Consider the following 224,130-nt stretch of genomic DNA (forward strand, 5'->3'; position numbering starts at 1 on the left):
AAACACACATACACACACACACACACACACGGTGATGGAGTGAGCGGAACAGACCTGACGCTCTCACTCACCGGTAAATGGCTGCTCTGATGGACTGAGGCTATTCACACACACACACACACACACACACTCTCAGCTGGTGATGGAGTGAGGCCATTCCCTCTCCTCACCTCATGCCCAGTAGCTGGCTGGCAGCCCAGTGTAGACTTGCCAATTGGCTCTTCCACCAAATCAACCACACAAACTTTTCTGATGAGCTCAGTACAGTGCACACGTACACACACACACTCTCTCTCACACACACACACACACACACACGCACACACACACACACACACACACACACAGATTAACAGAGTCAGTATTGATTCCCCTTGTAGAGTCCTGGTGGGCACCTTCCCTCCAATCCACAATTTTCAGGCATTTCAAAACCCTTACCAAAAACAGGTTTATTCAAGTGTGCTATTAGTATACTTAACATAAAATAATAAAGTATAATTTCAGTTTATTTTTTATGTACTTATCAGAGACATATAGATAGACAAAAGTATACTTAAGTATACTTGGCTCATACTGACAAGTATACAGAAAAGTCTAAGTATACTTGGCTCATATACTGACAAGTCTAAGTTGGCTTATACTTGTACTTAATTTTTTGATCAAGATATACTTAAGAAAATTCTAAGTTATTATACTTGTAGTATAAAAACTATTTAACTAGTAGTTTACTGAATATACTTTAAAGTGCACTTTCATAAACTAAAAAGTGGGCTACAAGTATATACATGTATACTTGCAGTATAAAAACTATCAAAATAGTATTTTAATGAGTGTACTTTAAAGTTCACTTTCATATACTAAAAAGATGGCTACACATATATACATGTATACTTGCAGTATAAAAACTATTTAACTAGTAGTTTATTTAGAGTGTACTATATAGTGTAACTATATAAAGTGGGCTACAAGTATATGACTAGTACACTATGAGTACAATACATACACATAAAGTATCATTTTATAAACTAAAAAGAGGGCCTATTTAGTCCCAATTAGTATTGAAGTAGTACACATACAAATATAAAACTAGTAAACTATCTGTATACTTATAGTATAGTTTAGTCCCAAGAAGTATTAAAGCAGTACGCTTATAAATATACAACTAGTACATTTGTATTAGTATACTTACTACATAAAGTATACTCGGGAAATATATACTTGAATTTTACTTAAGTATACTTCATAAAGTAAACTTGAAGTATTTCCGTAAGGGAAGTTTGCTCTTCTTTTAAAATGTGGAGTCCTTTGTCATTTGACCTGCCCTTGGGCTTACAGACACTTGACGTCTCTCTCTTCTCCACATCATTATCCTGAAGAAACACATTACACTGTAGATTAAAATTACATTTTTCTTTTGATTGCTTACATTTTTATGATCGTGTAATGAATATGTGCGGGCTTAGGTTATAATCATAACGATTAAATACAAGGGTTTTCTCATTGCCTACAGCCCCACTCCATGACATAGCTTTGATTTTACATCTCATTACAGTTAAATATTCCACCTGCATTTCATTTTGATGATTGTCTTGGACAGATTTTTTTTTTTTTGCCAAAGCGGTGTGGCTCTATGCAGCAGTTAGTCAGTCCACGACTTTGGTCCAGACAGAACTATAGGGGACTATAGTGATCCCCTTCACTTATTCAATGAAATATCTCAACATCTACCAGATGGACTGGCACAAACTTTAGTACAGATATTCACGGCCCTCCAAGGATTTATCCTAATGACTTAAGTGATCCCCTGACATTTCCTCTATACCACCATGACATTTGTGGTTGTAAGCGAGATGTCTAATGGGCGACCATGAAATTTGGTACAGCCACTCATGTCCCCTTCAGGATTAATTGCTATAACTTTGGTGACTTTTTATCTACAGTAGTGCCATTGTCATGTCAATGTTCAATTTTGCCAATACTTTGCGATATGACCACATACCTGCAAAGCTAATGACATTCCCATCAGCCTCAGTTGTATTACTTTGTTCTAATCAGCAAATTCTAGCTAACACACTAAGGATTGTGGATATGGCAAACATTATATATGCTAAACATCAGCATAGCGTTGTCACTGAGAGCATGTTAGAATGCCGACGTTGGCATTTAGTACAGCCTCAAGCCTGGTTTATACTGGGGCAAGACAACGTTGTTCGTTGCAGTATTCTCCAAAACTTCAGGGGACTTACAAAGAAAATATTCTGCGAAGAAGCAAGAAGTCAACGAGTGTTACCGCCAATACACCAAAGACCAAACATGCAACTCCTCAATTCCAGGTGGAATTGTAATTATCTGTAAACTCATATCTCATATCAATATATTCATGGACATACTTTATTGCCTTTGTACAATCGAAGGTTGAAAGGTTTAATATCCTGTAAACAATTTGATTTGGCTGGCAAAATATTTACTCAAATGTATATTTCTAAGATCTCCTACTTTTAAGGAATTTAAAAACAAATTTGTTTTACTGTACATCAAATGACAGTTTGTGAAAAAGGACTGTGAGTGTTCTGCGTCAAAAATGAGTATACAGTACATAACCAAAAGCCAATGAAGCAAGGAACAGAAACTGCAAGACTGCACGAAGACAAACAGACCACTAAATTGTCAGCCAGGCTGAGGCCGGCTGATATTTTGTATCCTGGTTTGTTCCCGATACCTCCTATCCAGGAAACACAAGATCAATAAGTACAGTCAAATAAATATTTAAGGCTTAGTTTAATGATTATAATGTTGGATATTTCTGAGTTCACATTCCCATCAGGACAGCCTCATCAGTATGTGTGGGATGAAAAATCTATCTCTCAAACGTAGAAAACCAGAGAATAAAAACCTCTAATGCGTGGTGTCAAATGTGTGAACCAGCCTGAAGCTACTCTATTGGCGATGAATGGGAGGACTGACTTTGAGAACTCCAGTGACGACTGCCAACTTTTACTGACTTTTGTATTACAGCAGCGCAATCACTTTCAAACCATAAGGCACACTCCTACTCCCACCCAAAAAAAATGTTGAATGCCATCTCTTTCTGTTCTCTAAGCATCAGAGTAAAAATCACAGAATTGGGAGCATCACAAATGCTATTTCATTCTTTGTGGTTGTGAAAGGCAGCCATGACTAGTCACTGTTACACACCACACTGTCCTGAGGCAGAGAAATAAAATGGGGAAAAAGCTGCAATTTAGTGCCGTTTTTCTCTGACTCAAGGTCTTCTGAATATGTGATAGACAAACGGCTTAGTTCTCTTAGTACATCTGTTACGACAGTGACAGTAAATGATGTCAAGAAAAAACTTTTTCTACTTAAAATGAAAGATAAAATGTTTCGGCTGTTCCTCCGAAATCCCACTCAAAATCATGGCGCACCGTCTTAAATACCTCTAGGATAATTCAAAAATACTGTGCAGCTTTTACAGACAGTGAAATAGAGCGGTGAAAATGAAGCTGAAGTTGTACAACACCGTGCACTTTAGACAGACTCAACTCTTGACCTGGATTAATGTTTTCTTCTGTCCACTCCTGCGTCCATCCCACAATCCTCTGCCTCGTCTTTTATCCCCACCTCTCCATCCTCAGCAGAGGTGTCGGGTCCTGGGTCAGGGAGCGTCTCACTGGGAGCTGGAGCTGACCTCTTCCCTCCCTGGTCTCTCTGGTTCCGCTCTGGTTCCTGCTGTGGGTGCGGAGGTCCAGGTCTCTCCAAGCACCACTGCTCCTCCTACGGATGACGGACAGCAGTGAAGACAAAACGGCGAGAACATTTGGGATCAGTGCGAGATGACCTTTTGACCACAAGATCCAAAGATTAGCTGGGGTTATGTGGATTTGGAGACTTAAATATGCAGTCCAGCCTCCCAGAGGAGGGCTCATCAAACGGTAGTAGGAAGACTTGTGAGTCACTCGCTACGTTTTCATGCACACTAATATTCCACTATTATTCTGAATATGACAATATTCTGAATTTGTTAAGGGTCATGTAAACAGCATATTCTGTTTGGATATATTCTTTTCAAGAAGGTGGTTGAAGGTTGCGTTAATCCAACAGTCTCACGGCAGTTTGTGAAATAGTCACGAAACTTAATCTATTTGATTCGTGTACATTGACATGAATTTCCCTTTTTTTTCGTGATGCTCAGCTCGAATTCAAACAACGTATTTTTCGTGCAACAATATGTGGCACACGTGTCAATATCCGCTCCAGTCTTTTCAAAATAAAAGTACTTCATTAGGTTTAGGAAAAGATCAACTTGGTTAGGTTTGGGGAAAGATTGCGGTTGGGGTTTAAATAACAGCGGTAGTGCCGTAACTTAATTACGGAATTTACGTGACAAATAAATCAACTTTGACTTCTGGTTTCGTACGGAACACAAACACTGGTCTCCTGGGTGAAAGTCCTGTGTTTTTGATCCACCTATTCATCCTGACCTCCTCTCTATACAATGGATTACATAGGAATTGTATTCGTGCTGGCCATCACAAAAACAAAATTGAAATTTGTGTCTATGTACACGGATTAATACATTCAATTTAGTGACTATTTAACAAAATTGTTGTGTGCCTGGGCTGGTTTACCGGAGTATGCACGGCTGCATGTATACGTGAATATTCATTTTCATTAGCCATAAAAACAACTTAGTAGAAATATTGTCTTTTTCGGAATACTGAATATTTTGTAGTCAGTGTCTTCAAATGTTCTCCTTGCTTGAAAACATATTCATAATTAACAGTGTATCCTTTTATAACTTTGATGTGCTGAATATGGATGTAGTCTTTTATTTTTCAGAATCCCCCTCTGATAAACATTAATTACAGAAACAATATATGAATCAATCTAATGAAATAGAAATGTGGCATCGTTAACACAAACTAGATTTAAACAGCTTTCTTTGTCTACCAGCCACACATGTGAGTTTTCACTGTCATATGAACACGTGAATATTCCCTTGTATTGTACACAGTATACAGTATGTATGAAGGTGTACAGGCATGTTTTTATTCATGCATGTTCCTCTTCAAGGTTTGGTGTATTTGTGTGGTTGTCTGTGTGTGAGTGTGTGAGTGTGTGAGCCTGAGGCAAACTGAAATGAAGCAACATTCAGCAGACACCGCCCCGGGCTAACTTAATATGGGCCTTCTTTAATACACACACACACACACACGCCTAACCGTGGCTTGATGCTGGGTTTCACATCCATTTCGTCAACTGGATGCTACCACCCACCAGCCCGCTGCCGAGTGGGAGGTAAAGTCTTTATCAGAGCCAGCCTGCACCGCTGTACGTTTGAACCGCGAGGATCTGAGGCCGCTACCTTGACAGTGCGGCACTGAACAATATCTCTGCCATCCAAAACAATTTATTTCACACAAGCAGGTTGTGTTATGTAATTCAAGCTGCTGCCGCAGTGCACTGAGATCACCTGTGTGTGTTTGTGTACCTGTCCGAACAGGCCGACGGTATCTCCAGGCAGGTAGCTGAGAGCCACACTGCAGTCCAATGATGCCGAGAGGACGAAGAGTCTGTCGCCATGGAGACACGTCTCCAGGTGAGTCACGCGGTCAAGGTGTGGGCGGAAACTGCACAGTAGTTTCGGAGGTTTTTTGGTTATTGTGTCATCTGGCTCGAGACAATAATTCTGAGGAACAGAGGAGAGAAGCAGTGGTTTACTCAATCTATGTGTGTACAAAAACATTAAATCTACATAACTGTAACACTGATAAGCTCTGCCCCCCTTAGATACTGTTGCTATTCACATTCTCTCACGGCACATAACAGTTTACAATGGCAGCGTTGGGAGATTCAAAATTCTTTATGATTTTTGAAATGATAGAAGTAGCCAAATGCAGCTGAAATAACAACTGTCCCTGGCAGAATTGTATTAGCTGTAGCTAGCTAGCTAATTGACTTAAAATAGTCTTCAGTATTCTAGTTACAGTTGCTAAGCTATGTTTAGGACAATTACTGCTTTTTTTGTCTTTTATTATCAAAAATATCAGTTTTCATTCACAATCATTTCTGCATAATATTTACAAATAAATCCTATATCAATAAGCAATAACAAATAGTACAACAAATAATGAAAACCCAAGTGTCTCACAACTTAGACAAATAGACAAAATAAAAAAAAGACATTAAAACCAAATAACCCAAAACCCTAACTTAGATTCAATTAAATAAATAAATAAATAAAAGAAAACCCTAAAATTCAGCCAACACTGAATAAGAAAAAACAAAAATAAAAGCACAAATAAACCGAAATGTGTAATACAAACCCAACAAGCAAATAAAACAAACAAAAGATCCCTGACTCAAAAAATAAAATGCTGTGAAACTTAAAATTATAACAAGTCAAATCTACCTATAAAGAGAAACTAAGCCACAGTTCTAAAACAAAGTTTAAGAATTAAAAATTAAAAGAACCTAAAACCACAATGTAAAATATCAGTATCGCTGTGAGTGAACGGTGAAAAACTGACCTTTGGCCATATCTGTTTTGCTGCAAGAAAAACATACAGTGCATTTATTGTAATTAACACAAATACTTACTTTACTTGGCGTGTTATATAATATGTAAAATAACTACTAGAGCTGCACCATTTAGAAAAAACATATAATTGCGATTATTTTGACTGATATTGCAAAGGCAATATGATTTGCGATATTAGAGGGAATTATAATTTTTACATCATTATTCTCATTTTCATTGAAAAACATTTGCGGGGGATCTGTACCAAACAAAAATGTTTTCTTAAGCCTATAGAATATGACGTGTAGGCCGGGACATCTCTGCAGCACCACAATATTTAATTTAAAATGGTGTTTTGACACACATTTCACCTTTAACAAATATTGCGATTTTATCAAATACTGCGATTTGAAAACTGCAGTAGGCCATATTGTGATTTAGATAAAATTTCGATAAATTGTGCAGCCCTAATAACTACAACATACTATCATGTTAGGACGAGACCTGGTACTGAACTGCGAAGCCTTGCGTCTGAGAGCACAACAATATAATGTGCAATCACATTAGTCATCCGGCTGATTCCAAAGCATTGCTCCAAACTTGCCAAAGGACAGGATTTCTACCAGAGCACTGAGCTTGTCCAACTTCTTCAACTCTGCTACATATATACATAAATCTCCATAAATTAAACTGGGAGCCAAATGAGACGCACCCATCTGAATTCATCCCCTCTTATAAACTGTGACAGAGAGTTGAGCTCTGAATATTGTGGCAATAATACCCGAGAGGGTGTTCTTTTACTGCGATTATGAGCATGACAGTGATGCAGCTACGCCTCATACCGATGGCGCGATCCAAGTCTTTGTAATCAAGAGTCAAAAAGTCAAAAGGTCTCACTGAGGTATCAGAAACTCTTCAGCCACCAAACATGTGTTCACGTGCTGAGGTAAATCTCTAAACAGCTGAAATCACTGATTTAAAGATTTAATCCTCTTCTAGTGGAGGTGATTTGCCAAAAACTGTCATAGTAAATCAGTTTTTTTACACACATTTCAGAGTCTGTTAAAAGGGGGATGCTAATTGCAAACAATGGTCCTCCCATTCATTCAAACGGCTTCTAAAATCTTAAATAAAATACCAAAGAGGATGGGGACCATCACCTCTTCCTGCTAATGTATCAGTGGAGATCTTCTAAATGATTGACTGGTCTGCTTGTACTCTAGCGAGCTACTGAGGCTTCAAAATGACAGCGCTGTCTGTCATTTTGAAGAGTGAACATGCCTGATCTAACGGAAATATGGAGGTTCACTTTATCCTCATTGTCTACTACAGTCTGTCTCTTGATCTCTGTCCCTCCCTCTGGCTCTGTGTTCACCAGTCTCCATCACTCTCTCGCTTCTTCTTCTACACAATCGTCATGGTGGCATTTACTTTCAGTGTGGTCCACTGCAGCTGATATATAATATATAATACATGTGTGTGTGCGACAAACTCCTACCTGTATGTCCCAAGTCTTGAGTGTTCCCTCCCGATCAGCTGTGACTAAATATTTCCCACATGGGCTGACAGTGGTAACAATATACCCCAGGTCCCGGTTGTGAGCTGTGAACTGTCCCACCAGACGGCTGTGGACGGTGTTCCAGAGTCGGACCACACCTGAACCTCCGCAGGACACCAAGTCTGCACCACCTGTTGGAAATGTGGGAATATAAAGGAGGTTTTGCCTGGAAAATTAGTTGTATCTTGGACATTAGAAGCTCATAGACCGTTGCCTCAGTCAGTTTGAGCAGCAGATATAAAGGCCAGGGTCCAGAGGTGTTGCTAAACAGCTACAGCAGAAGCAGCAGCTACTGCAGCAATAACACCGAGACTAAATCAAACTGGAATAAAACCCCAAGCAGCCATGGGTGTAGTTAAAATAGAGACAGAAAGAAAAGTAAAGTTCAGAGCTTGAGTCACTGCATATGAAAAGTACTTAAAAATGGGGAAACTTGAAGCACACTCGCCACATCAAACCATCATTGATGTGTAGCTAATGTGCAGTAACTCGGCACAAGATACACAAAGCCTCTGTGTAATGTGTAAACACAAGCGTTCATCTGTGTATTGCCACTGTGTATTTCAACAACAAAAACAGAGCTCTATGTGCAGCATATTTGGCATTTAAGAAAGAACTCTTTCAACTCTCTGAAGTAACTTCACTGTGTTTGCATCAACTATAACTCTTCAAATCGCAGGCTCTCACATAACAACTCAAGCTACAGTATATACACAGGCATTATATATGTTTAAATAGGCTTTGGCCTCAAAACAAAAAGGCAGAATCACTACCTGGTTTCAGAGGGTTTATGGCTATAATAAAACTGGCAACATTTATCGGGCAAGATGACATGTTAAAGGAACAGTGTGTAACATTTCAGGGGATCTATAAGTAGAAATGGAATATATTATTCATAACTATGTTTTCATTAGTGTATAATCACCTGAAACTAAGAATCGTTGTGTTTTTGTTAGCTTAGAATGAGCCCTTCATATCTATATAGGAACGCACAAACCAAACACTGGCTGTAGAGAAAGCCTTTTACATTTTTATGTTACCTGAAGGCCACTGTATTTCATTGACATCCTTGCGGTAACGTGAGCCACAGAGTGCAACACAGAGGTACCGCCAGCCGCCGTCTGACTTCCGTTGCTCCTAAAGTAGTGTTATTATGGTAAGGATGGCCTCTGAGCGAGGTAAATGGCGTTACTATTTTGCACTCTGCGGCTCACGTTAACACAGTCTTGGAAAGGGAGGAGTGAGAGGAGGGGTATTCAGTTCGTTGCAATCTGCAACCACACCACTAAATGCTGCCAAATCCTACACACTGTACCTTTAATTTGAGCCACAATGTGACTCAGGTCAAAATACAGAATTTCATAATTCTAAAGGAATTTTCTTTGTAATCACTGCTATTATTTTAGGATAGCTCCTGAGGCGATGCTGTCTAACATTGTTTACTCAATCATCATGCCGTGTCCCAAGTCTTACAGAGTCTACGTTAACATATAACCCACACTCTAAGGTTGATAAGGATAAGTTTTAAATACGTCACCTGTAGCTGCAGCCACAGACGTGCGTCCCGGTATGGAGAACAATCTAGTGATGGCAAAGGAGTTTTCAGAGTCTTCATTGCCAATCACACCAAGATGGGAATCTGGGAAATGACCTAGAAAATCAGAGTTGAGCAAAGCATTGAAAGATAAAGAAGGAATAAAGAAAGAGAGACAGATCAGCAAGAAACATTTATTTTACAATTGCAAAATAAAGTGTTTGTTGAATTTTGTGATGTGAAAGTGCGACTTCTTGCCTGCTCTGTGTTCAGCATGTGTCCGCAGCTTCCTCAAAGCTTTTTCTGTGCTGTTGTTCCACACTATAATCTCTCCATCGTAGCTTCCTGCACACATCAAGAGACGAGACGAAACAAAGTGGAAGAGCTTGCGATAAACTCGCATGTTGCTTTTTGGCATTTTTGTATCGACAAATATACTGCAAATCTGCCATGCTTTCATAAGTCATTTGAAACAGAAAGAAAAATACACATTTTCAAACGAAATATTAACAATTAGCACAAACTTTCTGTCAACGCACACCCTTTTTACTTTCCCTGTGCTGCTGAATCATGCAAGCCGGCCACTAAAATCACTTTAAAGATGATAAAGCTCAGCATCCCTCCCCGGCTTCCATCTGTTCCACCACTCAACATTCACCTCAGGAGAAAGTGCCTTTCAAATAATCTACATTATATATAAGAAAGTGTGTGTGTTTATTGTATGAGGCAGGAATCTCATCAGGTGGTTCAACAGTCGAACAGCAGGAGTTAATGAGATATGTGAGGAGTGTGTTAGCTTTGGGAGGTGTGTACGTGTGAGCAATAGGAGGTATAAAGTTTATGAGAGTGTGGGTCGCCTGCATTATTCATGCAGCCCAGGGCCAGCGTCTGTATTTCAAGGGACTTTTAGGATGCCGTGTGTGTAGGTGTGCGTATATGGCAGAGATGGAGAGAGATAAAGGGGGTGAGAGGGGGTAGAAATCAGCATCATCATCTCATGTTAAGCTATGAAATGGAGCTGAATTAACATCACCTTTATTAACTATTAAAAGTGCTCTAATTCAATAATACCTGGCCATTTCCAACTAACAAATGAGTGACATCACGGTGACTATGTCCACTTCTTATAGTTAATTACCACAGCACATAGGCCTTTAAGCACAAGGATACATGTTCATTCATGGAATAAGAAATACACATAATACATAGAATATGAAAGTACGTTCAAGAACACACTAACAAACTCTCATACCTCCTTTTCATTAAAAGAAAACTCAAAAAAGGATCAAATTTAATGCAGCAGAAAAGATGAATCATCATTTTTTTCAATGCATTCTTTGTCCTTGTCAAAACTTGGCGCCTACATTACGCACAATGCAACTTAATTGCCAACAGTTCAGTCTGAGATTGTTATGACAGTAGGCTAATGTAGCCCCAAGCAGAGATACGAAGCAAGCTACATAGGTCTGGTAAGCTCAAAACTACACACCCCCAGATATTTCTCATTTTCAAACTTGTAGTCTTCAGACCGAACAAACGCCGGCTCAGGTGACATCACTTGAGGACGTTTATCAGACTTCACACATCTGCTTCTGGAGCCTCAAAAGGCTTCGTACAACTTCCCCTTTAACTCACTAACTTGTCAAGAAAGACATTTGAAATACACAGCACATACTGTATAAATCAGAGCATCCTCGGTATGAAAAAGATGTCATTGCCGTCATTCAGTGTTCCGATTTCTACGCTCGCATTTCCATTTCAAAAAACATTTCTGGCCGCCCGTCAAAGTTCAGACGAGTTGGTCTTTGGTCGCTTGGAAGGTGTTCAGCCATGGAGGATTAAGGGATCCGAGGGAAGAAGGAAGAGTGAAAACAGAGGGGGGAGGTTGTGACTGAGGGAGGTACACAGGACCCCTGTGTACATGTACCCTACTGAGTGTGTGTGTGTGTGTGTGTGTGTGTGTGTCTGTGTGTGTGTAGCCAAGCAGAACCTAGCGAAGACTCTGAATATGGATGAGGAGGCTTCAGTCCCACATCAGCCAAATGCTCCTGCTGCAACTTGATTTAACTTGAGACACAAACAAACATGCATGTACACACCAACACAAACACACACACACATACACACATACTTAGTCCTTAGCATGTGTGTGTCCAACATAACTTTAAATTGACTTTTGTCACTGGTGGCCTTGATGCCACCACTGCTTTCACTTGGCACATCACTAACACATAATTTGGCAGCACGCATGCTTTGATGTGAAAACCACATTAGTCACTGCAACCCTGAAGAAATGTTCTGGCAACTGAAACTAATGCGTCATCGCTTTTAGACGCCGCCTTTGTGCCCAATGGATTTGGGGAAGAGAGAATTAACAAAAATAGTTAATGTAGAAAATAACACAGCGATACCTTTTTTGCTTTAGTGTGGAAACGTAAGAAAATCGGGACGTGAATGTGATTCGTTCTTTTATTCACATTTGCCCAAAGGCAAGAGAAAGAGAGAGCAATGCGCAGGATATTAAAGCGTAGGAGGAATTTATGAATGAATCACATCATTTTATGATTTATGATTCTGACAACAGAAAAACATCAGAAAAAATACAAGGTCACAGCTTTGACACCCACAAAGTCTTTATGAACAAAATACTGGTTTAATCTTTCGTCTCTCTTTAAGAAACCATCAACTCTATGCCAAAGTGCTGCTTATAATGAAAAAAATACTATTTATGAAGTGAATCATTTGTATTCATCAGAGTTACCGAAATAAATCACAGATCAAGGAGGGATTTCTCGCTGGCAAACTGCAAAACATTCAATTACAACTATTAACATACCCTTACCAAAAGGAAGTTTATTCAAGTGTGCAATTAGTGTACTTCTTTTAAACTTAAAATAAGAGAGTATACTTTCAGTTTACTTTTTATGTACTTATCAGAGATATACTTAACAAAAGTATACTTGTAACACATTTTATTTATTTTTCTTAATCTCATCACAGATCATCAAATCAAATAGCAAAAGGAGCAGAGGGATTCAGTGATTTGGTATGAGCCCAAAAATGCAACCACACCGTCACATTTCAGAGACTTGCGCAAATAAACACACCTTCAAACACACCAACATACATAATTGTTTTCTCTTTTCTTAGCATATACGAACCCCCACCCCTGCAGCCTTACAACACACACACACACACACACACACACACACACACACACACACACGCTTGAAAGACAGAAAGTATGTCTCATTTCTCCTCTCCCCACTGAGAGAGCTCTAATAAACATAATTTAAATTGGGCATTTGGATTAAATTGGAGGTGGAGGGTATAGCGCGGGGAAGAAATGCAGCCGGCTAACTAGGGATATGAGGTAAAAAAAATAAACAGATGTGAACGGGGAGTGTCAGTTAGAGACTTGGAAAAAGAGAGGAAGCAGGCAGAGAGAGCCGCCGAACACACTGACAAAGAAATTGGGGAGCGAACTTTGAAGAAGTTTCCAAGTTCACAAAGTAGCTCCTGAATCATGCTTTTGTTCCGGCTCCAGCTATTCATTTCCTTCCAAACCATTTCTCCCTCCAGCCTGGAGAACACCCACTCTTATCTACCTCTCCACCTCCATCCCTCACTTTATCGCTCTCTATCTCTGGGGCCGACGCGTCCCAGAAGGCCAGAGATAGTCTGCGGTTTGCGTCTGCTCGCACAAACTGAAACTGAAATTTCAGTGCGCGAGCCAAAGTGATACAACTTCACAAACTGAAGAGCATACTGGGGCAAATTGGGTGCAGAGTGTTTGTAGTTTGATGCTTATAGAAGTGGACCAGTGACTGGACGATAGCCAGTTCAATCCCTCAGGCAGAAACATCTAAGAATGTGTTGAGTGCTGAGGCGCCTTGCTGGTATTTTTAAGTATCCTGTCTTCTCGACCGGGTCATTCTGCTTATCTTTTGTAAGGATGTTGATTTTTTTGTCTTTTATGTGACTTGTAAGTTATTGTTTTCTTTGGTTAATGGAGGCTGTCACTCTGCAGTTGTCTTGGATGTGACAGCTTGGCAAACGGGATGAAATGCCACCGGGTTGAATTCCACGACAATCATTAAAAAAAAACCTGCACACAAACTTTGGAGACGAGTTCCAGAGTTTGGATGAACTCACAGAAGTGGAGTAAAAAAACAGAGTGATTGAAAGAAGAGAGAAAACTCTACGTCTGCTCTTCCATTAGCCAGAGGCGCCCAGCGGCTCTGCATTTTAATAGCGCTGGTGTGAATTTAGGACTACTACTGATTTCACATGTGAGTCATTTGCATTTTGTACCACTGAATCCATGCACTGATCAGTTGCTTCATCATTTTGATGGTAATTCTGGATGATTTTCTGCAATGTATGATTTTATCTTCTTCTTTTTTAACACTATTAAACAAGGAATACCCTCAGTGAGGTAATAAATACAGACATAAAAACACCCACCCCTGTTGATCCAAACTACTACTTGTGCAGAGAAACAAAAAAAACAATGACAAGACAAAAACAGAAGGAAAAAAAATGTGTTGGTCTGAATAATTGTCCCTCCAAGCTCTCTGTGGGTAGTTACGGTTATAATACCTCTCTCACACACAGAGAGAGACTAAAATTAGAAAATACAAGACTAGGAATAAATTAAATGAGAAGTGTTCGCAACTTTTTTTACTGGAAATATATCTTGTTAGTGCTGAGCAGAGTGCTGTATGTGCGTGTATCATATATACTGCTTGACCTTTCCAGTTCACCTGCCTTTAATGCAGCTCTAATTAAGAATTTAATTAGGACGGAACTTGCCAATTAATGGGCTCTGACATGTAAAGGTTTTGGCCTGTGGTGAAGGCAAATGTCAGCTCAGAATAGAGAAAAGGGAAACTGTTGTTCCTCTGAGGAATAACATACTGATTTATGAAATAAACCACCAAAACAGCCTCTAAAATACGGTATCTTTCAGCAGTGTGGCTAACAAAGGACTACAGAGATTTCAAAGGTTCCTGTAAAAACCAGACAGGGAGTTTCTAATTAGATCATTTTCAATTCCCTTATACCTGTTTTTTACTTATATTGTCTAATTTGACAATATCTATAATGTGAATATTAACATTTAACAAAAAATGCTAGAATTCACAGCTGTACAGACACACATACAAGCACAGTTTTGATTGTGAATTCTGACACATATTAAGTCTCTTTCTGCCCACAAATGCACAAGAGCACACTACCACAGAGATATTTCCAGCAGAGAGCGAGGTGTGGAGCTTGAGTCTTTTGATAACACTACTTACTTTAATCAGCAGATAACCACTCCCAGTTATTTTTCATTTCACTGGAGTTTTCTTTTTTTCATTTTCATTTCCTCGCCTTTGTTTTTCTTTCCCTTTCTCTCTTTCCTCTGCATGAGCCCTCACTCTTCATTTAAGTCATGAAAGTGTCATTTACAACATACAGAAATATAGGAGCACATATGTATACTCAATATGAAAAGTGCTCACCATGTGTACACACAAACACACACACACACACACACACAAACACACACATACACACCTGTGATCAGAGTCTGTGGAGGCAGGAACGCGGCACAGAGCACATCGCTGCGATGCTGAACGCCTCCCTTCCACTCCGACGGCTCAACGAACGACTGCGAGAAGGAGTGTAGACGGAAAACTGTTAACATCCTGCAGAAACACAGAGAGTGAAGAAGGTGTAAAAGTGTGTTACATACACAACTTCATAGACTTTCATTACTGTTGATGTATAACCTGGTTCATTCACACACACACTCACAGTACATTTTGGTAATCATGAACAGGTGATCTGTGTTAATCTTATATATTATTAAAGTATTATCCTTATTACTGTACTAGTAGTAGTAATAGTAGAAACACCAGTATCAGTAGCTGTAATAGTAGAAGTGATGGCAGCGGAAGAAGTAGCAGTAATAATAGTAATATTAGTAGAAGATAGCTGTAATAGAAGTATTTGTGGCAGTAGCAGTAGTAACAGTAATAGTAATAGTAGTAGTAATGGAAGAAGATGTACCAGTAGCAACGATGGCAGCGACAGTTGTAGTGATAGGAGGAGTAATTGTAGTAGTACCAGTAGTAGTAGGAGTAATGGTAATAGTAATAGTAGCGGTAGCAGTTGTAGTAGCAGTAATAGGTGTATCAGTGATAGTAGTAGCTGTAGCAGCAAAGTAATAGTAGTAATAGTAGTAGCTGTTATACCAGTAACAGTAGGAGTAATAGTAATAGCAGTGGCAGTAATAGTAGTAGCTGCAGCAGGAGCAACAGTAATAGTAGTAAGCGTAGTAGAAGTAGTAGTAGTAGCTGTAGTACAAGTAACAGCAGGAGTAATAGTAATAGCAGTGGCAGTAATAGTAGTAGCTGCAGCAGGAGCAGCAACAGTAATAGTAGTAAGAGTAGTAGAAGTAATAGTAGTAGCTGTAGTACCAGTAGCAGTGGTAGTAATAGTAGTAATAATAGCAGTTGCAGTAATAGTAGTCATAATAGTAGTAGCAGTAGCAGTTCAGGTAACAGCATTAGCAGTGATAGCAGCAATAGTAATAGTAGTGGTGGTACAGTAGCAGAGGCAGTGCTAATAATAGTAGTAACAGTAACAGTAGTAGTAGTAGTAGTAGTAGTAGTAGAAGAGGTTGTAGTAGTAGCAGTAGTAGTGCAATGGGCACATAATGAGATTAAACATTTAAATCTGGACTAAGAACTTTATCATTTTCAAGCATGTCTAACTCAAACAGATTAATACTAGTAGAGATTGTATTTGACTTTAATACATTTTATTTTGTCATGTTTCATTGGTATAACGTGTAAGGATAGTCCAATATGAATCATATTTTCCCTGCAACAGATTCAAACTTTGCGTTACACATGCAGTACATCAGGACAGTGTTTGTGATGAACATGGAAGCTGTCTCTTCACACCACATTGCCACAGCAGACGCCATGCATATTAAACAGGTGTTTTAGCACACCTAATTTTGTAGGTGTGCTAAAAGAATTTTACATCTTTAATATTTTGTTATATGTCGGCACTTATTGAATTTTTATTGTTGTGCAGGTAGTGTACATGAAATGACAAAAATGATGCACTATTGTTTCAAACTGAGGAATAGGTATATCAGTGGGTTGTGGATATTTCAACCTGCATGAGATGGAAGGCGATGGGACTTTGAACTGGATGCCATGCGACACAGCACTGTATGGATTAAAGTGTGGTCGAGGTGGATGTGAAGAAACAGGAAGTGATATGAGTGATGGAGGTGAATAACGGCAGTATTTTCTTTTACTGCTGCTGATCTGTCGTCTATGTTCTCTTTACCGCTGTGACACCCCAGAGAGCAACACTGAGTGTGTGTGTGTGTGTGTGTGTGTGTGTGTGCGTGTACGTGTGTGTGTGGAGAAGAGAGAGAAACGGAGAGAGAGGAAGAGGGAGTCGTATAACTTGATGATAGCACACTGCTGAGTTCAGCTCGCTGGGTGTGAAATGATGATGATGAAGATGAAGAGCAGATGTGATGTGGGTATAAAAAGAAACACTCACACACACACACACAAATATGAGGTAGCGATACTCGTTAGAGTCCAGATGTCTGGTTGGCTCTGAGTCGTTGGCAGGCAGAGGTAGCAGGAGAGGACAGAAACACACACACACACGCACAGAGTGTTTCTCACATACACACAGTTGCAAACATACACAGTCTATGAGAGTGCATCATAAGTCATGATACTCACCTAGAGGTCTTAGATTTGCACACATTTTTAGCTTTTCAGCATTGCACATTTTGTGTTGTGTTCAATATTTAAATGAGTGAAACAGAAGACGCACACTGTAATTAAGCAAAATATAATAATCACACTTAAATCCACAGTACCTGTCCCAGCCCATCACCAGTATACTCCTCTTCAGCAGCAGCACCTGTGAGATCGCCACAGCCCGACCCAGGCCTGCGTTCATTCTGTGGAGGCAGCGGCCGTTGAAGTCCCACACCTGCAGCACAAATAACACTCAAAGCACGATCACGACTACTACTAAATGTCTTTAAAGGGTAACTTCAGTATTTTTCAACCATTTTCCCATGATTTTGTGTCTAACTAACTAATAGGGACAACAATTCCTGAAATTGGTCCAGTATTGATGGAGAGCGCTGTAATCAGGAGCCGCTCACGGGTTGCAATGTAATCCTATCGGTGCCAGCTGGCACCATCATTTACCTCCACTAAAAGTGCTTATTTTTATCACTGACGGGCTCTGATTGTTATCATAAGTGTCTGACATTATGGAAAGAGTCTCGCTCAAGGAGAAGACGCGTTCTGAAATCTGGCGGGGTGACGTGTTGTCAGATGACAACAGTGGAATAGTGGAATACATCCATCATGGTGGAAACGAGTTTGTTGTGTTGGAGTAAAGAAAGCGTAGCTTAGTGTTATCTGAAAGATTTGCAATGTCATGGCTGAATATTTAGATGATTTCGACAATGTGGATGAGTCTTTGAATTCGATGGCTGCCCGTATTTATTTGAGCCAGAGTATACGGATATTCAGATATCAGAACAAGACTTCTCCTTGAGCGGGACTTAGACACAATAACAAACAGACCGGATCAAGTGAAAGGTAAGAAACATGTTTAATTTCTCTGTAGAGTCCTTTCCATAATGTTGTCAGACACAAATAATAACAATCTGAGCCTGTCAGTGGTGAAAACAATCACTTTTAGTGAACGTAACGTTACACTGACGCTGCTCACTTGCCCTCGCAGCTTGTTTTGCAGCTGCCACTTACAGAGCTCTCCCTCAATACATGACCAATTTCAGAAAATGTTGTCCCCATTAGTCACTTAGACACAAAAACATGAGAAAATAGGGTCTAGAAGTTACCCTTTAACTTCAAAGCACGCCTAAATGCAAACAGAGAACATCAATCAACATGTCACCCTCAGCACAACGTTATGATAATAGACAAATTGTACATGTCACTCCCTTTTGTAACCCCTAAAGGTTCCGATATTTTCTTGTCTGGAAAAGAAAGAGGTAGCAGAAATAGTAACAGTTGTATTCACTTTTGAAAGAAGTCCAACTGCTTATTTTTTCAGAAGATGTTTTGAAATTAGAATATTTTTTGGCCGCCCACGTGAGAATACAAACTATCAAGCCGCTATCCTACTGTTCTCCATCCATCAAACATGACAGCTCAGGTGATATTTCACACTGCCTGTCCAATTTTGCACAATGACGCAGTTCGTATCTGTGTTGTGACATTTAGCATAAAAAACGCTGATTGGCCCAATGGGAACGCTATAATTAAAAAGGTCAAAATTCCAATTCTGAATGGCCCTAACTGCTGCACCGCGGGTTCAGTGTTGATGAAAATTGGAGAGATGATGCATCTTGTTGCTAATTGGCCAGAGGGGTGCCTGCTCCTCCTGGAGGAGGATGACTTGTGTAGTTGTTTCACATGACACTGTGAGTGTTTACCCGACGCTGCTTGCACATGGCTACATCCTCACAAGGGCTCATGGGGTCAGAGAACTGATGTGGTTGATTATTATTGATTATAATATGCATAATTGTTTTACTCATCTGTCGAGAACAATTGCACTGAGCTTGAAGTCATGATGCATTGCTTGAATGTGGAGTGCAAAGACATTAACAGAACACTTTGAAATACCAAGCAAATTTGAAACTCAAAGAAAAACTAGAATAACCGCCTCGCGGTTGTATGCCTCCGCCAACCAGTCTGTCCAAAATGTCATCACTTCATCATGTTATCCTGTTAGGCATTTGTGTGAAATTGTCATAATTAGCATATGAATTAAAAACACCAAATTCCATCCTTGAGTCCAAGTGGATGTTTGTGCCAGATATGATGAAATTCCCTCCAGGCGTTTCCTGAGATATCATCAGAATGGGACGGACATAAGGTCACAACGACCTTTGACCACCAAAATCGAATCAGTTCATCTTTGAGTCCAAGTGGGCGTTTGTGCCAAATTTGAAGAAATTCGCTTGAGGCATTACTGAGTAATCACAAGAATGGGACAGATGTGAGGTCACAGTGACCTTGACCTTTGACCTCCAAAATCAAATCACTTCATCCTTGAGTCCAAGTGGGCGTTTGTGCAAAATTCGAAGAAATTGCGCCAGCGCGGAGGCATAATAAATAAGAGACGATTCTGCCCGGAGAAGACACACATGCTTGCATGTGCACACACATAATTAGCGAAGGTACAGACAGAGAAGCATATGATTTTTTTTTCTGAAATGCAGAAATGTGAACAAACACTCATTATGCATGGTGTCAACATGCATAACCAAAACACACGCCATCTCAGCATGCAAAAGCATACAAGAGTATGCATATCAATATGTGGCTGATGTTATGCCACTTCTGTTTGAGAGGCATGTGCTGACATCTTGGTAGTATGTCACTGTTGATTATATGTACGCATGCCAGCCCTCACAAACAGTATGTCACTCATTTTCCACTGACTCATACCATTTACTAATGTCACTCCAGTACAGCCCCCTGACACATATGCAAATGTAATGCAAATATTCAGATTTTACAAAACATACTGCTGTAAATGTTGTCTTGGTTTTTCTCAATGCTGTGATGGGAACAAGTTACCAAAGGTCTACAGTGCCCACTCCTGGCAGATATAGTAGCCCTTACTGAAGAGTCATGCCAATGTTGGAATTTATTGTAAACCAATATAGTAAATAATATACAATATGCAATACATCCCTTTGTAAAACAAATCACCACATTGACATTATATTGACGAATGCCACAAAAGTGCCATCTTGGATGCCCCTATGGTGGATAACATGGGATAAAGTGCCCTCTAGGGTGCCCTTCCAGTGGATAAAACATGACGCAGTGCCATATGCTGCCCGACATGCTAGAAAACTCACACTGGTACCCCTCCACATGCAGCTGGTGCCCTTTTTATTTTTTTCGCCCCTGCCCCTCAGACAGCCTGAGTCCGGGTGTATACATGTCAGACCTGCTGACACCCACACAGTGGTAAATTACAACAAGTCAATAAAATGTTCATTTTTTTAGTAGTTCCAAATGTGAAATAATAATAACAGTCAGCCACTTAACCTTCCTCTTCACGTCTTGTCGTAGAAATCTATTCCCTGCTGTTTTTACAATTCAGAGAGTTTGCATCTTTATGAGGAGGACTGACCTGCGGCTATACGGTTCACAGCTGAACGAGTGTGTGTGAATGTGTGTGTGTGTGTGTCCACCTACTTTGACCTCGCCGTCAGCGCCTGCAGTAAACAGCCGGGTCTGCGTACCATCCAGGGCCATGGCGGAGATCTCGGCGTTGCCATGGCAACGGTGGAACTGCTTGACCTTTTGGCCCGTGTGAGCCAGCCAGCAGATCACAGAGGAGGCAGAGTCACCGCTGACTACCTGCAGAGAGAGAGAGAGAGATAGACAGAGAGAGAGAGAGAGAGAGAGAGAGGGTATCAATCATCAAAAAGAGTCTGATCCTTTCTCTGCTGTGAGAGAGGCAGGTTCCACTGATGTATTCTTTAATGACTCTCGCAAAGCCAAACAATTCTCCACGCTTCGTTACACTTTATTTTAGGTTAAGCCTTCACTGAGGAAAATATGCGACTAATGCTGCTGTCAAGTGGGAATAAAAGCAGGAAAAAAGATCAAGAGTGAATGCACTTTTTAAAAATGAGAGACGTTCATATTGGATACATTAGCTATTTATTTTTTGTGTGTGGTAATCGTATACTGTGTGGGTAACAATGTCAATGTCAAGCTGGAGTGGGGTAAAGGGAACAAAACATACAATCAATCAGAATAATGACACATGTTTTGTAGCTTTGGATCATATTACATGATCTTCATCAACAAATAGATGAGAACAATGGATCAGACGTTTTTAAAGAGCTCAAAGAAAATGGAAATTTGAACATGTAGATTTCCATGACAACTGAACAAACTTTGCTGATGAAAAGCATGTGATAAGATTGAAAGCTCCTAAAAAACTACTAGATGGACTTTGAGTTGAGATTGCATTGTCAACTGCTGTTTCCACGGTCAATTATGAACTTTCAAACATCCACTTCACAACATCTGCTGCCTGCCTACTGCTTGCCATATGTCTCAGAATAAAGATCAACAGAAACAATGAAAGAGATCAATAAAGTCTCAGGGATCCATCTCAACTGCATACCTGTCTGAACAGACTATTATAGAGCACACAGGTAACAGGGTGCTCGTGGCTGCTGGTCCTCTTCTCCTCCTTCGTGGTCTCCAGCAGGAGAAGCAGGCTGTTGAAGGACAGCAAGAGGAGCTGACGCTCCTCATGGAGAAACAGGACGGTGTGCATGTCCTCCTGTGTCTTTGGGAAGACGCCGGCCAGACGGTGAACACACAGCTGGCGAGATACATCCCATAGACACAGGACCTGGAGAGTGTATGAGTAGATGTACTGTAGTAATATGAATCTGCACATGCACGGAAAACAAGGCTCCTACTATAAACACCAATTATCACAAAACATTATCATAATTACAGAACAAATACAATAATTGCCAAGAGGAATGGTAACTCTAGCAGCCTGTTCACAATGTGCTACTTAGTCAAATTCACAAGACCTCTGCCATATTGCTTTACGGCACAAAACCAGAGGACTGTCTGTCGCTGTTCCAGCAACTCTTCCAGAGGAATCCGAGGTAAAGCTTTGAGAGTTTCTTGCAATGGCAGATGGTGTTTGAGCAAGAAGGCAGATGGAACATAAATCACTTCTAAAATATTCATTATCTCCAGAAAAGCCAAAGAGAAGGCAAACATGCACAGTGCTACAAGGGGGGAGAGGAAAAGCAGCACAAGCAGCAACATCCTCTTTGCATCAGACAGAAGAAGGGTTTAAAGGAGATCTTCATTTTGAGAGACGCCAGCTCTTATAATGGCAACAGTGTGAAACGGGCTACCAATCATCTGCACCGCGGCCTCCATCCTCTGCAGTAATTACAGCAAGGTATCACAATTAATACGACAATGATAGGACTCTTTATCATTACATTATCTTCTCCAGCACAGCGCCACACGCAGAGACACACACTCCTACCTTATCTTTGGAGTAGCTGAGCAGTTGCTGCTTTGTCTGCATGAAGCAGACTGCGGTGACGGGGCTCGTGTGCCCGCTGAGCGTACCAACTGGCTCAGAGGTCACACACGGGTTCCACAGCAAGACCTGATGATCCACACCTGCTGTGGCTACAACCAATCAGAATGTCCCAAATTAGCAGAGGCGCTAACTGCAATTAATTACAGGAAACCATACTGTTCTTAGTCCCCCACAACCAATTCAATGTTCAGTGAGGCATTTGATAGTTTTAAAGGAACAGTGTGTAACATTTAGGGGGACTTATTGGCAGAAATGGAATATAATATTCATAACTATGTTTTCATTAGTGTATAAATCACCTGAAAATAAGAATCGTTGTGTTTTCGTTACTTTAGAATGAGCCGTTTATATCTACATAGGGAGCGGCTCACACACATTCACCGCTGCTCTCTCTCTCTTGCTTCACCTCTCACTTCCCACATACACACTTGCTCTGTTATACTCTAAAGGACCAACGCTACTTTTACAACAACTTTCTGAAGATCTAGAGAGGGCTATTCGTGTTTTCACGTCAGCCACCGTAGTTCTCCTACATACCTGGCACACGGGAGAAGTTTCAGGTAGTTGCAATCTGCAACGTCACCGCTAGATGCCGCCAAATCCTACACACTGCACCTTTAATACCTTTGTGTATGCATAGAAAAGATTTGTTTTAACCATGCCTACTAACCAAGTGACAAAAACACACACAATACATACACATACAATTTTCTAGTGAAAGTGTTTTTTGCACTTTACTCACCCTCTTACTATTCACTCTCACATCATGAGTATTATACTGTAAGTCTGAGTACACATTGGTCCCCACCTATCAGATTGAGTCCACGGTGGTGGTCCATGTCCCACACACCCTTCTTTGTAAAGAAAGAGGTGACTCGTAGACTCCTGCTTTCCTTTTCCCTCCAGCCGATCACCATGCTGCTCTGCGCTCTGGTGCTACACGACACAAAGGCCTCCAGCAAGCCCAGGTAACGTACTGCAGGGGAGAGTCAGAAAGTGAAAGTAAATTAGTTGCGATAGACACTTAGGCAATTAAATTAACCTTTTGTCTCTTTTTTTCTTTCGTTTTTCTGTGGTTGCTGTTTACTCTGGTAGTCATTATAATCAGAAATCTATTGATTATGATGCATCAGCACTTCTGAAAGTACAGATCGCCTGGTTAAATTGTATTTCTGATGCGTCTTAGATTAACATCCACGTACCCAAACTATGGGAGAATGTGTGACCGAGCAGAGAGAAAGTATCGGTATGACAGAGAAGAATGGGGCTAATTCATTAAATTGTTTATCCACACATATATCCATACATATCCCTTTTATGAGAAGAAATAAGGAAACAATCATTAAATGAGGGCCACTGGTCCCTCTGCGTGGAGCAATAATGCAGCAGAAGTTACTTATGGTGGGAATAAATTAGTTTTAACTCCAACAAATTCAATATAAAACAACATTGCAACATATTTTGATGATGACACATTGTTCATTTGTTACTTCATCCTTCTGACGCCAAAATGCTTTCACTACTAGGACTCTGAAGGACATCCACTCTCTGAAATGGCTGTGCTAGATGTGCATTGACCGCAACCCTGCTGTATACCAACCAATCCACAGGCACTCAGCACAGCATAGAATTAGGCCGGTTTGATTTGCTCACTGGTATTACAGAAAGTGTAATGGATCTTGCATCACCATCTGTCTCAATTAACACTTTGATTGAGAGCAGCTAAATTGGATGCCGCACGTCTCCATTAGAAGCTGCTTGGCTTTCAAACGCTGCACAAATAAGTGCGGCGTTGTGAGATGGCATGTGACAGTCGCGGGTCAAAGATCGGCCGCATTGCTGGGGCAAATAATTACGTCTGATTACGTTTCATACACCGCGTCTTTTCTCCCGCCTGTGAATTAAAAGATCAGTGGATTTTCAGACAGCGTCGCATGACTCATCGTTGATTAATGAGGCCTTCTCTCTTTCATCGACACACACAGATCATAAATCAAGCTATCTGGGATGCAGACACACATCTGCTTTAGCCACTGTTGTTATGTTATGTCACACTTGTGAGTGTGGAATTTAAAAGAGGAAGAGCAGAAGTCACTGGTTATCTGCATCAAAGCAAACAGCTTTTGTTCTGCAACAAATCGCTGCACATTTTGGGAGATTTTACCTACACGCTTATCCTTAATGTGCCTTTTCTTTCATATGAGGATATGTTAATGCTTTTCTGTCTCGCAGACACACACTTCCTACAGCTCTCCTTCCTTGTCCTTTTCGGAACCGTGTCCATCCCAATTTCCTCCTTATTTCCTCTCACATTTCCTCTCAGTTCCACCACCCTCCCCTCCTTCCTCCCCTCCTCCCTCCTCTCTCTGGTGGCCCGTGAGCCCGAAGGTTTGGAGGTCTGGATAACCAGCCATGTCTAATGGTACACAGCCCACTCATACTGCAGGGTGGGCAACTTCAAAAGAAGCACCAGCACCCCCAGAGGTATGCAAACACACATATAGAGTCACACAAGCTCCCTCCTTTCCTTTCTCACACTCTCAAAGGCACCACACACATATAGTATACACCCTCTGTTGTTGTTCTGCATGCACATGCACACACACACCCTGCAAAATTTCAATTAAGCAGCGCTTTTAATGTTTTGGCACTGTCTCCTCTGTTTCCCTCTTTTTTGTTTTCCCTTTGTTTTCCCATTTGTTGTGCTTATTTATACGTACTTTATTCTTGTTTTCCCCCTTTTATCAGGATCTCCCCTCTCAGCCAAGCTAGTCTCAGAGCGCTGCCTCGGCTGAATCATTATCAAACAGCTCGATGACTCTTCAGAGGGGCTCTATGCGAGTGATGCAATGGAGATACAACTAAGCGACCTCTTTGTTACCCGGGCTGAGATGAAGTGGGGAGTCTCAGGAGGCCAGACCCCAAGCCCCGTGACTTTATGCCAATAGTCAACAGTCTGGCTATGAAAGACTATAAAGTGGATGACTCAGGACTCGCTGCATGTGTGTTGGTGTGTTTGTGTGTGTGCATCAGTGACAGAGACACACCCAAGCGATTCCATGGTGTTGCTTAAGCCGTTATTGTAGTGATGCTGAAAAAGTGAGGAAGCGAGCACAGAAGGGTGTCAAGGTGAAAGTGTGCGTTTGTGAGCGTCAGGTGTCCCTGACACCCGCAATGTGTTCTTTGTCTCCTTCCTCTCTGTCATCTGAGCCACTGATTTTGTATCCTTGCTTTCATTCTGTCCGACTAATGAAACTCTTTTTGACCTGAGGCCCCAGATGATTTCAGTTAACTACAGGAATGAAAAGCAGCAGGATTCAGAATCCCATTAGCCAACAGGAAAGTCATTTAGAAATAACAGCTTTCTGATATTTTATCTATGATTGTATGCTCTTTTTGCTGGCCCCTTCATTTACATCATAGACTGTATATAAGACGTGGATGTAGTCACCTTGACGTCACCCATTAGTTTGTGGACTGCCATTTAGAAGCCTTGAGTTCGGCAATTTTGGGTGTCGCCATCTTGGTTATTTACAACCAGATGTGACACGAGAGGATGGAGATAAGTACAACCGAACAATGAATAAGACATTTTTTGGCGACCAAAAAGGTGAGAATTAATTTCATGAATAGAAAACACACCGTGAAAGGGTTAAAGTTGTAATACGAAAACTGCCAGACCTGACAACGCCATGGTAGCGACCTGTCAATCACAAGGTAGCCACGCCCTAAAGCATACCCTGCTTTATGGTCTATTTGACTCTAAATGGGACCATAATTTACTAAATGAACATCATGCTGTATTGAAGAAGACTTGAAACTAGCAACTGAGACCATAAACTCATGTTGATAATGTTTACTGAGGTAATAAATCAAGTGAGAAGTAGGGTTATTTTCTCATATACTTTTATACAATTAGACTTCTTTTTGCAACCAGAGGAGTCGCCCCCTGCTGGCTGTTAGAAAGAATGCAAGTTTAAGGCACTTCTGCATTGGCTTCACTTTACAGTATATCACTGATTTACATACTAATATGATATGAAATAGTAGATGTGTAAACACAGAAATTGGGGTTGAGACAGGACAATGAAGAGCCAGGGAAACGATGACAAAGCTACAATAAAGGCATGCTTGTATGCATTTGTGCAAGATGATTGGGCTATCATTACTGAAGGAGATGTTTGTATCCTTGTTTCTGTCTCATAACAGCACATATAAATAGAACTTTTTATGTGTGTGTGGGTTTGTATTTCCTACCTTTTCTAACCCAGGCAGGCGCGTGCGCTTGGTGTGTCACAGTGTAACAGGAGCGATGCTTTCCTTTGACCAGCTCGTCCCACAGGATGATGTCTGCTGAATCTGAATCCATCCTCACACTGAGTCTCTCAAACAGAGAGATCTGAGCGGAGGTAAAATATAAAGCACTGACCTGGGATAACACACACACACACACAAACAGAGTTATGGAACAATGGACCGCTGAACACATACAGATGATGTAGGGAAATGAAGACTCCTGACAATGTTCTGCCTTCCTCTTTCTATTATTCTGTGTATTACCTGTCCTCCAATGTCTCCGATGGTGAGGACGGCCTGGTCCGGGTGAGATGGATCCACCCAGTAGTCTAAACACCAGGGAGTAAACTTCAAACCCTAGAGAAGAAAAGAAGTGTGTACAATGATATATTTCATGTCCATCTACATTTTTCTCAGGTTATATTATATTCTTGATACTCAATATCCAGAGTGTGATACAATGGTAGAAAATGCTAAAACCAACAGAACCAAAACATGAGACATAGGGCTCAAACTAACGATTATTTTCATTGTTGATTAATCTGTTGGTTATTTCCGTGTCTCCAAGTTCCAGTTGACTGTCATATAGGAGTAAAGAAACAAGAAAATATCCACATTTAAGAAGCTGGAATCAGAGAATTTTAACTTTTTTTTCTTAAAAACATACTCGAACCGACTAATATTGTCAAAATAGTTGCCGATTAATTTAATAATTGACAACTAATCAATTAATAATTGCAGCTCTAATTAGAATATAGATGTTACCTGGAGTTTATACTTGCACCCGAAGTCCTGTTTTGACAGAGTGTCATAAAAACACACCTCCTTACTCGTGAAAGACACAGCTATCTGAGAATAAGGAACAAGGTGTGATAAAAGAGTTTATTAGACACAGAGAGACATACAGATAGACAACAATTCAATTCATCAATATTATATAACAACAATATCCCTGAATGATAAATAATTGATGTATAACTGGAAAGTCATTGTGTGAGTTACACAACAGAATTATATCTGTTACCCACAAATCTGTAGATTAAAGAATTGCTAATGAACAGAGCTGATCAATAATTGATGGTTTTATTACTGAAAAATTAATGTTTATTTTCTAAACAGTATGCAGCAGCTTCATGTCTGCAACGCCATTAACCAAAACCACTGATCAATAATTAATTGATTGAGTGAAATGCTTGTTTACCTCTGTGCAGTACAATATCTGCCCCAATAACTCAGACTACTTATCAATAATTTATTCATATAACACCTACGATAACATGTTTTTTTCAGTTGTGTAAACTCTGCTACAACATAACCAGGACACCAATCAATAACTTGACTGACTAAAAGTGAAAGTCACCTTGTGCACGTTGTGCAGTAGCACCATGTCGGTGACCCAGAGGTCTTTGGGTTGGACTGTGCTGTTTTGCAGTCGATGTGTGTGCAGGAGAGACATGTCCTCTCTGTCCCGCAGCCCCACGGTTCCTCCTTTACTCACGGTCAGATACTGACCTGAACTCTGCAGGTACAACACCTGGGGGGGACCAGAGGACATCATAAAACATCAACATTTAACCTGGACAAACAGCAACAAAAAGACTCTCTGCTTACTTCACACTTTTGTAAAGTTGACTTTCAGAAGTGCTTTACTGCTCTTAGTGATGCAGCTTATGATGTGACATTAATTAGTAAAATGGGGGCTACAGCCTTTAAGATTAAAATAGCTCAGTTGAAAGTATTTCCTTTCCTTTCTTGCTAATCTTTAGCCATAAAACTGCTCTAGAATAACTTCATCAAACATGAGCTCCACCCTAAATCTTCCTCTTATTGGAAGCAAGTAAGTACAAGTGAGTACAAGTGAGTAGGGCACGTTCTTCTGCGCTGAAACCAATATATTAATGAATGATGCCATGTTATTGGCTAAGCTACAAGAACTGAGAGCAGCAGAAAAAAGGCTTGAGCTGACTGGGTATCATGAGGAATACATTGAATATCTTTAATGAAAGAAGAAGTTTATTAATGCTTATAGAATAGAGGTCAGGGCTTAAATGTACTATCAACGTAATTAATGCTGACTGGGTCACTTTCCCACAGCCAACTGCAGGCTTTATAGGAACTCTCTGATTGGTGTGTCATGCATTTATCGCTAATTATTCTAATTACCTATTTATCAACAGTCACTGGCACGAGGACTTTCTAGCGACTTTTTCATTGTTAGACTTAAGTTATTTACTGCAAACTGGTCTGTGTGGCTGCCTTTATGATAAAGAACCAAAGTCCTGCCCACTTTACTCTAGGGCTGGGCGATAATTCAATATGATAATAATCGTATCATGATGAAATTGTGATACACAATTACGTAGACTAAACTGATAATAACAGACAAATACTAACTCAAATTTCTCAGAAAATCTGATCTTAATTACGTGAGAAAATACTCAGTACTTTTCATTTATCAAGTATTTAATTCACACAGGAGTATACAAAATAGGTTTTACCATGTGGTTATAGATTATTTATTTATAGAACTACCAGAAAACATGCTATATCATGATATATATTCTGATCAAGATATGAAATGACCTCTATAGTGATTTATTACATGGCTGTGTTGAATACTCGATTCTGATTGGTCAATCATGGCGTTCTGTTATTTCTGTATTACAGACCGTTTCTATGTATAACAGACCGTTGCTATGCGCGCAGCTCTGATGTCGGACTCTGGCGGACCGTTTTTGTGTCAAAATATTGATTTCCTCAGTAATCCGTAGCCGTGTCATAAGCGGGATAATGTACAGCTAGCGGGTCATTGTTGTGAAAGAATCCCCTTCAGGGCGATGAGAGACCTCGACGCGCAGCATCGCCCTGTCCGGGATTCTTTCACAACAATGACCAGCTCGCTGTACATTATTCCTTACAGAACATTTTGGCCCAACCCTAGTTCACTCTCCTTTTAGTTCTGTTTTGGTCCCTACAAACTCCTGATTGGATTATCTGGCTCTTTAGCTGCTAAACACCAGCTAGTTGCTAACTCTGTCTGCCATTTGGTGCAGGGAAGGTAGCGTACAGGGTTTTCTGGGGGGGTTTCAGCTGAGAGATGCTAAAACTTTCTGCGAAGCTGAGGCAAACTGTGTGATAACTTTCTGAGGGTTTGTCACTACAAGCAACCCCTTTCACATTACACAGTCATTGTATCTATTGTTATGTAAAAATATGGTCGAGTGCTGCTTTAAGTATATTTTTCACTGCCCTGTCGTGCCACACTTTACTGGCAGTGTTTCAAACTGAAATTAGTCTTCTAAGCCCCATTAGTCTGTCTGCCTCTTTAAGACTGATCTAAGCTAAAGGGGTCGAAACCTTCCAGCCATTTGGAAAACAACTTACACAACATACTGACATTTTGACATTCTCAGGATTGAAAGATTAAAGTGGTGAGCCATCACTTTATCCACAGCAGTAGGCACTTTATACCGGCCGCTTCATTTACATATTAATTGATAGATGTTAAACTTAAAGGAGTCCAGAGCCATTTATCTCAAAAGAGGTGGGCCATTTTGATGAGCAAGACCCTAATACGTTCAAACTTTTCCTCGCACAATGTTTAATAATGTGGAATTCCACCCAGTCAGCTATTTGGGGATTCTCCAGTCAGTCAATGTCAAACTGTTTTTCAGATCACATGCTGCAATAGATCATATATGTTTAAAATGGGCAACATATTCTAACCCTAATAACAAACTCTTCTTCTCTTAAGCCTCCAAGAGGTCAGTGACCTTTTACCTTTTGAACCGGGTCTCGATGCGGACAGGTCAGAGTGCGTGGTGGCTTCCAGCACGGCACACCGCTGGTTCTGGTGTTCTTCACTTTCTCAGAAAGCTCCAGAAGCAGAAAAGAGCACAGTCCTCCCCAGTCGACGCGCCCCTCTTCCTTCACGGCATCGACATCCAGAATGAGGCCGCGGTGCTCCTGAGTGACGACCACGCTGTCAAACAGGAGGCCATATTCCTCCTCGGAGCCACGACCAACTGATGACCATGCCAGATTGATGAATTCAGTTCTGGACAAGGAGCGAGGTGCACCCGAGGGGTCCTGTAGGAGACAGGAGATATTGACAAAAAGTCTCCTCAGCATTCAAACACAACGTGCTGGAATTCTCTGGTTTCTAAAGCATTTCTTATGAGACCTGGAGGGTGTTGTACTATGGGATACTACTGGCAAACAGAGATATAGTATAAATTATAACACTCTTCTTTAAAGGGACTCTATGTAAGAATCAGAAATTGCTTTTTTTTGTGCTTCCGTGGAGTTTGTGTTGGAGTCTAAGTTATGGTAGGGTCTTGTTGTTCGTTGGCGTTAGTGATTAGTTGAACACTGTTAGCCCTGCAGCAGAGCTGAAGAGAGTAAAGGCACTCAAGAGCGTGCATAACGTCACATCCGTTGCATTTTCCCGAAAAATAACGACCCGCATTCTTCACATTAAAAGCAGTCTACAGACTGATAGAGGAAACCCAGAAAGTCGCGGAAGGTCTCATCTTTTTAGGTTACGTTACAACCTATTCCCACATTGGCAATAAAAAACTATGAAAAAAAGTGTATATGTATAAAAATATACATACAATCAGACAAAAAACACCCACCAGGAACAGGTCCTGTAGCTTTCTATAGTCCTTAGTGTCCATCCTGCTCTCAAGCTGTGCCACCTCCATCCTCGTTCCCATGGTTACAGCTCAGACCTGTCAATCAATCAGCATGCCAGACAAGGTCAAGAAGGTAAAGCACGTGTGTGTGAGTCTGTACTGACGATTCATAAGTCAAATAACAGATTCCCCTCATTTCTAGTTGTTACACGAACGGAACAAGATGTTCCCGGCTCCAGTAATCCCCTAGTAACCTTCTATATCTGTTTCACAGCGGGTTGTCATGTCACCATAATCATACGGCAGAGTCACAGCGGCAGCGGACTTCTTTTGTTGGCTCTTTTCACTCCATCCAAACATGTCTGTGTTGAATGGCGTGCAAAGGTCTTTCATTTTCAACAGAAATTTCCCTCCAGCTCCGTGGTTTTCAAAGGTGGGTGAATAGGTCCCCGTATTGGGAATGGTTCGAGGAGGCAGCAGTTTGCCGAAACACATCTGTTATGTCAGGTAATGTGCAATAAAATACTGGAGTCAGGTAGGTGAGCAGCTTGAATAATAGCATGAATAGGATTTGTTTAATCAGCCTGTGTGGTGATTAAAAACATGTCTGAGATCTAAGAGAGTAATGTGAGATGATGACAAAGTTTGTTTTTAATATTCTAGGAAACACTACAAAGAGGGGGAGAAGACAGCAATCACCCTCTGTTTCATTTCCAGCCTGACATTAAAGTTTATGAGACAAATTCATTGGAAGTGGCATCAAACTGAGGCTGAGCTCAGATTTAGATGACATGGTGTGTAATGAAATCAAAAATCAATGCTTTGCTGCAGCTATTATCTTTTTTTATAATGCTGATTAACTGCAGCATGATCTCAATATGATAGTTTATCCACCTCTTTATTTACAAGTATTAGACTGCAGCAGATATAATAAAAGACATCCTGACTTGTTCTGTGGTAAACAGCTGGCATCCGTCTTTAAGAGACTACACAGATCTATAAAATGAACATCAAAAGAAGCCCATATTTTGAGCTGATGCACAGATAAAACATATCTGTCATTTATGGAACTGTTTTAAATTGTGTAAATTTTACAAGGTAACTCAACGGAAAAATAAAAATAATATAGCTCCGTCATATCTGTTGGCAAACAAAACCCACTTACTAGAGTTGCCTCTCTTCTTCCTGGATGGCCCCTTCAGCTCCAGTCAACTCTCTCCAAACTGTCCGTCACTGCTGGATTTCTATCTGGGGTTTATTAAAGTTGCACAGAGTACCATCCACAGCAGTCAAACTGTCCAAAAAGCCATCACAGCACCAAGCTGTAACTACATAATGACAGGCTCTTGGCCCTGGCAACATCACTGTCAAGTTAGCTGCACCTTTCCAGGACTGCCGGTGTGTACACTTCAGTCAAGCAGGTTTTTAATCATGAAGTCCATATAGTAGTAGCTGAACACACAGTTTGGCAGCTAATAACAAAATCAAACTTACCAAGACGACCAATTTCATCCCCTCAGTCCACAATGGGGGTCCACAGAAAACGGTCCCCATGCTCCTGAGGTGCTGAAACATCATTCTTAAATGTATGACATTTCGAATAAATCCTCTGGTTGGTCCGTCTCGGCCTCGGCTGTCTGTCGAAGACTCTTTGTGTCCAGAGGTTTGTCTAAGCCAGCGATGTCTGAGAAGCAATCAACGCTAACAGCCCCGGCTGCAGCACACACACACCCAGAGAGAGTTAACTAACTGCCCCCAGTAGCCCAGACAGTTGCAGAGGCCACACACACACACACTCTTTTCTTTTATTATCCCTCACTCTCAAAGACTTGGGCTAAGTTTCCTGGCAACCAAGTAGTCAAAAAGAGTTGTGTTTGTGAGTCCAGGCCCCATCGTCTGTATGTAACACAATGTGAGTGTGTGTTACTTCTATTCACAGATTAAGCACTGGAGAGGAGATAATCTGTGTGAGGTACAATTACCCCCCAACCCAGATACACACACACACACCATAGTTACAGCAACTGAATTCACAACAACATTAGTATTCTACTGCCAATCATAAAAGTGTTCATGCATTGAAACAAGTAAAAAAAAGTACTGATGTGAACCTGGACCTGAACAAAAACAAACCAGAGCTTTATGGTGCCATTCGCATGCCTTTGAGAGGACTTCCTGCGGGTCACTCGTAGCTGTAAACACACAAAACAAAAGAAAGATAGATCGCCGCAAGCATGAATGCAGACTAAAGCTATACGTCCAACGCAGATATTATCGTTTCCCTCACTCCCCGCTGCTTCAGTGACCACGACCAATCCCAGCGAGTGACTTAATGGCCTGGAATAACTTGAATTAGCTGATTACAGCGGTCGTCAACGGTGACAGGATGAGAAAATTAGGTCTCAGCAATTTCAATAATAAAGCTTTAAAAAATTAACACTATCACAATTGGATTACAGTGGTGCATGTAGGAGCCAGTAGAGAGCCCAAAAATAGCCCAGCACAAATCCACCATGGAAAATCCACTATTATACAGGGAGAAGAATGAAGTTGCTGGAATGGGGGGAAAAAAATTGGTACGGATCTTAGTACTGGGAGGAAAGAGGTGCCTGCGAAGACAGAGAATGCAAGGGCAAGTGAGCGGAAATGGAGCACTTTGATGCAACAATGCAAATCTGAAGAGAGACCCACTTCTGAAAATCTTTCTTTTTAATTTTCTAATAAAAAGAAAAAAGCTTTTTCAACACACTCTTTGTGACTCTTGTTTAAGAGTTCTTGAGGAATTTTATTTACATTTGGTACAAGGAATGTTGCCATGGCTGTGACAATTAACGTATCAGAAAGATAGAGGGATAGAAAGAGAAATGATACATTCATGGTCAAATAAAAGATTAAATCAAGGCTTATTCAAGATCTTCAAATTCTTTGAATTCTGGATAAAAACCTGAATAAGTCACAAACTATCAATTTAGGATTGTGTTGTTTTATATATCCATGTCTTAGAAGTTGCAAGAACTACCCAGTGTGTCATACTTTGTCAGTCTGAGAATTATTATTGAAGTTCTGTAACTTCTTTTCCCGAACCAAGTCTACTTCTGCGGTTTGTTGTAATGACCTTCAACTACTTTTGAATTTACTTTTATAATATACTTTTTGACTCTCCAAGTTTTTGAGCTCAAGTTTGTGCCCACGATTGCAGCTGTGTCCTTGCACTTCTCTTTGTGAGATTGTGGTACAAAACACATCAAATGATTTGTTCATTAATGTTAAGTATCTGACATTGAAACAGATTTTGGTGGATTTCTGAAAAGAATCTCTGCTTTGTTGTTAATATCTCACTGTCATCTATGGTTATGTATGCTGCATTTACAAGGGGGAAAGAATAAGAACATTTCACCAGCAAAAAATAAAATGAAAAGTAAGTTTCATGGTGGATTTTCATTTTGTATGAATACAGGATAAAAAGAAATTCAGACAAAATTGCTTTTTCCTTGTGAAAAAAATAATAACTTTACCTCTTCAGTTCTGTACAAACCTTTTAAATCAAACAATCAGAGAAGAATAAATCATTGTGATCTGCTCACACCTCATGTCACAATATATTATTTTAAAAAGGTTAGAAACCATTGACATGCAGCAAAAAACTGCCAGGGTACATACACATTCCTGGTACATACCGTATAATCCTCCAAAAAAAGCTTTGTATTGGGTCATTATCTTAACATTTTGCATCTCTGATTACCCATCATCAAAAAAGCCATGTGTTCTTTTATATAGTGGGCTATCAATTGTTAGTAGACTGTAAAGACTTCATCTATTTCTGTAACTAAAGCAACAAGAAAAACAGCACAGCTGCTCATCTGGATAGGTTGTTTTTATGATGCACTGTGTGAAGCAGTGCACACTAGAACAGTACAAGACTAAGAAAGCAGACGGTGAACACAGTCATTGTCATTGTTTTGTGTTGTTAATTGATTTCCAATAATAAATATATACATACATTTGCATAAAGCAAGCATATTTGCCCACTCCCATGTTGATAAGTGTATTAAATACTTGACAAATCTCCCTTTAAGTTACATTTTGAACAGATAAAAAATAAATGTGCAATTAATTTGCGATCAATCTCGATTAACTATGGACAGTCATGCGATTAAATATTTGAATCGATTGACAGTCCTACAATAAACTTTATACACTACAAAAATGACAATAACATGAGAGCAAAAGAGCAAAACAAATTGTGGAATGTGTTTGGAAACTGAATGCCCCTTTTTTTTTCATTGCACTTGTGCAATCACCAAACTTTTAAAGACATGGGAAATAATCGCATTTTCCTAAACTTCGTCAGAACTACACAGCACTGAACAGAGAACGAAATATATAAAGGAACAAAGAAATATCGACTTGAGAATCTGATAAAAGAACAACATAAAAGAGAGTTAAAAATCCCTGGCAATTACTGTCAACCTGATTTGCTTTGAACCTCAAACTACCTGATCTCCCCTCAAAGCCACAGAATTATAAATAATAAAATGTCTTTACAAATTACAAAGCTTCGTATCACCTATTCTCTAATAAAAAACTGTGTGTGTGTGTGTTTGTGTGTGTGTGTGTGATGCTACACCAGGGTCTTGAAGGCCTGCAGTATCATGTTGGTTTGGTGGGTGAGCCGGTTGGCGCTGACAAACACGTTTATCACTCTGGAAACAACCGTGACAGAGACACAAGGACACACGTGTCAATCACACAGCAAAGAAACCATGGCAACAATATTAGGATTGATCCAGGAAACACTTTGATCTGACTGAAATGGAGAATGTCAGGCTTCAGAGAATACAAGCCAGCATGAATCCACAGGAAATGGGTCAAGGGAATTATTCAGCAATGGTGGATTTGATAGAAACGGGCCTGTGATCAAACGACAACCATTTACATGGTGGTGACAGTGTGTGTGTGTGTGTGTGTGTGTGTGTGTGTGTAAGAGTGTTTATACGTGCTGGCATGTGCGTTTCACAGCTATTAAATGTGTTGGTTGGTTGCATGTGAAACAGAAAAGGCTGAACGAGTGAGTGAGAAGACAGAAAAGGAAGAAAAACAGAGAATAAACTAGAAACGGTTTCATACTTTCCATCTCTGAAGTAGGTCTTGAGAGTGACACTGAAGCTCTTGGAGTATTTCACAAACTCTTTCTTCTGCTGCTCCAGTGCCTAACCAATAAATACAGACAGCCTTTCAGCTCCACTTAATTCACAGAAACTACGTTTTGTGTGAATGCATTTATTCTTCTTCATGTATCTACTTACCCGTCTATTCTGATACTGGTATTTCCTGAAGACGGTATTAACTGTGTCTAGCAGCTCCTTGATGGCACTGGCTATGTCTCTGTGGATGACACACGCAAATAAGTTATAAAAACAATATCTCAAAATCGGTCTGTTTTTGTCAGGCAGTGATACCCTGATAACATTTCCTTGATCCTGCTCGTCGTCTCCCTTTCTTCCCCTTTTTATCACGAGCTTGCTTTACTTTCACCTTCAACTTTTCCTCCCCTCGTATGCACTTGAAATCTGCCGTTTCATAACTTTAATTTTTCAGCATTCCTTTTGAATTGACTTCATTTCTAAGCCCTCCGCTGGGTAAGTAACTTAAGCAGCAGTGACTCACTAAGAGTATTGAATTCGATCAAAAATAATGGCAAAGTGGGCCAAGAAAATGAAACGTCTTTCACTTTCTCTCTTTAGTGTGCGTGTGTGTGTGTGAGTGTGTGTGTGTATAGTGTGGAGGACAGGGATATAAAATGCAATGCAGGGACCATAGAAATAGAATAGGAGTAGAACTTGAACTGTTTTGACTCGTACAAAAGAGAACGGCGATTGTTGTTAGTTGTTATGGTGACAACACACGTCAGCGTGGCTGTAAAGTGTGTTGCTTCGCAGCGGTAGTCAAAGAGCCGAATCAACGTCTGTTGAGGCCAATTCATACTTTCTTTCTTACAGTACTTACTTGTAGAAGGGACAGCCAGCATGGCGGGACTACATGCACACACACACTAAGCTAAATGCCGACGCAACGCTGTTGTTTTAAACGTCACGCTGGCATGAGTGAGTCCGCGAGTGAGTCTACTCCTATTCAATTTCTATGGCAAGGAACTTACAGTTTTGTCATCACTATTCCATAAAATACAAACTCTAATACTAAGATCAATGATTTGATTTCTAAATCTGGGTCATGTGATGACCCTCAAGCCACTTCCACTGGCTGATGAAGATCGTTAGATGGGGTTGAAAGCTCGTGAGTCAACCTTTGAGTTGACATTATTCTGGTCGTATGGTTGGGCGATATGACAGTATACAGCTTTTTGAAATGAAAGATGAGCAAATCCTGCCGGAAAGGTCATTTTTTGGAATTTGTTATATTGTACTGACTGAAGTCAGGCTGGTATTTATTTGTACCTGTTAACCTTAAAATCTGTAAAACTGAAATTATTGATTTCAGGAACCTTTTATTTGAAACCATTTCTTAATTGAATTTACAGAACAATAATGTAAAATGTAGAGGCGTTAGCTCTAGCAACGTATGCACTGACCCCAAGTGTGTGGAGTGTGCATGTGTTTGTTTGGACCTCAAAACTCGCCTTTGTCCCATTACGCTGCGTAGAACGCTTTGACTTTGTATTCAATTGTGTCTCGTCCAAAATTCACTTCACAAAAAAGTTTTTTGTTTTATACAGTGAAGTCATCACAAAGACACACACTGTATTAAATCATTGGTCTGTGCACCAAATAATTAACTATGAAAGAAACTGTTTTTAATCCCACTGGAATGGACATTTTTTGCCAATGTATATAATTAAAACAAGAAGTTGGAGTGAAACTTTTATATAGAATTACACCTGGTGTATATTGCGCGCACACACACACACACACACAAACACACACACACACTCACTCACATTCACACACTGAGCTGTCTTACTTGATGCTCTGTAGGAAGCCTACTCGGTCATTGATCTCATCTGGTATGGTGCTGAGGATGTGTTTCAGAGCTCGGGCCCTCTCGTTCAGCTCCTGGAACTCTGGCTCTCGCCTGTCAATCATGAACTCTGAAAACACCGAGAGGAAGAGGAAAAAATACGGATCACAAGCTTCTCAGTGACGGCCACGTCAACACACGTGCAATCAGCTACAGGGGGGGGGCACTGAAATTAAGCAATTACTAAAGGTGGTCTACAGTGCAAATTAATACAGGATCGAGTGTGTGAATGTGCGTGCACACACTTCAAAGTGACAGTGTTTAGTTTGTCAAGTGAAGGCAGGATTAAGGCAGAACTTGGGCTGTGCCATGCAGGAGGTACATTTAAAATTCATCCAAAGTGTGTGTGTATGCATGTGTGAATTCATTACTACCATCAATCACTGTACACGGCACAAGGAATTCAATTACAGACAGAAACGAAGGAACATTTGAGAATGGGGAGAGGAGCAGTTTATTTGTGGAGAAACAGCTCCCCCCAGTGGATAACTGGGCTAAAGGAATATGAGCATAACAGAAACCCAAACGAAGCTATGTTGGTAATCATCCTGCTTGCTGAAGTGTTCCTGAACAATATAGTCAGTGTTGTGCATGTCCTGGCAGAAGAATTAATATGCTTTTCTTATTATTGACCTACTGTAAATCTCATGCTGGTACTCTTGCATGGTTGTCCTATGAGACACATTCTATTCTATCCTCCGTCTCTCTTTGCATGCACCGTTCACCGAGCATCCTACCTTCCACATCGTCTGCAGCCATGCGAAGTAGAGACTCATTATAGTCGACTTTTACGTTCTTCTTCTCCAGTATTTTCATAACCATGTCCTGGGTCAGACCTGGGTTCTCCTTCTCTGCCTTGAAACACACACACACATACAGTCAGCCTTGATCCTCTGTGGCATTAAATGTATCAAATCTACAAATCAACAGAAAGTTGATATAACAAGAAAGATGGCAGTTCATCACAAACAATCTAACAAAAGAAAACTTTTCCTTTTTACCTTTATGACGGCTGCTCTCAAGGTCTGCGCTGCTGATAAGTTGACTTTCTCCAACTGCAAGTTGTAAACAACACAGACACACAAACATAAGCCAGCAGCAAAAAAACACAGCTTCGCTCTTATCATGGCCTCTCTTCTGTCCTGAAATGTAATTCTGCAGAAAGCACATACAAGCCAGACATCCTGCAGTATCAAAGGAGGACACTGTGTTATTGTATTGTGAAAAGCTGTGTGGAGTCCATCCATCTGTAGAATTGAAGTCTATTCCTTCCCTCTGAGCCGATATTTTGGTATTACAGAGCTCGTCACTACTTCAAACTATAAGTTCTGTCTGTCAATTTGCACACAGTGTACTACTTTTTTAGACTTGTGCAATCACCAAACTTTTAAGGACGTTGGAAATAATCACATTTTCCCAACATTTTTTCAGAACTGTACAGCACTGAACAGAGAAGGAAGTATTGTATATAAAGAAACGAAGAAATATGGACTTAAGAATCTGATAAAAGAACAACATAAAGGAGAGTTGAAAAATCCCTGGCAATTACTATCAACCTGATTTGCTTTGAACCTCAAACTACCTGATCTCCCCTCAAAGCCACAGAATTATAAATTATACAGCCCAATGTTTTCACAAATTACAAAGCCTCATATCACCTATTCTCTAATAAAATCACTTGTGTGTGTGTCTCCTCGATGCTATACCACAGTCTACTACTTCAAACTATAAGTTAAGTCTGTCATTGTGTACTCACACATGTGGCGTGTGGGTTTAAAATAAAGTGTGTTTTAACCGATTTTCTATCAAGCTTCACTAAAAGAATATAAAAATACTGTAAAAACACACAAAAGAAAAACCACCAGTGCAGAAATCAGATGTGAGATGAACTGACACAAGCCCTACGGCAATAGCTTGTGGAAACTGCAGTTTAAACTTTTTTGGCATTTTATGTCTTTATTGGAGTGTGGACAGACAGGAAATGAGCAGAGAGAGGAAAGGGGAGCGGCGCTGTGATTTCATGGTCAGCACCACAAATTCATAGGCCACCAGGGCCCCAGCAAAACTTGTTTTCAAAGTTGAAAGCTTAGAACATACTATAAATTTGGCAAACACAATACTCCTGTCCTCTATGATACAATATGAAATAGTCCTGTCCTTTAAAGGTCCAGTGTGTGTTATTTAGGGGGATCTATTGGCAGAAATGGAATATAATATTAATAAGGATGCTTTCTTTAGCATATAATCACCTTAATATAAGAATTGTTGTGTTTTCGTTACCTTAGAATGAGCCGTTTATATCTACATCGGGAGCAGGTTCTCTTCACAGAGCTGGCTGCCATGTTCCCACAGTAGCCCAGAAAGGACAAACCAAACACTGGCTCTAGTGAGGGCCAGTTGTGTTACATGCTTGACAGAAGGGAGAAGTTTCAGTTGGTTGCAATCTGCAACCTCACCGCTAGATGTCGCCAAATCCTACACACTGGACCTTTAAGTATGTGTGTGTGTTGGCCTATATGCAAAGAGCATAGATGTAAGTTTTAAATTGTTTTCAGTACAAAGTGGTACATCATTTGTTTGATAAATGAGGCCAACTCTGTTTTGTTGTCAAGTATGTGCTGCCAAATATAGTATCCTCTATTGATTTTCTTTGTCTTGTCACTTTTGATGTAACATCTTGTGTTGTTTAAACCCCTGTGTATTTAATGAGTTCCAAATTTGGATTTTTACCATTTATATTTGTACATTTTTTTCAGAATGCTCTAGCCAGAGAATTGAAAACAATACTCACTTACCTACTTTCAATCCATCCAATAGTTGTTGAGATATTTCAATCAAAACTAATCTCATGGTGGCACGAGAGGAAAATTCAAAGGATCACCAAAGTCAGAAGAATATATCATCTAGGATCCATGAATGTCTATACAAAATTTGGTGCCAATCCGCGAGGTAGATGTTGAGATATTTCACTGAATAAGTGAAATATTTATTCATTAGGATTTATCTTCTAGGCACAATGAATGTGTGTACAACATTTCATGACAATAGTTGTTGACATATTTCTGTCTGAACCATAACTGCCAACCTCACGGTGGAGCCAATGGACAAGTTAAGAGATGATCAAACTCATTGGGATGTATTCTCTCGAGGGAACATGAATATGTGCACAAAATATCATGACAATCCATGCAATAGTTGCTGAGATATTTCAGTCTGGTCCAAAGTAGTGCACTGAGCAGAACAACATTTCCATCCCTAGAGCCATGCTGCTACATTTTCTTAAAAGTCAGCATTCTTTACCTGGTTAAAGACGGGATACATCACAGTGTAGAGAGTCATAGAGACTATTGAGGCGGCGTCGGCTTCATTCTTCATGTCTTCCATGGTCATCCTTGACCAATCAATGGCCCTTTGTGTGAGTGCTTGTCCACTGATGCCAGTTTCACCTCATTCAATCACTCACGGAGGCTGACAGAATGGGAGCAGACAAGGACCTGAAGAAGAAGAAGAAGGCAGGACAGGTGAACAAGTGCTTACAGACAGATGGTGGCGGATGAAAATGACAGAGGGAATTAAAAAAAGGTAAAAGTTGCACCATGGCTACAATCAGGAATCAATTCACCACTTTAATGTTGTGTATTTAAATGTTCTTGCCTTGAAAAGAGGGGACAGAAAAGTCAAAGATGGAATAAAATCCATTTGATAATAATTCCACCAATGCATCAGCTTTATTGCTCCCAATTACATGTCATAAAATCTGTGTACTACTTCCCAGAAAGCCTTTCAGTCACAGACATGATCATCACATAACAGCCACATTGCCGAGGGGTGTGTGCGTTACTGTTCCACTGGGTGCAATGGTGACAAAACTGGCATGAGTCATACCTGAATAAGGAACACCCTCTCCAATATTATTGCTGCAATAAAAAATAACTGTGATAAATATAGAACCTTGGCATACGTATGCACTGATTTTTCCACTTCAATCTCGTCATAAGGAAGGTGGTTAAAATAAGAGAAAAATATCTCTGATATTCATTGGCCTGCCTTCTGTCTCTATCTGACACCTCCAGGACCAGTTCTTCCTCAGCCGGTTTGCTGTGCGACACTTTTACAGCATCTAATTATGATGCCATCCTTCGTTCTTCTCATCATACAACAGTTAATTTATCGTAGGGCAGAGACGCTCACTTACATAACAGGTCAGTCCTCATGTGTGTTCCTCGGCTTTTCAAGAATCCAGTGAGTCACCACATGAAGACAGTGACTTTATAGTCCTTTCTAACTGCAACTAAAAGGGCTCTTAAGTTGATTAGATGTTTGCCCCTAGGGATGTCACGATACCAGTAGTACTCGATACCAACGCCAGTGAAATTCCACGATTCTCGATTACCCAATTCGATACCATGGAAAAAAACTAAAACAAGACAATAAACAGTATGAGCTAATGTTAGGAAGTTAAACAGGTCATAATTCCCTCTCTAATATCTATTTTATATTGCTGTAAAAACATCTCCTTCAAACAAATCAGGTTTCTCTCCAAAAACGAACTAAACTACATGATAACATTAGAATTGACCTTGCCTAAAACTCATTTTACAGAGCTTGAACGCATCATAATGAAACTCGATGCAACCTCCGTTAACGTTAGCTGTTAGCTCCGCTGGACTGTGCTGCTCACCGGCTGCTAATGGCTAACGTTAACTGGCTTTCCTCTTGCGGATTTCAACACAGATTTGTTGTTCACAATGTAGCATTATCAGGTAAAATATAGGGTGCATCACCTGGACGTGTTAATAGTGAGTTTACTGCGTCCTCTCGGATTTTAGATGCTGTTAGTACCCAATATTATTAAAACATTACGGTTATAAGCAGGTCCAGTGTGGCAGTGTTATGAGAGGAGGATCAGTCAGTGTCTTCATACAGGCATGGTTTGGTGTGGCCAAAAGTGTGTTTAAGTGCGCCTGTAACCCCACCCAACGGTGATGTCACAGGGTCTTGGAGTACACCTGTGCATCACTGCAGCAAAGTGAGAAGTTAAACGACTGGAGATCAGCAAATACAAGATTTTCATGGGGCGTTAAGTTACTCTTTAAATTGAACAAATACAGATGCAATATAAACTCCCTTTTGCATAAGGTTAGAGTATATATAAGGACAAACTAAAGACGTACTTTAATCCATCTGAATTGAAATAGGAAATTAATTTTAACACAGTCAATTGTGGCAGATGTTTTCCAGTGCTTCATTACTTCCATAATCCTAGAGCTGACAAAAAAGAAACAGATCCGAGGTGTATCCTAGCAACACAATTCAAACGATCTACAGATGAAGGTCCTCAAATTTATAATTAAATCTAGACAAGAGGGTTTTCCTTTGCCCAACATGGGGATAAGTGTACATCTAATGTGTGTGCATGTACGTGTAACTTCAACAAAATAAAAAAAAATAAAAAAATTCAGGTTATCATAACAAAACTGGAAAAATAAAGGAATAGCATTTGGCAAAGGTATTTCCACAATTGCCCCCCCTTGGACAGATTTGGAATAAGGGACAACGGGTGATAAGTGTGGAAAGTCAATTAGTGCAATATTTGGTAACTCCTAAAACAACAGAAATTAAATTAAGGTTGTGTCAAACCATAATTGTTCAATTAAGGTTTAGTCAATCCTCCAAAACGAATGTGTAAAGATCTGTTTTAGCCCAAGATTTGTTACATAGATGGAGTATACTGTGAAGACTGGAAAGGTGGTAGTATACTGTATATATAGGTCCCATATTTCCTAGTTATGCATCTGCATATAATAAACCTTTCCCCAGGAGGACATTTCAACTCATCAAACACAGGTGCGACAAATAATCATAATTATATTTAGGTGTGCCTGCAACAACAAGGTTCTGGTGTTATGTATTCTGGCTCACCTAAATTGAACAGAAATGTTAATTAATGTTAATAGTTACACCTGTGCTTTACCTGCTATGACAGATCAGCACAAAAAGTCTTTTAGACAACTTTTTTTAGTCATTTGTGCGAACCTTATAGAGCTCTCTAATATGACCCTTGCGTCACCACAAACTAAACTACACTGATAAGACAATGGACATAACGCATTGTGACATTTAGAATTGATTTTAAGATTTTATTATTAACTTTTAAAGCTCTGCATGGTTCTGCACCAAGTTACCTCGGGACCTCAGGTTAGCTAGCTCTACTACCAATTTTAAATCTCTTTTAAAAAAACATTTTTATAAAAAGGCTTTTTTAACTCCGTAAGGCAACAGCTTTTCCCCACACCTTATATTGTCCTCTTTTGGCTTATGTGTAGTAATTTATTGTTTGGATACCACTGGTACTACACGTGCAATAACACGTTGGTCAATTTTGTGTCACTTTCGCAATGTAAATACTGTAAATCTACTGTTACGAAATCGGGGAGTTTTTCCTGGCCACAGTGCGCTTGGTGGATACTGTTGGGTCTCTAAACTATGGTGTACGGTCATAGACCTGCTCTATATATAAAGCGTCTTGACATAACTTCTGTTGTGATTTGACGCTATACAAAAATAAATTGAAATGAATTGAATTGAATTACGAATATGCTGATCACTCTGTGCAATAATTATATGATGCTGTGCAATAATTATATAATTATCTGACGGACACTTTGTGCAATAATCTGGCAAAACTGTAATCTGGCAAAACGTTCATCTCATCAATATACATATTATATTTTTAGGCTGTGACATGCACTGATATATCCTGCAGCTTATATTGCGATGACACTATTTTCTCCAAGTAGATGTTGTATTTTATTTTGGTCAGAGAGGGAATCTAAATTTTGGAGTTTGCATTTAATTTTTGTAAAGATTTTTTTCCTAATTTCTTCATATGTGCTACGTTGTAGCAGGAAATGTTGCTCTGTCTCCACCTGTCTCTGTGGACTGAGCTGTCTCTCTCTACCTGTCTCCACCGGTCTCTGTGGACAGAGCTGTCTCTCTCTACCTGTCTCCACCGGTCTCTGTGGACAGAGCTGTAACTCTCTCTCTACCTGTCTCTCTGTCTCCACCTGTCTCTGTGGACAGAGCTGTCTCTCTCTCTCTACCTGTCTCTCTGTCTCCACCTGTCTCTGTGGACAGAGCTGTCTCTCTCTCTCTACCTGTCTCTCTGTCTCCACCTGTCTCTGTGGACTGAGCTGTCTCTCTGTCTCCACCTGTCTCTGTGGACAGAGCTGTCTCTCTCTCTCTACCTGTCTCTCTGTCTCCACCTGTCTCTGTGGACTGAGCTGTCTCTCTCTCTACCTGTCTCTGTGGACAGAGCTGTCTCTCTCTCTCTCTACCTGTCTCCACCTGTCTCTGTGGACAGAGCTGTCTCTCTCTCTCTACTTATCTCTCTGTCTCCACCTGTCTCTGTGGACAAAATAAAAACTGACTTGAAAAAGTATTTTATACATTAGAGCTATTTAAACAGTAAATGGAGCTGTCTCAGTGGACAGAGCTGTATCTCTCTCTCTACCTGTCTCTGTGGACAGAGTTGTCTCTCTCTCTCTCTACCTGTCTCCACCTGTCTCTGTGAACAGACCTGTCTCTCTCTCTCTACCTGTCTCTCTGTCTCCACCTGTCTCTGTGGACAGAGCTGTCTCTCTCTCTCTACCTGTCTCTACCTGTCTCTCTGTCTCTACCTGTCTCTCTGTCTCCACCTGTCTCTCTGTCTCTCTGTCTCTACCTGTCTCTCTGTCTCTCTGTCTCCACCTGTCTCTCTGTCTCTCTGTCTCTACCTGTCTCTCTGTCTCCACCTGTCTCTCTGTCTCCACCTGTCTCTGTGGACAGAGCTGACACAGCCTGTCTTCTCTAGACAGCCAGGTCTGTCTCTCTCTCTCTCTACCTGTCTCTCTGTCTCCACCTGTCTCTGTGGACAGAGCTGACACAGCCTGTCTTCTCTAGGCAGCCAGGTCTGTCTCTCTGTCTCCACCTGTCTCTGTGGACAGAGCTGACACAGCCTGTCTTCTCTAGGCAGCCAGGTCTGTCTCTCTCTCTACCTGTCTCTCTGTCTCCACCTGTCTCTGTGGACAGAGCTGACACAGCCTGTCTTCTCTAGACAGCCAGGTCTGTCTCTCTTCTCTCTCTCTACCTGTCTCTCTGTCTCCACCTGTCTCTGTGGACAGAGCTGACACAGCCTGTCTTCTCTAGGCAGCCAGGTCTGTCTCTCTTCTCTCTCTCTACCTGTCTCTCTGTCTCCACCTGTCTCTGTGGACAGAGCTGACACAGCCTGTCTTCTCTAGGCAGCCAGGTCTGTCTCTCTCTCTCTACCTGTCTCTCTGTCTCCACCTGTCTCTGTGGACAGAGCTGACACAGCCTGTCTTCTCTAGGCAGCCAGGTCTGTCTCTCTCTGTCTCTACCTGTCTCTCTGTCTCCACCTGTCTCTCTGTCTCCACCTGTCTCTGTGGACAGAGCTGACACAGCCTGTCTTCTCTAGGCAGCCAGGTCTGTCTCTCTGTCTCCACCTGTCTCTGTGGACAGAGCTGACACAGCCTGTCTTCTCTAGGCAGCCAGGTCTGTCTCTCTGTCTCCACCTGTCTCTGTGGACAGAGCTGACACAGCCTGTCTTCTCTAGACAGCCAGGTCTGTCTCTCTGTCTCCACCTGTCTCTGTGGACAGAGCTGACACAGCCTGTCTTCTCTAGGCAGCCAGGTCTGTCTCTCTGTCTCCACCTGTCTCTGTGGACAGAGCTGACACAGCCTGTCTTCTCTAGACAGCCAGGTCTGTCTCTCTGTCTCCACCTGTCCCTCTGACTCCACCTGTCTCTGTGAACAGAGCTGACACAGCCTGTCTTCTTTAGGCAGCCAGGTCTGTCTCTCTTCTCTCTCTCTACCTGTCTCTCTGTCTCCACCTGTCTCTGTGGACAGAGCTGACACAGCCTGTCTTCTCTAGGCAGCCAGGTCTGTCTCTCTCTCTCTACCTGTCTCTCTGTCTCCACCTGTCTCTGTGGACAGAGCTGACACAGCCTGTCTTCTCTAGGCAGCCAGGTCTGTCTCTCTCTCTCTCTACCTGTCTCTCTGTCTCCACCTGTCTCTCTGTCTCCACCTGTCTCTGTGGACAGAGCTGACACAGCCTGTCTTCTCTAGGCAGCCAGGTCTGTCTCTCTGTCTCCACCTGTCTCTGTGGACAGAGCTGACACAGCCTGTCTTCTCTAGACAGCCAGGTCTGTCTCTCTGTCTCCACCTGTCTCTGTGGACAGAGCTGACACAGCCTGTCTTCTCTAGGCAGCCAGGTCTGTCTCTCTGTCTCCACCTGTCTCTGTGGACAGAGCTGACACAGCCTGTCTTCTCTAGACAGCCAGGTCTGTCTCTCTGTCTCCACCTGTCCCTCTGACTCCACCTGTCTCTGTGGACAGAGCTGACACAGCCTGTCTTCTCTAGGCAGCCAGGTCTGTCTCTCTCTCTCTACCTGTCTCTCTGTCTCCACCTGTCTCTGTGGACAGAGCTGACACAGCCTGTCTTCTCTAGGCAGCCAGGTCTGTCTCTCTGTCTCCACCTGTCTCTGTGGACAGAGCTGACACAGCCTGTCTTCTCTAGGCAGCCAGGTCTGTCTCTCTGTCTCCACCTGTCTCTGTGGACAGAGCTGACACAGCCTGTCTTCTCTAGACAGCCAGGTCTGTCTCTCTGTCTCCACCTGTCCCTCTGACTCCACCTGTCTCTGTGGACAGAGCTGACACAGCCTGTCTTCTCTAGGCAGCCAGGTCTGTCTCTCTCTCTCTACCTGTCTCTCTGTCTCCACCTGTCTCTGTGGACAGAGCTGACACAGCCTGTCTTCTCTAGGCAGCCAGGTCTGCCTGTGTCGGTAGTTATGGCTATAACTACTGTATAACTACTGTACAACTACTGTACAACCAACAACTTAGTCAATTAAACTAACTCAAAAGCACATATTGCTGGTAGAAAGCGTTCAACAAGACACTTACCTGTGGTGGGACTGTTGCCAATGAGATGACAGGACGACAACAACAGTAGATTAGCAGTTTAGAGCAGGTGAACTCCGTCGTAATCTAACTATCGTGAGCACTATAACGCCAGCTAGCTAAGTGTCTAATATCAAAGATATAACAACAACAACAGACAGGTGCTTCGTGTTGTTTCCTCCAATAACTCCCTCTTCTTCTTGTAGGTTTGTGTCTCTATTCAGGAAGTTTTCTGCCTGACAAAGCTGTAGCCAAAGAGCCGTTGGTGGGCGGTGTCGCCAGCCGCCCGTTGGTATCACAGGAGAGGCTGTTTTTGTAGTTCTTTCGGTAAGCCTCCTTCATCCGTCGCCATTGTAACGGCCACCAAAAAAGACTACAAATCCCTAAAAAGGGTACAAGACAGGTGATGGTAGTTTCTGTGACGCTTTGACGTTGACAGAGCTACACATTTTTAGCATTTTTATCGCTTTTTCACTTCTTGAGAGCACAGAATACAAGTAAAAATACAATATGATATAAATAAAAATATATATTTAGAGTTAAAATAAGAGCAAAGTAATTTAGTTATCGACACGGGACGAAATTAACTGTTGCACTGTAGGACAAGATAGTTATCTGCCAATGTCATTGTCGATGGGTTCGGCTACAAAAACGGCCGTTTTTTATTTTTTATGATTTTCTTCCCTTTCCTCATAACAAAATAAAATAAAATGAAATATGGATAAAAAATGGAGAGAAACAATAAATTAAAGAAAGAAAGAAAGAAAAAAAATAATAATAAATAATAAAGAAAAATAAATAAATACATAAACAAATAAAGAAAGAAAGAAAGAAAGAAAGAAAGAAAGAAAACTTAAAAAAAAAAAAAAAAAAACATAACTGGGCAAGATCAATATCATGTGACTGTTTGTGCGCTTGAGAGGGGTGGGGGTGGCTGGCTGTCATGTCACGGTCATGCGCGCACACTACACACTGCAGAAGATTTAGTAGCTCTGAGAATATCTAGTGAATGTACAGTGGACGTTTGTGCAGAAAAAAATGCTGCAGCTCCTCCAGACCAACAGAGGTTTCCCGTGTCTTGTGAAGTGACGGGGCTCGGCAGCGAGAAACGTTATCGTCTCCGCCGGGTGCAGTCGGGAGGCGATAGCGTTTCTCTTCCTGCTTCAGCCAGCAGGAAAAGCCAACACTAGGATCAGCAGTGATTCATGGAGAGACCTCCGTCTGGTCAGCTAACATTACTGCCAAGCAGGTGAAATATAGAGTTATATTGTGCATGTCTATTTAGAGCGAGCAAGCGCGAGCCCGACGCTGACTTTCGTTGACTTAACGGCCACAGGTGTCGCTGTTACAACCAATTCTGAAAGTTACAAATAGTCCCTTTAAAGTTTAGTCAATCCTCCAAAACAAATGTGTAAAGATCTGTTTTAGCCCAAGATTTGTTACATAGATGGAGTATATTGTGAAGACTGGAAAGGTGGGCTCACAGTAGTATCTGTAGTTATGCATCTGCAAACCTTTCCCCAGGAGGACATTTCAACTCATCAAACACAGGTGCAACAAATAATCATAATTATATTTAGGTGTGCCTGCAACAACAAGTATGTATTCTGGCTCACCTAAATTGAACAGAAATGTTAATTAATGTTATTAGTTACACCTGTGCTTTACCTGCTATGATGACAGGTCAGGACAAAAAAGTCTTTTAGATAACTTTTTTAGCAGTTTAGGGCTAATTTCAGGCATGTTATAGGCTAAAACTAGATGTCACACAAAGACGGAAGCAGGAAGGAGATATATATCTTTCGCTTCAACATCGCTACTCTTTGGTCGCCGTTCATTGGACCAATCGGTATCGAGGTGGGCGTGGTCTGCGGCAAATGAAGAAGCAGCGAGCTGCGGCTGCTGGAGGAGAGAGAGCAGCAGAGAGAGAGAGAGAGACCGCACACATCCATCCATCATATACCTAACACCGTTTATCGGTAAGACCTCTTTTTATGCTTTATAACCTACAACTGGTTCAGCCATTAAAACCTGTATCTGAATGTTTATTATAGGGATAACAAACCTCAGCTTTTGCAAGATAAAAAAAAAGAAATTCTGAGTTTGTCCATAGAATTGTTGTTTATTAAGGTGTGTTGGTGTAATAAGGGGATTTTATGGTATAGTATAAAGGGATTATGATGCTGTAATCAACATGTGTAGGCTTTTTATAATAAGGGGGCGGGTGGAGACGCACATTGGATTATTTCTTCAAGCCTATATTGATTAAAACCGTGTCCACCACCACCCAGTGCTTTTTTAATATTTTCTCGGTGGTCTATTATTTGCATTGCTTGTTTTTGTTGTTGTTATTTTTTTTTTATCCCCCCACTGAAAACAAGAAGCTCAGGCATTGCAGTGTGGTTCTTGTCCTTGAAATATACAGGCAAAGGCGCAGTGAGTGAATGTGTGTGTGAATTAATGAGGCAGATTGTAGTAGCCTGGTCCTACCCTATATCCACACCCCACAAACACACACACACACACACACACACACACACACACACACACACACACACACCACTTGTTATTCCTTCATGCAGGTCTGTGTATGTTTGTGTGTGTGTTCATTGGTGAAAATATGTATATTCAGCTGGTTCAGTAATCTAAGAGAGAAACAAAATCTTGTAATATTCAAAACTAAAATATTATCCTTATTTATATATGTAAAAATGACATTGCACCTCTGGTTAAATAATAGGAATTTTATAGTGTGAGGGGGGAAAAAACATGGTCAATAATATCCTAAACAATTTAGCGTTCATTCTCTCAATCCACCTCTGATCTCTTTATCTCTGCAACTAAGATAATGACCTCCTAAATCCTCATTTAGGCCCATAGTTCCAGCAGCTCCATATTCAGAAAAGCAGCATCCCTTTCACTCATAATCTCAATGTATTAATCCCATATGCATCTAAATCACTGCTTAATCTCTGCTGATCTAAAAGCCTACTGTTTCCTCGCTATGCCCTCCTATGATGTTAGTGCTTTTGTGCCTGAGTTTGTGTGTGTGTGTGTGTGTGTGTCTGTCCTGCCTATTCCCACCGAGCGCTGCATTAATTGCATTTCAATAATTAAATGTCTTTCAAATCAGCATAGCGAAACAAAATGAGGGAAGAGAGAAGCAACTGACTGGGTCTGAACACTCTGCACACAGCGCGTGCACTGCCAAGCATAACCTTGTTTGTATGTGTGTGTGTGTGTGTGTGTGCAGGAGTGTTTTTTCTGTCAGTTACATATTCTGCTGTGAGAATAAGAGGACATTTGCAATAAGTACTGACTACAGATGCATCATCTCAGGCTGGAATCAAACCTGTTATTTGCTGCAGTGTGAAATAAGAAGAAAAAAAATACTCTTTCTTTGTCCTGAAAAACATTTATGCCCATGGTTACTGAATTTTGAATTTACTGGAAATGCAGTGAAATAAAAGGCTGGCAGTGATCAGCATGAAAAAAACTGCTTATTTGTCTTCCAGATACACACTGAAAAATAGCGTGACAGTTTAAATCATATATTACATTTGCCGTATATAATTAAAAACATAAGAAAAGTGGGTAAATTAAATTTCAGCCATTTTTCTAAACAAGCTCACACACTGAGGCACACCACCTGCTCACATACAGTACACACTCAGGCAACATCCTGCTGCAGCAAAGACACAAGGGATTAGTTTATACCTGGCCAGATAGGAGGATGAGAGCGGAGAGAGTACCGGAGAGAAAGAGGTCAGGAGTTATATCAGGGAGGGAGAGAGGAAATCAAACGAATGGAAGTGAATTGTTTATTTGAATGAAACTGTGAGCGGTTAATATCTCAAATTAAATACAGAAAAAAACAATGGATGTATACACAACATCAGAAAATATCCTCTAAGATATAGAGGATTTTATCTGATAAATTCAGCAAAGATACTGAGTCACCTTTTAACATCTGCAAATAATCAATTTGAAACCAGGGCTGCAAGAAACGATTATTTTCATTATCGATTATTCTGTCAATTGTTTTCTCGATTAGTTGTTTAAGATGTCAGAAAATGGTGAAAAATGTCGATCAGTGTTTCCCAAAGCCCAAGATGACATCCTCAAATGTCTTGTTTGTTAACAACTCAAAGATATTCAGTTTACTCTCACAGAGGAGTAAAGAAACCAGAAAATATTCACATTTAAGAAGCTGGAATCAGAGAATTTTAACTTTTTTTTTCTTAAAAAATTATTGAAACCGTTTAATCAATTATCAAAACAGTTGGCAATTAATTTAATAGCCTAACTAATCGATTAGTCGTTGCAGCTCTAACAATACAAGCACAAAACAATACCGTTTTTTCATTTAATTTCTCCAAAAACTTCTCTACAAGTTTGTACAAAATCAAAGGAAATGTACTGCCATTTCACAGCAGCCATTTCAGCCTTTTACAGTCTGTCCAGCTCACATAAACTCACACGCACACACACACATGTGTGTGTACCCTGGAATCGATCTGTCGATTGATTGGTGGCGCTGAGGAGTGGGCTGAGTGTAGAAGAGAGGGAAGACGAGAGACCGAGCTCTGTGAAGAGGAGGACAGTGAAATGGTTGAAGTGAGTTGGTAATACCTGTATTTTCCCCCTCGCTCAAACTCTGCGGCTCAAATACCAAATCAATTTGAATTATTCCCCTAATTGTCTCGCTTGTCACCATCTCTCTCAATCTCTTCTCAATGTTCACACCTGTTCACTAGCTAACCCCGAGGGGAGCAAAAATAATCAGTTTGTGAGCGATTCAAACACCCTTATTATCACCCTGATCTTTCATTCTCAGCCTCTTCACCTGGCTACCACTTCTTATTCAGCATCACCGTCCTCGTCTTTGTCTCATACCTCTTGTTACCCCTCCTCCTCCACCAAACACACCCACCCATGCACACACACATCTCCCCCACAGGACTAGTTGATAGTGACCTTTCCTCTGCTCCGGTGTCTCCCCGGTCTTTAGTCCATTTGAAAAAGCCTCCAGTCTTTTCACTTTTACCACTGACCCCAAATAGAGGCCGATCCAATTACAGCTCAAACCTCCTTACTGCACTCCCACAGCGCCGTGGCTGCTAGTGTCTGTGTGTGACTGTGTGTGTGTGTGTTTTTCGGATATAGGAAAGAGAAAAGAGACACTGTTGAGTGTGTCTTGGCCGAGTCAGTCAACCATCTTGCCATGCTATGCAGGGGGTCGTTAGATATCAATGGCTCCGAGTCAGAGCTGCTATATCTGCGTGGAAGCTGCCTCTATGTGCGCTTCCTGTCTCTGTCTGTCTGTCTTTATTTGTCATCTCTTTTGCTAAACAGGTCTTCCTTGTTTTTGTTGGTTTCTGTCTCTGCTCGTCTTTTTTCTTCTCTCTCTCAGTCTATTAAACTGTCTTTATACCTCTTTATCGCTCTCTCTCTCTCTCTCTCTGTGTGTGTGTGTGTCTCCCTCTGGGTGTCTCTGTTAGCAGGGATTAATAAAGGGTTGTTAACCTCTGTTTGCCCTCTGTGGAGTGTACACTGAGCATCCTGGGACTTCAGGCAGGTTCCATAGCACGTTATGTCATTTTTTAACAAGGGGCTCAATGAGCTGAGGATGAGCTGTAGGTAGGTAAGCTGCACGGGGAGAACTTGTTTGTTTTAATGGGTTGTTTCTGTAAGTTTAACAGGTGCTAATGAACTATTGCTAAGCACCAGTGTCGGTGCGATTGAAATCCAGACAGATAGGTGGGAATTGAAACAGTCCCTATAGACTATTGATACTAGGGCTGTCCTCAAACAAAGAAATTCTTAGTCGACTAACACTTATACAATTTTGTTGACTAATCGATTAGTTGATTTAATCAACAGATCTGTGAAACTTGGTTCGTCCACAAAGAATCACACAAAAACACCCCTTTAAATCCTGTGTTTAGATGTGCTCATTCGTTTTGTAGGAGCTATTAGTTGTTGTTTCACTAATCATAAGTAGTGTTGTTTGATTTATTATTCTAGATGTTTACTTTTATTTAGATTAGATTTTTTATAGTGTATTCTTTTGCTCGTTATTTGTTTAGGTTAACAATTTTCTTGTTTAGTATATTTAGTTTTTAGCGTAATTGGTATTTTTGTTTTCTTTTGTTTATGAACTGGATAAGACTGGGGATGTATAGGGATTATATAAATAGGTAGGCAGGTATAGGACCAGCATGCACTTGGGGCGGGCTTTTGTTTTTTTACCAGAACAAGAGAGGCAGCGACATCCATGTTTTCTTTGTGCTTTGTTTGCTTTCCTTTTTGGATAAATAAATGATCAGAAACACATATATTTTGCATGGACAATGGACTCTTTTGCCAGTGTAAACCACATGGTGCATCAGAGGCCCTTTGATTTAAGTTTGATTTTGTTGATAAATGGCCACCATACACATTTCTTGGAAATAAGTCATTCAGCATGAAAAAAGCATAAAAAATAACTAATCGTCTAAAGAAATCTTAGAAATCGACAGATTAGACGACTAAGAGGCGGCGGCCGTAAGTGATGCTGTAATAAAAATGTTGTAGAATTTGAGTTATTCAGCTCTTGAATCAATTAAGGTTTCTCCCTCCCCACAAGTGTTGCCTTCTTCAATTACAGGATAAATAGTAATCTATAACACATTTCACACTTGATTATAATTTCTTATGTGCATGAGGAAATTGAATTCATTGAATTGGTCTATTAAAAAATGACATGCTGTAAATGAGCAAACGCTGAAGTTGTTGGAGAGACAATTTCTATTTTATGAGATGATACTCAGTGTTTCTCTCAGATTTTATTTTTTCCAGTGTTATCTAATATGTCTGGAATTTGCTGGTGAAATTTAACTAATTGGAAATAATGTTAGATGTGATGTGAATTATTTACAAACAGTAGCTGGTTTACGGGTAGTACGGGTCTGAGAAGTGAAGCTAATGCTGAAGTGCCTTAAACTTGCATTCTTTCTAACCGCCAGCAGGGGGCGACTCCTCTGGTTGCAAAAAGAAGTCTGATTGTATAGAAGTCTATGAGAAAATGAGCCTACTTCTCACTTGATTTATTACCTCAGTAAACATTGTAAACATGAGTTTATGATCTTAATCGCTAGTTTCAAGTCTTCTTCAATACAGCATGATGTTCATTTTGTGGATAACCATTGTCAAGTGATTACTTTTATTTACATATTTATTCCTTTAGCAGCACCTCCACCAATGTCAACGGGTGGACGCTGTTGATGCAGCTATAGCCCTTTTTCACAGAAGACATTTTGACATGTCACAGTAGGAAAAGCCTAAGTGTAAATATGAAAATGAATCATGGCTGATTTAGAGCCTTGTTAATGTAACACGGAGAAATTAAGCTTCACCCTTCACGGTTACACTGAAAAATTGCAGTTTTAAAATGACAGTCACCTTGGGTCTACAGATAGATGGCCTAGTTTACTGTTGTTTTGATCTTCAGGCTTATTTGGTGATGAAACTGGTTTTACATTTGATTCTACGATTTAATTAAAAAAGTAATTCACTGAAGTTTATTCGCTGACACATTACATTTTATATTTAAAATAATAAAAAAATAAATGAAATACCTGAGTGAATACGCTGGCAGTAATCGTAGCTTTGTAGGAGTGGTTGCTTTTGAAGATGTTAAACCTTAGAGGATTTAGTTAAATGATGAACATGCACAGTGTAATATATTGTAACCTCTGCAAAATTATGTTGAAGCAGCAGTTAACTTGGCACAGTGATGGATTTTTTTTATCAGAACCATTAATAAAAAACATAAATTCTGATCATTCTTCTGGATTTTTAGATTATAACATCACAAAAATGTTCCCTGTAATAAATTGTCTCATCATCCTTCCTGAGTTCATTGCTTGCTCCAGACAGGTAAATCACATTAGTGGGTAGTTTAGCAATGAAGCTGATTGTGGTGTGAATAGTTGGGCTCAAGCACTAACAAAACTGTAATACAGTTAAACTACAAACAAAGCTGACTCTTTTTTTTTCTTTTAGCAAAGGTTGCCTCTAGATGAGTTACCAGCCACTCAGCCATTTAGCTGCTGTTGCCTGGTCGCTACAATAGGTGCAAATAGGGGCGAAAGCAGAACGGACAACTTGATTGATGAATTGTATCCACTTTATTGGGCACAGTAATGGAAGTCCCCAGCCGGCCACAGCAGTTTAGTGCTTCCTTTCTCCTAGACTGCGACGGAGTTAAAGGCTCTACCCACCAGTGGTGGGCTTTATTGCAGCCTCGCCGTGTAAATCTCCTGCTCCGCCTTGGGAGCCTCTACATCAGCAGGTGAGCAATAGGTGAGAGACGAGACTCAGAGACATGAGCGATTTGAATTTAATGATGTAGGTTTAATCATTTTCAGTGTGAGTGTTCACGAGTCTTCTTGCATTTCACTCAGTTCAAGACCAGAACAATATGTAGAAAGCGGCCGCTGTGGTGCCTCCAAGGAAAACTCATGAATGATAATCAGACTCCATTATCTCTGTACTGCAAAGCCCTTTTATAAGTTATACATCTTCATGGTGAAATCGTGCCAGATTACTTTGCCATTTTATAACAGAGTGTCCATCGCAGAAATTCAAGGTTTTTCGGGGCCAGAGATAATCACAGACATCATTCTCTGCAGTTTATTCCCAGAGGGGTAGGCCTTCATGAAAATGGGATGTTAGCATTTTCACAGAATTCGTCAAAGCGCCTTTGAGCTTTGGCAGTTTGGAAGTGTACTTAGAGCCTATAAAGTGAACCAGGGTGCTGTGATTTGAGCTGGAGCAGAGAAGTGGGTTAAAGAGGGAGATACTGTTGGGGGACTTTTTTGCTGCAGCTCCGTTGTGATCGCTTCCAGAGGAAAGAAGAAGAAGAAGAAGACGAGCAGGAGCTTGCCTTGTTTTTGCAAAATTACCGAGTGCAGGCGGTGTCTGGGGAGTGAGTGTGTGTTTGTACCAGACGATGTCAGAGGGTGCACTGAGTGACAGAACTGGAGCTGGTGTGAAGAGTTGTTGCAAAGCGAGGGGTTAGACAGAAAATGCTGAGTAGCGTGTGAAAAAAGGAAAGATAGTTTATCTGCCTGTATGGAAGGAGGAAGATATCTTTAAAGGGTAAAAACTCTCTCTGTCAGCTTGGCAAAACGAAAAATGTCCATCACTTGCAGTTGCCTTGGTAACCTTGTGGAAATGTGTACTTCAAAGTGTGTGTGTGTGTGTGTGTACCTGTGAATGTGATGAGGATGTCCATGTTTAATAAATTCCCCTGGCCTTCCGAAGCGTGACGTCTCAAGGTGTTGGGTTTAAATGGCAGTAAGGATTAACGTACGCGCTGTGGATTTGGGTGACGTCACGTTTTAATTGTGGAAAATGTCAGCTGCCGATCTATTCTGTTTGAGAATTAGGATTACACAGAGAGATTAGAGGCTGCTTTTAAAGGCCAGTGAGTTTAATTGCACGGAATTAATGAAGTTGTCAGGATTAAACTCTTGCAACTTAAACCATGAGAGATTTTCTGACATGTTCGGTTCTTTTAGTCACGAGAGAACATTTTATAGCCCGGTGTTGGGTTTCCCCCCGCTTACCTGGGAGGCATGCTGGGAACCCCACCTGAGCCAAAGTTTGACTCATAGTCATCAATGGGATCCTCTTGCAGACGACGTGCCACGACTCAAAAGGTCAGAATGGAGTCACCGTTACAAGTAATAGCCAGCCAACCACCCATAGTGTTAACACTCAGACACACACATGTGCACACACACTGACGCTCCACACTACTTCCCCCTGGCTTAGCTGCATGGCTGGGTCTTTCCTTTCCGAAAGCAGGGCCGTCTGTCTCAGAAAAGTTCAGCTCCCACAGCTCAGAAGGTCAGGAACATTACCTCCATTTACATCTCTGCCAGCCGCCCCCTCCTTTCCCTCAGCCTCTCGTACTCTCTCTGGATCTCTCGCGTCTTCAGTGACGCACGACATGTGAGAGCAGGTGAACACACGTGAATCACTAACGGTTTATTAACTGCAGGTTCGTGCCTTTCCGGTGTCATTTTTCTGATAAAATCTATTTAAAGTTGAGCATCATTAATGCAATGAGGCTGTTTCCGAGGCTTTAACCACAACTTCTGAGCCTGCCACATTGATGGACCGTCCTGCTATGGAATGAATCATATCTAACTTAATATATGATCAAATTAAATATCCTACAGACATCGTATTTCTATCAAAGGACTTAATTCAATTTGTCCTACTCTAATTCCGTTTTCTGAACACAATGAATAGACACATTGAACAATTATGCTGGTGTTACTCTTTGTATTGTTGTTACTGTCAACAAATCCCATGAAAAGAACCAAAACTAATGAATGCATCAGTCCATCTGTCAGTAGTTTCTGACTTCCCCATGCTGTCTCTAGCTCTCAGCCCAAAGCCCATTTCATTCAACTGAAGAGGTAAAATTATAAAAACAAGCTCACAAATGTAATGTTGATGTTGTTTAAAAAGATAATCATTTCTTAAACTAGCTGGGCACTGTAGTTTTTAGCAAACATTACTCAAACAGGCTTAAATAGTGGATTTTTTGGGGACTATTTTCAGAAGCGGATTAATACACATTTGGTGCTCTAGTGCAGTCATTCCCAAAGACTCGGGGCCCACGGGTGGATTGCAGGAGATTGCAGGTCGCCAAATATGCTGAATTTCTTTTATTTAACATTTATATCTGCAGCTTTGGGCCACATAAGGGAGCCTGAATGTCCATACTGTTCTGATAATTGTAGTCTACTTATAACATTGAATCTAATATGAAAGACTAGCGTACACTCAGTTTGTTTTACTGATGAGAGGAAAAAAACGAGAGCCTGTTAACTCCACCTAAATGCTTTTATTTGGTCTCATTTATAAAGTATTTTCTGTGTGTATGTTTTCAAGTAACACATGCACAAAATTAAATTGTGATTTATCCAACTTTGAAACGTTTTCAAGGTAATATAAGGTGATACAAAAGTAAAAAATGGTCAGGAATGTTCATTTACGCACAAATTCGCTCTCCTCACAGTTTATAGATGAGGCCTATTGTGAATTGGATCGACATGGTTTGTCATTTTTAAAAAGTAAGGCCTCAGAAAAATAAGTTTTAGGGAAACACTGCACTAGTGAGTATTTCTTATTAGATTTTTGACATTAAGATAAGAGGAAGATAACCAGCCTTATCCTTTTAAATATGACCAATGCCACCATATTGTATTTATACATTACGCTGCAAAACAAAAACAAAAAAAATGTTAACATTTTTGGCGACATGAACGACAAAATGCCGCCTGACACCATTCCATGTGAAGAAACTCTTCAAACTGAAATGGATTTCCTTTTGCTGAATCAAGCGGATGCAAATCCAGCTGGCAGTTTGGTCAGTGTGCCATGCTTGTCAAAAGCAGTTTGTCAGAATACTTATAGATGGAAAGCAAACAAGATGAGATGTTGACTGTCAGTTTGGAAGGACATAAAGTGGAAATGGCGTGCGGCGATGAGTGTTTTGGAAGAGAAGCTTCAAATCTTGTGACCTAGATGCAGTTCATTGTAAAAATGTCGGCTGGCCGGCCATTCAATCAGGAGATATTGCTTTGAGGACAAGGCTGTAGCAACAGTCTATATTTGTGATATTATTAATAAATCACATGAAAACACCAAAACCAATGATGATGACACTCAATCCCAAGACCCTAGTGATAGTCATGAAAGGGAGAGAAAGAAGGGACGACAAGCAGCTAAGGGCCGCGGGTCGGATTCGAAGCCTTGGTACATGGGGTGCCCGCTCTACCAGGTGAGCTACCGAGGCTCAAAAAAAAAATAGGATAATTAATTCAGTTAAAAGAAAAAAAAGCTGAGCACTACAGATTTAGCAAACATCACTCAAACAGGTAAAAATAGTGCATTTGTAGGGAACTATTTTCAGCCGCATGTAGGCTGCTGTAGTGAGTATTTACGACAGAACAGCGGTTTAGTGGGATCGAGTCAAAAGAAACTACAGTGCCCATGTTCATGGGAACATGTCAGCCAACAGTGTGGCTCTTTGATGTGTTTTTAATAGTTTTTGGACAACAATGAAGGTCTATGGCACATAGAAATAAGCTTTTAGTGTCACAATACTGGAATTTCTAACTTTGATATAATACCTCGAAAAATATTGATATCCGATACAACTTACTTTCGATACTGCGGGGGAACATTGACATAACATTGAGGGCATAGAATTTGAGACTTTTATTAAAAGATAAACAGCGGTGTGTTTGTCAACTCACTGTCGGAGAGAAGAGGGAGCAGAAAGTGCAGCTGTTACCCGTGTATCGATACTGTGGAAAATGAGTATTGAAACCGTTTCAAATATTCAGTATCGATATTTTGATATTTTTGACAATACTATAAGCTTTGGCTACATAGACACAGAATACCAGGATCAATTCATTGTTGGTTTTGGTCTTTTTCATGGAATTAGTCGACAATAAGAACAATATAGACTATCACCAGACTAATTTTGAATTCAATTTGACATTAATGTGTCCCCCAGTTGGACAGGCTTTATTTTGAAGGGAACACTGTTTGCCACATGCCGTAGCACAGCAGAGGAAAGGACAGTACACAACATGACGGGGCACTAAATCCCTCGCTGCTGCCCATTGTTGTTGTTGTTGACACTCAGGTACATTGTGACCACAGTCACCTGCCGGCCGACCCACACATACAGCAGCAGCCAGCAGATTCCAGCCAACTGAATCCTTTATACGAACTGTATAATGACAACAGAACAGCAGCAGAGAGACAAACAACAAAACAAATGTCCATGTGTTTATTTCATACTTTATTGCCATCTCTCGATATATCTCTCTTTTTATGCTATATGTCATCGACTCTGTCTTGTTTTGTTTGGGCAGCGGAAAAAACAATGTTGCCTGGCAACAACAGCACCAGAGAGATGGCGCAGTGTGTGTACATTTTAAAAGGTATAAAGGGAGGGTTAAAGAGGCTGTAAAGGTAGGAAAGTAGAGAGATGAGAGAGAGGAGGAGGTTGCTGGAGATGGATAACATACGGACGAGAGGGAGATGAAAAAGAAGGCGAGAAGTGAGGAAGGATGGAGGATGGGGGGGAGGTAAAGGCCGCTTCCTAATCAGTCATTCTGTACAGACAGTCAGAAACTCATCCATTCACATTCAAAGGCTCACACACACACACACACACACACAGAGAGAGAGAGCGAGGCAGATTTCTGAAGGAAAGAAGCTGATTTAACTCAAGATGATAAGAATGGCCATAAAATATGTATGAGCTCATTTAGCAGATGTGCTCTGAACAGCAATACTGACTGCAGTGAGCAGTACAGCTGTATGGTTACCGCCGCCGCACATTCTTGTTGTTTATATACTATCTTGTTCTCTCTCCATCTCCTTCTGGTTATTATTTCTGTAACTGTGAACAACTGTGTTTAACTCTTCATATGTCTGCTTTTACCCTTTTCTTCCTCCTGTCCTTGTATTCTTCCTTTGTCCTATCTCCTCCCTTGACCCCCTGCCCTTTTTATCTGAATTCATTTTAATCCCTAACTGTTTTCTTTTTTTCTGTTTAATCTCTCTGCCTCACTCTTTTAAGCAGTTTTCCAGTATTTAACAGTGTCTGGTCTGAGAGTCCTCTTTGTATTTATAAGTTCACCTCTGCTAACAAATGAAAATTGTGTACAGGCAATATTTTTATGAAGGCATTCCTCTTTTGTTTTCACAGTTTTTAAATTGGCAGACTGTTTGACTGACAGACGTTTTTCCTGTCTCTCTCCTCTGCTCTCTTTTCGACATCCCACGTCCCCGCTCTCTCTACTTTCATCTGTGTCCCCCTCCCTTCCAAAATCCTCTTGTCCTTCATCTCTTTTTCAACCCCTTACGCAATAATCTTCTCTACCTGTATCTCTCTCTCCGCCTCCCTCCTCTCTCTCTACTTTTGTCTCTGTCCCTCCCCAAATCATTTTCTCTCTTTCATCTTGTCCCCTCCATCCTCATCTGTTTTCCTTCCTTCCACACCTTTTTGGCTGCCCATCCCCCCATCCATCTCTCCAATCACTCAATCCCTATCCCTTAACCCCCCCTTTTCTCCCTCTTTGCCTCATTCACTCCCCATATTCTCTTTTTTTCCCCTTCTTCTCTATCTCCATCTCTCCCTCTCTCCATCATCACATCTTTTTCTTTCCATCCATCCCTCTTCCCTCAGCTGTCTGTGGTCCGTGCTGCGATGTTGATCCTGGACGTTTTCTCACCGCTCCTCCTCCTCCTCTCCATCCTGTTGCCGCGCTACGGTTGCTGGGCGGCGGACATTCCGGAGGACACAACATCAGAGTTCTCGGTCAGACTGTACCACCAGCTGCAGGCGGCGGGGGATCAGGATAACATCATCTTCTCCCCGCTGAGTGTGGCTGTGGCCCTTGGCATGGTGGAGCTGGGAGCCAGGGGGCCGTCACTGGAGGAGATACGACAGGCTGTAGGATTCAGCCATCTGCTGCCAGGTGAGAGACACGTTCATAAACACAGGTGACCCATAGCAGGGCCTAAAGGTCATAATATCTGCCCCCAACTTTAAGGGAATATAATATTAAATCACTAGAGTACCCTCTTAATATAATATAATTAAATGGATTAATCTTAGCCACAATCCTCATACAACATACATACAAACATGCACGTGTTGCATCCCAGCCAAGTTCAGAAATTTGCCAATTGGCTGATAGACTTCAGTGGCAAACAGCAATGTCACAATTTAGATGGTTTCCTTTACTGCGTTTAGTATGACAGCATGTTCATTCACTATATATGGGCATTTATTTCCTAATTCCACATTAAATTTGGTTAGTAATGTATACGTTCAAATAATCAAAAGCCAGTTATCATTTCCATCTTAAATGGTGTAATATTCTTTTTTGTTTCATGATGCCTGTTACCATTTTCCAAGGTAAATAGATTGGTTATATATTCAAAACTTTATACAGTGGTTTATATTATCATGAGATCCCTTCACCCTGAAAACAGAAAGCTGAATGATACAAGATTTTATAAAATGTGAATAAATACACAAGTAAAACTAAATAAAATGATTCAATTCCTACCGTGACAGAACTACTGCAAGTTTAAATGGTTTAAATGTTCATAATATGTGTAAGGCTGCAACTAACGATTATTTTAATTATTGATTTATCTGTTATTTTATTGATTATAATTATTTTCTCGATTAATTGATTAGTTGTTTGGTCTAGAAAATGACAGAAAATGGTGAAAAATGTTGATCAGTGGTTCCCAAAGCTCAAGATGACATCCTCAAATTATTTGTTTTGTCTACAACTCAAAGATATTCAGTTTACTGTCATAGAGGAGTAAAGAAACCAGAAAATATTCACTTTTTTTTTCACTTTTTTTCTTAAAATAATTACTCAAACCAATTAATTGATTATTAAAATAGTTGCCGATTAATCTAATAGTTGACAAGTAGTCGGTTAATCGTTGGAGCTTTAAATATGTGCCTATATTGGAACATTACATTTTAGCCTCAAGAAATATAAGATGTGCATCAAGTATTTATTTAAAATTATTTATTATTTGTATTTCATAAGCATATAATTAGAATGTTTTTCTATTGTTATACCATTGTTTAACAAAAATATAGTATGGATCTTTTCCTCTATATATACATCTACAGTATGAATGTGTGTGTCTCCCTCTGTTCTCCAGGCGTAGAGTTCTCTTTGCTCCAGAACCTGACGGCGGCGCTGTCGGACGATGATACTCACTACGTGATCCGATTCGCCAACAGCCTTTTCCTGCAGGAAGGCGTCACCTTTAACCCTGAGTTCCTTCACCTGATGAGGAAGTACTTCCGGGCTGACGTGGAAACGGTAGACTTCAGCGAATCGGCAGCCGTGGCCGACCAGATCAACAGCTGGGTGGAGAATCATACTGAGAGTGAGTTGGAGAGGAATAAATTTGAAGTGACATGGAGTTACATCATTGTTTGTTTGATCCCATCATTTAGTACAAAATCAAAATTTAGTGAATACATTTCCATCCCTCAGTTGCACAAATCTCCATCCTTACAGAATACTTGCGTGCGACTTCAAAAGCTGCATCACAGCAGGCGTTGTCCTTAGGCTAATGAAAAATAGTTCCTAACACTCTGCACAAATCACTTCCCCCCCAGGTAAGATCCGTGAGCTGCTATCAGCCGAGGACTTCAGCAGCGTGACCCGCCTGACCCTGGTGAACGCCGTCTACTTCAGAGGCTCCTGGAAAAACCAGTTCAGACCAGAGAACACCAGAACCTTCTCCTTCAGCAGAGATGACGGCTCTGAAGTCCAGACGCTCATGATGTACCAACAGGGAGACTTCTACTACGGTAGGGATGAGCCGTGTGTGTCTGTGCGTCTTTAGAATTGCACTTGTGGCTCTTTTTCTGGATGCCTTGAATTTCAGCTCACATTTCCTGAGGTTATTTAAGATGTTAATCTTAGATCTGAAATATTCATATTTGGAGTGTTATTCCCAGGAAAGGCTCCTCTTTTCTGCTCAGTGAGCTCTGCTCAGCTAAAATAGTCTTCACTAGCACAAACTCCTCTGGTGGGTCTGTTTGATTTAGTCATGTATTTTGAAGGCTATTTTGTTAATGTCATACAATATTAGCGGCACTGTGACAGTCTCTAGTACTACATTAGGTTTTGCTAAATCTACTGTGACAGTAGGTAGAACAAACAAAGCTGTCTTTCCACTCATTTTGTATTCATTTTTACACCTGTGTTCTGGGGGATGTTTTATTAATATCTGCTTTTAATTAGATAATAGGGCATCATATTTTGTCCGTTGTCATGCTGATTTTTAATCCTTTGGAGTAATTATAGAGTAGTAAAGTCACTGAATTTCCAAATCTTTCTGAAAAGACGTTTTGCTTCTCTCCAATTTAATATTTCACCGTTAAAGTTTTACAAGCAGCATGCACGCTGTGACACACATTTTTAGTTTCAAGAGGTCAAACAACTGAAACAATAAAATACTGTATTATTTTATATAATGCTGCAACTAACTAAATAATTGTTTAGTCTACAAAAAAAGCAAAAAGTCTTCATATTTGAAAAGCTGGAAAATTTGCAATTGTGGCCCAATAAATTATTTAATAGATTATTTGATCTGTAGAAGAATAGAATAGAAAATACTTTATTGTCTGCTTTTTGCGTACAAAAGGCAGAAATTTGTCTTTGGTTTGTGTGTATGTGCAAAAACTGTTATAAAAATGGTATATTAAAACACACCATATCTCATATGGTCTTAAAGTTCCTGTTGAAGTTTTCTACCTTGGTCTTGAGACCACTTTTTAAAAGGTCTCGGTCTCGGAATCGGACGCATTTTTACTCGGTCTTGTCTCGGTCCCAGACAATGAGGACTCAAGATTTTATTTCAAGAACGGTCAAGACCACAACTGCAGGGTTATCACTAAATTGCCAGTGCTCTGTCTTATTTATTTGTTAACATCAACACTGTGATTGCTCATAGAAAACAAAAGAAAATTCACCTCTGCAATGTCTGTTGATTATTTAATCAAGACATTCTTCATGGTACACTTACACAGTATATATTGTAATAAAAGAGGTGAATGAAGAGGAATCTTCTTTTTTTTCTGTCTGTGTTTTAATGGGAATGTGGATCTTTCGGATCAATTTGAGGAGTGCATGTTGCACATTTTATCGTGAGAGTGTCATGCAGTGTCTTCTACACTTTTAAGGCTATTTATTCAAAATCATAATCTGTCTGCTTTGAGTTGGGAGCTCTACTATACGTGTCAGATATTATTGGTGTATCTGGTGCCAGGCAGCACTGTGATGTGTAAGACTGTTTGTACTGGAGTCCTGCAGGTTGGCTTAATGCTGTTACATCTGAATGATTCCAGTCTGTCTTTTCTGCATCTAGTCATTTTTTTTGTTTGACGTACTGCCAAAGACAGTTACATCAGATTCTTACTGCACTGCTACTAAAGTTGGCACGTTTGAGTTATTTTGGTGCAGTCTGTATGTGTGTAGTGAGATTGCACACTTGCATACACCTACGTTTACAGGGGTGCACACATACTCATCCTCACACACTCAGGATCAAGGAGATATCTGCGTGTGTGTGTGTGTGTGTGTGTGTGTGATGAGCATAGTGTGTGGATGTGTGTGCTGCAGAACAGGGACAGGTCCTTGGGGAGAAGTCTGCGTTTGCATTCTCATTTTGAAGCACAATCATGTTGGTTGAGTAAAATGTTTTTTGGGCAGCCACACCCCGCTCTCTGCTGCAACGTTGCCTCACTCTGCATCAGCAGCCGCTACACAGAACGCTACATGTAAGTTAATGAAGGATGAGAAGCCTTTTTTTTTTAATTTTCCTTTTAAAGCAGCTTCAAAAGAACAAATAATGTGCCAAGATTAAGTCTGGCAGTGTTAATTGCTCTATAATCTCCATCTCACACTGCAAATACCTAAAGTAAGCGAGATAATCTTATATTTAGATTTAAAATCTAGTTGGACTTGTTTTGGGTATAAAAGGATTATCTCATCCTGACTAAGAAACACTGTCTCACTTAATTCAAGCAAATGTTTGTTTGACTTGTCTTGATTACATTTTTTTATCTATGGGTTTTGTTTAATTAGATACAAGGGACAAATCTGTTAAAGATCCTATTCAACACTATGAAGATACCCCTTTCTCAGCTTCTGTAGCGTATCTGTAAGATCTTATAGATGTTTGTGTGTGTAATCACGTGCATTTGTCTCTGTGACTCTGTGAATGTGTGTGGGCGGGTTTATTTGTATTTTTATTTGTGTGTATATACGTACATGCAAGGATGTGTTTTTTTTCCTAGATTGGTTTACTGGGTTTTCTTTCCCTCCTGTCAAGTGCAGCCTTGTGTAAAAAGGGCATTGCACTAAAAATACACACAGCTGCTGAACTACATACAATATGTGTGTAATACATTTTCACACCAAGTGTAACTAAAGCCTTTAAAGTGAAGTGTCAGTGGTTTTTAATTAGTGCATCGGGGGAAACGACCACACACACTGCGATCAATACAGTGGATCGATGTGCTTTAACATGCTTACATCTGTCTATGCTTCTCCTCAGCGAAGTTCACAATCCCATTACAGGAGGCACCAACACGTGTGTGTGTGTGTGTGTGTGTGGTGTGTTTCAATGCTTGCATGTGTTTCCTCCCCACCAGGTGAGTTCAGCGACGGCTCACAGGAAGCCGGCGGTGTGTACCAGGTGTTGGAGATGCCCTACGAGGGGGAGGACATGTCCATGATGATCGTTCTGCCTCGGCAGGAGGTGCCACTGGCTTCCCTGGAGCCCATCATCAAAGCCCAGCTGCTGGAGGAGTGGGCGAACAATGTCAAACGGCAGAAGGTGGAGGTCTACCTACCCAGGTGAGAGATGACACGCACGAACACACAAACACTGTACAATATTGGATATTTGTGACACCATTGTGCCGCAGAAGTTTTGTGTATCCAATTTACCTCAACATACCTTGGTTAGACGCAGTATCGAGATCCCGCCCACACACCTGCCCGAGCCAATCACAAACTAACGACAATATTTCTGTAACTACATTTATGATAAAAATGACGTGACTGTTATGGAAAGTTAAAGTTAAATCTCCTGTGTTCAGGTTCAAAGTGGAGCAGAAGATCGACCTGAGGAGCACTCTGCAGGAACTAGGAATAAAGAACATCTTCACCAACGATGCTGATCTCTCCGCCATGACAGGTAAGCAGTAAGCAGACACTCATTCTTGCTTTACTTGCTGTCATTTCCTTTTTTCCCCCCAATTCATTTTAGCTGAATGTCACAATTACCCTTGATTGGAGGTTATTCAGATCACCTGTTGAGCAGGGTGTGGGGACTGACTCCTAATTAACAATCAAGAGCAGCTTGGTGCATTTCCCCTCTCGGCCAATCAGGGTGTGACGACGCCCTTTCTCCTGGGCATTCAGATTGTTCCTGGATGTAATGCAGACCTCATTTTAGCAGATTCAGCCAGAAACTTTGGTCTTTAGGCCCTTTTGAGACTTTTTTGCCGTCTAAACTGAACTGATGATTTTGATGTGGTGATTTTGGGCATTATGAAACCGGTTAGAGTGAATATTAAAGAACTCCTTCCCACTAGGTGACCTGCATCAGGGCAGACCTTAGTGCTATTTGTGCAAGAGTTTGTGCTAACGATAACCTAAACACCTGCTTTATTTTGTTATTTTGTTTATTGGTTTATTTTCATTGAAACCCTCTTTATACTCATTTCCTTTTCGAAGTGGCATTTTATTATAATGAGGCATTTTTTCATTGTGAAGTTACTTGTAAAATTTCTCCAAGTAAATATTTCTGTATTCTGTAGTTGTGAACTAGTTCTCAGGCTTCTTCCCGATCAACTGAAATCCGGGGGATCCGTACCGCCACCACACACAGTGCAAAACACTGAAATAATAAGTGGCACATACACATAAGTTATTATATAAAACACATAGATATGGACACAAACGGTAAGAGAAATAAACTCCTGGAAGGGTTCAGCACGAGAAGTTGATTCAATATTTCTGCGTCTTGGCTGCAGCGAAGTTGCCTCCGGGTACTTTCTCAGGTAACCAAGGTAACTGGCACCGAGTGGGCAGGTCAGAGCTGTCACATCATCGGGTTAAAAATAGATCCAGAGAGAGAGAGACAGATATATACATAGGAGGGCAGAGTAAATATTTTATCTAAAACAAAAATATAAGTTAAAATAATGATTAAGATAAAAGTTCACTATACAAGTAGCTTCACGTGCTCTAGCCTTATAGAGAACATCTGGATCTAACCGAAATACATCTCAATAAACAGACTTCATGGTGAACAGCTTGTTCTTACTGGTCAGGTGGGGCCAGTATTATATTGTGAAACACAATCTGCGGTGTACTGGACTCCAGCACATCTTGTTCTACCTCAACATGTACCCAGAGGAGATGGTCTATTACTGTAGATCAGATAGGGTATTTTAAAATGCTTTTAATCAACTCATAAGGATTTTCTGTCTGAGCAGACAGCACTTTATTTCAAATGGGCATAGACAGTGTCATTCTCAAATTAGACTCGCCATCACACCATCTTCACATCTCACACTGACTGATCTAACGACAAAGTGATGATTTGTGTGCTTTTGTGTGCCTGTGTATCAGATGGTAAAGACCTGTATATCGGGAAGGCCGTGCAGAAAGCGTACCTGGATGTGACTGAGGAGGGGGCAGAGGGAGCCGTTGGGTCAGGTACACTTCATCTTTTATTCTTCATCATAATCTCCCTGATCAGTAACATAAATAAATTATTATATACTATATTAAATGAGTTAATGATTACCAAATTATTTGTAAAACATCTATAAACATTACATAGACAGATGGACCTGAAACCAATTATTAAGCTCTGACAAAGTACTAACTATTTATCTAAATAATGTTTATAATTATTAACCATTTAACAAGGTATTATAATCATCAGTTGCAATTTTATAATAGCATCCAAATAATGTTTATAGACGGCTTACAAAACAATTATTTTCCATTAACAACGTGTAAATATCTGGTCTATCTATCTATGTAATGTTTATACTTTAGATGCTTTACAAACGATTATCTTAAAGGTTTACAAATCATTTCGTAATCATTAACAAATACTTAATATATTATATGACATTTTATAATGTGTGCAATAATAAGCTGTTAAAATAACATAAATTATAGCATTAATAATAATTAGTTAACATTAATTATCATTTCATTGTTTGTTAACAGTAAAATAACTATTAACTGAAGTTTAATTAACAATCAATCTACCATTTAATAATTATGTGTTTTATTACCCGTTTTCTTTGTATGAATGGGTCTCTACAGCAACATCAGGTTCACTAAACACTGCCCCCATCTGTCAGAACATAACTAGTGTTTGTTTCTCTCTCTCTCTCAGGAATGATCGCCCTGACCAGGACTCTGGTGCTGTACCCGCAGGTCATGGCCGATCACCCGTTCTTCTTTGTCATTAGAAACCGGAAGACAGGTATGTGTGTCTCCGTGCATGTAAATGTGCCTATGATATATACAGTGTGTGTGTTTTAACCTGACTTTCTATCTGCTCCTTCCCTCCCCAGGGTCCATCCTCTTCATGGGCAGAGTCATGACCCCTGAAGTCATCGAGCCCAACGACCACGACTTTGACTCCATGTAACCGTGGCGTCTCAATCTCAAAACCCTGACGTCATAAGCGCTACCTATCGCCATCTTCAGCTGTGTTTTATACTCTTAAAAAAAAAAGAAAATACAAACTGAATATTATACGATATATTATATATTGAAATATGACATACGACATATAATGTGACTGTGTTTTGATACTGGAAGCTTTAAAACTCCTGGATACAGACATGCAGAAAGAGGAAGTTGTACATATTCTCTGGTACAGGATGGTTTGTATATGAGAAAGAAGAACACATGATATGTAATCCACGCACAACCCCTTTAAGTTCAGCAGCTTCGCGCTCACTTGCGCCCACACAAACGACGCACAAAAACAGTTTCTCTCTACTTCTTCTAAAAAATATTTACCCTTTCTTACTCCAGATACACTGTAAGTTTCACACTTTAATTCTATCCCTGTACATTTGACATTGTGTTCTATATATACATATATATACTCAGTATTTATTGCAGAATAAACATGTGCGAACATTTTGTCCCTATAAGATGAATCTTAGTAATATATCTGTTCCAGACAGTATTCTAGTCATTTTTTACAGTGTAGGCACATGGCTAAACTGCTGATGAACTAATATGCCTTATCACATCTGAGTGGTTGATCAAGCCCCAGCTGGGCATCTCACAGGTGAGCAGAGGGGACTGCGTAACTAAGGCGGGTTGCTATAGAGACGGACTGGAGCATGCAGGCGCACTGAAAAAGATCTGCTGCACCGTTTTGGATGTACATACAGGGAGAAACAGTAACACCAGCTGTATTCAGTCTTTTACTCAATAAAAACATGAATGTGTTCCCATTTAAAAAAAACTGTGTCCAGTTGTTTTTATGTGGTTAAAGGCATTTTTTTTAATGTAAGCTGTATTTTCAAGGACAGTGCAGCTTATAGGGGTCATCCACAGCATTTTAGATATTAATCTGACTGATAACAACGAATACATCTTTCAGGTTAAATGATTTGGTGAGATTGAAAAAACATGCAATGCATCAGGAGTTTATGAAACCTGTTGATATATTCGGTGCCTGAATATATAATTGACTTTATGTAATGCCCTAACGTTGGCTGTTCAACCGTAACTCAGCTTCCCAGGGCAGACAATGTCCTGCCAAGGCATCTTGGAGTCGTTTCAGGCCTGTGGCATCACCTAGCTACCACACACACACACACACACACACACACACACACACACACACACACAAGGAAACAGATCATATCGCTATGCCAGGCAAGGATATACTGTGACCAAGGACGAATGAGACCTGCATGTTGATTCTCATAAATGTCACTTCATAAGGAAAACTGTATGTAAGAAAATGAGAGCCAGTATGTTCATAAGAATAAGAACGTTTATTTTAAAGTAACAGTGTGTAACATTTAGGGGCATATATAGGCGTAAATGTAATATATTATTAATAAGTGTGTTTTCTTTAGTGTATAATCACCTGAAAATAAGAATTGTTGTGTTTTTGTTACCTTAGAATGAGCCGTTTATATCTACGTATAGCTGGGTCCTCTTCACGGAGCCAGCCACCATGTTACTACAGCAGCCCAGAACGGACAAACCAAACACTGGCTCTATAGGGCCATTCGCAATTTCACGTTTTTGCGTTGGCCACCATAGTTCTCCTACACGCTTGGCACAGGGGAGAAGTTCAATAAGGTCTCAGTTGGTTGCAATATGCAACCTCACCGTTAGATGCCGCCAGATCCTACACACTGCACCTTTAAGTCTTTGTATTGAGAAAATAGTCTGCCCTGATGCATCTAAATAAAAAACATCATGAAGAACATGATGCGGTAGCTTCAAATGGTGGGTTTATTATGCCCAATGGCAAGCAATAAACTATAGTAGTACTACACACAACAAAAATTAAATTTTTAACGTAAGGGTCCAAATACAAAATTTAATTAGGCTGTAAATAGTATATTTAGTTGTAAGATTTATTCAATGCACATTTTTATCGACTTTTTGATATTTACATCATACCAATCCTTTTTTGTAAACAATGTTTATTTGTTTTCATTAATAAATATAAATGACAAAGAAAGACAAACAATATCCCCCACCTTCATCCCACTTCCCCAGACCCCTCCCATAACACAATAACAAAACATTACACTAACAGTAACGTATTACTAACAAAAGACGAATGGGTAACATAAACTCACAGAAAAAAACACACATAGCAGCAGCAACACAGAAATACCAAAATAAATATATAAACATACAAACAAAAATAAAAAATACATACGTCTACATTCTAGGTAGTACTCTCAATGCCATTCCTGTCTGAAACGTAATACTATAAGGTTGTTGCGTTATGTTAGGGTGTCTCTAACACTTGCATTACTAAGGAATGTAATATTTATATAATACATCTATTAAAAACTGCCTGTGCTAACACTTAGAATCAAATTTCCATAACTGTAGTGGCAGCAGCAGTGACATTGTTCCTTATGAATGTATGTATGATGTATGTATATATCTTTAATGTTGAGCAAATACTCAACATTAATGAGTAATCTCATGCAGGAAACAACTGTCACAACCAGCTCACCTTTTGCTGTCTGCATGACACCAGGCCACCGGCACGGTGATAGTAATATATTAGAAAATAAACCTTGATAATTACATCCCCAACAGATGTTCCCCGCCATTATATGAGCGTTTGTGCTGTGTGATAAACACAAAGACCACAAAAAAAACACAAAAAGACGCTTTGATGTGACAGCCGCCATCCCCTATCTCCAGTCGATGTTTTAGGAACACCAATTATCTTTGACACGACTGTCACACAAGATGAAACAGATCATAAAAGAACAAAACAAATGAAATCCTGTAAACGCTAAATTGCAAAAGCAGATATACACCACAGTTTACAAATGATAACTCGGGCTTCAAATAACCAGCGGAGGCAACAGCTCTTGCTAAACACAAGTGAGAACAATGTCAGAGGGAATCATTCCCACAGTCCCCTGCAGTACCAAGGGTTTTCATTTACCTCTATGAAATATCTAATAGCTTTTTCATCTCTCCAGTGCGCACAGTGTGTGTTCAGCGCTGCAATATCTTAAACACAACGAGCTGCATTGTTGATGAACGACAGCCCATGGGTGTAGGGAGTTATGATCTAAATTACTTTCACCAGCTGCTGTGATAGCTGTGCCTTATGTCTTGACTGTGTGCCACTGAAAATCTAAATCAACCCTCCTCCTCCAGAAAGACAGAAACACACAAAAACAGAGAGGCTTTATCTCAACCTGTCCTTAGCTCAGAACGGTGATGTATTGTATAAACCTACCATACAATGTATAAAGTAGTAATACTGCTAATGCATCAAATAATTTACTCTGAAAGGGAACATTTCTCACTTTTGGTAAATGCATTTTTACACCTCAGTGCTTTTACTTAAACAAAATTAGAGTTCAGGACTTAGTATGGTATAGTTTTAACATTGTGTGGTACTACTTGAGTAAAGATTTTCATTTTTTCCCACCACTGATCCCATTATTCCCACATTTGTTCTTTAAAAGACAGTGTAGCTGGCCATGGCCACCAGGAGGCTGGAGTCCTCTGCTCAGTTTTTTGTCATTTGTAAATGTTTGTTGAAGTAATATCACATTTTTGCCTATTTGTTTTTGTTTGTACTCTCCATTAAAGGGAACTTTAACCCTCATCTTATCATCACTTTTAACGTACAAAGACTACCGACTGGGTTCCCATGGGGACTCCGAGAATAAACTATATGAAACAACTATCATAGCAAAATGTTAAGTTATTTTTTCTCAAAACATTATTAGTTATGTAATTAATGTCATCTGAATAAAAAACAGACAGATTATTATTATTTTATATATATATATATTTTGCAAGTGGGTGCTTTTGAGCTTTAATTAAAACAGAAAACAATGTTATGAAGTCATTAGGAACAAATTGACTGACAAAGTAATGAAAATTGGAAAGACAGAATAAAACACCTGTGAGATATGACAAATAGTTTACCTCTCTAGGGTCTGCAGGGACCCCAGTTGGTGCTGATGAGGGTTAATAACTTTTATTTCAGTATGTTTTCAGACCCAAGTTAGTGTTTTACAAAATGTATATGGATGAAATACCAACAAGATGAAGAAAAATAATGCCAAAACTAAAAAAGGAGAGGATGGAGAAGGATATTGTAACAAAGACACTGAAACATGACTGATAAACTGATGAAAATAACAGCATATATTGTGTTATATTATGTGTCAGATTTGCTCCAATGATGTGCCTCTATACATAATTAAAGACAAAAAAAACATATGACAAATGTAAGCACTCTTTATGTTGCTAACACAAAGCAAGAAGTTTTCCCTCTGGTCTCTTTTGTTTAAAGGTAATTGAGCTGTCACATTTCATTTAAAAGCTGAATTTGCATTTAGTCTACAGAGAGAGGCTGAGCTGTGCAGCAGCAGTGCCTCGCGAGTTTGTCTTGTGCGATACACCTGAACACTGTTGCCTGGCAACCAGCAGCTCAGTAGATCAGTCTCACCTGCAGCAGCAGCAGCAGCAGGCCCACACACACACACACACACACACACACACACACACACACACACCAGAGTGAACCAGAGCAGCACACAGGACAGGACGGTACACTTTCTCTCGGTGAATACCAACAAACCCAGCGGGCTCCATGGGTAACAGCTCCAGCTTCACAGGGCTAAACCGAGCCGTTCACAATGTGTTAAAGAAGGACAGGAGAATTCACCACAACACGGTTGGGACATGTCAGAAAGGTAAGACAACACTCATATATTCTGCCAATTTTATTACATTATCAGACTCAAGAGACGACACAGACCAGTTTTACCAGCATCATTATTTATTCAATCATTATATATATATTAGTATACATTACTGTACAAGCAGTATCAATTAGAAAGGCACAAGTGTGTGTCCAGCTATAACCCCCAGCATACAGCGGCTATTATGAGATAGCTAATAGCACCTGCTCAGGTGTCCACTGCTGCTGCCATGACAACGGGTCCTAATCTGCATTGTCAGGCCCAGTTCACAGTAACTCTAACCACTCGGCCGGTGGTCAGGGTTTCAGCACACACACCAGGGCTTACATTACGAAAAGACAGCAGCCCCAAAGATGTGATAATGTCCTGTTTGACCCCATCTTTCTTTTTCTTTCTCTCTCTATCAGTTCTTCAGGTGTGAACACTCTCAGTGGCAGTTTCCCCAAATCCCACTCGTCCCAGTACTCTGACCCCGGGGTTACAGGCACACCTCTCTCTGTGGACCAGAGTCCTGATTCTGGACTTGTATCTACACCTGTGAGTGGCACACACACACACACACACACACACACACACACACACACAATAAGCCAGTGATCGTTCATTGCTGCCGTCCTCTAAGTCATTTGTGCTCCTTACCCTCCCTTCACGTCTGTAGCTTTGCCTCTTCCATCTCCTTACCTCTACTGTGTACTCCCCCCCATTTCTCCTCATCCTTTCTTCTTCCACTCCTTCCAGTTCAGTCTTTCTCTCCGCTCTGAACTGAACCTTATATTCTCAGTCTGTCTCTCTATTTTATCCCTCAGGCCTCTGGCCTCTGGCCTAGATTGCCAAGCAGAGGGATTTTTCACCCTCCTGACTATTTGAAAAAGAAAGATGAAAAATGGCTTCTTACCTAATCCTCCCTATGTTCCTTACCTGTGGTAAACAAAATACTCTATGTACTTCTGACTGCAAGGCGTCACTTTATTTTTCGGCATCAAAACCTCTTTAGGATTTGGCAACAAAACCACTAGAGTTATGTTTAGGAAAGACATGCATGGTTGGTACATGGTTTGTACAGTGAAAATGACAGTGAATATTGTGTACACAGGACGAACAGCTGATTGTAACACAAACGGCGGTCTACTGGATGAAAGCCTTGTGTTTAATGGACCCATTCACCCGCCCAGTGTGTGTCTTTTTGCTCTTTAAACTACCTCACCACCCACCTGGCGCACTCTCTCAGAGCATTTACTGTTGCCGCGGATGGGTTTACAATGGCGTTTCATACCAGCGCTAAAGAGTGTTGTGTGCGGCGGTAACGAACGCAGATGGCCTCGAAAAATCCTCTGTATTTAACGTCCTGGGAATGAGGACGTAGAAATTGTATTGTATGAAACTTATACTAACTTTGGGTTATTTTTATTGCTTGTGTATGTAATCAATGCTTTTGTTTTGGAACTGAACCCAATCATCTTGTCATCAGGTGTTATGATAAATAACTGATAAAAGATTAAGGTGGTTCAAAGCTTCAGTAGGCATTAAGGTTTTGGCATCGTTGGGCAAAAATTCCATAATAACCTTTCAGCATGTTGTAATTCAAGTGCTCAGAGAAAACTAGACTTCTGCACCTCCTCATGGCTCTGTTTTCAGGCTTTAAAAAATCTAGCTTTGTTAAAGAACCAGTGTGTATCATTGAGGGGGATCTATTGGCAGAAATGGAATAAAATATTAGTAAGTATGTTTTCGTAGTGTGTAATCATCTGAAACTAAATGAGCCGTTTATAGGGAGTGGGTCCTTTTCAAAGAGTCCGCTATATTTGCACCGCCATGTTTCAATAGTAGCCCAGAACAGACAAACCAAACCCTGTTAACTTTTCCTGCTTGAGCCAGAGTCGATAACGTTACTCGCTGCCGTCGCCACCGCTCTCTCTTGCTTCACCACTCACTTCCCACGTGCACAGACTCTAAGCACTCTACTCTTTCAACAACTGGCTCTAGAGAGGGCCATTCACGTTTTCGCGTCAGCCACTGTAGCAATCCTACACGCTTCGCACACGGGAGAAGTTGTAATCTGCAGCCTCACCGCTAGATACCGCCAGATCCTATACACTTTCTTTAATATATTTAGACATTGTTTTATAATGTAAAACATAGTATCTTATTTTAATACATTTCCAATCATACAAATAATTATACAGTAGACTGAATCATCCACATTTTATATTCTAATTATTTGCAGTCCATCATGATTTGATCTGTATATTTGACTGTGATTTGACCAACCACCTTTCCAACATTTGGATTGGAGAGGGTGCATCAGTCTGTCAAGTTTGTATTTTATTCTTTACAGCATTTTATCCACTGTGCTTTCCAAAAATGAGCAGGTGACCCGGGGCTGTTTTTTTGAGTGTCCAGTCAATGAGGAGGGGTGGTCAAGTTGAGCGGGGTCATTCCTGTGTCTAGAGTAACAGAGGAAAGTGTAAGGTTACACAGACAAAGTGAGGGTGAACAGGATGAGTGTAAGGGGGGGTGACAAGGTCATGTCAGGGGGAAGAGTTTAGTCCAGTACTTCCTCCCACTGAAGTAACAGAGACAGTGAGCTTACACATTACATTAGCAATTTTATGAATAAGATATTAAGTCTCTGAAACGTTCATTTTGAGGTTAGAAAACTAAAATGTTTGAATGTTTAACCACCAAATAGATCCACTTGCCCATATTGAGTAGTAGTGTGAAATTGGCTGTGTGATATGATACCTGAAATACTGCATTTGGCGGATGTGTGTACAGATCTATAAAGGAAAGAGGATGAAGGGATGAAATAGAGGCAAGAAAGGAGGAGGAGGCTGCCATCATCAGATGATAAAACATTAGTGGTTCTTGTCGAGCATCAGCCAATCTAAAGGAGTTTGAGTAATACCTTTCACCTTGTTAACACGTGTAGCAGTATTGGTTAATGGTCTTAAAAATGACCCATTGATTCTGGCTACATACTAACTGCACGCTGAGGGAATACAGTTTATATCGCACTAATGGGAAGCTGCAGTAGATTAAGCTTTAGTGTGTGTCTTCAGCTTTATACTGAATGATCCAAATGTCTCTGTGTATGCATTTCACCCTGTCACATTTACTCAAGGAGGGCACCACAATTATAGATCAACAGTGGTTGTCACTGATTGTTTTTTCATCCTGCTCTCTTCTTCTTTTTTCTCTCAGCTTCCATCGAGTCGATTCCGGTTTGTGTCGTGGCATCGCCTGGAGCAGTGTGATGTCACAGGTGACCAGCTGACCTGCCCCAGGGTCAGAGAAGGTCAGGATCACTCTGAGAAAATCACCACTGTGACCTTTTGCACTTTGATAGTCAAAAATATACACAGTAGTCACAGTAGAAGTCTAGAAGTCCTTCTTTGTGCTCCGTTTGCTGCTTGGATTAAACGAAACAGAAGGAAGGGAAATGTCATATAAGAACTTCCTGTGTTATAAAAGAAGCGAGTAGAGTTTTCTAACTCATGCACTGTTGCGGTGTGGTTTGAGAGTATTTCTTTAGAAAATTCAATTCATAGTTTTTGTGGGAGTAAAAAGAAACAGGGAATCTTACAACCATTCATTGGAAAGTGGGATTTCTTCTACTTAAATGTTAACGATTTAAGCATTCAAAAAAGAAGTAATTCACACAAAAAAACCAAACCGATAAATGTTAAAACTGTAAACAGGATTAGGAATTGTTTTTCCAGGTAATGGTTGATAATGATGTGAACATTGTTATAGACTTTTTTGACAATGTCGTCATGAAAGGGCCATCAGAAGAGGAGCTGTTTCAAAGAGAGGGGGATGACATCTGTTTGGAGAGAGGCAGGAGAAGGAGGAGAGAGGATGAAGGACAACGATGGGAGGATAGACTGCAAGAGAACTGGGAAAACTGTCTGGTAAGTCAGAAAGCATTATGTTTGTGTATAATATTAAAGATATACAGTATAGTACAAGAGTAGACTAGGGACCTAAGGAACAAAATGATGAGAAAGAGGGAGAGTAATGGCTCAGAAACACAACTAGCGTGAACCCAAAAGCATGCCACAAAGAGTCAGAAAGAGACAATAAGTTCTTGTTTACTGAGGGTCCAAAAACAGGCGAAACCAGGTAAAGCTAGGACATATGCAAACTAGATGATATGACAGAGAAGGAGTGGAAATGGGCCGATATATTGATGCGTTCTATTTGAACTGGAAAGTCAAAATTTCGGAGTTTCCAGTCGGATGAGTGGCTGGATCTGGAACGACGAGGGAGAGTTAGTGTATGGCAGAGTAAACAGAGCAAGCAATAGAATGAATGTTGTGACAGAGACAAAGAGATGAAGACGGTCTCGATTTCACCACCTGTCTCTTCTCAGGAGTTAAACCTGTCCTATCAGGACTTGGGTGACCCCTTCCAGCAAGAAAATTTCCTCCGGATCCTCCGTCGGCTGATCCGTGTGGAGAAACTACAGCTGGTTGACAATTCCCTCACCAACCTGAGTTCTGTACGTCTGCCAAGGTATGAACCACACTACCCAGACTGCACCACAACTCCCTTCACCTGTAGAACAATCTACAGTTTAGAGCTTTTGAACAACTATCTTGTTAAACACCTGTAGTCGGATGTGAGAGCTGTTCCTTCATCCAATATAATGTTGTTTTTCGTATCAATAACCATTAAAAGAAAGCCTATTTGTGCTTCCTCTGGGCAGGTGCAGGATGCTAAACCTGCACCGTAACCACCTGGTGTGTCTGCGTCAGCTGCCAAAGCTCCCAGCAGTGGAGCACCTTTGTCTGTCTGAGAACGCCATCGGCTCCCTGGGGGGACTGGGAGCTCTGGGGAACGGCCTGCTCCGCTCCCTCAACCTGACCCACAACCCAGTGACCTTCACTCAGGACTACCGCGCACGGTGAGGAGATAAAGAGGGCTAAGGCAGAGAGTGCATCAAAGCAAAAATTATGTTTTCAAAAGGTTCTTGTCCCTTTTGTGTCATCTTCTCTCTTTCTGCTTTTGTCTTTGTGCAGTGTTTTCCTCTGTTTGCCAAAGCTAGAGATCCTGGATGGAATCCCCAAGCTGCCAGAAGACTCTCTGCCCATCAGACTACATTTCCCAGAAACCACCAGGATGTGCAACATTCTATGACACTCACCGTGGATGGATGTGTATGGGGTCAGTTTTCCCAGTCCTACAAGACTTCAGCAAAGTACTCTTCAGCACTAAAAGTTTCATAGAACTGTTTAATTTATTCACACAAATTATGTCACAACAATTGCCGAAAAACACCGACAATGCCGTCACATGAAATGTAATGGTAATGTGCTCCAAGGCCATGTAAAATGCTTTTTATTGTTATCATTATTGATATCTTTGTAAGTGAGATTTTTTTTAAATATATTCTATCCACATATTTTGATAATAAATAGAAAATACAGTGAAGCCTTCTAGCTGTCATCCATTAGTGTTGAGTTTTTAACTGAGCGTGGTGCAGAACAGAGATTGAATGGTTGTGACGAACTTTGGCTCTGATGGAGGGAAAGAGGGAGGAGGATAATCAGATTGCTACGTGACTCATCTCCACCCGCTCGACATCTCTCAGGACTCAACTGAGCCGACACATTCACACTCCTCTATGTCTGCTACAGACTGCACCGAACATACGTTGGAGAATTATTTTAGATCGTTTTAGCTGAGCAGAAACAAGTACAATGTAGATTATTTTATGGAGTTTTTTAATCGGTAGCTGTGTCTTTAGTGTTATATATGAGAAGAGAAACAGGACATCCGCTTTCGAGGCTTATCAAACATTTAGCGTCCAGACTCCCCAGAATAATGGCCTCGTGTCCTCTGACTGACTGGGTAATGACCCGTGAGCCTCATGCAGCAGCTCACACACACACACACAAAACATGTACACAAAGAGTAATCCTCCATAGCTTGTAAAGCACTCACATTGGCAGAACTTAATTCCCACTAAAAGTGTGAGTAGATGGTGTAAAGTGCTCTGGATAAAAGAAAACGGCCTCCATACTGTCATAGATAAAGCAGTGTAGCGGGGGTTACACACACATTGCCCCCTCCTGTCAGCTGGAGTTGATTTATTCAGACACTGCAGCGGTGTATTCTTTAATAACGGTTTCATTTTCAGCCTGCACCTGAAACATAAACACACTTTGTTATCTGATGTCGCAGAACACAGAAGTATGAATACTTCGACGCGTGCCCTCAAGCGAGCGCCGGCGCACGTACACACGACTCAAGTATGAACACACACAAGCGGCGCTCGCTTTCTCTTCCCTCACAGTAATGCGGAGAAACACAATTTAAGCAGCCGATATCTCTCTAACAAGCATACAGCCGGGCACAAACTGCCAGTTACATGCCTCATTGGGATTCGTTTAAGTGTGGAAGATTGTTTGTGCAATTGCGTGTTCTGTGTGTGTGTGTGTGGAGATGGAGATAGAAAGTCTGCAGCTGATGAATGAGAGATCATTACTGCTGCAGAGAGACAGTATAATGAGCTCACTGGATCCTTATGCACAGGATCCAGGTCAAAAAGGAGAAGCTGATGGTTCAACTGATGGTTTCGAGATGTCATCAATTATCTTTGCAGGCCGTTTTTTTTTTACGCTATGATCTCTTCCAGCATGGCGGCAAAATAGGAGAGGAGTTTGAGTTGATTTTCCCAAAAATCGTGGGTGGAAAAAAACACATCTTTTCATAGCTCGGAGCTTCAGCTTTCAAGTAAATCTTGCACTGGTGTTAAATAGAAGATTTGAGAATTGGTGGCAGTCGTGTGGGCTCGCGTCTCAAGATAGACTCCGGCTGGCATCATCGACACGTTAAAATTATTCTTGCCTGGTAATTCACCCATGAAGTGATGACTGAGAGAGAGCGCAAGAATGTGACGAATGTGGAGGAGTTATCTCTGCTTGTCACTGTAAAATGTGTGTGTGTGTGTGTGTGTGTGTGTGTGTGTGTGTGTGTGTGTGTGCGTCTCCCGGTGGCCTGCTATTAGCACAGTAATGAGACACCTGTTACTCTCGAACTCCTCCAGCATCCCACCAGTCCCTCTGGGGAGATCAACAATCTCACAACAGCAGAGGGATGATGACAGGGAAAAAGAGGCAAGGGAAGAGAGAGAAAAGAGACGGTGAGAGGCAGAGAGGGAGGAAATGGAGAGAAAGCACAGGGACGGTGACAGGAAGTGAGAGGCAGAGCAGCAATAGAGACTGAGAAGAGGAGGAGGAGGAGGAGGAGGAGGACAAGGAGGGATGATTTGATTGAGACTGTGTGCCGGGGACAAATGTTGTTCATTAGAGGTAATTGCCTCTCTCAGTCAACCCCCTCTCGTTTGATTTTCATTTCATCCTGATTTGTCGGTTCATTTCCCATGTGAGCGAGTTCACACGCAATCTTCCCACCTCAACCAGAGAGGGTAAAGAACAGCAGTTGAGAGGATTTATACTTTGCAGTGCAGACGTGAACAACTCATGACGTGTAAACTCAACAATGAATATTTATGATTTTTCCCTTCTGCTCGATACATATTCATGATCATCTCGTCTCTGTTTGAAGATAGGCTCGACGGAGGAATTGCACACAGCTCAAGTCAAAGTTATGAGCCCATCTATCAATTTTATTAGTAGTGTCAGGCAACAGGACAACAACAGCAGTGGAGCATCCCAACATCTTCCTCTGGATCCTTCATGGATCTCCAGCTGCTCTGTGACAAGCGGCAGATTCTCATCAACAGTTCAGTCAAGGAACAGCTCAACTCTGAGGTTCCTCCAGCCGACTGGGCTCCTCATTGGTGAGTAAATATTCATGGTAACTTGACTTATGGCCTTGATCTGAGTCTGGCACGCTTTGACCAGTAATACCTACCAGGGTATGGAGACAAATGGAGACAAACTTTAAATCAATTTGAACGACAAAATTGTAATTGTAAAGCTAAAATTTGAAACTGAAGGCTCGAGTATTGATCTTGAATCCTGAAACAAACAACAATGTAACCACACTATTAATAAGGGTATGATTTTTATTTTCAATTCAAATGTAATTTTGATAATTTCTGTAATCTCTTAGAATAAATTATATATTTATTTATTTATTTTTAATTAATATATATTTTCAGTTTAGGATCTCTTTTTTTTTTAGTTTGGGATCTTATTTTTTAGTTTCAGATCTTATTTTGCTTGTAAAAGGACTCAATACACAATCAATCAATTACCAAAATAGTTGGCTATTAATTTTCTGTTGATCCACAACATAATCATGTCAGATATAATACCCAGATAATGCTTTTTACATGGAGCAGCAGGGTTTTCTTAGTAATTATTCTGTCATAACAGACAAACACTAGGCTGGATCTAAAAAAAATATGTCTTTTTCTCTCTCTAAACTACTTTTCCTTGATTTTGATCAAATATGTTAAGAAAAGAAGTTAGTTGGGAACTTTTACTATGCTAAATAAACTTTTCAACACTTTTCAGAAACACCTGATTTCTACATTTTAATTTTTCTGGAGCGAGGATTGACAGGACCGCAGTATCTCACATTCTTTCCTAAAGACTGAGGATGTAAAGAAGCAGCTTTTCTTTAGCTTGTAGAGAACTGCAAAATCAAGCAAAAAGTCACAAACACCATTGATCCAACTTGCTGTTATTCATTTAAGACCCCCTCTAAACAAAATATCTTTTCATATACAGTATATACTGCCTTATTCATCCTGCCTCCAGTGTTGTTCTGCAGCACTGTGCTCTCAGCAAAGTGTCACATTATGTTGCTCATCCCTGGCGAGATTTATTTTCCCCCACAGGCAGAATGGACACGCAAAAATAGACTCTGAAGAAAGCTCTACACGAACATTAAAAAGACTATATGGCAGCTAACATCCTAAAATGAACCAACTACTACCTAATATGTAGCTCCAGGTAGTTTTGATTACTGACAACTATAAATATCAGACAACAATCCTTTGACCTCTTTATTTCCACACACTCACCATTCAAGTGGCAAACATTCAATACAATCAAAATCCCACTTTTTTTGTATCAAATATAACTGGTGGAAAAATTGTACAAATTGTCAGCATTTGTTTTACTATACATGGTACAGCAGACTAAAGATTTTGCAGTAAATTGCATTACGGTTTGTGAATTGAATTCACACCAGCAGTCGACTTGAAATAGCTCTCCATTTAAGGCTATGCTGAAGCAATATGCAAGAGGCTCAGCACTAACTCTTATCTCTCCTGTCCTATTGAAATGATTTTCCAAATGTAAAATGAGTAAGACCTAGAAGAGGTTTCCAAGAACGGAAAGGCACATGTCAGAGTGACACCTCCAGCACAGAACGGCTTCACCAGAAATGTCTTTTTGACTGGCATTTTGCAGAAATATCCAGTGGAAATACTCCTGTGTCCGCTTCAAATAGTTGGTAAAAGCCACTAGTTCAGTCGAGGGAAATAAAAAATAAAGAAATGTTGCACCTTTTTTTTTACGATTGTCAGAGTAGTTACAATCAACAATAAATAACAGAAAACGACTTGATCGATTGGAATGCAAGATGTAAATTAAAAATTTCAACTCTACAAAGAATACAATTGTTTGCATAAAACATACATATAAAGGCCTGCACATCAGAATAACATAATTTATCTTTGCTTTCTTTACACATACTCAAAGACAGCATATTGGTAGAAATACATTCTCTGCCTGTCTGCTGTTGAAAAACAGAACCAGGCAGGCGATCAGGCAGACAGGAAAGCAAATGAATAAAAAAAAATATACAGTATACATCCCATTTCCGCCCGACAAATTCTGTCCATTTCCACAGTGTAAGCTGCTCAGTTCCACCCCACAGTGTTTGGAAAAGCATCCCATGTCTCAGGCATAATATCCCAGTTTTCCTAATTGGAATTCTGAATGGATGGCTGGTTTTATTCCTTTGGGAAACGAGGGAAAGAAAGACCCGATAGGCTCTATGGGCAGCCGAAAAGGCACTGCAACTGGTCAAAGTCTGCGTCCGTCTCACATCTCTGCCCTCCGATTGGTTCCCTTGTTTTGACCAGCCGTATCCTCCTCTAGTTCCTCTTCTTCCTCTTCGTAATTCTCTTCCTCGTTATTCTCTGCCTCTTTTCTGTGCTCCCCCTCACGCCTTGGTACCTCCTGGTGTTTTACTTCTTCCTGGAGCAATTCACAAGCACACAACAAAACGTTTTATTAGCCATCTTGTGAACATCCAATGTTGGAATATTTTTTCCACTAAAGATGATAATTTCAGACATTTACAGCAGTGGGCAACCTCCAGGTCTGAGAAGTGAAGCCAAAGCGGAAGTGCCTTAAATTTGCATTCTTTCTAATAGCCAGCAGGGGGCGTCTCCTCTGGTTGCAAAAAGAAGTCTGATTGTATAGAAGTCTATGAGAAAATGACCCTACTTCTCACTTGATTTGTTACCTCAGTAAACATTGTAAACATGAGTTTATGGTTTCAATCGCTAGTTTCAAGTCTTCTTCAATACAGCATGATGTTCATTTAATAATTGATGGTCCCATTTAGACTAAAATACACCATAAAGCAGGGGATGCTTTGGGGCAGGGCTACCTTGTGATTGACAGGTTGCTACCACGGCGTTGACCGGTCTGGGAGTTGTCCGTGTTTCCGTCTTGCAACTTTAACTCTTTCACAGTGTGTTTTCAGTTCATGAAAGTTATTTATAACCTTTTTGGTCGCCTGTAAATGTCTTATTCAGCGTTCAGTTGTACTTAGCTCCACGCTCTCGTGTCTCATGTCAAACCAATGGGTGATGTCACGGTGACTACTTCCACTTCTTATTGACAGTCAATGATTTACAGGTGTTCATGACACAATTTAACTTGAATTCATTGTTACATCCAAGTCTCATACTATTTTTTCACAGCCATTTGCATTGTAAGTTTATCTTACATTTCATGCCATTTCACAGTTTAGGAGTAGAGACAACCGAGTATGTGGGCATTACAAAGCTAACTTTTTTTTTACGGTCGACAAAAATATGCAAAAGCGTGTAGAGTTGCATCCCCATAGTATCTATGCTTTGTGACTGTGACAAGGGGAAAGTGTGTTTCTCCTGCTAATCCGTCTATAGGATTGTAACACACAGGATTTTAATTCCATTATAAATAAATGGAAGCGGTGACTCTTGTGCAAAGGTTCAACTGAAACACCTCTGCCAGACCGACTGTGCAGCAGCGGATGAATGAAGCTGAATGAAGTGTAAAGCTCTACTGAGCTCAAATTACAGAGAAACGTTAATGCGTTCACTCATTGGGTGACTGGCAGAGTATGAAACACAAGTCAGTTAAAGAAGCGAGAGCGGACTACGGACCTTACTGACAGTACTGTGTTCTTGGCTAAAAAGTAGAGATTAAAAATAAATGAATGTCACTCTCCACGGAGGTCAGGGGTCAGGGTCAGTTACACAACAGAACGTAGTAGTAGGGACTCAAATGTCTTTCTCAAGGACGCTTCAGCAAGCTTAACTTTGTATATTACTCAACACGGGAGATCATATCACTTCTTAAAATGACCTCTTAGAAATATCAAGACCAACCCAGCGTACATTACCCATTTTACAACCTCATGTAAACAAGTAAATATATTACATGAACTTATTATTTCAAAGTTGTTAAATGTGTGTGAGCTTCTGCATTCAAACAGATTTCCTCTTAGGACAAACTGAATAAACCGAGCCCAGGTGGTGACCCGACACCCCGACAGACTCTACATCTGATCCCCCTCATTTACCAGGACGTGCACAGGCAAGCTTCAAGTTACAGCAACAAAACACAGACATGCATGTTCATCCCTGTGTAGCCAATACAGCTCTTACGTCACTGTTGTAAATATTACTTTCCGGATGTGATACCAAAACATGTTACCGTGTACAGCAGGTGCTTTCTGCTCTAAATGTGGCTCAGGAACCGATGAAATGTCCCAGGGAATGAAAATAGATTACGTAGTTATGCTGAGGAAATGGGTATTGAATATTATTGGCAACACTGTCTTCTGTCATTGCAATCATCATGGCTGAATTTTGAAAATGTAAAAAATGCATTAAGATGCAGCCCTCTAATGGCCACTGGATGCTGGATTCTTAACTGTAGTTTATTGTTATTTTATTAATCACTTATTTTATTGTATTTAAGTGGTGTAATTTTATTGTCATTATATTAATCTAGTTTTTACATCACATTATTTTACTACTATTACTGTTATTATAGCTTTTAATTCTATTTTATTACTTTTTTATTATTTTATTGTCTCGCATTCATTGGTCTCAAATTACCAAATTGTTAAATCGCTTAATTGTTTTGTATTTTCTGTTGTTTTATGATCCACACTTGTTCTGTCTTATTTTCTGCTCGTCAGTCATCTGTGAAGCACTTTGAACTGCATTAACCTGTATGAAAGGTGCTATACAAATAAAGTTTGATATCGTGACGTGACTTGTAAAGCCAACTTCTCTTTTGAAATATTAAGTAAATATGTTTTTAACATTATGTAATGGTATAAATAAGTGCTTGACTTCTACTGATGTCTGTGTCTTGGTGACAGACATACACCATACATCTCCTATGATAGTGGTTACCAAACTTTTTCACCTCAAGGACCCCTAAACTGACACAGCTTTGAACCAGTTTGGGTTTAGGGAATAAAACTTAGTGACTTGTGACTTGAGGAAAAACTAGACTAGACCTTGGACTCTGGTTCCCCGCAGAAGAACCCACCTGTTCTATGTTCTCCTCGTTATATGGATCCTCTCCTTCCTCCTCCACCTCCTCCTCTCTCTTTTGCCCACCAGCTATGTCCTCCTGCGCCTTCAGGACACCAACGAGACAAAACATTAGAAGATGATTGTTGTGTCATTAGGATATGGCAAATCCGTTCCTGCATGTCCTTTTTGCTCCCTCGTATATTTTGTATTACTGTATTTTTACTCAATATGTACAGCATTCGTCTGAGTGTTACACACCTCGTCCTCTACTTCCTCCTGGTACTGGTCATCCAGCGTGTCTTCCTGTTGATCTGGGTTTCCCGCCATCTGAATGCACACAAATCAAACAAGTTAAAACACGACTTAAAGATCATTTCTTTCCCTAGATCCTGTGGTTTCCTCACTTCCCCAGATGTCTCCAGCTCTCAAACCCTCACCGTCAGTTTCATCATGCCACCCTGAGCAGTGTTTGTGTGCATGCCGATGTTCATCTTCTCTCGTTCTGTCAGCACTACTGTGTATTCGACCGTTCGGCCTCGTTTCTCCTCTGGCCCCTTACTCACCACCAGTTCCTCCTCCACAGCAGGTTGTTTGGGGCCCGGGCGTACGTCTTTGTGCTGGGCTGGCGGTGCCGGCTCCTCTTCCTCCTCTACCACCTCCTCCTCGTCTCCTGCGACCCGGTTCTGCGGCCGCTCGTCCTCGGCCTCCTCAAACTCGTCCTCTCCCTGGTTGTTGGGGTCGTCCTCGGGGTCCAGGTCCCCAGCAGCGCCCTACACAAGAACAGATCGTATTAAAAAGAGAGTAAGGAATAGACACATTAATAATAGTAGCTTAATATTTGCACAAAATCTATGGAGCATTAATATTAGAATAAGAGCATGATAAAACGCATGCAATAAAAACTGCAGTGTGGAGGATTTATAACTGGATCTGTTTTGGCAGATAAAACTAATTGTGGCAGTTAGTGCTCTCTAATGTTGTATTAACTGCCTTGTTGGTATTCAGAAGCTTTAACAGATCGCTGGGCAGACTGACGAGTGGAAGACGGATAGAGGGGAGATGAACATGCCAGCAGAGGACGGCGGGCGGGGAGGATGAAAGAATCGATTTGTGGATGGATGGCTGAATGGATGTATGACACACGATACACTGGTGTGAATGTTAAGTGACTGAATGAGCTGAAAGGATAGACGGAGGATGAGGATGCGTGTGTTAACAGATGGGATGGGATAGATGGGTAGACAGTCACCTGCTGATGTGGCACTCTGTGATCCACTTCTTGGTTCTCCTCCTCATCCTCATGTAACATGTGAGCGTCTGTTAACAAACAACATATCCACTAAATATGAACCAACTGCTACTGTGAACTCTAATACCATCAGACAATGAGAAACACTATTTCAAAAAAATATTTTTCGGTAATTAATCTTCCGGTCTCACCTTCTTCATCGTCAGTGTGACGGTCATCTTCTCCTTGAACAATATCATTGTCCATATTCTCGTAATCGGTCCTCTTCCTAATGACAGCAACGACAGTACAGAAGAGCACAGGCACTATGAGCCACATCATAACGGAGCTATTATTGTTGAGAAATATTCATGCGTACTACAGTGTGTTTAAACATTAACTGCTTGTCATGAAGCAGTTTTTGTTCAGCAGCCTTCTTTTTTTGGCTATGGATACATATTTAGCTGTATAAGATACAGTGGGTCTCATGCAGGGAGCAATATATGAACAAATTTCCTCTTATTTTTGCCCATATCCACGATTTCTTCTTAATTTTTGCTCTTCTCTTGGGTAAGAAAGAGCACTCTGACCAAGACAAAAATAAATAAATCTAATTTTCACAGTCCAAAAATGGTGTGTCCAACACAAGGGAACATCATTTTAAATTTGAGGAACATGGAAAATACATGAATATCACAATCAAATTTAGATTTTTATATGTTTTAGAATAAATACAATTAAACGTGGGCTAAATAAATACTACAGGCCCATTGATCCAATTAAGAGACTATAAAAACCCTTGGATAATATTGCGTACATTCAGCTTCTGAATGGCTTACATGCTGCTCTTAGATGCTTTTTGATTTTCCTGTAACACCAATACCGACTCTGGAAAATCATGTTTACTTCCTTAAAGTTTATTTAACAGTGCGTAAAATTTCACTACAGCTGAAGTTCTTCTTCTTACAGTATGTTTTGACGGCATCTCTCCAATTCTCGGGCATGTGCCAGAGTATTTGCATCACCTGACCTTATATAGTGTTTAGGGGGCGCTGCCTATGCTAATAATAAACAATTGGCCAATTTATGATCAAGTGGGATTCATCATTCAGCACACCTGGGTAAGAGCAGATTTGGATGTTCAAGAACGTTTGGTGCGTCTGGAGTTGACTTCTCAGAGAAATTTAAGAGAATGTTGCTGCACTCGGGCCAGTACAGTATATCGTTTGTGTGGAAGAACTGTTCCAGTTTGCACTTACATAGACACATCTGCTTATCAAGAGCCATAGAGTTTTTTCCCTTTTGTCTTTGCACAAATTTGATCAAAGTGTTTCCTCCTGGATTATGGATGTGTGTGCTACTGCCAGAATAATTAGTTTGGCAAGCGGCAAAAGCGGCAAACAGCAAAGTACAACTTCCAGTTTGCAGGAAGCAGATTTTATTATTGCTCAGGTTGATCAATGCAACGCCAGTCTCATTAAGTGTTCCTTTTGACATTTCTTTAGAAAAAGATAATTACGAAAATGGCCGTCAGCCATGGCTGACTGAGCTGCTGATTCTCCGTCTCCGTGCGTTTTTTGAGCTGATGTAGCAACAAGGCTGAAGATAAAACGCGCCAGGATTGGGTCAGTTCATTTCACTTTCTTCTTTTCAAGTTAATACTTGAAAAGCGTTGAGAAATTACATCAAAACGTTTGAACGATTTGAACAGGGCACTGTGTTGGCATAGCAACAGAAATCTCAGAGGTGGATATCTTAAAACCTACACACATAAAAGGGGAACTATCTGCATTGCTAGATACCTCTGATTTTAATTGATTCCAGCTCTGATTTGAACTCTGACCTTTGGTGCTCCTCTCTCATCATCTGCTCCCGTTTGTCGGCCTCCTTGTGCTGCAGCTGCTCTCTCTCCTTCTCCTGCTTCAGCCTCTGCTCCCTCTCCTTCAGCACCTTGTCTCTGTGGACCTGCAGGGCCTCCTGACGCAGGTGGATCTGCTGGCGCTCCTTGGCCCTCTGAGCCTCCAGGCGCTGCTGCTCCTGCTGCTGCTCGTAGGCCGACTTCACCCGCTCCACCTGGGCGTGCGCCTCGTGCTGTTGCTGCTGGGCGTCCTGATGCGGCTCCGGATGGAGACCCTTTGTAGAAAACAAATAGATGCAAAAGGACCAACATGTAGAGCAAAGGAAAAAAAATCAAACACACAGGGTTGCTGCTAATTTGAGACATAAACGTGGAGGTAAGGTATAATTCCTCCTTTGGGAAAGTTTAATAGATGAAAACGACAGCGTAAAACAATGAACATAACACATAATGAGCAAGCTGTCATCAATCAAAGAGGTAAACACTGAGGACAGGTTGTAATTTATTCCATCTCCTCTGGGATTTAAGATAAATCATTAGCACTACAATTTTAGCAGTAGCTGTGTCCCCGATATGGCAAGGACACATCTGACTAATTTATGATTACAAAATGTGTTGCTCAACTAAGCTATTTTGAAAAACAGATACAGAAAATTGAAGCCAGTTTAAGGTCCATTTTGAGCCTGTATAGGTAAAACTCAGTAGTCCAAACCAGTTCTGACCGGTTGTGGCTGGCGTCTCTGTCGGTCCAGGGCGTTCTCGTCCGGCTGTTCCTGTTCTGGCTGCTCCTCCTCTTCCTCCTGCTGCTCGTCCTGTGGTTGGTCCGGGTCTTCCTCCAGCTTCTGAGGCTGTCCGGCTTGAGCCATCTCCTCCTCTGCCAGCTCCCTCCTCCTCTCAGCCTCTCCCTCTCCATCGTCCTCTTTGTCCGACACAGTGTGCTGGGATACGGTGGGGTGGGACTCGATCTCGGGCTGGGCATGCGTGTCCCTCTCTTGATGGTTCAACTGAGGACAAAGAAATAATTAGATTTGTACGTTTCTATACTTACAGTATGCATTTTATCTTGATAATAAAGTGATCCCAAAGAATCCCACATTACCATGGACTCTGTGTCCTGATGTTCCTGGTGGTGGTCCTCATGGGCGGGCTCCTCTCTCTGTGGCTGTTCCAGTATTGTGGCCCGTTGGGCTTCATGGATATGGGACTCGGGTGCTACGGCAGCTGCTTGCTGCTGCTGCTGGGGGACAGGGTTTTGATCAGGCTGTCTCAGATTTGCTGCCCTGTTCAGGGAATCCCTCATCTGCTTGTATTCATCCACCTGCACCTAAAGGGAACAACATACACAGGTGGAAGTGTAAGAGGGGAAATCCTGAGAAAATCATGTGATGCTGCGAGATTCTCAAAAAATTCCTTTAACATGTGAACCTCTGGGATTTGTGACAGAAAAGGCTGGATATCGTTTGGAAATTTTTAATAGAAGTGCCGATATGACACTCAAGTTATGGTATCTTAATGCTGAAACATTTAAACATGCTTTTCTACAAACCCCTTGTTTCCCATTTTAAAACTAGACTGAGACTTTAGCCTAGATTAAATACAGTCTCAAATTAGCTACATTATTTAGATATAAACAAACAAATATCTTACAGAAGCAAAACAAGACGCAAACAAGACCATAGGGCTGTCCTTGACCAAAGAAATTCTTAGTCGACAAATACTCATCCGTAAAAATGAGTTTCTCCACAAAGAATCAAACAAAAGCACCACTTTAAATTTAAAGTTTACCAGAGATGTGCTCATAAGTTTCTTAGAAATAAGTAATTCAACATGAAAAACGCATTAAAAAAATGACAATAGTCAACTAAGACCAAAAGGACGGAGGAGGGGTCAGTCAGCTCTACAAGACTATGAATCTGAACATTTATTCACTGCCAGCTTTTGGACTGTTTAAAATCATCTGTGCTATACAAACAGATTTCAGTCAGTTAACGGATAAAGGTACGCACATCCAAAAAACCCTCCAAGAAGTGCTGTACATTTCAATCTGTACCGAAACAGTATTGAGGCTTGATACCCAGCCCTAAAGACAGATAAACATACTGTATGCTATTAAATGTGAGAATGTGTCAAATCAAATGTCCTCTAATGCAGAGGTCCTCAACTATTTAGAGTTGTAAACAGACGTTTCTACGCACCTCCCCCTGCTGATTTTTTGTGATTATTGTGACTGTTCTGATTCATAAATGTAGGCTAAATAAATAATGCTTAGTTTGTGATAACAATTTAGTTTAGTTTCAACAGGTATCACATAGGCGTTGTCCAATGTGCTGCAGGCACTGTGGATTTTTGATGCATTTCATGACTTTTTCTCTCCTTCTGACTTGCCGTAAATCCGAAACTCATGTGCTCGCACACTTTGACTCCCACAAACACACTCAATAAAATCTATTCTGAGGCCAATTATATCACTGGTACAGGCAATGTGATGTAAAACCATTCCCCAGTCCGAAATATGTTATTTTTGTTTTTTCTCCACAACCATCTGGCGACCTCCGGTAATTATCTCGCAACCACGCTGGGGGTCCTGACCCCCAGATTGAGAACCACTGCTCTAATGTATGGTAAGCATAAACAACTACCACACAAGTAGGTTACAGCCATTATTCAGAAACATTATCTAGGAGCCACATATTCAACTGCATCTGGAGTAAAACATTTTTTTAACATTCTCCATTTCCTGTGGCGATAATAATATTAAATTGAGCATCCAGTTTAGGACACCATCCTTTATAGGCTACACACACTTACACTTTCTCACCAGGCCGGAGGGTTAAATTCTAAAAATTCTTTCTAAATTCCTCTCCTCTCTCTTTATCACGCTCCACTCCCTCCATTATATCTTTCTGGCTGATTGGCTGGAACGTGCTTTAGATGTACTGCTCTGACAGCCCTGACTAAACCAAACCCCTGGAGTGAAGGAAAGAGTTGTGTGAATGTGTGTGTGTGTGTGTGCCCGTCCAACCAGAAGCACTGACGGAAAGCAGGACAGGCTTTAAAAAATAAATTAGCAAATGCAGACAGACAGAAAGAGAGAGAGGAAAAGAGAAGAAGAGTGAGTGAGTATCTATTAATGCAGACAGAGAGGAGGGAAGTCTTTCAAACAAATGAGCACAACGCTGTATATTCAATAAACCATTCGGGCATTTCAAAGGTCAGTCTCAGGGAGAAACAGCTGATCTAATTACCCAAAAACCAAGCAACACCTCGGGCATCTTTCCTCTTCTCTACGCAGTCGGATGCAATAAACATTGTTCTGCTTTGAGAAGGTTGAAGTAAAGGTTAAAGTACGGGTGAGAGGAATGCAGAGCAGTTTTCAAGTATGACCTTGTCTTTCATCCGCTCATTCAGACTATTGACAAACTGTACACCATCACCTGGCTCTTTCACTCCATCAACACCGCCCTCGTCTCTGTAGCTCCGCTGCTAACACGCTAAACTCACATTAAAATGCAACTCGCCAGCCTTTCTATATGTCAAAATCATAATACGTGACCAAAATACTTGAAATGCAGCAATTCAGCATCAATCAGCTGCTGTATATTCAGAGTAAACAATGAGACTGCATCTCTACTGCTGCTGCCGTCTTACCTGAGCTGCAGCCAGCGCACTCTTGTGGTCTTCCAGTGTCAGTGCGAGCTGGCTGTGGGCCGACTTCAGGTTCTGATGCTGAACCTGGACACACAACCAAACAAAGCATTAATGAGCCATTTATCTTTATGTAAGGCTCACATTATACTACCCAAAATCTGTCATTTAAAGTCAAATTTAAGATAAGACAACATGTGTTTTTTCCCAATTTTACTGGCACATGACTGTGACTGACAAGTGAGAAAGGCAGATAGCACACATTTTATGTTTCTTTATACTAAAAGAAAGTTGATAGATATATATAACATAGAGTGAATTGAATACAACAGGTTTAGTCTCACCTGTGCATCCTGTAGCTGTGTGTGAATGTCATGGTGAGCTTTCCTCAGCTGCTTATTTTCCTCCCTCAGGTTATATACGTTATCTGCCATCACAAATAGAAAACACATCAACAGAAGGCATAAATGCATCTAAACAGGAAACAAGAACAATATTTCTACCACTTCAGACGTGCAGTATTTTAAGTCAAACTGGAGACAAAGTAAGAATGTTTAATGATGACACCACTAAAGAAGGTAGGGCTGTCCTCGTCCAAAGAAATTCTTGTCTACTAACACCCATATGAGTTTGTCGACTAATCTATTAGTTGATTTAATTGACAGATCTGTAAAACTGAGTTTCTCCGCAAAGAATCACACAAAAGCACCACTTTAAATCTTGTGTTTACCAGAGATGTGCTCCTAAGTTTCTTAGAAATAAGTCATTCCGCATGAAAAACGCATTAAAAAATGCCTAATCCACTAAAGACATCTTAGTTGACAGAGACCAAAACAACCTATTAGTCGACTGCTCGACTAAGAAGGGGCAGCCCTAACAGAGAGCTACACTACAATGATACTACTGTATGTATTTGTGTGTAGCTGAGTGGTGTTTAAACACAGTTACATTTCTGTGTGTGACCACTCTGTCTGTACCTTTGAGGTGGGAGACCTCTGACTCTTTGACCTGCTGCAGTTTCTCGTAGTTGTCTTTGTGTTCGTCCAGCAGCCGGTTGTGGTCCTCGCCCTGGACCTGGTGCACCTCCTGCAGATCGTAAAACTGCTTCTTCAGGTCGTCATGCTGGTTCTGACAGAGAGGGAAGACCACTGTCATTAATATAAACACACTAAACACATTTTCATCAAAGCAGAAGTGAAACCATTCCCCCAAATTTAACCCAAAGAAGGAAGGATGTAGTTTGGTGAGGGAGAGTGTGTGTACAAGAGAAAACAGGAAGAAGGAAGGTTAAATATGAGGATGTATGTGTTAATGACAAGAGGAAGGAAACCTGTATTATAATTATTTATACCTTTAGCATCTGATGCTGCACTTGTAGAGAGTTGAATCTGCTGTTGGAGTCTTGCTGTTTGAGCATAAAAACAAGAGTTGTGGAAAAACTTTCAGCAGTTATTGAGAGAAATTAAACTAATGACTAGTTCAGGCTTACTGGTAATAACAGGCATAACAGATAATGGTGAAGAGATGAATGATAGTGGCAGTTATTTAATAAAGCAATGCCGACAGAAAACAATGGAGGACGGGTGATAATAGACACTATGTAATAGTTTATAAAAGTAAGTCCAAATATGTATTTTAAATGATGATACTTAGTCATAGCAGAGGTGGTAATTGTGTGGCGGAAACATACCTTCTCCTTATTCAGTGACTGTTGTGTGTCAAGCTTATAAACCAGATAATCTAGAAAACAGAAACAGCACAGGTCAATCTTGTTTTCATAGAAAATTTTAACCAATGTGATGGAAAGTTGTGTGTCAACTTGAGACATAACTTGCTTTTGATGGAGAAAAAGTACAACACTACTCACTGATTAAGACTTATATAAGCATGAACTTCATTCTGATGCCTTGTAAACTCCAAAAAAAACCTCAAATCATTCACAAAAGTGACACACCCTGTCCCTGAATCACAAGTCTTCTTACACATCATTATCTTGTTGCAAAATAAAATACCCACATTGTTAAACTTCTACACAGATCAGCTTCTGCAGGTGGTGTTGTGAAAATGTTTAAGGTGAGTAAAAACTAAAAAAAGAATGACCCTTAAACTTGTTTAATACTTGTATTACATTACATCTCATTAAAATTCCTTTGCACATTACATTTATTTAGCAGATGCCTTTTGTTCTACAGATGATATGCAGTCTCAGAATGAAATATGAATTTCCCAAAGCTCCTTTTAATGGGGATATACCTCAAGAGCAAAAATTGAGCATACAGTAGATGTTATTTTTCTCACCTTCTTTGGCCTTTTTGTGCTCTAACCTCTCCTTCTGAAGAGACTTCTCTAACCTGGAGCGATGCTCGTACACCACTGGATATAAAAAAACAGAGATGGAGAGAGAAAACACAGAGGTTTAGTGAGCGGTTTGAACTCTGTTTGGGCTGGGTGGAAGGTAAACTAAACAAAAAGAGAGCTGTAATACAAATATTTGCACTCAGCACAAAACACATGCACTCACAAAATGTTTAAACATTCATTTTTATAGAGAAGGACAGAAACAGGATGTGCATTTTATGGTTGATATGAGAGCCAGGTGGGACATTTATTCCACCAGACTGTGATCTCAGATCAAAATGTAACTTAAAGCCAGATTTGTCAAATATTTAATACTCTTATCAACATGAGAGTGGGCAAATGTGATTGCTTTTGCAAATGTATGTATAAATGTATTATTGGAAATCAATTAACAACACAAAACAATGACAAATATTGTCCAGAAACCCTCACAGGTACTGCATTTAGCATAAAAAATATGCTCAGATCATAACATGGCAAACTGAAGCCCAACAGGCAACAACAGCTGTTAGTGTGTCAGTGTGCTGACTTGACTATGACTTGCCCCAAACTGCATGTGATTATCATAAAGTGGGCATGTACAATCACACATGTACAAAAGCTAGTTATGCTTTATACATTCAAAAGTCATCTTCACATCTAAACAGGAATTTGTTCGCCATTATGAACGGTATTCTCACACAGTACTATTTCCAACTCATTCACAAAGTAGAGAAAGTAAGATTTTATGGCCACCTGGTGTCATTCAATATTCTCTTATTGTTTTATGTGAAGCATTATGTAACTTTATTTTGACAAGTGCCAAGTGACAATAATAGTAACTCCCATTAACACATTGGTAATAAACTCTCTGTGGCCCTAACCTCAGTTCATTTGTTCAAGACATGTATTATCTCACTACTTCAATATGTAAATACCACCAACTCTAACTTCACAATTTAACAACGATCTATTCTGGCACTAATCCCTTGTCGTGGGCCAGCCTCTGACTCTTCCTCCACTTTCTTACATGTCCTTCTCTGTGACTCTCCTGCGGTGGTTTTGGGGGGCTGGGCAGTCGAACTGATGATGTGGCTGTTCTTCCTTCTGAATGCCAACTCAACAGATTCCAGGATAAACTGTCAGGGACACGATCTCGTAATAATGTCACGAGGATAACAAAACTGAGAAAGGTAAAAGAGTGTATAGAGAGAAGCAAATGTGGGCACAGAGAATTACCAAAAAAAAAAAAGAAAAAAGAAATGGAGAGTGAAACAGGGGAAAGCTCCGGGTTAAGATAAACAGACAAACCAGGAGAGACTGAAGGGAAAGAGACAGTCAGAGAAACACCCACACTGTAAGAGAGACAGACTTGTTATTATGGTAACTAATGGTTACCAAAAATAATAAAGGATAAACATTAAAGATTTCCACTCCTGTGTCCTTCATAGACATTTCCCTGCCCCAATCGTTTTTCAGCCATTTCACCCTCAGCTTCTGTTGACAAACTATTGCACTTCATTTGAAATCCTCCTTCAGCCCAGCTGATGTAATACCCTCGACATTTTTATTAGAAGTTTGGAATGTGGTCACCCCGTCTGCTCAATACAGTGAGCACATCCCTTTCTACCGGCTGTGTCCCAGACAGCCTCTTCTCAAAAAATCCTGGCCTTGATCCCTCCTTTTACAATATCCACAGACTGGTTACCAAACATCGGCCAAAATCTGAGAAAAGACAGTTTCATTACAGCCTCTGGGAGCCCCGTCACGCAGTGAAGGTTTTAGGAAAAAATCATAGCACAGAAACTTTCTCCCTTCTCAAGAGTCACACATGACCTTTTTAATGAATGCAGATGCTGGAGATGGCTCCATTCTCATTTTGCTAGACTTAAAGTGCAGCCTTGAGACTTGATGCAGTGGATTGTGGCATCTTGACAAACAGATTTCAGCAACCAATTTTGAAATTGGTGACAGTTTCTCCTCTTTAGCCCCGACAACATGTGGAGCACCCCAGGGTTCGATTCTAGGACCTATCTTATTTTCTTTGTATACACTTCCCCTTGAGTCGCATCACACGCAGACATGGTGATGCATTTCATCGTTATGAAGATGAAATCTCCCCATAAAGCCCAATCCTGTCGATAGTTAAATGTCTAGCAGATGTGAAATTATGTTTGTCCACAAAGTTTCTTCAATTAAATTCAGAAAAAAATTAGATTATTTTCATCGGATCAGAAAACTCAATGCAAAGATCGAGAAATATCTTGGTGCCATTGCTAACAACATCAAGTCTGTACTCAAAAAATGTAGGTGTATTTACTGTTTTTTTGACTCAATTTTGATATATCTTATTGGCAGTTCATCCAATCCTGTTTTTATCATCAGATGTTCCGTTTCAATTTTATTTCTGTATCTTTGTTTTTATTATTAGTAATTGTAACATTATTTTTGAATATTTTTTTATCAAACCAACATTTATTTCATTTTGATAATCAATTAAATTCATTTGAGTAATTTTGTAAGACATAAAAGTCACAATTCTCTGCTTCCAGCTTCTTAAATGTGAATATTTTCTGGTTTCTTTACTCGTCTGTGACAGTAAACTGAATATCTTTGAGTTGTGGACAAAACAAGACATTTGAGGATGTCACTTTCTGACATTTTATAGACCAAACAACTAATCAAATCGACTAAAACAATCATTAGTTGCAGCCCTAAATATGTCTAACTTGAAATGTGTGACTATATAGATACTGTAATCAGTGAGCCTTCAATGGAAGCTGCCCTGACCAGTTTTCAGTGTTGACAATACAAAGATTTACGAGATGTATAATACTATTACGTCACATCATACGACGACTTGTTTCTGAAGTAACATGTGACTTTCCAGTTTAACAATTGTTAAAAAAAGGCTAAATCCAACAAACTTCAAACAAGCAGCTTTCCAAATGATTTCTTTTGATGCGAACTGACTGCATGAATGTCTTCAAACCTCTCTGAGCTTTATCAGATGGACGTCCGGATACAGGAGATTAGGGAGGTTTTATTCTCCCGGTTGGAGAGGCTGTGTCTGTACCCTCTCAGCACGGAGAAGTGCCAAAGATGAAGCCATGTTGCTCTGAGCTCAGGCCACTCCACACACACACACACCCTGTCTCTAGGGGACAACATGGACAGGCAGGGCAACAGCTACAAAGAGGCTACAGTCTAAAAAAGGTCATTTGAATGTGCATTTGAATTATTAAAACCCACTAACAGCGCCACAGGGCAAAGTCATAATTTACATAGTACATTTCATGCATAAACTCACTGTGCCTCACATAAACAACTATTTATAAAACATAAGAGGAGAAGGTAAAGTGAGGAGAATAAATAAATAATAATATTATTTTTCTTTGTTTCTTGTTCAGGCTACTATGCACAGACACTTCTTCAATATAATACAAATATTATATACTAGCTGCAAAGATCTGTATCACCACCTGCTGGTGTCTCAGAGACCTCCAGTCATGAATGAATGTTCCCACTGTAAAATTCACTCAGAGTACTATTCCTAAAAACAAGTAACAACATACCCTAGACCTTCCAAACACACTGATCTACTTTACACCGACCCTTATCTCGTTCAAAGCTCAATGCGCAAGGGAATGAACATTTATTGTTTGGGGGGGTTTCCCCTTAGACCAATGAAGCATTTCACTCAAGGTGTGGTTAAAGTGTATCAGCAGAGCGAGAACAAGGGAGCTCTCTATGGTGGTGACCTTTACTGGCCTACTGGTTTAGATGTGGAGAAGACTGGATTGGTTAGATTTTGCCGAACCGGCGTGCGCCGTGAATACTATCACAAAAGGAAATGAGCTCCAAGTGTCGCGTTTGTGTGTGAACACCCACCCTTGTGTACACACATACAAACACAGGACACCAGTTCACTTAAGAAGGAAGTGAGATTCAATACAGATCTTTAAATTTGATTATTTTATAAACATAGAAGATTATAAAAACAGGATTAAGGACTATTTGAACATCGAATGTACTTGTTCTGTTCCTGAGCTACAATGCTAATACATTGATTGATGTAGTTTTGCGGTTTGTTTTAAGTCTGTTACTTCTCTCTCTTTTATGTGAAATTTCTTATGTTGTTTTTTTAACATTTTGTTGTTTTGTTTTTAAAGGTGATCTAAATGGTAAAATGGTAAAAGGACTGCATTTATATAGCGCCTGTCTAGTCTTCTGACCACTCAAAGCGCTTTACACTACATGTCAGCATCCACACACACATTCATACACTGAGGCTGCCATGCAAGGTGCCAACCTGCCCGTCAGGATCTAATCTAAATACTCAATACTCACACATGGCACAGCATTCGGGAGCAATTTGGGGTTAATTATCTTGCTCAAAGACACTTCGACACGTGGATTGGAGGAGCTGGGGATCGTACCGCCGACCTTTTGATTGGTGAAGGACTCGTTCTACTTTTGAGTAGCATCCATATAGCAGAAAACAACTACCGGCGATGATATCGCGGAAGCATAGTACCCACCCTGAGGTTCCCCCCCAAGCCCAGGTTAACACTGTTAGCACCGCTAGCTGCGAGGCCAGGACTCCCACGAAAAAGAGATTTTAAATCAAGATCAAGATTAACTTTATTGTCATTCATGCTATTCACATGGCGAATGCACAGCAAAATGAAATTACGTTGCATCTGGTTCACAAGTCTAATTAAAAAAAAGTGCTAACGAGTAAACGTAATATGTTTATTATGTAAATATAGATAAGATTTTAAAAAATTCACATCTAAGATAAAATTGCACGTATTGGGAATATCAATGGGACTATCTTGGAAAAATAAAGGTTAAAAAATTAAAAGAAATTGCAGATCTTTACAGAGTCCTTCCACTAAGATATTTCTATTTACAGGTTCACCCCACAGCTTTCATTGCACTACAGCTCAAACATGTACTGCAACATACATTACCGTATAGCCTATACACCGATCAGCCATAACATTATGTCAGCATGGGCACCCTGACCGGTCTAAGGGTTCGCAGCCCCATACGCAACAAACTGCGATGCACTGTGTGTTCTGAAACCTTTCTATCAGAACCAGCATTAACTTTTTCAGCAATCTGGTCTACAGTAGCTCTTCTATTGGATCGGACAACACGGGCCAGCCTTCGCTCCCCACATGCATCAATGAGCCTCGGGTCTGACCCTGTCGCCGGTTCACCGGTTTTCCTTCCTTGGACCACTTTTGGTAGGTCCTGACCACTGCAGACCGGGAACATCCCACAAGAGCTGCAGTTTTGGAGATGCTCTGACCCAGTCGTCTAGCCATCACAATTTGGCCCTTGTCAAAGTCGCTCACATCCTGACGTTCAAAGTTCAAAATGTTCACTTGCTGTCTAATATATCCCACCCACCGCCAGGTGCCATTGTAACGAGATAATCAATGTTATTCACTTCACCTGTCAGTGGTCTTAATGTTATGGCTAATCGGTGTATATCACAGTCATAGGTCTTACGTTTCATATTGTAGTTTCATGAGTTTATTTCAATTTTCTTTTATGTTTAGCTTTCTCTCATAGGAGCAGGGAGGCCAAACTGGTGCACCAAAACAGTATTGTGGCTTTTTAAACTTCCTCCTCTCATAGTAATTCCTGTGGCTTTCTGTCTACCTCCTACTAGTAAATATAACCCCCACAGGTACCTTTATACCCAAACCATACTTATAAATAGATAGAAATTGTCGATTTATTTTTTTTAACACGAATGGTTACTCAGCAGACGAAGGCTGGGTGGTGCGAGTTTCCACAGTTCATACAGGTGGGAACCCGGCAAGAAACTCCCTTCCTCATCAAACAAATAATGGACTTCAAGATAAAGCAGAGATTTGGACATTTGAGACCCCTGACCCAACAATCTTACAAAAGTGAGTGATTTAGTTTTAATATTCATTATGAGCTTCTGGTTTATGTTCTGAATGTAGACAGCAAAACATGAACGTTTCATTAAGTACAAAAAAAATTCCAAATTCCTGGAGAGAGTAAATCTCTAACTCAAAGAACAATAGTATTTATTTTGTCTCATGGATAAAAACAAACCAAACTGTTGAGACAAGAGCGCTCATTAAAATAAACAGTTGGGGTTGTAAAAAAATATTACAACACTCATTTACAGAAGGCTGTAATTATTCCATTTGATTAATGTTTTGCAAATGACAGCTAAACAATGATACGTCTGTGTGTGTGTGGGTGTTAAATCACAGGGACACATTTGTCAGAGTGCATGCAAAACCACAAAGTGCCAGTTGATCCCTTTAAATGACAGACAACGGCCAGCCTGTGGTTTTCTAGTGGGCAACAGTGAATCAATACAGATGGCTCACGGCCCCCAAGGCTATGGTCACCTCTAAATATAGGGCACAAAAAACAGCAATCAACAGTCTGCCGTGGATATCAAGTGGCCCGGGCCTTGTGATTGACTGAATGATCCATCGCTTCACAATGCAAGTAACTTGGGTGTGGTGCACAAGTTGAGGGATACAAATGGAGTTAAGCATTCAAAGTGTCACATTATACTGTCACGCTCTGTGTTTCTGGATACAGCAGCTTTGCTGCAGCTTTGTGAAAAAAACGAAATAGGAGCCATTTGTATAACGTCGACCTGAAATTGGTACTAAAAGAAGCTGGTAAGCTCGAGGAAAACAGATATTCAATGGAGGTGGGATTTGTACAATGCCTTAGTTGAGGTTTGTTCTTTCATCTTGTTAAATGTGGGACAGCTGTCCGCCCCCCAACCAACTAGCTTTGTCTTAGAAATGAACACAAGAAAAAGTACGAGGTAAAAAATTACACATTATCATATAGCTGCACAGCTATGACGTCAGATTTACTGTTTAACAATGCTTCACATGACAACAAAACAAACACAGGCCTATATGTGCATGCATACTTTTACAAACATGAGAAGTAGCTTCATGGTAGGTCTGCTGGACCAAGCCGTGGACGACATGAAGACATGACTGCTGGTTTAGGTGGATCAAAGGCTGCATTAAAGTAGTGGGCTTAAACCCTGACCCACTATTTGACTCCATGATGTGGGCGCAAACCTTGTTCTGAATAGCTGAAGCAACGAAGGAGCGGGTTCTCCGCCCATCTGTTAATTTTAAACTCATGGCATGGTGGCATGACACATAACCTCACATCCTGTCAGGGCGCAGCAGAGTGCGTTTATATGGGGGGAGTAAATCTGTGAGGGTTACTGTAGGACAAGATGGTTTAATCGTTTTTGTAGAGTGGGGGCACGCAAGGAGCTAAAAGTTTGGTTTTTAATAGAAACATCCTGCTGGTAATACAAGGAGACAGTCTACTAATGTGTTACTAATTTACAAACACGGCAATAAAGCAAATATATTAGTCCATTAGCTAATGATTTTCAAATGTGAATGTAACAGTTTTTACTGGCAGTAGTCAAAATGTGTCATCACTGTGTAACTAAATAACTGGTGACTCAACAGATCTTTACAATGCAGGTATCTCATCATGTTTTGAAGTGCCGCCAGATCCTGTAAAATAACAATCTCTGATCCAAAAGCAAACAAACTGGTCACATCCTCTGTAGGAGCTATTTCTTTGTTATTAGTATTTAGTTGTCATTTTACTAATAATAAGTATTGTTTGATTAATTATTCTAGATGTTTACTTTATTTAGACTTTTTTGCGTAATTTGTTTTGTTTATGAATTAGGTAAAAACTGTGGACACCCGCGGTTCTATAGGTAGGAAGGCAGGTAGGACCAGCATACACCTGGGTGAGCTTATGATATTGTTTTACACCAGAACAAGAGAGGCAGCGACATCCATGTTTTCATTGTGCTTCATTTGCTTTCCTTTTGGGAAAACAAAATCATCAGAAACACATTCATTTTGCATGGACAATGGAATCTTTTGCCTGCGTAAACCACTTCCCCATGGTGCGTCAGTGGCCCTTTGATTTACGTTTGATTTTGATTTTTCCGACAAATGGCCACTACATCCTCCATCAGATTTAGAAAACACAGGACTGGAACTAGAGCTGAAACAAATATTTGATTAATTGATAAGTAGATCGACAGAAAATTGATCCTCAACTAGTCTGATTATTTATTAATTTCAGTCATTTTTCCAGCAAAAATACCAAACATTCCACAGTTGTAGCCTCTCACTTGTGAGGATTTGCTAATTTTCTTTTGCTCAGACAAAACAAGCTTGTTGAAGACATCAACTTGGGTTTCAGGAAATTGTAACAGACATTTTACATAATACTATTAGTATTTTTTTTATGGAAATAACAACAACAACAACAACAACTAGATATAATTTATCAATGTTTATGCTGCAATAATAGTTTGTTTACATCAGTAATGTATGTAAACATGGGACTAAAACATTTGCAAAACACACAAAATAGTTTTTCTTATATCTCAAGTTCAAAATATTCAATGACAAATAGAGTTATATGGTAAGGCCTACACTGTTGACAGACTAGAAAAGACAATCCAAAGTGTTACAAACAATACTCCAGTATGCAAACAACTCACATTATCAGGATGGTGCAGCACCCAGCTGGCTAAACCCTAAAATGGTTTTAAAAGCAAGCCAATACTGCGTGTAACAAGTGTAACACCTTAGCTTGAAACCAAGGTGACTGTGCCCTCTTTTCCTCCTCCGTTCCTCCTGCCGTGGCTGACAGGAGCAGATGTTCTGGCTGACCTCATGACTTTATAATCTGTATACTGTTGAGGTGAGCCTGGGGACACAGTGACTACAACCAGGTGTGTGTGTGTAGGCCTATGTGTGTATAGCCTCCAGTCAGCAGTAAACCTGACTTCTGGGTAGTGTGGGGTCTAATTTCAGTCTTACAGTCTAGGCCAGGGGTCTGCAACCTGCGGCCACGGAGCCACATGCGGCTCTTTAGCCCCTCTCCAGCGGCTCCCCATGGATATTTCAAAAGTTAGTGGAAATGAATTATTGTTTTTTTTTGTTTAAATTTTCAATTTTATTTATCATTGTTGTAGGTCTATGGTACGACGGTAAGAAAGTCATAATATTACGAGAAAAAAAAGGCGTAATATTATGAGAATAAAGTCAGAATATATGATATATATATATATATATATATATATATATATATATATATATATATGTATAGTAGTATAGTAGTAGTAATTTTACGTGTAATTTTTTTTTTTTCTCGTAAAGTTATGACTTTATTCTCGTAATATTACGACTTTTTTCTCTTAAAGTTGTGACTTTATTCTCGTTATATTACGACTTTTTTTCTCGTAAAGTTATGACTTTATTGTAGTAATATTATGACTTTTTTTTCTCGTAAAGTTATGACTTTATTCTCGTAATATTACGACTTTCTTTCTAGGAAAGTTATGACTTTATTCTCGTAATATTACGACTTTTTTTCTCGTAAAGTTATGACTTTATTCTCGTTATATTACGACTTTTTTCTCGTAAAGTTATGACTTTATTCTCGTAATATTACGACTTTCTTTCTAGGAAAGTTATGACTTTATTCTCGTTATATTACGACTTTTTTCTCGTAAAGTTATGACTTTATTCTCGTAATATTACGACTTTTTTTCTAGGAAAGTTATGACTTTATTCTCGTTATATTACGACTTTTTTCTCGTAAAGTTATGACTTTATTCTGGTAATATTATGACTTTTTTCTCGTAAAGTTATGACTTTATTCTGGTAATATTATGACTTTTTTCTTGTAAAGTTATGACTTTGTTCTGGTAATATTACGACTTTTTTTCTCGTAAAGTTATGACTTTATTGTAGTAATATTATGACTTTTTTTTCTCGTAAAGTTATGACTTTATTCTCGAAATCTCAGATTTTTTCCCCCTCAATGTGGCTGCAAATGTTTTTTTTGCCTAAAATGGCTCTTTTGATAGTAAAGGTTGCCAACCCCTGGTATAGGCATATGCAAAAAATCAGACCTGTCCAGCCAAATTAACTCTCTGTTGAACTTTACAGCTCCATCTGCTCAGACCTTAACCTGGTTTACCACAGGATTAGGCCACCTCAGGTGATAGGTCAAAGACAGGCTCTTGGTAAATCACTGCTTGGCTATACAATGTAGTTACAGTCTGGTTAGGTCAGATGGCAGACAGACAGTTAGAGTGGAGTCATTCTTGCATTTCTACACAAACTTTCAGCTGTGTGGCATTGTTTACTACAACCACCCACTGTTCTCACGCTCAGCTCTGTCACCTTAAAGGTCCCATATTGTAAAAAGTGAGATTTTCATGTCTTTTATATTATAAAGTAGGTTTAAGTGATATATAAATACTATGAAAGTATCAAAAACACTCAATCCACGGAGAAACACACACAGCCCCGTATTCAGAAATTGTGCGTTTGAAACAAGCCGTTAGGATTTTCTGTCCATTTGTAATGTCACAAATATACAATATTTAGACCATTTCACAGTTTTAAACGTAAACATACTAAATGTGTCCCAGTTTATTTCCTGGTTGCAGTGTATGTGAATGACATCAGCTGACAGGATGTAAACATGAACTCAAGCTGTTGCCTAGCAACGCAATTCTGTGAGCAGCTGTGGAGCTGTAGAGCAGGTTGTCCACCAATCGGAAGGTCGGTGGTTCGATCCCCGGCTGCTCCGGGTCACATATCGATGTGTCCTTGAGCAAGACACTTAACCCCAAAAATTGCTCCCAAAGGCATAGCGGTGTATCGGTGTGTGAATGAGCATTTAGATTAGATCCTGATGGGCAAAGTTGGCACCTTAGTAGCCTCTGCCATCAGTGTATGAATATGTGTGTGAATGGGTGAATACTGACATGTAGTGTAGAGCTCTTTGAGTGGTCGGAAGACTAGAAAAGCGCTATATAAATGCAAGTCCAAGTCCAATTCTGTTGCCATTCCGTTGAAATGCGCAAAAAAAACGGAGCGAAACAAGCCGTTAGAATTTCTGTCCATTTGTGATGTCACAAATATACAATATTTAGACCATTTCACAGTTTTAAACGTAAACATACTAAATGTGTCCCAGTTGATTTCCTGGTTGCAGTGTATGTGAATGACATCAGCTGACAGGATATAAACATTGAGTCAAGCTGTTGCCTATAGCAACGCAATTCCGTTGCCATTCTGCTAAAACGGAGCGTTTCAGACAGAGGGTGAATACAGGTATATTCAGGCAGACGTTAAAAGATGAAAAAAGATGTTTTTTGAACATTAAAGCATGTAGACATGTTCTTAGTAGAAACCCAAAATACAAACATGAACCTGAAAATGAGCATGACATGTCCCCTTTAACAACCTTCAGTCCCTGTGTGTTTACCTTGGAGCTGAGCCGAGAGCGACTCTTGGTGCTGCTGGTACTTCAGAGCCATCGCCTCGGTCCTCCTGAGCTGTTTGTGCACCTCGTAGGAGATCATCCCCCCGTACATGATCCCGCAGACCACGGTGACCAGCAGGAGACACTGGAAGATCCTCCGCTGCCTCCGGGAGCACACCCCGCTTCCCATGTTGGACCCGCACCCCTCCCCGCTGTCTGCGACAGAAAACCCCGTCTCTGCTGCTGCAAACTTCAGATACAACTCCAACTTTTTTTTACCTCCACGAAGAAGAAGCACCTCCTCTCCCCTCACTCCCCGAGCATTTCCACGGCAGAAAAACACGAGCTAAGTGCTGATAATAAACATTATTTTCGCACATCCACGACTCTCTCCACTGTGACTCTTCAAAGTAGCAGCTCAGATTTTTTTTCCCTCAAACTCGCTGCTCTGCTGCACAGATGCAACACAATCCGAGGCTTTAAGATGTCAACTTTTCAATCCAAAAAGAAGCTTTTAAGGGGAAAAGTAAAAAAAACTCAAGTCCCAGACGAGGCCTCCATAGCACCTTTAACTTTAGTTACGTGTCAACCCAGCAGCTGCCTGCCATCGTACTACAACTGTGGAGAGGAAGTCCCTCCTCCCAGAAACATCATGAATTTCCCTATTCCCGCCCTCAGAGCGATACATTGTATCAATTGGTCGCCAGAGAGTTCCATCATCAAACAGCAGCTAGAGGCGGTTTCCTCATTACAGAGACCTGTTGTTGTGATGCTGTTATTTTTACATACTGTGCAAATACAAAATATAGCTATAGGAATATTATATAATGTAATAAAATACAGTATGCCACCCTATGATTTCATTCATTTTCATTTGTTTTCATTTCAAAATTTATTTCGAACATGTAGAATACAAAATACAACTTTTTTTCTCGTAAAGTTATGACTTTATTCTGGTAATATTATGACTTTTTTCTCGAAAAGTTATGACTTTATTCTGGTAATATTGTGACTTTTTTCTCGTAAAGTTATGACTTTATTCTGGTAATATTATGACTTTTTTCTCGTAAAGTTATGACTTTATTCTGGTAATATTGTGACTTTTTTCTCGTAAAGTTATGACTTTATTCTGGTAATATTATGACTTTTTTCTCGTAAAGTTATGACTTTATTCTGGTAATATTATGACTTTTTTTCTCATAAAGTTATGACTTTATTCTGGTAATATTGTGACTTTTTTCTCGTAAAGTTATGACTTTATTCTGGTAATATTATGACTTTTTTCTCGTAAAGTTATGACTTTATTCTGGTAATATTATGACTTTTATATTATATTTTTAAATTATTTTTTTTTTTATCCCTCCTCTGAAAAACATCATACATTTCCCTATTCCCGCCCTCAGAGGAATACATTGTATCAATTGGTCCCAGAGAGCTCCATCATCAAACAGCAGCTAGAGGCGGTTTCCTCATTACAGATACCTGTTGTTGTAATGCTGTTATACATACTGTGCAAATACAAAATAACTAATATTAAGACATGAAAACGTTTTCTAAAATACAGTATGCATCCCTACAGATTCAGGCTAGTGATTCAAGACCCCTTCAAAATTTTTAAAAATACAATTTATGTAAATTATGCCTATTGGTAGAATTATTACATTGCAATCTGTTTATTTGAATTTTCTAATACAAAATATAACATTGGAATGACGTGATGTGCATCTCCCCAAAATATAGAATATAGGAATATATCAGCAAGTCATAGTAGAGTCATGAAGCTAAAAATACAAAAAAAGGACAAAAATATATTTTTTTAAAAATGACAAAAAAATAAGAATATATTAAAGAAATTAACTACTTGCAAAAGCCAAAATAGAATTAAGAAATCAAGGATTAATTAGGTAACGACATATGATACAATACCAAAAAATGGACAAAAATGAAAAAAAGAATGACAAAAAATTAGAACATATTTAAAAAATGATTAAATATGTACAAAAGCTAAAACAACATGAAGAAAATGAGGATTAATAAAAATTAAAATAAAGAGAGATGAACAAAATCTAAAATTTGTTCTGAGTGTGGAATGAATATATATATATTTATATAATTGTAACGTTTTGGTCACCCAAAAATGTCCTATTCAGCGCCGGTAATACTTTGATCCACCCTCTCGTGTCACGTCTGGTTGCAAAAAACCAAGATGGCGACGACCAAAATGCAGAACTCGAGGCTTCAAACCCATAGTCCACAAACCAAGGGGTGACGTCACGGTGACTACATCCACATTATACAGTCTATGCTAGCGCCATCACCTGGTCAAAAATTGTATTCGTTCAATTAAATTACTCAGAAGTTTTAATATTGACTTTGGATATATAAATGTGCAAAACAATCAACGATATACTCAAAGTGTAAAACGTTAGAAATTACTTTAATCATTCTATTTAGCTGTGATGATTGATTAATATCCATAGAAAATTATTTATTTTGCTCACAAATGTCTGATTTAAAGAAACGTGTGAATCTTTTTGTTTTTCTTCTCATAACAACAACATATCGTGACTGAGGATATACTGTATTTTGCAGTTTATTCAAGTTTTGTACAATATACATACACTTGTCATCATACATACAGTGGTTTTACATACAGTTAACATGATCAGTGAACACACCCTGGCACAACGTTTAGAATTACAATATAATTGGCCATGTACAGTTCATCTGAAAAATAGGACGTTATGCTTAAAGAGCAATACAATGTAACCATTAAAGTAAAAACTAGTCTTATAAATACTACAGGTTCTACTGTATACAGTAATAAATATGTACTTTTGTTGTGCTAGATTGAAAAAGTATATAATTTAAAAGGAATTGAAAAGGTTTCAGAATCGTGCAATACAAAAATAATTAGCAAAAATGTAATCTATTGGTGAAAAAATTTGACTCTAACTGCATACATTTGCAAATAAATTTATTTTTCAGTAAAAAAGGTCAGAAGAAATCCCCGAAATATCTACATAATCCACATTATTGCATCAGCTGACAGGCTAAGGATAGAAAGCCAGTCACGTTGTTCATTAATAACTATTTAATAACCATGATTTTCTAAAAACGTTGTTTAGATGCTACCAAATGAATTGTATATTTCACATTTTTATATGCTACGCGTGCGAGCCAGCTCGTCATGGGAGAATTGAATCATGTCCACACTGTAATGAGGTAGAGGAAAGTACAGTCCTTTAGTTACGCAGCACCACACACACACTGTTTAACAACATTTGGCACAACATTGATGAGCTGTTAGTTTTGCTAATGATCCAAATGAACATCCAATAACTTGAAGTGCTCGTCATCAATAAGACTATTTGTTCCGTTTTATTTTTGCTCTGCTTTGTTGTATTTGTTTCGTGTTACTCTGTGAACAACCACAATGACGCTAATAAGAAAAAAAAAGGTGTTTTAAAAATAAATTTGACTTGACAAGTGTGTCTTCTCTGCTTTAAACGGACATGACAGAATAGAAACAAAATCATTTTGAGCCTACTTCAACAAGTCTTCAATAACATCCCATTGATGTTCCTATTCTTAGATCCATCTGAAAATCTATTATCAAACAGTCATGTTTAAATGATTAATGAATGTTTTTGAATGTCATGAAGAGGACGCTCTAAGGAGCACTTACAGAGGCATATTTTAGGAATAAGAGAAGGTAAAAAGAGAAAAAAGTTTCACCTCATTTTCTAAGAAAAACAGCGGCTTAAATAAATCAGTCAATATTTAAAAAATCTAACTTAATTTAAAAATAATTTAGTTTTGAAATGGATATACAGGACATTTATATTAAGACTGTATTTCATTTTAAAAAGGCACAAACAACGTCTTTCTCCAGGATAGAAGAGAGCTAGGACCACGAAAGCAGAGAAATGCAACGTCCTTTTGAAATAGAAAATGAGGCCCGTTATACACTTGTAGTCAAATGAGCATTATTCAGGTGGAGGGATGGCCCCCTGCTACTGCAGTACGTTCACATCACAATCACACAATCCGTCAGCTTCCTCTATTACTGTGCTCACGCAAACTCTGTATTTTATGGCACTCAAAAATACCAAATCAGGTAAGAAAACGTCAACCATGCATCCTAGTATAATACTGCAGTCCTCAGCAGTATTTACCCTGTCAGAGATGTATAAATGTAACAGGCACTTCATTCTTCCATAAAGCTTGCATTTGTGAAGAGACGTCTGGCATTAAGGTTCCTCCTCTGGGTGTGTCTGTATGGTCCCCAGTGGCCAATAAAAATACAGTTATTCCATCCAAAACTAAATCAAGTAATCCCAGTGGAGAAATTTATCAAAAATGAAAGCATTCATTACCAGGAACATATTTCATTGGCGCTAACTCGCCTGCCTAGAGAGAGAAATGTTACTAAAGTAGTACTTCATTTAACTAGTTGATCGCTGGTGTTGAGAAAAATGTATTCACCAGATCTTTTCTGTAGCGTTTCCTGTCGGTAAACCATACAAGTGTCGATCATGTTTGTCCTCTTAACAGCAGAAAATCAGACTACGGTATAACAGTGCACTGGAATCACCTGCTGGTACCTTCTACAATGCTTCTGAAATCTTCCCATATGTTGTTATGAGTAAATCCGTGACCACAAAGGATCCACAGAATGATCAAAAACAAACCGTAGACTGACCGGTCCATTATTGACTGTGCGGTCCATGTCGGTGTCCTATAACAAGGAGAGTTCCACTTCCTCACACAGCAGAGGCTGCACCTCTGGGATGCTGAGTAGCATGCTGCTTTTAGCCGAGTTGTTCTTCCTGTACATGATGAACTGGGCAGTCACCTGACTATAGGTTAAGGCTCAAAACACAAACAGAGTTAAACAATATTATCTTCTCTTAAATGTAATCAGTAAGCTCATATTCAGATTCAAGATTCAAGTTTTCACATGCAGGTATTATCAGAAGATAATAACTTGTGGCTGAACTGGTGATTTAAAAGGATACAAAGAAGTCGAGTATGAGGACTCCCAGGCTGCCGATGAGCCAGGCCAGATGTTTGATGATGAAGGTCTGTTTGGAGCCCTTCAGTGCAGGCAGGACCACGATGACGCTCAACCCGTACGTGCCGTTGCCCATCATGGCCAGGGCGAACAACAGGTACGAGGTGCCCTCCGTAGACTGTCGCTGGAACTGGAATGAATAGAGTTTTGTTAATGGACCAAACAGCAGGACCTGCACAGATGATAACCAACTATGAATTCATTCTACTAACACACTGTATTGTATGTGGCATGACACTGACTGGACATAGAATACATGACACAGATCTTTAGTTATTCTAAATGCAGTAGCTAACAAAAGTGTTGTTCAACACAAACAGCAGGAAGGATGTGTGTCCTGTCAGTGTAGCTGAAATACAATCATCACTTCTGAGAGCATCCATCCAATATTGTGAAACCAAACATTTTAACCTTGACTGAATAATGGAGTTTTTATACTCTGTTGTGCCTACTGAGTTCAATCTGCCTGCGCATAGGCTGGATCCAAACAATACTAGGAAACCAGCAAGTGTTTGCCAGAATAATACCGAAGATAAATAATAGTCAGATATTGTTGTTCTTTGTTCCACCAAACGGAATGACTCACGGCTTTCTGCTGAAAAAAAACAAGCATGTTTGAACATGTACCAATTTCTGCAGGGCAAATCTGACTTATATGATTTACGATAGTCAGGGAAAATGTGTGTGTGTGTGTGTGTGTGTGTGTGTGTGTGTGTGCCCATAAGTTTCTCTGGCACTAGCAGCACACTGAGACGATACCCTCTGGTGATTTAATAGCTGCAGTCGAGCCAGGATGTTTCTCCAGCACAACAGCACCATTGTCTTTGACGTCTGGTTCTTATTTTGACACACATACTGATATACACAAACACACAAATCCCACCTCCCCCTTCAAAACACACTCACAGTTCCTGTTTATGTCTGACATATAAATAAGTACAGTTTTACCTGAGGAATCTGTCCAAGATCTCCCGTCAGGATGGCACTGCTCACATGCAAACCAAAAAGAAAATCACAACAACAAGTTGCCACTCACATTTTTATAGAGCTGGGGGAAGCGGGAGCTGAGGTAGAAGATAGATGCCAGGTATCCACATATATAGCCAGTGATTTCCACCGATTTAGAGGTAGTCGGACTCTGGTGAAGATGAGAACACAGAGAGAGGTGACTACAAGAAGCAACAATGAAAATCTCGAGTCAAAAGTGAATTAATGTGTGTTCAATAAACCTGAAAATATCAGGGGAAAAAAACAACCCAAATTTGATTTATGAACATTTAAATCTGCAAACATACACACATTGATGCAAATATACACAGTACACGGCACACAATCTACCTACCTGGGTGTCTAAAGTTGCACTATTGTCTACGATGAGTTTGGGTAAAGCCAGGAGAACTAAGGTAGCAGCGCCACACCACATGAAGCACAGCCACTTCAACACAGGGCTTTCTAGAGCACGCACACAAACAGAACAAAGAACTGACAGTGAAGACTCCTTTACATATACAATACATACTGTCTTTACCTATTGTTTTACACTAGAAAAGTGACAGACATGATTCAATGTTTGCTGTATCAGTGATGTTACAAGTAGTCAGTAACAAAGACTGCAACTAATGATTATTTTCATGTCGATTAATCGATTAATTGTTTGGTCTATAAAATGTCAGAAAATGGGGAAAAATGTCAATCAGTGTTCTCCAAAGCCCAAGATGACGTCCTCAAATGTCTTGTTTTGTCCACAACTCAAAGATATTCAGTTTACTTTCATAGAGGAGTAAAGAAACCAGAAAATATTCACATTTAAGAAGCTGGAATCAGAGAATTGTCACATTTTTTTCTTAAAAAAAATTACTCAAACCGATCAATCTATTGTCAGTTGCCGATTAATTTAATAGTTGACAACTAAACGATTAATTGTTGCAGCTCTAGACAGCATAAAATAAAACAACATATACTGTATATACTGTATATGCAGGCCTGTGTGCAGCCTTGGATAAGCTTCAGCATGAATCATTAGGCACTTGTGCACTTTTTGGCTTCGGTGGTAACCACTCATCATAAGTACATAACAACTGGAACGGTCCCTGTCGTCTCTGAAGTCAGCAGGTGGGCTGCAGTTCAAATTAAACATTTACCGAGTCAACAGCAGGAAATACTTGCTCACTCATACTGTAGTTATGCTTTCCATTAATCTGGAGGGTCATGATATGGTTGACTCACACCAGCCAGCTCCTTTTTAACTCAATGTCAGGGCTTACTTCTGCTGGAGCTGTTCTTGATCTTATAGTAGAGAAACTGGGAGATGAGAATGAGGTCTGTGAAGATGTAGAACACCACTGTGACCATCTGAGAGAGGGAAGGAATTAAATAAAAACAATACATTTTACAACTTAATTCATTGGTTATGAGTAGGTGACGTCATACTGTGTAGTGTAGACATGGCTATGATATGAAGGCTACAGGGTGCAATGAGTTGCCAAACAATTCAGGTCAAGAGTGTTCCAAATTCAAAACCCCAGAAATCTTTGTGCCTTTCAAATGTTCTTCTATCTAAAGATGCTGACAAAATGGTAAAGGTTATAGCTATACTATATTCTTTTTAGTTTTCGAAATAAGCAAACTGATAGTGCATTTGACAGTTTCAATTACAATGTTAGCAAAAAGAAGGCCTGAGCACAGCTCGTCTGAAATATAATAACTCACCGACTACAGGGACAAGAAAGGAAATTAAATATGACTACAACTGAGATCTGCCAGGGAGTAACAGCACTAGGATGGCACAGTTCAGACACACAAACTGAGGATGAGTGAGTATTTGTGTGTTTACCTGAATAGGCAGCTGGCTGGTGAGGTAGCAGCCTGCAAAGCTGGTCAAGTCTCCACTGAAGAGGAAGAAAAGGAAGCCAAAAGACATGGCCTCCTCCACTTTACCGTTCCGATAGGCCTCATAAACCTGCCTGTAATAATAAGAATAATAAGAAGAAGAATACACTTTAGTTATATAGCACCTTTCATAACATAAAATGCAGCTCAAAATGCTCCACAAAAGAAACTAATCAATACAGGTATTAAAAACAGGGAACACATTGTCCTGTCGTTCAAGATTATTGGAGAGAGATTCATGATGCCTTACAAGATATTTTCAGATGTCATGTTCCCATGGAGTGCAAGACTTTATTTTTTGGACTTATGCCTCAAGAATGGTTGAAAAGAGACAAATAGTTATTAAATATATTGCTGGTATCTGGTAAAAAGGCTCTTACGAGGAAGTGGTTATAACAGGAGAGCCCAACTCTGAATACATGGATGGACATTACAATGGACATTTACAAAATGGAGAGGATAACAGCATATGTTAACCATAAACTGGAATTATTTGTGTCACGCTGGGACAAATGGGTCAACTATGTAACATCCCACATGCCAGATTTTACTTTTTACAAATCTATGATTGTATGAAAATGAAAAGATCACTCCCTATTTGTTCATACTGTTGTTTTCATTGTTTGTTTTTATGTGTATAACAAATCTTAAAATACGGCACTTTAGACACACATGGTTGGGTGGTGTATGTATACAAGATCTGTAAATTATGTTGTGTGTGTTTGTTGCAAAGTGTCAATAAAAATATAATAAAAAAAAAAAACGGGACACAAGGAGCGAAAATAATAGGTTAATACTATTAATTATGGATGGATGGATGGATGGATGGATGAATAGATAGATAGATAGATCGATCGATCGATCGATAGATAGATAGACACAGTAGATAGATAGATAGATAGATAGATAGATAGACACAGTAGATAGATAGATAGATAGATATATGGATGGATGGGTGGATGGATGGATGGATGGATGGATGGATGGATGGATGGATGGATGGATAGATAGATAGATAGATAGATAGATAGATAGATAGATAGATATATGGATGGATGGATGGATGGATGGATGGATGGATGGATAGATAGATACAGTAGATAGATAGATTACTGGGTTTCACCTCAAAATGTAACACTTGACTAATATAAGATGCTATACTCACGGCAGAGTGGACAGCAGGAAACAGAACATGGATATGAGTCCTATGACCACGCTGCAGTACTCCCACACGTTGTCCACACACTCCTCCAGCAGGTAGAGGATCCACGGCGTCCCGTTGACACACACCGGCCGGCCCAGCGCCGGAGCTGCGGTCCAGTTAGCCTCCACCACGTCCACCACACTCTTACCGGGGAAGCGCGCTGTAGCCATGGCAACCCAGCTTCAGGACCAGTCCTCCTCCTGATGATGATGATGATGATGCTGCCAAACTGTGAGTAGATGTGTGTTTATCCTGGCAACAACAAACCCCAAAGCTACCTCATAAAACAGATGTGTGAAGACTTGTTCTGTCATTGGACGAGTCTGTAAGAGAAAAATCAATGTATGGTCACTTTACAGCTTAATTTAACATCATCTTTAGACACACTGTCATTGAGGCTAATTTGCATAGACTTGAAGATGCTAACATACAAAGATGGCTAACTAACAAAAAGAGCTTCTAGTAACCACTAACCTGACCAAATGGACTCGGTAGATACTGCAGAGGGTTTATGGATCCGCGTAAACTTTCCCCACATCATGAAACGTTCCTGTAAGCGATGTGTATGGCCTTTAAAGAACATTATAGATCAGCTCCTAGCTTAATGTTATCCATCGCTGGTGGTTCTGGCTTCCTGAATGACATCACAACATCCTGAGAGAATTTTCAAAATAAAAATCCTTACAGACCGTTATTTCTATACTGATGAGCATAATGGATAATAAGGAACTCAGTTTTATATATCTATGAAGGAACATATCTTATTACTTGTTTGTAGTTAATGATGTTTTATTGCAAACTGTAATGTCTCATTTACACATAAGCCTAGATACATGTGCACTGACTGTACAAATAGGATGTGATTCCATGCAGTACCACAAACACATAGGCTCTTTATATACAGTCTGAGCACAACAAACAGTTTAGCCACATCTATAATGTAAAATAGAGATTTAAAAGGTAGAATATGTCCCTTTAAGTTGTCTGTATAACATTTGGGTATTGTTGTGGCCTGTGCATGAGGAAAAGACAATACAGAACATAATTTTCATCAAGAAATGCATTGAACCCTATATATATTATATATATATAATATATATAATATATATATTATATATATATTATATATATATTATTCTTGGAAAAGCACCACCCGAGTTAATGCAGGAAACAGGAAACAGTATTTAATACTTAGCGCTGCAGCCATGAAGCAAATAACTAAGAACTGGTTAAAACCCTTGAGTCCATCAATTTAAAGATGAAAGGAAACAATACAGGAAATCCCAGAAATGGAGAGAATAATTCATACTGTCAGAAATGAAGAGACAGAATATAAGAGGCTTTGGTCAAAGTGGATGAGATAAGACAATGATTTAATGTAGGAAACTACCCAGATTAAATTGTGTTAGAAATGAAGAGACAAAGTACAAAAGACGCTGTTTTAAGTGGATGAATTATGAGGCCGGAAATTAAGTTATGAAATTACTTACACTCAGATTAACAGAATCATTTATAAATGGGCAGAGGCTGATCTTGGGCAAACAAATAAACAAAACCGATAGACATACACAATATACACATCTTGGAAGAGGAGAAGACACACCTTTTGTTCTCTCAAAATTCATGAGTAGTTTGCAATAAAAGTATTTAAAAAAAAGAGAAATTCTTGGAGACACTATAGGATTATGCCTATGGTAACAATTTTACAAATTTATTTTAGTTCAGTTTAATAATTCCACATTTCAAAATAGGTTTTCATTTAGTAATGTAGGCCTATACTAGCCTCACACAAGTAGCCCCTTAAACGTGACAAATCCTGCTCTTTTATTTTGAAGGCAAAAGTGCATATATACCGGAAACGGCACACATTTTTTCTAGTTTCACTTCCGGTGGATGATGTGGATGATACCTATAATGCCCTGATGATGTCTGGAGAAATACCACCACCTACTGATCACATGGACCTATTGTCAGTGCAATCTTGAGAGATTAAAATAAATATATAGCTAATATAATAGAAATAAATAAATGAAATTATTATTTTATAATTATTATTATTATTATTAATAATAATAATAATAATAATAATAATAATAATTATTATTATTATTATTTATTCAAACAATCCCACTACTGCTGCTACTTCTGCTCCTTCTACTACTATCACTACTACTACTACTACTACTACTACTACTACTACTACTAATAATAATAATAATAATAATAATAATAATTATTATTATTATTATTATTTATTCAAACAATCCCACTACTGCTGCTACTTCTGCTCCTACCACTACTAGCACTACTACTACTACTACTAATAATAATAATAATAATAATAATAATAATAATAATAATAATAATAATAATAGTTACAATAATAATATTAATATGTTTTATACATACAGTGAATTGACGGACTCTTAGCTTATAAATGTAATATAGTCTTAATCTTTTCCTTTGCACCCCATCCATATAAGTAGTTCCTGCCAGACTCATTATGGCACTCAAGCAAACATCAAAACAGCATGTCTGAGTTGGAAAAAGGGATTAAAGATAACTTTGGTCTGGAATGCAGCCATGAGGCCATTAGGCCTCATCTACCTCTCTCTCTCTCTCTCTCTCTCTCTCTCTCTCTCAGTCCCCTCTGTGGTGGTACCATTTTGCCTTTAAAGGGTCCTTGTAAACTCCCTGAATCAGTAGATCATAATAAAGAATTAGTTTGTGAATACATGAGCAATCCTGTAACAAAAGGTTTGATTTATTTTAATAGAACTGCTGCCACTGAAAACTTACAGAAACTAAAAGCATGGGAAGTAGAATCTGGTTTATTGCCAAGTATATTTACACAATCAAGGAATTTGCTTTGGTGGATTGGTGCATAGACAAGACACATAAATATAGAATAGAAAAAAAGTGCAAATGTACGACGGAGTATTAAGGCCACATTGAGGGAAAAAAATCTGAGATTTTCCAGAATTAAGTCATATTACAAGAAAAAAGTAGTAACATTACGAAACTAAAGTCAGAACTTTACAAGAAAAAAAGAAAATAACATGTAAAATTACTACTTTATAATATTATGAATTTATTCTCATAATACTACGACTTTTTTTTCTCTTAAACTTATGACTTTATTATCATAATTCTACTTTTTTTTTTCTTGAACTTATGACTTTATTATCATAATATTATTACTTTATTCTCGAAATCTCAGATTTTTTTTTTTTCCCCTCAATGTGGCCCTAATACTCTGTAGTACCGTCGTACATTAAACCTACAACAATGATAAATACAAATAAAAATGTAAACAAAAAACAGTTTTTCATTTCCATTTTTAAAAATCCACAGGGAGCCACTGGAGAGGAGCTAAAGAGCCGCATGTGGCTCCGGATGTGCAAAGTTTCACAAATAGAATAAAAATAAATACATTTCAAGAACAAAAAATAATATGCAATGTACATAGATAATAGGTATTTTGTGGCGTGAGGTTTTTGTCTTTAGTGAAGTCTTTAGTGAATTGATGCTGTCTTTGAATGAAGTCCTAATTACAGATTTATTTAATAAAAGCCTTACAACTAAAAGCATGTGACTTAATTTGCAATAGCGCCTGATAAATATGTGTAACCAGCTGAAGAAAATCCAGTAGAGCTACTTAGAAAGGTCACAAAGAAAGGTCACGGTAGGCTTACTTACTATATTTCCAGAGAGCACTTGAAGGCAGCACCCCAACCCAACCTGTCACCTCCCTCCATCCACCTGTTGCTCCACAGGTGCGCTCTCACTGGCCGCACGATGGCGCGCGTTCCACTGGTTGTCTGAGGATGAATGTGATGATGTGTTCTCTGCTCTGCTCTGCTCTGTGGGGGAACTTGAAGCTGTGCAGGGGTAATAATTTGTGTTGCTATGTGCCCGCTTCGGACCGAGGTTTGGAGGTATACTGAACGAAGCGCTGCATTCACCGACTGTGCGTCCTCGTCCTGCACGGAGCAGGTAAGCATGTCCGACGCTGTTATATAGCCGTCAGGTATTGAATCAGGCTTTTGTGTGTTTTTTTTTGTTTTCTTGTTGCATGGCATTCAGTCATTATAGAGACAGAGAGACGCGTCGCCTGGCTGAAGGCATGAATGCCACCATACATACACTGATGTCTGGAAAGTTGACTGGATGAGGTGAAATGGTTTTAGTCAAAGAAGCACCGATGTGTGCCACAGTTTCTCCGGATCGTGCATCAAATTCATTTTTTACTTGTGAAATGAAATGTAAATATGAATACACAGGGAGGGGAGCAGGCAGGTGGATTGGAGAGGTGTTTTTGGTGGGTTGTTGTCACAGGCAAGTGAATGCAATATAGACATTGTTTAGCTTTTGCTAGAACATTTTGGTATCCAAGAGGAGTTATTTTACACCTGCTTTACTTCCATGTAGTCTTTCCTCCCTCTCTCTCTCTCTCTCTCTCTCTCTCACTGTGTGTGTGTGTGTGTGTGTGTGTGTGTGTGTGTGTGTCTCTCACTCTCAGTCTCTGAGTGTTTCAGTGTAAATACAGAGGAATGTGCTCTCAGAAAGCTTGAAAGGCAAGTTCAGTCGCATTACTCACATTTAGTGAGTGTGCATTTCTTCTGTCCAAGTCAAAATCTACTGTTGCTCCACGCGCGTGTGTGTGTGTGTGTGTGTGTGTGTTTGAATACAGAGGGAGGGAGGGAGGGAAGGGGGGATTCCTCAAGGTCAGAGACTTTTCTCAGACAGACATATGTTGATGTCCCAGGAAGGAATGTCCTGTTTATTTTCATGCATTATTTCTATAAAAAAGGGGATTTTAAATCCCTTTTCACCGACATTGTGAAAGGAATTCACTGTATATACAAAACTGATGTCTACTCCATTCAAATAGCAGCCGGCGATCCATTCATTCATTCATGTTTTCATTCATTTTCCTTTCTTCCAAATCCGTCATGTTGTTGTAGGTGGAGGCTGCCAGGGAAAGACAAATACATGGACGCCCACTCAAGCTCATAATTTGTTCACTTGCTTCTCTCCAGACTGCATTGATCAAATCAAATATTATTGTATTTTATTGTGTAATTTAGAGCATATATATTCTAGCGTTGACCCGAATGCCGGTATTCGACCTCCGAATCAGTATTCGTATGCTTTGTTTAAAGGGACTGTTTGTAAGAATCAGAAATTGGTTGTAACAGCAACACCTGTGGCCGTTAAGTCAACGAAAATCAGCGTCCTGTTGCTCGCGCTTGCCTGTGTGTACGCGCTAGCTGAATGTGAGCGAGCATCCGTCAAAACAGTGAGGCGACACACGTCAGCTAAAACCACAATATCACTCTATATTTCACCTGCTTGGCAGTAATGTTAGCTGACCAGACGGAGGTCTCTCCATGAATCAGTGCTGATCCTAGTGTTGGCTTTTCCCGCCTCAGCCTCCCGACCACGGTGGGAGGGAGACACCGGCTCCCGGTCGGAGATGATAACGTTTCTCGCTGCGGAGCCCCGTCACTTCACAAGACACGGGAAACCTCTGTTGGTCTGGAGGAGCTGCAGCATTTATTTCTGCACAAATGTCCACTGTACATTCACTAGATATTCTCAGAGCTAAACTAACTGTACTGCAGTGTGTAGTGTGCGCGCATGCACGTGAGGTGGAGCGAGCTGTGAGTGAAGGCAGGCAGGCAGAGGAGCAGAGACTCCGGTCCTGGAGACCAAAGCTACGGTCTCCCCCACGTCCTCTGACCGCGGCCAACACTGTTTAACAGACGGGCCTCACAAGATAGAACTTTGCGGTTTCGGTGCTTCCGTGTAGTTTGTGTTAGAGTCTGAGTCTGAACAGCGTAGCCACACACGAGCGTGCATGGGACACCGACCCGGATTGTAAGAAGTTACAAACAGTCCCTTTAATAATAATGTATAGCTCCTAAAATACCTAATAAAATAAGGAATAATCTCACAACATTATTCATTATTCATATTCAACATTAATTATTATTAGTTATTCTCAGACGGATATCACTGTTTGTTGTGTGTTGAGGTGCGTGTGTTTACAGTAGTGCGTCAGCAGTTCTGTCCCGGGCACTGAAACGGGGAAGATGGAGACACACAGACAGACAGAAGAACACGTCAGCCTGCCGCGCCGCTCCACTCTGCGAAGCTCCAAATAGCTTTGAATATTTCTCACCAAAGCTTCAAAGGGCAAAAATGGCATTCGGGACAGCCCTATTGTAGTCATACACTTTGCAAGTCTTTAATTTGGTTCATCCTGTGACTTGGTTTCACAAAACTTACATATGTTATGTAGGAATGAGGACACACTCAGGTTTCTAATTAGAGGATGACTGAACTGGGTTTATGTGGAGTCATCTTGACATTTCCTTGTGCTGATGATGGCATTTAGGTGATTTCCAGCTACAGAGAAAATGAGGCACCGTGTATATTTTTAGGAAACAACTTGATGTATTAGGACAATGTTTCCCAGGATATGCAGCACGTAGCAAGTGAAAGCTGTAATGCATCATAGGCTGAATCACCCGTTCAATCTACTCACTCGGGAAGCAGGAAATCTAAATAATGTGCAGCAGGATGCAAGCTATGAGAAGAGTTCTAAACTTAGAAACATATTAAACATGCATTGAGGATATGTGAACGCGGCTCACTATTAAGAACGAGGTCCTAATATTTGATGCAGTGAATTTATTCCTTTAAACCAGAATCTGCTTCCGTTCAGCTCTCGGGGCGAGCCTCTGAGTTTGGGCTGCTGCTGAAGGAAGCGGGGAGTGATGAATAATGAATGGTTTAGAAAATGTGCGTGTATGTTAGTTGGCTGAGTGTGGCGGTAATGCACTGCTCCAGCCAGCACTTCTCCTCTCTGCTGTGGAAATCCTCTCAGCGGTCTCGCAGCGCAGCAGAGCCAAAACTTGAGAGCGACTCCACACTTTGGGTTGAATTCAACGCCATTTGACACAGTTCTGCCTGCAGAGACTCACACACACAAACACAGCGGAGCCAATTCAAATCAGTCTATAGGGATCTTCTATTAGAAGGGGATGTTCTTTTTGATATTTTCTTTCCCTGTCTGGGTCTCGACTTAATTTCACCTTGGAATCCAGCACGGTGGGTCTCGTGTGACCAATCTGGGTTAAAGCTGAGAGTTTATAAAGAAATCCTCTATAGTTTATGTCTGATTCTCATACTGTAGCATTTCAGTAATAGCACTACTCAGTAATAGAATACATTGATTAGTCCTTCAAGATGTGCCCATTGAACTTACCTCTTTGGTATTCATAACGTATCTGCTCTTTCTGCAGTAGGCAGCAGTGTGACATCCATAAGTGTCACATTAAGTGTTCCTATGGTCTGGTTCTGCTTTCTCTTATCAGGTCCACAGTGACCGCTCTCAAGAGAGAAAGTGAGACATTTCCCATCATGCTCAGCCTCTGTTTTCACTCCCCGTCTCTCCATATTTCCCATTCTGTCTTTCTTTATCTCTCAGTGGCCTCAGTGTGTTTTTACAGTAGCTATTTTCTCCAGCTCCTGTCATCATAGTGTAATTCCCAATCGTTGCTCCTCAGCTGCATAACCGCAGGGCATAAATAATGGAGAACCTTCCCTTTGTCCCACACACACATATGCACATATAATACAGCACACTCATACATTATGTTCCTATGCTAAACCTCGAGGGGTCTATGTTTTAAGAAGTCTTAACTGAGTTCTCTGCGGCAGCGTGGACCTATTTCCAGAGAAGTCCTGAGGGAATCGCTTCTTTGTGACTTATTCATGAGATTCATGGCATCACTTACATAACTGATTGGCCCAGTTATAGGGGATAACTACCATCATAACCAGCCTTTTATCATACCATTAGTATGGACAATGAGTTTCTGCTGCAGGATGTGACCGAAAAGATATGTCAGGAGATACAGTACGGCATATTTTGACTGTTTGATGTATGGAGGCCTTTTGGCATAAAAGATGATGATACATTTTAGTTGTTGTCAGAACACAGCTACTAATTTTGCGACATGATAGTGGACTGGGATGCTTAACAGGTTTTTCGAGGCTGCACTCAAACCACCAGATAAATGATCAGATTAGAGACGATCAATGATTGTTCGAGTAGTCGATTGACAGAAATATGACCTGCGACTATTTCGATCATCGAGTAATTGTTAGTTAATGTTAATTAAGTAATCTTTCAAGCAAAAACAACAAATATTCTCTGGTTTAATCTCTTCGAATGTGAAGATTTGCTGGTTTTCTATGTTTTTTATATCAGTGTACACTGAATATATTTGGGGTTTGGACTTTTGTTCGAACAAAACCAAACATTACTTTCAGCTTGAAGAATTTGTGGCAGGTCATTTTCACTATTTTCTGACATTTTATAGCCCAAACAAGCAATCAATTGACTGAGAAAATAATAGGCAGATTAATTGACAATAGAAATATTCATCAGATCAAATGAACTTGTCCATGTTTATGTCTCACTGTGGCTATTTCCCTGGGCACTTTTTATTCATGTGTACTTTTAATGGAGAAGTCATAAGAAAGTTTCACTGCACACACTGGCTCATGCTTTTAAATGAACTAAGTAGGCCTCATTTCTCAGGATATCCTTCAACTTTCCTTACACCCAGCAACAAGTGCCACAAATGTTTGACTTGTGAAGGGGATTCTGCACGTAATTCTGTATCCACTGTTCTTATGAAGAAGTGTAATATTAAAACAAATGCTTCTTGTTTGGGTATTATCAGAAAGGAACAAAACAAACATTGATTTGCAAAGTTAATATGCCATCTTTAGAGTAAATACATTATCAAACCCTGTAGCTCCAATAAGAGCAAACATAATCAGTGAAAGTCTAGAGGATGTCTGGTCAAACGGTTCCTGGCTGCAAAATGTTCAGATCTGTATTGGCACAAAAGGTATAGTACAACAGTACAATCACAAAAGGGACTGGTATTTTACATAGTTTTGCAACAATATTATCCTAGATCCAAATTGAGAGTAAAATCTATCGCAGGAACTTCTCAGTGTAAATTCAATTTTCTCCAATTTTAGGAGAGACTGTCTATCGAATAGCCAAGATTTGAATGACTGCAAAATGATAGCCAGATGAGCATCCTTATCTTTGTATTAATGGTGTGTGAGATGACGAACTTCAAATGTCTTTTTGAAAAGCAGCTTTCCGACAGCATTCAGACTGCCTCTACTCCCAAACCCACTCCTCCTTCTTCTTCCCCCTTACTGATAAATAATTATGTGCATAAATAAAGACTGGAAGAAAGATATGAAGCAGTAATGTAGAGAAAACTGTGGAATGCAGGGCTTTTTTCTCCGGTCTCTCTCTTTCACTCAGCTCCTTTCTGAAGTATTTGTATACTGAGTGTGTGTGTGTGTGTGTGTGTGTGTGTGTGTGTGTGTGTGTGTGTGTGTGTGTGTGTGTGTGTGTGTGTGTGTGTGTGTGTGAGATGTCTTGCAGGCCGAGCAGGTGCACATTACACAGAAGGACAGGGCCTGACTGAGCAGAGAGAGAGAGACGGGGGAGACGGGGGGAGGGAGGTCTGTCTTGTAGGTCATACAAAAGAGCCAGTGTTTTCTCTCTCACTCTCTCAGAGCGCTGAGTGAAGACAGTAGTGGCAATGGTGGAGGAAAGAGAGAGAGAGAGTAGAGAGGCCCTTCGGTCACATTGTCCTCACATAGCCCCTAACCCTCTCATCGCCCCCCCAGCAGCACGCACCCCTCTGTCACCCCTCACCCAGTGGCCCACTCTCTGCTCTCCTGCAACCTGCTAGAGCTTTACATTCAGGAAGAATTTGCATATCTGCAGACAACATACGAAGAAGAAAAATAAAAACTTAAATGTGCTGCTCAGTTAATTGCAAAGCATTTACATTTAAGTATGTATCAGGAAATACAGGTGGAAACAGGCAACTGTCTTTTACTGTGTATGTGTGTGTGTGTGTTTAAAGGCTGCATTCCTGAGCTTGCTGAGCCGTAGCTGGGTGATTAATAGTAACTAGCTGATTGTTTAAGAACTGAAATTCCTCAGGCCCATTTTTTCCTCTGCTTTTACACACATGCATGGACACATATACGTACACCCACACTGGCGCTCAGTCACTCAGGCGGGCTGTGACATAGTGAGAGCCGGAAAGGATACGGTAAATAAACACTAGTGAGGAGAGAGAGAGAGAGAGAGGATGGCATGTGCTGTTTTTGTGTGTGTATGAGAGTTTTTGTGAGGCTATCAGGTAGAATAATGGAAGCTCAGTATGCGAGTTGTGTGCAGGTTACACAGGGAATTCAGGACAGCGAAACATTATCCACCTCTGGTTCTCTGTCAGCTCCTCTGTGCCTTTCTCTTTCACTCTGAGTGTGTGTGTCCAACTCTCATTCCTCCTTTTCCCCTGCTGTCTTGTTTTTTTTCTCTGTTGTCTCTCTCTGATCCTCTCCATCTGTCTCCCCCTGTCTCCCCCTGCCTCTATATCTTCTGTCTTTCTGTATGCAGTATATGTATAAAACATGTTGCAGGTAATTGATGCCCCTCCAGCTCACACACACACACACACACACACACACTGTACCTCCAACCATGAACAGAAATAGCTCTGATTGCTCTGCACAACAAGGATAATAGGTGTGTGTGTGTGTGTGTGTGTGTGTGTGACTCTGTCTGTGTGTGACAGATAAATCGCTCCGCTCTGTGTTTATGGTCGTTTTGTTGTTTTGGTCCCCAGCAGCCTGGCTCGGACCAATAAGAATTCCTGATGTGGTATCCTGGCAATGGGCGGGTTTCCATGGCCGTCACCGGCTTGGCAGGAGAGACGACGGTCTCCGCTCTGTGCCTTCCTTTTGGTCTAGCTTGCTTGGGCTCGCTCCAATGGGACTTTCAGAGAAATAGATGGTGTGAGGACGAGATGACGTCTGATTGTAGAGGAAAGCGGGCGTAGCAAGTAGACAATGACACAGATACATATGCTTAGCTGCTCATCCTGTGAAACGGAGGCAACAGACAGACAGACTGGGTGGCTGCTTTGAAGAATGTGTGTGTTTCCTACTTGCAAAATATTTCTATAAAGAACATGCAGTGTGTGTGTGTTTAGGTTTTTATGTGGGAGGACATATTTTTCATTGTGTGAAACCAGAGATATGACACACTTTTAGAAACAAGCATACATAGATTGTGCATGTATGTGTTTGTATGTGTGTGTGTGTGTGTGTGTGTGTGTGTAAAACTCCCCTCCGCCCTTCTGGTGCCGTGTTTAATGTTTAATTGAGGTTCACAGAAACAGCGATAATGGTTAACATAGTGCCTTTGAATTCCCACAACTCTGACTCCATTCATAATACTTTAAGGCAGAGCACTGTTTATTCACCATTCTGTCATTATGAACTATTATATTGTATCATAATGAATACAGAAAAGCATATCAAGAATATAACGAATGATACATTGTTTGAATACATTCAAAACCTTCAACATGTTGAAGATTAAATACTGTTTTGGCCTTTTTAGGCGACACGGCTCATATGCTTAATTTTGAACCCACCACAGTGTAGAATGTGCATTGGACTAAACAACATAACTTCACCCACAGACGGTCGCCCAAAATGTCACTGAGGCTGCACAGTTTAAGCAAACACCTCTGTAAAATCGAAGCTGTAGTCACACATTCCCAGAGTGCATGCATGCATGTGTGTGTTTGTGCATTTCGGTAGGTATGTACGATTTTGCAGCAGATATGTCACACATTACCAAGGAGTCATCTAGTTCACATCATTCACACATTAACTTACACTTGCTACACCTGTAAAAAGAGGAAAACAGAAAGTTGTAGAAGGGACAGACGAGGGAGAAGGACAGTAATAGGTGTGCTTGAGCAGCTATTTTTAATATACTTTTTACATTGTTGTTGAAAAGTTCACGTGTCGCTGTTAACAAGCATTTCTGATTCCTACAAACAGTCCCTTTAACTATTGCGATTCTAAGTAACTGGAGACCAAACTTTATTTTTCTGCTCCACGTAGATCATAAACCCTTGAATATAAAAATGAGTCATTGAAATCAGTTGAGAAATGTAGACGTTATGGTGCTTTTTATCCAGAAAAACGGCAGCACCCCATTCACCTGAATAGGGTTACAGGCCAGTCTTGCCCTGTCCAATATGGCGCCCACGTTAACGGCACGCACCAGGGTCGCTAACAACCGCGGCAGGACAATTTATTTGGCTGCAAATGGGGGCGTACAGTCATGACGCAATTATCACAGGTAGCTCAATAAAACGGTAGGACGACAGCAGGAATGTTTTCAGATACATTGGAGGTGAACGAGGGATGATTTGAAGTATGATTTGAACAACATGGATATGTGGCAAGACTGAGGTGCGATGAGCTCTTGGCCGTCCGTGGTGATTAATTTAGCAACCAGGACGGTGAGGGACGATTGCATAGTTTAACAATATACGAACATAACAAGGCTGCTTAATGAGAGAGGCAACCGCTGCACACAGAAACACAAACACATTGTGTAAGCTGACCACCTCACTGTACAGCCAGCTGTGAGCACATCTGTTTTTAAGCATGTTTGCACATTTTCTATTTGTAACGTTACCCTTCTTTTTTCTTTTTTTTTTTACTTTTTTAATTTTCCAAATAAACTGGAAAAAGATGTTCCATCTGTTATAAAGTACCAAACCCAGTCCTAGTTCATTACATTATCAAGCAATTTGCAAACTTCATGAAATATAAACTCATTTTATTTCATTTTATTACCCTCTCTGTAATCCTCTAGACATGTAAATAATTGACAAAAGGAGGGTTGAACATGGGTCAGGTAACCCTGGCCCGACCCTGGCCATTGGTGTGAAAGAGGTATAACTCTTGGAAAGAAGGTGCATAAGCATATTTCCTAATTTGTTAACGACTACTTCTTAAATATTGACTTGGTTCCACTTTTATCAGTCTGTTTCTTGGTTGTCCAAGTTGTCATAGTCTGTTTCTTGAGACCAGAAATCACTGAAAAATCCCTAATTAATCCTCTACAGCTTCTCTTACTGGCTTGAAATTGATTTTCTCATTCTCAGCTGCTCAATCTATTTCTTGCCAGAATATTAATATTTGTATACAAAATGATTATCCCAGCATTTAGTTCTCTTTAATTAATTGAATCTTCCTCTCCCTCTCTTTCCCTCCTCTCTCCTTCAGGACTCCGCTGTAGAAAGACTGCCTTCTCCAGAATATGCCTTGTCTCCATGGTAACAGGCCTCAGGCAGGCCCAGAAAAACGTCGGGCCAAACTCTTGTCCAACCTACCTGATCCTGGACTGTACTGAAGAGGATTTCCCTCCCCAAAAAAACATGCAATTTGTGAAATATTAGTAATGTTCTCTTTTACTCCTTGTAGTTATTTTACAAGTTAGAGTGCATTAACAGTTCCCCCGAGAATGCCTAAAATAGTGCTTGAAAATTTGTCATTTATGCAGAGGACATTGTACACTCTCTAAACGGTCCCCTAAAACCAAGAGGAAAACTTTATTCAAAAGTTTGCTTTCCTTGATCATTATGTCAGGGATATATTCACACTCAATTAAGGGTTCTTAAACTGGGCATTACCAGTCCCAAACTGGTCTGAAAGGAGTCCTAAACCAAGACCAGGATGCACCAGCTGTTCAGCCAGGTGCTGGGGCAGAGGGATCTGTCCAGAGCGGGCGATCTGTTTTCTCTGGAGGACACAGAGATCGAAGCCTGTTTGTCTCAGGCTCTGGACCAGATCAAGGCCATCTCCTGCTCACAGGTCAGTAGGCAGAACCAACATAGATGATATTTATTCAAAATATTACAGGGCTAATGTTAGATTGAATAATTATTCATGTTCTGATCCATAATTCATCTTTTTGTCCTTCATTTATCACTGCATGCTTAATTTTGTGTCCTCTTACCGTCTGCTGGCTGACAGGACTATTTGACCAATGACAATGACCAGGCAGTGGTGGAGATTTGCATAACGCGCATCACCACGGCCATAAGGGAGACGGGCTCCATCGAGCAACACAGCACGGCGCTGGTGGGGCTTTGGGAGTCGTGTCTTGAGCATAACCTCACCCCGCAAGGTGAAAACACAGAGGACACGCCACATACCAAGATAGCCTCCGACATCACCAGCTGTATCCTGCAGGTACACACACACACACACACACGCACTAGACGTTGTTTTGTAGTGTTGAGAAATACTTCTGTATTTGTTTTCTTGAAGCACAAACGGCACATACAGTACATACCTTTACACATTCCTGTCGACACTTGAGAAATTGAGTGTGCTCACGTCGTGTAAAAAAAGCCACACTGGCTCAAGTGTGGCACAAGTGTGATTAATACAACAGCCAATGCATTTTAAAATGTGTTATACACAATTGCACTCCGTTTAATGTAATACTTCATTACTAAATTTGTCATGCAGAATTTTGGTCTGTATGGAAAAAAAGGATTTGGCGGTAAAAGTGGCAACAGATATGCATCAGCGAACATCTTGCTGAGCAAGGTTGGAGTTAGTTAGCTAATCAGGCACACACAACTACAAATATGAAACGCACATACCAAGGCACATTGTTTAACTTTGTCAGCAATGTCTGTCTGTCTGACAATTGTGAGCCTGAAAACATTAACAAACTAGAGGTAGAGACAGCTCCATAAGGAGACGATGAGACAGACATAACGCGTGTTAGACTGGCGTCTGTGGTAGTGTGGGGGGTTGTGTGTTGAAGGAGGAAGTATTCAGATCTTTTACTTAATTAAAAATAGAAATATTGCAGTATATATATACTCCATTTCAAGTAAAAGTTCTGCATTGAAATTGTTTTATTCGCAAAACTTACTTAAAATAAGCCTGTAATAATAATAATAGCGTTCATAATGCATCAACATGGAATCTCGGTGAGTTATACTAGTCAGTTATTTATGATATTGTTGGATTATTATTACCGATGCATTAACGTGTACTTAGCATTTTGATGTTGTAGTTGGCCGAGGTGGATCTAATGTGAACTATTTTATATACTGGTGGGTAGTATAATCTATAACAGTGTATACAAATGTATAAGCTTATCATATATTCTGATAGAAGTCAGAGTATACCTGCCTACCAAGACACCACTATTGATCCAGCCCTTGTCACAGGTTGAATATGTCTATGAGTTTAATCTGTAAAACTGTCAGTTAGAGGCCTGATGAGGTAAAGCTATCCAATAACTCAGAGGAAAAAAACAATGATTAAGGAAATGTTATAGAAATAATCAAAATTTAAGCAGCAAAACATTATTTTTCTTCTTTTCGGTCTAAACCAACACACAAAAATACTTTTTTTTAAATTTTATTTCATTGTTTGTTGGTATTTTTATGCCTCCGCGCCGTAGCCAGAGGCATTTTTTTTTTCAAATTGGCACCAATTACACTCAAGGATGAACTGATTAGATTTTGGTGGTCAAAGGTCAATGTCACTGTGACCTCAGGTCCGTCCGGTCCATTCTTGTGAACTCGATATCTCCGGAACGCCTGGAGGGAATTTCTTAAGATTTGGCAAAAAAAAATCCACTTGGACTCAAGGATGAATTGAGTAGATTTTGGTTGTCAAAGGTGAAGGTCACTGTGACCTCACAAAACACATGTTTTTTATTAATTATGACAAATTCACACAAATGTTTAATAGGATGAAATAACAAAGTGATGACATTTTAGACAGACATGGACGTAAACTGCAACTTGACTGATTGGCGGAGGCGCATAACCGCGAAGCATAGTTCTAGTTCTACTTTATGCTGCAGCTAACAGGCGATTCATAAGCTACAACTATCTCCTGTAAAACAGCAGACATCAAGCTGAAAGGTATTCCGTGTTTTCTGAAGTAAAAGTAGATGAAGACGGTTGAGGGAAAGTGGGCACACTAGTATAAATTATAACATCCATCATGCAATGTATCCAAACGTTTTTTGCTTTAAGAACAAATTGATATAATCACTGCCGAGGGTCTTCTAAAATGTAAATCTTAATCTTGCCTACTTTCACCATCAGACCTCTGCAGCTAAAAGGCTTAAAAGCAGAGGGACCCTCTCTCTCTCTCTCTCTCTCTCCCTCTCTCTCTCTCTCTCCCTCTCTCCCTCTCTCTCTCACCTTCACTCTCTCCCCCTCCGTTTCCTTTGGGAATGTGCTTAATACCATTGTAATGAGACTGGTTCTTGAGGAATGGCATGCGCACACACACACATGTAGAGGTGACACTAAAAGTTCTGACAGCTCTGACAGCAGCTCCAGGCTCTGATGTCTTAACTCTACTTATTTTCCGTGTCTCACTTATTATTATACCCTCTGACTATCTTTAACTCTTCTCTGATCTCCTCTACTCTCTTTGTCTTCCTGTCATTTTGAATCTACAGATGCGCAAACACTCTTCTTACCCTTCCACTAAAACTCCCACAGAGAGGAGTAAAAAAAGTAAGCAACAGACTGCAGGAAGAAAGGTTTTCATTAGCTCACTGCTTGTGCGCAACACATGCACACATAATATAATAATAATCTGGATTATGATGGCATCTACAGTGTTTTTATTTATATATATGGGCTGCTTGATTTGTGCTGTGCTTGACTTTCCCTAATAAGATGAAAGAGAGAGACGGATAAATAAATCTGTACATCCATACATAAGGAACCTGGGCAAAAAATGTAAAAAAAAAAAATGTACTGTATGTTTAGATTAAAATTAGGACCCGTCAAATGAATGTAATGTAGTTTGATAGATTGATTTGATAGATTCTCCTGACTGAATGACATTTTTGTGGATCCACTGTCTGCGCTGCCATCTAGTGGTGGAATAGAGGTGTGACAGACACAGAGAGATAAAGACTAAAATATCAACAGCAGTGAACATCAGCTTGAAAGCTATTCTAGTCTGAAGTAGATGAGGAAGGCTGAGTTTGAAAGTGGGTACATGAGGATAAATTATAACATCCAAGGGGTGCAGTGACTATCGCAGATTAATGATGCATCATGAAACATATCCAAAGGAGCAAATCTAATTTATGTAATCACTGCTGAGGGTCTTAAAAATGTAAATCTAAATCTTGCCTACTTTCCCCATCAGACATCCATAGCTAGAAGGCTTAAAAGCAGAGGGACTCTCTCTCCATCACACACGCACTCACAAACATGTGCGTGTTCAAACAGACTTGGTATCAGTCTGTCCTGTTGAGGGTGCTAGTGCATTTCAAATCTCTTTCCTCATTCTTCCTTTCTGAACATGTTCACAGGGATGAACTTATGCACGTGTCTGCATCCTCAAATTCAACACACCTCCCATCCCTCCTGAATCACATGGTAAATGTGAGCGAGTTAATTATGTCTTAAAGCCTGCTTTAATATTTCTGCCACTCACTGAGGAGAGTGCTACTCGTAGCTGCTTCTGCTTTTTGTCTGAGATGACTAAAACATCTATTTGATGCATAGATCACAGCAGTGAGGATATTTTGGTCATACTGTTTGGTGTATTGAGTGTTAACTCAACCAAAGAAATTTTTAGTCGACTAACACTCAATTGGTTGATTTGATCGACAAATCTGTAAAACTGAGTTTCTCCACAAAGAATCACACAAAAAGCACCACTTTAAATCTTGTGTTTACCAGAGATGTGCTCATACGTTTCATAGAAAGAAGTCATTCAACATGAACAAAAAGCATAAAAACGACTAATCCACTAAGGAAATCTTAGTCGACTAAGACCAAAATAACTGATTAGTCGACTAACAGCGGGTTCACATCAGGAACGAAAGCGCCGCAGAAACGCAAACCCAGAAGAGAGAGAGCTGGATCTTTATCAAGTAGAAAAAATGATGTTAATTGTTTGGTAATGCCCTAAATAAGACCCCTGTGTTTCCTTCCATTCCCTGAATATATGATGGTTGCTGTTTTCTCAACCTCCTCCCTTCTTTTGTCCCCTCAGAACTACAGCTGTCCTTCAGTCATGGTGCTGGCCGTCCCTGTAGCGGTGCGTTTCCTGCAGAGAGGGAACAGGGAGCTGAGCAGGAACATGTCCAGTTATCTCTCCCTGGCTGCTATCGCCAAGGCTGATCTGCTGGCTGAACACACGGAGGCCATAACACTCAGTGTGCTGGGAGGTAGGACATGCATGCACATGTTAATATGCAGAAAAAGATGCTGTATGCACATATAAACAAATCGTGCTGCCATACCCTACTAGATGTTGCTGTTAAAAAAGGGAAAGTGAATGAATTTTACCCTTTAAAATCAAATGCTATGCTATGCAATGCAATTCCTCTCCTCTCCTTAGTTTCTGCTGTCTCAGATAGATACAGATCTTCTTACACACTTAAGGAAATGTGTGTTTCTGTGTGTGGGCATGTGCCTTTTGTAGAGACTATAACAGGAGGACGAGTCACAGAAAGAGCTTTGCAGGGAAGCTCGGCTTAAGAATGAACATTAGAAGGATTTTATTATAGGCGTTGTTGTTTTTTTTAGTTGCTGACGGCTTTAGTAGTTGTATGCTCTTACTGTGAGGGCTGTTAGCAGACCGCAACAATGGGCTTACTGGAGTGGAAAAATGAATTACTACTGTAATCTGCAGTCGTCATAGTAGTAAACCACTGTTTTACCCTGTCATGAGCTGTAGGGAGTGTTTTTATGATTGTCTGCTCATTGAGGATAATAATGATCATCTTTTCCCTGAATTCATACGTAAAAGTAGTTATTATGGGGAGAAAAGAACAGATGCTTTGTGGTGTGCAGTTTACCTTGTTTTTGTCTGTGTGATACATTTACATTTTTTTGAACATGGTTCCATTTTCTTTATTTTACTTTTTGATCAAAACATACAACACAGGTTCAGTGCTTTCATTGATTTTGGAATTAAATTCCAAACAATTGAAGAAAAACAAACGTGTTTTCCCAATGACCAAATAATATGAATCTCGTTACAGCATGTGAGGCACTGTCCTCTTAAGGTGGACTTGTCTTCAGGCATTGATCTGATCAGTATTGTCTGGTCAGAGAAGGGAGCTATTCCCTGAAACCGTTTTTTCTGCCCTTTTAACCTGCCCTTTTTTCAACACAGATGCTTTTCAAGCTCATTAGTGTGGTGTAGGTTTCTAAAGAGCGGTAGTTAGCACTGCCTGATGGAGATCTGTTTACCCCTCAGGCCTGTACACACACACACACACACACACACACACACAAACACATGCTCCATCAATACGTCGCCACACAGCAGTTCAGTTAATAGAGTTTACAGTTTACTTCCTCTAGAAATAATTTAGTTCACATTATGTGAACATGATTTTCTCTGTGGCTCTGTGTACATGTTGCATGTACAGGTGTGTTTTTCAAATCATTCAACACTTTTGGCAACATGCTGAACTAACATCTCACAAACACAGGCACACACACACACACACACACACACACGCACACACTATCGCGTGGTGCTAATCACCTCAAGCAGCACCAGAGTGAGGCGCCCACTACAGTGACGCTCCCACCGAGCCCATTTCTGCCAGCACATCGGCACATGAAACAGCTTAGCTCTCTGCTGTCTGGTTTATTTTACAAGTGGAGTTTAGCCAGGGTTTGGGCTTAGAGCGTTAAATAGTTGGAAGACACTTTACACCTTTGGTTCATAAAACTGTGGCTGAAAATAGAGATACCAATTGGTCCCTGCCAGTGGGAAAACAGAAATGAGGTGTTTTTTTCTGATTAGAGGAGCTATATGAGCCTAATCACATTAGTTTTTCATTCGGGTACTGTGTTGAAAACAAGCGCCTGTCAACACGGCTTAATGTTGAAGTCGGAGGTGCATTAAGATGCAGATGTTGACTCTAAAGAAAGAAACACCACAACTTCTTTCCAGAAAAACAAAGTCATTACATCAAATCAGCTAATGTTGTTTCTTTTATGGTGCATCTTGGTAGCTTTTTTTTGAGAATATTGCCCTGTGTAGAATTTGACCACTAATGACTCTATGGAGCAATGTTTATACGATTGTCACACGCAACATTATGCTGATCAACTGTTGGTGATGGTAATGGCAGAGAAGTGTAGCTAAGTGCCAACAAAGGCATGGAAGAATAAGACTGCAAGCTTGCAAAAATGGATGTAAATAAATGATGCATGATTTGAAAATATTGAAAAAAATTCTGCTTTGCAAAGTTTTACAAGGAAATAAATAGAAATATATTTGCCTGTTTGCTAGATCTCAGGGATACACACAGTTCGTTTTGGAGAGAAACATTGAATGTAAATTGTTTCTTTTGTTTCCAAGAAAACTCCACAGGGCACCTTTAAGAAATTATTAAAACTTAAAAAGGATTATTTTTGTTTGCTAAACTTGGTGTCAAGTTTACTTCATTGACAAGCTATTACACTCAATTGTGGTAGTTTCTGATTTGTTTCACCTTTCCATCTGTCCCATCTGAGTAATGTAATGAGTTGTGCATTCGGTGTTACGCCAAAGTCAAACTCAGTTTAATAGAGAAGCAAATACAGCCCCTCACTCGTTGTATCAGCGTGTCATTTTAATATGTTTCATTTTAACGTTTACACTTCGTAGTCCACATGCACGTATCAAATTCCTGTTCGTCAGCCGCTCGGGGGAGATACAGTCATAATGTTTGTTTCAGAACTTTGACCCGGAAATTTCTTTCCAGTAGATTTATGCACTCCCCAAAGTCATCACATAATATCACCAACGCACAGTGAAACCTGGCCTTGTTCGTAAGAGAAGAAAGAGAAATAAATGGTGAAAGAGGAGGAAAAAGATGGGAGAGATATAAAGTTATATGCAAAATACACACTAAAAAGCTTCCAACAGCGGCTGTGATCCAGCTTGACAGCGGGAGACGAACTTATGGTGGGCCTTATTAGGGCTGGAATATACAACTTGTTCTCATCCCAACTAGACACATACTGGCGTCACTTACTAAGGTCGCAGTAAAGTAAAATTACTACGGTTGTAAAGTGAAATTGAATCTTAACGTTGTGAACACTGGACATGAACAGCTGTTTGTTAAGTGAAAGGCATGGGACAGGAACAGCTGTCTCCTGGATGAAAGGCTTGTGTCTGTTGGACCCATCCACCTCCCCTCTTGTCCCACCCTTAAAAACCACGTCGCCAAAAGTCCCGGAGCACTTTTAATATTGACGTGGATGGGTTTACACTTGAAACACCGGTGCGTCTCATACAGACGCTAAAGGGTGGCTTGTGCGTTGGTATCACAGGCCGAGGGGCGTGACAAAGCGTCGGTATTTGATGCTCTGGGAATGAGAACGGGCTGGTATATAACACACACAAACATGCTGAAATGATGAAAGTGAACAAGGCTTGCTTGAGGGCATTATTAAAGCGAGTTCAGATTTATGTTTCCTTGGGCACTTTTTAATGCAGCCTAGGCAGTTTCAAATTATTACCACCCCCCCACACACTGCAACTCACCGCTGAGACCCATCTACTGCGCTCTGAACATGTTGCCTCTTTAACAAGCCTCTACTTCTCTCCTCCTCTCTGAAACCACAACATAAACACAACACAACATAAACACAGGACTACAAACACATGCCAAACTGTGCACACACACACACACACACACACACACACATGTAGCTCGTAGAAGCAATAACAGATGACCTCTCTTTTTCCCAGCAGCCCCTCTGTTCAGGAGGTGAGCTGATGTAATGGGGTTCGGGTGATGTTGACAATGGGGGTGTGATGAGTTGGTCACACGAGCTAGCAGGATAGATGGACCGTGCATGTGTTTGAGTTTACACTGTGAGTTTGTTACCTGAAGCCTGAGGTCACCACATGCGGGTTTTCACTAATTTGATCCATTACTCTGTGTTCTGTGGAAGGCAATGTGTTGGCTATATGTTGTACTTCGTTGTATTTCTGTCCCTATATGTGTCAGTTCAGTGTATAGCAGGCTTTATGAGGATGCGTGTGCGTGTTTACTAGTCACAGGAAGCCAGGAGCAGGATATAGCGTGAAAGTTTTATAGCCTGCTACAGTAAGGACTCGGGCATTATCAGATGTCACACACACACACACACACACACACACACACACACGCTCACACTCAGTACCTGCACACGGACACATATGGCATTGCTTTGGCCCCATAAGGATTTTAGAGCCAAGAGTTCCTTCCCTCTCAATTTAAAACCTGAGCTTAAGGTAACACTGAAGTTTGGAATGTGTCATCTGTCAAAGTTATATGTCTTTTCTGGCTCCCCTGCTGCGAAACATGTGCACTTACTGTACTCCGGCTTGTAAGGTTAAGAGAAGACAGAGTGAGGGCCGTTTCGCGAGGTAGGGTGGTTTGGATGGTAGTCGGTGTGAAAGGTGACGTTTCCATTTCATTACAGGTCACAGATACAGACACAGTTGGAGACTAAGCAGAGGTTGTAGCTGCAGGAGAAACCTGTTATAGTTCACTAATGGGCACGTAGCAGGATGGGCCTCAGTAAACTGTAAGCATGTGTGTGAGCTGCAAAAACAACGTGTGTGCTATTTGTCTGCAGTTGTAGATGTATTTACTGTAGATGTAGGAGATATGGCATATGTCTTGAATTTATATTGCATGTACCGTATTTCATAATCTTTGTGATTGAACAACTGCTCTTTTGAGAATTTGGACTTTGTCCTGTTACATTATTTATGGAGACAAATGTACTGTTCCAGTGATTTGACCCCCAAAATGTTTTTATTATAAATGTAAATCCAAGGGTTATGTAACAAAAACAATTCTTTCTCAATACTAGATTGTAACATCATGATAAGGCAAAGGTCATGGAGAAATGCAGTTTTATTTTCCTCCACATTGTGTTTTCAAATGTTGATATAATGCATTTCTTTGCACTTGCACTTGAAGTACTTTGACTAGTGCAGTGCCCGTTCAAAACTGGAAGCTTTGGATCAACAGACGATGCTAAGTCAGCAAAAAAACTCAGCTTGATATTGCTGTGAGCTTTATGAGTAGAATTTAAATGTTAGCGCTCATATAATTCAGATACAGTTGCAGATGTATTGTCAGTGTCAAACATGCATTTTGATTAATATTTCAGCAGCGTAGGTGCAATGTAATTTTTGCAGTATGTACTGTACATATTAAAGTGCCTTTAAATAAGCAAACACCAAACTCTTCCAAAAACTGTCAGCAAAGCACTCAGCAGAAGTCTCCCCTGAGAAGCAAAATACAAAAATTACAGTGAGTTAACAGACTGTCACAGGGTGAAAAGTTGTGAGCAAGAAAAATCCCACCTGTGGATACGGGATGGGGGGAGTATTGGGGCTCGGATGGTAGAGCGGATTGTCCATTAACTGTACGTTTGGTGTCCTTGAGCATGTCACTGAACCCCAAATTGTTCCCAATGAGCAGGCCAGAGCCCCGCATGGAGTGTGTGCAACGAATGCAGGTCGAAAAATGTTAATTTATTGAGTGTACCTATAAGCCATAAACTGACTTATAATGGTCAAATATGGTCTTGATAAGATTTTGAAATGACAGAAAAACACTGACACTGCTTATCCAGCATGGGAATATATTATAATTTGAAATGTTTATTCATACCTCACTCTCCACTCATCCAGTCATGTTATGCAAAATATATTTATGTACAAAATACATTCGATTTCACTTTTTCACAAGAACAACAAAAGCAATTTACAGTATAATACAAGACAACTTAGTTCATCAAAGATTAGAGCGTGTCAAAGTTGTCCTCCGTTTCTTTTATCAATTAAAAAAACAACAGCAATGTCAATCCCACATTAAAATATAACAGTTTTAATCCTATGATTTTATGTGTCATCCAAAAGAACACACACATATATTACACCTAAAATTAAATGACGACTGACAAAAAAAAAGCAGAGCAGAGCTGGAATTATATAACTCATATGAATGTAAACACTTTGATGAGTACATTTTTTGGAAATGCTTTAAAGTCTTTCACAAATTAAATTAAATTAAGAGAATGATATAATAAGTCGCTAAAATTATTTCATTTGAAGCTGTTTCTAGAGTTGCTGGTTGTCCATGTTTGAGATGAAAGCAAGTACAACAGGTGTTTCGTATATATATATATATATATATATATATATATATATATATATATATATATATAGTAGGGATGTCACGGTACCAGAAATCTAGTAGTCGATACCAATACCAGTGAATTTCCACGATTCTCGATACCAAATTCGATACCGCGGTAAAAAAAACAACAACAACAATAAATCCCATGTAATTCAACACATACTCTTTTATTTAAAAACATTTGAACATTACAAGAAACAGAGGCATGTAGCCTTTAAGTAATAAATAAAAAGAATTGACCCATATTTTATTTTGGCGCATCAGCGGCATGTTATCAATCGATAGTCAGATGACGGACGCTACATACTGACCGTGAATGCATCAGGTCCGTCATCTCGTAGGAGCAGGAGGCAGAGGATTTATTGTCGAAGCGAAAAGGCACTTATTTGGCAATATTTCACGTTTAATCCCAATGCTATAAGGGAACCATAACATTAATGAGGTAATCGCCGCGAGGTGGATGAGGCCGTCACAGCCAGTGCGCACGGAGCAGTGGCGCCAGGTAGACCCCCAGCAACGGAGCCCCGCAGCAAAAGCGCTACCGAAGAGGCCAGACACACCGCCACTCGACAGTAAAGATCAGTCAGCGCTCTGCACATATTGACCGTCATCTTTTTTTGTAAAATGTGCGGTGTAATCGGTAAAACCGGTGTTGTCCCAAGTTTATTAGCCGGGGGGGAAATGTTCCTCACTGTCACATCCCTACCAACGACCATTACAGGCATCGTACAGTACCTTAGGTACTGTAGAAAAAGAGTACCGTCACTTTTTTAAAATGTTGGCATCGACTTGGTACCGAAGTATCGGTTCTACTGACATCCCTAATATACATACATATACATTTGTTGTACTGCACATGACGACACATTATTAACACATCTGCTTTCAGTTGTAATGGGGACAGATGACAGTCAATCTCCAACTTCTAATAATTGTACCTACAAGACTAGCAAATGTAGAAAACAAAATATTTTATTATATTAACAGGTTTTGCATTGATAACTGATTAACTGCACTAGTTATTTATGTACAAATATAGATAGAAAGAGAGAAGTTAGTTTCAAAACTGCATCATTCAACAGTCACAAGATAATCTCTTGTGATTTTCTGTGACCTCTTGTTTTCCTCTCTTGCATGTCTGTCTGCTGATTGCTCTGTTTTACTGGCTCAGAACCCGTTCGCTTTAACAATAGACTCTTTGTCTCTCCTGCAGTCTAATCGAGTCTTTGGTAAATGCCGCACTTCTCCTGCTACAATACAAGTTTTCTAAGATGAATATACATCAGTGTGAGTGTATGTGTGTGTGTGTGTGTGTGTGTGTGTGTGTTATGGCCTCAGATCAAAAGGTTACAGAAATACACTTCAGTCTCTCACAGCATTGGCTTTCTCTCATTTAAACATTTCCAGTAAAGTTCATTGCAGCGTTAATGTTCATAATAATAATAATAATAGCGATGAAGATGATGAATAAAATAACTAAATATTTAACTTTAGGAACAAATATGATAAAAGCAGTTGAAAAAAAAAGTTGCGATGTTGATGATATTCACGATGACGGTGCTGATGAAAATTTCCACCTCAAGGAATCTGTTAGTTGATGAACTGAGCGCCTCCATGTGGCATCATCTCCGTCACTCCCCACGCCACCAGGTTCCCCCTCTGCTCGCAGCCCTTGCCCTCCCGCAAAGCCAGCTGGGAAATCTCGTCCTCTGACAGCACCCTGTCCCACATGTTCACTCCTGTCATCTTTCCAGCGAACGCCAGCTTGGAATCGTACCCTTCCACAATGTTGCCAGATGGAGCGGTCGAAGTGCAGCAGCCGTTCCTCTCCTGCCCCAGCAGGAGGGAACCTCCGTCGGGTAAGACGTGCCCCTCAGCCACTCCGGGTGTGGAGGCCACTTTTTTCCCACCTGCCCACAGGGACGCCAGGCCCTGATCGGACGCCCAAGCCCCGCACAAGTGGATCCACTCTGATTTGCCTCCGTTCACCACACCTCGTGCCTCCACCAGGTGAGCCTCTCCTCCGATGGTGAAGAGCGCAGAGGTCTGACCGAGCAGCAGCTGTATTTCATATGGGTTGCGGCGGTTTCCGTAGGAAAACAGCACGGTTTTGTTGCTAACAGCGGTCGGCTTCACCCACATGCACACGGTGAAGGAGGAGACGGAGAGAGGGCTCTCAGGTCTGACGGAGGTGTAGATTTGAGTAGAACGCATGGGGTTGAGGAGCGCCATCTCACAACCTAAACAAGAAGAAGACATGTTTAGTGTTAATTGCGACAGTTTTTTCAGTATTGATGATTTTACTTGAATCATTTTATGGAATATAGCTACAGGTTACGGACAGCTCAATAGAAATTCTTCTCAGTATAATTCTCAATATTTGTGAATTTTAAACAGTTGCTGGGTTTCCTAAAAATGTTTGAAACAAAGCCAGCCATGTTTCCTAGTGGTTACAGAAGTTGTAAAAAGTCATATTTCATATGAGCAAACTGGGTTAGGAGACCAACAACAGCAACATTGTGAAAAAACAGCACTAGTAAGTTAAACTTTATATTCAGAGATATGGCTCACATTCAGGGCTAATAGTTTAAAGGTATCAATACATTGCTCTGTAAATCTTGCAAATGTCAAATCAACTTTTACGTGTATGGCACCTTAAACACAACACAGTTGATCCAAACAGATGTAAACAAATCTTTATAGAGAAAATGACAATAAGAAATAAAATGCATTAAGTAAAATGAAAGAAAAAGGTATGCACTACACCACTAACAACAAAGCTTTGATGAAAGATTTGAGCCGGCCAACATTTGATTGGAATATGTTGCTGCGTAATCTACGTAAAATGGATTTGAAATGCTTGTAAAGCCATTTATTGCTCTCTCTCTCCACCACACTGAATGCTGTTTTGAACAGGTACATTCAGTTGGCAGTATTAGTTATGGAAGTCAGTCAAAGTTCAGGTCACGTTCAGGTGATAAGATCATAAATCATGGGAGTTTTTTTGTCCTGCCACACAAGAGCACACACACCTCCCTCCCTGGGTCATCTGGTTCATTAGTTTGTTCTGCTTCATTTCATCCTGTTCACCATTCATCTCTCTTTTTAATCATTCAAACATATTTAGTCTCCAACACTCCCTTCCAAACTCACTTTGTAGTGTACTGCACTGCACTTCTGTTGGTTAGTATTTTGGTATGTAAAACACAGAGAGAAACTGTGTGTGGTATTTGTGCGTATCCATTTGAGCGAGGCCTTTCTGGGCAATTTATCCTCCATTATTGTACATTAAGCAATGTAAATGCATTTTGTGCTTATGAGCTCTGTTAGAGGTATAGTAGGAGTGAGAGAGTATGTGTGTGTGTATACAGTATGACAACATTACACACATTTAATTCACGATGTAGAAAGCTCTTGCTTTTCATCCATAACTCTCTCTTATATTGTTTTATCGTCATCATTTTTCATCTCCATTAGTCTCTCTCTTGGTCTCTCTTGGATACCAAATAGTGTTTCATTTGTCTCAGGTTTCTGCCACTCAAAAAATCACGGTGAACAAAGACATTTTGAACATGCTGAGTGTGTGCGTGTGTGTGTGTGTGTGTGTGTGTGTGTGTGTGTGTGTGTGTGTATTCATGATGGTTTCCATCTGGTTCTGCTTTCCCAGGGTGCTCTGGTGTGGTTTTTGTAGCGACTGGCTAACGATTACACCTCCCTATGGTCTGTATGTAGGCCAGATTTACATTTCTGGACTGTAAAGGTGTGTGTGCATGCATTAGATGAGTAATATAACATCCTTTTTTTGCCGTTTTTATTTGATTAATTCTAGGAAATGAAGTTGTATACTGACATGAGTGGTGCCTTTATGGGATTAAACTTTACTTATTCAAACTTAGTCACTTAATCTTTAAAGTTACATTGGTATTAGTCAGTGTTTTTCAAGCACGGACAGTAAACCAGAGTAGTAGCCTAGCTCTGCTAATGGAAACCATATGCTGTGGTGTCTTGAATCTGAAAAGAATTTGTGTTCACAGTCAGTCCAGCAAGAGTTCTGTATCATCCTTATCTTTTCATGCATTTATTGTCTTCCGTTATTATCTTTCAACATCTAAAAGTCTCTTTAAATCATGAGGGAAATAGCTGAAGGCAATGGTTTAGATTGATGGATGAAGTCCCACTCTTCCTGAGCTTAGAGTTTGACCCAGAGTTTTTTTTTCCTGTGTGATGACTCACTAAAATGTGTTTAAAATAAATGCTAAAGAAACAGAAATAAGAGGTTATAAGTGAACATTATACGTCTGACCCCATACCTGCCCACTAGCCCGTCTACTCCCATGTTTGACTTGACCGTGTCGACTCAGACTAATGTTAGTGAGTAAAGGGAATAGGATAGGTTGCTACTTGAGGAGGACAACATGCCTGGAGTCATACAGAATAAGTGGAAAAGGTATTTGGGACAAACACAAGATGCGTGATTAGTTGTTGGACGTTAAGAAGCAAGGCCCGGCGGGGGAGGGCTCTCATTCTTTTACTTGAAGCATGACCTGAATGTGTCAACGCAGTAAAAATAATTGAAGGTGGAAGGTTGTTTGGGTGGCACTGTTGAGAAAGGTGAAGCCAAATGCAAAGAAACAGATAGCAGCAGGTAATGACAGACAGAGATTGCTGATGGGAAGATGGCTATCTCACCTGCGGGTAGGTATCTTTGCCCCAATGACCTCAGCACCTCCCCCAGCTCCACCTTCGTCTGTTCCAGTGCAGTCAGCACCCCGACTAAAGCCACCTTTTGTGCTGTGACCTTTTCTTCAGCTTCTGTAGTCATCGCTATCCCAGCTCCTGGGCTGCGTAAGCAGCTGGTCTCCAGCTTGGTCAGTCGGGTAGCTTGTGTCCGTGCTGCGGAGAGGAGCTGCTGCATCATCGACTCCAGGCGGTTAGAATTCCCAACAGAATTCCCAGAAGCAACAGAAGTGGGATCTATGGCTCTGATGCGATCCAGGGCATCTTTGAGGCGGCTCTCCAGCTGCATGGCCATCCTTCTTCCTGTTGTCTCCACTGCAACCCCACAGGAGCCGCCATACTGGGCTACAAACCTGACAAAAAAGGACCGATATAAGAAATTTGAACATTTTCCACTGAGTCAACAATCCTCAGCAACCAAGGCTCATTTGGCGTGAAACCAATCTTGGTTCCCAGTTCACTCATAAAACCATTGAAATTTAAAGGAACAGGATGAATTCAGGATATTGGTCTTAATTTGAGCCGAAGTGATTTGTCGAGTAATCAATTAGGCGATCGGCGGAAAAATAATTGGCAACAATTTTGATAATAGATTAATCGTTCAACTAATTTTTAAGGGAAAAGCACAAAGAAATCACTGACTCCAGCCTCTCACATATGAATATTTGCTAGTTTTCTTTGTCATATTTGATGGTAAAATGAATACATTTGTATAATGATTAATCAACTGATAGAGAAAATAATGATTTGATAGTGAAAATAATCATTAGTTGCAGCCCTAGTCCTAAGTACCTCCATTGATCAAGGATAGCAACACTAGAATTTGCACTTAAAGGTTATAGACTTTGATCACCTGTGTCGTAAACCTCTGAACTAAGGGTTATGGTAATTGATTTTTAAATTTCATTTGAGTTTCAATCCGGACCTCTTAAGATCGTGACTGAGTTGCTCAATTCACCTTCTTAGCTAAACGTGTGCAACTATCATGAAAACTAACTTCATCTCATTCGAGACCGCAATTACTCGGACCTTCTGATCGCTTTGTCCAACCAACCTGAGCATTTCTGCACGCAGTGACCCCATCTCCACCTTGATGATGTCATCTGCATACTGAAGCAACATGTTCTCCCTCATCTGACTGTTCTCCAGCATCAAAAACATTTTGTCCCATTTGGTCACGTCTCGATTGCAGGGGGCTGGACTCGCCGTGGCTGGATAGAGGAAGAAAAAATATATAACAGAAGATGAAGTCATTGGGGTTTCTACAGCGAGTACATAGAGAAGGATTTCCTTGTCTACTATCATACAAGAATATTGATATTTTTGATTCCCTTTAGGGATAGAATGAGTTCTTCCACAAATGTCAAAGGATTTTAAAACCTTAGCTACTTCTGTGTCATCATATTTATATTCTGCCCTTCAAAAACGAGAGCAATGGAAAGATGAATTCGTTCCACGGAGTTTCAAAAGGTTTATAACTAGCTCAGTGTAGTTATTTACCATATGCAAGGGCAAGTGTGGTTTCAGAGAAAGCAAGCAGGAAATGTCTTTTATTAGATGCTGAGTTGAACATACTGTGATCTCTCCAGCTTTGAACTTCAGGGCCATAATTGTAAGGAGAAAGACAGAAATGTAGATAGTTGAAAAGCAGGTCAAATGAAGAGTAAAGGTGGGGACAAAAGAGGAAGTGAGGTCGTTGGGGGGGGAGATAAGAATGTGAGAAAGAAACAGGACAATTGACTCGTAAACATTTGCTTTTCCGGCAACATCATCTGGCTTCCTGCGCGATTGAGGAGAAAGAAGGAAGGAAAAGGAAAGGTTCTTTTACATTGAAAAGGAAAGGAAAGGGCTGCTGGGAGTAGAGGAGAGATAAAGTAAAGCCAGGGCAGTGAGAATATGTGTCAGACACACTGTTCTGATTAACATTTGAGCCTCTCAAATTCTGTTTATACCTGCAGACGTATTCTGGGGGGGCATTATCATTGGACTGCAGGATTTGTTTTGTCTGCCTTTCCCAAGGTTCAAAGTAAATTAGCCAGAAGGTTCATGCACTCTGCTCCTTCTGACTTACAAAACTAATAGCAGGTTTGTCAGAGGTTTTGTAAAGGATTTTGTGTGTAAAATGACCTTCGACATTAGTTTGGATCCTTTAGCCTTTTGGTACTTTTGACCTACTCAGTTGAAATGCTTAGAAAGTTAATTCTGCATTTACCTCTTGCTTTGAATTGAATACTTTTTTTTAGAAAGACTACTGCATGTTTAGTTTTATTTCACAGTACTGTGTACATGTACATTGAACATTCAGTAGAAAACAAACTAAAACAAACTACTCAATGGAGTAGAAGTACTGCAACCTGCACCCTCCTTTTGCCGACAGTCATGGGTTTACTTATCTGCTATGTCTTAGCCTGTCATTCATTTTAAATTAAGTGTGTCATGACCTTCCTCACGTTGCCCTCATTGATTTAAATTCCACTCAGAACTTCAGAGATAAGAGCCAGTCAGGAGCAGTGATCTGTGTCTTCCTACATGCCTCCGTCTCTCACCCTCCCCCCCTTTCCTCACACACCTGCATACAAACTACATTTAACAAATGTGATTTATCTTGAAATTTTGCATGTTTGTTTTCTTGCTTTGCACTCTCATTTTTCCCTTCAATCAGGTTTAATCACATCGCGGGCTGTGCCCAGAGCAAAGTTTCCTGCATGTTAACTGTTGGTGCTGCAATTATACCTCCTGCCAGGTTTAAAACAACAAACAAATGCCAAAATGCGAGCTTTGAGGTGCTCAATGCACGCACAGAAACGCATGCACTCACACTTTCTCTGTCATGTACACACATGAACACATTCTTTTCTCTCACAGAGAGTGATGCTTTCCAAAACAGCTGAGAGAAGAGGTTGATAGTGATATAAACTGTAGTGTTTCTGTGATTGGTGACCAGTCATTCATCCTGTAATAGTGTGTGTTTTTTAGTGCTTTTCTGGCTCAGCATATTCTTTGATGCTGCTCATCTCTGTCGCTGCCAACATTTTGTGTACTCTACTGTAGTACTTGTTTTCTCTCTGTCTATCTCTGTATTTGAAGCTGCTCACATAGGATATAAAGTACGCAACAAACCAAAACCACTAACCCTTCAACTGTCTTTTTCTCTCTTTTTCTGCAACCTGTGAAGTTGCTACTGCATAACTGGACCCCAACTGTTCCTTTATTTCCCCTCCATCTCTCAGTTTGTCTGCTCTCTGTCATCTTATGGTAATATCATTGTTGTAGTACTTCTTAAATCATAGTGATAACAACTGTTTGGCACTTTTTGTCAGTTTTAAGGTTCTGCTTGCACAGTATATTTGATGCCCTGTGCATCTTTTTCAGTCTAACGAGCATGTCAAATGTTGATTTCCACTGTAGTCAGTAATGACAGAGACTGAACATAAAGAACGGATAAATCTTAATGTCCTGAGTTCACTTTTCACACAACAACCCCAATGCACGAATGCTACAAGAAATCAATTTCACACTCCCAGAATTCAATTGCAACCACGTCTGAGAATCTTAATCAGATAAATCATGAACACAAAGTTTAACACTTACGTTCTGGCGTCTCTGCATCTGAGATTTCATTGTAGTAGGTGTCGCCGTAGTTGACATCGATGTCATCCTCATATGCGAAAATCATACACATGCACGCCAACAGCACAGAGACTGCCTGGGGGATCCTACACCGGAACATGTTGCTGCTGCTGATGGTGCTGCTGCTGCTGCTGCCGACTGAGTGTGTGAGAGAGAGTGTCTGAAGTTGAATGAGAGTGTCTGGTAAGTTTCAGGTCTGCTCCTCTGCCTATACCTGCTTGTCTATGTGTTCAGATTGGCTGTGTGTGTTATGTTTGTCTCTGCTGCTTCTCCCTGTCTGTCTCACTTTCTGCAGGTCCACAACTCTCTTTTCAACCCCTCTCTCTCTCATATATTTGTCCCTCCTCCCTAATGACTCCCCACCTCTCTCTCTCTCTCTCTTCCTCCCTCCCTCTCTCTCTCTCTCTCTCTCTCTCTCATTCACTCGTTAAATGCTGAGCAATCCTTTGGCAGGAAGCCCAGCAGTGTAGAGCACTTCAACCGGAGAAAATGCTGCGTACACACATTTATATTATTATACAGTACTTGCTGTTGATTTACCATATTCATCTATAAACTTAACCTGCAGACCTTAACTCTCAGCCGTGCATACTTACTAGGAGTGTAACGGTAAACAATAATCATGGTTCGGTGAATTTTGGGGTCACAGTTCGGCACGTTTTCGGTACAATGGGTAAAACAAAGAAAATACAGAAAATAACTTATTTTCATGTATTTTGAAATACATAATTCTTACTTTAACAGCTAATGCTCTCAAATACTGGTATATTGTCAATAAAAGATAAATAACATAAATAACAAAAACAGATAACAGAAATGTTTGTAATGTAAATGTAACCCAGTTTCCCGGATCAATCAGGGATCAATAAAGTAGTTCTGATTCTGTCATGCTCCATCATAAGACTCTGACCTGTGGATCATTCCTGAATTGAATTGTAACTTGTGCTCGTTACAGGGCAGGTACAACGGACTGACACACATGCTTGCTTAATGCAATGTATATATTTATTATTGGAAAACAATTAACAACACAAAACAATGACAAATATTGTCCAGAAACCCTCAAAGGTACTGCATGTAGCACAAATAATATGATCAAATCATAACATGGTAAACTCAAGCCCAACAGGCAACAACAGCTGTCAGTGTGTCAGTGTGCTGACTTGACTATGACTTGCCCCAAACTGCATGTGATTATCATAAAGTGGGCATGTCTGTAAAGGGGAGACTCGTGGGTACCCATAGAACCCATTTTCATTCACATATCTTGAGGTCAGAGGTCAAGGGACCCCTTTGAAAATGGCCATGCCAGTTTTTCCTCACCCAAATGTATCGCAATTTTGAGCCTGCTATAACCTAAAAATCGCAACTTCCGTTAATGCTTTAAAGAAATGAGTTACGTTAAAACAAATTTGCGCGTTATTATCACATTAACTTTTACAGCCCTACTCACTACACAAGAAAACATTGTGTACAAGCATAACTGTGGCAAATGCAGTCATTGAAAATATTTTACTTCAGTCTCTTCCAAATCATTTTAGCAAATATGGGTGTTCTGATCAGTCTGATCATGAGACTGCTCGTGATTCTTACCCCATCGCACTTCTTTGAAACGATGTTCCCCGTTTTACCAAATCTTCAAAATGCAAGTTGTGATTTTCTACATGAGATCATTTCCTCTTGTGTTGTTTTGGACATGTTTCACTAATCAAAGTAAACACTATATAACTGTGACATATTCATGAGAATGTGAGAGGCCTGAAAGACTAGTGATCTTTTTTTGACATGTGACGCTACCACCACCTGCAATCTGTGTGCAAGCAGTGCCCGCTTTTTGAAATGGGCCCCAGATCTTAACATTCACTTCGAAGAGTACAATATTATTACCAAAAAAAGACAATAGTATCCCCTACAAAAATATGATCCAACACAAAAACTAATCCTTATACAAACCAAGCTCTTACTCCAAATAGTCTTTGATCCATACTCTGACTTTGTTTAACCTTAAACCCTGTTATTACACAAAATGATACTGTCAAACACGTCGGGAATACCCTTTGAGGAAATTAGCAAATGTTCGAAAATCTCTCTAAATTTCCATCCTTGTGAAAACATTTGGCTCTCTCTCAAGTATAGAAATGTAAAAGCAGCGCTCCAGCCTACCAGCGAGGCGGTGAGTAATGCGTCGTTGGAGGTAGCCTGTATGTCGTAATCAGATATAACTGCAGCCCTGCGACTCACAGAGAGAAAGAGAGAGGGGAAAGAGGTAATGGAAGGGGGAGGAAGCAGAGAACACAAACTTTCCTGATTTTTGCCCCATGCAGAGACGTGGTGTACGTGTGTGCGCGCACGTGTGTGTGTGCGCTGAGGGAATTTTGAATGGAACCCAGACATCGGGGGTTTCTAAATGGGTTTATTGTTCTCCTGCTTCGCTCTGTTTATTTATTTATTTATTTGTCAGCCTCACCATGTGTGTATGCGCTTTTTTGTGCATATGTACTCTATGTGCATTTGTATGGTGCGAGTGTGTGCCAGTATGTATTCTGGAGTGCATGCGTGTGTTTTCAAGGGGATGGAAATAATGACTTCCTCATGAGATTTTAGGATTTGCCCCCTCTCCCCCTCCCTCCATCTTTCTGTCTGCCTGTGTCTCTCTCTTTCATTGTGTCCGTTTTCTCTCTCTCAAATACCTACTGAAACACTTGTTCACTTGTTGTTATCTGCGTGGAACAGCCTTTTCATTCAGACAGCTGCACAGAGAGAGGGGATGTTGTGTGAAGTAGCAAAAGCTGCTTCATTTAGCTCTATATTACCATTTGATGGGACACGATATTGGTTGAACCTGTTGCCAGTTTGTTAAAGCTTTTACATTTTTTTTTTTTAAAGAAAGTGTGGAAGTTAACACTTTCTTTTGCATGATTTCATTTTCCTATGCATTTGTCGACAAGGGGTGTAAATCACAAGTTTCATCACAATACGATATTATACCGATTTTTTTTTTTTAACGATACGATATTTGCTGATATCACAAAGTCTGCCACGATACAAGTTCGATTCAATTCAGGAGCCTGCGATCGATATGAGACGATATCATAAGTCCACTTAATACTCTTACATTTTCAATTCATAAACTTACAAAAAGCAACTAAAATATGATTTGACAATTTTTACTGAGCTCTTCTGGACATTTTAAATGAAAAACAATCTATTCTTTTTAATAAAAAGAATAAATATAAAGTGGAAATTTCAACATAAAGGTATATCTTAAAGATGATTATGTATCGATATTTTCACTTTGCATCAAAGATATTGGATTGTTAATCATTGAATCAATATAAATCTATCCAGATAGATGTACACCGCTATTGTCTACTAGGTGTGCATTTGACATTATTCTTGTCTAGACTGCTGCTGTCTGGTCCTTCTCAGTAAAAAAAATCTTTTCATTTTCCCTTCGATTTATTTAGGAACATATAAAGTGAGCAGTAGTCATCATGAATATCTACTGCCAAGAGTCTCTGACCAGGCCAAAAAACAAGCATCACCACCGGGAACGGAAAAATGTATCTCCTCAATGTATGTTGTTGGTTGTGAAGACTTTGTGATGTAGAAGTGCACTCCAGGGTGTGTCAGTACACTGTGACATCACTGCTGGGTGTGGTTATAGGTACAACAGATTTGAAACTTCAGCCTGTGTTTCATCCATAAAGTTACTCTTCTTCCAACATGTTTTTTTTACCCTCTTGTCCCCGCTGTCAACAATAAGATTCATTTCCTGGACGGACTGTGAACCACGCTATTCAGCCATTCGTCATCTTATAGGGTGCAAATTTTAAAAGTTGTGAAAACATTGAATAGAAAGCAAGACGTGTGGACAGATGTGGCTCATAACTCAAAACACAGAAACAAGCATTAAAAACCCGATGAAAGCACAGACTCTAAACTTTAAATTGACACCACATTGAAGACTGTAGATCACATAGGGACAATGCTGTTATTTTGGCAAAAAAGTTTGTGAAAACCTTGTGTCACCCAAGGAAAAACAACCTTTTATAATCGCTGCCATAGTTTGACGCTGCATGACTTTTAAAAAATCAGACAATAAACTGACTTTAGACATTATGTGTTTGGAGGGAAATGACAAACTAGACTTAAAGCTGCATTTATGCTGAACAAATGGTTAAGTGAATTGGGAATAAAAACATTTTTGGATGGAATATTTTAATGTAGTTATTAAATAAAAGTTAAACATAGTGTAAGTGTCTGTTGTTAGTTGTCCCTGCCAGTATGTGCATGGTCTGTGTGGATAGGGGCCCATACCTGGATTGAAGGTATAAAGCAAAGAAGGGTATAATGCCTTGTCATATAAAGAGATAGACAGATATTATATGCTTAAAGATAGAAATTGAAAAAGATACAACGAACCCATGTGGGTATATGCATGCACAGTATGTGTGTGGTGTAAATGTTTCCACGTTTTGCTTTGTGACTACCACCTGAGGTGGGAATTAAGCCAACTTAAGCCAAGGACGCAGAGAAAGTACAAGTCAGAATGGACTGAACAGTGTGACTTTTGCACACAGACAGCACGTCTGCACGGGTGAGGTTATCTAGGTGAAAGGGGAGGATGGCCACTGAGGTTAAACTTTGCATGACAGACTATGTGTCTATGGAGTGACGTACATCTGGGCCTGATGTTATGGTTTTCACTTTATGATTTAGATATAAAACATTTTTATTCAGGAAACATTTTGAGCCATGCACACGTGATGAAAATCCTTCCATGTCTTCTGCTAACTGGATCCCTTCCAGAGAGCTGGGCAGTCATGTTGCATCTGGTGCTGAATATTTTAAATTATTTTTACTGTGTTATAGCGGGGGTGGGGTGGTGGATTCGCTCATGCAACAAAAATGCACAGAATCCCAAAGATAATGGGTATTCTGGGAGACGTTTGATTCCTGTCTCTTTTTTGACCTGACAGTTTATCCCGCCCTCTCCCACCTGAGGTTATTCGAGCTGAGTGATATACGACTTTCGGGACATACATAAACACACAAAAAGAGTGTTGGAAGCTACAGGAAACACGTTTGAGCTGTAAAACTACCCAAATACATCCCTCTGGATATCATTTGTGCTGATCTCTGCATTTTTGTCCTGTACAATAGCCTCCCTTGCATAAGAGTTCAGTGTCTTTTGCCAAGTTATGTGCATTGAGGGCTATTAATGGAATGTTCCTGTCTGTCCGAAATAGAGCTGCAACAATAGTTGATTAATTTAGTTAATGATTGTCTTACTGTTTCATGATAGTAAACATGAAAGAGTAGTGGGATTTTAGTCACGCTAGCGCCATGGCTTTAATTGTAATGCTGGTCCAGCCTGGAATATCTCAACTACTACGTGGATTGCCAAAAATGTATGGTTCCCATATGATGAATCTGCTTAACATCATTAGCACTCAGTCATTGTGAGCATGTTTGCATGCTGATGTTAGACATTTAGTTCAAAGCACACCCTTACAGTGCCGCTATCATGGCTGTAGACTTTTAGTTTTGTTTACAGGTGGTCAGACAAAACAAGACATCACAATTTGCTGACTTGAAAATAATTGATAGATTACAACTAATTGCTCCATAGCTGCCCCCACAGACATATTTTAGTGCTTTTACCTTGCCAGAAAAGACAACTAACTAAATATGTTTGTTTGTTTGCATTATTAAAGCGTCAGTAGGCAGAAGGTTTTTGGCAGCATTGGGCAAAAATTCCATAATAACCTTTCAGCATATCGTAATTCAAGTGTTCTGAGAGAAAACTAGACTTCTGCACCTCCTCATGGCTCTGTTTTCAGTAACGTGACGGGAGATTTTGGCCAATCACAGGTCATTTGAGAGAGAGAATTGTTCCTATTGGCTGTTCATTCAACGGAGGCAGCTGTCAATCACTCGCAAACTCCAATCAAACGGTCAAACTAGGCAGCGCTGATCAAGTATGAATCGATATTCTTTTACCGTAATGCCTATTTCTCACGTAAAATGTTTTCAGAAAGTGAAGACGCAGGAGAGGACATGATGGCTTTCTATTTGCTTCTCTAGTTTGTCAGATCAGTTTTCAGTTTTCTGGGAAAATGTCTGAGGGGCCTTTCAAAAATGTCGCCTTTGTGTGCTAAAGAACCAAAGGTCATCACAGGATATTTTATGGTGATTTGTAATTCATGATGTTTGGTTGGGTGTATGCTGGAATGAAGGTATGAAGGTCAGATACTGTACGCACACACACATACAGAGGATTCTGTAGGCAGATATAGTGTGAGTCAAATAAGGTGGTTTCTTAAAGGGACTGTTTGTAACTTTGTAAGCGTATAAATGTAGCGGGTCGGCACACATGCGCGCTCGCATATGCGCGTTTGCGTGTAGCCGCTGTACCCTCCTCCTCTGCCTGCTCGCCTTCACTCACACAGCGCACGTTCTCAAACAGCTCTCTCCACCTCTAGACGTGAACGCGCGCTCACTCCACACTGCAGAAGAGTTAGTTTAGCTCTGAGAATACCTAGTGAATGCACAGGGGACGTTTGTGCAGAAATAACTGCTGCAGCTCCTCCAGACCAACAGAGCTTTCCCGTGTCTTGTGAAGTGACGGAGCTCTACAGAGATTTACGTTGTCTTCTCGTTACCGACCGGGTGCCGGTGTCTCCTCTGCTCTCTCCGGCTGCGGGCGGAGAGAGCAGGGAGACACGCTGCAGAGCCCCGCTGCCTCAACCTGCACTCAGGCAGGAAAAGCCAACACTAGGATCAGATCTAAATCATGTTCATGGAGAGACCTTCGTCTGGTCAGCTAACATTGCTGCCAAGCAGCTGAAATATAGAGTGATATTGTGCTTTTAGCTGACGTGTGTCGCCTCACTGTTTTGAGTGATGCTCGTTCAGGTATATTTAGAGCGAGCAAGCGCGAGCACGACGCTGACTTTCATTGATTTCACGGCCGCAGTTGTCGCTGTTAACAAGCATTTCTGAAAGTTACAAATAGTCCCTTTAAAATAAAATAAAATATTGGTCAATAAGTATATTTAAACGTGTGTTAAGATGTCACTGAGTGGGCTCTAACAGGTACGCTCTATAAATCCTCCTCAGCGAGTTTCTGTGCAGACTTTCGTCTCCTCCTGCCTTTTAACATTCCTCTGAACAGATCTGTAAGTGCTACAACCTCAGTTTTATGGTTATTTCCAGCTCTTTCTTTCTCTGTACATGTACTGCATCTGTCTCTTTTTATGATGATTTGTGTCGTAAGTCTAGTGATGGCTGTACAGTCTGTTATGTTACGGTGTAATCTATGATTACACGGAAGACACAAAGAGCCAGCGACCATTTTTGAAATGCTTATGTGCACTTTTCTTCCCTCCTCTGCTTCCTCACAGAACAGAACAGCCAGTCCTCTCTTTTGATTACAGCAGGATAAAGCCTGTTTTAAAGTGATTTATCGCCTACTCACCTGTTCTGTAAAACCATATATTTAGGTTCCTGCTACAAGTTTTTTTTTTTATCAAATATGACAAAAGTTTAGCTGTTTGAAATATTATGGACCAGATGTTCACGATAAATAAATATGATAAATACTGTAATTTCACCTCAAGACGTCAATCCAGAGGCACTTCTGCTGTTCCTGCGTGTTACTACTTAAAGCGGTACTGCTCTTGGGATGGCAATGTCAGTCGGTTCACCACTTTTAGTCCAGACTGAAATATTTCAACAAGTATTGGATAGATTGCCGTGAAATTTTGTTCAAACATTCCTGGTTCCCGGACGATGAATCCTAATGATTTTGATGATGCTCTAACTTTTCTTCTAGCGCCACCATGAGGTTCACATTTGTAGTTTTTAGTTAAATGTCTTAACAACTAATGGATGGATTGTCAAGACATTAATGTTCCCGTCAGTGTGAATTGTAATAACTCCCTTATCCCTTAGCTTTTCATGTCAGGTCAAACTTTTCATTTGTCCATTATTTTTGTTTTATAATACCTGTAAAACTATTGACATTCCCATCAGCCTCAGAATGAAAAGAAAACAATAAATTGTAATAAATGATTATAATAATATGAATAGCGTTGCCGCAACCAGGACATGTAGCTTGATTTTCAGCAGGTGTGCTTTTTTGGGTAATAAAATAATGCAATTTTGCATTTTGGGTAAAATTTGATTAATAACAGCAATAAACCCACTTATTCTACCATAATCTGCTTCTGATTCCTCTTGAATATGATCTTATATAATGTTAGTTGTTCATTATGTTACATGTGTTGCAGGACTTTTGACCACTCAACACTTTTTTCTCTTCTCTATGCTACTTGGCAGCAGGTGAAGTTGTGCTTTTTTGGGTTCAGGACAGCCTTCTTTTTGCTTTGTTCATGTTTTAGCTTTGATGAAATCTGATTAACCACCCTCCGTTCATTACTTCTCATTAAACATCAGTCCTTGTTCTTGTCATTTTGCCCATGTCAGACCATCTTTCTTCACTCAGTTTTCCCATCTGGCCTGTAAATTTGATAGATTATTAGAATAAATCCCCAAGCATCAACACCACATATAAATTGTTCATGGTTTAGACCCGGCAACATCTGTGACATAAACCTTTATTCTACACAACTTTTATATTAAGCTCCAAAATGTCACTGTGGTGAAACATTAAATTTACAACATCTCTCCCTGTCTGGCGTTTGCTTCACTGTAGGACACAAAAGCCATTGTTTTAAATCTTGAAATTGAAATGTCAACCTACCATTTGAAAACAAGAGTCTTTGTTCAGTGATGTGAATCATTTAAAGATGTTTCATACGTGAGTCAAAGGCTGTTGGGTAATGCCGTGGGTTTTCTTGGGCTCCGTGCAGATTTATGAATGCCTTTATGTCCAGTCGTGCGTCAGTACTGACATTTTTTTTTTTACTGCATCGACATCATTGAAGGAACATTGACAACAAATGGAGAAAGTTTTATTTACTGAATACAGATGTGGTACCTTGACGGGGGATTGTGCGTGTTTGCTGAGGAAAATAATTGTGGCAAATATGCACGATGTTACAGTACAGCTACACCACTAACAGATTAAAGGAAAATTCAGGTTTCATGCGACATGGGTGTGATTTTCATAGTTTTGGCCTTCAGTTCTCTTGGTATTAATTCAATCATAGTCACCAAGTTAATTGTTGAGATCTGGGAATGCAGCGACATCGATAATAAGAAGTCTGATGGAGTAAGTCGCCAGTTTATTAGGTACACCCTGCTAAAACTAATGCAGTCTAATACAACAGACCCATTAATCCTATCCTTCAATAATCTGTAATTTCTCGTATTTTGGGCATTTTATAAAACAATAAATTTATGTCTCCACTTCTACTGTTCACACTGGTCACCCAATCTTTTTTCTCTGTCTAACTACTGTTTTATATTTTCAGTGTCTAAATGGTGGTCACCAAGTTTGTATTTGCCTCTGAGGCTTACTGAAAGCAACTCTGTCTCTTTCTCTCTCTGGCAGGTAACCACATGCTGTTACGAGTGTTACCCTCAGTCTACCCCAGACAACCAGATACCATCCACTTTCACCTAGGCAACCTCACTGCGATGATGTCACAGCTGGAGTCCCCAGAGCAACAACACCTGATCAGACTCATTCAAATTGTTGCCGAGCAACACCCACTTGTGAGTGTTTGAGTTGTGTTTTTGTAGTTTTGCTAGCACAGTGTACTGTGGGTTGTTTTTTTATAACCGCATGGGCCGAAGTGAATTATCCCACTTATACCACTGTCACTTTACCAGCGATCGAAATACAAATTAGTTCACGTCATATTTTTAAAAACTTTTTGTTGGCTATCTTCGTCAGCCTTGGACTAACTGTTTCAAGAAGCCTAGTAACACCTAAAACAAGCAGCCTTCCAGCTGTATTATATACTAAATGATAATGAGGTAGTTAAAATACATCAGACTGTAGGGTTATCTGAAAATAAAGCACTGTCCCAACTAAATCAGAGTCTCTGTGGTCATGGCATACGTTTACATTTAGCTTGGCTTTGGCTTACAGTGAAAGACGTGTGTGGCTTTTTTTGTAACATTTCTGCCCATGAGTCAAGCTTAATCAGAATATTTACCGTTTAACTGCGCAATATCCTGTTATGAGCTCATGTCGAAATATAGAAAAAGCCACTGGATCATAGTTAGAAGTGAGGAAATTGAGCAGTGCATGTGGAGTGCAGATTTCTCAGTAGGAATTCCCTTAATCCTGCATATTTCGGGGCAGAGCTGCTGATGTTCGACATGAGGGGAAAGTACCACATACCAGCAAACAGAGCATATGGTGGTAAAACATGGATAGTCTCACTCGTCACAAACCAAACCAGCTGTTTGGAGTTATTCTGATCTCCACCCCCCACACAGACACACAAAAGATTTCTGTTGTGATTGTAGTTGCATTCATCAGAAACATTTGTGCATCCTAATATTCTCTTACTGGAAGTGATGGAGTACTGAAAGGATTACAAAATTAGTAATGTGATTAATTCAGAACATGTGACTCATAAAGTAGCAGCAGGAGGGCTGGAAATGGTGGGCATTGTTAGTCTGATCCAGTCCAGTCTCGTGCAGTCCAGTGTGACCTGTCCTGATAATGAGGAGGAACAGTTTGTCCAGACAGTCCTTCAGGCAAGCCTTTGTTCATTTTTAGTTACCAATCGGTCAGTTCACACCAAGGTCACTCCTCTCACCTCCAGGCTTTGTCAAAGACACATCGAGCCTCTGTTTGATATTGAGTGGTGGTGCCAGAACAGTGACAGGATTACAGCTATAATCAAAAGTAATGACTAATGCTTTCTCCCCTCCTTATCTTTGTTTCATCTCACCCGAACAGATGTTGAGCCCTCAGGTGCCCACACTAGTCAGTTACCTAGGAGACCAATCCCTAACAGAGGCCCTACTGGGCGCGCTGGTGGACGTGTCACAGGCCAGCCCTTCCTCACTGGTCAGCTTTCTCCCAACGCTGAGGATTGTGGGACAACAATGCCCTGCTTTCCTGGGTCACGTAGCCAAAATCCATGGTGCCGTGGGTATCATCAGTGAGGTACAAACACACACATTCAAAACGCGCACAAATTAACAAGTTTACATTTGTTTGCAGCAGTGATTTGTAGTTGATACAGAAAGTAGAAGCATGTGTTTCAGTAGACTCTGGGAGACTCCTGGAATTGACTGATCCCAGCCAAGAAATAACAATAATAATGTCCTTTTTACACTTGGATTTTGTACGGATTAAACAAACAAGATTCAAATACCCATACTTACATACTATTTAGTATTCCAGAAAATGATTTAGTGTGTCCCAGTGCTTAGTAGGTCAAATGCAGTATGCCAAAAATACCAGGACCATCCGGTCGCATTTTGCAGTATGCAAGCCAGCATGCTTTTCTGGCTATTCTGACTCACAATCCTCTGCGCAGCGGATATACTGTATGAGCAAGAGGGTCAAAGTCCAAGGAGCAATGTTATGACGAAGTAGTATTTCCCAATTGTGTGCATACTGCATGCAAAAGCACATACTTTGTAAGGTCAGCTGCAGTATGTAATAAAAGGAAAAAGGAAAAGTATGCGATTTGGAACATAGCCATTACGTGTTAATTAGTGAGCTTTAGAGGTGCTGGTAGGAGGATTTTGTAACAGAGCCAGGCTAGTAGCTTCCCCCTGTTTCCAGTCTTTGTGTGAAGCTAAGCTATTTATCTGCAAGAAAGTGAATATTTGTATTTCCCAAAATGTCCAACTATTTCTTTAAAGAAAGATTTGCAATTATTCCCAAGCTCCAGTTAACATGAACATGAAGAGACAAGAGTAGTCTGAAGGAAACAAGAAGCAAATGGAGGTCCTTGAAATAAGTTATACTCTGAGCTTCTCAGCTGTCACACAAAAGCAGTGTTCTGCAGCAAATGTCTGTATTGTCGGTGCAGCGGTTGTTTGAAGTAAATAAAGACAGGCTGCAAAAATACTGGCTAGCAGTGGGTATTCACACACACTGAAACAGGCAGGAGTGATTATTTCAATGAGTTGGGAGGAACCGGCTGGACTCTCACATGACTTGCTCTCTGTTGTCCTGCCAAGTGTAAAACACACACTCGCCCACCCGACAGGCCGGCCACATCCGGAGGTTTCAGTCTAACACCTACATCAGTGTTCAGGAGCGTCCTAAACAAACACGTGCCAACTCCTCAGAGAGCTCTGTCTCTCTGCAGCCAAATAGAGAGGAAGAAAACACAACAAATTGTTGTGCTGGTGGGGAGAGAAAAAAAATCTAATTTAAAGGCACAGTTAAAGAGCAGCTCTGTCAGCTTAACGGTGCAAGCATGACACAATTAAAGGGAACATTAACCGCAAGAAAGGTAGCCTACTTTTTTCATACGTGTTGTGAGAAAAAGAAAATCAGTTGTATTACAGAGGAGAAAGTGTTTTCTTCAAAAAGGGACAACTTCAACTGAACTGCACTTGTGTGGCAGAACCTCCTGGTATTGTGTATAAGTACCAATTTGATGCAGCAGGTATTAATTTTTCAAAATACCACGACTAAAACTATAACAACTGCTATTACTCTTCATTTTTGGAAGACTTACAATATCAAAATTAGTTTCAGAGTTGGCTAAATTTGTCCCATGAGCCTCATTTTAAGCCAACTCATGAGTTAAACCCTTGGCTGCCCTGCAGACTTGGCTGATCCTTTGCCTCTTATGGCACTTTTTTTGACGTACAAAGTGGTGTTTCAGCCATTAACTGACTGGGATTGGCCTCTGCAAAAACACTTGAACTGCTGATTACAGGTTAATTAGCGTAGCAACTGGAGCAAACTCCAGGGTGGCATCGCTGCTGACTGATGGGCTGGAGAGGGAGGGAGTGGAAGGTCAGTGTTGTGTCATCAGCTGACTGACTCTCTTTGAGGAGAAAAAAAATACAGAATTGAGCCCCCCTTAATTTAAAGATAGCGGCGTGGCTCTAAGGATGGTACAGTAATGTCGGTCGAACCACCACTTTGGTCCAGACTGAAATATCTCAACAACTATTGGATGGATTGCCATGAAATTGGGTTCAGAGTTCCTGGATGATGTATCCTACTAATTATGGTGATCCCCTGGCTTTGTGCCACCATAAGGTCGACAATTATGGCTTTAAGTGAAACGCCTCAACAACTGTTGGATAGATTGCCATGACATTCAGTTCAGACATTCATGTTCTCCTCAGGATGAATTAACTTTGGTGATCCTCTGACTTCTCATCTAGCGCCACCATCAGGTCAAAGTTCTCATTAGTTTAATACTTTTGGTTTATGACTAAATATCTGCAAAACGAATTACATTCTCATCAGCCTCAGCTGTACTTTTATGTTTATCGCTAACTAGCAGATGTTTGCATGCTAACACGCTAAACTAAGATGGTGAACATGGTAAACATTACATCTGCTAAACATTAGCATGTCAAAACTGTCATTGTGAGGATGTTAGCATGCTACAGCCTCACAGCCGCTAGCGTAGCTGTAGACTCTTAGTCTCGTTCATGCGATGGTTTGAATCAACACTGCTAATTCTTCTCTTAACATTATCTTTCCTTCCCATCTGAAAGTGGTTCAGAGAGTCAACCCTTCTGTTGGCCAGGCTTTAAGAAACCTACTGTCTGTGGTACATAGCAACACATGTGTAGGTTTGTAAGCATTTACTGTAAAGTAAATGCTTACAAACCTATAAGGACACAAGACTTAAGGCAATACAAAGGATGATACATACAGCAGATAGTGTATATTCTATACATTTTCCATACAACAGACACATCGGGTCAGCTTGCCTGACATTAGCCCCATATGTGGCAAACCCCAAGAGGAAATACAAATGTTATTTCTTGTTATCTGCAAGCAGTTTGCATCCTCCAAGGTATTTTTTGTGAGTGCACGGGTGTTCGCTGCCTGACCAGGGTGAGAACATCTTTGCCCGGGACAAAAAAACAATGTTTAAATCCTGTATTTCCACAAACTGTGCCCTGTGCTGCATCCACTGTCCGAGCCTATTGGAAGCGTCACCATCTCTGGTTGGCAAATGCACTTTCCTTCACTGATATCAAAAGGCTAAGAAATAGTTTTTTCTCCCCCAAAGTCTGCGTTTGTTAAAAGTTGTGCCTTTAAGAGACTACATGAACAGAAAATGTTTGTTGTTCTGTTTCTGAAAACTGACCACAGTTTGTGGAAATACTGGATTTAAACGTTGGTTTCACCCCCGGGCAAAGGTGTCCTCATCCCGGGCAAGACAGTAAACACCCGTCACGAAGATGCAAACCGTTGCCGGATAACAGGTTTGTATGAGTGTAGGGAGTGCCGAGGTCACATATGGGATGAGCCTGACATATACGGTAAGTATAGTGCATGAGATAGTTGTATCAACTTGTGTCATGCACATATAGTAGTGAGTAATACATGACCGTCCAAGCAACGCTGTGTAATGATAGGTAGGATGAAGTCACACATTAGTCAATCTGTAGTGTGTGTGTGTGCGTGTGTGTGTGCAGGGTGATGAAGGTGACAGCAGGACAGGCTGAGGGCTCCCACTCCCTCTGTTCCTCTGGGTCCATTTAAGGCAGTTTAACGACAATTTGGGGAAATTAACAAAAGGGGGAAATATGGCATTACTGTCATAAGCGCACACACACACACACACCCACACGCACAGATCATGGAGCTGGAAACCATAATACAGTTTTCTATTACTCCAGGGCAACCTTTCCTCCTCAATCTTCTTGTCGAAAAACCTGCCAACCCAGCTTCAGGACAGACACACATACATACACGCACACACGCACGCCGTTGGTCGGACCTCAGTGTCCTGTCTTTCTTCACATTGGAACCATTTGGAAAATAACCCATGCTTTTCTGGGAAATGCCTGTGCGGAGGCCTCCTGGTGATGGCAGTGGAGAGAGTACCTCCTGTGGGTTCGCGTTTGTGCCACACACACACATATGCACTCACACACGCACAAACGCACACACACACACTCACGCACACACGCTTTCTCACTGGGGTACATTTGTACTTGATTGTAACAGGATTGCACAACACTCTTTCTGGCATCCTTTGCCTCCTGAAGAGAGTTAGTCTATATTGGGTTATATACGCATCAAAGTACACTGAGAGAAAGAAAGCCAGTAGACTGTAACACAACCAACAGTCCTGAACTAAATCCTAGTTTTGAGAAACTGAAATCATTTGTATTTGGTGTTAATTATTGTTCCCCTTTTTCTATGTTAAAGGGATAGTTTGGGTGTTTTGAAGTGGGGTTGTATGAGCTACTTGTCCATAGTCAGTGTATTACCTACAGTAGATGACGGTCGGCACGCCCCCAGTTTGGAGAAGCAGACGGAAGTTACCGCATGGAACCAAAGCAATGTACTGCTGTGGACGGGGCCAGCAGAAAAACCTAAAAGAAAGGCCCACCTAAAAAAATCAATATCAGTTTAAGTGTACGCTATATTTAGAATATTTTCACCGCTTGATATTAATGCTCTGGACATCGTATAGAGCACCTCTAAAGTATAACTTACTAACTTAAAACCTTTAGTAAAACATCATATTACAGTGGAGACACTAGTTGTACAAACCAGTAACAAGTATACAATAGGACATACAGTATGTAGATGTTTTTGTACTCGGGGGGGAATATCACTTTTGATGCTGATATTCTCCACAGTTACTCTGTTCAGACAGAAAATTTGAGATTTTTGTGATTAATGTGCTCTGGGAAAGAAAAGCACACATTTGTGCACACAGCAGTGTCTCCATGGGGCTTGTTAGTGTTCCAGACTGCAGCTCCAGAGGAAGCAGAGAGATCAGTGTGCTGATGGACAATCAGGGGAAACTAAGTGACCGAGCAAACAATGAAAGAAAGAAAAAAAACAACAAGTTAGTTGGCTGAGAAAGAATTTGGCTTGTCGCTGGACCAATGGAGTGTTTTCATTTCTTTCCTTTTTTTTGTAAACGCTGAATCATTCGATATTGAAATTAAGTTTTTAAACAGATAACTCCTGCACACAAGCACATGTGCTACCGCCAGAGAAGTTGGGCTCCCAGTGTTGTTGGAAATATGATAATGGGGTGATGGAAATGAATGGGCCAAGTTGTGTCTTTCTCAGACGATGTGTTTATGTGTGTGTACCTGTTTATGTATTAGTGCACACATGATGAAGAAAGAACTGATTTAATTCTCCAGATCTAATTTATATCAGATTGGCACTCTACGATGAGGAATACCTGTTACTCTGCCATCATTTTTTGGAGGACATCAAAAGTTATAATTAAAAGCAACAGTTATTTGTTTTAAACTTCCTGTTATTGTGCTCTTTTGCAGCATTTTACATAAGAATTCAATCATGAGTTAAACCAGTGATGTGTTTAGGACATCAAATCAAGGCCAAGTGCTTCTTCCAGACAGTTAAACATGATCTGTGACGCTTGATGATTAAGGAGGGCTTCATATGACCTGGCAACTTTTAATAGTATTACTGTAAAAATGTCTCACTTTGCAAACTGTAAACGATGCAAGTTCTTCTTATGCTGTAATGTTTGGAAGTATTCTCGTGAGTCCTTAAATAGTAAAATCGTCACTGCAATAAAAGGCTGAACTGTGTGCACATCCTTGTGAAGTCTGTGTACCTGCAGCCGGCACACCAGGCGCCCAAACTCCTAAATACCTACTTGGCATGTTGTTACAGTATAAAGTCAAGTTGTACCTTTTCTGGCACTTTTGGCAACCACGTATAAAAATAGCAATCCTACGGAGAGTGCTTGTGAAACATGCCCAAACTGTGCAGTCACCGCATTCTTCTCTCCTCGTTACGAGGTGTGCTTGAGCTCGGTAAGCGCAGGTTGGCTCGGTCTGTCTCTCTGTCCCTCCATCAATCAATCAATCAGTTGATGTCTCTCAGTCAGAGGAGGAGAGGAAGGTCTTTTCTTTCAGTCCAAGCAGTGTGAGTTTTTACAAGCATGGAGAATCCTGTTTTTGTTTTTGTCCACAGATGGTGGTTTTGTTGGCTTTTCTGCCCTAAAACAAAGCAAGAGTGCTGTTAAAGAATCACGTCACCTTTGTTCATCTGTTATCACAATTATTCCTGCGTTGACAAGTTTATACCACTTTAAAACACGTCTTGTTTTTGTTAAATAACGGGTTAGGATCCAAAATGGGTTAGGATAAAACCTCACAGTGTAAAGTTATAATATGCAAGAATTTTGTAATAAACAATGTATACTGATACAAAAATAAACTCTCAATCACTTATAACCCACTAGAAGTGTGTGGCAGTGTCTGTATCTGCAGAGACCCTGCCCTCTACCTGTATTTTCTCTTTTTTACTAATTTTGCTGTGTTTGTGACCTTAATGTGTGTCTAGAAGGAGCTTTTGTGCCCCACATGGGCGTATAACCCCCAGCCAATAACCGCGCGCTATGTGTGCAGCCCGTTCAGGTCGTCAAATACCGCTGTTTGCACACCCCTTGGTGTCTAATACCGAGGCACAAGCATTATACAGCGAACAGGAAGTCTGCCATTCGGCTGCATTCATTCAAAATCCGGCTACTCTGTGTGTTCCCGCAGGGTTGTGCACTGTTTGTGTCGTGTTTGTTTGTGCTTTAGAACGTAACCGCCGTGAAACAATCAGAAAATAGCGTTTTATTTCTGTGATTCATTGCTTTCTTTTCACTAACGGCGCTCCCTCTCTTCATTCACTCTATAGCTCTCTCGACCATCGCTGCTCTCTCTCTCTCTCTCCCTCCCTCGCTTGTTGAGCCGAGGAGGATTGGCCAACTTTGAATGCTGTGTGTTTACAAACAGCAACCGACAACGGCTACATATTATGTCTTTAAAGGTACCACCTGAACGGGCTGCACACCCTACGCGCTGTTATTGGCCCATTATACCCCCACGTGGGGCCCAAAGGCTGTTTGATGACTTGCAGAAGCATCTCGAGTAAATCAAAATAATAAGAAAAGAGAAAATACAGGCAGAGGGCTGCAGGGTCTCTGCAGAAACAGACACTGTCACACATTTCTAGTGGGGCATAAGTGATGATTGAGAGGGATTATTTTTGTATCAGTCTATACATTGTTTTTTGGTTAATTCTTGCATATTATACCTTTTAAATAGTGATTAAATGAAAGTACATGTTGCGTTTACAGGGCTATATTGAGTATGATATTGCATATTACAGGAAATGGTAAATATTAAATAGATGTATGAGGCTTCCTTTGAGAATACAATAAATATGTGTAGCAGAGGGTTAAACCTTGTGAAATATTATTGTCAGGGGGTGAACAGATTGTATATGCTCTTGATACATTTTACAAAAAAACAGGCTGAGAATGATGAACTGTCTGTATGTGTTTTATTACACAGAAATGCCAAGTTTTCAGAGAGCATGTGTTTGTATTTAGTATTGTTTGTCCTGATTTAGAAGCAAAAAAATTGCACCAAACCCCCCCAAACTGCTTGGAATTGTAAAACTAATGTGTGTCAAATTACACAAAATACACTATTTTTTTCACCAAAACACATGTATTGACACAATATTTTCAAGCCGTCTTATAACACAACACTGGTTCCATTATTAGTAATTTTCAGTGCACTCAGAAACAACCAACAACATTAGAAATAACAATTAAACTGGATGTTTTTTTGTACAATAAGTCAACTTGTTGGCAATCTCATTCTTTCTTTTCATATTTCTTTGTTTAGTTTTATGCTGGGACCAGCATGAATCATAACACCAGATATTATGATTTTAACATCTTGTCTCTCTCTCTTTGTTGTCTCCTTTCTCCAGACTCATGCTCACAGTGTGTTGGTCTACCTGGTGTCCTGTCTGGGCAGCATGGAGCACAGCTTTCACCACACACTGCTGCTGGAGATCAGAGCTCTGACCGACCGCTACCCTTCTTTACTGGGAGGCTGCGGTAAAGACATCTACCGGATGAGCAACTCGTTCACTGCTATAGCCCGACTGCTGGGGAGAAGACTGGAGGAGAGCACGGCCATGCACTGCAGGTTAGGAGACACACATTTATAGGCTGTGTTTTCATCCTCTTATGTCTTTTTTTCCCTCTTGTTTATGATAGATGGATGGATGGATGGATGGATATAAAGTGTAAACTACTGAAATTTAGAGGTGGTGATAGGGATTCTTTTTTATCTTTGAACACTATCTAAGCCCTTGCAGCCCTAGCCCTATCTTTTAGAAAAAACGCCTAAAATAATATACCCAAAATGAATCAGGAATAGCTCCTCAACCATAAGGCTGATACGCGTATATCTGGTCTCCTTTGAAAGGTAAGACGCTAATGAATATGAATCCATTTTAAGTAAACTTAACTATATTACCATTCCAGAGTAAATGGAGATGCAATTAAGGAAAAACTAAGATTTTCATTCTCACCTAGTATAAAATCAAAATTTCTCATTTCCAGCAATATCAAGCATGATATTGTACTTATGAGAACATTATCACAGATCTTTTGATCACATCTCGTTCTTACATTCACAAAGTTTATATCTGTACGACTTTATTGTTAAAATACTTCGTAATAACACATAGTGTGGACAACATGCAATAGGTTTACAGATTCTGAAAGATAAAAACCTCTGGTTTTCAAAACAGTGTAACATTCATTTCTTCTATAAATAGATTATTATTGGGACACCAACAAGTAGTTCTAGACCACTAGAGATTCATTGTTAATGCTGACAAATTTCTTTGTTCATATTCTTATTGGTGCTTGTAACATAAACTGTCCGCTATTTCTTCACATTATTTAAAGGAACTGACAGCCTATTTTCTTAACCAGCTTCTTACAAAGACTGATGGGTTTGTCTGTTTTTTGTTTTGCCTGTGTTTTCATCACTGGTTTGAAGTTGGAAAAATGTGACGTCACGTACTTCACCAGTCAGCAGTTATGGTTGTTTGCTTGTGTTGAAAGGCCACTGTTTTTCAAATCTGATTCAATCTGCACACAGCTCTGATGAAGCAAATTTTGAAAATCTAAACTTTGATTGTTGCTTATTTACTCATTACCTTTTTAGGGGCTTTAAATGTTGTTGATAAATGACATAGGATAAATCATGCCAGTTGTAAACAACTGGATTGAGGAACAAAATTGATAATGAAATCCGTATTAATTAAATAATTTAAATACTGTCTCCTGTTTGAACCACAGGGTGTTTGTATAAAAACATACCTGATTTATCTGCATGTCACAGAGAGTAGAGTTTTGAAACTTGCACAAAGCCAAGATAATACATATACTGAACCCACACATTCAATCAATTTGTGGTACTAAAACCTAAAAAATCTGGGTTTGTACAAACATAATATTATTTTATGTCTAAGTCTGTCCTCCAATGACTTCTTTTATATCATTTCTATATTTACAGTCATGAAAAGTGCTTCAAAATGCAGTATGCACGCCCAACATGTGCATTTGTTTGTTTCTGTGTGTTAATGTGCGTAAGTTGACTGGGATTCATCTGGCTGCAGCGTGGGAATGACACGCACAGCTCCCTCCGAAACAAGAACATGATGTGCAGGATTGGAGGATTCCAAAGTCTTTGCTTGGGGTCTTCTGGAAGAAAGATAGAGGGAACGAGGGATTGAGAGAGGCAGGAGGGTTTATTAGTGAAAGAGCCGGGGGTGAAGACAGAAGAAAAACAACAAAGGGGGCAGTTGGACGTCCTCTTTCAGCAAATAACTGGACTGTTTAATGAAGTTATAAAGGCCACTTGTGGGGAAAAAAATAGGGACAGAAAGAAAGAGAGAGAGGGGGGATAATTCGAGAGCAAAAGAGAGGAGACAGGCACCATAGTGAGGGACAAAGAAAGACAAAGCCAAGTGAGGGAGAGAGACACGTGGGGTGAGAGACACAGAAATAGAGCCAGTCATCGTGAGAAAGCGAGAATCACAGGCTAGCCAGAAGGGGAGGGAGGGAGGCTACTGAAATCCATCCAAATTTGTCTGTCCAGCTTCATCTCACGTGCCCAACACCACATGCAATCCAACCCTTTGCCCTGTGTGTGTTTATGTGTGTGATCTACAGGGTAGATGAGGCGTGCCCGCCGTCTCCCTGTGCATCTCTTCCAGGGGCAGGAAGGGGGTCAGAGCAGCGGCTGCAGGTGAAGATCCAGGCCTTTGAGGAGAAAATGGGCGAGGAGGGGGGACAGGGAGCGGGGGAGGAGGCGGAGGACTCTCCTGCTCCCCAGCGACGCTACAGCCTGAGCCAAGCCGTCAGGGAGGAGAGACGAGAAATGAGATTCAACAGGTCGGTTAGTATGTACCATGAAGTGGCTCTGCTGAGTATCTACTTAGATCTGACTGGATAGTAAGAATTAGTTTTATGAAAAACATACTGTTATCACTGTCACTGTGTAGCCTGGTGGATTTTATTGATTTCCAGTCAAATTAACAAGAAATCCTTTGAGCCAAGAAGTCACTACTCTGTATCTGTTTATTGAAGAAAACAAAAGACACACTATCCAAAGATACAAAGATACTGTTTATTAAAATAAATTAAAAATGTTCATACTGTATGCTGAGAGAACACAACATGGAAGCTCAATCTTGTTATTTACGTTGCAGTTTAGTGAGTTTAACGAGTGAGATAATGTTACAGTTTTTGTTGTGTTTGCTTTGTACTCCCAACACATTTGAAATTTGAAATGAAACAATGACCGAATGTTAAAGTGCACACATCAGATGACAAATCCTTAGCAAGGAATGACTGGCTCTGTGAATCTTAGACATCAGCAGAGGTATCTTCTGGGGTCTTTTTGCCTTCAGTCTTTTCTTGAGGAAGTGGATCAACTCCTTACGGGTCACAATAACTACTTTTGTAGGACGATACAGTATATTGTCCCTGAAATAATTGCAATAAACAATATTATTATTAAAGACTAATTTATGCCACTGATATAATGATAACATAATAGCATAATAATGCAAGTACAGACGAGGGGACAGAAGCAGCGCGACCAGAAATTACAGCGAAACTTGTCTCAGCATAGTTTTTTCTGTCGACTTAGGTGCTGTGAAAAAAACTCGCCCAAGTCTTATAATGGTAGGGAAGTCCCTGCTGTTTATTCTGGCATCATGTGCATGTAAACACAACGGGCAACATCAAGGTCAGCAAAAATGATCAAGGTCATGTCCATATATCGTACAATAAGTCGATAACTTAATGTAATGTTTCTGCTGCAGAACTATACAACAATGTTTTGTCGTAAAATGACATTAGGTTGTCCTAAAATTAGGGCTGTCAATCGATTAAAATATTTAATCGCACGATTGTCCATAGTTAATCGCAATTAATCGCAAATTAATCGCACATTTTTTTATCCATTCAAAATGTGCCTTAAGGGGAGATTTGTCAAGTACTTAATAGACAACAAAAAAGATGCTCAAGCAAAGGCAGACACTGATTACAAAATATCAATATCTTTAGCAAAATCATGCTTATGCCCACAATACTCCTGCCATGTGTTGAAATTCAGACATTTTGCTGTTGTATGGTTTTCTCTTAGTTGTTACAAAAGCATTGAGTGGTTTACCCACAAAACCCTGGAACAAAACCAAACCCTGGAAACCACTTTGGCAGTTTAAATTTTCTGGTCTCTCTTTAGGTCAAAGAGCCTGGCCCTCCACGCTGTACGCTCGCGCTCCATCAACTCAGACACTGGGGAGGACGGTGAATGCTTGGAGCCAAGTCCAGATAACATCTTCTCCAACACACTGGTGAATTCACACTCAGAAAACCAGGAAGCCTTGCCCTCTGAGAGGACACTGACGGGTGACGACTCGCTGCTCATCACAGCCGCCCTGGACAGAGGGGTCAAAGAGGCTGAGAAAGGTCAAAGCAGAGTAAAGGAGGAGGAGGAGCAGGAGGATGATGACAGACTCTTCGTCCATTTAAGAGACAATATGGAGACCATCAGAGAGTTCTGTAGAGACATGGTGCAGCAGATCCCCATACCGGAGCAGTGCACGATAGAAGGTAATGTGAACATGATAAACAGCATGCGTTTCTTTGAGATAAGTACGAGAGATAATTTGATGACAGTTTTATTGGTTTATGCAGTAGGTGGAGAAGAAAAGTGACGTAAAGAGAGCCGGCAGAGGGAGGGTTTGTGTGACCTGCTGAACCTGAAGGAGATTACACTCCGACGTGGTGTCTGGGTTGATTAATGATGCGGTATAAATGCACCTCCTCTTCCCCTCTCCGGTTTCAATCTTTATCTCATATACACAAACACTGAGCCCCAATCAGACAGGGATTTATTTCTCTAGGGGGAATAGTTCTCTTTTAATATTGCATGTGTTGATCAGTGAATATAATCCCGTCCAAAGGGCATATGAGTGTGATTTTTCTCCGTTTACCCAAGTAATCATTACAGCACCTCCTATAATTTATATCCTGTCTGGACAGACACCATATATTCTATATGGTATCTTTGACTTTTTGCGTGCGGCATCAGCCCAGCTGGTGAAGAGGATCACATGATTTTCCTGTGGAATATCTCTGTTATGAGTGGCAGTTTTAGTTACTGACGAGGAGCACAGCAAGTATTTTTTATTTATTGTTTATCTCCCTCTAGAGACTATTAGTCCAAATATAGCCCCAGATCAGGCCTTTGATTTGACATTGAATAATTATATTTACATTGTCGTCTTTGTCCCCCCATCGACCTCATCCATGGGTTTACATTATATGCAAGCCACCATGCAAAAAACTAAGGCTGACCTGAATGCTTTGAAACTTCGACCGTTGCCATGGTATTCAACCTCCAAATCACTATTCGAAAGCTTCATTTTTAAATTGTGTATATATAACTATGTAATAATAATGTATAGATCCCATGAAATAAGAAATAATCCCACAACATTATTCATATTCAACATTAATTATTATTAGTTATTCTATTCTATTAGAGGTGTGTGTACAGTAGTGCGGCAGCGGCACTGTTCCAGGCAACGAACCGGAGGAGATGGAGACAAACAGACAGAAAAACATGCACCACAAAGCTTCCAATAACTTTGAATATTTCTCACCGAAGCTTCGAAGTCCAAAAAATGGTATTCGGGACAACCCTACAAAAAACAAACACAATGCATGAAAAGATTTTGGTTGATATCTAATCTTTGCAACTCAGATTCTAGATGGTATCACCTTAAAGGGGTCAGTGTGATCAATTTATTGTTGGTTTTGGTCTTTCCAGGGGAGCATTGCCAGGCCTGTCCTTTTATTCAGCTGCAGTGAACTTGTACTTGTTCTTAATCTGGAGGGAACAAATGTACTCTTGCATAAAAAACTATGAGCCAAACTGTGTAGGGCAAATGTCATGGAGCTAATTTGTTAATAGAAGAACTAATCAAGGTATAGAGGCAGAGAATTGTTTTGAAGTGGGCAGGGTTATTAAATTTAGATACATCTATATAACATAGTCCGGTTTAAGTAGAAACAGATGAATGTTATGTATACAGCAAGTACAAGTATATGTCGGTGCAGATTTCTGTGTGTGCACTCATGCTTTCATACCTTAGTTGTAGCAGTGTGTGCTGACAAGAAAAAAGAGGGTCAAGCAGTTCATGTGAAAAAACAATGAAATGAGAAACCTCTTGCGTCTCCAAACTAATCTAATCCACTTTCTCAAACTTTTTAATCCATTTTCACATTTCCCCTCTGAATCTTCTCATATTCAGGGATTTGATATTTTATTTTCGTTCATGTGATTTCTGCTTATTTTCCATTTTTCAATTCGATTTGCTCCACTTGATTTAAGACTTCATTGTCATCTTGTACTGTGGCAGCGGCTGTTCACCTTTCCCATATTAAATTAGATTTTTTTAAACTTGATCCAGTCCCTCCTGAAATGATGAATCTTAGCTTAAAGGGATAGTTCGGGTGTTTTGAAGTGGGGGTTGTATGAGGTACTTATCCATAGTCAGTGTATTACCTACAGTAGATGACGGTCGGCACGCCTCCAGTTTGGAGAAGCAGAGAGGAGTTATCGCACGGAAACAGCGATTTACTGCTGTGGACGGGGCCCAGCAAAACATATTTTAGCCACCTAAAAGAAAGGCCCACCTAAAAAAATCAATATCAGTTTAAGTGTACTGGTCTGGTGTACTTCAAAACACCCAAACTATCCCTTTAATGGGATGTAAATCATACAGCTAACGGCAACCGACGGCAACATGGAATATGCATTTGATACATTGAATACACGTATTGTACAAGATAGACACATTTAGACATAAAATACATTAAGCTGGGCAATAAGACCTCTGGTACTTTACACACTTGTTAGGGTGTATGCACAAATTCAACAATACACACCACTTCACACTTAACAGCACACACAGTACTTAAATAAATATGCAATTGGACAGTATACAAACCTTTGTGTATACCTTTGTCTGAGCCATCTGCAGCAGTGAGCCCCACCTATGGGGACACGGCCTCAGTCTTTTGAACATATTAAGAACAGACAAAGCTCTCTCACCCGCACGCGCACATACACACACACACGACACGAGAGGTGATGATATTGTGATTGACAGGAGGGGATGTTATTGCTCCGTCTTTGGCCTTAATGTTATTTTAACTAAGAGGCAGCCACACACACACACGCATGCACACGTGTATAACAGGAAACGAGAAAAAATAACAAACTCCTCCTTTGGCCTCTGGTTAATTGATAAAATCTGAAAATGAATGTAAATATACAGTTGTTAAACACATCCACATGGACACACATTCATCCCTCCATCCATAATTGGTGCTTTGCATTTGCTCTCTTAGTATTAAGCACTGAGGATATGATGTCACAGGTGGTCTCAGCTGGATGATGTCATCATGCTGCTGGCTGACCTACGCTTGAGCTGCTGACCCTCCAATCTCAGGGGATGGGGATTACACAGAAGAGTGCGTGTGTATCCGCCATCCAAACATCTACACACACACATGTTGACACAAAAAATAAACAGCGTCACCGACTGTCTAAGAAACACACGCGTGCTAACGAGTGAAGTAGGATAAGCAGACACACCTTGTAGTTCACACACACACACACATAGTGTCAAGCGTTTCTCTTTCACGATGTCTCCTATGGGTTGAGATAACCTTGGTTTTGTGCATTTGTGGTTTTGTGCCCATGTCAAGAATAACAAATTAAGGTTGGTTTTAAATCACTTTGAGCCACTTCAGTCTAGTAGTTTCACTTTGTTATTAAAACTTGTAGGAGATATCCAGCATCGCTTTAGAGTTTTTACAGTTTTATGACTCAAACTAGAAGATGTCTGATTCATTTAACCATTTAGGGAATGGCACTTATTCACTTTCTTTGAGAGTTAAATGAAAGGTAAACCAGCACCTCTACAGTCTGTAAAAAAAAAAAAAAAATTTGCTGTTTCACGGGGGATTCTGTGCCGCACTTTTTCTCAGCTGGAAGCAGTTGCCAGACAATTAGTGGAGACTCCATCGTAGGTGGAACTGTAATTTTTTGCCTGTGTATATAGCCTGCTTTTTGTTCATATGGATGTTTGCCTGTCAAAGACTTTATAGATAAAAAACGTTGCATCAATAAAAATTTTGGGAGCGTGCAAATTTCATTGGGTCTCATTCACAAACAGTGCATCCACCCTAATTTGTGCTAAAACCGTGCGTTCGAACGTTTTACACATAAATCCAGGATTTTTGACTAAATACGTAGCAGATTAAACCCATTTAATTAAAAAGGCTTTAATGTTTTATTGATACTTTATTAAGTTTTTGCCTATAATGATCGGCTACTCCCACCAATTTCTACTGCCATGAAATTGTGCATATGTAGCCAATGTTCAGGCGTGCAATTCTTTTGATGATTTGTTAAGGGGCCATGCTTCTCTCTGACAATAACTTCACCACAAAAGTTGGCCGGTGTGCTTGTATTATGAATCTGATGGTAATTTTGCACTCACACTTATTACAGCTGGGGTTGAATGTGCATACTATCCACATTCTCAATCCTTTCATCTAACCTTCCACAATTAAGTGAATAAACTTATTACCAAAAATGTGTAATTATTGCTTTAAAAACAGAAGAAATCCTGATCTTCTTTTACCAGTGAAATCAGCAGTGCTGCATAAAATCCATTTTTAAAAGCTTATCATACAGCTAAAAGAACATCCATATCATTTTACGTTGTCTTTATGGCATACAATAAAAATGAAATACTAAAATGAACTCCAAAAGAAACCATTATATAATTTTGATCTCCACTCTGATGATTTTCTTGTGAAGCACAGAAACATGAAACAGTCACTGGTTTCTCCTCCCTGGCTGAGAGGTGGGAGTTCGTGGGAGGTGGTGGTGAGAAGAAAGGACACCCTCTGATGATTACGAGACGCAGTGTCCTTGCATGCGATGAATCACTCTGTAAATATGTTCCCAAGGTTACACAAGTCCACATGTGCAAGTGGCAGAGAGAAGCACACGGAGAAAGAGAGCGAACTGACTCTGATTTAGCTTTTCAATTTGAGCATGTGCTAAATATTAATTTAGACATTTTTATGTGTTTTGTGTGACAGATTCAAATCGAGGATGTGTGGCCAAGCTGTCGTTCTCCTGTCCTCTTAAGGGCCACTACTGTCTGTACGCCAAGTCCTGCTTCAACCTGACCAGCCGACAGCCTCATCTTTGGATACACATCATGCTGCTGCATCTACAGGTGCACACAAAATGTGCTTCTGGTTTGCTCACTGAAGTTGTATTGCATTGCAGAGCAGAAAGACATTTTGTTTTTATTATTTTTTATTTAACCTTTATTTAACCAGGAGTAAAATTCATTGAGATAAAAAAATCTCTTTTCCTAGAGTGTCCTGGCAAAGAAAGGCAGCAGTATAGTTACACGGTTGCAGGCATAAAACACACACTTCCAAGTCTTTTAGAAGCACTTTAAAGACATTCAGTAAGACCAGCTCTTGAAGATGCAGGTCATTTTGTAATTGATTCCAAGAAGAGGGAGCAGCATACTTGAATGCCCTTTTCCCAGTTCAGTACGGACTTTGGGGACAGTTAATAGGATTGAGTCCTGGGAGCGAAGACAGTAACTTCCTGTACTTTTTTGAAGGATGTAGGTCCGTAGGTAGGATGGAAGCAGACCAAGAATAGCCTTATAAATAAGAAAATGTCAGTGATTCAGTCTACGGGTGGGAGCAATGATGTGTAAGGGCTTTAAAATGTGTAATTAATCTCCCTGGTAGACGGTATCCAGCGTGCATCCCCCTTACGAAAACCTTTCATTTCGCAGTAAAAATATAATCTTTGATTTAAATGTTGATTTTGAAAGCTTCCTTTTCATATCTGTGAATATATAAAGAGCTTTACAGTTGTGAAATATCCTGGAATGCAAAACGCTTTTGCATCTATTCAAATGTAAAATGGTAAACAAGAGTAGCTTTGTTTTCCCATACTTTTCCTCCGTCTTTATCCAAACCACATCTTTGTTTTACGGGGGGGGGTTTTGTTTCCCTTCTGTTTTCTTTTCTCTCTCTTTCAACCAGAGTAAATCGAGTGTCGCACTGGTCTCCAGGGACGAGTGTGTCCAGAGGCTTGCTTCTCTTTGGGAGAAGACGCAGTTGAAAGGAGCTCACAGCTTCCACATGGCTATGACGCAGCACACCACCCCACACAGGAAGGTACTGGACCACAGTGTCTGTGTGTGTGTGTGTATGTGTGTGTGCGTGCATGCTGCTTCCCCTTGTCCGTCTCCAGCAGAGGGGATGAAGTCATCGGTAGTGAAAGAAAAAAAGAAACTCCAACATAGGAAAGTGTCAAAGTTCAACATCCACTTTGTTTAAATATGGAACGCACTAAATGGACAGTTCTGTATACAAGGCCTCTGCTCACCTCGACTCCTCATCTTAATCGTGTGTGTGTTTGTGTGAAAGATTGAGTTACAGAGCTTGACTAAATGAGAAAAAAACGACGTGTGTATGTTACGTGTGTGTGTGTGTGTGAATATATGTGCCCATTTCAGTGTCTGTTTTTGTAAGTGCGTGGATGTGGGTGGTGTTCCTCGTGCTGCCCCTTCATGATGTGACAAGCTAAGTGGTCGCTAGGAAATAATTAGACCCACAAAGAAAATACAGCTGTGGTTTGTCTTTCTCTAAACGTGTGTTGTGGCTGCAATCAGATGGACCAGCTATGGTTACCATATGGAGCATGAACATTCCCTGTTATTCATAAACACACACACATACACACATACACGCACACACCAACTGTACACAGGGCAGCCGTGGTGGAGGAAGTATTCAGATCCGTTACTTAAGTAAAAGTACTAATACCACACTGTAAAAATACTCTGTTACAAGTTAAAGTCCTGCAAAGAATGTAAGTATAATCAGGTAATTGTATTAAAAGTAAAAGCACTCAATGCAGAAAAATAGCCCCTGCGACTGTTATAATATACTATTATATATTATATCATTAGATTCATATTACTTATACGTTAATGTAAGGCTGGCTAAGCAGGATTTTACAGTTGTAGTTGGTTAAGGTGATGCTCTTTTTAACTATTTTGTATACGACTGCAACTAATGATTAATGATAAATGATTAGTCGACTGATTGTGTGGTTTGTAAAAATTCATAAAATAGTGAAAAATGTCATCACAATTTACCCAAAGCCCAAAGTGACACCTTCACAATGCTTGTTTTGTCCAGCAAACCTCAAAATTATTAATAATACTTTTTATTTTTTTAAATAATTAAGAACAGCAAATCCTCAAATTTGAGAAGCTGGAACCATGAAATGTTTTTATCTTCATTTTTAAAGTAACTAGTGACTAAAGCGTAAAATATTTCTAGTGAAGTAAAAGTACAATATTTCCCTCTTAGATATAGTGTTGTAGAGGTAGTAAGTACAATAAAAAGAATGACTCAATTAAAGTAGTAAAGTACCTCAAATTTCTACTTAAGTACTTGAGTAAATGTACTTAGTTACATTCCACCACTGCAGGGCAGGAAGATTCATGCTGTGTGACGCTCAACGGTTCAAACATGGTCGTAAACTTCTGCTTTTACTGTTTTCGCTGTATCAGGCTCCAGTAAAACTCTGATTTATGTGCTTAGCCAACAGTAAAATATGTTGTTCTCAACTGGCCCCAACTGGAACACTCGTACCGTAAAGGAATAGTTCGACATTTTAAAATCTGCTTGCTTGAGAGTTAGATGAGGAGACCAACGCCACTTTCATGTCTGTAAATGGAAAAATATACAACCGGTTAGCTTAGCTTAGCATAAAGACTGAAAACGGAGGGGAACAGCTAGCCTCTGCTGCACCTCAACAGCTCACTAATTAGTCTGGTCTATTTTGCTACACAGACAGAAATGTAAAAACTCTAGATGTACCGACATGTGGAAGCTAGCGTGAGACTGTAAAATACGGGTCACTTCCTGGGGGACGTTTTTATGCACCAGAATGCTTTTTAGCCTTGTGTCAAATGCTTTTAATGTAATACAGACACAGTTTGTGCTGTAGGATTACTTGTGTTTTGAACAGACCTGACAAACAGCCTGAGCTGCTTTTATTGTGATGTGATGATCAGAGCTGGCATTACAGTTTTTCTCAGTCGCTTTGGTACATGTCTTGAATCATCCTTAACAATTGCAAAACAGTAAGTGCGTTTCTTGAAACAATTCGTACAAACAGCACCACGCAATGGATTACCAAATCAAAATTTAAGTCAATGAACATGTCGGTGCCATCAGCATGACAAGTACTTGTGTCATTGCTTACAAACGAGGTAGTCAAAATGCATAGCCATGTTTTCAATAACAGTGTATTATGTCAGTATGTTCTGATGTAAACTTTGGCTAAGGTTTTGATGACGATGGAAAATGGACAAGGCTGCACTGTTTGTATTGTAATTTGTCGACACACCATGTCTTTGCGATACAGAGAAGAAAAAGATAACACTGTTTGACAGCACTGCATAGCGCGAAGGGAAAAATAATAAATATTAGAAATGTAATAGGGCTGTCAATAAAAATGGTTAATCGTGATTAATCACATGATTATGCATAATTAATCACGATTAATCACATGTTCTTTATCTGTTCAAAATGTACCTTAAAGGGAGATTTGTCAAGTATTTAATGCTCTTATCAACATGGGAGTGGGAAATATGCTTGCTTTATGCAAAAAATATGTATATATTTATTATTGGAAATTAATTAACAACACAAAACAATGACAAATATTGTGCAGAAACCCTCACAGGTACTGCATTTAGCATAAAACATATGCTCCAATCATAACATAGCAAACTGAAGCCCAACAGACAACAACAGCTGTCAGTGTGTCAGTGTGCTGACTTGACTATGACTTGCCCCAAACTGCATGTGATTATCATAAAGTGGGCATGTCTGTAAAGGGGAGGCTCGTGGGTACCCAAAGAACATGACAGTGTTTCCTCACCAAACTTTAGTGCAAGTTTGGAGCGTATTTAACCTCCTTCCCGACAAGCTAGTATGACAAGCTTGTACCGATGGATTCCTTAGGTTTTCTAGTTTCATATAATATCTTTAAAACTGAGCCCGCTACAACCTCCGAAAGATCGATTGTATTAATGCGTTAAAGAAATTAGTGGCGTTAAATCGATTTTGTCTTGTTATCGCGTTAACATCGACAGCTCTAAAATGTAAACATCTGAGCTATTTTATTGAGAACTGGTTGATTATTGGGTCATCTAACGCTTCACACATTCACATTCATTAGTAAAAGTCAAGATTCACCTGAGAGCAATTCATCAGGACACATTTACAGATAAAGTCAAATGTGTATAAAATATGCTGACAACTGGTTAAACTGGTTGTAATAAGATGTAATGACGTCGACTAATACCGACCCAGTGAGTTTAATTTTCCAGGGAACACTAAGAAAAGCCATAGAGAACAGAAGATGAGATTCAACAGGCCACGACCTTTACTTCCATCCATATGCTCTGTATTTCCTCTTTGCTTTTGTTCCCACTCTATTAGTCCTACAGCCTCACTCTTGTCACCATCAGCCAATCAGAAACACATGTAGTGGAAGATGAGGAGAGAAGAAATGCAAAAGGGAGGAAAGCTATTACATACATGAGATAGAAAAGGTTATCGATTATGTCTGTACTGACAGGAAGATTTAAAGGGAGACTACAGGGCTTTATGAGGCTTCAGAGATTTAGGAGGGAGTTGTGTATGGCCTCTGGCTACACAGTTTAGTAGTTTTATGACAGAGATAATAGAAAGCCGGTGTGAGCAAAGATGAGCAGGATGGAGGGATGTAAGAGCTTCAAGGATGGATGTGAGATAGATACAGTAACAATAAAAAGGTAATGGGTTTAAAGCATGGAAATAGTAAAACAAGCTGAAGAATTGGTCAGGGGTCAAGAGATAAGGATAATACTAAGAATAAACTTAAATGAACTCCAGGAAATTGGAGAGCCGCACCAGCATTGCCACAACAGACATAAATCTGTACGAGGGAGGAAAGTGGAGATTGGAGGATGAAAGAAAAGGATTTTATGGGAAAAGTAATGGGCACAATTTGTAAAGAACATGCAGGTACTGAGTGATAAGATAAAGCATGAAGGAAAAAGGGAGAGAGTCAAATTTTAAAGAGGGGAGAGGAAAAAGAGATGGAAGTAAAAAGAAAGATGGTTGAAGGAGAAGAAATTAAATATGTGTTATAGGAAAAACAAGTAAAATGTGGAGAGATTAAACACTGATGAAGGAGGAAGTAAACATTCAGGAGGATGATGGGTGATCGAAAGATTGTGAAGAGATAGAATGAAAAAAGAAATTGTGGAGAGGATGTGGCAAGAGAAAAGAGGAAAAGAGGGAAGACATGGCATGAGATATGATTTTAGCAAAGTGGAAGATACTTGACAAGTATTGTTTCACCTTCTGTCTTTAGCCTGGAGTGAGAGCGTTTTGTTGACACAACTTTGGTGGAGATAAAGTTTGGTGGAGGAAGAGGATGAATACCAAGAGATAGAGTAAAGCTCAAGACTGAGACTGGGATTAGATAAAGACATTTGGGGAAGGACAGACAAAAAAACGGACAGGATGGCAAGACGGAAGCAAAAAGACTTATGGGATCTGGTTTACATATGAGAATTGTTGCCTCTGTCTGTGCCAGCTTGAAATGGCCTTATAATATCAGGACATCATCCATTTATGCCCAGACAGGGTTAGAAAAGTCAAGAGAGACAGAAATAAAGCCTGTGCCTTGTTTATTGCCTTCATCCACTCCCCTTTCCAACACTCCCACATCTCATCCATTCACCTTTCTCCTGACTCACACTCCCCTCTCTTCTCCTCCTCCTCCTCTTGCCTCTACCTCCCACTGTCTTTTCTCTCTCTCTCTCTGGTCCGTTTATTCAGGAAACCTCCAAAAAGTGTCTCGTCTCCTGTACCTTCCTCCCCTTTTGTCTCATCCCGTCCTGTCTCGTCTCATTACAAGTCGCCTTTCCTGTAATTTTATCTCTTCTTGTCTCCTCTCCTCTCTTTTTTATCTCTTCTTGTCTCGTCTTCTCTCTTTTTTATCTCTTCTTGTCTCGTCTTCTCTCATTTTTATCTCTTCTTGTCTCCTCTCCTCTCATTTTTATCTCTTCTTGTCTCCTCTCCAGGTTCAAATTAACTGATACAACCTCCTCAACGAGACTAGCATGTCGTCTAACTGACTTCAGAATTGTGTGCCATATCTTAAGTTATTTAATCAGTTAATGAACGATTATTTTAACGGAAAAGTGCACATTTTTTTTCTTCACCTTTTCTAAAACTAGAATTAACTCAGAATATTTTTATTTTTCTAGTATATTAACGTTTTATTCAGGTTTTTAGAAGAGTACTCCACCAATTTAGCATTGCACTATATTGACTCATGATGGGCAGTTTTTTTTTAAGATTGAAATTGATGCAGCAGAACCAGAGATATCATCTTTCAACATTCAACATGCTGAATCGGCCGATAAACCTCCAACACATGCATACTAGAGCCAACGGTGCGGGACATACCAAAAAAACTAGGCAGACAGACGCTCACCGACGACCCAAAACTGTCCGACGGCAAACCGTCAGCTTGGTGTGTCAGGGCCTTAACTCCACAACCCCAGATTATTTTTTCAAACTCAGATTTACATTTTCAAACTTGTAGTCTTGAGCCCCTACCAACGCTGACTCAAGTGACATCACTTGAAGCAATTTATCAGACTTTGAAGACACAAAAGTCTTCATACAACTATTTTTACATATGCATTAGAACTCCCCAGGACCTGTAAACAGACTTTGATGTGTAAAATCGGTGGAGTTCACCTTTAATTAAAAACATTATAACAATAGGTGAGACAACAAGGATAGCAGTGGGAGTATCTCACCCTACTGACTTATTTTTATGCCCCTGTGTCAGCGACAGCCGTGGCCGGAGGCATTATGTTTTGGGGTTTTCTGTCCGTCCATCCGTACGTATGACCGTCCGTCTGGTCTATTCTCATCTGGAGGGAATTTCTTCAAATTTGGCACAAACGTCCACTTGGACTTGTTACAACCTGGCTCAAAGGCTGCAACAAAAATTGGCAGAACAGACGAGTTTAACAAACTAACAATAAATAACCAAACAATTGTGGAAAGTCAGTAGGTAGGGAGCTTTGTTGGTTCTTCCTCTTAGCCTGTTGTTGTTTACACTGACCATAACCCTTTGGTGTTTCTACATTGCATGTACAACAGCAACCAGAGGCCAAACATAGTTCAAAACTACAACTTGGACTTCCGCCATAAGAAAGGCCAGGAAAATGTTGAAGCTGATGCCTAGTCACTTGAATAATGTCACTTTTAAGTGTTATCTTTATGGGGGGAAGTGTTGCAACCTGTTTTACTTAGTGTTTTCTGTTTAGCCTCTAGGTTGATCATCTGGTTGGCAGGCATCTGTGTTGCTTAGCAGGCTGAGTCTTTGTAGAGAGGCTCTTTTGTTCAACTCTCTCCCTCTCTCCTCCCTGCTGCAGCAGTACCTTCGTGATGCTTGGTATCTGATATACATTCATTCATTCATTTACTTCAATAAACTTACGTACATGCAGTAAATCTCCTGGTTGTGCCTATTATTAGGTTCGGTGTTGATCCAGCCATAACTGATTAGAGTTTGGTGATCAAAAGTCAAGGTCACTGTGTCCTCATGTCTGTCGACATCACGCGATGTCTCAGGACCGCCTGGAAGGAATTTGTTCAAATTTAGTCACTGTGACCTTAAGAACACTTTTTTGGCCATTACTCAAGAATTCATATGCTAATTATGACAATTACACACAAATGTCTAATAGGATAACATGATGAAGTGATGACATTTTGGACAGACATGGATTTAAACTGCAACTTGACTGGTTGGCGGAGGCATACAACCACGAGGCGGTAATTCTAGTTTTCTCATATGTCCATAAAATAGCATTTGAAAAACTGAACAAAAGAATTTTGTTCTGAACATCTTTTTCAGATTCAGTACAGCTCTCCATCGTTGCTGTTGTGGTCTGCCTGCAGTTGCAGTCAGTCATGCGCAGTTACAATCTTCCATCTTGATCAAATTATAATGATGATCTACAAACAGCGATGGGGGTCGGGGGGGTGCAGTAGGAGAGAGAGGGGGCGTACTGAAAGGGTAAAGGGGGTTACATGAGGATAGACAGATTATAATCCAGCCATTGTTTCTTCATCTCTTTATTGAATCCACCTCTCTGGTCCCGATGGATCGAATATAGGCTTGTGTTTGTCCACAGCTGCCCGTTGCCCAGCGGCACATTTGTCACTCTAAACACAGTGACTTCTTTCTAAAGGCTCATTAAAACCATATACAAATCATTTACGGCTTGTCGGCTGTGTATTACAGTGTGGTGAGCCTGGCACACACAGACTTTAGTTTGAGGTTTTCTTAATGGACTCAGGAAACAAATGCACACATGAGCTATTTTACTCATTTGATTTAATGATTCACTTCTCATTGTGTTATGCAGCAGATTCGGGCCTCGTGCTCACTGATTTATTCTTTCCACACATTGTTGCTCAACTTCTGACTCACAGTCTGTCTTTCACTGTCTTTCCGCTTCTGTCTTTCCTTTGTTGCTTTTTAGAGAATAGATGTAATGTTATTCATCAGTAAACAATGTTAAAGTTATTTTAATTAACTTGGCATTTGTTTAAGCCTTTTAATCCTGAAGAGGCTCTATTTTTATTGTCTCTTCTGAGAGCCAAGACTTGTTGGAATGAAGGTCACTATGTACATGCCAAAATGATTCAATGAGTAAATGCCAGGAGCAATTCCTGTTTGTCAGCCTCAAGAGGTAATTCTTCCAGGCACAATTTGACTTTAACAACTTGTATCTGTGTAGCATTAGGTCCATTTCCTTGAATGAGTAACCTGGATTAAATGTTTTGTGTCAAAAATGATCACCATGAAGTGGAGGAAGTATTCAGATCCTTTATTAAAGAGGCTATAATCAATGTTTATTTAATAGCCATGTATCAGATGTGAAAACAGTGCAACATTGTGGACACTTTTAGTAATGAACCTACAGAGAATTATCACCTGAAAAAAGCTACTCTTTATGGAGCTTTATAGTGAGTTTCAGCTCATTGTTTAGCTGTTCGGCACACAACTTTACTGTTTTGGTTCACTCTCACTGCTCTCATATTGTCGTTTTCAGCCGCAACAAGGTCTAAAAACCCTGTACACTACCTGCCCAGCAGCAGTCAGCAGTCAGCAGACAGACACAGTTAGCAACTAGCTGGTGAACATAGTAGAGCCTTTAGCAGCTAAAGAGACACATATTTCCCTCAGGAGTTGGTAGAGACCAAAAATAGAGCTAAAAGAGGAGTGAATATTGGACTTACATTCATCAGGTTCTCAGAAACACGACTCCAAATGAATAATAATGTTCTTTCTGTTATCATTTTTTAAATTTCAAGCAGTGGGCAACGGCCGGTTCTGAAAAGGGAAGCCAATGCGGAAGTGCCTTAAACTTGCATTCTTTCTAAAAGCCAGCAGGGGGCGACTCCTCTGGTTGCAAAAAGAAGTCTGATTGTATAGAAGTCTATGAGAAAATGATCCTACTTCTCACTTGATTTATTACCTCAGTAAACATTGTAAACATGAGTTTATGGTCTCATTCGCTAGTTTCAAGTCTTCTTAAATACAGCATGATGTTCATTTAGTAAATGATGGTCCCATTTAGAGTCAAATAGACCATAAAGCAGGATATGCTTTAGGGTGTGGCTACCTTGTGATTGACAGGTCGCTATCACAACGTTGTCTGGTCTGGGAAGTTGTCCGTGTATTCGTCTTGCAACCTTAACCCTTTCACAGTGTGTTTTCAATTCATGAAAGTTAATATTAACATTCTGGTCACCTAAAAATGTCTTATTCAGTGTTCGGTTGTGCTTAGCTTCACCCTCTCGTGTCACTTGCGTCGGCCAAAATGCTGAACTCAAGGCTTCAAAACGGCAGTCCACAAACCAATGGGTGACGTCACAGTGACTACGTCCATTTCTTATATACAGCCTATGGTCTAAAGCTGAAACGGAGATAACCCTGATGACATCATTAGAGTTATTATCTCAGAGAGCTCTCCCCAGTTTACCTTGCGAAGAAGAACCACAAACAACGACACCGAAGGCTTTTCTCGATGGAAAAGAAGTTATTGGCTCTTCTCTTGACTGGCTTCGGCAAGAGTTTGATTGACAGATGGTTCATCCAATCACCTGCCAAGTATTTTTTGAAAGAAACAGTTTCCAATGACAGCTTCTCGGATGGTTCTGTGAAACTAACTATCTGGCGGGTCAGGTTACTCCCAGAGCCACATGAAGACATTATTCAGACTGAGTAGTACTCCTTATGAAGAGTAAACTGAACTTCAGGTGTAAAATTGGTGGAGTGCCCGTTTAACTACATTACCATTTGGTAGTAACATCTATATGAATGTTTTTTATTTTAAAAGTTCATCATGTGTTTTTTATGTGAAATTCTAATATGCAAAGTAACTACTAACAGCTGTCAGATAAATGTAGTGAAGTAGAAGTATAAAGTAGTATAGTATGGAAAAGTACCTCAAAATTGTTCTTAATGTTTTAATTTCTCTCGCTTGTTTTTTCTATCCACTCACTCTTCTATTTGCTCTTTCTTTCACCTCGTCATCCACCTTTCTGTCTCTCATACTGCCTCAGATTTTTCAGTAATCAGGATTTCTCACAGTTGCAACATGTGTCTGCCGAAGACCACTCAGTCCCCTGAAACGTATCAGACTAATGATGTTCGCGTAAACCCACAGATCTCTCTCAGCCACACATGGTCCTGGTTTATCTGTATCCGCAGGCAAAGCCCTTTCACCTCAATTACAACACAAAGAAAGGCTCTGATGTATGGATGAATCTAAATGCTCTGGCACTCTTTCAATCACATGTGTGCTTGATCGTGGTGGGTACTGTGTGAATGTGTGTGTGTGTTGAAACATGGGTTCAGTGGTCCAAATGGTAAAAACACACATAAAGAAACAGCTTTCAAATTTGCATCCTCATCGCTCATTAACATCAAGGACTGCCTGAAGGGGCATGGGTCGAAAGGTCAAACACACTGGTAGCTCAGCCATCACAGCTACCTGTTTTTCTTATACTCCTTTAAATCCAGCTCCCTCTGGGCGTTTCACGTGAGTCTAACTTTGCCGTGGTGAGAAATACTGCTCTCATTCTTAAATGGATCATCGGAAAATGTGAAAGCGGTCAGGATATTTAAACTGAATTCATTATAGAAAGATTAGACTAAACAGCAAATACATACACAGAGATACTGTGGGCAAATCTACATTAGTACAGAATGAACACACACGCAGGAGAATGACTGCTTCTTTGTCATGAAGACTGATGACAGTAATCCATCATCTCCTTAAGTGTTCCTGTTTTTCACCAAACCTGCCTAAGAGAAATATGTATTATCTCCTGGGCTTAACTGTCACTGACGTGTGTTTGTGTGTATTTAAAGTGAAGTATAACTCTTACCATGTGCAGGGGGTCTTCAGGGATATGTTTTGGTTTCCATTACTTTATATGACACACACACACACTGATGCACAGTTGCACAGTCCATAACTGGAATGTGACGGTTTAAAGAACCTCTTAGAGAGGGTCACTTATCATCTGTGTGTATATGCTTGTGATATGTGTGTGTGTGTGTATCTGCATGTACAGCAGCTTTAACAAGCTTCAACAGATTTCTGTGGGCTGGACCTCTCCTGTAAATTCCCATTTTGTTTTCCTATTTCTTCTCACTCTTTGTAGTAGTAGAAACTAGAGAGAACAGGGGGGAGACTCTGAGCCAGCCCATGGGATCAGAATCAGGGCTGACGCATCAGTATTAGATATATAAAACTTAATACTGTAAATAAACTTTCCTATTCCTTCCCCATATTGGTTGTTTCAACTGAGAACATCAGTTGTCAATACAGTAGCCAGTAGCAGCAGCAAACAAAGTGAGCAGAGCTACTTTAGTTAACAAAAACAAATATCATCTTTGTTTTTTGCATCTTTCCACCAGACTTCTAAAGTGGTGCTTTTGGTTAAAAACAAAGACTGTATATAAGAATTGGATGTCACCGTGACGTCACCCATTAGATTGTGGACTGCCGTTGTGAATCCTCGAGTTTGGCATTTTGGTCGTCATCATCTTGTTTTATTTGCAACCAGAAGTGACATGAGACGGTGGAGCTAAGTACAACTGAATAAGACCTTTTTAGGCGACCAAAACTTTTACAATTAACTTTTGTGAATTGAAAACACATTGTGAAAGGGTTAAAGGTGTAAGACGAAAACACAGGCCGGACAACGCCATGGTAACGACCTGTCAATCACAAGGTAGCCACGCCCTAAAGGATACCCTGCTTTATGGTCTATTTGACTCTAAATGGAACCATAATTTACTAAATGAACATCATGCTGTATTGAAGAAGACTTGAAACTAGCGATAGAGACCATAAACTCATGTTTACAATGTTTACTGAGGTAATAAATCAAGAGAGAAGTAGGGTCATTTTCTCATAGACTTCTATACAATCGGAGTTGCCCACTGGTCAAAAAACACATTTGAACTTAAGCATTTTGTTCAAGCTGAAGATGAAGAGTAGGTGTTTGTACACTCCTGTCTCCACAGATATTATATAAAGCACAAGAGGACACTGGATAAAATATTATAGGAATCCATCTAATAAAATCTATGATGTAGACTTTATTTTCATAATATACAGCTATTTAAATATCCTAATAATTCAGTCCTATTGTAGGCTATGTGTGCACTGTGCAGAGGAAAAAATGAATAAAAACATTAGTGGATGGATCAGACAGTAAGCTGTGACAGTGAGACAGCATGCACAATACCAGGAGACTGAAACTGAAGCTGAAACACACATTTTATTATCTACGCTTGTGCTTTTTCTACTGTGACATGTTGAAATGTCTTCTGTGAAATACTGTAGGCCTATTGTCAATATTAATATGACATACCGAATAGAAAGTTCAAATGTAGTTGCAGGACTGTTAATAAATATTCTGTTTTCTTTTCATCTGTCTTCAGGACCTGGACAGTCTCCAGATTCAGCTGGAGGAGGTGCGTTTCTTTGACTTGTTTGGCTACAGCGAGGAAGAGGGAGGTTGGCTCTGCTTCATGTGTAACAACCCAGAGAAAGCCACAGGTACACACACACACACACACACACTTAAACAAAGGCCGAATTATATGTAACCATGATTAGAGTACACATAGTTTAGTGTACGAGCATAACCAAGTTGGTTTCATACAAACTAACAGAGAAGTTTGGGGGAAAAAAGCCCATTATTGTCCTTGATAACAGTCTATGTTTTTTAAGTTTCAGATTTTAAGATTGTTTTTTTTGGCAGCAGTAAAACGAGAAAATAACATTCTCCGTTGTTTCAACTTCATATTAATATGAGAATCGTCATTAAGAAAACACAGAGATAGGATCAGCTAACACTTTGACGGACTATTAAGTTCTCAGTGGAGGTCAGGTAGTTTTTTTCTGTAAGATTATGTTTTGTTCTTTATGCATTGAATTTATGATTATGTTGTGAATTGATGATGAACCCACTCATGGATGAACTAAGCAAACAAAATTCACGGCCAAGAAAAGTATAAAAAAGGTGAGGCAGAGAGGAAACGCACAAGGAAAAAAAGACAGAAAGAAAGGTTGTGATAAATTGACCCTCTCCGTCTCACATATTCTCTCATATATTAACATCATATTACTCACTTTGACAGACTACATTCCAATGTGTTTTCCCTTGATTTGCTCCTGCCCCTTGTTGTCTTAACAGAGCAATGAACAAGTGAAGTGGGATTTTAAAGGATTGTTCTTCTCATTTTCAATCATGTCAACAACTTTCCTGGGCACCGCTGTGTTTCCCTTGAGGCCTGATGGTAAAACCATCACAGAGCTGAGCTCCAGGGGATATTTTCACTGAAAATGCCTTCAAGGGGAATTATCTTTTCCCAGAACATTCAGGGGAAAATGGAGCAAAGAGCAGCTCATGTTTAATAGCTGCCAGTCTGATTTGAAGGGTCGCTGTAATCAGTCAGTTTCTGAGTAGCTTACTCTGGATCAGCGACCCCCTTCGATGAGCACTTTAAGTCAGACTTAGAATAGTGACCAAAACCTTAAATCACATTTATTCTGCCTACTCTACCAATTATACACACTGGAGACTTAAAATAGTTATTATTATTATTAAAACTGTATAAAATGTGGCCAAAATATTAAAAAAATGTATGAAGCACAGACAATATAAAAAAAAAAAAAAACATAAAAACAAACGTTCCTTCTTTTTAGGCTAGCTGAATGACAAGACTATAAATTGATCAATGACAGTTTAGCCTTCGGATAGCAAGTGTGACAGAGTTTAGGAAACGGGCTTTAAGTCAGCGTGTAATCTCTCTGCCCGTCTCACATGGAAACAGTTATTATTAGTTATGCAAGAGGAGCTAGAAGAGGGCAGTTTGTGGCAGATGTTGTCTTGTGATGAGGAGATATGGAGGGAGGTGAGTCGGGGGTGATAAGGTTAAAATGAAAGGGACTGGCTTCAGAGAAAGTAAACTTGAAAGAATGAGTAGCTGTGAACCTCCGTCTCAAACAGCAACATGGTGTTTTCAGGTTTTGCTGTTTGATGGCAGCTAATAAGAAGCCAGCAGGTATTTCCCAGAAAGTTAGGCAGGAAGTTGTTGGAAGGAAACAGTCAGATGGGATGCAGTAAAAGTTTATTGTGAGCATGTGTGCGTGTGTTTATTTATGTGCTTTGGAGGGAGAAAAGTTCAGATTAGAGATGATTATTGCATCAGTATCTCACAGGTAATAATGAGAACTTGGGTTATGTGTGTTTGGCTTATGTTGAAATGTCAAGATAATAAAAAGCAAGCTATTTTTGTTATTCCAAACTTACATAATTATTGTGCAATGTTGAGATTACTACTCCCAAATGACACAACTTATAAATAGTTACACTTAGTAACTCATAAATACGGAATAAACTGCCTTGAGGAGTTGTTATATTTACAGTTTCTCAGTAAGGGAGGTCTAACAAACGTGTTGCAAAAACATTTGCAAAGACGATTTTTAAAAAATATTTTGGAGCCAGCATTGTTTACATCCATCAGTCTTCTTCTTTCCTGCCTTTTTATTGGTGCATTGCTACATTTCCTGGCATGTTGCTGCCACCAACTGTCGATCAGTGGAAACTCCACAGGGTACCTAATAAAACTAATCATTATGTCATGAATATTGACGTTTGTATTTATATGTATTTTTGTCTATAATATGGTGCTGGTGGTTATTATTGTGGCACAATCTACCACTCAACACCATATTTACATAGCCCGAGTTCTAGCCTGACACATTTACATAAAAGCAAACTGGTTAAATGCAGCTAATAGTTCAGAGCCAAGTAAGAGAAACTCACTCTTTCACTGTATGTTAGAATTAATAACAATCTGTCCCCAGCATTAGAGGAAACGCTCAAGTATGATTAGGGCTAATTCCAATAAGACTATTGCCTTATTTTCCACATTTATTTTTTATCCTGCCATCAGTTCTGCTTTGTGTCTTACTTCAGTGCTCATTTCCGCTGCCAGTACAATGTCCTGGGGCTAATAGATCCAAAAGCAACACACACACACACGTCCTTTCCCTCACAGTTATAGTCTGCGTGGAAATCGACAGTATGACTCTGTATTAACATGTTATATGAGTTGTTTAACTACCTTTAGCTGCTTAGAAAACAGGTAGAAAGTCTGAAATCTGACAGCACTTGGAGCAACAACACTGCACCGTCTAATTCACTTGTTGGAAAAGGTTCCACAGTCGTCAGTGTTCACGTTATAAGATGATTTAGTGCGTGATGATCGATCTTGGAATTACTGTTCATTCCGTTCATTTATTTGGAAGCGGTCATTAAGCTGGGTTTACAGCCTTTCATCTTCTCTTTCTTCCATGTCATTATCTGTCATCAGCCGTTTCTTTGAATACACAAACACACACATGCACGGAAGTAAACACACACACACACACACACTCGTCAGCCTGCCCGATCCAAACAGTACAAAAGCCAAATGAAAGCCATTCTTCCAGCTCTGCTGCTCAGAACAAACCAGTGTAATCACTAAGCCAGCTGAATGACTGCAAGGAACGGATGATTACCTTTTTAGATTCATGCCAGTCTCTCGGCATTACAGGATTTAGAGAAGGAATAATAGTACTTTACCGTTGGGATTGTGTGATTGGAAGCGTGTGTGCATGGATACATGTGTTTACTAAAGCATTTGTGTCCTTGTGGCCTTGGATGTCTCTACTGCTCTGCATGTCTGTCTGGTATAAACTTAAAGGGTTAGTTCACCCAAATGACTAAAAAATACAATATATTTTCTCACTCACTTCTTGTAATGAAAATGAATGGCATTGTGTTTGTGGCGTGCATGGCATTGATAAATGACATTTGGAGAATTCAACAGCAGCATCTCTCTCTAGACCCCACTAGCCGTGTTTCTATTCAATTGTCAAGCTAATTTTAAGCAAACTTTTAAAATGTCGCAAGAAAATACATGTGAATTAGACGTGTTTCCATCAACTGGTTTGGGGTGAATAAACTCATCGTAGTTTCGTCAGAAGTTGGCGCTATAGGCGACGCTTTACACACGGCTCTAATCCGCCAGTAGAGAAGAAGTAGAGTTTGCAAACCGGAAACTAAACAAGTCACCATGGCCATCTAACCATCTACGAGAGAAAATTGGAGCTAGGTCTTCAGGAATTTGTGTCAATTGGTCAAGTTTTAAGTAGTATTAGTTAGTATTGGCCATGTTTCATGTTGTCCGGGAATGAAGACAAACATTTAGATGTTATAGGAATATCTGGGAAAACGCCGACAGCAGAAACAGCTAATCATTCGTGTGAGTTACATGTTCGCTACGTCAGAATTTATTCGGCAAAGTTTCTATAATCCATTTAGTGCATCAACTCTTTTTCGACAAAAAACACCTCAAACGAGGTGTAAAAACTTTTTCTCACAATTGAGGAAGTTTTATCAAATTTTTTGCTGTTTCCAAAAAGGGGGAAAACATTTTTTTTTAAACATGAGCACACTTTTTAAAGTAATGAAATCATTGCAGCAGGCACCAACAGCATATTATACAGCATGTGGTCAGTGTATTCATGTCAGCCTTCTATTTTAAAGTAATCTCCCTGTTGTTAAACCAATAATATGTCTACTTTTTCATGTTTACAATTTCTTTTTTACAAATGAGGCGTTAGTGTTTAAACTATTCAATAAACCCAGCACGTCACTGTGAAACCCAAGCTCATTAAAACACATTAATATTATTTCTAAACCCACCACCCATTATCAAAGACATAAGGTAAAATACAACAGAACAGAACAGGGTCACTCGAACATGTGCAATGCATCTGTACCGAGGTCAGGCCCAGACACATCTCCTGTAACTGCAGAGCTGAAATCACTATCATTAAACCTGTTAAAAAAACACATATTGCATCACAGCTAAAGGTTGTAGTTAACACACAAACACAGTCAGCTGTTCACCGCAACATGGCCACTGATGAGAGTTTTTTTGAAACAGGAAATGAACACATTCCAAGGAAATAGAGCATCACCGACTTGTATGTGAATACATACAGCCAGCATATACTTGTGCACTTCAGTGTGTGTGATATGAGTCAGAGAAATAAGGACATAGAGTCACTTTATGCTGCTTCGCCTAAGAAATTCTCCCATCATGGCTTTAAATCCATCCTGCATTGTATTCATACAGACTACTGTGGCAAATAAGTGACCCCTCTTTGAACTTTACTACCTGAGGCCTGACATTTTTGTGTTAGTCACATGCACTCAGTGGCCTGAGCCCTGAACCAACACTATCATTAGTCAGCTGTCAGTCGGTCAGCTACATAACGGAGAGGAAAAGGGGCTACGTAACATTTTATGCAACACATGGACACGTAAATTATGACCGTGTAGACTGTGCTGTGTAGGGTCATTTATGCCTTTAATTGATGATATGCAGTTGAGCATCAGACAGGAAACGTGGGGAGATAAAAAGGGGGGACGTTATACATAAAAGGGCCTCGACCCCGAGGCCAACGTGAGATCCCTTTCATATAGATTCCCTTACGCTACATCTACACTAATACGTTTTTGTTTTAAAATAGATAACTTTTGCTACGTTTACGCCTAGTGTCCACACTACTCCGGGGTTTTCGAGCTCTTAAAACGAAGACGTTTGGATGCGCTGCTGACACCGTTTCTTTTTTAAAACTCCAGTGTTGCATTGTGGTCTGGACAGGCAGAAACAGAGACCTTTGGAAACTATGACGCAGACACCCACGTTTGCTTCTTGGATTGGGTCTCATCAGTCATGACGTGTCCTTCCCTGATTCATCACGCCCCATCACGTGACCCTTCTCCGGAAGAAAACAAACCACATCAGCTTTGACTACCCGTGGTTACTTCAATATGGATAATGAGTTACAAGCCTCTTACAAGTCTCTGGTCTTACTTTTCGTCATTGCAGTTCTTCCTTCGTAGTATTTTCTGCAACTGAACAACCAACCGCGCTGCTTCTTTTTTACATCGGCACACGCCTGCCCAGTGTTTAAAATTATATTTTCACTTTTTACTTGATAGAACTAATTGAGGCAACTTCTATGCAACCTGAAGGGATTTACAGGAAAGATGTTCTCAGTTTAGACAGTTTGGGTCAGTGATCGTACCACAGTGCCTGTATCCATGCCATCAAATATTGGACACAAACTCTTTGCAAATCCAAATGGCCCATGTACATGAAACACACTTCAAATGGTTTATGAAGATGTGAAACATATGAACAGGTCTTTCACCAAAAATGAAAATGTCCATAAAACAAGCCCACAACATGTAGTCGAAGCCAGAAAACAAACCAAAACGGTCCACTGGAAACTTTCTCACTTGTCCAACTGAAAGCTGTCCAGCTACATCCAACATATTAGGTCAAGTTACGGTAAATGACAGTGATGACTCATCTCATCTCGCTGAAACAAATCTAACAAGTTGACTTCAGACCCAGTGCAATTTGGATTTGGAACATTTCACTTTTAGGTTTCGTATTTTCATCATAGATGCAGCACATAACACTTCACGTAATATTAACCACCTTTGCATGCTGTTCACATTACCAGCTGCCACCAGCCAACATTTTACTTTATAATGCAGTTTATATTGCTTTACCATAGTAAAAACTTGCTGACTTTGCCTGAGTGGCTCTCTGTGATTACTACCGAGGTAAAACACACAAGCAAAGAGCTGGTCTCCTGTTTTTTAATGGTGAAAGAGAGAAAGGTGAAGTGTTTTCCATTTTGAAGGCCAAAGTGGAGCCAGTTGTTACTGCAACTCCATGATATACTGTTGAGTTTACTACTACTGGAATGCCTTTGAAGTGAGCTGTAATGAGCTGTTTGTGTGTGTTTGTGCATGTACTGTAGTGTGGACGTGCCAGAATAAGGTACCCAGGTTTGACAGTTACGCTCTCTCATTCTCTTCCGGTGTTTCTGTTATTGTTGATTATTTTTCACGTGGATGGCTACAACATGCCTAATCACCAAACTTAGCACTTTAAAATGTGCTTATATACCCTCAGTCCCTCATGCCTCTACATGTGGATTTGAAGACACATTCATTCACGTCTGGAAGACAGATCCCCTGTTTGCACAAAAAGATGGAAAACCCAAAGCAAATCATTTTACCATCAATCAGGGAAGACACGCGGGACAGAAATTCTCACCTCCAAGAGTTATGTTGCAAATTCAGGAGGACGTTCATCACGCTGTGCCAAAGTTTAACTCAGAGTCATTTCCACAGATGGCGTTTTGAGGGTTAGATAAATGTGCCTTAATGATTTAAGACAGCATTTCTCAAGGGTGATGTAAGATGGTAATATCCTCAGGCAGGGCTGTGGTCATAAGGAAACATGTTAGCTAATGCCTTGTTATTGACAAGAAGGAATAATCATTTTATATTATTCATCCAATATGCACTACCATCAAAACTTCCATCTTCCATCTCTTCTCTCATTTACATTTTAACTACGGTAAACAATTTAATAATTACTTAAAGGGTAACTTCGGTGTTTCTCAACCTGGACCCTATTTTCCCATGTTTTTTGTGTTTAAATGACCAGTGTGTAACATTTAGGGGGATCTACTGGCAGAAATGGAATATAATATTAATCACTATGTTTTCTTTAGTGTATAATCACCTGAAACTAAGAATCATTGTGTTTTCATTACCTTAGAATGAGCCCTTCATATCTACTTAAGGCCACGTTTCACCACAATGTTTCTACAGTAGCCCAGAACGGACAAATCAAACTCTGTTAACTTTTCCTGCTTGGGCCGGAGTCGATAACGTTACACACTTCCGTCACCGCCGCTCTCTCTCTCTTGCTTTACCACTCACTTCCCACGTACACACACGCTCTACACACTGGCTCTGCTCCAAATGGCTCTAGAGAGGGACATTCGCGTTTTTGCGTAGGCCACCGTAGCTCTCCAACATGCTTGGCACACGGGAGAGACTTCAATTGGTTGCAATCTCCTCACCTCACCACTAGATACCGGCAGATTCTACACACTGGACTTTTAAGTGACTAATGGGGATAACAATTTTTTTAATTGGTCCAGTATTGAGGGAGAACGCTGTAACCGGCAGCTGCAAAATGAGCTGCAAGGGCAATTTATTTTCACTAAAAGTGCTTGTTTTTGCCACTGGCAGGCTCAGATTATTATAAGTGTCTGACAACATTATGGAAAGGACCCTACAGAGAAATAAAACATTTTTCCTTTCACTTCAGTCCCGCTCAAGATATCTTGCCTCGAGATGTCTTGTGCTGAAATCTGAATATCGGGCAGCAGCAGGTCCCACTCTTTACAGCATTATCCTCTGTGGGCATTGATAGGGTCACAACATCCACAGGAACACCGCCAGTATGCCGAGCTTTGTGGCCTTGCTGCACCTGGTTCATCTTCCTCTGCCTGTTGCCCACCCCCCTCTTTCTCTCCTTGTCCGCTCTTCAGTATGTAGGGGCTCTTCATCCGTATACTCTGGCTCAAATAAAGACCCCATCCACATTGTCAAAATCATCTAAATATTCAGCCATGACATTGAAAATCTTTTAGATAACACTAAACTACGCTTTCTGTACTCCAACACAGCAAACTCGCATTTCCATTTTGTCTTCCAGCAACATGTCCCCTCGCCAGATTTCAGAACAAGACTTCTCCTTGAGAAAGACTCTTTCTTTAATGTCAGACACTTATAATAACAATCAGAGCCTGCCATGGCAAAAACAAGCACTTTTAGTGGACGTAAATGACGGTGCCAAATTGCCCTGATAGGATTACATTGCAGCCCGTGAGCAGCTGCTGTCTACAGAGCTCTCCCTCAATGCTGGACCAATTTCAGAAATTGTTGTCCCCATTAGGCAGACACAAAAATGTGGGAAAAACGAGTCCAGGTTGAAAAATACCAAAGCTACCCTTTAATCTTATACAGTACCATATGTTTGCACTAACCTTGGCAGGACTGGATTCAGGTTTCCTTCCCGTTTGAGGTTTTATAGCTTTATTATCAGATTTTTTATGACATTTGTTTGTCTTCTTCTTCTTTTTACTGGACTGTTGTTTGTCAAACATTGTGGTTGTCTGACTGTAAAAGTGTTTTTGCACTCAGGTCTCTCTTGAAAAAGAGATATTGATACTGTATCAATGAAACTCTGAGTTACATAGCATAGTGGTAACATACTGTAGGTTTTAAATGTCCAAGCAGGACTAAGACTATGCGTGTAGGTGCACAGCTTTGCAGCATCTAAACCTATGATCTAAACACACTTCCAAAAGACAATAGTTAGCTTTTGAGGTTTTTACTGGAGGCAATTGTGAAAACAGTTTAGTGAACAGATGAATTAAAGTTGTAAAAATGTGTTGGTACAGTAACAAGGAAACTGGCTTCACAAGATTAGCTGTCAAATTAGCTACATTGTGCTTCATGTCAGGAAGAAATAAAGCATCACCTGTGAAAGAGCAACATTAAGGGCCCATAGGGAGTACAACTCAGTATTAATCTAGGAAACATACACATTAAGTCCACAAGAGTTAAAAGTAACAAGAGTAAAATACAGTAAATTAACAGTTAACTAAAGCGGCTTATAATGTTTTATTAGCAACACATTAAGGCCACACATGAGCGAATGCAGGCGAGTGACCATCGGCTGTCGAGGCGATATCCAAACTGAAATTTCACCAGAGCTGAACTCCACTTCGCAAACGGAAGCAAACTCTTTTTGCCCCTTCGCTTGCATAGAATGGAAGTGAACGGGAGCGAATGTTAGGCTGTGTCCGAAATCATTCACTCATTCACTACTTCCTACTCACTATCCAGTGAGTTCTATATAGAGGACTACTGTATATAGAAGACTATACATTATAGTGAGCTCATCCGCAAAATGAAATCTTACCAGATCATCATAGTGCTCTTTTAGTGACCATCGTTGTACACTACTTTTGAGTCCACTATTGATTTCGGACACAGCTTTAATTTTGCACATTTGTGACCGTGTCTTTAGCCTCAGACAGCTAGCAGAATGGCTCGCTTGGTTAGCAGTAAACTCCTGTGGAACATTCTGTTGCTAGGAACAACCACTACTGAAGTGGTTGCTGCTAGCAACAGAATGTTCCATTGAAACCAACAGAGATCAAAAGAGGTGAATTTAAAAGAGAGTCAGAAACCTTTACATTTATAGACGTCTATACTATGAATTCATCCTGTAGCTGTTTGACTTCTCATGTGTTCATTTCAAGTTGATACCTTTGTGTGTGTGTGTGTGTGTGTGTGTGTGTGTGTGTGTGTGTGTGTGTGTGCGTGCGTGCGTGCGTGCGTGCGTGCGTGCGTGCGTGCGTGCGTGCGTGTGTGCTGTATGCTCTTTGCAGTCAACCCAAACCAGATGAGACTGTCTGATTTTCCGTAACAGTTTTTTTTCTATTATGAAACATGTTTTTGCAAAGCTTGACATGTTACAAGAAGCAGTTTTTCTCTTAGGAATGACTTGGCATTTTTACAGTTATGAAATTCTATCACTCAAAAAGGAAAAACTTGACATTTAACATGGGTGGGGTGGGGCTGGTAAGTTGTTTATAACCAAATTTTTTCCTAACGTTGATAGTTAACAAGGGTGAGTAAGTGTAACGTCAACTGGGGTTTAACTCCATAGCTTTCTTTCAGAATGCGTACACACACACACTTTCACTCACACCTCCTCACACCTCATCCTGATGTTGTCGTCCTCGAGGCAAAAACTACAAACACGAAACCACACACATTAATACACAAATGCATTTGTACATCATAAAAGGTAAACAAATTGACACATACAAACATGAAGGTGTTTATGTTTGGGCCTGAGGGTATAACTAGGCGTGTTTGAAGTGACAGCTGTTTCTGCTAATATTTTGGATTGGACACTTGACTCCTGTCAGAGTTTTGAAATCCCGTCTCCCAAGAAGCTCAAAATATACAGCCACTGGCAGGGAGGCCTTCTTCAGATTCATAAATAACATTAGTTATGGGTAATCTGACCACACGTGGACAGATCTAAATAGAAGCATGAATGCAGCAGAAACTCTTCTGAAGACACATTGGGATCTGATGGAGTGCAATGATCAGCAGACATCCCGTATACAGTGTGTGTTTGTTTGACATCAGCGTGTCTCGGACGAGGTGTCGTGAACTACAGTGCTTGCCCGAGGCTGACAACAAATCCTGGAATCACTTTCCAGGTGTCATCATCAAAGCAAAGAGACGGCACGAGGCGCAATGATTTACGCACCAGACATGTTTATTTCTGCACTCAAAAAAATGGAAATATTTGTTAGATGATGCAGACAGGGCGGCACACCATAATGATGGGAGGGTGTGCAGCATCTAAACAGGCCGACAGGAAGTCTGAGTGCAGAGGACACCCACACACAGACTGATAATTTGGAAAGAATGTAAATGTTTTACTCGGACGATTGGCATCCCAGTGAATCATCAATAAAATGTACACTCATCCAGTCATACCCGGCCATAGATGTAACTACTGTTACTACTGTTTATGGATGCAACACTGTTGTCTCTAAAACTAAAGGGTCAATTTACTCAAACTAAAAAAAAAAAAAAATTCCTCACAGACCTGTAGTGATATTTAACCTTGGAGATGATTTTGGTTTCATCTGCCTAATAAACCAAAACAGCTAGATACAACAAGAAGTAAGTGAAAAATCTAATTATAAAATAAGGAAGCAACTCTGTCTGTCTGTCTGTCTGTCTGTCTGTGTGTCTGTCTGTCTGTCTGTCTGTGTGTCTGTCTGTCTGTCTGTCTGTGTGTCTGTCTGTATGTATGTCTGTCTGTCTGTCTGTCTGTCTGTCTCTCTGTCTGTGTGTGTGTGTGTGTCCTTCACATATCTTGAAAACCATTCATCCAATCTTCTCCGCACTATGACACGTTCAGGGGCTTCAGGGCTTTGCAGCCTGAGTCGAGCATGTCATTTGCAGCGGCCCTTTACAGGCCGCAGCTCGTTGACTGCAGTTCACTTTTGCTGCTGGATGCTGGCTGTACTAACTAGGGTTGCACAATATTGGAAAAAAGTGACATTGCAATATTTTTTATGCTTCCGCGCCGGCGACAGCCGTAGCCCGAGGCATTATGTTTTCGGGCACTCCGGATCATTTTCGTGAACGCGATATCTTGGGAACGCCTGGCAGAAATTTCTTCAAATTTGACCTAAACGTCCACTTGGACTCAAGGATGAACTGATTAGAATGTCGTGGTCAAAGGTCACCGTGATCTCACGTCTGTCCCATTCTTGTTAATATCTCAGGAACACCTTGAGCAAATTTCTTAAATTTTTGCGCAAACGTCCACTTGGACTCAAGGATGAACTGATTAGATTTTGGTGGTCAAAGGTCACTGTGACCTCACAAAACACGTACTAGCTGTATCTCAAGAATTCATATGCTAATTATGACAATTTCACAGAAATGTCTAATGAGATAAAATGATGAAGTGATGACATTGTGGACAGACATGGATGTAAACTGCAACTTGACTGGTTGGCGGTAACTCTACTTTTTTGCGATATATGTTTAAAAAATTATAAAACGGTCGCTATATCCTGACAGTAGTGCATGAGACAGGTAATCATGTGCCTCTGTGTCCTCCGGTGATCTTAATGGAATCTGCAAGATTTCATAGACTGGAGGAAAACAACCAATCAGAGCCGAGCTGGAGCCTGCCGACTCTGAGCAGCTGTCAATCACTCGCAAACTCTGATCAAACGGCCAAACTAGTTCAGCGCTGATCAAATATGAATCAATATTCTGTTACTGTAATGCCTATTTCTCGCCTCAAATGTTTTCAGAAACATCTTGTAGTGTACTGTTTAGCTGTAAAATGAGAACGTTTGTGACCCGGCAGCCATGTTGAGAACAGTTGAGGAAATTGTGGATGAACTGGTCCTTTAAAAGAAAGATGAATGAAGGAATCAATGTTTCTGATACAGCCCTGCATAGCATGGTCTTCTCTGTTATGTTGTTTTGTGTAATGATAAGGGCTGCAGTTTAGGATTATTATTGACTAATATGCTAATTTTTGAGTAATCAATTCATCCTTTAGTCTGTAAATGTTAAATCCTACAATTAAACTCAGGCCCTGAAATAATGTCTTTATAATGCTATAAATATTTAGTTTTGGTCAAAAAACTGAAAGGTATTTGATTTACAATGATGTGAAACAGATGACCTTTGAAGGTCTGTATTGTTTGGCGTTGGGCACCTCTGTGAATCATCTTTCCAACACATTCACACACACTCAGATTGCAGTAATCTCTTGACTGCCTTACTCATCGTCGTGGATACAAAGAGTGGCTCTGTTTGGTGGTCAACATCTGAAGTCCTGGTTCACTGGCACCGAACCTGAACAAGCCAAAACATCTGTTTGTGTGTTCAGGATCACAGTCTCTCAGAGTACACAGTCAAAACACATCACACAATCACTTACTGAATATTAATCTTTGATTGATTTTCACGTTGGTCGGAAAAAAACAAGCTGGTCATTTGTATTCAAGCAAAACACCCATATACATAAACACAAAAAAAACGAATTGATGGATGCAGTTATAGACACACACACACACACACACACACACACACACTCAAATCGGTAGTTGATCCAACTCAGTCCAGGAGGTTGATGTGGGTGAGTGTTTCTAATCAGACCAGCCCAGACTTCACTTTGTGGGAGTTCTCCTCTATCTGATCACACACACATGAGTGAGACTAAACCAAACTCATTAATGTTGACTAAAGTTCAAGTTTGTTTGTATCCCTAAAGTGCTTTAAGGTTATAAAACATTACAACTAAGAGCTAAAGAAACAGGAATACATAAAAGTAAAGGAAACTGAGAACAGAACAGAATGAATCATGTATGTCTCAGATCAGCAGGGTGGCTGCGCTGTGCTTTAGATGCATACATACTAAATGTTATCTCACTTTATTTAGAGAAATTTCTGCAGGGTTCACCACATTTGGTGCATTCACTTACACTTACAATTGTTGTTACAAAGTGGTCAAGGTCTCTCTGACGTAAATGTACCATACCTCTGCTTTTGTACTGTACATTTAGCCTCTTACACATGTTACTACCAGCCCTTCTCAGAAGCATACCATAATCTTTTCAGTTGGGAATGCATTCTTCATATCTTGCAGGCAGAAATTGGTTTCCAATCATTTCCCTACGGCAGTGGTCTCAAACTTAGATTACCCAAGCGCCATGAGACAAGCTGCTCACTCCTAGAGGGTTGCGCTTTAACACTTGGTGGTGTTTAAACTGTACTCTATGTTGATTCATATTTCTCGACGTTTAGTAGAGTAATGCCACTGAGATTGTTTTCCTTGAGAATGACAGCTTTCTCTTTGCAGATGAGACAGAAAGTAGTCACATTAAGCTCCATGAAAACTGTGGAGCTGTTTGTCATCAAGATCATATTATATATACGATTATGTATACACATTTTGTATGAAAACAAAAGGCCTTTTATGCTCTGATGTTACAGTCTTCCTAGAAAACTAAATGATTACGGTAAACTAAAAGACTTGGGACAAATCCAAATAGGAAAAAATGGAAAAATAGACATTTGCGAGCCAGATGGAATAATAGATTCTAACCATGTAGGGGGTATTATGAAATAGTGTTTTTGGCTGGATCTGGCCTGCTCTGTGGTATAAACATCAATTTGCCGAGCCGAGGAATTTGCTGGTTACTGGTCGGTTACAAAACATTGCCACATTATTTATTTCACCTTTCGGGCCAGATTTTCTGGTAACAAAGGTCATGAACACAGTGTTGTTCAATGGCTGATTCAAGTCTCAGATGTCAGACCCTCCCACCAGCTCATGAATGCATCCTTTCAGATCAATCCATTGATGGTCAGCTGTAATGTAAAGTAAAAAGGGAAATAACATAAAAAAGCATTAATATAGTTTGTTCATTTTCTTTCTATTTCTTTCCATATTTCTTTCTCCCTCTCTCTCGCCCTCTAGTTGTGAACCAGGAGGGACAGCCTCTGATCGAGGGGAAGCTGAAGGAGAAGCAGGTCCGCTGGAAGTTTATCAAGCGCTGGAAAACCCGTTACTTCACCTTGGCAGGAAACCAGCTACTCTTCCGGAGAGGCAAATCAGTACGTAGCTAATGAATCCTCCTCACACTTGTACACTGTTCCTGGTCTCTCACTCAGAAAATCTTCATTAATGTGTCCCTGTTCGGTGTCGTTTGAATCATGATGAAACTTCGTATGAAACAGTGGAAATCACATCTCGTGATAAGTTCAGTGTCTCTCGGGAGCATCTGGTGAATCCAACTGTAACAAACCATGGCCCCGGTAAGGACTCTTGGGGGACTCCCAGGGCCAAAGCATGATGCTGCAACAACATGAGTCACTTTCAACCACTATAACTCAAAGCAGATATCATTACGCACAAGTAGCAAACACAGAGCAGGAGGTAATGCCTCATACAGCATGTGTGAGTGAAACAAAGACCATTTCAATCGATGCAAAGGTGAGGAGATTTCCCTACGGGATGCAACAACACGATTTTCCCTCCAACTTCCCCGTGTTTGCTGGTGACTTACTGTAAGGTTGAACAAAGGCTGAGGTCACTGATCAGAGAATTATTGTGCAAAGGAAAATAGAGTTAAAGCAGCACAATCAAGAGTCTGGTTTTATTTTCTTTTGTAAAGCACTTTGGAACATTGTTAAGAAAAGTGCTATATAAATTACATGTATTATTACTGCTATAAACATCTGTTGAGGTCAGATGTCTGAAAAAGTTTGCTAAAAAAATAATGTCAACTTTAATTTTATCCAGCTGACGAAAGAAAAGTCAGCTCAGTTCGTGAGGAAATCTGATTTATAGGGAGATTTTACTACACCTGTGAGCCTTTGTGCTTACGTCCGTGTTTATGGCAGTCATCTACAAGAGTGAAACAATTATAATATAATGAATTATAATTGAAATAATTTTCTCACAGCCAACAGGAGATTGAGTGTCCCTCTGGATCTTTAGACATGTTTATACAATCAGCTCCCAAAAACTAGAGCGAGGCACAACATCAAAGAGGGATGTCTGGAAACAGTGGGATATTCTCTGGTGGCTGAAATAGTAGAGTTGAGCGCTCTTCTTTTATTACTCCTAACAATAGTCGTTGTGCTCCTGTCCAGATGGTAATGGATTCCTCTGCAGCAGCCACAAATTGGAAAAGTTTTATGTCTTTGTTCTCGGAGCTCGGTCCATCTTTGCCAGCTTGTTCTGGAGGCTGTTGGTTTGTTGTGAAAGACTCTTTCCCAAATGGGGAGTTTAAAAGATTAAGAACCCCAAAAAAAGTGTTGTTTTCTCCACATTGAATGAATCGAGCAGCTTTAAAACACTGATAGGTTTTAAACATCCCCAAAAAACACACAAAGCTAAGTCTTGTGTATCACTCTGGTAGAGCAGACTCATTAAACGCTTGCTGCGTAGTTATGGTGCGTTCACTTGCTCTGAGAAGCTCCAAAATCCAGCATGTCATATATTTACAAGGTGATTTGATTCGTCAGAAAATAAAAAGCAGAAGAGACACAAAAAGCAAACATGCGCATCATGAAAAGGATAATGGGATTTCTGACACCACACAAATTGGTTCAGTTCAGCAAGTGCTTTTTTTTTGCTGTCTCAAAATAACACAGACAGAAATACTCTAATCTCTCTGAACACGTTGAGTATCTAAAGGATCTTCAAGTCTTTGGTTTCATACCAGCACCATTGTCTCATAAAACGCAAGCTGTCAAATGCAATGAAAGAATAAATAAGTTACACATTAAAGCTACAAAATACCAGCAAAGAAAAGTTAGTGAGGTGCGTTTAGTTTAAGTGTTCGGAGACAATATCTTAATGGGCTCTCTGGTTCGGATATCATTTTTCATAGGCCCATATGGCTAAAATCAATCAAACATCCATTTGAATCACTTCATGAATCCACTGACATGACGCCGCTGTGGGAAACATCAGACCCTCAGCACAGCCAGCTGGGAGGTAAAACCGTGAACATGTCACACTCACACACACACACACACACACACACACACACACACACCGCAGAAAGGATGTGGGCAATTGCCAAGAGTCTTGCAGCTCCGGTTATGTGGTTATAACCACTTGAGACCGACTGATACTGGATTTTTGGGGCTGAATCCAAAATGCAAATGTTACTTTTTTGTTAGTGTTTTTTTAATGCGTCTGTTCAGAACCTGGTGGTTTATGTTGGTAATTGTCATTTTTGTGCTGGTTTACAGTTTTATCCATGAGTGAGTTGGCTGTTACGTTTCTTCTCTCCAGCTGTATTTTGCTACCGTGACTTAGCTCTTATCCCTTGTGTTGAAAGAAAAGCAACATAACAATGTAGTGTAGTTGTTCTGTGAATGGTTTGTTCTGAGGTAGAACACGCTGGAAACAACACAATGACACAGTATCGTGATGCTGAAATCGGGAAGCTACATCTGACACTGTGGTTACAAGAAGTATTGATATGCTTAAAATGCACAAAGAGCTTTATTTAATGTGGCTGAAGATACATTAGGTTTCCTAATGCACTTATTTGACTGGCAAAACTCCCATCACGCTGCAAAAATCAACAAACTCAAGTACTGTACTTGAGTATCATTTTGAGGTACTCACACTTTGCTTGAACATTTCCTTTTTATGCCACTTTATTCTTTGACTCCACTACATTTCAGAGGGGAAATATTGTATTTTCCTGCACTATATTTATATTGTAGCTATATTTTCTAGTCATTTAGCAGATTAACAAAACACAACATAAGATCATCTTATAAAATATGATACTCTTTATGGGATAAACTACCGAACAGTATATAAAATAGCTCAAAATTGCACCACCTCAACCAACAACATCGTTAAAATGATGCTTACATGTTTACGTATCAGTAATAATAATCCAATAATATAAAACACAACATTGACATATTACCTTAAGCAACATGCAGGAATCTTACTCGAGACATTTTACAGAATGATATTGCTATTTTTACTCAAGCAAAAGATTTGAATACATCCTTCACCAATGAAAAATGCACAAAATAGTTTTCTTTATTATAAAGATTTCTTTCCTTAAAGGTGCTATATGTAACAATTTACATGCATTAATTGCTTTGTATTGCAAATGTGTGAACAGATTGTAATGTAACTTAAAAACTGAGACCTTCCCCGACTTTCTCGGTTGCCTAACAGCCTGTGAACTGATTTCTATGTAAAGGACTCGGGACGGATTTGCTTCGTAACATTAGCTGATGAAGTCATTTGCAAATATCACGTCACTGTTTTGGCCGATGCCCAGGATAATCGCTCACGCCTACGGACTGCGAGCAACAGGACGCTGTTCACTAAACGGCCACCGGTGTCATTAATAACAATGATTTTCTGAAAGTTACATATAGTACCTTTAAGATGTAGAACATCCACAAACTATCTGGTTCAAAAGCCGCTGAAAAAATTAAAACTTGTTTTCTTCTCATGTCCTGTCCTCCCCACAGAAGGATGAGCTGGATGACATCCCTATTGAGCTGAGCAAGGTGCAAAGTGTCAAGGTGAGGAGTTACATTGTGATCATCCCTCAAAAACCTGCTCCCAAAACCTTTTGATCTTCACTACTGATCACATGTTTTTGCATTTTTAGTGGTTTACCTCTTCTCATGGTTGCGATTTTTACTTTTGATTTTTTAAAGGAGGTTACATTGTTGTCATTTTAAAGCTATTAATATCATCTGAGTCAGATCACATCCCCAAATACTATTACAGCTGGACAATGAATACAGGAATGAGCCTGCTGTAAAGTCAGGAAGAAAGGAGCTACATAAAGTCACATCCATCTCAAAAATGAGTTTGTCATCATCTTTTTTTTCTTTCTTTCTATAGGTGGTAGCTAAGAAGCGGCGTGATCGGGGCCTGCCGCGGGCCTTTGAGATCTTCACAGACAGTAAGACGTACGTGCTGAAAGCTCAGGATGAGAAACACGCTGAGGAGTGGCTGCAGTGCATCAACGTGGCCGTGGCTCAGGCCAAAGAGAGGGAAAACAGAGAGGCTACCACCTACCTGTAACAGGGTAACAGCAACACAGTTAACTAATGAGGACACATACTGTACATGTGCAGACTATTGACAATATGCATATAAACTCATACATACTGTATACAGACAAACACATACACTGAGTAACATTTTCAAAAACATCCACTGCCAGTAGCATAACTTTGTATGTGTAATTGGTAGTATACACCAATATTCAAAAACAATCAAAAAACCTTTTTATGCAGTACAAAAAGACGTTAAATAAACCAGCAATAAGAGACTGTATGGTCTGTATCCAGCAGAATGAGGGATGTTACTGTGACTTACTGTTACTGTAGACCATCATTAATTAATGTTACAATACACAAGTATTAAAGATTGAAGTTACACATGATCTTCACCTGACTGGATCTTACAATACGGACATTTCAACTTCCTCTGCCTGAGCCCAGACACTACTACGAGCTTCAACAACCAAACAAAACCAGCATCTGTGGAAACTTGGGATTTCTGGGTTTAATGATGCGTGATGATTGAGATGTATTTGAGGCCAGAGTAGCATTTAGCAATAAAGACTTCATGGAAGCACCGACCTCATAAGGACTTGAAGCAATAATGAGACTGAACAGTTTCTCTTGAAAGCAGGAAGGATGAGGAGGAAGAGGAGCCTAATGGACAGCAGATGGGAAGGGCATTCAATACTGGAATTGTGTGTGCATGTGTGTGTGAGAGAGAGTATGATGGAGCCTTAAAGGAGTAGTTCAACATTTTGGGAAACAAGCTTATTCACTTTCTTGCTGAGAGTCATGTCTGTACACTAAATATGAAGCCACAGCCAGAAGACAGTTGGAAACAGACAGCCTGGCTCTGTCTAAAGGTGACCATATCACGCGTACTAGTCAACAACTTATATTTCGTTTATTTAATCTGTATAAAAAACAAAGTAAAACGCTTTTTGTGGTTTTATGGGGGGCTATGTACGGGACTATTTCTTGGCCAGGCGCAGTGACTTCCTTGGTTCTCCGCTGGTTGCCTGGCAACCTCATAGTGACGTAAAGACTTCATGAAGTCACTGCTCCCAACCAAGAAATAGTTCCACATATAACCCCTTGTCAAACCACAAATTATTGATCTCTGCAGAAAAGCTTGAGCACTGCTCCCACAGAGATGGTTTGCGGAGCTCACAGAGAGCTGCCGAGACGTGCCACGCACCTCCTGAAAAATGTTACTACGTGCCAGGCACCGCGGACGGACAAGTACCTCACATCCGTTACAACAACAACAACCTTATTAATTCTAGGCATAAGAACTCCTCATCATCATCCAAATCTTCCATAATTTTTCCAGCCATGGAGTTGTGTTGGGCCAAACATATATGTAACTATTGAATCACACCTATCAAATGAATCAAAGACCACTGCAGGTCCAAATCAAAAAGAAATGACATGCTATTCGCAATCCGCTGCAGTTCTATGTATGTCTGCCGTGCGCGAGAGGTGCTTGCACCAGAACAGAACGCATAGGTGCAAAGCTGCAGAAGTATAAATCCGGCATTAGACAGAGCCTGGCTAGAGGTATCCCTGTTTCACACCCTTTATGCTAAGCTATGATAACCAGCTTGCTAGCTTCATCTTTACCGTACAGACATGAGAGTGATATTGATCTTCTCATTTAAGGGTGCTTTCACACCATTAGTTTGGTTCATTTGGTCCGGACCAAGGGGAAAAAAATATATATTGTTGCATTTAAGTTCTGGTTCGGTTTCTGTTCACACTGACTTTTTACAAACGAACCAGAGGAGTTAACATGAAGTTATACAGACTGACAGGTAACTCACTGAATGTCATCCTGCATCATCAGGATCCACATGGGGAAATCAAATTCTGTTGACTGACAGACGTTTATGCAGCACTTTAATGCTTCTGATGTGTATATTTATGTTCTTTGGTGTGACAAAGAGCTCATGAAGAAACGACTGATTAGAACCGTTATTAGTGAGCTATTATTAGACTGCAAGTTGATTTATGTTATGAATAATAATGACTGAACAGGACTGTACAAAAGCCGCTTTGCGTGCTCCCAGATGACTGGTGGGGGACATTCACGGACATGCACATGAGGCGTCTCGTACAGTGATGATTCGGGGCTTATTACTGTGGGATCACTATCACACACTTTTTAATGGACTTAATGAACTGACAAAGTACACAGAGTCGGATACGAGCATAGCAGTTTTAACAGCTTGTGACCTTTCAAGGAAAATATCCACGCTGACGTGCATATGTGTTACCATGGTTACCAAATGATATATATACATGGCCTTATACAGATCAATTATGAGATCGCTTCCTGAACAAAGGTGTGAAAGCACCCTAACTCTTGGCAAGAAAGCAAAAAGGTGTATTTCCTAAAATGTAGAACTATTTCTGTAATATACAGTACATATTGTTTTCATGTGGAATATAGCTGTACATATTTAATCCAGTGTTTTAAAATGTATTTTTGATTTATACTGTATTTTTCATCACTAACAAAACATTTTTTTTCCCAACCATAGTCAGTAGACAACAGCTGATTAAAATTCATAAATGTTTCCTCCAACATATAAGAGCATCTTGTTTGAAGAAAACATTTCGAGCCTGTTTTCTGTCTGCTCTCGTACTAAATTGACTTATGAAGCAAGTCCCCAGAGTTAATGCTGTGGTCAGATTTATGTTCTGTTGCAATCTCCATACTGTATAGACTGGGTTATTTTTGGCATTCCTGAACAAGAACCGTCTGCAACTATTCACTCCACGTTTTACGAGGAGCAGTGTCAGCTCAACTGTTGCTTAATCTTGGAGTTTAGACCACAGTGGATTTAGAGACTGCCAGGTCAGTCATACTGATTTAATTTCAATCGACGATTCAGTGAAACGTTTTGACAGCGAGAGACTGAAGGTGACACGCAGCAATCTCCATCTCCATCATTTTAAAACAGGCCCTTTCCAAAGGTTAGAGTTTAAACGCTTGTGTGTTTTGTGGTCTTGTGTAAAAACTGCGAGACTGGATTAAGTGGAAGTGAGCATCTGACTGTTAACATATGAGCTCTAAGACCACAACGGTCTCAGTTTTTACATCTTTCCACCTGAAAAATCACAGCCTGTGGCAGTAGAGCCTACATATGTGCAGCACTATAAGTCCCTTATGTTACTCACCAACCAGGATGCGGATGACAAACGTCTTGACCCAGTTAAGCTCTGAACTGCCTGCTCCAGACATTCATGGTCGGCCGTGGCCAATCAATTGTTTTGCTTTATCTGGATCCACATGTGAGGTGTGTGTCTGCCCACAGGTGGAAGCATTATGCTCTCCTCTTTGGTATCAAATGCTTTTGGTCTCGATTAAGTATATGAAATGCAATGTTCAGAATATTTTGAATATGCCTAAGGTGGTCTAAATCTCAACTCGTGTGACAGACAAGCACATTTTCTCTGGTCGTACTTTGTCCTACATCTAAAACCCTGTTAGCTGTGTACATGCAGTCATAACACTGCCGTTCCCACCGGGTCAGGTTACCACTGTTCGTACTTTTTGCTGTCTCTGTGCCTCCCCCACCCCCACCCCCCATACACAACAGAGCTGACATGCATCTGCTTACACATAATATTATTTACATCAAGCCTCTCCTTCACATTTTGATTCCCTCCTTCCTCCTTTTTTTTTGTAGACTCATGACCCACATACACAGCTGGCTAGGCGCCCCGATGTTAGGGGGATTTCCCGCAAACACTGCAATAAATGTGTTTCTGAAATATAACATGAAAATGTTTTGGCCTCTCTAGTGACGTGGCTCTAGGCTGTCGGTGAGTCCCCCACTTTGGTCTTGACAGAAGTAGCTCATCCATTATTGGATTAATTTTGTATGGACATTCATGGTCCCCAGAGGATGAATCCCTCTGACTTCACCTGTAGCGCCACCATCAGGTTGACATTTGGTGTTTAGGTGATATCAGATTCAGTGCAGACATTCACGTCCCCCTCAGGATAAATTATAAGATTTCCATCTTTTCATCCAGCATCATCATCAGGTCTAAATTTCCCGTTTTTATGTTACCTGAAGGCCACCGTAGTTCTCCAGCATGCTTGTAAAACTGGTAAGTGAGCCACAGAGTCAAAACCATTGTACCGCCAGCCAGCGTCTGATTTCCGTTGCTCCTAAAGTAGTGTTATTATGGTAAGGATGGCCTCTGAGTGAGGTTAACGGCGTTACCACGGTTTTGCACTCGCTGGCTCACGTTACCACGGTCTTGAAAGGGAGGAGTGAGCAGAGGGGAACTCAGTTGATTGCAATGCGCAACCACACCACTAGATGTTGCCAAATCGTGCACACTGTACCTTTAAGTACAGCCTCACAGAGCCTCTAGCATGGCTGTAGACTCATCTAGTTTGATCTATAGAACGCATCAGATTTAGCTTTACCATCGCTGTCCCGTTTAACACTTATCCACTATCATTTGTCCTAAAGCAGACAAACTTATGTGTCAGGTTTAGCCCTTTAGGACAACTATTTACTGTCAGATATTATCATTCACAGATTTACATACACATGGACGTTCAAACACTTCGATTACGGACACTTTCTGGCAGTTGTCTTGTGGCAAACCCCTGGGCAGTTCAGCTGGCTGGAACAAACAAAAGTATCTGTGCTGAACTATAACTACAAACACACACACACATATTACTCAACCATAGCTGCTGGCAAGCACACGTTAAATGCAACCGCCACCCGTAAGTGAAGTTCAAAAAGTCCTCTACCCTACGCTTTACTGTAAATGTACCATGATGCTGACTTTGCCCTGCCTTTTCAGTTGCACAGTGTTGATTTCTTGGTGTTTGAAGTGGATGTCTGATCATATGAATGTCAAAGATGTCTAAGAAGTAACAATTTGAACGCTCTCTGCCGTCACGCTGCCATGTGGGCCTAGTTTCCAAGCCTCGGGGGCCAACATTTACTGCCAAAATGAGCAATTGTTTTAGGGTACTTTCCTCTTAATTAAATACATTTGTAGGCAGCTGTGTAAATAGACTGGAGGATAGATACTGTAGCATCTATCTATCTATCTATCTATCAATCTATCAATCTATCTATCTATCTATCTATCTATCTATCTATCTATCTACCTATCTATCTATCTATCTATCTATCTATCTATCTATCTATCTATCTATCTATCTATCTATCTATCTACCTACCTACCTACCTACCTACCTACCTACCTACCTATCTATCTATCTATCTATCTATCTATCTATCTATCTATCTATCTATCTATCTATCTATCTATCTATCTATCTATCTATCTATCTATCTATCGTCTCACACTGGAGAGTAGTGAGCTGGTATTTTCACTACTTTAAGGCACAATGAGATTACATTTACCATTCTGAAAGCAGACGTCAGGATGGAAACAATGCTGTAGATTTCAACAATCATGTGTTAAATCAAGTGTTAAAGTTTCTGAATGTATAAATACATTTTTGAGCATTAATATCAGCCTTGTGTAAAGAATCATAGGAAAGGCTTTTTTAACTTTAGAGTGTTGTTAAATTACATTTGATTTTGTTAGATTTTTTTTTATATAAGGTCAATATTTATTTTTTACAAGCGCTGTTGTAACACTTCAATGATGTCTGGAAAGACTACTGAAACAATGAATGTCGCTTCTCTCTTCCCTTTCCTCTTTCCATTGTGTTCATATTACTATGAATTAATACTGCAAAAACAAATGAATGCTGTATTTTACTGACAGTTAAACTGGTATTATTATGGATTGTATATTTGCTTGTTGCACCTTTTGCATGTCTGACACTGCCTTCTTTTTTTTCCTGACAAAATTGTACGATAAATCTTTATCAGCGAAATCTCTCCAGTCTCTGTCTTTCCACACCTGGGTTTGGTTTTGGTCACTTGAAGTAAAAAAAATATATATAAATATTTATACAAATGAGATAATTTAAGAAATTGAATAATGGTTTCCTGGAGCTTCACAAGAAGAAAAAGAGAAATTGATTCGAACAGAGTGGGGATTGTTTCTGTGCAAGAGCAGCTTTAGCTAATTTTGTCCAGTTGAATTCACTTACTGGGCTGACTCACTGAGCCTTGCCCACAGTGATAGTGATCCTCCAGCCAAAAGCTCCTATCTGTTACTCCAGTGCTCTCCTGAGAGGATGCACACACACACACACAAACACTGGCAGCAATATACTAAAATTATTCCATATGCCCACCAGTTAAACCGAAGCAGTCCTTCATCCATGCGTGTATCTTTGTGCAATCCAAAGAGCTTTCCCTGACTCCAAAACCCTTTCAGATTGGATCTCTCTCCCACAGTCGGGTCTGTCGTGATCGTTGGTATCCAGGAACCAGTTTCACACATCAGCTGAACTGAGGCTGGCAGAGACGATTACTCGTCATTCCCAAACTGCCATAATGTTCGCATTTCAAGCATTCAAAAGCACTTCAAGAGACAGATTTGTTGCGCAGGAATGGGGGAAAAAAGGTCAGACCAGCTCAACCATGAGCTTTAGAGGATGACTCAGTGTGAAGTATTATGGACCATTTGGCAACATGTATGAGGGAATGATATTTGACACAATTATGGGCATCGAGTATATCTTTTCTACATTAACAGCAGAAAGCACCAAACCTCTTAGAGCTATTAGAGTTTTAGTTGGAACATTTAATTCCAACAAATAAGATGAAATAAGATTAATGCCTTTATCTTCATCACCTATTTTCAATGTACGCCTTCTGCGACCCAACACTTCCTTTAATTTTATTTTTTTATGGCATGCTATAATAAGATGCTATACTATGCCATTTGTATAAATTTGTTTATACTATGATATTTTTCGTTGCATTTTCTATGTTATACTATATTATGATGGTGGTTTGCTAAAAATTAAGTTTGAGATGAAGGATGCTCTTGCTACTTTAACTGCTGTTTGATAAATCTTCATTGCATCTTTCCAAAGCTCATAAAATACATGTAAACCTGTTTTCTTCTTCTTTTTTTGTTCCCTTTCCAGGCCAAAATTCACAGGATCCTGAATAACAGCAGGGGGTAGCAGAGGGACTTAATATAAATAGTTATGATTAGCAGCAGAGGGGTGTGCTGTTGAGCATGCTGCAGAGGCTCTGTGATAGGAAATGATGGTGGTTATAAAAGTGGGTATACCATGGATGGAATATGCCAGTCCTGTTTAGGAGAGCTGAGTGGGGTGCAGATGGTGCAGATGTGGAGGATGAAAGTGGTGACATGTTCTACCAGGAGGGACCTGTGGGCATCGTCACGCAGGCAGGACATTTTGTACGAGATTTTGAAAGTGCTTCTCAGACTGCATTGTAGGGGATTGGATATCTCCTTCCTTTGTGTTCCTGCACACATAGGGGTGGAAGGAAACAATAATGATGCCAAACAATCATTAAAACGACACTTAATTGACATACAAATACCGTTAAGTAAAGCAGAGGTTAAAACTATCATTAAGGACCTAATGCACAAAACCTGGCAAGAATACTGGGACTTAAGTGACACAGGGAGACATCTGTACAGTATTCAGAAACATGTAGGAGCTGGTTGAATACAGAGCGGGAGCCCAAGGGAAGAAATGGTCATTACCCGTCTGAAAATAGGACATACAGGATTAAACCAAACACACCATAGAATAGGCTAGCACCCAACTGGACAATGCACGCACTGTAGTAAACTGGAAACTGTCAAGTATGTTCTTATAGAGTGCAACAAATATGACAAAGAAAGAAGGGAATTGCTATCAGGAGTAGATGATGGAAATATTACAATGGGGAATCTGCTAGAAAAGATATCTAAGAAAGTACACAATCTTCTAATTAATTACTTAAAGGGACTGTTTGGAACTTTTTACAGGTATAAATGTACCGGGTTGGGATCCCATGCGCGCTCGCATATGTGCGCTCGCATGTGGCTACGCTGTTCAGACTGCTCCTCTGCCTGCCTGCACTAACACAACGCGCTCGTTCTCGCTCCACCTCACTTGCATGCGCGCTCACTACACACTGCGGAAGAGTTAGTAGCTCTGAGAATATCTAGTGAATGTACAGTGGACGTTTGTGTAGAAATAACTACTGCAGCTCCTCCAGACCAGCAGAGGTTTCCCGTGTCTTGTGAAGTGACGGGGCTCCGCAGCGAGAAACATTATCGCCTCCCTCCGACCGGGTGACGGCGTCTCCCTGCGGGCGCAGTCGGGAGGCAATAACGTTTCTCTTCCTGCTTCAGCCCCGGCACCGACCGCCAACACTAGTATCAGCAGTGATTCATGGAGAGACCTTCGTCTGGTCAGCTAACATTACTGCCAAGCAGCTGAAATATAGAGTGATATTGTGGTTTTAGCTGACATGTGTCGCCTCACTGTTTTGAGCGATGCTTGTTCGTGTCTACGTAGAGCGAGCAAGCGCGAGCCCGACGCTGCCTTTCGTTGACTTAACGACCACAGGTGTTGCTGTTAACAAGCATTTCTGAAAGTTACAAATCCCTTTAAGGGCAACAGGAATAATGGAGGGAATTTAATTATAATTATAATTATTATTATTATTATTATTATTATTATTATTATTATTGTTTTGGTTTTTTTTCCACAATATTTTTATTATGCTTTTAAACACAAACACCGACAAAACCAACAATAAATCAGCACACATTGGTCACAATAACTAAACACCAGATTTAGATCCCTAACACACAGTATACATAGCACCTAATATACTCAAAGAGATGATTTTACACAATCACATATGTATTTGAAAAATCAAAGCATCTATGTATATATATGTATAGGGATAAGGAAGCGCTCAGTCCGTTACAATTTATCGCAGTCGACACTGATGCAACAATACATTTTAAGAAAAATAAGAAAACAAAACAAAATAAATAAGTCAACAAATAAATATCTCGCCCTACGACCCAGAAATGGCCCTTTGGCAAATTTTCAATATTGCAATCTATCAGACCCTTTAGTTCAAGTTTTTCACCAACATATTTAAAAAAGGATGTCCAAGTCTTAAAGAAATCACCCATTTTACATTTAAATCTGTATGTTAGATATTCCATTGATATTAGCTCAAATATCAGTTTATACCACTCCACAACTGTTGGTGTTTTGTTTTTTTATTATTATTAATAATTATTATTTTTTATTTATTCATTTATTTATTTTTGATTATTACTTATTTTTATTATTACTTATTTATTTATTTTCTGCCAATCTACTGCACCACACTCCAGTCCAGTAGGTGGCGGTAATGCACCTATAAGCTGGTTTGCCAACCGCCATTAAACACCGAAGAAGAAGAAGAAGCAGTGAACACTCAGGTGAAGGACTGCTCCACGTGTTGCAGGTTAACTGATAGCATTATGGCTGCTGTTCTTGTTGGGGTGGATCCAGTCTCTTTTGAAACAGAAAGATGCGACCCCAGAACGAGTGAAAGTGTCAATAAAGTCCATGTTGTGAGTTGTGCTGCTGGTGGACTGGAGTCAGGTAGCTATGAAGGCTGCAGAGTCTGTTAAAACATCCAGCTCTGAGATATAATGCACTTTCCACAGGTCTTTAAAACTTGAAAAGGGAGGTTAAGTTAGTTGTTGGTGCACTCAGACTCACAGTGGGTTGTTTAATTTGTTCCCACATGAACAACTCTTCTAATAGAGCTCCTGGAGCGAGGACAGTAGAACCAGGAGTTTATCCAGGATGACGGGGAAAACATACTTTACTATGTAAGTCATGTCGAAACATTTATGAAAAAAGTCATAGTATAGCACGTCGGAAAGTCATAGTAAAGTATGTCGAAAAAAGTCATTAAAAAAAGTCATAGTCATCAAAAAATTTAATGAAAAAAAGTCATATAGTATGTAAAAAAATGTCATGAAAAATTTCGTAAAAAAAATCATAGTATAGTATGTTGAAAAATTTCATGAAAAAAGTCATACTATAGTATGTCATAAAAATATTATGAAAAAAGACATAGTATAGTATGTCGAAAGATTTTTTTAAAAAACATAGTATAGTATGTCGAAAAAAAAAATTATTGAAAAAAAAGTGATAGAATAGTATTTAGAAAAAAAGCCATTGTATATATTGAAAAAAACCTAATGGTATAGTATGTCGAAAAAAAGTCAGTATAGAATGTTGAAAAAATTTATGAAAAAAAAGTCATAGTATAGTATGTGGAAACATTTCATGAAAAAAGTCATAGTCATCAAAAAATTTAATGAAAAAAAGTCATATAGTATGTAAAAAAATGTCATGAAAAATTTCGTAAAAAACGTCATAGTATAGTATGTCGAAAAAATGTATGAAAAAAACGTCGTAGTATAGTATGTTGAAAAATTTCATGAAAAAAAGTCATAGTATAGTATGTAAAAGAATTTCATGAAAAAAGTCATAGTATAGTATGTCATAAAAATATTATGAAAAAAAATCATAGTATAGTATGTCGAAAGATTTTATGAAAAAAGTCATACTATAGTATGTCATAAAAATATTATGAAAAAAAGACATAGTATAGTATGTCGAAAGATTTTTTTAAAAAACATAGTATAGTATGTCGAAAAAAAAAATTATTGAAAAAAAAGTGATAGTATAGTATTTAGAAAAGTATATCGGAAAAAAAGCCATTGTATATATTGAAAAAAACCTAATGGTATAGTATGTCGAAAAAAATTTAATAAAAAAAAGTCATAGTATAGAATGTCGAAAAAATTTATGAAAAAAAAGTCATAGTATAGTATGTGGAAACATTTCATGAAAAAAATCATAGTCATCGAAAAATTTCATGAAAAAAGTCATAGTATAGTATGCCAAAACATTTAGTAAAAAACATTTATAGTATAGTATGTCGAACAATTTAATGACAAAAAGTCATAGTATAGTATGTCAAATAATTTAGTAAAAAAAAAAGCCATAGTATAGTATGTCGAAAAAAGTTATGAAAAAAGTCATATTATAGTATTTTGAAGAATTTCATAAAAAAAAAAGCCATAGTATAGTATGTCTAAAACTTTTATGAAAAAAAGTCATAGTATAGAATGTCGAAATATTTCATGAAAAAACGTCGTAGTATAGTATGTCGAAATGTTGTGAAAAAAACATCATAGTATAGTATGCCAAAAAATGTAGTAAAAGAAAGTCATAGTATAGTATGTAAAAGAATTTCATGAAAAAAGTCATAGTATAGTATGTCAAAAAATATTATGAAAAAAAAATCATAGTATAGTATGTCGAAAGATTTTATGAAAAAAGTCATACTATAGTATGTCATAAAAATATTATGAAAAAAAGACATAGTATAGTATGTCGAAAGATTTTTTTAAAAAACATAGTATAGTATGTCGAAAAAAAAAATTATTGAAAAAAAAGTGATAGTATAGTATTTAGAAAAGTATATCGGAAAAAAAGCCATTGTATATATTGAAAAAAACCTAATGGTATAGTATGTCGAAAAAATTTAATAAAAAAAAGTCAAAGTATAGAATGTCGAAAAAATTTATGAAAAAAAAGTCATAGTATAGTATGTGGAAACATTTCATGAAAAAAGTCAGTCATCAAAAAATTTAATGAAAAAAAGTCATATAGTATGTAAAAAAATGTCATGAAAAATTTCGTAAAAAACGTCATAGTATAGTATGTCGAAAAAATGTATGAAAAAAACGTCGTAGTATAGTATGTTGAAAAATTTCATGAAAAAAAGTCATAGTATAGTATGTCGAAATGTTGTGAAAAAAACATAGTATAGTATGCCAAAAAATGTAGTAAAAGAAAGTCATAGTATAGTATGTAAAAGAATTTCATGAAAAAAGTCATACTATAGTATGTCAAAAAATATTATGAAAAAAAGACATAGTATAGTATGTCGAAAGATTTTTTTAAAAAACATAGTATAGTATGTCGAAAAAAAAAATTATTGAAAAAAAAGTGATAGTATAGTATTTAGAAAAGTATATCGGAAAAAAAGCCATTGTATATATTGAAAAAAACCTAATGGTATAGTATGTCGAAAAATTTATGAAAAAAGTCATAGTATAGTACGTTGAAAGATTTTATGAAAAAACTTTATAGTATAGTATGTCGAACAATTTCATGAAAAAAACGTCATAGTATAGCATGTCGGAAAGTCATAGTAAAGTATGTCGAAAAAAGTAATTAAAAAAAGTCATAGTCATCAAAAAATTTAATGAAAAAAAGTCATATAGTATGTAAAAAAATGTCATGAAAAATTTCGTAAAAAACGTCATAGTATAGTATGTCGAAAAAATGTATGAAAAAAAGTCATAGTATAGTATGTCGAAATGTTGTGAAAAAAACATCATAGTATAGTATGCCAAAAAATGTAGTAAAAGAAAGTCATAGTATAGTATGTAAAAGAATTTCATGAAAAAAGTCATAGTATAGTATGTCAAAAAATATTATGAAAAAAACGTCATACTATATAGTATGTCAAAAAATATTATGAAAAAAAGACATAGTATAGTATGTCGAAAGATTTTTTTAAAAAATATAGTATAGTATGTCGAAAAAAAAAATTATTGAAAAAAAAGTGATAGTATAGTATTTAGAAAAGTATATCGGAAAAAAAAGCCATTGTATATATTGAAAAAAACCTAATGGTATAGTATGTCGAAAAAATTTCATGAAAAAAAAGTCATAGTCATCAAAAAATTTAATGAAAAAAAGTCATATAGTGTGTAAAAAAATGTCATGAAAAATTTCGTAAAAAACGTCATAGTATAGTATGTCGAAAAAATGTATGAAAAAAACGTCGTAGTATAGTATGTTGAAAAATTTCATGAAAAAAAGTCATAGTATGGTATGTCGAAATGTTGTGAAAAAAACATCATAGTATAGTATGCCAAAAAATGTAGTAAAAGAAAGTCATAGTATAGTATGTAAAAGAATTTCATGAAAAAAGTCATTGTATAGTATGTCAAAAAATATTATGAAAAAAACGTCATAGTACAGTATGTCGAAAGATTTTTTTAAAAAACATAGTATAGTATGTCGAAAAAAAAAATTATTGAAAAAAAAGTGATAGTATAGTATTTAGAAAAGTATATCGGAAAAAAAGCCATTGTATATATTGAAAAAAACCTAATGGTATAGTATGTCGAAAAAATTTAATAAAAAAAAGTCATAGTATAGAATGTCGAAAAAATTTATGAAAAAAAAGTCATAGTATAGCATGTCGGAAAGTCATAGTAAAGTATGTCGAAAAAAGTCATTAAAAAAAGTCATAGTCATCAAAAAATTTAATGAAAAAAAGTCATATAGTATGTAAAAAAATGTCATGAAAAATTTCGTAAAAAACGTCATAGTATAGTATGTCGAAAAAATGTATGAAAAAAACGTCGTAGTATAGTATGCCAAAAAATGTAGTAAAAGAAAGTCATAGTATAGTATGTAAAAGAATTTCATGAAAAAAGTCATACTATAGTATGTCATAAAAATATTATGAAAAAAAGACATAGTATAGTATGTCGAAAGATTTTTTTAAAAAACATAGTATAGTATGTCGAAAAAAAAAATTATTGAAAAAAAAGTGATAATATAGTATTTAGAAAAGTATATCGGAAAAAAAGCCATTGTATATATTGAAAAAAACCTAATGGTATAGTATGTCGAAAAAATTTATGAAAAAAAAGTCATAGTATAGAATGTGGAAACATTTCATGAAAAAAATCATAGTCATCGAAAAATTTCATGAAAAAAAGTCATAGTATAGTATGCCAAAACATTTAGTAAAAAAATTTATAGTATAGTATGTCGAACAATTTCATGAAAAAAACATCATAGTATAGCATGTCGGAAAGTCATAGTAAAGTATGTCGAAAAAAGTCATTAAAAAAAGTCATAGTCATCAAAAAATTTAATGAAAAAAAGTCATATAGTATGTAAAAAAATGTCATGAAAAATTTCGT

At 39.9% G+C, this 224,130-nt stretch overlaps 8 protein-coding genes and 2 long non-coding RNA genes across 14 annotated transcripts; 3 read left to right on the forward strand and 7 right to left on the reverse strand.

Annotated features, from left to right (window-relative positions):
* Nucleotides 1-1,013: 1,013 nt before the first annotated feature.
* On the reverse strand, nt 1,014-34,392 carry LOC119491822 (WD repeat-containing protein 49-like). Of its 2 annotated transcripts, XM_037776048.1 has the most exons (19): nt 33,231-34,392; nt 32,902-32,984; nt 31,737-31,832; nt 30,880-31,188; nt 28,460-28,633; nt 27,865-27,948; nt 27,364-27,456; nt 27,061-27,232; nt 23,612-23,779; nt 22,744-22,892; nt 21,847-22,080; nt 20,904-21,068; nt 17,522-17,637; nt 15,178-15,308; nt 9,871-9,957; nt 9,616-9,729; nt 8,019-8,209; nt 5,474-5,689; nt 1,014-3,774 (listed from the first exon to the last, which is right to left on the reverse strand). In XM_037776048.1, exons 3-19 carry the CDS (start codon nt 31,815-31,817, stop codon nt 3,556-3,558), a joined length of 2,703 nt encoding a protein of 900 aa, XP_037631976.1. In that variant the 5' UTR covers nt 31,818-31,832; nt 32,902-32,984; nt 33,231-34,392; the 3' UTR covers nt 1,014-3,555. The 2 variants fall into 2 exon arrangements, with proteins under 2 accessions (XP_037631976.1, XP_037631977.1); XM_037776049.1 differs by having other exon boundaries at nt 1,015-3,774; nt 5,492-5,689; nt 32,902-34,392.
* LOC119491823 (programmed cell death protein 10-like) lies at nt 17,004-49,019 on the reverse strand. Of its 2 annotated transcripts, XM_037776051.1 has the most exons (9): nt 48,730-49,019; nt 42,072-42,265; nt 39,773-39,826; nt 39,509-39,626; nt 38,715-38,841; nt 37,043-37,121; nt 36,864-36,946; nt 36,323-36,439; nt 17,004-17,028 (listed from the first exon to the last, which is right to left on the reverse strand). In XM_037776051.1, the coding sequence occupies exons 2-8, from the start codon at nt 42,159-42,161 to the stop codon at nt 36,358-36,360; spliced, it is 633 nt and encodes a 210-aa protein (XP_037631979.1). In that variant the 5' UTR covers nt 42,162-42,265; nt 48,730-49,019; the 3' UTR covers nt 17,004-17,028; nt 36,323-36,357. The 2 variants fall into 2 exon arrangements, with proteins under 2 accessions (XP_037631979.1, XP_037631978.1); XM_037776050.1 differs by lacking the exon at nt 17,004-17,028 and having other exon boundaries at nt 34,486-36,439; nt 48,730-49,018.
* A 937-nt stretch (nt 49,020-49,956) lies between these two features.
* serpini1 (serpin peptidase inhibitor, clade I (neuroserpin), member 1) lies at nt 49,957-71,886 on the forward strand. The gene is made up of 10 exons (XM_037776229.1): nt 49,957-49,975; nt 50,501-50,705; nt 63,002-63,293; nt 64,510-64,740; nt 64,976-65,170; nt 68,021-68,225; nt 68,471-68,568; nt 70,011-70,097; nt 70,795-70,884; nt 70,976-71,886. The coding sequence occupies exons 3-10, from the start codon at nt 63,023-63,025 to the stop codon at nt 71,050-71,052; spliced, it is 1,254 nt and encodes a 417-aa protein (XP_037632157.1). The 5' UTR covers nt 49,957-49,975; nt 50,501-50,705; nt 63,002-63,022; the 3' UTR covers nt 71,053-71,886.
* LOC119491948 lies at nt 64,581-68,466 on the reverse strand. The gene is made up of 3 exons (XR_005207686.1): nt 68,329-68,466; nt 68,018-68,217; nt 64,581-64,717 (listed from the first exon to the last, which is right to left on the reverse strand). It is a non-coding gene; the product is annotated as an uncharacterized LOC119491948 (long non-coding RNA).
* Nucleotides 71,887-75,635: 3,749 nt separating the features above from the next.
* Nucleotides 75,636-81,267, forward strand: LOC119491825. The gene is made up of 7 exons (XM_037776052.1): nt 75,636-75,853; nt 76,270-76,399; nt 79,064-79,157; nt 79,643-79,773; nt 80,235-80,377; nt 80,571-80,768; nt 80,884-81,267. Exons 1-7 carry the CDS (start codon nt 75,843-75,845, stop codon nt 80,999-81,001), a joined length of 825 nt encoding a protein of 274 aa, XP_037631980.1. The 5' UTR covers nt 75,636-75,842; the 3' UTR covers nt 81,002-81,267.
* Nucleotides 81,268-84,831: 3,564 nt separating this feature from the next.
* Nucleotides 84,832-109,666, reverse strand: golim4a (golgi integral membrane protein 4a). Its single transcript, XM_037775920.1, has 16 exons — nt 109,049-109,666; nt 97,646-97,720; nt 97,038-97,087; nt 96,699-96,752; nt 96,325-96,475; nt 95,692-95,774; nt 95,351-95,434; nt 92,802-93,026; nt 92,425-92,706; nt 91,688-91,977; nt 90,057-90,133; nt 89,866-89,933; nt 89,180-89,386; nt 88,875-88,943; nt 88,630-88,719; nt 84,832-86,046 (listed from the first exon to the last, which is right to left on the reverse strand). The coding sequence occupies exons 1-16, from the start codon at nt 109,233-109,235 to the stop codon at nt 85,891-85,893; spliced, it is 2,148 nt and encodes a 715-aa protein (XP_037631848.1). The 5' UTR covers nt 109,236-109,666; the 3' UTR covers nt 84,832-85,890.
* A 2,339-nt stretch (nt 109,667-112,005) lies between these two features.
* On the reverse strand, nt 112,006-118,953 carry LOC119492073 (lysosomal amino acid transporter 1 homolog). Of its 2 annotated transcripts, XM_037776436.1 has the most exons (9): nt 118,690-118,953; nt 118,177-118,538; nt 116,956-117,085; nt 116,387-116,474; nt 115,465-115,574; nt 115,159-115,260; nt 114,067-114,252; nt 113,740-113,903; nt 112,006-112,260 (listed from the first exon to the last, which is right to left on the reverse strand). In XM_037776436.1, exons 2-8 carry the CDS (start codon nt 118,383-118,385, stop codon nt 113,787-113,789), a joined length of 942 nt encoding a protein of 313 aa, XP_037632364.1. In that variant the 5' UTR covers nt 118,386-118,538; nt 118,690-118,953; the 3' UTR covers nt 112,006-112,260; nt 113,740-113,786. The 2 variants fall into 2 exon arrangements, with proteins under 2 accessions (XP_037632364.1, XP_037632363.1); XM_037776435.1 differs by having other exon boundaries at nt 112,006-113,903; nt 118,690-118,950.
* Nucleotides 118,954-121,890: 2,937 nt separating this feature from the next.
* On the forward strand, nt 121,891-212,494 carry veph1 (ventricular zone expressed PH domain-containing 1). Of its 2 annotated transcripts, XM_037775194.1 has the most exons (15): nt 121,911-122,211; nt 131,431-132,018; nt 132,181-132,399; nt 136,210-136,384; nt 160,260-160,423; nt 161,625-161,834; nt 169,602-169,822; nt 171,865-172,086; nt 173,444-173,814; nt 178,390-178,529; nt 179,365-179,499; nt 191,453-191,570; nt 206,063-206,199; nt 209,608-209,661; nt 209,990-212,494. In XM_037775194.1, the coding sequence occupies exons 2-15, from the start codon at nt 131,881-131,883 to the stop codon at nt 210,170-210,172; spliced, it is 2,487 nt and encodes an 828-aa protein (XP_037631122.1). In that variant the 5' UTR covers nt 121,911-122,211; nt 131,431-131,880; the 3' UTR covers nt 210,173-212,494. The 2 variants fall into 2 exon arrangements, with proteins under 2 accessions (XP_037631123.1, XP_037631122.1); XM_037775195.1 differs by lacking the exons at nt 160,260-160,423; nt 161,625-161,834; nt 169,602-169,822; ... (6 more) ...; nt 209,608-209,661; nt 209,990-212,494 and adding an exon at nt 141,033-141,132 and having other exon boundaries at nt 121,891-122,211.
* Nucleotides 143,326-151,061, reverse strand: ptx3a (pentraxin 3, long a). The gene is made up of 4 exons (XM_037775196.1): nt 150,698-151,061; nt 148,161-148,317; nt 147,059-147,459; nt 143,326-144,609 (listed from the first exon to the last, which is right to left on the reverse strand). Exons 1-4 carry the CDS (start codon nt 150,834-150,836, stop codon nt 143,960-143,962), a joined length of 1,347 nt encoding a protein of 448 aa, XP_037631124.1. The 5' UTR covers nt 150,837-151,061; the 3' UTR covers nt 143,326-143,959.
* Nucleotides 159,704-162,178, reverse strand: LOC119491307. The gene is made up of 2 exons (XR_005207584.1): nt 162,056-162,178; nt 159,704-161,786 (listed from the first exon to the last, which is right to left on the reverse strand). It is a non-coding gene; the product is annotated as an uncharacterized LOC119491307 (long non-coding RNA).
* Nucleotides 212,495-224,130: the final 11,636 nt, after the last annotated feature.

The sequence above is a fragment of the Sebastes umbrosus genome, chromosome 7, assembly GCF_015220745.1.
Source record: "Sebastes umbrosus isolate fSebUmb1 chromosome 7, fSebUmb1.pri, whole genome shotgun sequence".
Lineage (NCBI taxonomy): Eukaryota > Metazoa > Chordata > Actinopteri > Perciformes > Sebastidae > Sebastes > Sebastes umbrosus.

What these genes read in the sequence shown, in the direction of transcription:
- LOC119491822 (XM_037776048.1), bottom strand. Translation starts at nt 31,817, where the DNA reads ATGGGAACGAGGATGGAGGTGGCACAGCTTGAGAGCAGGATGGACACT. An exon ending in AGCTACAGGACCTGTTCCTG is followed by an intron (nt 31,189 to 31,736) that starts GTGGGTGTTTTT and finishes TGTCTCCTACAG; the next exon opens with GACCCCTCGGGTGCACCTCG. An exon ending in ATAATAGTCTGTTCAGACAG is followed by an intron (nt 21,069 to 21,846) that starts GTATGCAGTTGA and finishes CTCTCTCTGCAG; the next exon opens with GTAGTCAGCGGTGACTCTGC.
- LOC119491823 (XM_037776051.1), bottom strand. Translation starts at nt 42,161, where the DNA reads ATGACCATGGAAGACATGAAGAATGAAGCCGACGCCGCCTCAATAGTC. An exon ending in TGTATCCCGTCTTTAACCAG is followed by an intron (nt 39,827 to 42,071) that starts GTAAAGAATGCT and finishes TACAACTTGCAG; the next exon opens with TTGGAGAAAGTCAACTTATC. An exon ending in GGCTTCCTACAGAGCATCAA is followed by an intron (nt 37,122 to 38,714) that starts GTAAGACAGCTC and finishes TGTCATCCACAG; the next exon opens with AGACATAGCCAGTGCCATCA.
- serpini1 (XM_037776229.1), top strand. Translation starts at nt 63,023, where the DNA reads ATGTTGATCCTGGACGTTTTCTCACCGCTCCTCCTCCTCCTCTCCATC. An exon ending in GTGGAGGTCTACCTACCCAG is followed by an intron (nt 68,226 to 68,470) that starts GTGAGAGATGAC and finishes TCCTGTGTTCAG; the next exon opens with GTTCAAAGTGGAGCAGAAGA. An exon ending in TGATCTCTCCGCCATGACAG is followed by an intron (nt 68,569 to 70,010) that starts GTAAGCAGTAAG and finishes CCTGTGTATCAG; the next exon opens with ATGGTAAAGACCTGTATATC.
- LOC119491825 (XM_037776052.1), top strand. An exon ending in CTGGACTTGTATCTACACCT is followed by an intron (nt 76,400 to 79,063) that starts GTGAGTGGCACA and finishes TTTTTCTCTCAG; the next exon opens with CTTCCATCGAGTCGATTCCG. An exon ending in CTGCCCCAGGGTCAGAGAAG is followed by an intron (nt 79,158 to 79,642) that starts GTCAGGATCACT and finishes TCGTCATGAAAG; the next exon opens with GGCCATCAGAAGAGGAGCTG.
- golim4a (XM_037775920.1), bottom strand. Translation starts at nt 109,235, where the DNA reads ATGGGAAGCGGGGTGTGCTCCCGGAGGCAGCGGAGGATCTTCCAGTGT. An exon ending in ACAGAGTGCCACATCAGCAG is followed by an intron (nt 89,387 to 89,865) that starts GTGACTGTCTAC and finishes GTTCTTGTGTAG; the next exon opens with GGCGCTGCTGGGGACCTGGA. An exon ending in ACGAGGAGAACATAGAACAG is followed by an intron (nt 86,047 to 88,629) that starts GTGGGTTCTTCT and finishes GAATTGCTCCAG; the next exon opens with GAAGAAGTAAAACACCAGGA.
- LOC119492073 (XM_037776436.1), bottom strand. Translation starts at nt 118,385, where the DNA reads ATGGCTACAGCGCGCTTCCCCGGTAAGAGTGTGGTGGACGTGGTGGAG. An exon ending in TTCCTGCTGTCCACTCTGCC is followed by an intron (nt 117,086 to 118,176) that starts GTGAGTATAGCA and finishes TTATTATTACAG; the next exon opens with GCAGGTTTATGAGGCCTATC. An exon ending in TCCTCATACTCGACTTCTTT is followed by an intron (nt 113,904 to 114,066) that starts GTATCCTTTTAA and finishes ACCTATAGTCAG; the next exon opens with GTGACTGCCCAGTTCATCAT.
- veph1 (XM_037775194.1), top strand. Translation starts at nt 131,881, where the DNA reads ATGCACCAGCTGTTCAGCCAGGTGCTGGGGCAGAGGGATCTGTCCAGA. An exon ending in AGCACGGCCATGCACTGCAG is followed by an intron (nt 169,823 to 171,864) that starts GTTAGGAGACAC and finishes TGTGATCTACAG; the next exon opens with GGTAGATGAGGCGTGCCCGC. An exon ending in TCATGCTGCTGCATCTACAG is followed by an intron (nt 178,530 to 179,364) that starts GTGCACACAAAA and finishes TCTTTCAACCAG; the next exon opens with AGTAAATCGAGTGTCGCACT.
- ptx3a (XM_037775196.1), bottom strand. Translation starts at nt 150,836, where the DNA reads ATGTTCCGGTGTAGGATCCCCCAGGCAGTCTCTGTGCTGTTGGCGTGC. An exon ending in AGATGCAGAGACGCCAGAAC is followed by an intron (nt 148,318 to 150,697) that starts GTAAGTGTTAAA and finishes TCCTCTATCCAG; the next exon opens with CCACGGCGAGTCCAGCCCCC. An exon ending in CTGCGTGCAGAAATGCTCAG is followed by an intron (nt 147,460 to 148,160) that starts GTTGGTTGGACA and finishes CTTTTTTGTCAG; the next exon opens with GTTTGTAGCCCAGTATGGCG.